This window comes from Salvelinus alpinus, chromosome 6, assembly GCF_045679555.1.
Source record: "Salvelinus alpinus chromosome 6, SLU_Salpinus.1, whole genome shotgun sequence".
Classification (NCBI taxonomy): Eukaryota; Metazoa; Chordata; class Actinopteri; order Salmoniformes; family Salmonidae; genus Salvelinus; species Salvelinus alpinus.
The window spans coordinates 24,659,184-24,947,541 of NC_092091.1; the positions used below are offsets into that span (position 1 = coordinate 24,659,184).

The window sequence follows — 288,358 nt, forward strand, 5'->3', positions numbered from 1 at the left end:
AAAAAATAAATTGTAAAACTTAGTATCATAAGTTCTCCAAAATACTGTTGTGTTAGCCTTGTCTGGATCTCTTACTGTTACAATTCTGGTCTCTCACTTCAGTGTTGAGACATTTATTTTATGTCCAATGGCTGCTTGGTGAGCTATTTTATGTCAAATTGCATGATTTAATAACTAGACACAGCATCCTTGCAAAGAGCATAACTTTAATGCAAACAGCCAAAGTGGCTTATTTACAGCTTAGTTTAAACGTCTTACTCCATCATCATACTGCACATCAGTTAAATATGTTTTTAGTTCATCTTGTTACAAGGGATTACTCACTAATTCACAGGCACAGCTATTTAGTCTGTCAAATATGTCACTCTTAAATGCCCTAATATGTTTCAATAAACTGGTCCCTTTAACACTAATCATGTTATCCACTGTTTACTCTGAGGTGTGTGTATTTTTTTAATCTATGCTGGGTGGACTAATATTTTATTCCAATAGAGTGCACTCCTTTGATCAGAATAACATATTACATGTATGAAGGATCCTGCAGTTCCCCATGCCTATTTTCTCACATGACTTTTCATATTTTTACCTGATGATTGTATGAAATACAGATGTAATATATCCTGGTGCCAAGCTCAACTGAAAACATGCATTTTTGAGACTTTCCACTGGAGGGCAGTACAGCACTAGCTCTGCAAATAGGTTTTTTTAAGTACTGTATGGCCAATTATAACGATGGTAAAAAAATATATATTTTGGCATTTTTCCTTCACAGATAAATTACATCAAGCTTAACGTCACATTCACCCTAATAGTAAAAATGTATTGAAAATTATTATTTTATGAGAAGTGTCTTCTAGTTATGACAAAAATGTACATATCTCCATATCAATCAGAGAACGTAATAAATGTTCACCTTGCTTTGAAAATACTGGGTTTCATAGGCTGCATTTACACAGGCAGCCCAATTCAGATATTTTGCCCAATTAGGGGCAAAAGACCAAGGAGTGAAAAAAAAGACTGGAATTGGGCTGTCTGTGTAAACGCAGCTTTCGAGGTCTAATAAGTTATAGTCAACCTTGTATGTACACTTCAAAAGCACATCCTCCCTACGTTGTCTCACAATAACAATATTGCCTATTTAACAAAGAGATAGGGGTAGAAATCATATTGTACCAGGGGTCACTTTAGATGCTGGAGATTTGCATGCATGGCAGGGATCTGACTGGTTCATCTCCCTCAAACTCACAAAGGCCTTTTCATTGCATCACGTCAGCGTGAACACATTCACTGGCTCTCTGGTAATGTAGGGCCACAGTCCATGGTGGTAATGTATTGCCCCCACCACTCTCCAAACGTGTACTGATCTGCACAGCCGAGGAGCAACGGTCTTGCATCAACTGACAACTAGCAAAGGTTTTTTTTCCTTTCAGGTCATTTGATTTACTAAACATTTTTCTCTGTTTCCCTTGGGAATAAACAGGTTAAGCCTTATTGTCTGAAGGACCTTGGATGAGTCTCAGTGATGGCACTAGCCTCTGGAGGCTCTGGCGACCCTGGCTTAAGGGCAGGCCTGACTGCCTTTTGATGGAACTGCAGATTTTTGCATTTGAGAATCATTCATTCCCTTTCTTTGACTCATAGATGGAAGAAACAGTGTTCCTTTTCAAAAAGGGGATTCTATTTCTATGAAGTCATTCTTTCATGGGGCAATCAGACAGTTGAGCATGCAGAGATGAGACGTTTTAAATTAATGTCAGAAAAAAAATTCTTCCATAAAAAAAAAAAGTATTACATCGAATTCTTAGAGCATGACAATATGGTGGTTTGAAAATGAAAAGTAAATGGAAGTGGTGCCCTTAAGTTCTTGGATAATTAGAAATGTAAAACTTTTTTCATCCCCAGCATATCAACCTCAGGCAGGTGTTCAATCAAACCCGCACTGCAACAGCCCTACCACTGCATAGGTCTTTAACTATGTATCCAAAGGAAATGTACTGCATGTACCACACAAGGCTAACTTGAGTTGATTTTTTTTTCTAATAGAAAAATATTTAAATGGAATTCTTGTAAAAGCACTCTGAATCTGCCCTCATTCAAACACTTATTATTTGCCTGACAAGTTGTTTTCCTCACAGCACAGCTACAAGCATTCCAGGTTTCCTTTTAGATTGGTATCTTTCAACCATTGAGGTTTTGCTATTGTCTCCTGCAAAAGCAGGGGACAGGTTGTACAGCAAAAGGAAATATGAATCCAGTGACAAATACATTCTGATACACACATAGAAGAAGTCTGCAAATTCCTTTGTGTGTGAACTTAAAACGATTTAGGTTAATTTAGTAAAAACAGGGTCACAGCTCCTACAACAGCATAGAAATACAGAGATGAGGGGAGCATTTTCAGGAGAGCAGAATTTCAGAGAGAAATGCTGACTCTGTTAGCTACGGCCTGGCCTTGGCTAAATCCAGTGGAGATAGGAAGACTTTCTAATTTGCTTTCCCCCTTTTTTAATAATAGCTGTGTGCATAAGTAATTTATGAAAGGCCAACCAGACACTGGGCAACGGAAAATTAAACTCATTTTATCTGAAAGCAGGTGGATTTCTATTTATCATTAACATGCATAGAATTTGCACAATGTTATTTCTGCTACTGATGGAACGTAACCAAATAATGTATGAGGGTTTTTTTCTTATGCTCGAGTGAAATTCATAGATAAAGTACTAGCCTTTTGCAATTTTCTGCAAACTGAAACTAATTCTGGGAAGCTTCTTATTACAGCAGAGATTCATTTGGTTTGCATTAAAGGCAGACATAAGTGACATTAGGATTTCTCACAGATTTCATGAGATGCGTTGCTTTCTGTTAAATCATTAGGCCTGCCCCTTCCCCTACTTAAGAAGCCCCTTTCTCACATATACATAAAACTATTTATATTCTTGTCCAATGGTATAGCTTGAATATTTCTGTTACCCTGATGTGGACCATATTAAAAGATAAAACTGAGGAAAAACCAACCCAAGCAATAAGTCATGTTACATATATTTCATTTGAACACATTTCAGTGGTTGGATAAATTATAACTACCAAGTTGTTTTGATTTATGTACTATAAACACAAGTGATGCTTCACAACACCAGAGTAATATTACTGTTGTTCCTACTTAAACTTGTATTATGACTGCTTGCACTGAAATTGTTGCTCTTTACTCATTATAAAGCAAAGTGCAACCATAACTCAGTCACTCTACCATCCAACCACTTCTGAGTTTTTGCTACACTGGCGAAGTTACAGAAGATCATATGATGTGATCTCCTATTCACACTAGTCATTATTCTGATAGTAAACCATGATGCATACTGTACCTAACCCATAAAGATGCTTCACATGCATTGTTTAGTAGTGTGTTTGACTGTCTGATCATTGATACAGTACTTAAGATACCATTGTTGTGTAAGTATGTTTTTTTCTGTCTGTCTCCTCCAGTATAGATTCTGGGGTTCAAAGAGATGTTTGTCCCAGCAAATGGAATGCTAATCCCAATATGATACTTATGTGTCAACAAAGGAATCCTAAAAAGCTGGTAACCCTTTCAAAGAATAGCTTGGTCTTTTATGATAGTATAATGTATTAATTTCCTCCTGTCCAAAGTTGCCTTAGGAGATGTACTGTAACTTAAATATATTTCTAAACTTGAATACTTTCCCGATATGCAGCCACACAGTAGTAGTAGTAGTTAACACTGCTCAAATGATACCTCCAATGTAAAACGCTAACATAAAGGTTTATAAAAGAGGAACTTGCTCAGTTGTTACAGTTGATTCATTAATTTCACAATTCACTATGTGAAGTCAATAATATTAGAACATTTCTGCATTTATGGGGAGATTTTTGATCCAAACCCTTGTGTGTCAATGTTTCACTTGTGATTGTGGAACACTTTTGTTAAATTGGAGAAAAAGCATTAATATAGAATGTATTTTGAACCCCGGCCCTAAGTAGATTCTAAACATTTATTATGGCATGTTATCATAATATTTTGTGCAACATATTGCAAACTTCTGTTGGCCAGTTTTAAACATGTTGTTGAAGATCATAGTTAATTCTGCTGATTTATGGTAATGCAGCGGCCATATCACCCACTGCATCAGAAATACTAACAAGCTTAGTATAAGCTTTGGCTGAAATGTTATGAGGTTTGAATGTCTGGAACGGCTACGGACTGTGTAGAAAAATCTCACTTCAGCAGAAATAGAACGATTCCTGTGCTTAAAAATTAGTGCTACTGCATATATTTTTTTGCAAGGAAAGGAGGTCTGGTCTTGTGAAAACGCATTGCATGTAGAAATTAGGGAGAGCGAGCATTTTTCAGAGGAGTAATCAGATGAGAACTTACTAAATGTGCAATACTAGGTTTATAGTATACTGTAAGTAAAAGTTAAAGCTGAGATCAATATTGACTCATTTCTGATTGCAAGATGTTAAACTTTACAAATGTATACATGTGAAGTTGATGTATACCTTGAACTTTCAGTCTCACTACAAATCAGGCGTATCTGACATATAAGCATGTTATGCTTACAAGCCTCATTTATCTATGGTGCATTACAGGCAGGGGATATGCGCTTCTCTTTAACATAATACATCCTGTTTGTATCTCTGGGTTGCTCTGGGGTCTTACATTAATCTGACCATCCTTTCCCCCAGTGGCATATTCTTCATTTAGAAGAGCAGGCCAAGGTGCAACATGTAAGACCACAGTGAGAGAAGGTCTGACTTAGACATACAGTAAAGGTATAGCACCTTCAGTATAGTACAGCCACAGTACTGTCTTGGTACAGCCTTTATCTTATAAAAGTGTACTTTTTAGGAGGAGAGACAGAGTGGAAGTAGTGGAAAACAAACTGATAACCCAGCTCCAAAGTCAGCTGACTACAAACCAGTGCTGCCACTACACTCTCTTCTCTCAATAATTAATCGGCAGGTTTTTATAAAATAACAACAAAAACCCAGCAGCTGAAACCATTCTGTCTTGGGTTCCCATTTCACCCATCAAACCACTTCCCCCCTCGCCTTGAAGAAGAATTTAGTCCCTCACAGATTTGGGACTTGTTTCAGGTAACACGACAAAACGATTTATGTAAACTCTGTCAGTCAGTGTTATCAAAATTGTACATTTGGAGCTGTTAGCATGGCCTACAAAAGAAGAGAACAAAGTTGAGGACATTCTCATCTCATTACAGGAGCAGAAATAGTGGAATTAGCCTGAATCTAATTACAGGCCACACTATCTAATGTAAAAACATGCCTGTTTTTTCATTTTCATTCATTTAGACTAGTAATTAGTTTTGGCCCCAAAAATGCCACCCTTTAATCATCAAAAGGTAGATGTGATTTGCAGTCCAATATAATCTTGCTTTAATGAAGAACTAATGGACGCATTGCAAATTACTTTTTTGCTGTTGAACAGGAAGAAAAATCTATTTCCTGCTTTTGAAAAGATCAAGAGTATCTTTGATAATGGCGAGAGCAGCCCAGGCAGTTCTCCTGCATCATGCCAACAAGCTCTTTTACTCTACTGAAATTCAATAGAAAGGAGGCCACAATTAGCAACAAAGCAGCGAAAATGCATCACTACAGCAGAATTTCTCTCCATGGCTGATGGCTCAACCCTCGAGCTACCAACTCCTTGTTAGAGACAGGGCTAAAGTGTCAGTGTGGAACAATGAACCATGATAAATTACCCTCCCCAAAAAATATGTACTACTAATTTTCAATTATACTCATAATGCATCACAGATTGGAGGAACATTGGGCATGCATTGAGGACAAACAGTAATAGATTTTAATCCCGCTATGGTTTTTCTTTAGCAAGCTATGATTTTACACAGTGTGGTTTCAAGCAAAGTAGCATGCAGCTATGTAAACCACTTAAAAGACAGCACTGTTTCAAACAAACATTACAGTAAAGAGGATATTTTACAAAATATTAAGACCAAATAAGAGTGATTCAAAGCATAAGGGATGTGAAAACTGTGAAGGGTCAGACATGGTGAACATGTGTATCTCTATGTGCATGTATTTTACTAAAATGTGAGAGAGGTTGAAGCCTAATGGAAGTTGGCTTAACTCTGGAGACAGCCCTGCTGTATATCTGATTACTGGGCCAGTAATTTTCTTTCTTAAATAAGGAAAAAATTGGATAGGATGAATGAAATTTGGCTGTCATATTGCAATGATGGTACCACAGGAGATTATGTATTTCATAATCATTCATCATTTCCACTAGTGTTGGGGCTTAGCATAATGGAATTCGTAAACTGGTTTAAATCTGAAAGTGAGGACAGACTATCAGCTGGGCCCTAAATGCTTATATGGTAATTGCTCTTGAGCCCAGTGAAATATTTTTACAAGCATTTGATTTATTGATTCAATTTTTTTTCTTAGAGGGACATGTGTACACCAACATACTGTAAATACTAAAATATGACAACAGTCATAACTGATGTCTGTAATAGCTATTTTGTTGAAAAAATTGCAGGTCTTCATACTGTGATGTTTTTTCACTACATTTTCTTGTGGAAACAGTGAGAGGAAATGAGTTTGTTTTCACAAAAAGGATATCTTTGAGAAATATTAATTTAGTGTGAATTTATTGTTTAAAAATTCTACCCAAATTACTAAAACAGCAAATATAAAATCAAGTCTTTGTGTATCAGGCTCATTCCATGAAAAGAGTGCCTTTTGATATTTGAAAGAGCAACTGAAGGCAATATACAACTTCTTTAGTAGAAAACGGCTTATGAGGTAATGATATTAAAAGCATTTATTCTAGTTTAAAAATGTACTACAAAATGTAAATAGGATCATTTTGGTTATAAAGCCAGTCTCGTTCAAAACTGATATTTGAGAGATAATTAGGAAAAGATGGTACTGTATGTAATGGAATGAAGGGTACTGTAAATGTTTTCCTTGGGTTGGGTTCATTTACATCTTGCCTACAGCTAGCAGCACCCAAGTAATCATCAATTCAGAGTGCAGCCAGCTGCACACACCCGATCTTCATGCCCATGGTCAATTTGGTTTGACATTCGATTTCCCTATGGGGCTAGTTAGTGACCACCTGTAAATTACACAATGTACATGGGGCAATATTTAAAAAATTCAATAGCTCCACATTTCAATCACTTAAAAACCTCAAACCAACAATAAAATGTAGAAATGAATATACAAATATTGAAAGCATTTGAGACAACTAAAATATGTGCAACATGATTTATTGACGGTCCCTAACTAGCCCCACAGATAGGCTATCCAAAGTCAGACCAACTGTCACGGTTGCACCCAGCCGGCTGAAGCTAATTGGCGAAATAAGATTGCTAGCTAGTCTAAGCTACTTCCAGACACAAGAACTGTTTAAAATTATCTACAAGGGTAAGTGACTGTATCTGTGTACTGCTTTGGCAGAGTGAACGTACAAACGCGCAGGGTTGCCATGTCTGCAGTTTTCTTTCAAATTGAGCGACTTTGAAAGCGATGTTGCTGGTGAAAATGTGTTGGTTGCGGGTTTTTGGGCTACTTCTAAATTGCACTGCAGCCGCCATTGCATTTCTCTTAATTTAAAAAAAAATAATTTCACTGTGACCTGCTACTGCTGACTATCAAGCAGTGAGAACGGTCCACCGATCACGGATATACCCTCCGAGGAATGTCAAGTGTTCTGCCATGGCCAGTGAAGAGCCCGGATCTCAATCCCATTGAGCACGTCTGGGACCTGTTGGATTGGAGGGTGAGGCCTTGGGCCATTCCCCCCCCCAGAAATATCCGTGAACTTGCAGGTGCCTTGGTGGAAGAGTGGGGTAACATCTCACAGCAAGAACGGGCAAATCTGATGCAGTCCATGAGGAGGAGATGCACTGCAGTACTTAATGCAGCTGGTGGCAACACCCCCCCCCCCCCCCTTTGTTCAGGGACACATTATTCCATTTCAGTCACATGTCTGTGGAAGTTGTTCAGTTTGTCTCAGTTGTTGAATCTTGTTATGTTCATACAAATATTTACACATGTTAAGTTTGCTGAAAATAAACAGTTGACAGTGAGAGGATGTGTCTTTTTTGCTGAGTTTGTGCTCTATTTCTATGCTTTACATTCGTTTGTTTACTTCTGGTTTTGTACACCAGCTGAAAATACAATATTTTGTTATGGAAAATGTGACCTGCTACTGCTGACTATCAAGCAGTGAGAACGGTCCACCGATCACGGATATACCCTCCGAGCTGTGTTAACCATCTCACAATAATGTTTTCTAAAAAAAAATACATGTCTTAACCATTCACTATCAATCACTTCTATAGTATATATTAAATCATTTGGTTTGATGAAACAATATAACAAAGGGAGAAATGTAGAGAACAATTTTAAACAATTTTAACAGGTGTATTTAGATTATCATTATGGAGACACCTATTGGATAAATGTGGCAACTCCTCTCTTGCTGCAAAAAACAACAACTTAGGTCTAGTTTTTAGGCCTTGTGGGTGGATTTTGAGTGATTATTGGACGGGACATTTTTGCTAGACCCGGCAAGCCTGCAAACACTTCCCACCTTCGAACAAGAGACACCCACATCAAAACACTCAAATCTAGTTCTCAGTCACATTTCCTAATGAGAAGAATTGAAACCGAGGCTAAATCAGGAAGTTCAGCCCCCCTTTAAATTTAAATTGTGCACCAATATTGCATGTTAAAAGCCTGTTATATAGAACACATGGAAAGTTTTTAAAAAATTATATTTTTTAATATGAATAAGGACTTGCTAAAGTGCCTCTGTGCACCCTCTGTGACTTAACCTGCTTAACCACAACATTTCCCCAAGTTTTGTAAAGCCCTAGTTATTATGTTGCTTTGACAAAGTTATTTCAAAATATTTATTTATTTCATGTGATTAGGGATTCATCTAATCATATGAAATGTATGTTCCTCATTTTAAGGTCAACCCTGTTACGTGAACTGAACTCTCATTTTAATACGGTGAAACGATTCCTTTTTTATTATTATTCTAAAGAAACATTGAACATCTAATAGTCAAATCAAAGCAGGTGAGCTGGTTCTACTTTTTGACAATTTTCTGGTGTTTTGTAGTGGAAAACTGAGTGAGTAAAGCATAGCAAACATGTCAACCCTGTTACCCATAGACAACGTTTTAATAATGTAAATGTTTTGTGAAACTTGCATTCATTTGCCCCTCCCTGTTGGACACAACAAACTTCCATTCCCCCTGTCACAAGGGGATTTATGGCTGATTTTAAGATGAAATCGTCAACCCTGTTACTTTATTTGGCACTTATTATAGTCATTTTTGAGATGGGAAAACGTGTTTTTATTAAGTTGAACATGTGCTCTTTATGACAGAATGTAGAAAATCTGTGAAATAAATGTATTTTTGGACGGAGTTACACTACCCAAAAGGTACTCATTTGGTGGAACGACCCATCACTTAATATTTTCTCCTGAACAGATTTTCAGAAAAATATAGTATGTATTCTCCTGTATTATTGCTTTCTGAAAAAGTCTCTGTACAATTAGGACTGGTATTTGAAAGGCTTTGATATCAGCCACTAGATGTCACAAAAGAGATGTAAAAAACATTGCATGGGATCAGATTGAAACAATGATACACAGTGCATTCAGGAAAATATTCAGACTTTTTCCACATTTTGTTACAGCCTTATTCTAAAATGGATTAAACATTTTTCCCCTCATCAATCTACACACAATATCCCATAATGACGAAGCAAAACCAGGTTTTTAGACATTTTTGCAGATGTAAAAAAAAAAATACTGAAATATCACGTTTACATAAGTATTCAGACCCTTTACTCAGTACTTTGTTGAAGCACCTTTGGCAGCAATTACATCCTCAAGTCTTCTTGGGTATGAGTATGAAGCTACAAGCGTGGCACACCTGATACATTCACCTCTGAAGGTGACGTTAGCATGTCCCCCCCGTGGGGGGAACACCGATCCCATAGAGGTTTTAAGGACATAGTTTTCAAATATATGTTTAGCTCACATCATATAATGTTAAAGTATGCATAAATGTGTCTGTAATAATAATAGAATAAAAGCAGCAAAAACAAATTTAGACCGTAAGAAATGCATTTATATAGCTGCCAAAATATTGTTTTTCATTGGTGGGGAGTGCCAAGATGGCGGTGCGGTGGCTTCAAAACAGCAGCCCCTGTTGTCATCTAGTGTATATATAAATCATTAGATTTAAAGCATTGCATGGGATCGATCACATTCCATCAACTCCACACTGGGAAACACGTACTATGAAAATAACATTGTTTATGCACTGGGGGACAACACTTTTAATTAAAATAAAAATGTGTTTTGATTTGTTTCCTCCAGTTAACATTCTGTGAAAATGTGACGCCTAGGGATGGGTTGAGTAGCTACCGGAGGTGTCATCGAATCCAATAGGTTGCTTTAGCATTAGCTAGCCTAGCATGATCATTGAAATGGTAGTTTAATTTAAAATAAATAGCAGTATTTCAATCTTATCAATGTATCATTTTGGATAATGGGATAATTAGTATTGCAGCACCCTCTCCCATTCCTGGATTGAGGTACGTTTTCCGAACTTTATCTCACGGCGGCTTCGCGGTATCCTGATCACGGCAGCCTGCAGTTCAGACCTTACAGTGACCGTAAGATCTGAATCTTTAGGCTAGGTTGTTATGACACCACTATCTAGTATTGTGGCAAGAAAACTAAACATGAAGCAGCCTTCGCTCTGTTGTCACCTATAGTCACATTTGTTTATTTTTCCAAGCTATATCACAAAATATTTTACATACAGCAGGTTTTTAAAGGAGAATAGAGTTGAGTTTTTCTTTTTTTACCATGGAAAATTGAGTATAGTGGTATCCTGATACTGGTATCATCTCAATGACAACCCTATCAGGTTGTCTGAACTGTACTAGAATGTCCTTCATTATGGCCCAGGAACAACATTCTGCAGTGTGTTTGATTCAGTTCCAGCTTCATTACAACATTTACACCTGAATAGGGTTACCATGATGAGTGACACAAAAACACATTCCTTTTTAATTGCTTATGTCCCTGTCAATAGATTGAGTACAACTGTCAGAAGATCATTTCAGTGTGGTCATCATCTTGATCCTCTGATAGCAATGCTGATGATGAACCTCCTAATTTCTAAAATGCATCATATATATATATAATATGTGTGTGTGTCACATTATTCTCATATGTTTCTATTTAGCTAACTAAACCTGGTACATTTAGGCATATGTTATGGACAGTTACAATCTTGTTTGGTATTTCTTAATCTTGAGTTACAACAATCATATTCTCCAGATGAGCTTCAATGCCATACAACTCTCCTTCCGTGGCCTCCAACTGCTCTTAAATGCAAGTAAAAATAAATGCATGCTCTTCAACAGATCGCTGCCCACACCTGCCCGCCTGTCCAGCATCACTACTCTGGACGGTTCTGACTTAGAATATGTGGACAAATACAAATACCTAGGTGTCTGGTTCTTCCAGACTCGCATCTCCAATCCAAAATTAAATCTAGAATCGGCTTCCTATTTCACAACAAAGCATCCTTCACTCATGATGCCAAACATGCCCTCGTAAAACTGACTGTCCTACCAATCCTTGACTTCGGCGATGTAATTTACAAAATAGCCTCCAACACTCTACTCAGCAAATTGGATGTAGTCTATCACAGTGCCATCCGTTTTATCACCAAAGCCCCATATACTACCCACCACTGCGACCTGTATGCTCTCGTTGGCTGGCCCTCGCTTCATATTCGTCCCCAAACCCACTGGCTCCAGGTCATCTATAAATCTTTGCTAGGTAAAGCCCCACCTTATCTCAGCTCACTGGTCACCATAGCAGCACCCATCCTTAGCACGCGCTCCAGCAGGTATATTTCCCTGGTCACCCCCAAAGCCAATTCCCCCTTTGGCTGCCTTTCCTTCCAGTTCTCTGCTGCCAATGACTGGAACGAACTGCAAAAATCACTGAAGCTGGAGACTCATATCTCCCTCACTAACTTTAAGCACCAGCTGTCAGAGCAGCTCACAGATCACTGCACCTGTACATAGCCCTTCCAACTACCTCATCCCCATACTGTTATTTATTCTGCTCCTTTGCACCCCAGTATCTCTACTTGCACACTCATCTTCTGCACATCTATCACTCCAGTGTTTAATTGCTATATTGTAATTATTTCGCCACTGTGGCCTATTTATTGCCTTACCTCCCTTATCCTACCTCATTTGCACATACTGTATATAGACTTTTTCTATTGTATTATTGACTGTATGTTTATTCCATGTGTAACTGTGTTGTTTGTGTCGCTTTGCTTTATCTTGGCCAGGTCACAGTTGTAAATGAGAACTTGTTTTCAACTAGCCTACCTGGTTAAATAAAGGTTAAATAAAATAAAAAATATGAAGTATGTGCACATTCAACTTGGCCTATGTATGTACTTGCAAGTAGCTATCCCAATTGTTTAGACACTTCAATAACCCCGGCATGCATTGCATGTCCAACATGGAGGAACTGACTGTGGAGGTCCGTGGCTCCAACGGAGCTTATTATAAGGTAAATCCATTTATAATATTGATGTAAACTAACCATGATCATGTTTATAAAACATGGCACACACATCAGTTCCCTACTATAGTCCATAAGCGTAAACTAGCAACATACACTAAGCTAGAGACGTGTGTTTTCAACATGTCTAATGACGGTAAGCTAACGTTAGCGACGTTAACTTCAAGACCAAATATAGTTGGCAGCTAGTCTGTCCCATTTTTTACTTTGCAAGCGACCTATTCACATCCCGTTTGTCTTCGAAGAGTACAATATTAGCTGGCTAATTCAACAGCTAACGCTATGAAAACAGAGAAATGTTTAACTAGTTAGCTAACGTTATTACCTGGCTAGCACATCAACTAGCTAACCGTAGGTAACTTAGCTAGCTAACGGTAGTTAACGTTAGCAAAGCTAATCAGGTTCGGTTCCACCTTTCTTGGCTTTGTTCGTCTTGAATCAGATTATTGATCTGGCTAACTGCATGACCTGCTACACTATCTAAAGGGATATGTGCTAACTATATGCGTTATAAATCAAACAATTTAAAAGTTTAAGCTGTAATATGTAACTTTTTGGGCGACTTCACGAAATTCAGAGAAGTGAGTTATAGATCTGTCGTTCTCATTTAAAGCCTAAGAAGCGGTAGATCTGTTCTAAACTCAGCAAGGACCCCGCCTTTCAAAGAAAATTCGTAAAAATCCAAATTACTTAACAGATCTTCATTGTAAAGGGTTTAAACACTGTTTCCCCTGTTTGTTCAATGAACCATAAACAATTAATGAACATGCACCCGTGGAACGGTCGTTTAAGACACTAACAGCTTACAGATGGTAGGCAATTAAGGTCACAGTTATAAAAACTTAGGACACTAAAGAGGCCTTTCTACTGACTCTGAAAAACACCAAAAGAAAGATGCTCAGGGTCCCTGCTCATCTGCGTGAACGTGCCTTAGGCATGCTGCAAGGAGGCATGAGGACTGCAGATGTGGCCAGGGCAATAAATTGCAATGTCCGTACTGTGAGATGCCTAAGCCAGCGCTACAGGGAGACAGGAAGGACAGCTGATCGTCCTTGCAGTGGAAGACCACGTGTAACAACACCTGCACAGGATCGGTAAATCCGAACATCACACCTGCGGGACAGGTACAGGATGGCAACAACAACTGCCCGAGATACACCAGGAATGCACAATCCCTCCATCAGTGCTCAGACTGTCTGCAATAGGCTGAGAGAGGCTGGACTGAGGGCTTGTAGGCCTGTTGTAAGGCAGGTCATCACCGGCAACAACGTCGCCTATGGGCACAAACCCACCGTCGCTGGACCAGACAGGACTGGCAAAAAGTGCTCTTCATTGACGATTCGCGGTTGTGTCTCACCAGGGGTGATGGTCGGATTCGTGTTTATCGTCAAAGGATTGAGCGTTACACCGAGGCCTGTACTCTGGAGCGGGATCGATGTGGAGGGTCCGTCATTGTCTAGGGCGGTGTTTCACAGCATCATCGGACTGAGCTTGTTGTCATTGCAGGCAAGACATCCTCCTCCCTCTTGTGGTACCCTTCCTGCAGGCTCATCCTGACATGACCCTCCAGCATAACAATGCCACCAACCATACTGCTCATTCTGTGTGTGATTTCCTGCAAGACAGGAATGTCAGTGTTCTGCCATGGCCAGTGAAGAGCCCGGATCTCAATCCCATTGAGCACGTCTGGGACCTGTTGGATTGGAGGGTGAGGCCTTGGGCCATTCCCCCCCCCAGAAATATCCGTGAACTTGCAGGTGCCTTGGTGGAAGAGTGGGGTAACATCTCACAGCAAGAACGGGCAAATCTGATGCAGTCCATGAGGAGGAGATGCACTGCAGTACTTAATGCAGCTGGTGGCAACACCCCCCCCCCCCCCCCTTTGTTCAGGGACACATTATTCCATTTCAGTCACATGTCTGTGGAAGTTGTTCAGTTTGTCTCAGTTGTTGAATCTTGTTATGTTCATACAAATATTTACACATGTTAAGTTTGCTGAAAATAAACAGTTGACAGTGAGAGGATGTGTCTTTTTTGCTGAGTTTGTGCTCTATTTCTATGCTTTACATTCGTTTGTTTACTTCTGGTTTTGTACACCAGCTGAAAATACAATATTTTGTTATGGAAAATATCGTTCACAGCGGTTTAGATGGTACAATGATTCTCTACACTATATGTGCTTGTTTTGTCACAAACTGAAATTAGGTGAACTATTAGAATTTTAGCAACCAGGAAATAGAGATTTCTGCATAGTGCATCTTTTAAAAGTTTGTTCAATTAATTTTTCAATTATAGCCAGCTCATTAATGTTTTAATTTGCTCCTCAGTTAAGTCTGAATAGGGAAACGTATTGCTAGGTAGGTAGCCAGCTAGCTGAAATGTTTTTCTTTCATTCAAGAATGTACACTATACACAGAAGTATGTGGACACCCCTTTAAATTCCTGGATTCATCTATTTTAGCCACAACTTTGTGGCAACAGTTTGGGGAAGGCCCTTTCCTGTTTCAGCATGACAATGCCCGCGTGCACAAAACGAGGTCCATACAGAAATGGTTTGTGGAGATCGGTGTGGAAGAACTGGCCTGCACAGAGCTCTGACCTCAACCGCATCAAACACTTTTGGAATGAATTGGAACGCAGACTGCAAGCCAGGCCTAATCGCCCTGAGTGGCTGAATGGAAGCAAGTCCCCACAGCAATGTTCCAACATCTAGTGGAAAGCCTTTCCAGAAGAGTGGAGGCTGTTATAGCAGCAAAGGGGGACCAACTCCATATTAATGCCCATGATTTTGGAATGAGATGTTCGACGAGCAGGTGTCCACATACTTTTGGCCATGTAGTGTGTATATTGTGAATCGCCTATAAATATGGCCATATCGACACGCCCTACTTGGATGTGGGAAAAGTGTCGCCAAACTGGCGCAGGTAGGCAAATATATTGCAAGGAGGGATATGTTATAAGACTAGACCCGAGTTCCACTCAGATCTAGAAACTCTGGGCAAGAATACCATAGCAGCCTATACCAGGGTTTCTTAAACTATGGGTTGGGACCAAAAGTGGGCTCTGGGCATGTGAGAGGTGGGTCGTGAGTAATGAGAATACATCTTCTTAATTTGGGTTTTTGGAGGACGATTTGGGTCATGGGAGGATGGTCAACTTCACTTTTGAGTCTTGAGCTGAAGGTTAAGAATCCCTGGCCTATACTAAAGTGTTGTATGTTGATATTCCCTAGCTATGCCAGTAACTTTTTATTTTCTGGGTGGGGTGGCAGAGTACTTCTGAACTTAACCCACGGCTGACCTTTCTCTAGGGATTTGTCAAAGATGTCCATGATGATGCACTCACTATTGTCTTTGAGAACAAGTAAGTGTTCATAGGTTCTTCTGGGGTTGTAGTGTATTTTGTAGTCATCTATGTTGGAATGATGGTGGTATAATTTTGTTGATGGGCATAACTTTATGTTACTTATCTAAATGTTTGTTATTAAAGGAGAATTTAGCTTTTTTACAACCAAATCTCTGTTTGATGTAAAGGGAATGTTATAGATTCTATAGCATGTCATTTACATCAAAAATAGAGATTTGGTTGTAAAAAATAAAGCTAAATTGTCTTTTATTAAAGTTGGCAACCTGAGAGACAAGTTCACTTTAGTGATGTGCGGATGCCACCTCCAGCCGACGGTATAAAGGACATCGGGGAGGGAGAAGAGGTGGAGGTGAGTACTGGCTCTCTATCTTCTTAGATTTAACAGACACTTTTTCCTCAGAATATCTTATTTAGAATTATCTCTCCCTCTTTCTACCAGATCTTCTCCCGGGCCAATGAGCAGGAGCCATGTGGCTGGTGGCTTGGCAAAGTGCGCATGATGAAGGGAGATGTGAGTAGTTATCTGTGGTTACAATTTCACTGGTCCCAGAATGTCATTTGCGAAAGCATGTTTCTGTAATGTTCATCCTGTGAGTTCCTCATCCTGATATTACGTTTGTCAGTTTCATGCAACACAAATGTAACCTGTGTTGTGTTTACTGTGTAGTTCTATGTGATCGAGTATGCTGCCTGTGACGCCACGTACAATGAAATAGTCACCTTTGAACGTCTCCGGCCTGTGAATGTCAACAAGGTGGTGTCAAAGAGCTCCTTCTTCAAATGCACAGTCCCAGTTCCTAACGATCTGAAAGCAGCGTATGTACCTTTTATTTAAAAGTAGTTTCTGATTGGGATATAGGCTAGTAATTTGTTTTTATTTACATGCATAAGAGTTCAGAATTTGATTATAGTTTATTTTACTTTAGGTGCGAAAGTGAACAAGCGCATAAAGATTTCAAAAAGGCAGTGGGAGCTTGTCGGATTGTCTACTGTCCAGAAACAAGTAACTTGGTTGTACTGGTAAGTCCATATGTCTGTCTGCCACTCCTCCTTCAGTACCAGCAGTTTTGTGTAGAACAAGGAATGTCTAGACAATGTTTTAACGTTTATATTCTTGTTTCCCTGCAGACTATAAATGAAGCCACAGTTAAGCGAGTGTCTTTGCTCAGTGACATGCACTTGAGGAGCATTCGCACTAAGCTCATGCTCCTGTCCCGAAATGAGGAGGCCACTAAACAACTGGAGGTAAGGATGCTTATCACAACTGCATCCTTGCAGAAATAGTTTAAACAGGATTGTCATCGACACATCTCAATCATGCACATGATCTCTTCTCTCTCTAGAGTACAAAGCAACTGGCATCCGCTTTCCAAGAGGAGTTTACAGTCAGGGTGGACCTCATGGGCCTTGCCATTGGAAGCTATGGCAGCAACATTCAACAAGCCAGAAAAGTGCCTGGAATCACTGCTATTGAGCTGGATGAAGGGAGTGGGACGTTCATAATTTACGGAGAGGTGTGCTGATGTTTTTGATATGAGACTTTGTTATGAGTGCGCTATAGACAGTGTATGTAGCACCAATACATTTATTTCTTAAAGCTAATATATTCTTCTTCAAAGAATGAGGAGGCGGTTAAGAAGGCAAGGAATTATCTGGAGTTTCTCGAAGATTCTGTTCAGATCCCAAGGAACTTGGTCGGTATGTATCAAGTAGGAGTTGATACTTCCATAAAGCAAGACATTTGTGAGTGTGTGCGCTTTGTGGCTGTGCACCTCTTCACACAAGTGCCTTATGGCTTCTTATTTTTTTCTTCAGGCAAGGTAATTGGCAAGAACGGAAAAGTCATTCAGGAGATCATTGACAAGTCTGGGGTGGTGAGAGTAAGAATTGATGGGGACAAGGACAACACACAGTCACGTCAAGAAGTAAGCCCTTACTTTTTTTTACTACTTTCCAGCTCACTTAGTAGACCAAGTGATCAGTATTGTCACAAACACTCTTCACCCATAATAACATCATTTTATTTGTGATGTGCTGACACAGGGAATGGTCCCGTTTACCTTTGTCGGCACTAAGGAGAACATTGGGAATGCCCAGGTGCTTCTGGAGTACCACATCGCCTACCTGAACGTAAGCATTAATCAATAGTAACAAACTCCTAATGGTCTCAGTCAGGGCTGTAGGCCCTTTTTATAGTCTGTGTGGGATGAGTTTGCCTGTTGCTGTCTGCAGGAGGTAGAGCTACTGCGTATGGAGAGACTGCAGATAGATGAGCAGCTGAAGCTGATTGGGATGGGCCAAAGGCCTTCATCTAGCCACCCAGCAGACAAGGACAAGAGCTACACCACGGACGACAGTGTGGCTGCTACCTCTCTGCACACCAGCCGCTCCTACACTGGCAGAGGCCGCGGACGCAGAGGCCCCAACTACACCTCCGGCTATGGTGAGCGTCATGTTCACAATGATACTGAACAGTAGATTGTAGATTCTCCCAAGCCATTTTTCAACACCTATCTGCAGGGGTTTAAAGTTCTTCAGTAACAATACTTTAAAGTACTAGTAAAGTAGTACTTCACTACATTCCTAAAGAAAATATTGTAATTTTTACTTTTAACACCCAAAAGTACATGTTACATTTTGAATGCTTAGCAGGACAGGAAAATGGTCCAATTCAAACTCTTATCAAGAGAACCTCCCTGGTCATCTCTACTGCCTCTGATCTGGCGGACTCACTAAACACAAATGTTTCATTTGTGAATGAGTGTTAGCCCCTGGCTATCCATAAATACAAAAAAGCCAAGATGGTGCCGTCTGGTTTCTTTACTCAACCATGACAATTGGGTACACCACAGCCTATCGTGTGGTCAATCGAAAGTTGCAAGACGACACAATCTAGGGAAGGTAATATTGATATTGGGACATAATGCTATAGCCCAACAGGAAGTTATCAGCCATGTGGTATTAAAAAGATATGTTTGACTTTCAGGCACAAACTCTGAGCAATCCAATGACTCTGAGACTGACTCAGAGCGGAAGGATGAGCTGAGTGACTGGTCCCTGGCGGGAGAGGAACCAGAGAGGGGTACCCAGCCACAGAGAGACAGCAGGAGGAGAGCTGGTCAAGGGAGGGGGAGAGGGCCCAGTGGCAGGGGCCGAGGAGCAGGGAGAGGAGCCTCGAACACCGGTACGGCTGCAGACACAATTGATGGGTCATGCACATGCTGATGACATTAAACATGATTTGCATTATCCCCTATGTTTATCATGATCATGTGAATAGGTCTATGAATTATTCCTCTAAAACTATAGATATTAAACTATTTGTTAACTTTGCAGCTCTAAAGGATCGTGATGGCAACCCATACAGTGTGCTTGACAACACCGAGACAGACCAGACGGTCGACTCCAACCTCAACACAAACCGCTGGACTGACGAGGACACAACAGCCATTGATGGCATGAGCGAATCGGACAAAGCTTCCCTCGGTGAGAATGGCCTTGGTAAGTCCTGCATCACCATGTCCTCGCAGTGATGACTTGATTTAAGGACGGTCATCAACGGCATTTAAACATTTGTGTTGTGACTTTTACCATCTCAATCAGTACCATCCACAAACTTCTTCAATCCCTCCGGATAGAAGTGTCTGAGTAAAAGTAACAAGCCCTGGGAGCCAATTGGATTCAACAACAAACATACTCCCATAAGCATTAGAAAATACAATTATTTCATGTTACAGAAGACGGTGGACAATTCAGTGACTAAAAAGGATAGAATTACACACATTGACACCAAGTCCATCCTCATGAAATTCACTCAGAGGGCTCTGCACAAACTCTTCCCCCACATAGATGACTTGAGCTAAACCACAGCTGCATAAACGTAACAGTAGGCGCTGTGTCCGCCCACCAGAGGAAAGGTGGTGAACGGGCCTGTAGTTTGTTTACCAAAACCAGCATGACTGAGTGTGATTAACACTTGCCCTGGCTAGCAGTGAAGCCCGTGCTTCAACCAGTAACCATCGATTTACTAATTTCTAAATTTGAAGCTGAATAGACACCTAGGAAAGGCATGCCACCAAGAAGTCCCATTTGTTTTTATATGTTCCCACTCAAATTCACTAACATGTCCGCTACTTGTTGACTATCAATTAAGGTCTGTTTATTTTTTGGGATTTGATACTGCTTTCCTGTATTTCTCACTTCCATTCCTTTGACTGCTTTCTAGTTATTTTTAACCACATTCTTTCAGTGTTTTATCACAATGTAAGCTATTTTTCTGATTCAGAGGGGTTGGGTTAAATGCGGAAGACACATTTCAGTTGAATGTATTGTTGTACAACTGACTAGGCATCCCCCTTTCCCTTTCATTAGCTATGATGATGATGATCTAGTTTAATTCATTACCAATGCAAGTGGTTCTAACAGTCTTTGTTTTGCAGATCCCGGGCTGAATCACAAAGCAGATAGATGAACTGAAAATAACTAAAAAAGAACTGGTAAGTTTGAAAAAATGCTACAAATTTGACTTCAGGGTCCGTATGTATCAAGCGTCTCAGAGTAAGAGTGCTGATCTAGGATCAGGTCTCCCATCTTATTCAATGTGATGTAAAATGCAAATCGGCACGCCTAATCTGAGATGCTTGATACATACAAGCTGGCTGAAACAAGTGATGGGGAGAAAGAACCATGGTAGTGTACGGAAACTTGCAATAAGAATGTAAATGTCTTTCCCTTGGCTTGATGTACTTCAGGGGCATAGTCCATGGAATCTACAGTATGTGAAATTGCCACTAGGCTGGTTTACTGGTTTAAATTTCTAGCATTGTATCAAAACAGAGGTTTATTGTATGCCTTTGGTACATTAAGTCAAGCTTCTGTAACTATTTCTACTTGTCTGTGTCCTGCAGGGGCATGTTGAGTGTATTGCAGAGCACAGCCTCTCCACATCAGCAAAGACAGGCAATGGCCCCAGCAATGGAAGAGGTGACGAACTAGGCAGAGCTTCCACAGTCTGTTACCAAGGGAACAGTGACTAGCAGCCTGTCCTGAAGTGTCTCCTAATCTACGGACCCATTAATTGTACTACATTCGTACAATAGTTATTGTACAAGCTTGCCAAAGATGGACATATGGACTTCCAGATTCTCTACTGCACTTTTCAGTTCCCTAACCATGGGACACGGAGGGGGAGATTTAGCACTGAACCGAGACATGACAAAAAGCATGTTTCAAGTACATTATCAGATGTTGTGCCTTGAGAATAGATTTAACATAGTTGCCTGGCTGTAGTAAAGTTGTCAATGATGACAAAGGTGAGAAGAATCTAGATATCCTAATATTTGTTGAGCTTTGGCTGATTTGTATGTTTTTACATATACAATCACTTCAGACGAGGGAAACTAGGAAATGCAGTCGAAGAGGAAAAAAGTTTCACTGAATTGGAATTTATTTCCCATAAGAAAAAAAGCTGGAAACTGGTCTGTCAATGTTCTTGTCCCATTTTGTTATGCACCCACCAGAGGCTGGAATGATGGTGGCAGTAACTTGTCTCGAAGGAGCTTTATTTTGTTTATTTAAAAAGCTGTTAACACTAAACTGGCGGAACGACCGTGTTTTATGCAGGTGACAATTTGGACTACTGAGGTCAATTTCCAGATTTGGTAAACTATGTTTGTCTGTTTTTTTAATGATCATTCGGGTTGTTTGATGTGCAATATGTTTTGTATGCCAGTAGTTCTTAAATAAAACCTGAACTTTCATTTAGATCCAAAACCATTTGTGTCTTGTCAGGTCTACCTTTTTGTCCTGAGAATGAGTGAAGTACAGAGCAAGACCAGTCTCTTTTAATGTATGATTTATTTGTGCACGGTGAATAAGAGAAAAAAACGGGCCCAACCAAGTACAAAGTGAACTATTGATTTAGTTGTCCAAGTAAATGCTTCGATTCATTTTAGCTGCAAGATTTGGTGATCCACCTGCAAATAGAAAAGAAAAACATGCAATTGTGATCCAAATGACATTTTACAAGCTGAATGACTAAATAAAAGTACGGATAGAGTTTTACTAGTTCCTCAACCCTCTGTCAGGGTGATTTAGAATCATCAGTTTTCTGTGGGCTTCTCTGATCTTGTTAGCTGTGGGACAGGGAACAACAATATGATTCATTAGGCAAATGGTGAACTTTATTGTAGTGTCACACACCCAGTGAAATGTACAATACCGACTTCTAGATAAGCATGCAACAAGACAGTTACAATTGTACCACATGCGTGTAATGCCATAGTGTTGTAGAGCAACGCCCCACTGGTTGCGTGTTTTGGTTTTTGCCCTAGGACACAGCTGATTCAAATAATCAAAGCTTGATGAGTTGGTTATTTGAATCCAAAACGTGCACCCAGGGAGGACCCCAGGACCAAGTTTGGTAAACCTTGTTGAGAACAACACGTGTGAAAGCCAATAAAATCTTACTGATTTGGGGAAACTGCATAGCTTGCTTCATTTGGGGTTTAATGGCCACCTGAATCAAGAAGTACCATTTTAGTGTCACAAAATCATCCATAACTTTTATTCAACTCAAAAGTTTTACACTGAACAAAAATATAAATGCAACATCTAGTGTGTTGGTTTCATTAGCTGAATTATTTTTTTTAATCGCAGAAATGTTCCATACGCACAAAAAGCTTCTCAAATTTTGTGCAAATGTTTTGGCATTTCTCCATTGCCAAGATAATCCATTAACCTGACAGGTGTGGTAAATCAAGAAGCTGATTAAACACCATGATCATTACACAGGTGCACCTTGTGCTGGGGACAAAGGCCACTTCAAAATGTGCAGTTAACACAATGCCACAGATGTCTCAAGTTTTGGTGGTGCGCAATTGGCATGCTGACTGCAGGAATGTCCACCAGAGCTGTTGCCAGATAATTTAATGTTAATTTCTCTACTATAAGCTGCCTCCGTCGTTTTAGAGAATTTGGCAATACGTCCAACCCACTTGGCAGCCAGTGTGGGCTTGGCTGAATAAGAGTGGGCTGCACCCCTGTCCAGTCATGTGAAATCCATATATTTGGGCCTAATTTATTTATTTCAATGGACTCTGATTTCCTTATATGAACTGTACCTCAGTAAAATCTTAGAAATATTTGCATGTTGCATTTATATTGTTGTTCAGTATAGTAGGCATATTCTGTATTATTAGTATCAAGATTAATTTACCTACAAATCCAGCTTCTGCTAGGGTGATCTCCATGCCACCATGGAGCTGGCCTATAGATCATGGCTGTTCATTGGTGGAAGAAGATCTCCTAACATTGCATACATTTTCATACAAAGCCTAAAAGACGTCAATTCTCAAAGCCAGCGAAAGGAGTGGTCACATCTCAGATATGTGGTCAGATCCTGTGTGATCTGTGTACGACGCCTCCCCAGCTTCTCCTTCACCCAGATAGCAGATGTTTTGAAAGAGCTGCAAAACCTGCACCCGTACAAATCAGCTGGGCTAGACAATCTGGACCCTCTCTTTCTAAAATTATCCGCCGCAATTGATGCAACCCATATTTACCAGTCTGTTCAAACTCTTTCGTATTGTCCGAGATCCCTAAAGATTGGAAGGCTGCCGCGGTCATCCCCCTCTTCAAAGGGGGTGACACTAGACCCAAACTGCTATAGACCTATATCCATGCTGCCCTGCCTTTCTAGTCTTCGAAAGCCAAGTTAATAAACAGATCACTGACCATTTCGAATCCCACCGTACTTTCTCCACTGTGCAATCCGATTTCCGAGCTGGTCACGGGTGCACCTCAGCCACGCTCAAGGTACTAAACGATATAACCGCCATCGATAAAAGACAGTACTGTGCAGCCGTATTCATCGACTTGGCCAAGGCTTTCGACTCTGTCAATCACCACATTCTTATCGGCAAACTCAACAGCCTTGGTTTCTCAAATGATTGCCTCGCCTGGTTTACCAACTACTTCTCTGATAGAGTTCAGTGTGTCAAATCGAAGGGCCTGTTGTCCGGATCTCTGGCAGTCTCTATGGGGGTGCCACAGGGTTCAATCCTCGGGCCGACTCTCTTCTCTGTATACATCAATGATGTTGCTCTTGCTGCTGGTGATTCTCTGATACACCTCTACGCAGATGACACCATTCTGTATACTTCTGGCCCCTCTTTGGACACCGTGTTAACTAACCTCCAGACGAGCTTCAATGCCATACAACTCTCCTTCCGTGGCCTCCAACTGCTCTTAAACGCAAGTAAAACTAAATGCATGCTATTCAACCGATCACTGCCCGCACCTGCTCGCCCGTCCAGCATCACTACTATGGACGGTTCTGACTTAGAATACGTGGACAACTACAAATACCTAGGTGTCTGGTTAGACTGTAAACTCTCCTTCCAGACTCACATTAAGCATCTCCAATCCAAAATTAAATCTAGAATTGGCTTCCTATATCGCAACAAAGCATCCTTCACTCATGCTGCCAAACATACCATCATAAAACTGACCATCCTACCGATCCTCGACTTCGGTGATGTCATCTATAAAATTGCCTCCAACACTCTACTCAGCAAACTAGATGCAGTCTATCACAGTGCCATGCGTTTTGTCAACAAAGCCCCATACACCATTGCGAACTGTACGCTCTCGTTGGTCGGCCCTCGCTTCATACTCGTCGCCAAACCCACTGGCTACAGGTTATCTACAAGTCTCTGCTAGGTAAAGCCCCACCTTATCTCAGCTCACTGGTCACCATAGCAGCACCCACTCATAGCACGCGCTCCAGCAGGTATATCTCACTGGTCTCCCCCAAAGCCAAGTCCTCCTTTGGTTGTCTTTCCTTCCAGTTCTCTGCTGCCAATGACTGGAACGAACTGCAAAAATCGCTGAAGCTGGAGACTCATATCTCCCTCACTAGCTTTAAGCACCAGCTGTCAGAGCAGCTCACAGATCACTGCACCTGTACATAGCCCATCTGTAAACATCCCATCTATCTACCTACCTCATCCCCATACTGTATTTATTTATCTTGCTCCTTTGCACCCCAGTATCTCTACTTGCACATTCATCTTCTGCACATCTACCATTCCAGTGTTTTAATTGCTATATTGTAATTACTTCGCCACCATGGCATATTTATTGCCTTAACTCCCTTATCTTACCTAATTTGCACTCACTGTACATGTTGTTTTCTTTTGTTCTACTGTATTATTGACTATGTTTTGTTTATTCCATGTGTAACTCTGTGCTGTTTGTGTCGCACTGCTTTGCTTTATCTTGGCCAGGTCGCAGTTGTAAATGAGAACTTGTTCTCAACTAGCCTACCTGGTTAAATAAAGTTGAAATAAAAACGTCTGTGTAACAGCGGGGGGATTTGGTTATGCTCAGCCGGGAACCGGTCTATGGCCTGGGAGTTGCACCCTTTTTCAAATCGAACCTTAATCTGCACCTCTCGGTCGTGTTGTCGACAAGGAAGCATGGTACATCGTCCAAAAACACACACATTCTCTTTTCCATAAAATAGATGTTTGAATAATGAAATTAGTTTTCATTAGGAAGGCAGATAAAGCGTTTTTAGCAAAAGCAAATCACTTTTGCTTGTAAAAACACAAAATCCTACTCCATGTACATCCCTTTTGTGATGTAATTGAACGAGGTTCCCAAACGGTTCTAAAGCCAATGCAACCAAATTCCACCCGGTGCGAAACACCTATTCAGGCCAGATTAATTGAATCCCCTCAATGGTCACGATCCCTTGCTCAGGCTATGTATGCATTTAATTTTTTTTACCTTTATTTAACTAGGCAAGTCCTTTAAGAACAAATTCTTATATTGTAAATTCTTATTTACAATGAGGGGCAGAACGACAGATTTTTACCCTAGAAATCGTTCGGTTAACGTACTGGTCCAACGCTCTAACCACTAGGCTAACGTTACCTGCCACCCCATGCATCCACCAACTTGGAATGGGATTTGCCTCGTTTTTTTCCGAGTTCCCAGTTATCTTGAACGCACCACTGGTTCCTAGTCCTAGTTGTTTTGAACGCGGAATAAGCACTGACGCATGTGTGAGGTCTAGGGCGAGTAATGTTATCCACCAACTGTATGGCTGTCAGTCGTAGTTAGATATTTGCACTAGTGTGATGCTACAGTAGCTAGTTAGCTATGCTAGTCAGTTTAGCTAACGAATATACTTCTGCTGCTCTTGGCTAAAGACTTCAATGCGGTAAGCTATCCTTTTACGGTAGCCTCGATATAACAACTCGCCATGTTTTTATGCTAAGATCTGCCTCTATTAAAAACTTGAAACAACTTTTGTACTAGCTACTTGTCTACGATGAACAAAGTCACAAACCACACCTCATGTTTTAATACTTGACTTGTGTTCTTCTGGCCTGTCGGAAGCTAAAAACACATGTCGTAACGACTAACCTCAATCGCTCAGCACTGTCGCAAAATGTCAGGTTCCCCAATTCCATATAAATGTATGCCATGACCACCTATTGCCTAGTTAATATCTAACTTTGTGTCCTGTAAAATATGTTGCCTATCCGGTACAGCATCTCTGGCCCTGACAATGCTCACACATTAATAAAAGAGAATTTCCCAAATACAGTGTTTTCCATAACACATTGTAGGTCATCTATATGCTACAGTAAACCAATCCACAACGTTTATCAATCAGCCTTGACCTATTCCCCAATGTATTACTATCAAAGACAGTATACTATGAATTGCTTTGAAAACGGTGTTATTATCATTTACAAACTGTTTTGTTTACAGACCATTTTAAGAAAATGTGTTTCTTTCTACTCTGCTTTGATGTGTTTGACTAAGCTTTTCACCTAACTCAATATCCATTTTTATATAGGATTGAACTTTAGCCGAACATCTGCTGTGAGCAATTTGAAATAGAATAGAACATGGTTCTCTCTCTTCCCATTGGAATGGAGCACAGTGGAGCAACACAATGTGATGTTGAAGGTCCTAATTATTGCCTCTGTCATTTGCGTAATTACAATGTTTTCCAAAGGCAAGGGCAGTATAGAAATTGTACATTGTAGTGGACCTGCAGCAGTCAGTGAAAGTCAGGGTTAATGATGAATCTGTCCTCCACCAGGCAGGCACACTGGCCGGTAGTTTCAATAGGATTTAAAAAGCCAACTGCGTGGAGAAATTAGAGTTTTGCCCCAAAATCATATGGAATTACAGTGCTGGGTGCATGTGGTGAGCCAACTAACAAAAAGGCCAGAGAAAGCAGCTATTTCTGTTGGTTTTATTAAACCAACCAAGCAATTTAATTCTTTTGTTCAGGGGAGTTCTACTTCATTGATTAACAAAAGCAGGGATATAATTTTTTCAGCTTTTTTGAAAAGCCTGAAATGTCAAGCCTTTTAAAGCAGATTATTCTGCCCCTGTGCGGGGAATGGAGCCAGAGTAACCTTTTGTCTACAATTAAATATTCCAGCATAAATATAAAAGAAAATCAGAGATGGGGAAGATTGACTCACGAGAGATTGGAGAGGTAGATCCTCACACTGATAGTGCAAACAGCTTGCTTCTAATTAAATATGCCACAGAGTCTCAAAGCATTTGCTTTCAGCCGCAGAGAGAGGAAGCTGCCTAAGAATGAAGGGGAGAAATATATCACATCATCTGTCTGTCCACAGCCTTCCTCTGGGCATCTAAAAGGTATTTAATTGTTTTGTTTTTGTAGATTTGTTTCCTTTTTTTATAGGAAGTATCTAAAGGCAATGCCTTCAGGGATATGCATAAATAGAGACACACAATTCAAATACTGCGATTGTTTATGATTAAAAATCAGATGATTAAGCATGACTGTGGCACTTCAGAGACATGGGGCGTTTATTTTACATTTAAGGACGCATTCTCTCCATGTCTGTGATGCAGGGAGGGGGCATCTTCACAGGCATTATAGTCTGAAATGTTGAATTTATAGGTGTTTTTTGGTTTAAGTTGTATACTTTATATAGTGGTTCATTTAATTGATGTGTGAGGTTCTATATATAAAAATATAGAGTATGTGGTGTCGTATAAAAGATGCATGTATATACATAAAGATCGATGTTTGGTGGTTTATTTATAGTCAGGATGACATAGAAGTGACCTCTAATAGACATGTGACGTGGATTCTTCTAAGTATCTGCTCACTTACTCCTAAGCATTCAAAGACAGCGTTGGCACTGTAACTTTGATCTGATAACAGCAGTGTTGATAAAAAATGTACTCTGCTTTACATTTTAATATCTTTTCTTCATTAAAAAAAACATCTCTGCAAACTTGCCACATTTAGTTCTGCATGCAGATATTTTGCCATGTTTAGGAAACAGTATTTTGTAAATGTGAGTTTTATTATGGTTTAGTAGACTTGGATCCTATCAACTTCATCAAGTCAAAGGTTTTTGAAGAGGCAATCACATATAGCAAATTCTGCCATTGCAAAAATGTGTAAGCACATATTAAATAATTGTTTATAAATAAGTCAAAGGTAGAATGATTATTTGAAATAAATGTTTTTGTTGTTGAACAGAGCATAGTTGCTGATGACGGCTTACTAAAAGTCTGTCATTGTTAATAGTCTGTTGACAATGATTTTTTGTCAGGTTCATTACGTTACAGGTTTATAACAGTTATGTTGATCATCATACATTATATTCATATGGAGGAAGTCGGTTGACACATTTTTATTTTAGCTTGCTGCAACAACAAAAAAACTTTTCAGTATCCTTCAGTTTGTTTGTTTATTATGTATGCATGTGTATGAGAACAAACTCCCAGGTAATGGGGGAATATACACTGAGCGTACAAAACATTAGGAACACCTGCTCTTTCCATGACATAGACTGACCAAGTGAATCATGGTGAAAGCTATGATCCCATATTGATGTCACCACTTCAATCAGTGTAGATGAAGGGGAGGAGACAGGTTAAAGAAAGATTTTTAAGCCTTGACTCAATTAAGAGATGGATTGTGTATGTGTGCCATTTAGAGGGTGAATGGGCAAGACAAAAGATTTAAGTGCCTTTGAATGTGGCGTGGTAGTAAGTGCCAGGTGCACCGGTTTGAGTGTGTCAAGAACTGCAACACTGCTGGGTTTTTCACGCTCAACAGTTTCCCGTGTGTATCAAGAATGGTCCACCACCCAAAGGACATACAGCCAACTTGACACAAGTGTGGGAAGCACTGGAGTCAACATGGGCCAGCATCCCTGTGGTATGCTTTAAACACCTTTTAGTCCATGCCCCGAAAAAATTGAGGCTATTCCGAGGGCAAAATGGAGTGCAACTCAATATTAGGAAGGTTCCTAATGTTTTGTACACTCAGTGTATATGGTTCCTTAAGATGGTTTCAGTGGGTGCCTGAAGGATTCCAAGGAATGCAGATTTGGTTAACTTTGTTGTCTCTCAGATCCCCCTACGTGTATATATTAAATAAGTAGTGGATAGGGCTGTGGACTGATTATGTGTTGCATGAGAAACTAACGGGGCACCTTTTCTGTAGTTGACGTGATTCATTCATGTGTTTGTAACATCCAGACAAAATAGAAGCCCCAACATATGCTCCCTAACCTGGACCAACTTACCCCATACCTGCAATAAGGCCTTATCAGAAAATTGGGCAAATCATGAGTCTGTTGATTAATCCTGACTGGCCTAATGATTGTGGGTCAGGGTTTCAGCTTGTGAAATATCAAACAACCACTAGTGTCAAATAATAGATGCACTGACAGGCAAGTTGTGCTCTGTCATTTGCGTTTCATGGCGATAATGGGTTCTGAACTGACCAGCTCTGGCTGGTAATGGTGTTGGCTGCAGCTTTTTTTCCAGGTCTGCAGTGGATGGATATGGCATGAGGGACGAACCCCGTCGCTTTCCCAGACCACAAGTACATCTTGAATTATGCTGAGTTTTAGTTTCCAGAGGACTGCAAGGTTTGCAAAAAAGGAAACAAGAATTATGCAATCAAATTGGCACCTCCACATCCAGATTTGACTAGTGCTGCATAATGCAATCCAGTAATCCCTTTATCAAATGCTGAGATGAAATGGTCTTATTGGAAAAGGAGAGAAATATATTTAAGGTCATTCAATCACTAGTTTATTTTGCCCACTCTCTTTTTTTTATCTTCAGAGACAATAATTACTTCTAGTTCATAACAGAAGTATGGCTGGTGAATGTTCAGAGAATCCACAGGATGGAATCTTTGCAATAATCAGCAGTACAATTTTGTCTCCCTTTTAAAATTTCTTCAATTTTTAACATACATGACTGTGTGAGGATGTGCAATGTTAATGTCTAGTTGATGATGACAATCTGTCAGCAAAATATGGTAGCCTACTTGAACTTGAATTGTTCAAGCATCAGCATTTTGCATATCTTAGGCTACAGTATTTGTGGGTTAAGCTATGATGCAACGTCTTTCCAATCCATTTTGGGAAGGCATTTCCTTCCTTCTTTTTTTCCCTTTTCAGTATTTATTTTTAAAGCCATAATAGGAAGAATGCAGTGTGAATACTAAAACAGACTATATATTTGTTGTATATATATATATATATATATTTAAAGGGTGCATATATATATACATATGCACCCTTTGCTGACTACTCACATTGCCCATTGCCCATTGATCATCCTTGAGATGTTTCTACAACTTGATTAGAGTCCACCTGTGGTAAATTCAATTGATTGGACATGATTTGGAAAGGCACACACCTGTCTATATAAGGTCCCACAGTTGACAGTGCATGTCAGAGCAAAAACCAAGCCATGAGGTAAGAAGGAATTGTCTGTAGAGCTCCGAGACAGGATTGTGTTGAGGCACAGATCTGGGGAAGGGTACCAAAAACATGTCTGCAGCATTGAAGGTCCCCAAGAACACAGTGGCTTGTATCTTTCTTAAATGGAAGAAGTTTGGAACCACCAAGACTCTTCCTAGAGCTGAGCAATCAGGGGAGAAGGGCCTTGGTCAGGGAGGTGACCAAGAACTCGATGGTCACTCTGACAGAGCTCCAGTGCCTCTGTGGAGATGGGAGAACCTTCCAGAAGGCCAGCCATCTTTGCAGCCCTCCACCAATCAGGCCTTTATTGTAAAGTGGCCAGACGGAAACCACTCCTCGGTAAAAGGGACATGACAACCCGCTTGGAGTTTGCCAAAAGGCACCTAAAGGACTCTCCGACTATGAGAAACAAGATTCTCTGGGCTGATGAAACCAAGATTGAACTGAATGCCAAGCGTTACAACTGGAGGTAACCTGGCACCATCCCTACGGTGCATCATGCTGTGGGAATGTCTTTCAGTGGCAAGGACTGGGAGACTTGTCAGGATCGAAGGAAAGATGAACGGAGCAAAGTACAGAGAGATCCTTGATGAAAACCTGCTCCAGAGCGCTCAGGACCTCAGACTGGGTCAAAGGTTCACCTTCCAATTGGACAACGACCCTAAGCGCACATCCAAGACAATGTATGAGTGGCTTCGGGACAAGTCTCTGAATGTCCTTGAGTGGCCTAGCCAGAGCCCGGACTTGAACCCGATCGAACATCTCTGGAGAGACCTGAAAATAGCTGTGCAGGGACTGTAATCGCTGACAAAGGTGCTTCAACATAGTACTGAGTAAAGGGTCTGAATACTTATGTAAAGGTGATATTTCATATTTTTTCAATTGTATACATTTGCAAAAACTTCTAAAAACCTGTTTTTGCTTCGTCATTATGGGGTATTGTGTATAGATTGATGAGGGGGAAAAAACAATTTAATCAATTTTAGAATACTTTCCGAATGCACTGGTAAATCTGAGTGTTTCTGATACATTTAAAGTGATAATGTATGGTTATTCAGTTCCCTCATTGAATAGAAGATAATGCATTGATTAAAAACCAGGCCACCCACTGGTTGAATCAACATTGTTTCCACATCATTTCAATGAAATTACGTGGAACAGGCGTTGAATTGACGTTTGTGCCCAGTGGGCAGATATTGCAAATACAATGAAATTTTGTGATATTTTACCGTGCTCAGAAGACCTAAATGATTTATTGATGGTATAAACAAGTTATTCCTATGCACAGGCTGCCGACATCACTCACTGCAAACATCACGCACAAACCAATCACACAGAATTTGTAGCCTATGAATTTCAGCAGTTTATCAATGTAACAGGGTTGATCTTGAACGCACCCTTGTGTGTCTGTCAGCTTCCAGGTGGATGCAATTAAAATTAAGGGCGTAGCTTTCTATCTGTTTCTTGCAGTGGACTGTGAAAGTCGGCGTGCCAAACTTCCATTATACCACATCAAATTCAAAAATTGAAAAAAATTAAAGGAGGGCTGAACACTCATTTCACCTTGCTTTTCCACATCCTCAATAGGAAATGCTAAAAGCAATGAGAGTTTGAAGTGGGTGGGTTATGTTCGCTACCGTTGCGTTCCTCTTTACTTGAAATATCCCAAACAGCCACTGTACGTGTTATGAATGGCTTAGCAACCGTGTCACGCAGCATGACAACATGAACGTGATTGGTCAAGAATCCCTAGCTCCAAGAATTTCCTGCTTGCTAGAGTATGATGACAGATGAACAATGAGCCATATATTTCACCAGATGTATAAATGTGAACCATGCGGTTGCCATTTCCACTCACTACCCAAATATGGTGATCAGAGGAAGCCCAAAAGCCGGCAGTGGGAGAAGAAGGAGCGAGATGGATTTGGCCGTCATTCTGCAAATGCTTTCATTGATGAAACATTTGATCTCCATACAGTTTTCTCTTTTCCAATACTACAATCTTTAACAAACCGAGTGGACTGCAGTTTGTTGACTTTACCCGTTGCAAACGTTTTAAAAAATGGTGTTGTTTAGAAGGAGTGCAATGGCGTTATTGCACACGTGCAAGGGCGTTATTGCACACGTGCACTTCACAGAGTAAGCAATCTCTAATGGAAATATGCAAATAAATGCTAGAACGCGCCAATAGGTGCTGACCAGCAGGGTAAAATAATAATCACAGTGGTTGTAAAGGGTGCAACAGGTCAGCACCTCAGGAGTAAATGTCAGTTGGATTTTTTCATAGCCAAGCATTCAGAGGTCAAGACAGCAGGTGTGGTAGAGAGAGAGAGAGCGGGAGAGAGAGGGTAGAAAACAGCAGGTCCGGTGAACAGGTCAGGCAGTGACTCAGCCCCCGTAATAGGGTCAGATGCAGAGAATCCCAGTGGAGAGACGGGAGCCGGCCAGGCAGAGACAGCAAGGGCGGTTCGTCACTCCAGTACCTTGCCGTTCACCTTCACACCCCTGGGCCAGACTACACTTAATCATAGGACCAACTGAAGATGATCAAATGTTTTGATTATAGTCAAGATTCTAGCAGGCGTATTTAGCCCTAACTGAAGTTTATTTAGTGCTTTATCCGGGTAGCCAGAGAGTAGAGCATTGCAGTAGTATAATCTAGAAGTGGCAAAAGCATGGATTAGCTTCTCTGCATCATTTTTAGACAAAAAGTTTCATATTTTTGCAATGTTACGAAGATGGAAAAAAGCTGCCTTGAAATATTCTTGATATGTTCGTCAAAAGAGAGATCAGGGTCCAGAGTAACGCCGAGGTCCTTTACTGTTTTATTTGAGACGACTGTACAACCATCATGATTAATTGTCAGCTCAAACAGCATATCTCTTTGTTTCTTGGGACCTAGAACTAGCTGTCCGATTTTAAACGTAAAACATTTGCCACCATCTGCTTCATTATGTCTGAAAAACAAGCTTCCACAGTAGGCAATATTTGGGCTTCACCATGTTCTGTCGAAATGTAGAGCTGTGTGTCGTCCTCATAGCAGTGACATCATCAAGAGGTAGAATATATAGTGAAAACATTAGTGGTCCTAAAACGGAACCTTGAGGAACACCGAAACTTACCATTGATTTGTCAGAGTACAAACCATCCACAGAGACAAACTGATATCTTCCCGACAGATAAAATCTTTCCAAAAGAATGTGGTGATCGATGGTGTCAAAAGCGGCACTAAGGTCTAGGAGCATGAAGACAGATGCAGGGCCTTGGTCTGACGCCATTAAAGGGCAATTTACCACCTTCACGAGAATAGTCGCAGTACTATGATGGGGTCTAAAACCAGACTGGGGTGTTTAGTATACATTATTTTTCTTCAGGAAGGCAGTGTGTTGCTGCACAACAGCTTTTCAATTTTTCTTTTGAGGAATGGGAGAATCGATATAGGCCGATAGTTTTGGGCTTTTTCAGTAGAGGCTTTATTAAGCTACTTTTAGTGAATTTGGTACACATCCAGAGGATAGGGAGCATTTATTATGTTCAACATAGGATGGCCAAGCACAGGAAGTAGCTCTTTCAGTAGTTTAGTTGGAATAGGGTCCAGTAGGAAGCTGGAAGGTTTAGAAGACATGGCTATTTTCGTGAATGTGTCGAGAGATACAGGATTAAAAATTAGTGTCTCCATTGATCCTAGGTCCTGGCAGGTCTGTGCAGACTGAGGACAACTGAGTTTTGGAGAAAATATGCAGATTCAAAGAGGAGTCCATAATTTGCTTTCTAATGATCATAATCTTTTCGTCAAAGAAGTTCATAAATTCATCACTGCTGAAGTGAAGGCCATCCTCACTTGGTGGAATCCTGCTTTTTAGTTAGCTTTCTGTCAGTATCAAAAATACATTTGATTGTTTTTATTCTCCTCAATCAAGTTGGAAAGGTAGGCTGATCGAGCAGCAGTGAGGGCTCTTTGATATTGCTAGTTGGAAGACTTCCAGTTTGGTGGAGCACCATTTCCCTTCTAATTTTCTGGAAGCTAGCTTCAGGGCTGGGGTATTTTCTGTATACCAGGGAGCTAATTTCTTGTGACAAATGTTTTTGGTTTTTAGAGGTGCAACTGCATCTAGGGTACTACACAAGGTTAGATCCTCGGTTAGGTGGTTGTACTCTGACATCCTTGGGTAGGTGGAGGGAGTCTGGAAGAGCATCTAGGAATCTTTGGGTTGTCCTAAAATTTTATAGCACGGATTTTGGTAATCCTTGGTTGGGGTCTGAGCAGAATATTTGTTGCGATTGCAAACATAATAAAATGGTGGTCCGATAGTCCAGGATTATGAGGATTAAACATGTAGATCCACAATATTTATTCGACGGGACAAAAAAATAGATCCAGGGTATGACTGAGGCAATGCATAGGTCTGGAAACATATTGGACAAAACCCATTGAGCCGATGATGGCTCCGAAAGCCTTTTGAATTGGGGCTGTGGACTTTTCCATGGGAATATTGAAGTCACCTAAAATGTGAATATAATCTGCCATGACTACGAGGTCCGATAGGAATTCAGGGAACTCAGTGAGGAACGCTGTATACAACCCTGGAGGCCTGTAAACTGTTGCTATAAAAAGTGATTGAGTAGGCAGCATAGATTTCATGACTAGAAGCTCAAAAGGTGAAAACGCAGTCTTTGTTTTCTTTGTGAATTGAAATGTGCTGTCGTAAATGTTACAAACACCTCTGCCTTTGCGGGATGCGCGGGGGATATGGTCACTAGTGTAATCAGGAGAGGCCTCATTTAATACAGCAAATTCATTAGGTTTGAGCCGTGTTTCAGTCAGGCCAATCACATCAAGGTTATGATCAGTGATTAGATATTTGGCTATGACTGCCTAGTCCTATTTTGAGATGTGAGATATTATGACAATCTCTTTCAATAATGACAGGAACGGAGGAGGTCTTTGTGAAATTTCTAAAGGGAATACCGCCATGTTTAGTTTTGCCCAACCTAGCTCGAGGCACAGACACGGTCTCAATGGGGAATGCTGAAATGACTACACTGACTGTGCTAGTAGCAGACTCCGCTAAGATGGAAGGCTGGCTAACAGCCTGCTGCCTGGCCTGCACTTTATCTCATTGTGGAGCTAGAGGAGTTAGAGCCCCTGTCAATGTTTATAGATAAGATTTTTTTTAAACTCCAGCTTAGATGTAGTCTGTCACGCCTCAGCAGGCCAGGCTTGGTCCTGTTTGTGGGGGAGTCCCAGGAAGAGGGACAGTTATCAACAAATTCAATATTTTGGGAGGGGCAGAAAAAAAATTCAACCAGCGATTGTGTTGTGCGAATCTGCTGTAGCTAAGTTAAACACTGAAGTTATGTTGTGCTTGGTGACCTCTGACTGTTTCATCCTAACATCGTTGGTGCAGACGTGGATAACAATATCCCTATAACATCTATACTCGCCAGTTTTGGCCTCAGCCAGCACCATCTTCCGATTAGCCTTTACGTCAGTAGCTCTGCCCCCTGGTAAACAGTGTATGATCATTGAATGATTATTTTGAAGTCAGCATTTCAAATGTCAGCATTTCAGAGTTGTCTTAAACACAACATCAATCTTTGATGACAGTTGTGTTGCTTTTATTTAACTAAGCAAATCAGTTAAGAACAAATTCTTATTTACAATGATGGTCTGCCCCAGCCAAACAATGCTGGGCCATTTGTGCACCACCCTATGGGACTCCCAAACACAGCCAGATGTGATTCAGCCTGGATTTGAACCAGGGACTGTAGTGTCGCCTCTTGCACAGAGATGCAGTGCTTTAGACCGCTGCGCTACTCAGGAGCCCATGTTAATGTTAGCTCGCGAATATGAGGATGTTTGAGTACGATAAAACCTCAAGCCCTTTATAAACACCAAGTTTCATTCTTTCAACATAACATTGTCGACGGTATCTATATATTGCTGTCTCATGTAAACAAGTCTGTGGCGTTGCATGCTAATGGGTATTTCTGTATCTTGATTCTGCTGCTACGATTGGCTAGAGCACACGCAGCGCAGCTGTTTCTCCATGCATGACAATTCTAGCTAGACATTACCATTCCGTGTTAGCGGGCAAGTAGGCATGACTGGGCATGATTGAAATCAAAACCCAACCATTGAATATCCAAGGATTTAGGAACATACTAATTTTCCCTAAATATTTCCAAATCTCAGTTTTGGAAGATACTGATTTTATGCCGAAATTATACCCAGACGATGTAGTCAACTTTGACACTAGAATAGAATGTACTTGACTAATATCGATGCCACGTAGGTGTTTCAACCATTGAAATAGTTTTTTGTTTACCACCAAATCACTAATTCCCTGATTTACAGGGTTAAATAACACTAACATGTAAGAACAATATTATTTGTGAACCAATGTTTCATTTTGTTGTTATAATAAAATGGTAGCAACATGAAAATCTTTGTGAAAATCTGTTGCAGTTCAAGTAGACTACAAAACCCACAATACAATGCTCTCTCTCTAGGCTGATCGTCACTAGTTTCCATTGCCACAAAGTCATAATTGGGTGATTTTGTAACCACAGGCAATTTCGGCATTCCTTATTTTCAAGAAATTAAGTTTCTTGAAAAATGTTTTTATCAACAGAAATACTTTTCTCATTTTGTCAGAAACCACAAAGTTGTATTGGCTGTGACCATTTTATTCGGCAATACATGGATTTTACTCCGTTTTCACAAAGCACCTTCATCAGATCTCATTACCATCACACCATAAAACATTACAATTTAGTTTAAAACTGAATGACAAACACAATGGGTTTTTGGATTAATTGGTTTATCTGTTTATAGGATTTGGTACTACCACATTAAGAAATAATTAATTGTATTCCTTAATCCATAAACTATTGGCCTGTGCCGGCTGTGCTTGTAGACCTGCACGGAAACCATAAACAATGCAATTTCTTCTTAAAATTTTTATATATTTATAATTTTTACGGTAGCTATATTGGCAACAAGTAAGTGCTTTACATTTGAAGTAGACAGAAGTGTGATATTTAATGTGTAAATATATATTTTCTTCAGAAATGTTCACACCCTGATCTGTTTCACCAGTCCTTGTGATTGTCTCCACCCCCTCCAGGTGTCGCTTATTATCCCCAGTGTATATATCCCTGTGTTTCCTGTCTCTATGTGCCAGTTCGTCTTGTTTGTCAAGTCAGCCAGTGGTTTTCCTTGCTCCTATTTCTTCCCAGTCTCTTTTGGTTCTAGTCCTCCTGTTTTCGACCCTTGCCTGTCCTGACTCCAAACTCACCTGCCTGACCACTGCCTGTTATGTCTTCAAGCCTGCCTATCCCTTGTACTGTTTGGACTCGGATCTGGTTACTGAACCCCTGCCTGGCCTGACCTCAAGACTGCCCTTCGTCTGGTACTGTTTTGGACTCTGACCCGGTTTCTGATCTCTTGCCTGTCCCCAACCTACCTGTTGCCTACCCCTTGGATTAATAAATATCGGAGCTCAACCATCTGCTTCTTGTGTCTGCATTTGGGTCTTGCCTTGTGTCCTTATAGAAGTAGTGCCTTCAGAATGTATTCATACCATTTGACTTATTCCACATTTTGTTGTGTGACAGCCTGAATGCAAAATGGATTAAAAAATATATGTTTCACCCATCTACAAAAGTCACCCAAGAATAGTAAAATCCCCTTTACTGGTTCAAATAGCTAATCAACCAGCCTGTTACCAGCCAATAGTAAACTATTGGAAAAAATTGTGATTGACAAGATACAACGCTATTTTACACTAAACAAATTGACAACAGACTTTCAGAAAACTTATAAGGAAGGACATTCTGTCAGGATTTGGCCAGGATTATTTCAGTTTTGGTCACTAGATGCCCCCATTGGGCTTTTTTGACCCTTTTGTTTTCCCTTATTTCCAGTTATTATTTTCACCTGTGCCTCGTTTCCCTTGTATGTATTTAAACCCTTAGTTTTCCTCAGTTCTTTGCTCTGTGTTTGAATGTTAGCACCCAGCCCCAGCCATGCTGTGAACTTTTGTTACTCCAGTCAGATTCGCTTGAGGTACGTCGGATTCGCTTGTTTTTGTTCTCGTTTATTTATTTTCTTTGATTTTTCTTTTGAGGTTTTTTCCCTGCTGTGCTTACCACTTTTGTGGATTTACCTTATGACTTGGAGGATATACCTTTTTCTCTTGGAATTACTTTTGACGTTGTGGATTTATATTTTTTGCCTGAAGTACTTTCCTTTTTACTTTATTAAAACACCGTCTCAAGTACTGCTGTGTCTGCCTCATCTTCTGGGTTCTGCCGACTATTAGTGGCTCAGTTTGATAAGTGACTGTTTCTCTCACCGGAGACCCGAGTTCGTAACCGGGTCCTGACACATTCAACAAGCACAGCACTTAATCAAATTACTGATAATTGACTGAGAGATATTGATGATAAAAGATGGTGAGGGCTGTTTTTTGAGACTTCAGTGTGGCTTTTGACATTATCGATCATAGTCTGCTGCTGGAAAAACGTATGTGTTATGGATTTACACCCCCTGCTGTATTGTGGATAAAGACTTACCTGTCTAAAAGAACATAGAAGGTGTTCTTTCATGGAGCCTCTCCGCCATAATCCAGGTAGAATCAGGAATTCCGCAGGGCAGCTGTCTAGTGCCCTTACTTTTTAAAATCTTTATTATCACGCACTCCTATCATCCATTACGCACACCTGCCTTCCATCGTCACACGCAACAGCGATATTGGACTCACCTGGACTCACTCATCACCTGTTAGTATCTCCCCTATATTTGTCAGTTCCCCAGCTCTGTTCCCCGCTTCTGCATTGAATGTTTTTTGTCTTTGTTTTCTTGTATGCTGACGCTGTTCCTGTCTCGTTCCATGTCCGTTCCTTATTAAATGTTTGACTCCCCATACCTGCTTCGTCTCTCCAGCGTCATCACATGTGGCAGAAAAGCCACTGGCTTTGAGTAATGTATGAATGTGGATGACTCAACACTATACACGTCAGCTACTACAGCGACTGAAATGTCTGCAACAATTATCAAAGAGCTGCAGTTAGTTTCAGAATGGGTGGCAAGGAATAAGTTACTACTAAATATTTCTAAAAGGGAAAGGGGGATACCTAGTCAGTTGTACAACTGAATGCCTTCAACTGAAATGTGTCTTCCGCATTTAACCCAACCCCTCTGAATCAGAGAGGTGTGGGGGGCTGCCTTAAATCAACATCCATGTCTTCGGTGCCCGGGGAACAGTGGGTTAACTGCCTTGCTCAGCGGCAGAACACATATTTTTAGCTTGTCAGCTCTGGGATTCGATCCAGCAACCTTTCGGTTACTTGCCAGAAGCTCAACATTTTTATTTGGGACAAATCAATCCCTAAACCTCTACTAAATCTTGTAATGTGGAAATGTAGGTAGTTTAGGTGACTAAACTGCATGGAGTAACCCTGGATTGTGAACTGTCATGGTCAAAACATGTTGATACAATAGTAGCTGAGATAAGGACAAGTCTGTCCATAATAAAGCACTACTCTACCTTAACAACATTATCAACAAGGCAGGTCCTACAGGTCCTAGTTTTGTCCTACCTAGACTACTGTTCAGTTCTGTGGTCAGGTGCCACAAATTACAATTGGCTCAGAACAGGGCAGCCCGGCTGGCCCGTAAATGTACACGGAGACAGCTGCGACCCAACATTCAGGGCATAGCCACACCTGTTAAGTTTATTTTGGGATAGCATGTTTTGCATGTTATTTTTGCATTAATACATGTCAGATATCAGTTTGCAAACAATAAATAAATAATTTAGTTAATAAAGCCGCAGACAATGTTTGTATATTTTTTGCTTTCTTGATTAAGGCACCTCCAAAATGCAGCTGTTTCCGCTTGGCTCAGTGCTTTCGGTGGTGATGGGGCAGCCAGCTGAAAATATGGAGCATAGGCGTTGGTAATGTTCTCTCGTGCACTGTGAATTGCTCAGTGTTATGTCACTCATGGGGACACTACGTCACTGCAAAATCTACGGGTAGAGCTCAAAAATTCAAGCCCCTTGGGTGCTACCATAGAGTTACATTAGAAGTGCCGATCCAAGAAGGCTCAAGGTCTTTGGCCACAGATAAATGCTGTCAAATCACGTTATATCTACTGTAGCTTTGATTGGACTGATTATGCTAACAGCAAGCTAGCAGTCCTCAACATGAAAAAAGTTGCCAATCTACTGGCAAATCCTTTTCAATCCTTGTCATATGAAGAGAAATTATGAAGAGAAATTATAGATAAAATGTATCAGTGCTCATCGGCCATTGGACATTAACATTACACAACAAGTTGGAAATTGCAATGTGTGGTTTCTTGAAAGCACCATAAATCCAGAGAATGCCAGACTTTAATGACAATGTTTGATGACAAAATGTGCCCACAAAGGACCGCCGTGCCACCTTCCTGTTCAAGTGAGCACAGCTCAACAAGGTGAGTCCAAAAATGTTTAGTATGCTGCTTCATAAATGATGTAATATGTCAGGGAGATATGTATACTGTAGTAATACTAAGTGCATGTTTTGTAGTAAGCTGTTAGTAGCACATGTGCCTCACCCTAATAATTTGGTCCCTTTCCCCCTCCAAACGTAGCCTACTGTTCTGACTTGGGGGTGCACATGTAGCCTATAGCCTGTTTTAGAGAAATGTCATCATTGAATATTATAAGAGCTTTAATTGTCTGCTTATATGCCCCCCTTTATTTATCCTACAGTTCAGACTTGGTGTAAAGGGAGAATACTGTAAGAACGGCCCGTGTTCTGAATTCTGTTGCTGTACATTTAAAAAATGCTGAACAAATAGTTATATTGATGACGTCCGTCCTAGCTCGCTCATTGTCTTAATCGAAATTATGGATTGCCTCTTATCTACTCATCGCCCCTTATGCCATAGTTTGTACACCTCAATTGTGAGTAGAAACTACATTTCTTTAAGCAAGTCAGCCTTATCAGCTATGTCTTTTTAAAAGGCAGTAAATGAGGCTGAAAAAGCTGTTTTGCTGCCAGACTCCGCTGATAGCCAGGTGGAGCATTGGTACGGATTCACTCCATGGTGCTGAAAATAAAGCTCTGCTGTTGGGACAGCTTCATGTAGGCCCTAGCAGATTGTGGGCACCGTTTGTCACCGTTATAGTGCAATTAATGTATTGTTTAGTGTTGTGTTGTGTGGTGTGGTGTGGTGGATTTGCTGACATGCATAAAAAATGAATAACTGAGTTTTCCCCACCAAGATTTACATGCTAAAATCTCCACTGCACGGAGAGTAACATTAATGATATGCATATCAATCTCTCATGGCACAAAGTGGAGGAGAGATTGACTTCATCACTACTTGTTTTTGTAAGAAGTGTTGACAAGCTGAATGAACCAAGCTGTCTGTTTAAACTACCAGCACACAGCTCGGACACCCATGCATACCCCACAAGACATGCCACCAAAGGTCTCTTCACAATCCCCAAGTCCAGAACAGACTATGGGAGGCGCACAGTACTACATAGAGCCTTGACTACATGGAACTCTATTCCACATCAGGTAACTGATGCAAGCAGTAGAATCAGATATAAATAACAAAGAGATAGAAATACACCTTATGAACCCAAGTTAAACAATTTAAAGGCAATGCTACCAAATACTAATTGAGTGTATGTAAACTTCTGACCCACTGGGAATGTGATGAAAGAAATAAAAGCTGAAATAAATCATTCTCTCTACTATTATTCTGACATTTCACATTCTTAAAATAAAGTGTTGATCCTAACTGACCTAAAACAGGGAATTTTTACAATAATTAAATGTCAGGAATTGTGAAAAACTGAGTTTAAATGTATTTGGCTAAGGTGTATGTAAACTTCCGACTTCAACTTTACATTGTAATACTGTTGTATGGTGGTATTATACATTTTGTATTGTGAATATGTAGTGGTATAATAATGTTATGTGATGTACTGTTTTGTCTTTTTTTTATGTGTGATGTAAGTGCTTTAATGTGTTTGGACCCCAGCTGCCTTGGCAGCAGCTTATGGGGATCCCTACTAAATCCAAATCCAAATACCCCATAATGACAAAGCGAAAACATGTTTTTACAATTGTTTGGTGAGTTATATAAAATAAAATCACAGAAATATCTCATTTACACAAGTATTCACATCCCCAAGTCAATATTCAACACAGCTGGGAGACTTTCTGGGTGTCTCTAAGAGCTTTCCACACCTGGGCTGTGCAACATTTGCCCAAAATTCATCAAATTTGTCATTGCTAGACAACCATTTTCAGGTCTTGCCATAGATTGAAGTCAAAACTGTACCATGGCCACTCAGGAACATTCACTGTCTTCTTGGTAAGCAACTCCAGCCGTGGATCATCACTGGAGGCTTCGTGCCATGGATCATCACTGGAGGCTTCGTGCCATGGATCATCACTGGAGGCTTCGTGCCATGGATCATCACTGGAGGCTTCTTGCCATGGATCATCACTGGAGGCTTCTTGCCATGGATCATCACTGGAGTGAGGAGACGTATGGGCAGTCTGGTACGTGGAGCTGCCACAGGGCTCACCAGGCTGGGGAGACATACTGGAGGCTTGGTTCTTGGCGCTGGCACCGGATACACTGGGCCGTGGAGGCGCACTGGAGGTGCGCACAACCCGTTCTGGCTGGATGCTCAATTCCACCCGGCAAATGCGGGACGCTGGCACAGAGCACACCGGCCTGTGAATGCTCACTCGAGACACCGTGCGCATCACCCCATAACACGGTGCCTGACCAGTCACATGCTCCCCACGGTAAGCACGGGGAGTTGGCTCAGGTCTATAACCTGACTCCGCCAATCTCCCCGTGTGCCCCCCCCAATTTTTTGGGGGGGCTGCCTCTCGTGCCTGCTTCGCTGACTTGCCTCCTCATATCGCCGCCGCTCTGCCTTAGCTGCCTCCAGTTCCTCCCTTGGACGGCGATACTCCACAGCCTGCCTCCAGGGTCTCTTACCGTCCAGGATCTCCTCCCATGTCCAGGAGTCCCTTTCACCACGCTGCTTGGTCCTTTGGTGGTGGGAAGTTCTGTCACGGCCGTCGTAAGAAGCGGACCAAAGCGCAGCGGGGTGAGCGTACATTTTCCTTTTTATTTCAAAACGTCGCCAACAAAACAATCAACGAAAAACAACCGTGTAGCTTACAGGGCATTAGTGCCACAAACAAAGTTAACTACCCACAACCAAAACAGGGAAAAAGGGCTACCTAAGTATGGTTCCCAATCAGAGACAACGATAGACAGCTGTCCCTGATTGAGAACCATACCCGGCCAAAACATAGAACCACAAAATCATAGAAAACAAAACATAGAATGCCCACCCCAAATCACACCCTGACAAAACCAAATAGAGACATAAAAAGGCTCTCTAAGGTCAGGGCGTGACATCCTGTTTGCGACAAGGTCCAAAGTAATATTGCAAAAAAATGTGGCAAAGCAATTCACAGCAATTTGGAATATATTTTATTCTGTACAGGCTTCCTTCTTTTCACTCTGTCAATTAGGTTAGTATTGTGGAGTAACTACAATGTTGTTGATCCATCCTCAGTTTTATCCTATCACAGGCATTAAACTATTTAACTGTTTTAAAGTCACCATTGGCTTCATGGTGAAATCCCTGAGCGGTAGACTTCCTCTCCAGCAACTGAGTTAGGAAGGACTCCTGTAACTCTGTAGTGAGTGGGTGTATTGATACACCATCCAAAGTGTAATTAATAACTTCACCATGCTCAAAGGGATATTCAATGTCTGCTTTTTCTATTTTTACCTATATACCAATAGGTGACCTTTTTTGCTAGGCATTGGAAAACCTCCCTGGTCTTTGTGGTTTATGAATCGGTGTATGCAATGTACTGTTCGACTATGAGACCTTGTAAGTGTGGGGTAAGTGTGGGGTATAGAGATTAGGTAGTCATTCAAAAATCATGTTAAACACTATTATTGCACACAGAGTGAGTCCATGCAACTTATTATGTGGCTTGTTAAGGAAATATGTACTCCTGAACTTATTTATGCTTACCATAACAAAGAGGTTGAATACTTATTGACTTAAGACATTTCAGCTTTAAATGTTTTATTAATTTGTAAAAATGTCATAAAACATAATTGAACTTTGACCTAATCGGTATTGTGTGTAGGCCAGTGAACAAAACATCAACATTTTATTTTATTTTAAATTCAGGCTGTAACAACAAAATGCTGAAAAAATCAAGGGGTATGAATACTTTCTGAAAGCACTGTATGTGTACATTGTGGTGGTAATGACAGGGTAAAGGTAAATTGCATTAGTTCAAAATAAGTTGGTGTAAATGGACATCTGCAATATAATTGATTGCTATAAAGACAGTAAAATATAATTTGTCCTTTGATAAGCAGTGTTGAGCAGGAGTATACCCATGTTACATAAAAGTTATACAAAAAGTCACTACTTCTGATGGTAATAATTTGTAAAAAAAAAAGTTTAACAAATGGCTTATGCCCATTAAATATTTATATAGTTTCCATTTATTTGACATTTTTTTCTAAACAGGGCCATTAAATATTTTCTAATTATAACCAAAATTCTAAGTGTATTACATAACAGTATATGAGCGTGAGACAAGGCAAAAACTTTGAAAAATAGTGAAATCCAAATATTAAATTGCATTAGAAAATGAACAAAAAAATAAACAATTGAAAGCTGAAAAAAGACATTTAAGGCTATTTTAGTGTCTACTTAATATATGAAAAAGAAGCAAATAGAAAGTAACAGATTTTCTTAAAAATATACTCCTGGGACACACACAGTGGCACTGACCAGTGTCTTAACTATATACTTTGCAGATATGAAGCAAACAGACAAACATAATCAGTAAAAAATGTAAAATTCCCAGTTCATGCTTCAAAACAAACTTTATAAGAGGTTTTAAAATTAGGATCTATTTGACTCAAAATTCCATGACATGCAGTGAGGCATTGTTGCCAGAATACATGGATGGTAGTCCCCAAACATATTGCTATCAGGTTGTAGATAAAATCTGGCCTGGTACATTGTTTGCTGCCTCCATTCAGGATGCACTGTTTCAGTTTCAATGACTCAATATTTCGAACAAAAACGGATGACAGTAATTTAGTCTGGGAATGTCAATACAATCAAACCAGGAAGGGCAATGATCACAAGTCAGTCATAACATGGGTAATAGGCTAGCGTACATGTGTCAAACACAAGGCCCGCAGGCCGTATAGGGAAAGGGGGGATACCTAGTTAGTTGTACAACTGAAATGTGTCTTCTGCATTCAACCCAACCCCTCTGAATCAGAGAAGTGCGGGGGGCTGCCTTAATCGACATCCACGTCACTGGCACCCAGGGAACAGTGGGTTAACTGCCTTGCTCAGAGGCAGAATGACAGATTTGTAACTTGTCAGCTTGGGGATTCGATCCAGCAATCTTTTGGTTACTGGCCCAATCCTTTAGGTGTATTTCTACCTGCCAGGCTACCTGCTGCCCCGGCGGAGAAGAGGTATTCGGAGTGGAAAGTCAAATATAATTTGTCCTTTGATAAGCAGTGTTGAGCAGGAGTATACCCATGTTATATAAAAGTTCTACAAAAAGTCATTACTTTCTGATGGTAATAACCTGTAAATCATCATGTAGAAAATAGTAAAAAATAAAGAAAAACCTTGAATGAGTAGGTGTGTCCGAACTTTTGACTGGTACTGTATAACGTTTTCTAAATGAAGAAATATTAGATCAACTTACCTCAGAATTGTTTTGTTGGAGTGACTTAAACATTTTAGATGAAACAGATAAAAAAAATTGTTGAGCAAGAGTAGGGAAGTATTGGTAAAAAAAGTTGTGATTTTTTATTTTATTTATCTCAGACTGCACTAAGAACACAGCTGCTCTATGAAAGGTTGTAGCACCAGTCCTCCTTGTCATAACTCATGGTGCATAGAAGCCTACCTGATTTGAGAAAGTGTGTTATGTGAAAGATTGTGTCTATCCAACTGGTTTCAGGTTCAACAACTTTCAGCCATCCGGGGATGAACAACATTTCTAATGATTTTGTTCACTTACACTCTTTCTCCTCTGTGAGTGTGGTAGACACAACCCTGTAATTACCCACACATGAAAAACAAGTAGGCTGAAATGCCTATTGTGGACATAGAAAGAATTATACAGCCCATCTCTGTGACTCTTTCTCTCATTGAAGAATGCATCTTTTTAGTGTTATGAAAAGTTGTTTTTGTTTAGTTTGAACTGTTTTGTATTGTGTGTAAGGGTGGGGATGCTCTGCAGACCAATCCTGAGTTTAATTATTTGTTTAAGCCTTTCCTTTGTTGGTGATTGAAAATTGATCAGGCTTGAATGAAAGGCTCAATTCATGCCCCCCTCTCTTCTATTGTCTAGGTGAATAGCACATACTGAAGGCCATAGGCAGGTTGCTATTAATATGACAGCCTAGTTCATATCCAACTCTCATTTCTAATGAAATACTTCATTTCTATTATTTTGATCTCGGCAGGCGATTCACTGAAAGACAGTGGGAGAGAAAAGGCTTTTCTTTGAGTTGCTCATGTCAGTTGTGTAAGATATGGCAAACCAATAATTTTGTCAAGTTCTTTTTTTAGCCAACTGAAACGCTTTGGATTGCCACAGTTTATAAAGGCACATAGATAAAGCCTTTCAGGGCGCTGAATGAGGACGCATCTGTTTTTTTATTTCCTCCTTTTTCTTTCCCTTTTTCAATCCATGTAATCAAATTTGAGGGAAATCAAATTGGGGGGGTTTTCAATGAAAGTACCTTTTGTTGGTCTGAAACGAGCAAGTAATTTACAAAATGCCCTTCCTTTGTGTGGGAGGCTAAAGGAAAAAAGAAATCAGTAGCTTTTAAAGCTAGGCATTGCTGCGACTGTGAAGATAATAAAAACTGTCTTGTGTTGTGGGGTAGAAAGCATTTCAAAGGCAGGGCCCGACTCAGGGTTACATGGCTGAAAACCCTGTGTGTGTGTTTGTTTGGGATAGAGTGCCAAGCCAGGTATCCACAGTCTACTATCTTCTGGGTGAAATGAAGACGAGTTCCAGGTAGTGTGACTAGCTCCGGCTTTAATGTTTCTACTTCCTGCACTCTCTAAGCGGCCCTTGTGTCATGCTCAAACCGCCACAGAAGAAATGGGAGTGGAGAACACAGAGGAATCTGCCAGGATTTCAGCATGGTTCTCTTATTCTGCTTGGTATGATGAGGATCTTTCACTGAAGACGGAGTTCACCGGTATTTTTCCCTCCAGTCGTCAAGCAATGGAATAACTCTCGGAGGTGAGTTGTCGTCTTTCCCTGCTTCGTATGCAGCTTTATGGGGATGCTTAGTGTTGTAGCTATTTACATTGACAGACAGGCAGATTACTTTTTAAAGCTGCTGGGCTCTTTTCACTGCACAGGACAGCTATTAGACAATGTGCCATGTCCATAATGTAATGTATGTTATTAAGTTGATGCCTCAAACTCAGAACTGAATATAGTTTGTTTCTGTACAAGATCTATTGGCTTCATGGAAATGTGAATTGAATGGGGCTGTGAAGGCAAGGCAAGCCCCCTAGGACATCCCAGCCTGCTGTCTCAAGGGCAAGGCAGGAAATCACTCTGCAAAGATATGACATGTCATACTTTAAAGATATCAAGAAATGTCACAAATTACATTGTATATAAATAATGTAACATTAACATGAATATTATAATGTCAGCGTTAGATTATTGTGATTGTCAGATACTGTCCAGAACTTTCCATTTTGTTTCCTACAGTATGGCAATGCCATTTAACTTCGCTCAAGTGATTTTTCAAAAGGAATAATTGGATCAAGTATCTTCTCAATCATGAAATAATGTGTTATTCATATGCATATGCACACAGCATTTCTCAAGTAGTTTCATGTTAAAAGAGTTGGTGACTTTTTGAGAAACTATTGTCTCTTATCTGCAAAGTTTCTAATGTGTAGTTTCCACTTCTCTATTCTCAGTTGACAAAATACAAGCGGGTACTATTCAATTGAGTTGATTTCTCAAATGTCTGAATTTGCACTAGAACAAATAACGTGGCCAAATTCAATTTGAAAATAATATTTAATCAAACTCTCTGCTGCCACCCAATACTGTCGAGGGAATCTTACAGCCTCTGGGGAAAGAAGTCAGTCAGGCAGCCAGTACGCATCATTGCATTGATTGTTACAAGACTTCCTATTTAGGCTTGTGTGACTGTGAGCAGCCATGTGTAGATTATAGCAGTGATTAAATGGCTATGTATTTTGTGTGTATTATGACATGATGCACGCCTATTTTCAAGCTGTCTTCTAGAATAGTTTTCTGTTCAGTTTACATATTCCTATACTGTGTGTATATTATGTGTATGCTTACTGTGTGGGTAATTTCATTTTTTTATATCAAGAGATGCAGTTTTCTTTTTGTATTAGCATATATTTTGTAATATTCGATATCAGTCGGTGTTCCCGTGAAGGGAGTAAATTTAGTTCTTCATACCTAGCACTATTTTCTCAAGATATATATATTTTTTGAAAATATCATGGAGAAATATTATTTTTTGAGTGCTCACTTACTTACGTAATGTAATCTTTACTGTAAAAATGATATAAAATGAATGTGGTCAGTTTGATGCTTTACAAGCAGTTACCTCCAAAAGTCTTTGTAATTAGACTGGAATACGTCATAAATAAGGTTGAGGAATAAATCTTTCTCCATTATCCTGGGTATATGAGCTCCCCTCAGGCCCTCCAACAAGAAGAACTTAATGGCGTGGTAAAGTGGGAGGAGGAGCTGCTGCTGAGCAGGAGGAGTGGAGGGGCGGCGCTGACCACCAATTAGAGCCCATTGAGCTGGGGGCCTGTCAGTCACAGATAATAGGGCCCCTCTTCCACCCTGGTACCCCCAGACCCTGTCATTAGGCCTACTCTGAGGCTGAGCCAGACCTGTGGTTAGCCATCTGACCCCTGGGCACTCAAAGAGATTCACCCACATGCTGCACTAACCAGTGCAATAAATCACATGCATTGAGTGACTGAATTGCATTTGAATATGACTGCTCAGCCCGGTGGTGTTAATGGCGCATGGTGACATGCAATGGAGACCAGTCAACTCTGTGTGCACTGTGCATGTATACATTGAATATTTTAATGGGTTAAATTTCCATGTAGGATTAACCTGAGACCACTTTGTCTTAAAAGCTTGGTGGAATAATGAATTCTTTAACACCTGCTAGTTCTGATACATGAAATTAAAACGGTTTATGGGCAAACCCCAGCAAAGGAGACCCAAAACTTGATTTTAAAGTCAGCAACTTCATCTTGCGCCTCAGAAAGCTGCAACTAATATGGTTAAAGACCTCTTAAGAGTCTGGCTTGTCTTAATCTTCCAATGTAAATGAAGGATTTAAAAGCGATATTACCAGATGTCCAGGAGACACTTGAGAATTAAGACCTCAATCTAGGTTTTCCAGCAGGCTTCAGCCACGGCTGATAGAGGCCTATGACTACTCTACTTGACAGGATTTCCACCACAGTAAAACAGCTGCTAATGGAAACACACTATGCTGTTGACTAGAGCCTTAGAAGACCTGCCTTAAAGTACTGTAGTAATTCCTAGAAAAGGTTGGCTGTTGTTGATTTCGTGCAACTGCACTGGGTTACCCATGTAAGCTATTCCCACACAGTCTAAACGAACTACTCTTAACAGCTGGAATTTTGCAATTTTATTGCAATGTGAAAAACTAATCCAGTCTCATTGTGAAGAGGGCAATCATCCACAGTATTGATTATTTTTTTTAAATACTCTGTTTGCAAGACCTTAGCTGCTTTCTACGGTTAGCTCTAGCTGCGTTTGTCCAATGTTGCTCTGACCATTTAGTTGAACACAAGAGATCCCTTCATAGTCTTACAAGGTTTTCTTCTTCTTTGTCTCCTTTTCGCGGTCAAAAAACATCTGAAGTGTGGTGCAAAATGTCTACCTGCAATTAGGGACCTTCCTGAAAATTGGCATATGTCGATTGACACTTTAACATTGGGAATGGGGGTTCTCTAGTTGGGGTGCTAAAGCTGGGAGAATGTGTGTGCGTTTGGCATGCACCTGTGCATGTCGCATGGCAGTTTCTGAATCATGTGTAAGCAGGATATGTGAGGGTGCTTATTCTCTCCCCCACTCTGCTCTGGCAGAGCATATCAGTACAGGTGATCAAACGAGTCCATAAACAACTCAGTGGTGCTGACTGACACTTATCTTCCACCTGCAAACACTGTGCCAAAGAGCTCTCTCTATTCAAACTATCTTTATTCTATAGTAGCACTTTTGCTGGCTGTGCCGTTATGATCCCAGACACAACAAACATATCTTTGTGAATGTAATGCACTGTTTTCCCCTCATTCTGCTGGGTGTCACTAGTTATCTTAAGCACAGTTTAATTGTGAGAGAACAGAGGTCACTGCTCAGCTCTATGTGGTCTTTGCATACTGTGACTGACAAACATCAGACAGAAGCCTGTTATTTAGAGAGGAGCAGAATAGATCAAGTTAATGTGTACAAACTGACAGCTGAAAATGGGAAGGCATCACTCATGAATAATTGACCACTTTACTTTTTATTTGAACCCCCCATCGTGTTTTCCCCCTCTGAGAGGTTAAAGTTCCAATCCATTAAGAGCTGCCATACTGAGTGAAGACAGCAAGGGGAACATTTGTCCAAAACGCCTGATATCCGATAAACAGCAGTAACATTCAATGTATTGCTCCAGTCCATAGATAATAGCGCTAATTGTCATAAATCTTAGACGCTGGTGACAGAAAACAGCACAATGAGCACAGCCATCTGTTTTAGGGAAAGGGATGAATATCTGCTTTATCAAAATGCACTTGGATGTGTCTCAAAATTGTGGACAGGCTTTCATATCGGCTGTAGGGATGTGAACTATCTTTTTGCTAACATTTATTGTTCAGACCTTTTTAGATGACTTTGGAAAGCTACATCTAGCCAGGGTTAAGCGATCTCTCTTCAACCACTTTAGGATTTCCTTTCTTGCTGAAATGAGAAAATACAAAATACCCTAAATCAGCTTTGACATTTGGAGTGCTGAAAAGATAATAGAATCACCTTGAAATGTACATTTGCCAAACTAAAGGATACATTTTTTCTCAGTTATGTTTTTGTTTTCTACATTGTTCTTGCAAAGAATTGGATTGTTATTCTGCAATCACACAGGTACAGTAAGAGTATCTTGTCAGTTGTCCCAATCATGTGTTTGGAAAAGTGGAGAAAGGGCATCGGATGTGTTCATGGGTAGTACTTTGTACACAAATACACTACAGTAACTAATTAGCTAGATATGTTACTTCAGCTGCGTTGCATGGAAAGGCAAATGTACCAAATGGAACCCTTACACAAATGTACATTTAATTTGCAGTAAATGCTTTAGCTTCTAGATTCTTTACATCAACTGTTTCCCAAGACGACAGCCTGGTTTACTGGATTACTCAGGAGTCCCTAAAACATTAAACAACACAAATTATAATGTCATACTCATGTCATAACACCAGCTGGCTAGCTGGCTAATGTTAGCTAGTCAGCTAACTTGCTAAATAGCAATTTTTGTAAATTAACTTTATGACAAAAAAATATGTACAACCGTTTGTCTCTACGTTAACTAACATATTCCTCTCAATTGTAAATGTTTTGCTTGGCTCGTTATGTTATAATTACTTATATTTGCTTCCACTGTAATGTTTTGTCAGCCATCTTTGCTGAAGAAAGTCACCAGGGACGGGTGGCTCACGTCAAATTTGTCATTGGAACCACTCGATATGATTGGTCATATAAAAACCTTGGGACCCAAATGCATAATGAGTGCTCTAACTTCACCTTGTGGTGGTCTGGAGCAATGACGCCGTGACGCTGGGTACCTCTAAGTCCCACGGTGTAAGCTCGCAACTTTTAAAGGAGGGACCACTCTATGTAAGCATTGCTATGGTGGTTTCCATTGAAATCCAGCCCTAGAAGTCTGTAGACACATTCAGAGTGTTGCAGGCACTAACAGATCACTGACAGTGCCTTCCATTCTCCTTGCTAACGTGCAATCGTTAGAAAATAAATGTATGACTTACTATTAAGATTATCCTACCAACGGGACATTAAAAACTGTAACATCTTATGTTTCACCGAGACGTGGCTGAACGAAGAAACGGACAATATAGAGCTGGCGGGATTTTCCATGCACCGGCAGAACAGAGACGCTACTTCTGGTAAGACGAGGGGTGGGGGTGTGTGTCTTTTTTGTCAATTACAGCTGGTGCGCGATGTCTAATATTAAAGAAGTCTCGAGGTATTGCTTGCCTGAGGTGGAGTACCTTATGAAAAGCTGTTGACCACACTACCTACCAAGAGAGTTCTCATCTGTATTATTTGTAGCCGTCTATTTACCACCACAAAGCGAAGCTGGCACTAAGACCGCTCTCAATCAACTCTATAAGGCCATAAGAAAAGAAGAAAATTCTCACCCAGAAGCGACGCTCCTAGTGGCCGGGCACTTTAATGCAGGCAAACTTAAATCAGTTTTACCAAATCTTTACCAGCATGTCAAATGTGCAACCAGGGGCAAAAAAAAACAGACCACCTTTACTCCACACACAGAGATGCATACAAAGCTCTCCCCCGCCATCCATTTGGCAAATATGACAACAATTCTATCCTCCGGATTCCTACTTACAAGCAAAAACTAAAACAGGAAGTACCAGTGACTCGCTCAATACGGAAGCAGTCAGATGACGCAGATGCGACACTACAGGACTGTTTTGCTAGCACAGACAGGAATATGTTCAGGGATTCATCCAATGGCATTGAAGAATACACCACCTCAGTCATCAGCTTCATCAATAAGTGCATCGATGACGTCGTCCCCACAGTAACTGTGCGTACATATCACAACCAGAAGCCATGTATTACAGGCAACATCCTTATCGAGCTAAAGGCTAGAGCTGCTGCTTTCAAGGAGAGGGAGACTAATCCAGACGCTTACAAGAAATCCCACTATGCCCTCAGACGAACCATCAAACAAGCAAAGCGTCAATACAGGATTAAGATTGAATCCTACTACACTGGCTCTGACGCTCGTCGGATGTGGCAGGGCTTGAAAACTATTACGGACTACAAAGGGAAACCCAGACGCGAGCTGCCCAGTGACGCGAGCCTACCAGATGAGCTAAATGCGTTTTATGCTCGCTTCGAGGCAAGCAACACCAAAGCATGCACGAGAGCACCAGCTGTTCTGGATGACTGTGCGATAACACTCTCGATAGACGATGTGAGTAAAACCTTTAAACAGGTCAACATTCACAAAGCCGCTGGGCCAGACGGATTACCAGGACGTGTACTCAAAGCATGCGCGGACCAACTGTCAAGTGTCTTCACTGACATTTTCAACATCTCCCTGACAGAGTCTGTAATACCTACAGACAACCATAGTCCCTGTGCCCAAGGAAGCGAAGGTAACCTGCCTAAATGATTACCGCCCGGTGGCACTCACATCGGTAGCCATGAAGTGCTTTGAAAGGCTAGTCATGGCTCACATCAACAGCATCCTTCCGGACACCGTAGATCCACTCCAATTCGCATACCGCCCCAACAGATCCACAGATGACGCAATCTCAACCGCACTCCAGTCCGGCCTTTCTCACTTGGACAAAAGGAACACCTATGTGAGAATGCTGTTCATCGACTACAGCTCAGCGTTCAACACCATAGTGCCCACAAAGGTCATCAGTAACCTAAGGACTCTGGGACTAAACACTTCCCTCTGCAACTGGATCCTGGACTTCCTGATGGGCCGCCCCCAGGTGGTAAGAGTAGGCAACAACACATCTGCCATGCTGATCCTTGACACTGGGACCCCTCAGGGGTGTGTACTTAGTCCCCTCCTGTATTCCCTGTTCACCCACGACTGCGTGGCCAAACATGACTCCAACACCATCATTAAGTTTGCTGACGATACAACAGTGGTAGGCCTGATCACCGACAACGATAAGACAGCCTATAGTGAGGATGTCAGAGAACTGGCAGTGTGGTGCCAGGACAACAACCTCTCCCTCAATGTGAGCAAGACAAAGGAGATGATCGTGGACTACAGGAAAAGCTGGGCTGATCAGGCCCCCATTAACATCGACGGGGCTGTAGTGGAGCGGGTCGAGAGTTTCAAATTCCTTGGTGTCCACATCACCAATGAACTATCATGGTCCAAACATACCAAGACAGTCGTGAAGAGCGCATGACAAAACCTTTTCCCCTCAGGAGACTGAAAAGATTTGGCATGGGTCCCCAGATCCTCAAAAGGTTCTACAGCTGCACCATCGAGAGCATCCTGACGGGTTGCATCACCCCCTGGTATGGCAACTGCTCGGCATCTGACCGTAAGGCGCTACAGAGGGTAGTGCGAACGGCCCAGTATATCACTGGGGCCAAGCTTCCTGCATTCCAGGACCTATATAATAAGCCGTGTCAGAGGAAAGCCCATAAAATTGTCAGAGACTCCAGTCACCCAAGTTATAGACTGTTTTCTCTGTTACCACGCTGCAAGTGGTACCGGAGCGCCAAGTCTAGGACCAAAAGGCTCCTCAACAGCTTCTACCCCCAAGCCATTATACTGCTGAACAATTCATAAAAATCGCCACCGGACAATTTACATTGACACCCCCCTCTTGTACACTGCTGCTACTCGCTGTTTGTTTGTTACCTATGCATAGTCACTTCGCCCCTACCTACATGTACAGATTATCTCAACTAGCCTGTACCCCTGCACACTGACTCAATACCGGTGCCCCCCGTATATAGCCTTGTTATTGTTATTCTTGTTATGTTACTTTTTATTTTTACTTTTTATTTTACCCTACTTTTTAAATATTTTCTTCTTCTTGAGCTGCACTGTTGGTTAAGGGCCTGTAAGTAAGCATTTCACAGTAAAGTTTACACTTGTTGTATTCGGCGCATGTGGCAAATAAAGTTTGATTTGATTTGACAGGCTTGTTTTATTATGTTCTCTTGGGCTGAATCAGTAGACTGTAATTTGCTGTCTCTCTCTGTCACCCTCTCAAGGCCACTCTCTTCCCAGAGCCCACTTCACACATGGCTGTGTAGCAGCACAGTAGCAGTCTCTCCCAGAGCTCGGCTGCTTTTTAGCCCAATTAATGTCAAGACTTTATTAGCATGTGATGGAGGGAAAATGTCTTTCTGATGGAGGCCAGACCCTTCCCACAATTTGAGGTCAGTTTGATCCCAGTGGCAGAGGAGAGATGGAAAAATGTCTCTGGAATTAGTCCTAGGATTAAGTCAATTATCAAATGAACCCCTTGCCCTGTGCAGCCATTGCAGATGCTAGATCATTGAGAAGGTGTGATGATGGAGAGAAAGTGTGTGGGTACAGGGACAGTGAGTGCGTAGTGAAGCTTTCCTTGCTCATGGCCTTCTCCAGGCCAACAAGGTCATCAGAACCAGTGCTATTTGATGCGAGTGCCCAACAGTGACAATTCTACTGATGTCCCTGAGCAGTTTATTTGCCCACAATTGTTGCATAGGAAACCTCCTACTTCCGATATTTGCTGCGACCATCCACTAATGGCATGTCAGATATATCCATAAATCTGAGCAAGTTCTTCTTTGCCTTTTACATTTTTGACAGTATTCCAATGTACAGAAAAATTACCTTTTGAAAAAAATATGAGTTATCTTCAAAAAGTAAAGATTTTGACTGTACTATTTTACAATGTCAGTTTTTTCCCATGGATCCTGTCTGGTCTGATAGCAGGGCTTTCCTAGGGAACATATGTCTTTAATCAGAAGTTATTGAAGTAAGTGGGATGAGATGAGTGCTGCATATTTGTTTGGAGGCAGTGCCCCCTGCAGTAAGATTAAAGTAGAGGGATATAAGATTTCTTAAACAAAGATACAGTATAATTTGCTGTTTAACAGTGATGGGTGAACCATAGAACGTATTTGGGTGAACCCAAGAGTTAACCCAATTTGTTGGAGCGACATTTGTGTGCATAAAGAAGTGAAATAACTTGTGATATCGTTAGAATTTACAGTGTGTTCATTGTTATTACATTCTTCATATCAGGTTTACATGTATAAAGTTCAACCTTTCGTATGGGTTTTAATACAGGATACCATCCACTTTCTATTTGATTTGAGTTCTCTGTGATTTTGACATGTTCGGAGAAAAGCTATATTTTTTTATTGATCCAATTACAGTAATTGATTTTCTTTATAAAAACACAAGGCATCATGCAAAATTAAGATGTCTTCAGGTCACAATCATATCACCATTTCATCATTTGAAATTTGACTTAGTAGAAGTAGTTGAGATAAAAATGTTCAGCAAAATCAGCAGAATGTTTACTATTGGCTAGAATGTTGGGTAGAATTTAGTAAGTAAAACTGATATATTTATAATTGACCAAATTTATTATGAGGAGGATAGAAATTATTTTGTTTGGTAGTTACTCTGTATGTTCTCCTTGATAAATTTTGCATTTATTCCAATAGATGGCATCAAAACACTAGTCTACAGTACACACCAATGGTTAGTACAGCTACAGACGGGATGGGTAGGCATCCTTTAGTCTTCTTCACAAGTCCCTCCAGTCTGAAATACAAAACATTTCACATCAATATGATGCATAATAAGTCTAATTCATTTAATTTCTGACATACTTTTAATGGAGTAAAATTATTTTTTCAGTCACTATTTACAAAATCCTAAGCAATATTATTATTCAGGTATGTAAACACCTTAATGTATCAAGTTCTACCTTTTTTATATTATCTTTTTGACACCAACACATATTTAGTTGTGTACAAAAACCACAAAGAAGAGGCATTATCTAATTATATCCTCTTGAAATATTTATTTTGAAGAGACAAAAATGTTTCTTATGCACAAGCACATGGGCGGACTGGGACAAGAAATCCGCCCTTCGCATTTTGAAGCTTCCCAGACCATCTTTTTCCCTTGTGGCCCCCACACCGGCCCTTTTTTCCCCTTGAGACCCTCATCATTATTAGCCAAATAATTTGCGTTTTGCGCAACCACAACAACAAAAAACAAGTTAGATAGGCACACTGGACAGAAAAAAAAAGACCAGCCCATCTGGCATTTGCCCGAAATGCCAGATGACCAGTCCTCCCATGCACTAGCATCACCCAATTGTCCTCAAAGAACTGGACACCATGAGAGAAAATATAACATGACTGGGAAAACAACTTGCAGTAAATTGGCACTATGTCTTATTGAATCCCATTATTTAATTGATCATACTTGATCATATCTCTCTGTCATTTGATTTATTGAATAAGACATTTAATTTAAGGGATAACATTGATGACCTATAAAGATATCAATATATTAAGTTATCTGAACAACATTATCCTTCATTTTCTCAAATTAAATAGGGGTTCATCTTAAGTACTGTCTTTGGACCTTTTCAAACCTTTGTAATGTCTGGCTTTGTACTGGGCAGTAGCATGCTCCTTCCTGCAGGCACCCTTCGACAGTCACCCCCTTCCACTATAATTAAATGATGATTTAGGACGTGTGAGAAGGCCGCTAGGACCAAGAGAAAATAGGTGCTTATTGGAACCCTGAATAAGTGGCAATTTCCATCTCTTGTCTGTATAACAAACCAGTCCTTTTACTCTGTTTCCTGACAAAGGACTAAACTCTCCTGCTGTTGGTTATCTTCTGTATTTTCCTTTATATTAGAGTTGTCTAGGTTGAATTGGCATAATGTTTTTGTAGACAAATGCAGCGCTGACTTGAATTATTAAGTAAAAAATTTATATATTTGTTGCACTAAGAATTACAGTCATACTTACTGTATACAGGCCCCACTGTAGTATACCCTTAATTATACATATATTTGTTGAATTATAAAAATGTTCTGTATATTTGTTAAAAAATACTATAATAATACTGATATTGTAGTAAAAAAGTGTATGGTGGATTCTCAGATTTTTTTATTTATTATATCTACAAGACAGGGTTCCATTTGGTGCTTTTGAAATGTGTAACTTAGCTCAGGGATAATTTTCAGATGTACCGTAGAATAATGGAGACTCATTCTGCTACTCAAGTTTTTGCACTTTCTTCAGAATTAAGCTCGAAGTCTAATTTGTAACACTGAAACACAAAAGACTTACCATAATATCGCCCCAAAGGAGGGCAATTGTCTAGATGATTTGATTGAATAGAAGAAGAGAAAAAAACAGCACCAAGCTTTTTAAGTTTGAGGATGTATTGATGGAAACCTATCATTTTACACAATTAATGTGTGGCTCCAGGAAGAGAATTGATTATAGACAAAAACCGCTCCCTCTAAAAACGATGGCTTTTAATATCCACGCACCTCTCGCAAGAACATCTCTCTAATTATTAACACAAATTTATATTTGAAATCAAGACTGCACATTTTGTAGAGCCTCAGACTCCTTATAGTGAGACTGTCACTCTTAACATGTATAAATGAATATACCTGTGTTTATAGATAATACTCATTTCATAGATTTTTAGTATTGTGACCCCCCCAAATGGATTTATTTTGAAAGCTTCAAAAGGCCCTAAAATGTTATAACATTGTTTAGATTTTTAAAGATTTTAAAATACATTGTACATGTATTAGATGTTTTATTTCTTGCTTATTGTCAAGATAAATTGCACTGAATTTGATACCAATCCAATTTGTAAAAAATCTGTATCCTCCAGTTGCAAGTAGAATTTTTTATTTCTGTAAATGTTATTTCCACTGCCAGTGAAGTCACACACTCATGCAAACATACAACATCTAAATCTAACAGTGTAGAGAGAAATACATGATTTCTTACCCCATTCCAGTGCTTCAGGGTGTCCATACGGATGTGACGGCAGCTTTTCCAGAGGTGTGCCATAGACAGTGAGAGAGAACAGCAGATCTTGTGCACAACGAGTGGAGAGGCCTCAGTGTACTGCAGCCCGGCTCTCAGCACACGGCTTTCTGACCAGCTATGCCTCACATTGTTACCTTTCACTAGGTTTCCGGTTCACCTGCGCACTGTAAATACGTTTGTTATTCGCATTCTTAAGTGATTGTTTGTTTGTGTTTTAATTATCATTTTCTATATATATCATATATCATTTTCTCAGATAATTATTGTGATTAAGATGCAGTATGTGTGCTCAGAAACACAGTGGAGGATACCTTTTCTAATATCACGATAATTATAGCTTTGCTATATCCACTTTAAAACGTTGGTGTTTATATCTACCTAGGACAAAAAAGTTCCTCTTATTTTAAGTCAAAGGTAGGATTGTACTGCACATTTTACTTGTTACCTGTTTTTGCTAATCGTTAATTGTTAATTTAATTTCAGTCATTTAATTTATCCGTAGCACATGGTGCTAGGACATGTCGTACTGTATTATACTTGAAGTGCCTCGGTTGCATATTGTATTTCAAAACTGAGCTGAGCCCTTAGCATATGCTACAGGCAGAGAACAGCTCTGTTGATTCTCATCTGCACTCTTATCTGATAGCCTACATTATGGGTTTATCTGTAAACATGACTGGAGAGACACTTTTGTTGATTTGATTTGGATTGATCCCCCTGGTCCCCCTCATCCCAGTATCCCTGGATCCTTTCAACTTCAAGTTGAAACTTTAATCAACCAGGTTAAGATAAGGTGAGACAACTACACTCTTCTCCAGATTAACCTCCTTTGGCTGAATCTGCCTGGGTCCTCTTGTAGAGGGGTCATTCCCCCTCTTTGCCAGGCCCCCATTATTAAGAGGATCAGAAGGTTGAGCAGCCCCTCTCCCTGCTCTCCCTGCTGGAGAACTGGAGCGTCGCTGCTTGTCTATTTGCCGCTCTCTGGTTCTGACGGCAGAGGTTAAAGAAGCACTTGACTGCCGTCCCAGAGGTGCTTCCAATTTAACGAGGAGGGGGGATATCTGTTTCCTCAAATCAATCGCAGTCTTAACTGAACATCGTGGACCATCTGCTTGGGGCTTACCGCCCAGCTTCCCGTCAAATCCCAATATTTGTGGAAGCTGATCCCGGGGCCCTGGAGGCCCGGAGACGAGGGGTTCGCAGAGCTCCTAAGGCACACTGCTCTGGCATGGGCCCTCGGTTGGCCCCACACTCCTTCTCCACTTCCCTCTTCCCCACACGTTTGATTAATCACTAAATCTGTGTGGCAAATGGTGGGGACGACCATCCTTAGAGCGCGGGGGGGGGGGGGGGGGGGGCAAAATGCACAGCTAATCGCTTTAGCTTTTAGTGCTCCATTGTGTTTATCAGTAATGAGACTGTGATCTCACATCTCTATCCACACCACTTGGTGTTTTTTTTACATCGTTAAGTTATTTCAACTTGTTTTGCATATTAATTAATCTGCTCCTCTCAGTCTCATCTTTGCCGTCAGCACCTTGCATCCGTTTCCCCAGGGGCCCTTGGCTCCCCAAGTAATTACATCAAAAGTCATGGGGCAATCCTGTAAGCATAAATTTTAAGCATCTGTTTTTACCTCATTAAGCATGGTTTTCTCTTTTCTTCCCTATTTCATGGAGAGACAGGGACTTGAAAACAACCTGACGCTCAGATTTCAGGCTCAGGTGTCAAACCCTTCCTCACATTTTCCAGTGCTACATGCTATTAGCTTAGCCAGCCTCAGCGGAGCAGAACTGCGTGGGCGCTTTAAGTTCAGACGGTTGCCACATCCACATCCGTCTCTGGAGTCGAAGAGATCTTTTAGGCAATTAAAAGCTGTCCTCATGCGAATGTGCCATTTAGCACCCTTGACTCTTGTTTTCCTCTGCCCAAATAACCTTGAGGTTTATCAACTAGCGAAATATGTGATGGGTAGCCTGAGCACAGGTGAAGGTTGGTTGGTAACCAAGGCTATCCGACCTCCCATCTCTGTTTTGTGGCACCATATTATCTTCACCTCTGGAGAATCTTCTCCCGCTGTAGCGGACTGAACCCATCGTGGGAAAAAGGTTGCTGCCCCTCTGGCATTCCCATGCGTAGCAGCCGCCGCAATCTGTAAACATTTGCGGGAGTGCGACATGATGGGGTGCTATAACACCCTTCACCACCACCAACACCCCCCTCAAGGATCAAATAACACAGAAGCAAATACACAGTAAGCCAAAGGCTAATAAGGTTAATTTTCATGTAAAAACCTCCACAGTCAAGCGCAGGGCCAGTCAGTGGCAGTGCTCCCCTCAAACCCCCCTCCCCCCCTCCCTTCGAGCCTCCCTGGGGAAACGCAGCCCAGATGGCATTTTCCTGGAAGCTGTGACCCACAAGGAGCTGGCGGCAGCCGAGTACAAGGTGCATCTTCTCAGCCTAATTAATTTACTATTATAGCACCTGTTTTAGAATAGATAGGGCTGGGAAGGGAAACGCTCCCCAGACGCGGTGGTGGGGCTCGCCAGTAAATGGGTTTGAGCTGATTATATTAAGCTGATGCTTTGATCATCAGAAGGCGTTAAAATGGAAATATGTTTTCACTGGCTGTGGGCCTTGGAAAAGAGAGGAGCAGTCTGGGGACGTGGCTGATTACTTTTGACTGTGAATTCACACAAGCCTCTAAATAAGGGCATCCAGCCTATGAAACACCTTTCTTTTAGAGGTGCCTCTCTCCTTTCTCTCCCATCCTGGATCTCTGTCAGGCTCTGCAGTCAGGAGGTTGCTGGTGCTGAAGGCCCTATTTCAGGTTTGTGTTTTTCACTAGTGTTTGTCACATCAGTTGTGTAGGATCAAAGGCCCAGGTTTGAATATATAAAAAAATATATATAAAGTCTACATATACAGTATGATCATATTTGCCATAATAGGGAATCAATTTATCAAGTTTATAAACTTCGACATTGTCGGTTGGTGGAACTGTCACATGCATGATCATTGGGTTGACACTTTGCATGAGTATGGTTCTCATTAGGTATGTAATGATCTGTTAGGACTGGTCTTATGTCACATTGATAATAACATTATGTAGGCTTTATGTCAGGTCGTGTCAAGTGTTGTTCATTTGTGTTTTTCTGATCCAGTTCAATAAGTCCTTTGTTGTGTCCTGTTGTGTTGTACAGTTCATGTCCATACTCCAATCATCTCTCTCCTCAAGTATCACACTAATCCAAAATGGAGTATAACAAATATTGAGCAAATAAGCATGCTGCTTTAAGTGAAGGCTGGGAATGGGTTTGTGGGGTTTGGAGGCTGGAGGCTGGGGGTTGGGTTTGTGGGGGATGGAGGTTGGGGGTTGGGTTGGGGCTGGTTGTGGGGATGAAATTAAGCATCGATGATGGAATAATAACGGGTGAAACTGGAGCCCTGCTCCAAACACTGCCAGTCTGTAAATGGATTTAGGATATGCTAATCTCGCCTTTTCTCTCACTTCATTCATTTCCACCCCAGTGCCCCTTAAGGATTAACATAATTTATCACCCATGAAATGCCAGAAAACTATTTTTGCTTGTAAAAATGCACACCAACATCAGCTCCACCGGCTGACTGACACTGGTCCACTTAACTGGGGAGGAAGTTCTGTTACCTGTTAATTCTATGAAGGAATGTATCTATGTATCATGAGCATCTCATTTCACACAGTTTATGTAGTGCATAGTGCTGTGGTAGCACACACCCCCTCAGCCCCCGCATGGCAGGCTCTAGGGGCCCCAACCCCCGCCCCAAAGAAAATTATATTTAGTATTTATTTATTGTCTGGGGCCCCATGGAGGTTGGGCCCACAATGTACAGGAGGAGATAGGTGGGTCTTGACAAGAGGACACAACCGAAGGCTTCAGCAAAATATATAATTGAGATATGGGGCCTCTTGTTTGACTTGGGTGGACTCTATGTTTTCTTAAAGGCCCATGTTTTGTATAAAATCATTTGTGGGTAACAATTGAGTACCTTACTGTAATAGTTTTCCATTAAAATGGAAAAGATTGCTTTTTAGCAAAGAGCAATTTCTTAAGCTAAAATTTTATTAGGATTGTCTGGGAGTAGTCTGAGTGGAGAGGGGAAAACTGAAAATTAGCTGTTACTGGCAGAGAGGTTTGGAACTCTCAATCTTAATGGTCTATGAAATAATTTATGTCACCAGGCAGAACAAAATTCCATCCCACCAAAACAGGCAGAAATTTCAGGCGGTCTTGTGAAACAGCTCTTACACTAAAAAGGCATTAATCATAATTTTCACAATTTCACAGTATTATTCCAAACTCATAGGGTGGAAATATATATACAACACATGAAAATCAGGTTTTTGACTGCATTGGACCTTTTAAAAATGAAAATTGTCTCTCAGCACCATGGCAAAATGTGTAGAAAAGCATGAGATTAGCTATAAAACTACACATTTCTCTCTGCCCCATGGCACCATGGCAAAATGTATAACATCAAAAATTCACTCAGCCTCATGAGAAAATGTGTAGAATAGCATGAACTTAGCTATTAAAATTGCACATCTTTCTATTTTCCCCATGGCAAAATGTGTAGTATTGCATGAAGTTATGCTTTTTTCCACCCACCCATGAAATGCCAGAAAACTATTTTTGCTTGAAAAATGCACACCAACATCAGCTCCACCAGCTGAAAATCATACATTTTCCATCAGCCCCATGGCAAAATGTGTAGAATAGTATGAGATTAGCTATAAAACTACACATTTCTCTCTGCCCAATGGCAAAATGTGTAATGGCAACATGTTCTCTCAGCCTCATGGCAAAATGTTACTTGTCACTTTAAACAATGGCACTTTAAATAATGCCACTTTAATCATGTTTACATATCTTACATTACTCATATCATATGTATATACTGTATTTTATACCATCTATTTCATCTTGCCTATGCCGCTCGGCTATCGCTCATACATATATTTATATGTACATATTCTCATTCACCCCTTTAGATTTGTGTGTATTAGGTAGTTGGGGAATTGTTAGATTACATGTTAGATATTACTGCACTGTCGGAACTAGAAGCACAAGCATTTCGCTACACTCACATTAACATCTGCTAAGCATGTGTATGTGACCAATAAAATTTGATTTGATTTGATGTGTAGAATAGCATGAAATTAGCTATAAAACTGAACATCTTTCTATTTTCCCCATGGCAAAATGTGTAGAATTGCAGGAAGTTAGCTGTTTTCCACCCACCCATGAAATGCCAGAAAACAATTTTTGCTTGTAAAAATGCACACCAACATCAGCTCCACTGACTGACTGACACTGGTCCATTTAGCTGGAGAGGAAGTTCTGTTACCTGTGAATTCTATGAAGGAACAACAGTTCACTTCAGCCAAACAGGGCATTCGTTTTGAAAGGAGATCAACGTCAAGTCAAACTAATGTTTGCTCAGTGGTCTTTACTGCCAATGTCCAAATTGGCACCTATTACTGTACAGTAACAGGACAACTTAACAGAAAATGTTAGTATTGTTGTAATGAGTCCGCCAAGATTATTTTGATTAAATGTTTGACCCAACATGTTAGGATATTTATATTGCTTAAAATATTTGATATTTGTTCTGATTAAGTTACTCTGAAATTCAAATCAGAATTAATATTGTCGACAGATAAATTAGCAATAATGTGCAGGAGGATGCAGTCGCACAGCATATTTACTCATTACATTTGAATGGCTGACCCCTTTCTCCTTAGACACCTGAGGCTGTCTCTAACACACATAATGCAATACCATAGCTAGTGGCTATTGTGCTCGTCCATTTAGAGGGATTTATTCATGTTTGCTGAGCAACGTTTGACTATATCACTGCAGCCTCCTAATCAGGATGTGCGATGAATGCTGAAGATCCTCCTGTGTTTTCCCAGTGAGTATGTTTGTTCTTTGCTGTTTTCATCCTATAGGGTTTCATTGACTCAAGCCTTCCTCACCATCCTTTGACAATGGTAGAGGGGATATGTTGTGTTGCATGCATACATCCAGAATGATCAATAGGTTTACATGTTTTGCTTGGCATGCTTTCTAATTTGGTTCAGAAGGAAAAAGAATTAGACTTGCTCCTGTGCACACATTATCTCCACAAGCCGAAACACCAGCATCTGTATCTTAATATTTATTTTCTCAATTTCTCCCTCTCCTCTTTTCAAGTCAGTGTGTATCGTGTGCAGCAGTGATTATAGTCTAAAGGTTTCCCCACTTACCTTGGCATGAACAATGAGTTCTCCCTGAATAGGTGGTATTCACATGGTTAGACTTTAATGGCCTTCCAAGGTGATATGTTGAGGGGGGGGGGGCTAAATCTCTTCCGCGCAACCAGAGCCTGAAACACATAGAAATGATGCGTTGTCTGTGGCTGTGCCTGGATAATGAAGGCCTCCTTAGCTTAATCTGCCAATGCAGATGGTGAGAATAACCTGCATCACAGAGAGAGTGCTGTGAAAAGGAATAATGAGACATAGAAAATAATATTTGCACCAAATTAAGAATTTGGTTAATGGGTTTTGGTTTGGCAAAAAGTAATTTTAGTCATTATGGGATATATAATATGCCAGTTGTATTGGTTTGTTGGTAAATGCAGGGACAGAAACCATCAAAATCAATATGCATGACTATAAAATGTCAGTTTTGCAGAGTATGTGGTAATTCTGTACAGCTTTTTACAATTTCACAAATAAATTTTTATGTCTTTAATTTAAACGTATTTAAACAGGGAAATCCCATTGACGCCAACGGCCTCTTTTACAAGGGAGTAAATAAAATAATGTTTGATTTTGATAAAGGGACCCTGCAGTCTTCAAACTGTTAGCACTTATTTACTGACCAAACTGGCATCACCAAAACTCTTTCAGCATTTGTAGATAGTTGTATAAAGACGATTAAATCCCCCCAAATCTTGACTGCTGTTCATGAGGCTCTTAATGTGCTTTGGGTAATTGAACATGTCCAGAGATGTTTTATGTACGATGTGTTTTACCACAATATCATCAGCTTGGCAGTGTTTACATACAGTAATAACAAGTTCTGTCATTCAGGGACTCCATGAATTCACAGGCAGTTTGGATTTATCATAATCTGCTTTCCCTTGGTCCACATTTGTATAGAAAACACAAGATTTCCTTTTTCTGTAATTGCCTCTCTTAATTCCATGCACCCCATCAAGCCAAGATTGGAAATATCCAGATTTTTGGGACATCTTGGGACTCAGACAGTAAAGATTTTGGGGAGCTTGAGATTTTATGTTGGGACTTGAATGGTGAAAATAACTAGTTTGAAAGTGAAGCAGAGTGGGCTGCATGGACATGATAAAAAGTAAGAAATTAAACATCTTAGTTTTAACCCAGCTTGCAAAGATAGATGGAGTCTCTGCTTTTCTGGTGTAACATTGACAGCACTTAGCTTCTGTGGTAATCTCCTCCACATTGTATGAGCAGGGTGCCCTTGAGGGTTACACTGGGGATGGGGGTGGGGGACAGTTGGTGGGTGACATTAAATTAAAACTTACATCCTCTTCCTAGTTTTTGCTGTGTGGCCGCCCTGGCACACAAGGAGGAGAAGAGAACAGACAGCGGTGGATGAATGTTTAGTTTTTTCCAGAAATGTTAATGAATATACACCATAGCTAGCCAAATGGGTAAAGTGAGGATCATCCAATGAATACTAAAAAGCTATTTTTTTTCTCTAATGTTGTTCTGCAAAGTTGCATGGAGCACAGCTGGTAATTCTCTGAGCATTGTATATTCCCTTGTATAGTTTCAACAAGCAGAACAGTGATGGTGAAATTTGCTTTTTTACTTTCACTCTTGATTCTAAAAACATTTGTTGATGTGCTACACATACAGTGGGGAGAACAAGTATTTGATACACTGCCGATTTTGCAGGTTTTCCTACTTACAAAGCATGTAGAGGTCTGTAATTTTTATCATAGGTACACTTCAACTGTGAGAGACGGAATCTAAAACAAAAATCCAGAAAATCACATTGTATGATTTTTAAATAATTTATTTGCATTTTATTGCATGACATAAGTATTTGATCACCTACCAACCAGTAAGAATTCCGGCTCTCACAGACCTGTTAGTTTTTCTTTAAGAAGCCCTCCTGTTCTCCACTCATTACCTGTATTAACTGCACCTGTTTGAACTCGTTACCTGTATAAAAGACACCTGTCCACACACTCAATCAAACAGATTCCAACCTCCACAATGGCCAAGACCAGAGAGCTGTGTAAGGACATCAGGGATAAAATTGTAGACCTGCACAAGGCTGGGATGGGCTACAGGACAATAGGCAAGCAGCTTGGTGAGAAGGAAACAACTGTTGGCGCAATTATTAGAAAATGGAAGAAGTTCAAGATGACGGTCAATCACCCTCAGTCTGGGGCTCCATGCAAGATTTCACCTCGTGGGGCATCAATGATCATGAGGAAGAAGAGGGATCAGCCCAGAACTACACGGCAGGACCTGGTCAATGACCTGAAGAGAGCTGGGACCACAGTCTCAAAGAAAACCATTAGTAACACACTACGCCGTCATGGATTAAAATCCTGCAGCGCACGCAAGGTCCCCCTGCTTAAGCCAGTGCATGTCCAGGCCTGTCTGAAGTTTGCCAATGACCATCTGGATGATCCAGAGGAGGAATGGGAGAAGGTCATGTGGTCTGATGAGACAAAAATAGAGCTTTTTGGTCTAACTCCACTCGCCGTGTTTGGAGGAAGAAGAAGTATGAGTACAACCCCAAGAACACCATCCCAACCGTGAAGCATGGAGGTGGAAACATCATTCTTTGGGGATGCTTTTCTGCAAAGGGGACAGGACGACTGCACCGTATTGAGGGGAGGATGGATGGGGCCATGTATCGCGAGATCTTGGCCAACAACCTCCTTCCCTCAGTAAGAGCATTGAAGATGGGTCGTGGCTGGGTCTTCCAGCATGACAACGACACGAAGCACACAGCCATGGCAACTAAGGAGTGGCTCCGTAAGAAGCATCTCAAGGTCCTGGAGTGGCCTAGCCAGTCTCCAGACCTGAACCCAATAGAAAATCTTTGGAGGGAGCTGAAAGTCCGTATTGCCCAGCGACAGCCCCGAAACCTGAAGGATCTGGAGAAGATCTGTAAGGAGGAGTGGGCCAAAATCCCTGCTGCAGTGTGTGCAAACCTAGTCAAGAACTACAGGAAACGTATGATCTCTGTAATTGCAAACAAAGGTTTCTGTACCAAATATTAAGTTCTGCTTTTCTGATGTATCAAATACTTATGTCATGCAATAAAATGCAAATTAATTACTTAAAAATCATACAATGTGATTTTCTGGATTTTTGTTTTAGATTCCGTCTCTCATAGTTGAAGTGTACCTATGATAAAAATTACAGACCTCTACATGCTTTGTAAGTAGGAAAACCTGCAAAATCGGCAGTGTATCAAATACTTGTTCTCCCCACTGTATACTATGGAGACAGATTTGCTGTGCCCTCCCTGACAGCCTAGAATCATCTTCAAGTGGGAAGAAAATGGTTTGATTTTCTTTCTTATTCATCTGCTATAGTGTTACGTGGGCTAGGTTCCAAGGCTTCCCAATTTTCTGTTGCCTATCTCTCTTTTACCCCACACCTGTTAGTCTCCCACTGACGTGTACATAATGAGATAAAAAACAACAACAATCCTAGAACGGACTGAAACAATCAGAGACAATTTGATGAGAAGAGGCCATCTGCTGTATGTATTATCTCTATTGAAAAAGCACTTTTTTTTTTGGCTTTGCAAGATTTGGAGAGATTCATGAAATATGTATATTTTTCATATAATTCTTTCCAGTTTTGAAGGGTTACTTTTCCCTCAATGCGAAGGTAACATGGAGGGAGCTGTTTCAATCAAACTTAGTAAATGATTGAGTGTTCTTTTCCAGAGGAACGTCAATTGGGCGATTGCAGAAGGCTAACATTTCCCTTTCAATAAGATACAGATTAAAGTAGTGGATGAACGTGTAATCCAGTGTCTGTCATTTATGGAGTGATTTGGTGTTTGTTACACACATTGTGCAAACATTCTTTCAAGTTATATGAGAGCCCTCCACTGATGGATATGAAAGTACATTTTACTTTGAAACTGAAATTGAGTACGGTATACAGCAACCGCTAACCATGTATCAGAAGTGTCTGTAAAATTACCTGTTTGTTTTTCAATCTGTAAAAAGGGTGATTGAAGGTGTCTGTCATAGTCTTATCAAAATAATGATAGGCTCTTAGGTGAAGTATACCTTCATCTTTGATGTGATCGCTGCACTACCTCACATTGAGAAGATGAGTGTTGTGCTGTGAGTTGTCCGGAGGTTAGATCAGGGTTCAGGAACATTGTCACAGCTCTATTCTCCCCTGGGAAATTGGCTGACCCTGATGGCTTCTGCAACAGCTCTTCCTGCATTAAACTGGCCTTTTGTTGCCTTGATCCACTATCACACAATCTATCTTAACACCCTACACCTTCATCTAGTCAATAATTAATTTCATATCCGGGGAACCAGGGTGTTTGTGTTGAGTTGTTGTGTTTCCTCCGAGCTACATCCTCATATAATTTAGTGGTGACACTATCTCCTAAGTTTACCACCTTTAGAAAATTGGAGGCAGTGATGTGGAAGAAGTGGCTGCCTTCCATTCAGCTGTCCATCAAAGGGTCTGGCGTCTGGGGCTTTAACTTTTCATGGGAGATTCTCTGGGCTCAAAGTGGAACTGGGCTCTTCACGGGTCCACCCGAACCCGAATTCCCAAGACCTGGGACCCGAGTGGGTACGGCTCCAAAATTCTAACTTTTTCCCCAAGGTCCTGGTCAGGTTCTGTTTGATTGTCATCTGGTCTCGGGTCTATGTAACAACAGGTGATAGCTCAGTGACTTTCAACGTGGCACCGTCATAGGATGCCACCTTTCCAACAAGTCAGTTCGTAAAATGTATACCCTGCTAGAGCTGCCCCGGTCAACTGTAAGTGCTGTTATTGTGAAGTGGAAACGTCTAGGAGCAAAAATGGCTCAGCCGCAAAGTGGTAAGCCACACAAGCTCACAGAACAGGACCACCGAGTGCTGAAGCACATAGGGTGTAAAAATCGTCTGTTCGTCGGGAGCTTCATTAAATGGGTTTCCATGGCCGAGCAGCCACAAACAAGCCTAAGATCTGGAGTGATGAATCACGCTTCACCATCTGGCAGTACGATGGACAATTGAGGGTTTGGCGGATGTCAGGAGAAGGCTACCTGCCCCAATGCATAGTGCCAACTGTAAAGTTTGGTGGAGGAGGAATAATGGTCTGGGGCTGTTTTTCATGGTTCGGGCTAAGCCCCTTAGTTCTAGTGAAAGGAAATCCTAACGCTACATCATACAATGACATTCTAGACGATTCTGTGCTTCCAACTTTGTGGCAACAGTTTGGGGAAGGCCCTTTCATGTTTCAGCATGACAATGCCTCCATGCACAAAGCGAGGTCCATACAGAAATGGTTTGTCGAGATCGGTGTGGAAGAACTTGACTGGCCTGCACAGAGCCCTGACCTCAACCCCATCGAGCACCTTTGGGATGAATTGGAACGCCAGGCCTAATAGCCCAACATCAGTGCCCGACCTCACTAATACTTTTGTGGCTAAATGGAAGAAAGTCCCCGCAGCAATGTTCCAACATCTAGTGGAAAGCCTTCCCTGAAGAGTGGAGGCTGTTATAGCAGCAAAGGGCGGACCAACTCCATATTAATGCCCATGATTTTGGAATGAGACGTTCGTCGAGCAGGTGTCCACATACTTTTGGTCATGTAGTGTATCTACATGACTTTCCTTGTCTACTGCCATGTAATGTTCTATCCAATCAGGAATAGTATAGAGAGGCCAACACATTTCTGTTTGAGGAAATGAAATCAGCTCTCCGTGACAGAAAAAAAAACTGAGCAAAGAAACATTGTACCAGCCTTCCAATCTGCCACACGTTGTCAGATTCTTAAACAGAAGAATTAAAGTGGTTGTATCAATTGCAGTTAAAAGTCAGATTTTACTTGCTTGGTGTGATGGGGCATGTACCGTGACTCTATAACTCAATCTCTGCAGATTTCACCCTTGCTTAATTCCCTTAATCGTAAAGCAGCATGTCTGCCAACACACTCCCCTTGGAGAAATGGTTATCACATCCCTGCACCAAATCTGCATTTCATTTATTTTCATTGTGCTGCAGTTCACTCTCAAAATGCTAATGTTATGTCTCAAGTTTAGCATTCTGGTAACAGTTACCTGCAAATGCAAGTATCTATCATATAAATCAAGGGGTATATATTTTTTGATTTTTTCTTACTGGAAATCTCATGGACTGTCGATTTAGCTTGAGAGAGATTTTTTGCTAAATGTTCATTCTCATCATAAAACAGCAGCTCTGTTTCAACAGTACCGTAAGTGCAACTATGGGAAATTGCATTATGCGAAGGTCCTTTGAAACACATTGGGAAATCTTTTTGTGAGTGAATGGTGTCAAATTGCTTTTGTGAGGCAACCTTCGTGGATCAGTTTTCGCATAGCTACCATTTGCAAGTGGAACCCTGGTGTTATGTGTCCAATGTGACTGTACAGTCAAGGAAAGTAGAGGCCTATTAGCCATGTCTGGCTCAATTGATATTGCCTCCAGGGCACTCTGTTTGAGGGGTGAAATCTATTGAAGTGTGGGTGTAAAATGGACTTTGTTCAGGTAGTTACTTTGTTTTCATGCTGATAATATTCATTTAGGTGGAAGATCCAATCCTTTTCTTCTTTGCTTCCTGTTTTTCTCTGCCCCTTGGATTAAGATCCAGTGAAAATGCAGGGGAAAATGAGCTCCCAACTGTCCTCTGAATACACCCGTCATTGATTTTTATGCTACCGATACAAAAGGTATTGCTTAATGTACTTAATTCCAATAGAAATATCCTAAATCTTGGTTTTGTTTAGCCTTCCTTTTGAAAACTGGGGGGGGGGGGGGGGGTTGAATTATGCAATCCAACTTTGTAATCATAGGACAGAAAGACGCAGAATTGTGTGCTTTTTATATTTCTCATTACAATCCCATGCAAGCAATAAACATAACATTGCACCAAAGGAAAATGGTTGACCAATCATTTCCTGAAACACAATGTCCTTGTACTAAACAATATCCCCCTATTAGATCCAGAATAGTGTGGTGTCAACATTTGGTTTTCATTCCAGTAGATAAACAATGCCATAAATGGAATCTCATCTGCACCTTTAATAAAACCTAGAGGAACTGAATGAAACAAGATGTAAACATGCCATATTATGTGCTTGTTGTATTGTCTATTGTAAATGTAGTATATTGCATACGTTCTACTGCTCAAGGCAGTGTTATTTATTTATTTTTTAAATCTCAGAATTGATGTGTTATAAACACAAATAGGGAAGCAAAGAGGTATACAAGTTTTGATTGGAACTCAGTCAATTGTTTTCATATACATTTGTTCTGTTAATAATATTTTGACCGACATTTTCAGTGGTTTACACTTCTTTCAGAATGTTCTGTTTTGGCATATTTAGTTTGACCAACATGAATTATAGTATGCATGTTGGTAAGCCTTGGAACAACACCTTAAAGGCCCAGTGCAGACAGTTCAGTTTGTCCTGTGTTTTGTACCATATTGTACAACAGCTGATTAAACTAACACTGTAAAAGTGTGAAAAAATCTGATCAGTGTTATTTCCTTAAAGTTGCTGGTTGAAAATATAATCTACACAGGACCTTCTAATCAGTTTGCATGGGCGGGAGTTCAGGCTTGCCTGGTGACCCTTTACTGGCTTGCCTGGTAAATTCATTAATTGACCAATAACAAAGAGTTCAAAACCTATCTGCCAATAACAGCTTGTTTTAAGTTTTCCCCTCCCAACTCAGACCACTCCAAGACAGTCCTAGTAAAATTCTTGCTTGAGGAATTGTTTTTTGCAAAAAATCAATTTTTTCAATTTTAATGGAAAAACTTATACTGTACGGTACTTAATTGTTACCCAGAAATGATTTGATATTAATATAAAAACAAACGGCTGCATTGGGCCTTGAAGAAAACAGAGAGTCCACCCAAGTCAAACGAGACCCCATATCCAAAGGATTTATTTTGCTGAAGCCTTGGGTTGTGTCCTCTTGTCAAGACCCACCTATCTCCTCCAGTACATTATCAAATGTTGTAATTTCCTTGGCAAGCTTGATGTTTATTGTGAGGCTGAAATTGAAAATGTTCTATAATGGAGGGAGCTTCACAGTCCTAAACCAATTCTGAATCTAAATTACTTGCTTCTTTTCAATGGCATCGACTGAAGAGAGCTTTGTGCGCCTCGTACCTAATCAACCCCCAGTGTGACCCCGGATCTGCCAGCCCTCCTGGATTAATGATAAAATCCTTGGTTCAAACAATTATTCGACCTGAAATGGCTGTCCATTTTACTCTGAAAATTAAAGAATGTGAAATTAATTTTTTTCCGGGGCTCAGCATGTTGTAGAGTAGCACTTATTCCTGATCTCTGCCCCATAAACTCTTGATAAAAAAAAAGGTTTGCTTTTTCGTCTTCTTATTTTGTGGCGTGTGAAGTTGCAAACCGCTTGCTTGTCTTTTATACCCGATGTCAGAATGGCACAAACAGCTGAGACAGCCTCTGACAAAATGAAGAGAATATTTGCTCCTTCCATGAACTCCTGCACTCCATATGGAAAATACAATTGTTATAGTAGGTTTATAATATGCTCAAAATGAGAGTGGAACATTGTTCGCAGATAAAGAATTATGCCAAGCAGATACTGTACAATTCAATAGATTTTGATGGTATTTGGTAAGAGAATGGTAAGCTGGTATTAAACAAAATATGTTTTCATAATTCACTCCTCATACAGCCTAATAATTATAATTTATATCCTAATGCAGGTGTATTCAACTCAACTAGCCCAGAGTTATCAGATGAGATTAGAAGAGACACATACCTACTAATATCAAGGTTAATTTCTGTGGGGGGCTGTTTGTTGGTGTTAGAGAGGCTGAAGCTCTGTCATTCCTATTGAATCCTGTTAGATGAAGGCAACAGAGGAAGGGTGCTACATGGTGTTATGTAAGATGTATTTTCAAATAAGCTCCTGTGTTTTTGCTCCCTCTACCTAACACCAGAAGGGGGCACTCTGTCATGTGGCTGCCAGAGCCGTTCCTCCAACCCCCCTCAGATAGCAGACCAGGAAGGAGTGATGGGCAGGGGATTTGATCAGTAATTACTGGCAGTTTGTCACCATTAGAGAACATAGCAAATGGGTTTGCTATGGCTATTATGTATAACCATAACAGTTGTGATTATATTGTGTGGGCATGGCTGTGTGCTGGCTTTATATCTCCCCTGAGACTACTCAAGTCAGATCATGTTGTCAGTGGTATATCACATCTCTATGAAGACACCAGGAATGGGTTATTCTACAAAAATAGCAATATAGATAGTTGTGCTGATATTGACATTTAACTTATTTCTTGATGTGTACATATTGGACTTAATTCCATATTGTAATATTACCCCCAATGTCTATAGATTACAATGAAAATCAAACTTTTAAAACTTGTTGGGTATGATTTGATTTGGGTTGTACATGCAAGAGGTACCATTTTCCAACACAAAGCGTTAGTCAAAGGTGCTGGGAGAAATGTGTTCAGGGCTCAGACACTGTTCAGGGTTTCTAGGAAGAAAGCAATGGAAATGTATTACCATGGAAACAGGTTCAGTATCATTCATGCTGGGCAAATTAGTAATGATGTTCGCCTCCTACAGATGTTGTCTGTTTGACTGTTGACAAGAAGAAAAAGTTCTTGTAACATTTTTGCAAAAATGGAATTGCATTTTTCTGAATTGATTAGGCTACTTTCATGCTTAAAAAAGAAAACCCCAGTAAGATACAGTATGCTGAAAATTGAAATGTTGAAAGCATTGACACGTAATAAAATAATTAATGTCATATTTACAATATGGTTGTGTACCATAGCTATACCTCAACAGCTCTTAGTACAGTATATGATGTTGGCAAACACAAAAAAACTTACTGTGGCTTGAAATGGGTCCACTAAAACACATAAAAGTTTGCAGAATCACATTCCATAGTTAATTATTTTTCATTCATATGCCAGGCCACTCAAAAGTCTCCTTAAAAACAACTCTTTTGTTGAATCCAACACATAAGCATAATACATTCGGATTTTCGACTGAATTGTGTACACCGTAAGATTATGCATTGCAGCATGAATTTTCTAGCATGAATGAAAAGACAACCTCATTACTTATACTGTATCTCTAACACACTGTCTGTCAGTCATCTGTAAGTATGAAGCAATGCATTTCCTAAAGTATGTATTATTAAAATATCCCTAAGAACTGTCCAGATAGATTCAATGGCACATTTTGAGATAATTACCCTCAGAGATTGATTATTCTAACCAGGACCATTTCCTTACCTCCACAGAAATCCAGTAAGAGGATTATTCTAAGCTATCACCTTCAGCTCTCCTATGTTCCTTTGACTATTGACTTGTTGATCTGAAAGCTACAGTATGACGGTAAATGTAGAGCTTTAGGGAGACTTTTCTCTCTGCTTTGAACCTTGATTAAAGTCCAGAGGGTTCATACTTCCATTCAGACAGATAAAGGACCATAGTTGAGCTGAAACATAAATAAGAACTGCAGAGAAATCAGTGACTGAAAATGGAGACATCAATATAGAGTTGAAACAGTTCTGCCCAGTGGCCGTAATATGTGACCATAATGTGAAGAATAATAGTCATGGGAATCTCACATTTTATTAAAATATTTTTGGAAAGCCACGGTTGCCTCTAACTTGCATTCGGTCAGTAACGTTAAAGGCGTCATAAGTCAGTCACGTAACCAGAAGGCAGTTCCTTCATTATGCATGTTAGACAATGGCATGTTCATTGCTGCACTAATTATTATTCTGAGAATGTACCAATTTGTTGCATTCAAACTGACAGTCAGCCTTGGGCCCTGAAAGGGGCAGTACACCAACCATTGCAGCCAAGTAAGAAGGGGCCCTTTCATTCAGGGTAGTGGGACAGGAATGACCCTGTCGTCGCATATGTGGGCAAGGAAAGGGCAGCGTGCCAGCATCACCAGTCTGCTCCCAAGCTTCATCACTCAGGCCATTAATCCACCGTTGGGCTGTGACTTCAGTGAATGTCACGCTGGGCCGCCAAAATAACCGCCACTGTTGCTAGGATTCGGAAATGCTGGCCTCGTGAATATTTCAATTTTGTAGGTTTAACCCCCGCTCTCTTTTGCATCCTGCATCTTACAGAAGCACAGGGCCCACTTATTGGTCTGTATTTACATAAGCACTTTCTTGGAGTGTGTCAACAAAATAAACCACCGAAAATGCTATTATTTTGACATGTAAAACATTTGTTGGCATATTTTATGACATTTATCATATTAGAATCACTCCGTATAGGTATTTACCATAAACATAAAAGTACTAACCCTGGTGGAGTATTTCTTAGTTGGACAGCATTGCAATAGCGAGAGAACCTTTTACTACAGCATTCTCTCATCATGCTGCAAAAAGCTGACTGTCACTTTGTTTGTCTGTCTTTGTTGTGGTGAGTCTGTCAGAGCACAAGAACGGGAGCAGCCTGTCAAATTATGGACTTTCTATCTTTTACAGCTCTACAGATGTGCCTTGATGGTTCTCTACATAACACCATTAAATGACAGGAAAAGATGCTGTTGGCTGTGTGAGAGAAGTTTGTATGGCCAAGCATTTTGTGTTCTGCAGACTTATGAATGCTATCTTGTTAACCAATGCAGACCTAGAGAGATGAGGGCCATTTGTAATTTAAAAACCTGCTTCCTTCATTCATCTGCCAGAGTAAGAAGTATTGTCCTACAAATGGTCATATATCAGTGGAGGCATGTCGTTTGTATGCATCTGAATCTGTTGTGTAGCCTATAGTGTGCCAATGTCTTCAGCTTCTTGAAAGAAAATGTTGCACAAGAGAAATGATGCATTGCAAAAGTTTAGGTACGTGCTGTGAACATTATCTCGAAGGTACTGACATACATTTTTTCTTTGGCTCATGAATATGTGCCTCCAACATTTGGCAAGGAGGTGACTGAGAAATATTATGCTTGGCACAAGACACTGATCCATTTATCAACCGCAACACACTTCCCCCCTGCCCCACAAACTTGGGGACAAACATTTCTCTAATGAGGCCTGTCCGGGCCGGCTCTCCACTGGTAGGGAGAGCTTAGATAATGATCAGGCCGGGTCTGAATCACTGGCCTGACCTATGGCATAGTTAGAGTCCCATTAATATGCATGGGGCCTCCTGTTTGTGAGGCTGCTCTGTGAACCAGGCTTGACTGGTGGACATTGTTTTGCTCCCAAGTTTGAGAATGGTGTTTTGGCAGCAGAGAGGGTCCCCAAGCTCAACCGCCCTCCACAGGGAAGACTCATTATGACATAATTCCACATTGATCCACTATTAATAGTTCATGACACTGGCAGTAGTTTCATCCAAGTTCTTTAGACAAACTGAATGTACAGTTTATGGTAAAAAACTATGCAACTGCCCATACTAAGATCTGGTTACAAAGTACAGTACCTACATACATTATAATCTCACAGTTGCCCTGAGATAATGGCTGTGTAATGTGCTGCTATCTATTATTTTGACATTGCATTGATATGCCAGGCTGAGTGGGTTATCTGTGCCAGGTATGGTTGCAGTCGAGTGAACACCAGCCATGTGTGTTCTGGTGGCCCAGACACATACAGTATACACACCAGTGTGTTACTGGCTTTACTTGTTTTGGTGGTCCTGGCCAGAGCACGAGTGGTTAATATGGACAAATAGGAGACAGGGAGACTGGGGGATTATGGTGGTGGGGGGCTTGGTTTAAGGTCACAGACTTGGCTTCGGGACTGAATGAGAATGTCTGTGGTTGGGTTGTGGGGCCAGGGGGAGAGGAGATGACACATCAAGATTGTCTTTGTCAGTCACAGTCCCTCTTTCTCTTCTTCCCACCTCCAGTGGTTGCGAAGGGAAAATGACTCAGCTGCTGTTCCAGTAACTGTCCCAGTTTACCAGATTCCCAGGAACACTTGGGCAATTCCACGGTAACAGAGTGACTCTGAGACTCACTTTTTCACTTTAAAATATATGCCAAGCAAAATTGAGTCATGCGTCCCCCGAAACATGACCCGCCGCACTTCTTAACACCCGCCCGCTTAACCCGGAAGCCAGCCGCACCGATCTCTCGGGGGAAACACAGTTCAACTGACGACCGGGGTCAGTCTGCAGGCGCCTGGCCTGCCACAAGGAGTCGCTAGAGCACGATGAGCCAAGTAAAGCCCCCCCGGCCAAACCCTCCTATTCTAATGAGCTCCGCCACCATTCAAGACAACGTTTGGCTGGTCCAGACCGGACCAAATCTGTACCAATCATAGACATCTATGTTTCACACGTTTGGACAGTACAGTAGAGTACAGTACAGTAACGTAAAGACAAGAAGAGTATTGTTAAGTACAATACAGAACAGTACAATACAGTAGAGCACAGTACAATATAGTAAAGAAAAGTAGTGTAGGGTATAGTTCACTACAGTACAGTAAAGTACAGTACAGTCCCGTAGAGTATATTACATTATACTGTACTCTACACATGTTTGCTCTTCTGCAGCACTCCATCACTCTCCTTCTTGGTCAAATAACCCTTACACAGCCTGGAGGTGTGTTGGGTCATTGTCCTGTTGAAAAACAAATGATAGTCCCACTAAGCACAAACCAGATGGGATGACGTATCGTTAGAGAATGCTGTCGTAGCCGTGCTGGTTAAGTGTGCCTTGAATTCTAAATAAATCCCAGACAGTGTCACCAGCAAAGCACCCCCACACCATCACACCTCCTCCTCCCTACTTCATGATGGGAACCACACATGCAAAGATCATCCATTCACCTACTCTGTGTCTCACAAAGACACAGCGTTTGGAACCATCAGACAAAAGGACAGATTTCCACCGGTCTAATGTCCATTGCTTGTATTTTTTGGCCCAAGCAAGTCTCTTATTATTATTGGTGTCCTTTACTAGTGGTTTCTTTGCAGCAATTCGACAGTGAAGGCCTGATTCACGCAGTCTCCTCTGAACAGTTGATGTTGAGATGTGTCTGTTATTTGGGGTGGCAGGGTAGCCTAGTGGTTAGAACATTGGACTAGTAACTGTAAGGTTGTAAGTTCAAATCCCTGAGCTGACAAGGTAAAAATCTGTTGTTCTACCCCTGAATAAGGCAGTTAACCCACTGTTCCTTTATTCTTAACTGACTTGCCTAGTTAAATAAAGGTAAAAATTTGAACTCTGTGAAGCATTTATTTGGGCAAATTCTGAGGTGCTGGTAACTCTAATGAACTTATCCTCTGCAGCGGAGGTAACTCTTAGTCTTCCTTTCCTGTGGCGGTCCTCATGAGAGACAGTTTCATCATAGTGCTTGATGATTTTTGCGGCTGCACTTGTAGAAACTTTCGAAGTTCTTGAAATATTCCGCATTTACTCACATTCATGTCTTTAAGTAATGATGGACTGTTGTTTCTCTTTGTTTTTTGAGCTCTTCTTTCCATAATATGGAATCTGCTATCTTCTGTATGCCACCCCTACCTTAGGGGCTGTCATTGTAAATAAGAATTTGTTCTTAACTGACTTGCCTAGTTAAATGAAGGTTATATTAAAAAATATACCTTGTCACAACACAACTGATTGGCTCAAACGCATTAAGAAATAAAAAAAATCCACAAATTAACTTTTAACAATGTAGAGCCGTTAATTGAAATGCATTCCAGGTGACTACCTCATGAAGCTGGTTGAGAGAATGCCAAGAGTGTGCAAAGCTGTCATCAAGGCAAAGGGTGACAACTTTGAAGAATCTGAAAAATATATATATTTTGATTTAACACTTTTTTGATTACTACATGATTCCATAGTTGTTATTTCATAGTTTTGATGTCTTTACTAATATTCTACAATATAGAAAATAGTAAAAATAAAGAAAGACCCTTGAATGAGCAGGGGTGTTCAAACTTTTGACTGGTACTGTATTTCTAATACCTTCTAAGACTTTGTCCACCTCTGTGACCAGAAATCAAAGCCTTTGCTTATTTCTTTGATTATACAGTGCTTTCGGAAAGGATTCAGACCCCTTCACTTTTTCCACATTTTGTTACATTGCAGCCTTATTCTAAAATGGATTAAAGAAATGTTTTTCCTCATCAATCTAAACACAATACCCTGTAAGGACAAAGCGAAACAGGTTTTTAAATCAGCAAATGTATAAAAATAAAAACAAATACATTATTTACATAAGTATTCAGACCCTTTGCTATGAAATTGAGCTCAGGTGCACCCTGTTTCCATTGATCATCCTTGAGATGTTTCTACAACTTGGTTGGAGTACAAGTAAGTGGCCGGAATCACCAAAACAAGTAAAGCCAGTAACACACTGGTGTGTATACTGTATGCGTCTGGGCCACCAGATCACACGACTGGTGTTCTTCACCCTTTACTTCAACATGATTGTGTTTTGACGTATTTCTAATACCTTCTAAGACTTTTTCTATCTGTGTGACCAGAAATCAAAGCCTTTGCTTATTCCTAATTTTTAGGATGAAAAATGAAAAACATATACAGTGCATTCGGAAAGGATTCAGACCTCTTCAATTTTCCACATTTTGTTACATTACAGCCTTATTCTAAAATTGATTAAATAAATGTTTTTCCTCATCAATCTATACACAATACCACGTATGGACAAAGTGAAAACAGGTTTTTAAATGATCAAATTTATTAAGTATTCTGACCCTTTGCTATGAGACTCGAAATTGAGCTCAGGTGCATCCTGTTTCCATTGATCATCCTTGAAATGTTTCTATAACTTGATTTGAGTCCACTTGTGGTAACTTCAATTTAGACATGATTTGGAAAGACACACACCTATCTTTATAAGGTCCCAGTGCATGTCAGAGCAAAAACCAAGCCATGATGTCGAAGGAATTATCAGTAAAGCTCAGACAGGATTGTGTCGAGGAACAGATCTGGGGAAGGGCACCAAAAAATGTCTGCAGCATTGAAGGTTCCCAAGAACACAGTGGCCTCCATCATTCTTAAATGGAAGAATTTTGGAACCACCAAGACTCTTCCTAGAGCTAAACGCCGGGCCAAACTGAGCAATCGGGGGAGAAGGAACTTGGTCAGGGAGGTGACCAAGAACCCGACGGTCACTCTGATACAGCTCCAGAGTTCCTCTGTGGAGATGGGAGAACCTTCCAGAAGGACAACCATCTAAGCAGCACTCCACCAATCAGGCCATTATGGTAGAGTGGCCAGACGGAAGCCACTCCTCAGTAAAAGGCACATGACAGTCCGTTTGGAATTTGCCAAAAGGTACCTAAAAGACACTCAGATCATGAGAAACAAGATTCTCTGGTCTGATGAAACCAAGATTGAACTATTTGGCCTGAATGCCAGTTTTCATGTCTGGAGGAAACCTGGCACCATCCCTACGGTGAAACATGGTGGTGGTAGCATCGTGCTGTGAGGATGGTTTTCAGCGGCAGGGACTGGGAGACTAGTCCGGATCGATGGAAAGATGAACGGAGCAAAGTACAGAGAGATCCTTGATGAAAACCTGCTCCAGAGTGCTCAGGACCTCAGACTGGGATGACGGTTCACCTGTCAACAGAACAACGACCCTAAGCACAAAGCCAAGACAACACAGGAGTGGCTTGGGAACAACTCTCTGGATGTCCTTGAGTGGCCCAGCCAGAGCCCGGACTTGAACCCAATCGAACATCTCTTTAAAATACCAGAAAATAGCTGCTTAGTGACGCTCCCCATCCAACCTGACAGAGCTTGAGAGGATCTGCAGAGAATAATAGGGGAAACTCCCCAAATAGGTGTGCCAAGCTTTTAGCGTCATACCCAAGAAGACTCGAGGATGTAATCGCTGCCAAAGGTTCTTCAACAAAGTACTGAGTAAAGGGTCTGAATACTTATTTTTTATTTTATTTTATATTAAAAAAAATGTCTAAAATCTATTTGTGGGCCTCCCGGGTGGCTCAGTGGTCTAAGGCAGTCAGGCCAAATAGTTCAATCTTGGTTTCATCACACCAGAGACTCTGGGTTCGAGCCCAGGCTCTGTCGCAGCCGGACGCGACCGGGAGGTCCATGGGGCGACGCACAATTGGCCTAGCGTCGTCCGGGTTAGGGAGGGTTTGGCCAGTAGGGATATCCTTGTCTCATCGCGCACTAGCGACTCCTGTGGCGGGCCGGGCGCAGTGGGCGCTGACCAGGTCGCTAGGTGTACGGTGTTTCCTCCGACACATTGGTGCGGCTGGCTTCCGGGTTGGATGCGCGCTGTGTAAAGAAGCAGTGCAGCTTGGTTGGGTTGTGTTTCGGAGGACGCATGGCTCTCGACTTTCGTCTCTCCCGAGCCCTTATGGGAGTTGTAGCGATGAGACTAGACAGTAACTAGTAGCAATTGGATACCACGAAATTGGGGCGAAAAGGGGATAAAAAATGTATATGTATTTTTTTTAAACATATTTGTGACCGACTGGCTCGATTCTGTCTTTTGTAGCAAAATTTTAAATTGTGTTTTTTACATTGGATAAAGGTAGAGAAAGAGCTAGAAAATGGTATATCATACACTATAGTTGAGGAACCATGGGAAAGTTATTCTGCTTTGAAAGTTGATGAACTTGATACCTCACTTTTGAGAAAATGGCCTTTGAATGTTTTGGTACACCCACTGGAGAACTCTTCTTTGTCTTCACCCATTCAGCATCGTTCACACCCTCTTAAGCTATAGCCCCGCCTGTAAACTCAGAGCGTTGTCAGATTGTTCGTTTGTAAATTCAGAGCGTTTCACTCTCGGATCATTCACAGTGCATGCTAGATGCTCTGGTCGAGGAGTAGTGTTGATCTGAGCGCTCTGTCCTGACAACAGCAGTCAAGCTGGTTAGCTTGCTAGCTACTTCCAAACAGAAATGAAAGAACAGATCACTCTGACCATTTTATTCACTCTAACAGAGCTGGTTGGGCTGTTTTTATTTTATCCAGAGCATTGGTGACTGCAACTGTGCTGCTGGCAACATTTTTAATGCTTTTTTTGTCAACGTTTACTGACACCGGCCATATTCAACAGGTGTTGAGCATTCGTAAATTCGTCAGTTATTCTGCTTTTTGGCACACTCAGATGAGAGTGCTCTGAAATCGGATTAGATAGCCAGAGCGAATTTACCAGCTACGTCTATCAACAGTTGTTGCAGAGATATCATTAACATTTTATTGAAGTGGTTACTTGCATAGTGGAGTCTTTTGTTAAGACATGTAGCTAGCTAGCTAAACAATGAACCATAATCCCAACTCATGACGTTACTATCCTGCATGAATCTGCAGGTAGCTAACCAACCAGGTTCAATGTTAGCTAGCTAATATTAGGCTATAACTAGTCAAGCAAATGGCTCTGAGATACAAAAAATATTATGACACAGATCATGCACATAACGTTAATTAGCAAGCCATCCAGCTAACGTTACCTAGCTAGCTAACAGCACACTTTAACTTGAAATGAAAATAACTTTCTGACAAAATTAGAAACGTGTAATATTTGAAAATGTAGCTAGCTACACTATATTACCCATTTACATGGATGGACGCTTCTCCCCGGATGCAATGCTTGCCCTTAGTTTGAAGATGTAATCCAGATACAGGTGTTTTCTCCATCTCCTTAGCTATTGTCATGACGTTCGCCTGGGGGTAGGTTTATGACAGTCATAAATACCTCTTTCCCCCTCCCCCGTTCCTCTTCCCTACTCTACTGATGTGACATTAGAAAGCCCCTTTGGTTAACATAGAGATTCTGGGAACATCAGAAGTTGGGGGGAAATGAACTATATTCTGGTAATCCGACCAACTGAACATATGCGGTGGTACTTAAGGTATATTATGTCAGTTCGGTTGCCCTCTCATCAATGATAGAATGACATAAACTCTACTGTGGAAAGTCTAAACATCAGAGGTATCGGATTCACATGGAATTGTTGTTTAATTCAAATGTTTGAATATGAAATTATTTGTGAAGAAATGTAATTTTAGCTTCCAAATGAGAGATTTGGGTTTTCATAAGTTTGGGCCTCTGCTCAACCAGTGGCCCGCCCCTGTGAAGAGACATGGGTTACAAACTTTTCAGACACACCCCTCTCCCTCCACTATATAATGCCATTGACAAAAATATAACTTCCTGTTCCGAGGATATGAGGGTGACGATCCCATGTCAGAATGGTTCAGATAATAACTACAGAACTAAGCCAACATCAGCATGAGCTTTGGTTGTGAATGGTATGAACTTTGAACTTGTATTCACTACAGAAGTGATACCTCCTAGCCGTTGAGTTAGCAACAGCTGCTACAAACACAGGTTAGGAAGGACAGTCAGAGTATCCCGTCTACTACACAACGACGTTACTACAACGTATCCAGTGACCACCAGAGACATTCTTCAAAGGACAGAGGACTCGATTTGGCAACACGGTCTTCCATCTACCACCAACCTACTGAAGCGCAGCTCAGAGTAAATATTTATTGCATTTTCCTTTTCCAAATGGGCGGTAATTTAGAATGCATAAGATACTGTATTTACGATAGCACAGCTTCTCCTCTGTTCCAGTCTCCCGCTCTTTCACTAAAACCCAGCCCCCTTTCCTTTGTGTAACAAGCTGTCATATCTGTTCCGCCCGCTAGGGACGTTTTCCTTTATGACGGCAATTTGTAATCAAGTTATGATTTAATTGTGTATGTGTGATTCTGTGTGATTAGTTAGGTATTTAGTAAATAAATAATTAAACCCAATTTTGTATTGCTGATTCAACTTGTTAGCCAGGGTTCGTGAAGATAACCAAGGATTTACAACTTTCAGATGAGACTGAATAAGATGACGATTAATATTGACTGCTATTGATGTAAAATATTATTAGGTCTTTAAGAGTTTATTCGGAAGATAACAGCTCTATAAATATTATTTCATGGTGCCCCTCCTCTCTAGTTAATTATATTTACATGATTAGTTCAATCAGGTAATATTAATTACGGAGAAAGTATTTTATAGAATAGCATGTCATAACACTTAATCCAACCTACCAAAGACACGACACTATCATACTCTAATTCCACTGATTTCAAAACTCGATCTCTCGGCATGTCCAGCCCACTCATTATCTCAGCCTATCATGGATAGCGGGAAGGTTTATGTATTTCTGTGGCTAAACCAACTAGGATCGTAATTTAACAATTTTATTTGTATTTACAGATGTCATACAAGTTTGTTAATAAGGCGCATGAAAGTTCACATGTTCCAGAAGGCATTTCTGCCCAAAAACACATTTTGATTAAAAAAATATAAAGTTCATGTTCAAATGGCTCTCCTGTGAAGTAGTGACGCGCGACATGCGCCTAGTTTCCTGAAACGAGTCACATTTTTGCTTTGTCATTATTGGGTATTGTTTGTAGATTAATATGGGGGGGGAAACTATTTGATCAATTTTAGAATAAGGCTGTAACATAACAAAATGTGGAAAAAGTGAAGGGGACTGAATACTTTCCGAATGCAATGTATATGCCTTCATTTCCCAAATATATAGACTATTAGCTTTCATTTAACACCATATTTGACATGCTCCTATAAACTTCACATGTTGGTGCTCATGGGTCCTTTTACATGGAAATGGCCACTTGTAACTTTTGGGTGTCAGCGCCCAAATAATTACATCATAAAACTGGCCTGAAATGGCTTGGATGACCAGTGATGTTTGATTAAATGTGTAATTTACAGTTTCATTGTAGATGCATTTTAATGGAAAGACTAGTATTCCTGCTTAAATTAGTTACGTTTAGAGCCAAGTTGTTGTGTGGCAAAGATGAACTCAGTGGTGTCAGAGATGAACCAACACTATTGTTTCTAATGCACATGAGCATGAGTCAGAGCAGCCATTGACATCATATGACTGTGATGTGTTTGGAGTAAGGGAAGCACATGCTGAGGACTATGAGTATTTGCTTAATTATGTATTTTCATTTTTCATCAAACATTTGGCTAGTATCCGGAACATGAACCACAGCACTTTGGCCTGGAACAACGGTTCAAAGATGAGCTTGGCACCGTTTGGCAATATGCTACTTGAACAATGTGTTCACATTTAGATTTTGCAGCAAAAAGGTTTGTTAGAGAGGTTGGAGAGGATCCATTATTCAGTGAACCATGTGGGTTTCCTGTCTGGAGAAGAGCATGGTGCAAACTCAGCTCTGAGGTGCACAACATCTCACTGCAAGTTGAAATCAAGACTACACACAGTATTACAAATATATAATTATATGTCATGACACATTTTTAGCAATTTTTGACAGTGTGTGCTGGTTTGATATTGTTGACTGAACATGAAAAATCTAAAAGTAGACCAGAGCTGGTGTTCAATACTGGGAGAGGGAGCGTCTGTTGAAGACACGGGCCTGAGTGACTGAGTGTAATTTCGACAGTGGGCTGCGTTTGTGTGTGGCTGGAACTTCGGCCATGGCAAGGCAGGTGCATGCCACCAAATTACCGCCTGCAATTTGCATTTTCCTCTGCTAAGAACCATACCATTATCATATCAAAGGGACCCCGCAGCACCATCTAGCTTGGAGAGATGTGGCAACGCTTCAATTTGAGCAATTAATGCAAGATGAAGACACTTGTCACACGTCCCAGTTTTTGCTGCATCCAACCACGTTGTCCCTGGCTCGTGTAGATGAGGCATCTTTTTATTTTGCACATGTGCACACACACAACACTGTGATAATTTGACAAACACGGGGAAGAATAACCCAACTGAAGAGCTATTTCTTTCAAGGTCATTACGTATTTTCCCATTTAATTTTTCCATTTAAGTAGTGGATTACATTGGAGATAGAGCATTCGTACTGTATGATACATGATTGAATGTATTTCAGCATTGTATCGGCTTAATGAAGACATATTACTGCTCAGTCACTTCTCTTATACTGGACTATAATGCATTAGTGTTGTTATCATAGATGTCCAACGCTCCAATTCTATGATCTACCCTGCACATCATATTACATTGAATAGTTGTTGAGTGAATCCCTTTGTTTTAACATCGACTTCAACATCCTAAGCCACTCTGGTACAATTTGGCAGCCATTAAATCCAAAGTAGAGTTCAATCAGGGCCATAATTGTACATATTTTTCCTGTTAGAGAAATATTTTTTTCTCTCTATTTTTTATGTTCAGGATTGTTCTGAAGCACTCTACATTTTCTTTGGGTCTAGCACTTACAAGACGGTATTAGTCACAGCTGTTCTCTGCGATTTCCATCCCTTCCTAGGCCCGGCATCTCTGCTAAGTGCCTATGAGTGGCTCTCTCCTATTCACTCAGCCTCCTGCCGGATTGCTTCCTCGTCTCTAGGACAGTCAGGTGTCCCTTACCAGCTTTGAATAGAATTTGATGGGAGTCTTTTTTTTGGATTCCTTGGCAGAGATCCTCGTTCAGGATAATATGTCTGGATAATATATGGCTCCATGTTGCGCTGCATTAAGTTTTAGTGAAGGATGAGAATATCATGTAATATTATGAGGCTATACTATGACTATTCACCCGCAATACAAGTTTACCCTTTCTTATGGATAACATAGGACATCCTTGGAGTCAATGGACATAGCGAGTCATAAGCTCAAGATTTGGCTTTGTTTACTTGGCTACAGCTTAGTATTAAACATAGTTGAGTTCAAAACAATGAAAGTGCTAACATACTCCAAATAACATGCCTAAATCACCTCAAAGTAACTTCCAGCCACAATAACCATATTAGTTATATTTGATTTACTCATTGATATGCAACCATTTAAAAAAAAAAAATCATAGCCATTTAATACTGATGTAATACTGTAATACTAAAAAGTAAAGCTATGTTGTAACTGACGGCTATTGCTACTGTAACGCGCCGTTTGGAGGGTTCGGAGAGTGGACCCTTGGCTATAAGAAAGATACGACTTGGACACGAGACAGCAAAGGGAGCTCATCAGGACGTGACTTTATTCCAACACATGCAACCACCTTCTCAATTAGTTCACGTGACACAGATTTATTTATAGGCACAGGTCAGGCATTAGTAATCAATGATGATCATCCAATTCTCATCCTTACACTACGATTACTTATATAACGGATACATACAGTCACCATCATCAACTAAATAGATACAGATTCTACCATGTCATACTGTACATTGTTCATTGTGATAAGGAAGAGTAGTTTTACCTGCAGACTAATTAGCCAGTTATACTGTGTGTGTTATTTCAATAGATGACAACCTTTTAGCTCTACCTGAAAATAGTCAAATATGGTCTGCTCATCGTGGCTTCTTATAAATGCAATTTACTTAACTTACTTCTCAACTTTTAAACATGGTAACACCCTCTTCTCCCTACCAACCTTATCTTTAATTCTTTTGATATGCCGCTTTCTCCTCTTCCCTTCCTGTGGGCTTGCACGGATCCTTGATGTTTGTGACAGGCCACGATAGGAGAAGGCTCTTATCGCAGTGGGGTTCGGAGGCCTTGCTAAATTGAAAATTGCAAATGAAATCCGCTGAGTTTAAATTCATCAGCTATTATGTCAGATGACCTTTGGTAGCTGCTGATAAAAATGAGCGAATGTTAGCTCTGATCCAATTTTCGACACTATCCGTTCTTTTCACTTCATTCACAGTCAGACAGCAGACCCACTGGAAGTGAAAATGATAGGGTTTCAAGAGAGCACCATTGTGTTGCAGATTAAGATTTTTTCTCCCCATTTTCTGAGGTCGGTCTTGTGGTCCCCTGTCTGGTATTTTACCATTTGTCCAATCAGTTTCAATATCTGCTTCAGAGGACATGTAAGCCATCCTTACAGATAAACACTTTCAGGGGGAAATGTTGGACTTAATGGTTTTGCTTCAAAGGTACCTAGGGTCAGTATGTACCAATATTGACTGGCACATGTTAGTTTAATCTGACATTCTCCAGGACTCTGACAGGCCGCTCTTCCTTCCCAGAGTTCTGGAGCGTCTCTTGCTTCATTACAGGCTTTGGGAGGATGTAATCTCCACACTAGATTGAAAAGTCCATCAATCGTAATTACACTATTTTTGCAGCAATGTGTTGTAGCCAGGGCCTTAGCTACATATGAGAACACTGAGGTCCGGACGTCAGTAATTTTTTCAAATGCTGAGGGGGGTGGGTGTGGGGGACTCAGTCAGAGTCTCAATTTACTGTTGAGAGTAAGAGTGGTGGAATACACAAGGTGCAATTTCGAAAATTGGTTGTGCATCAGCAGTTTTCCTCTTGTTATGGTAGTCACTGACTGTCACTCAATTAGCCCATGTCAGCTAACATGTTTTAGATTGGTAAATTAGCTGGCTAGACTAACACAATTATTTAAACTTGTAGAAATCATGGCGGAATTACCGCCCGGGCATACAGGGCACATGTCCAGGGGCCCTGACCTCCAGGGGGCCCCAATTGATTTAGTTAGTCACTTTCACTCAGCTATCATATTAACATGGCATAAGTCATGACAAAATGTGTAGAATTGCATGAAATTTGTTGATAAACTGGAACATGTTCTCTTCGACCCATGGCAAAATTAGTAGATTTCCCGTGAAATTTGTTATAAAATGGTAACAATTAGCCTACTCTCCGCTACAGCAACCAAAGTGATAGCGGCTGGGGTCATTTTTGCTTGCTTTTGCTCTTCTTCAAATAGCATCTTCAAGTTTTTTAATTGTATAGAAATTCAGTCAGTAAATGAGCTTCAACTTTCTTAAACAATCTTGGACCCTGGCTAAGGCCCTGTTTGTAAAGGTATTGGGAAGGGCTATATATCTTTTTACGCCCATGTTAACCACAGTCCGTCAGGGAAGAAACATTTTTGTATCTTTGGCCATTAGTTCTGGAATGGATAAAAAATTAAAAATAAACATGAAACTGCTGTTTCACACATGTAAATGCATTTTTTTCTGTTACCTCAACAATGGGAATAATCAGAAAAATATTTTTGGGAAGATTGAATTTCTGGAGTCTACCTCAAAAGTATTACATGTAACCCATATGGCAGTACTACTACTAGAACAGAGGGATCCCTAGGAGTGAGTTGTTCTGGATGTCGCCTGGTCTGAGTATTACATGAGCGTTGGCCTGAGATAGACCAGGCTTATTATTAGCACCGTCCCAGTCAGCTAAGTGATACAGTGACGGGAGTTGATTCTCCATGGCTTTATTGAATGCTTTGATTAAATATGTCATGATGAGTAAAGTGTGTATGGGGGGGGGGGGGGGGGGGGTGCAACACAGCTGGTGAGGCAAAAAGGCTCAACCTTATTCAAAGTTATGCAGTCCTCACACATTTACATATGAAGTACTTTTGATCATACATACAGTCACTAGTGAAAGTCAACCCACCCCTTGCACAGTCTTCACATTTTGCTACCTTAATATTACATCTAAAAAGGATTACATTTGTTATCTTCTCTACCGATCTACACAACCTACTCCGCATTTTTGTAAGTGAAAGAAAAATTATACAACATTTTCCAAATTAATATATATTTTGGGGGGGATAAGATTCTACCAACCTTTTATAAGATTCTACCAACCTTGCATAACTCTTAGGGGAACATACAGTGAGGTCCAAAAGTATTTGGACAGTTAATTTCTGTTGTTGTTTTGGCTCTGTACTCCAGCACATCGGATTTGAAATTATTTTTTTATGGTTAAAGTGCAGACTGTTATCTTTAATTTGAGTGTATTTTCTTCCACGCCGGGTGAACCGTTTAGAAATTACAGCATTTTTTGTACATAGTCCTCCCATTTTAGGGGACCAAAGGTATAGGGACAAATTCACTTATATGTGTATTAAAGTAGTCAAAAATTACAGAGGCATAAATATCATAACCCCGCAAAAATGCTATCCTCCCCTGTTATAGGTAATGGTGAGAGGTTAGCATGTCTTGGGGGAATGATCTTTGTGCCTCTGCAACTTTCTCACTTACACGTACATGGCCAAAAGTATGTGGACACCTGCTAGTCAAACATCTCATTCGAAAATCATTGGCATTAATATGGAGTTGGTCCGCCCTTTGCTGCTATAACAGCCTCCACTCTTCAGGGAAGGCTTTCCACTACATGATGGAACATTGCTGCGGGGACTTGCTTCCATTCAGCCACAAGAGCGTTAGTGAGATCGGGCACTGATGCTGGATGATTAGGCCTGGCTCGCAGTCAGCATTCCAATTCATCCCAAAGGTGTTCGATGGGGTTGAGGTCAGGGCTCTGTGCAGGCCAGTCAAGTTTTTCCACACCAAAAAAAGCTAAAGTTGTTTATCATGTGAATCAAACAAGCAACGTTTGGGTTGTTAGACCTTCGTGTTATACACCCATTCATTCTCCCCGACCAACCAACCTCCTATCGTTTCTGTTTTAAATAATCAACCACCTTTATGTGATTGAGATGTACTGTATACAAAATTGTGACTTTTTGTGTGTCTGGTGAATTTCATGATCATTTGTGATAGTGGGTTGAACCACAATACTTGAAAATACAGAGAATCAACTACATTGCATTCACTCTACATTACTGGCCTGTATGACAAAGTAAAAAGAAGCAAGCCTGTGTATAACAATCCATTTCAAATCATCAATTCTGTTTGCAACAAGGTCATTAAGTAAAACTGCAAGACAACACAGCAAATTCAAATCTACAGGTTTGGGTCAAATTCAATAAAACACAACACTGATTGAAACCCTCTGTATTTTCAAGCATTGTGGTGGCAGCATCATGTTTAACATTGACATTTTAGTCACTTAGCAGACACTCTTATCCAGAGCGACTTACAGGAGCAATTACGGTTAAGTGCCTTGCTCAAGGGCACAGACAGAGTTTTTTAAATGTTTGGCATGGTTACATAACACAGTTTACTTGAGGCAAAAAAAGGAGGGAGGTTGGTCAGGTGGGGGACGCATACCTCGAACGTCTAGAAACCCAAAGGTTCCGTGTTCGAATCTCAATACATTTTTCCCTGATCAATCTACACACAATACCACATAATAAGATTTTTTTGCAAATGTATATATAAAAAAACAAATACTTTATTTACATTAAAGTAAGTATTCAAACCTTTTGCTACGAGACTCGAAATTGAGCTCAGGTGCATCCTGTTTCCATTGATCATCCTTGAGATGTTTCTACAACTTGATTGGAGTCCACCTGTGGTAAATTCAATTGATTGGACATGGAAAGGCACAAAGCTGTCTATATCTATATCTGTCTATGGTCTCTCCTATCATTGCTATGCAGACGACACACAATTAATCTTCTCCTTTCCCCCCTCTGATAACCAGGTGGTGAATCGCATCTCTGCATGTCTGGCAGACATATCAGTGTGGATGACGGATCACCACCTCAAGCTGAACCTCGGCAAGACGGAGCTGCTCTTCCTCCCGGGGAAGGACTGCCCGTTCCATGATCTCGCCATCACGGTTGACAACTCCATTGTGTCTTCCTCCCAGAGTGCTAAGAACCTTGGCGTGATCCTGGACAACACCCTGTCGTTCTCAACTAACATCAAGGCGGTGACCCGTTCCTGTAGGTTCATGCTCTACAACATTCGCAGAGTACGACCCTGCCTCACGCAGGAAGCGGCGCAGGTCCTAATCCAGGCACTTGTCATCTCCCGTCTGGATTACTGCAACTCGCTGTTGGCTGGGCTCCCTGCCTGTGCCATTAAACCCCTACAACTCATCCAGAACGCCGCAGCCCGTCTGGTGTTCAACTTTCCCAAGTTCTCTCACGTCACCCCGCTCCTCCGCTCTCTCCACTGGCTTCCAGTTGAAGCTCGCATCCGTTACAAGACCATGGTGCTTGCCTACGGAGCTGTGAGGGGAACGGCACCTCCGTACCTTCAGGCTCTGATCAGGCCCTACACCCAAACAAGGGCACTGCGTTCATCCACCTCTGGCCTGCTCGCCTCCCTACCTCTGAGGAAGTACAGTTCCCGCTCAGCCCAGTCAAAACTGTTCGCTGCTCTGGCACCCCAATGGTGGAACAAACTCCCTCACGACGCCAGGTCAGCAGAGTCAATCACCACCTTCCGGAGACACCTGAAACCCCACCTCTTTAAGGAATACCTAGGATAGGATAAAGTAATCCTTCTAACCCCCCCCCCCCCCCCTTAAAAGAGTTAGATGCACTATTGTAAAGTGGTTGTTCCACTGGATATCATAAGGTGAATGCACCAATTTGTAAGTCGCTCTGGATAAGAGCGTCTGCTAAATGACTTAAATGTAAATGTAAATGTAAATATAAGGTCTCACAGTTGACAGTGCATGTCAGAGCAAAAGCCATGAGGTTGAAGGAATTGTCTGTAGAGCTCCGAGAGGATTGTGTCGAGGCACAGATCTGGGGAAGGGTACCAAAAATGTCTGCATCATTGAAGGTCCCCAAGAACACAGTGGCCTCCATCATTCTTAAATGGAAGAAGTTTGGAACCACCAAGACTCTTCCTAGAGATGGCTGCCCGGCCAAACTGAGCAATCGGGGAGAAGAAACTTGGTCAGGGAGGTGACCAAGAACCCAATGGTCACTCTGACAGAGCTCCAGTTCCTCTGTGGAGATGGGAGAACCTTCCAGAAGGACAACCATCTTAGCAGCACTCCACCAATCAGACCATTATGGAAGAGTGGCCAGACGGAAGCCACTCCTCAGTAAAAGGCACATGACAGCCTGCTTGGAGTTTGCAAAAAGGCACCTACAGGACTCTCAGACCATGAGAAACAAGATTGTCCGGTAAGATGAAACCAACATTGAACTCTTTGGCCTCAATGTCAAGCATCACGTCTGGAGGAAACCTGGCACCATCCCTACGGTGAAACATGGTGGTGGCAGCATCATGCTGTGGGGATGGTTTTCAGTGGCAGGGACTGAAGATAATCAGGATCAAAGGAAAGATGAACGGAGCAAACTACAGATAGATCCATGATGAAAACCTGCTCCAGAGTGCTCAGGACCTCAGACTGGGGTGATGGTTCACCTTCCAACAGGACAACGACCCAAAGCACACAGCCAAGAGAACGCAGGAGAGGCTTCGGAACAAGTCTCTGAATGTCCTTGAGTTGCCTAGCCAGAGCCCGATCGAACATCTCTGGAGAGACCTGAAATTAGCTGTTTAGCGACACTCCCCAACCAACCTGACAGAGCTTGAGAGGATCTGCAGAGACAAATGGGAGAAACTCCCCAAATAGGTGTGCCAAGCTTTTAGCGTCATACCCAGGAAGAATTGAGTCTGTAATCGGTGCCAAAGGTGCTTCAACAAAGAACAGAGGACAGGGTCTGAATAATTATGTAAATGTTCTATTTCAGTTTTTTTATTTTATAAATGTGCAAACATTTCTAAAAATCTGTTTTTGCTTCATCATTATGGTGTATTGTGTGGAGATTGATGAGGGAAAAAAACATTTAATAAATGTTATATTAAGGCTGTAATGTAACAAAATGTGGAAAGTCAAGGGGTCTGAAAACTTTCTGAATGCACTGTATGTTTATTTTTTTTTCACCTTTATTTAACCAGGAACAATTCTCATTTACAACTGCGACCTGGCCAAGATAATGCAAAGCAGTGCGACACAAACAACACAGAGTTACACATGGAACAAACAAACATACAGTCAATAACACAATTGGAAAATCTATATACAGTGTTTGCAAATGTAGTAAGATTAGGGAGGTAAGGCAATAAATAGGCCATAGTGGCGAAATAATTACAATTTAACAATTAAACACTGGAGTGATAGATGTGCAGAAGATGAATGTGCAAGTAGAGATACTGGGGTGCAAAGGAGCAAAAATAAATAACAATATGAGGATGAGGTAGTTGGGTCGGCTATTTACAGATGGGCTATGTACAGGTGCAATGATCGGTAAGCTGCTCTGACAGTTGATGCTTAAAGTTAGGGAGGGAGATATAAGACTCCAGCTTCATTGATTTTTGCAATTCGTTCCAGTCATAGGCAGCAGAGAACTGGAAGGAAAGGCGGCCAAACGAGGAGTTGGCTTTGGGGATAACCAGTGAAATATACCTGCTGGAGCGCGTGCTACAGGCGGGTGCTGCTATGGTGACCAGTGAGCTGAGATAAGGAGGGGCTTTACCTAGCAAAGACTTATAGATGACCTGGAGCCAGTGGGTTTGACGACAAATATGAAGCGAGGGCTAGCCAACGAGAGCACACAGGTCGCATTGGTGGGTAGTACGGTATATGGGGCTTTGGTGACAAAACGGATGGCACTGTGATAGACTACATCCAATTTGCTGAGTAGTGTTGGAGGCTATTTTGTAAATGACATTGCCGAAGTCAAGGATTGGTAGGATAGTCAGTTTTACGAGGGTATGTTTGGCAGCATGAGTGAAGGATGCTTTGTTGCGAAATAGGAAGCCGATTCTCGATTTAATTTTGGATTGGAGATGCTTAATGTGAGTCTGAAAGGAGAGTTTACAGTCTAACCAGACACCTAGGTATTTGAGGTTGTTCACATATTCTAAGTCAGAACCGTCCAGAGTAGTGATGCTAGACGGGTGGGCGGGTGCGTGCAGCAACCGGGTGAAGAGCATGCATTTAGTTTTACTTGCATTTAAGAGCAGTTGGATGCCACGGAAGGAGTGTTGTATGGCATTGAAGCTCATCTGGAGGTTTGTTAACACAGTGTCCAAAGAAGGGCCAGAAGTATACAGAATGGTGTCGTCTGCGTAGAGGTGGATCAGAGAATCACCAGCAACAAGAGCGACATCATTGATTTATACAGAGAAAAGAGTCGGCCCGAGAATTGAACCCTGTGGCACCCCCATAGAGACTGCCAGAGATCCAGAGGATCAGAGGTCAGAGGTCCGGACAACAGGCCCTCCGATTTGGCACACTGAACTCTATCTGAGAAGTTGTTGGTGAACCAGACGAGGCAGTCATTTGAGAAACCAAGGCTGTTGAGTCTGCCGATAAGAATGCGGTGATTGACAGTGGCTTGGTCAGGTCGATGAAAACGTCTGCAAGGTATTGTCTTTTACCGATGGCGGTTATGATATCGTTTAGGGCCTTGAGCGTGGCTGAGGTGCACCCATGACCCGCTCGGAAACCAGATTGCATAGTGGAGAAGGTACGGTGGGATTCGAAATGGTCGGTGATCTGTTTGTTAACCTCTAACGAGCCTCTACCCCGGGTCCGGGAGCACCCCCCACCCCCCCACACACTGATTAGCATAGCTAGCATAGCTTCACAAGTAGATAGTAGCATCTAAATATCATTAAATCACAAGTCCAAGACACCAGATGAAAGATACAGATCTTGTGAATAAAGCCACCATTTCAGATTTTTAAAATGTTTTACAGGGAAGACAAAATATGTAAATCTATTAGCTAAACACGTTAGCAAAATACACCACTATTCTAACTCCATCAGTTTCTTACTCCTTCAGGTGCTATCACCAATTCGGCTCAACTAAGATATTGATAGCCAATAACCTATAAAAAAAAACATCAGATGACAGTCTGATAACATATTCATGGTATAGGATAGTTTTTGTTAGAAAAAAGTGCATATTTCAGGTAGAAATCACAGTTTACAATTGCACCGACCATCACAAATCGACTAGAATTACTAGATAGAGCAACGTGTATGACCAATTTACTCATCATAAAACATTTCATAAAAATAGACAAAGCATAGCAATGGAAAGACCCAGTTCTTGTGATTTCAGACCATATTTCAGATTTTCTAAGCGTTTTTCAGCGAAAACACAATAAATCGATAAGTTAGCATACCACATGTGCAAACGTTACCAGAGCATCGATTCCAGCCAAAGAGCGCTATAACGTAATCACCGCCAAAATATATTAATTTTTTCACTAACCTTCTCAGAATTCTTCCGATGACACTCCTGTAACATCATTTTACAACATACATATACAGTTTGTTCGAAAAGGTGCATATTTAGCCATACAAAACCGTGGTTATACAATGGAAATAGTCACAACTCAAGCCTCAAAATGAGGAACGTCAGCTTTCAGAGTGATCTAGTTTAATCGAAAGCTAATCATATACTTGACTAAAAAATACAGGGTTGACAGGAATCGAGAGACAAATTAGTTCTTAATGCAACCGCTGATTTACATTTTTAAAATTATCCTTACTTTTCAATACAGGGTTCGCCAAGTGAAGCTATACCAAACAAAATGGCGAAATATGCGTTTAAAATATTTCGACAGAACAACGATTTATCATATTAAATATTGTTTACTTTGAGCTGTTCTTCCATCAGATTCTTGGGCAATGTATCCTTTCTATGTTATAAACGTCTTTTGGTCGATAGATGTCCTCTGTCCTTCGAAATATCCACTAACGATCGAACGGGACCCCAAAACGTGTCCAAAGTTTCAGAGTGCACAACAAAGAAATTCCTCAAAATCGCACTAAACGGATATAAATTGCTATAAAACGGTTCAAATTAACTACATTATGATGTTTTTAACAACTATAACGACTGAAAACATGACCGGAGAAATATTGCTGGTTAGACAAGGATTTGGAATGAGGCAAGTCCGATGTCCTTCACGCTTCAGGCGCGCGACGAGAAAGGGCGGTCCCTATACATTTTGTGGTTTTATAATGGCTGGGATTGTGCAATAGACTCCATTCAAAACGTGATGACGTACAGACACCCAGAGGAAGACGTAGGCAGTGTCGGTTTCTTCATAGCATTCACTGTCGCCTTAAAAACAGACTCCAGATCAGGGGTAAAAATTTCTGAAATCTGACCCCTGTCATGAAAAGTGCTGTAGATATTGTTCTGTACCACTCAGAGACAAAATTCCAACTTCTATAGAAACTAGAAGGTGTTTTCTATCCAATAATAACAATAATATGCATATTGTACGATCAAGAATTTAGCACGAGGCAGTTTAATTTGGAGACCCAAATATGCTAATGCGGAACAGCACCCCCTATAGTTGCAAGAAGTTTTAACTTGGCTTGCCCCAAGAGTTGTGCAAAGTTGGTAAAATCTTATTCAAAATGAGTCACAGCTGTAATGGCTGCCAAAGGTGCTTCCACCAAGTATTAACTCTGGTGTGTGAAGACATTTTTATTATTATTATTTATTTATAACTTTACTTTGAAAATGTGGAGTAGGTTTTGTAGATCTGTTGGTAAAGAAAGCTAATTGAAACACTTTTAAGATGTCATTTTAACCCTCAAGCTACCATCATTTGGTTCAAGAGGCATATTTTTTTATCATAGCCCAAAGGTGGTTTAGTAAATTCTTCAAATTTTTCATGACATCGTCAATCAACTTTTTCTTAATAAATCTAAATAATTGTTTAGTATTTCTGTAATAATATGGACTAATTCAAGTAATTTAGGGTAATTCTGTCCCCAGACACAAACATATAATAAGGCCTTTATTTGAATCTAGGTTTCTAAGGACACATAATTACAAGTATCCATACCACTAGATGGTGGAGGGGGACCTGTATAAGTGATTTTGACCAGATAGATAGACAGATCATCTGCAGAGATATATGTCATGCCCTGACTTTAGAGATCCTTTTAATTCTCTATTTGGTTAGGTCAGGGTGTGACTAGGGTGGGCAATCTATGTTTTCTATTTCTTTGTTGGCCGGGTAGGGTTCCCAATCAGAGGCAGCTGTCTATCGTTGTCTCTGATTGGGGATCATATTTAGGCAGTTTTTTCCCACCTGTAGTTTGTGAGTTCTTGTTTTTGGTACTGTGCTGTTTAGCCCTACTAGACGTTACGTTTCGTTTTGTATTTGTTGTTTTTTCGGTGTTCATTTAATAAATTAAAATGTACGCCTACCACGCTGCACCTTGGTCCACTCATTCCACCAACGAGCATAACAATATACTGTAGCTTCCCATGTACTCGCCTAATATTGTACTTTTCTATACCACGTATCGTATGACTGTGTGCAAAACCAAAATTACCTTATTTTTGTGAATCTCCAGTCTGCCAATTGTATAAATATTTCATAGAACTGCAATACAAAGCTCAGATACAATCTGAATCTACAGTACCAGTCAAAAGTTTGGACACACCTACTCATTCCAGGGTTGTTCTTTATTTTTACCACTTTCTACATTGTAGAATATTAGTGAAGACATCAAAACTATGAAATAACACAAATGGAATCATGTAGTAAGCAAAAACGTGTTTAACAAATCAAAATATATTTTATATTTGAGATTGTTCAAAGTAGCCTTGATGACAGGTTTGCACACTCTTGGAATTCTCTCAACCAGCTTCATGAGGTAGTCACCTGGAATGCATTTCAATTAACAGGTGTGCCTTGTTAAAAGTTAATTTGTGGAATTTCTTTCCTTCTTAATGCGTTTCAGCCAATCAGTTGTGTTGTGACAAGGTAGGGTTGGTATACAGAAGATAGCCCTATTTGGTAAAAGACCAAGTCCATTTTATGGCAAGAACAGCTTAAATATGCAAAGAGAAACGTCAGTCCATCAATACTTTAAGACTTGAAGGTCAGTCAATCTGAAAAATGTCAAGAACTTTGTGCAGTCGCAAAAACCATCAAGCGCTTTGATGACTCTCAGGAAAGGAAGACCCAGAGTTAACTCGGCTGTAGAGGATAAGTTCATGAGAGTTACCAGCCTCAGAAATTGCAGCCCAAATAAATAAGTAACAGACACATCTCAACATCAGACTGCGTGAATCAGGCCTTCATGGTCGAATTGCTCCAAAGAAACCACTACTAAAGGACACCAATAAGAAGAAGAGTCTTGCTTGGGCCAAGGAACACGAGCAATGGACATTAGACCGGTGGAAATCTTTCCTTTGGTCTGATGAGTCCAACTGTGCTATTTTTGGTTCCAACCGCTGTGTCTTTGTGAGATGCTGAGTAGGTGAACGGATGATCTTCGCATGTGTGGTTCCCACCGTGAAGCATGGAGGAAGAGGTGTGATGGTGTGGGGGTGCTTTGCTGGTGACACTGTCAGTGATTTATTTAGCATTCTAGGCACACCACAGCATTCTTCAGCGATATGCCATCCGATCTGGTTTGTGCTTAGTGGGGCTATCATTTGTTTTTCAACAGGACAATGACCCAACACACCTCCAGGCTGTGTAAGTGCTATTTGACCAAAAAGGAGAGTGATGGAGTGCTGTATCAGATGACCTGGCTTCCACAATCACCCGACCTCAATCGAATTGAGATGGTTTGGGATGAGTTGGACTGCAGAATGAAGGAAAAGCAGCCAACAAGTGCTCAGCATATGTGGGAAATCCTTCAAGACTGTTGGAAAAACATTCTAGGTGAAGCTGGTTGAGAGAATGCCAAGAGTGTTCAAAGCTGTCGTCAAGGCAATGTGTGGCTACTTTGAAGAATCTCAAATATAAAATATATTTTGATTTGTTTAACACTTTTTTGCTTACTACATGATTCCATATGTGTTATTTCATAGTTTTGATGTCTTCACTATTATTCTACAATGTAGAAAATAGTACAAATTAAGATAAACCATTGATGAGTAGTGTCCAAACTTTTGACTGTTACTGTACATAGACCACTGTATTGGTGTATATTCACCGTGAAGTTATTTAATACATCTTTAGACATTTAAATTTTTTTCCAGATTTCTCTGGACAGATAATATTGTGTCATCAGAGGGGGGAGGGGGACATGCATCAGTGACTTTGACCAGATAGACAGATCACTTGCAGAGATGGAGCGCCTTATGTATATTCCTATTGTTATAACTGGTTATAACTAGGTACGACCATTTACAAAATATAAATGACCTTAGTTATATGCTTAGTTGTAGTCAAAACAGCTCATAAAAGACTGTCAGTGGTATGAAATCTTGGTAAAACTGTAATACAGAAACCAGCTACACTCTGAATGTACACAAAGTGCTGTAATGGTGTATTATCCAAACATTTTAAATTGTACTGAAGATGTTATATAAATAACAGAATTCCTGTCATATCCTCCAATATAGCAACAATAACGACGGCAGTGGGGCGGACAGTGGCATTGTTTTCCCTACTGCGGATTCCATCTTTAAATGGAAGTAGAGGTGTGTAGACTTTGACTAGGCACTGTAGATGCAGTGCACATAGGACATTGGGCTTGCTTGACAAGGGGGCTATTTACAGTGGAAAAATGGGTCTCAACATCATGTCACAGAAATGGTCACACTATGTTAATTTTGATTTATTTGTTGTATTTTACCCTTTTTTCTCCCAAATTTCAATCTTGTCTCATCGCTGCAACTCCCCAACGGGCTCAGAGACATGATTCGCCAAACCGCGCTTCTTAACACCTGCCTGCTTAACCCAGAAGCCAGCCACACCAACATGTCGGAGGAAACATCGTTCAACCGCCACAAGTCGCTAGAGCACGATGAGCCAAGTATAGCCCCCCCCAGCCAAACCCTCCCCTAACCCAAACGACGCTGGGCCAATTGTGCGCCGCCCCATGGGATTCCCGATCATGGCCGGATGTGATACAGCCCGGGATCGAACCCGGGTCTGTAGTGACACCTCAAGCACTGCGATGCAGTGCCTTAGACCGCTGCACCAGTCGGGAGGCCCTTACGTTAAGTATTTTTGTCGAAATTCTAACATCTTTCTTACCAGCGTTTTATACTTTCTTATGTGCGGTCTTAAAAATTTAATTTGTTAGTGAATTTGTTATGAGCTTTCTCTATTTATGTGAAGCATGTCTCTCGCCTTGCATTGCATCTGTCACAGGTGTTGATCATTAATCAGTTATTACTACAGTTTTTTTGACGGCTGACAAGTTGCAATTTCCCCAGTGATTCTGAGTCTTTTGTCAGGTGGGAATTACAGCGAATTACAGCTCATATGACAAAATACATCACCCCCTTTTCCCCTCTGGTTCGTGGCTTCGCCTGCTCTTTCCCCTCTCTCCCTCTCTCCCTCTCTCCCTCTCTCCCTCTCTCCCTCTCCAGTTTTTCTACAAACAATATCTGGGACTCTGAAGTAATAAGGCGGAATGTATAATTAATTACCCAGCTTGCTCTAATTAGGGATGAATAAGTTGTGTCCCTCTCATCATCACAAATGTGGTGATGGGTAATACCAGTTTATGCTATATTAACTGCAAATATGCAATCCTTCTGAGAGCACTTTCCTTGATGAATTTGATGAATGTGACAATAATTAGCAGAGACAGATGAGAGCTAAATTACTACTGACAATGTAATGCTATCCTGCTCGAGGGCTTGGGGACATGGCAGGCTAACATGGCAGGGACCAGGCCCCATTTCTAATTAATAGTATTTTTGCCAGTGAAAAAAAGGATGGTAATTGTTTTCGTCAAAGGCTATGGGGAGCTATCAGGGTAATAAAGTTAATTAGCAGAACAAACAACCTTTCACTGCCTTTACCGAGACTGGGAAAGTGTCATTCAGGCTATGGAAAGATATGACTAGATTTCACGATAGGAAAGGGCCATTTTACACTGGAGGAAAACAGAAAAAAATGTATTATTACATTTTCTTTCTCTCCACGGTATCCTGTATAGGAGGAAAAAAACATTATTTTCAATTGAATGGGAAATGCGTCTTTCCACCCCTCCCCTCTGCTATCTTTTCTGCTCATTTCGAAGCTCATTTATTTTGTGTCGTTCCTCAAGAGCAGCACAGCCGTTGTTGCTGATGGTGGTAGCTATCTCTCATGGTTTTGGTTGGCTTCATCCACAAATTTGTCAAAAGCAATTTGACTTCCATCACTTCTGTAATGATAAAAAAATAGCGATGTTGTAATACAAAAGCAATCACGAAGCCACATTACACAGTAATGTGAATTATTTTAGCCTGAAATGCAGAGGGAGATACTGAAACAATCTGACATTTGGCTTTGTGGTGATATGGTGATGCCCTGTAGCAGCTCAAGTAATGAAACTATGTACCGAACAAGCATTGAACAGGGAGCTGTGTCTGAGGGCTATGCACCGCAGGATATCTCAACCTGATATGGTATGTGTTTCTCTCTGGGTGAGTGAAGTAAACACAGCACACCTCCACAGCAGCATGGTTTTAGTGCCATGTTTAATTTCCCAGATACTATAATAATCCAGAATGTGATGTGTTTGTACACAAGGTGGTGGTAGCTACGCTATTCTTCTTCTCTGATTGGAAACTATGAATACTAAAGCAAATTAGGATCAGTTGAGTTGCTTTGCATGATATTATGTGTTTTATTACTTGCAAAATGTTTGCAATTGTAACTTAGGGTAGTTCAAATTGTATTGGAAATGTATAAAGAGAACTATGGAATACAATTATATTGACACTTGGTGTTTCTAATACTCCTTTGTGAAAGTTGTGACATTTATGTGGATGAATATATATATTTTGTAACCACAGATTTGGAATGAACTAGATAAACTCAAACGTCCCTTTTTCAGGACCCTGTCTTTCAAAGAAAATTCGTAAAACTCAAAATAACTTCACAGATCTTCATTGTAAAGGGTTTAAACACTATTTCCCATGCTTGTTCAATGAACCATAAACAATTAATGAACATGCACCTGTGGAACGGTCGTTAAGACACTAAGATCTTACAGACGGTAAGCAATTAAGTTCACAGTTATGAAAACTTAGGACACTAAAGAGGCCTTTCTACTGACTCTGAAAAACACCAGAAGAAAGATGCCCAGGGTCCCTGCTCATCTGCGTGAACGTGCCTTAGGCATGCTGCAAGGAGGCATGAGGACTGCAGATGTGGCCAGGGCAATAAATTGCAAAGTCCGTACAGTGAGATGCCTAAGACAGCGCTACAGGGAGACAGGACAGACAGCTGATCATCCTCGCAGTGGCAGAACAACACCTGCACAGGATCGGTACACCCGAACATCACACCTGTGGGGCAGGTACAAGATGGCAACAACAACTGCCCGAGATACACCAGGAACGCACAATCCCTCCATCAGTGCTCAGACTGTCCGCAATAGGCTGAGAGAGGCTGGACTGAGGGCTTTTAGGCCTGTTGTAAGGCAGGTCCTCACTAGACATCACCGGCAACAACGTTGCCTATGGACACAAACCCACCGTCACTGGACCAGACAGGACTGGCAAAAAGTGCTCTTCACTGACGAGTCGCGGTTTTGTCTCAGCAGGGGGGATGGTCGGATTCGTGTTTATTGTCGAAGGAATGAGCGTTACACCGAGGCCTGTACTCTGGAGCGGGATCGATTTGGAGGTGGAGGGTCCGACATGGTCTGGGGCGGTGTGTCACAGCATCATCGGACTGAGCTTGTTGTCATTGCAGGCAATCTCAACGCTGTGCGTTACAGGGAAGACATCCTCCTCCCTCATGTGGTACCCTTCCTGCAGGCTCATCACTGACATGACCTTCCAGCATGACAATGCCACCAGCCATACTGCTAGTTCTGTTTGTGATTTCCTGCAAGACAGGAATGTCAGTGTTCTTCCATGGCCAGCAAAGAGCCCGGATGTCAATCCCATTGAGCAAGTCTGGGACCAGTTGGATAGGAGGGTGAGGGCTAGGGCCATTCCTCCCAGAAATGTCCGGGAACTTGCAGGTACCTTGGTGGAAGAGTGGGTTAACGTATCACAGCAAGAACTGGCAAATCTGGTGCAGTCCATGGGGAGGAGATGCACTGCAGTACTTATTGCAGCTGGTGGCCACACCAGATACTGACTGTTACTTTTGATTTTGACCCACCCTTTGTTCAGGAACACATTATTCAATTTCTGTTAGTCACATGTCTGTGGAACTTGTTCAGTTTATGTCTCAGTTGTTGAATCTTGTTATGGTCATACAAATATTTAGACATGTTAAGTTTGCTGAAAATAAACGCAGTTGACAGTGAGAGGACGTTTCTTTTCTTGCTGAGTTTATATCAAGTAGATATAAATACATTTAGTGTTTGTTTACTTTGCAGATAGATGTTTATAAAGCACTTGCAAGGACACTTTTATAACCACAAGCCTGTGTGCTGCTGAGTGTTGTGGACATGTGATGAAGCTGGGTGTGTTTGGTTGCCAGGCGTCGCTGGGTCGTTTTGTCCTGATGTGATGTGCTGTTAGCCACCGCTCACCTGGGACCAGTGATAGCTTATCAAAGCCTGAGCAGTACCTCTCCAACAGGCACAGATAATAGAGCCTTTCAGTTCAATGGAGTGGCAGAGTGGGGAACCATGGGAACCACTGGTCACCTGACAGTTGGATGGACAGCTTGACGGCTTCTGCTGGGGCATCATGGGAAATGGCTGTCAGCTGACGTCCCCGCTGCCTGCTGAGATAACCTTCAGTGTGACAGGAAAAACAAAGATAGTGTTTTGGTGGAGTGGTTTTAGCGGTGTGTCCCCCACTCGCACCGGTCAGAGCTGTGATGCACGTGATTGATCCTCATTAGGATGATCAATAATCAGATTGATTATTGAAGAGCACTATAAGAGGATCCCATGTTCTCTTGACCATCTGTATTCCTCAGTCACTCTGACCTGGTCAAGAACGCCTTTTCTCTCCTCTCTCTACAGTTGGTATCTGTTTGGTTTTGATCACAGTAATGTGGTTTTGCTTTGGTTAAAGTGTAGTGATCTTACTTCATGAATTATTTTTTGTTAATTTCAGACAGATTAACCTCATAGGGTTGTCTGTAAACCCAGTCAAATATAGCAGTGCATACACAGTGAATATCTGCACCCTGTTCTTGTATTTTGGGAATATGCTGACAGGTATAGATTTCCTCTGGAATAGAATTCACTTCACCTCCCTTTGAAATCCTGTATTGTAACTGCTGGTTATTTGTTCAAGTCATTTAACATCCTTGGTAATATTGGGGATTCCACTTCATTTTGCAGTGGGAGTAATGATGTTCTTCCATGTGGGCCTTGCAGACAGCTCCTTTCAGAGCAGGCTGCAGTACTGCAGTAGCAGAGCCACAGACCACTGGCTTGTTTTCACTTGATTGCCTCTGTGATGAGAGCTGGGCTTTGATCAGGTGTCTGTGTGTGTGTTTGCTACAATCAGCCGTATTTGTACATGTGTAACCCTGGTGTAATCTGTCAGACGGTGGAATCCGGGAGCCTCGATCCGTGGAGCTTGGTCAGCTCATAGTCACAATATCATGCCTCTGTGAAATGATGACATGAGAGAGGCTTTGAAGTGAACCTACTACTGTCTGATTCGGGTGTGAAATTACAGAACACCTTTGGATTCCTCCTAACTATGATGGTCCCTTGTTTTACATACCACTAATTGATAGACTGAATGAGTCTGTGGACTGAGATCTGGGCAGGTACACTGGGGGCTGGTTGCTGTCCTCAGGGCTTTAGGCAATAGGCCTATAGGCTAGTTCACCACATACAGGTACTACAGTACAGCTACAGTACAGCTCCCGTGGCATCTGTTATTTGAGTCCATTTTTTAAATAAAAGCCGGATGATGATGTTCAGTTTAATCAACTACAAGCTTAACTGAATGAACAATAAAGAGAGAATGCAATATGACATTTTATTAAATAGTTTGGGGAATTGCCTCGTCTCCGAGGGAAGATCCTCGGAGCCAGATGATGTGATGGCAGATAGCCTGGCATCGAACCCCCCGTGAGAGAACGAGAGTAAGTTGACCCATAAATCCATCCAAAAATTTACGCCCATTGGTTGAGAGAAAGGAAGGTGATAATTGCAAGAGTGACCCCAGGGTTAAACAGCAAGTGTGAGGAATGTGCACTATTGTGCTGCGCTTATAGCCTATAAGGTAAATAGGTAAATGACATTCCGCATATGGCTAATAGCATAGAGGTGAAGAAACAAAAACGCTATGCTGATGATGATACGTTTGTACTCATTCCCACTATGTCCATCAAATAGGAAACAAAGTGATTGTGTTATGTTTACTGGATGAAGTTAAACGAGGATTCAGAACAGTTTTCCTGATTGAACTTTCATCAACTATATTTGTCATGCTAACTGCTGAGCGCAGAATTAGTCAGACTGGAACTAGTATTTTGAGTCGAAATACAAATATTTTTGTTGAAATGGGTGATCTTGTTATTACTGTATACAGTGCCCTCAGAAAGTATTCATACCCATTGACTTATTCCACAGTCTGTTGCGTTACAGCCTGAATGCAAAATTGATTAAATATTTTTTTTCTCAACCATCTACACACAATACCCCATAATGACAAAGTGAAAACATGTTTTTAGAAATGTTTATACATTTATTGAGAATGAAATACAGAAATATCTAATTTACATAAGTATTCACACCCCTAAGTCAATACATGTTAGAATCACCTTTGGCAGCAATTACAGCTGTGAATCATTTTAGGTAAGTCCAAGAGCTTTACACACCTGGATTGGACAATATTTGCACATTATGCTTTTAAAGATTCTTCAAGCTCTGTCAAGTTGCTTGTTGATCATTGCTATTTTCAAGTCTTGCCATATATTTTAAACCTGATTTTATTCAAAGCTGTACCTATACCACTCAGGAACATTCAGTGTTGTCTTGGTAAGCAACTGCAGGATATTTGGCCTTGTGTTTCAGGTTATTGTCCAGCTGAAAGTTGAATTTGTCTCCCAGTGTCTGTTGGAAAGCAGACTGAAGCAGGTTTTCTAGGATTTTGCCTGTGCTTAGCTCTATTACGTTTATTTTTATCCTAAAAAACTCTGTAGTCCTTGCCAATGACATGATGCAGCCTCCACCATGCTTGAATATAAGAAGAGAAGTAATGATTTACTGAGTTATGTGTTGTGTTGCATATGCCCCAAACATAACACTTTGTAATCAGGACATGAATTTAATTTCTTTGCCACATTTATTTTTTGCAGTAATACTTTAGTGCCTTATTGCAAACAGGATGCATGTTTTGGGAATATTTTTATTTTGTACAGGGTTCCTTCTTTTCACTCTGTCATTTAGGTTAGTATTGTGGAGTAACTACAATGTTGTTGATCCATCTTCAATTTTCTCATATCACATCCATTAAACTCTGTAACTGTTTTAAAGTCACCATTGGCCACATAGTGAAATCCCTCAGCGGTTTCCTTCCTCTCCGGCAACTGATGTGTGTGGTACAGAGATGAGATATTCATTAAAAAATCATGTTAAATCATGCCATTACTGCACACAGATTGAGTCCATCCAACTTATTCTGTGACTTGCTGAGCAAATTTTACTCCTGAATTGATTTAGGCTTGCCATAACAAAGGGGTTGAATACTTATTGATGCAAGGCATTTCAGCTTTTTATTTGTAATTCATTTGTAAACATTTCTAGAAACATAATTCCACTTTGACGTTATGGGGTATTGTGTGTAGGTCAGTGACACAAAATCTCAATTTAATTCCATTTTAAATTCAGGCTGTAACAACAACATTTAGAAAAATTCAAGAGGTGTGATACCATGTTAGTTATTCTAAGGCCAGTGTGAAAGGTAGCCCTGCTCTGCTCCCCACCTGTTTGACTTTTAATGAGTGTTGATGATAATGTTTTAGTGGGTGTTAAGCTGAGCTTTGTTAGACAACAATTCCTTTTAAATGTGCTAGATTCTTCAGCCCATAAAAGGTAGCGTACACACCTCTTATTGTGATGCGGAATTACAGAGGCGACAGCAACAATATATTCAAAAGGTGCCAACTACTCGACAATGCTTTTCAGATACCCTCGCACAATGGCCCTTCTCCCCAGCGGCCAACAATGGCTGTTCCAGGGGGTTCTGGCTGTGTGTATGCAGGGCCAAACTGTCATGCAGATCTGTGGAAATGACTGTCTCCTCCCCTAAACACCGGCTCTTTGTTTTAAACATGGGGGGGGGGGGGATCTGCTAATTGCTTGACGGGTTCTCACTGAAAGAGATTAGGAAGTATTAGGCAGGTTAAGCAGTGACTAAGCCGGCCCACAATTTGTACTCGTTTGTCGGATACAAATTCCCAACTCAATGCTTACTACTGTATGGTTGTGTTGGATTGGTCACTTATCAGTTGAATGTTAATTAATTTGGATTAATATCTAAATCTAGATTGCATCATGGTTTAAAGGCCCAGTGCAGTCAGACATGTGATTTTTCCTGTTTTATATATATTTTCCACACTATGAGGTTGGAATAATACTGTAAAATTGTGAAAGTTATAATAATGCTACTGTAAGAACTTTTTCTTTTAAACCGACAGAAATTTCAGCCTGTTTTTGTGGGATGGAATTTTAGCCTTTCTGGTGACATCACCAGGTGGTAAATTAGTTAATAGAACAATAAGAAAAAGTTCCAAAACTCTCTGCCAATAGCAGCCATGTTTCAATTTTCCCATCCACACTCCCAGACAGTCCTAGCAAAACTCTTGCTTGATATATTGCTCTTTGCTAATAAACAATTTTTGTTTGTTTTCAAATAAAATTGTAAAAAATAATCACAGTAAGGTACTTAGTTGCTACCCAGAAAATATTTGATTTTGAGATAAAAATGTCTGCATTGGACCTTCAATTCAGAATTGTCATTGATCACATTGTATATTATTTGTCACCTCTATGTGTAAGACTTTTCACTCCATAAAATCTTCACTGAAGGTTACATTGTATCCACTTTACCACACGTGACTCCACATTGAAACCACTCTACCACCATGTTTAATAACACATGAATGTGTTAATAACCGCAGATGATGCTGCTACAGGCCCCAGGACATTAGTGGCTCATTATCACCAAGCTGTCTTCCAGGTGTGAGCACAGACACTGTTGGGAAATGCTCTCACCCCCCTCATGCCAGGGGGCTAAGACTCCCCTGCTGAGAGAAGGGAGTCCCTGGCCTAGCTCACACCTCACACCTTTCCCTCAGGGTTTAGTGTTGCTGTTCACTCAGGGTGAGAAAAGGCTTACCTCAAGTCCACACTGGAGCTTTTGTTTATCAAATCAATGTGTATTGGTCGCGTACACAGATTTGTCGATGGTATGGCAGGTGCAGCGAAATGCTTGTGTTTCTAGTGTTGTAGCTGGGGACGTGTTCTACAACACATGCAACACCCACCCAGGATTATTGCATGTGGTTGTAGAACACGTCCCCAGCTACAATAAATGTGGCCTCACTGTTGTACTCTGTGTTTATCCTGCAGCAAATAGGCCTAGGTACACCCCAAATGGGTTGTGAGTGAGTGAGTGAATGAGTATGTGGTGTGCCCCCCCCCCCCCCCCCCCCCCCCCGCCACACACACCACATACTCACTCACTCACTCACTCACAACCCATTTGGGGTGTACCTAGGCCTATTTACCAATGGCCCTTTCAAACATTCTAAAACAGTTTGTAATATATAAATATTATTGTGTGACAGTGATAGGACTTAAGCCCAGATCTCAGGGGGCATGGAAAGGACTTTGCAATTAAACAATGTTATGATTTTATGATGCAAATCTTTGACCTAAGAATTACTAGAAATGTATGTTTTATGCTGGTGTCTAGATGTAGGCCTAACTATAAAGCCTAACTATAAAGAGTAGTGTAGGTTCAGTCAGGTTGGGATAGGCAGGCTGTTGACTGCAGTAATGTCTGCTTGGCAGTGCAAGAAGCCCAGAGATCAGGTTCCCTTACAGTCTCTCATGCTGCAGTGGAACAGTCCATGTTGTTACACTGCACCCCTACGCTCCCATTGTCATATTCCCAATTGAGTGTAGTGGCGTGTAAAGTGTCTTCTGAGAAATAACATCAGCCAGGCAGTGTTGACAAAGATCACCTCCCGAATGCAGTGTTATCAAACCTAACAGCCTGCTGCTACTGAGACTTTCTGTCTGTCAGAAACAATATTAATGCCAAAGTGAATGCCTCTATAGCAGTGGCGGTTGGTGCTGTTAAAATTAGGGAGGACGATTATTTAAATTATGAGCATGGCCTTATTTCTATTACAGCATATTGGATGACTGTCATTCATATTCCATTCACCCAGCTCAATGTAACATCAATAGGTTTAGGCTACTACATGATACTCGAATTTGCCCTATTCCCATCATGAGGTTGCTACAACCTAGCCTACAAATTAAAGTTTATAAAGTAGGTGCACAGGTCGAGAGACAAATTGGAGTAATCAAGGTGACAGACAGTGACACATTCAATACAGCCTTGCCTACTCGTGCATGTATATAGCTGATCCCGGGTGTAATCATTAGTCCAAACAGTTGCAAAATGTTCCGTTTTGTAACTTAAACGAAAGTTTCTATTGGACAAATTAGGGTAGGTCCATCCCCGTTTTGTCCCATTTTCTTCCATTTAAGAAATATTTTACAACAGAATTGGCAGAATGAATACACTCCTGATCTCCCGCACACACAGTTCACTTTCATAACAGCCACAAACAGCATCATCACCTTACTTGTTGCATAATTCATTCTCGCATCTACGTGCTCTCCTCTCACCATTTTCCTTTGTTTGTGGACTTCAGTGCAACTCTCTGTGACCAGGCGCAACAAAACAGCTCTCTGTGACCAGGCGCAAAAATCTCTCCAAGCCAAACCTCCATACCATAACCTCTAACCGCTACACAGCAGTGGTTGGAACCTAAATTATTTTCCAATTGTTTAGCTCTGAACAGCACCATTAGGGGGAGGGGAAGGTAGCCTACATGCACACACACTGTCAAATATTTTCAGCTGGCAGGCAGAGGCTAGAAGAAGTTTCTGATTGACAGAGGTAGGGCTTTGCATAGGCACTTTGTTGCGTTTTTGTGGGACTGGAAAAGCAAGCCCGGGTCGTAACAGAACATTATTAATCGGGATTCATCCAACGGCATTGAGGAATACACCACCTCAGTCATCGACTTCATCAATAAGTGCATCGATGACGTCGTCCCCACAGTGACGGTACGTACATATCCCAACCAGAAGCCATGGATTACAGGCAACATCCTCATTGAGCTAAAGGCCAGAGCTGCCGCTTTCAAGGGGCAGGAGACTAATCCGGACGCTTATAAGAAATCCCACTATGCCCTCAGACAAACCATCAAACAAGCAAAGCGTCAATACAGGATTAAGATTGAATCCTATTACACCGGCTCTGATGCTCGTCGGATGTGGCAGGGCTTGAAAACTATTACAGACTACAAAGGGAAACCCAGACGTGAGCTGTCCAGTGACGCGAGCCTACCAGATGAGCTGAATGCCTTTTATGCTCGCTTCGAGGCAAGCAACACTGAAGCATGCATGAGAGCACCGGCTGTTCTGGATGACTGTGTGATAACGCTCTCGGTATCCGATGTGAACTAAACCTATAAACAGGTCAACATTCACAAAGCCGCTGGGCCCGTGTGGTCAAAGCATGCGTGGACCAACTGTCAAGTGTCTTCACTGACATTTCCCAACTCTCCCTGACAGAGTCTGTAATACCTACATGTTTCAAGCAGACCACCATAGTCCCTGTGCCCAAGGAAGTGAAGGTAACCTGCCTAAATGATCACCGCCCATGGCACTCACGTTGGTAGCCATGAGGTGCTTTGAAAGGCTGGTCATGGCTCACATACAGAGCATCCTCCCGGACACCCTAGACCCACTCCAATTTGCATACCACCCCAACAGATCCACAGATGATGCAATCTCAATCACACTCCACACTGCCCTTTATCACCTGGACAAAAGGAACAGCTATGTGAGAATGCTGTTCATTGACTACAGCTCAGCATTCAACACCATAGTGCCCAGGAAGCTCATCAGTAAGCTAAGGACTCTGGGACTAAACACTTCCCTCTGCAACTGGATCCTGGACTTCCTGACGGGCTGCCCCCAGGTGGTAAGAGTAGGCAACAACACATCTGCCACGCTGATCTTTAACCCTGGGGCCCCTCAGGGGTGTGTACTTATTCCGCTCATGTATTCCCTGTTCACCCACGACTGCGTGGTCAAACACGACTCCAACACCATCATTAAGTTTGCTGACGACACAACAGTGGTAGGCCTGATCACCGACAACGATGAGACGGCCTATAGGGAGGAGGTCAGAGAACTGGCAGTGTGGTGCCAGGACAACAACCTCTCCCTCAATGTGAGCGAGACTAAGGAGCTGATCGTGGACTACAGGAAAAGGCTGGCCGAACAGGCCCCTATTAACATTGATGGGGCTGTAGTGGAGTGGGTCAGGAGTTTCAAGTTCCTTGGTGTCCACATCACCAACAAACTATCATGGTCCAAACATACCAAGACAGTCGTGAAGAGGGCATGACAAAACCTTTTCCCCTCAGGAGACTGAAAAGATTTGGCATGGGTCCCCAGATCCTCAAAAGGTTCTACAGCTACACCATCGAGACATCCTGACCGGTTGCATCACCGCCTGGTATGGCAACTGCTCGGCATCTGACCATAAGGCGCTACAGAGGGTAGTGCGAACGGCCCAGTACATCACTGGGGCCAAGCTTCCTGCCATCCAGGACCTAATAGGCGGTGTCAGAGGAAAGCCCATAAAATTGTCAGAGACTCCAGTCACCCAAGCTATAGACTGTTTTCTCTACTACCGCACGGCAATCAGTACCGGAGCGCCATGTCTAGGACCAAAAGGCTCCTCAACAGCTTCTACCCCCAAGCCATAAGACTGCTGAACAATTCATAAATTCAACACCGGACAATTTACATTGACCCTCCCCCACACAATAACAAGACCAGGGTAAACAGATCAGGGTGTGACAAGTCTACTTGGTAAATATTTTCTTCTTCTTGAACTGCACTTTTGGTTAAGGGCTTGTAAGTAAGCATTTCATAGTAAAGTCTACACTTGTTGTATTCGGCGCATGTGACAAATAAAGTTTGATTTGATTTGATTTTACCCGGTTCCCATGCTTTTAACATGTTCTGTTCTGTTCCGGAACATTATAGATAACTTATGTTCCGGGTCTGATTCTTTTCCTTGAAACAGTTCCAACCCCTGCTACACAGCTTACGTTGTTGTCATCATAGTAGTTAATGTTGTAGTCAACATAGCTACAACATAGCAACTAACATGTTAGTAAACCCACAATCCAATCCATGTGTACAATCACGCAGCACAGTGTATAGCAAGCAGTTTAGCAATAAATAAATAAAACTGAAAGCTTACCTTGGAAGAGTTGCAATGTTGGATAGCGTTAGCCAGCTAGCTAACATAAATATTATTCCTTTCTGTTTGAGTCAGGTTGTTGAGTAGGTTAATGTTGCTGCATTAGCTAGCTAAGGAAGTGAAAGGTAAACTAAGAAGAAGAAAAACACGAAATATAGCTATCTCTCTTTCTCTATCTTTCTCTCTCTTTGCTGCTTCTATTTATATTTTTAAGAAATTAATGTGTTCAAAACTGTTCAACTATTGTCTTTCTCTCTCTTTGAGTCAACTACTCACCATACTTTATGTAGTGCTAGCTACCTGTAGCTTATGCTTTCAGCACTAGATTCATTCTCTGATCCTTTGATTGGATGGGTAGCATGTCAGTTCATGCTGCAAGAGCTCTGATAGGTTGGAGGATGTCCTCTGGATGTCATCATAATTATTGTGTAAGTCTATGGAAGGGGGTGAGACCCACAAGCCTCCTAGGTTTTGTATTGAAGTCAATGTACCCAGAGGAGGATGGAAAATAGCTGTCCTGTGGCTAGACCATGGTGCTACCCTAGGAGGTGCTGTTGAGGCTACTGTAGACCTTCATTGCAAAACAGTGTGTTTTAATCGGTTAGTTGGTGACGTGAATGTATTTAGTATTTTTTTTTTTTTAAAGGCAAAAAAATGTGTATGTAAAAAAATATATGAAATTCACTCAGTAGGATGGTACTCCCCTTCCTCCTCTGATGAGCCTCTACTGCTCTATAGCCCACTGAGGAATTTGCTGTTCTGTTCTACCCAAATCATATCATAGTCTTTTTTTCCTCTTTGTAATTTGCATTCAGTTTCTTGTCTAGAAATATTATGAGAGTTATATTCTTAAAAGGTGTCTGGATTTAGCAAGCGTGGATACACTCAGCAGATGATCACGCTTCATGGATAATGGTCTGGGAGCAGGTAATGATGGCTATTTCAGGGCTGTTACTCCGGAGGTAACCGTCATCCTCATTGATTGACAGGATCACACTGAGAGAGACAATTAGGGGTGTCTTGCCTTACCCCCAGATCTGACTTGTTTGGACAAGAGGCTTTGCAAAGTGTGCCTCCTGGGTGCAAGCAGCTCTCTGCTCAGCACCTACCCCTCACACACATGTAATCACATTTCCCCATGGAGGGAGAGCCAGAGAGGCAAGGGGACAGAGGCCTCAGGGGCTGGCACTGGTGCAGGCAGGCTCTTCATCCAGCATTTCCTATAGGCTCCATCATGGATGTTTCACACACACAAATCACGCCACAATGGTAAAGCACATACATATACACAAATATATTTATGGCAATGCCCTCTTTAATAAAATGTATATCTTATTTATTGTTTTGTTTTTACTTTATCTGCAAAAGCTAATTTGATTAAAAACAGTGTAGAGAGAAAATAAAATGATAATGCTGTTTGGTTGTACTCGACAAACCAGTCTGCTCTCCTTTTTACAAGTGAATGCCTGCCATCATGGGCTTTCCATGTGCTCTGTGTTACTGTGGATGTTGTGGCAGGAGGCAATCGATGCTGAGAGACGTGGTGAGAGCACAGGTTGTGTTTACGCCAGGCCTGATGTGTGATAGATAGAGTGTAAAGGCTGAGATATTCCTTGTGTCCCAACTGTCCATCACTGATTTGTTCAGTCCTCTTCCCAATCAGTTGTTCTGACCTGAGGATCACAACACGCTGGAAAAGACAGCCAAAATGGAATTGAGACTGTTAGAATTGAAAATTGTTTCATTCGATTTGGGTTGATTCCACTAGCTTTCTTTGTTTTTGGCACACATCCCTGATTTTTAAAATATTTTTAAAGTGATTTTATTAGGATAAAATGTCACCAATTATATCAAGACATTACTAAAGGAAACAAGACTGTATGTATGAGAGGGGGAGAGGGAAGGAGAAAGGAGAGAGAATGGTAGTGTGTTTGGAGATGTGTTCATTGCGGACTACAGTATGCCTCAATATGTAAGACAGAAGTGTAATCATAGACATTGTGGAATATTTCCATGGTAACATGAAATGAGTAGCAATTTGGGTTCAGTTGCTAAGGATGTAGTTATTATCCTGACCTGATGCTGAGCCACGTATTTAAGTATTCATACCATGAATGAACAATTAAACCCAACAGATTGCTACCCAAGTGGAGGGAAACAGCATGGAGCCAATATCTACGCCATTTGCATCCCTTCTCCTGTTATCAATTTGTTTATATAAATTTGAAGAGTTCCCTACAGCGGTTCATTAATAAAACATGGCCGACACATCATGTATCTAGGAATTAAAATCAAACAAATTAAAAGAATTAGGACGAAGTTTGCTCCTTTCTGTTTTGTAGGTACATTTTCAGAGATAACGTTGAGTTTGGTGTCTCAGCAACGTGCTTAAACACTGGGCTATTTGACAGAGAAGCTTCTCTCTCTAACTGGGGTCCTTGAATAGAGGACTCTCCTCCTTCAAAGTTGATGCCTTCTTGGTTGGGTCCCATCTGCTCTGATTGAGAGGCTGTGAAAAGGAAACGGGGGGTTTGAGGATTGTGCTTCCATACAAAGAGGAGAGGCCAGCCCTGGCCCCTGTTGGCAGCTGAGTGTTCTGGGCTGGGAATGCCTCCATCACTGGCCCCCAGACATCCTCCTACTCCTCCTCCTCCATCCCTCCTTTCTTAGTCGAAGTCCATGCGGGATGTGCAGAGATGGGGGGGGTATGTTCTATGTAGACTGAGCTAAATTATTTTTGTGGGGGGGAAAAATATTTGCTTAAGCATCATGTTTCAAATGTCACTGTCATTGCATTAGGTAGTCATAGTTAGTTGTAGTAGTTCTGTGTGAGTATGTTCTGTAGATGTAATGCTTTCAGGAGGGCTAACGATGTATTTCACTGACTGATCTTGATGTAACACAGTGAGCACTGCATGCATGAAAAAGTGACTCAAGCAAGCAAAGGTTTGATAAGCAACTGTGCTGCTTCTATTTGGCCTGTTTATTTGAATGCAGAGAATGCATTGTGCTTGTCTGAAAAGCTTAGCTACATAGAATCTCCCCCTCCCCAAGGTCACTTGCAGTGTCCCAGCTCTTATTCAGATATGGCTTATCTATTTTTTCACAAGCCCTCTGTTTTCAATGCAAAGAATGGGCCTTTCTGGAGAATGGCCGTCCGGCCTAGTACCATCCCTCATTCAAGGCCCTTTGTGCTGCCCCATTTAAAGAAGCTGTCATGTTCTCTGTGCAGTTGGCAGGGAAGGCCAAATCTAGAGTGCCCCAGAAGTGACAAAAAGGTAACTTTTTTGTTTGCCTGCCATCGTGCGGACTGAGTCAAGGAGGAATTTTAGCAACATGTAATTTACTCTTGGGCCTTTTTACTGTACGTAGCTTTAGAGATGGTAATTTCTCCCTTTGTCGGTGTGAAAAGATAACCATCAATCAGTTGTCAATTGGTCAATTGCAGAGGTGATGAAAAGGAAGGGGTTGAACAATCCCCTCTCTCTGGCTACCTAGAGTATTCAGGAGCCTTGGAAAAACGTGGCAGCTGGAGCAGAGCACGGAGTGGATCCGTCACACAGGTACAGCAGCCATGGTAAGATCTCTCATCAGCCTTTTACTCTTCAACTGCTGCAGTGGTTTTAACTTGGAATAATTCATACCTGTTTTACAATTGTAATGTTGATGTTAAATTTGCAAACATTTAAGGGCTCATTTGGTTTATTACTTAAATGCATATGCACATTTAGTTTATTATATTTGCTCAAATTATATTACAATTAAAATGCATGTGCATGGCAGTGTTCCTGTATTTTTCTGAAATATAATTCACATAAAAACACATTGTTTTTGTTGTAAAATTGTTTTAGTGAAGGGCACAATTTTACACACTGATTTGTTATGCTGAACTGTAACAAGCACACATTTTTATAGCAGTACAGTATTTAATGATAGTTATCATTTTGAAAGAGAGCTGAGACTGGCTTATGTGGAAGTGTCTCTTCAGGGTTATCTCCAAGTGGAGCATATCTGTAATGTAAAGCCTGTCTGGTCTGAAACCCCCCCCCTACAAAATTATTGTGAAGTGTGCGGCAATGTGAAAACATCCTGACACCCCCCTCACCCTCAGGCCAGTTCCACCAATATTGATTTTGGTTTACGTCTGCTCTGTCCACCGCTCAATGAAAAGGATTACAGGCCTGCGAAAGGATGAGATATCATCAGCTTGTAATCCAGCCCATGGTTTCCTAGCTACCGTATTGTCTATTCTGTTCCGCTATGTGAAAAATGTTGAATATCAACAATGAGTTTCAGTGCTGTATTGTTGAGTTTTGTATGAACTAATCTTGCCTCACTAAAAAAGACCTACAGCTTGGACAAAAGTCTATAGCCAGTGCATTCCTAGCTCCCCTTGCACTAAGGCAGGCTGAGGCAGAGAGGAAGACATTTTAGTCTCTTGCTCTTCTAGTTGCTAAAGCGCTGGGCTGCCGGGCTGTGGGAGTCATGAGGCGGCCCTGCTTCACTCGATATGGGCTCAGGGGGAGAGAACCATGGATGTGCAGGTCTAGGCCTTTAGAGCAGTGAGGGGGAAAGGTAAGCTGTCCGCTGACTGCTACTACACGGCTGTTTCTCCTCTTGTCAAGCTACAGTATGCTGGTGTTTCCTTCTCTCCTTCCCCCTGTCTCTGCCTTTCCCTCCCTCTTTCTTTCTGGTTCTTTGGCCTTGTGAGGAAATTTGTTCTCAGATGCAAATGTAGGCATTGAGTGTGTGGAACGACTAAAGACGAGCATGCTGGCTGTTTTGATTTGGAATGCAGATTAACAATAACCATACCTCCTGAGGTGGTGCAGGTCTGGGCAGAGTGGGGCAAGAGCAGCTCGTGGCAGGCAACGTGTCTTTGTTATGTGATCTCTCTCTTACTTCACTGCTGTTTGTAGACTAGAATAGCACCTGGAGGGGGTGAGGGCGACAGGGCTGGTCTATGATGGTACCTTTTTACATTTGGCACCTGCATCAGCCCAAATTTAAAAGAGTTATGTCTCTCGCTGAAATGTGCACATTCATTTCAGTCAAACGTTTATTTATTTCTCCTTTCTTCAGCCGCTAGTGTGCAGAGTGACAGACCATAGCCAGCCTGTCTGAATGGGGGTGGGCCACTTCTCACTTAGATGACATGAGGGAATGTCTAATTTAACGAGCAGCTTAAAATCATTTGTTGAAGGAAAATAGAGACTTAGAATTGCAGTACCTCGGAATGCCTGTAGTATTATTTCTCTAATTAATATTAGTATTTTTTAAAATTATATTATGCCGTTATTACTGGTTTTGTGTATTGTTTTTGTGTAACTGATGTACATATTAAGTCAGTTATTAGTGTTTTTCTAATCCCAGCAAAGTTAATTCTGTGAGAGGATTGGGAGTATTACTTTGTAAGCAGGTCTTTCTAAATGGTGGTGTGTGGGTGGGTGGAGGAGAGATGCAAGGAGGATGTGTGTTTGATGTAGGGTGGTGGGATAGAAGGATAGAAGGGAGGCTTGGCTCTCTTCTCGGCCGTGCTCGCTGGAGAGTGCGCTTCAGTGGCTTCGGGCTGCTTGAGGTTGGCTTCCACGGAAACAAGGAGTTGAAGGGGGGACTGAGACCGTTTTGGTTGGCTTAACCCCCACCCCCCTCTCAACACAAACACATACCACACGCACACACCGACACACACTACCTTGAGTCATGTTCTATCCACGGCCCCGCACAGCACTGGGGCCTGAAGTTTTCCCCATCCTTGCCCATCATTGTCAGACAATTATAGGGTGGAACTGAACTAGAAAATCTGGTACAATCCATCAATTAGTACAAAGGGTTTTCAGTGTAGTGTAAAGGCAGGGATGCAGGAGCCCTTGCGGCTATAAAAAATGGTCCTGATTGGGCACGGACAGTGGATTTTAGTGCTGCTTGGATACACCGTAAAGATGCTGCCTCCGACCCCTACAGGTCTGAGCAGCAGAGTACCACATTACAGGGCTCCTTTCTTAGGACTCCTTTGTGTATGTGTGTATTTTTTTCCTCCCTCGGTCTCTTCATCATCCATTTCAGCCATTACGTGCACTCAGTAAGAGTACGCCCTAACAAAAGGCCAAGTTGTCAGCAGTGCAAGAAAGTGACATTGTTAAAAAGAAATAGATGTTAATGTGGTCCAGTGATGGAAAGCCTGGCGGACAGTGGATGCGCTCTCCTTTATGTTCCACGTATGTTTTGGTCCAAAAAGCACATCTGTTTCCATGCCTGGTGTTTTAGCATGGACATTAAGTTGGTGTTGGGGGCTGGTGGGTGTAGTGAGTGTAGTGGAGGGAGATGAGTAGTTATGAGAAGATATAGCTGCTGGCAACAGCTCCATTCACTCAAACTTTTCAACTCTAAAAAGCATCTACCATTTTTAAGTCTCTGTGTGCAGTTGGAAGGAAGTTGCTAACTGGCACTAGCGCAAATGCTAACTAGTGTTAGCATAATGACTGGAAGTCTATGGGAACAGCTAGAATGCTAGCTTTTCCTTTAGACTTTCAGTCATTATGTTAACGCTAGTCAGCAATGGCTCGCGAAACTACCTCTAACTTCCTTCATAGATGACACAGATGGTTTTTTTTTTTTGCCAAAATCCCGAACCATCCTTTAAAGGATTTCCAATCAAAGAAGAAACACAATATAACATTTAAAAAAAAACAGATTCACTGAATTGATAAACCAGTCGTTTATCAACATAATACACTGTAGATGAACTCTGTGGCATATTATACAAATATACTTGGCTTCAAATAATATTATTATGTATTCTGTATTTACTATTTTGCTTTTGTTGCAGTCATTTTTTTGTAAAAACTTTATTAAAGATTTTTATACCCCTTTTTCGTGGTATCCAATTGGTAGTTACAGTCTTGTCTCATCGCTGCATCCTCCGAAACATAACCCAACCAAGCCGCACTGCTTCTTGACACAATGCCCACTTAACCTGGAAGCCAGCCGCACCAAAGTGTCAGAGGAAACACAATACACCTGGTGACCGTGTCAGTGTGCACAGCACCTGGCCCGCCACAGGAGACGCTAGTGTGCAATGGGACAAGGACATCCCTGCCAGCCAAACCCTCCACTAACCCGGACGATGCTGGGCCAATTGTGGGCCGTCCGGTCATGGCTGGCTGCGACAGAGCCTGGACTCGAACCCAGAATCTCTAGTGGCACAGCTAGCACTGCAATGCAGTGCCAGACCACTGCGCCACTCAGGAAGCTTGTTGTGGTAATTTAAGAGTATTATTTTCTTCGGTTTTGGAGCTTAGGACTCTTTCTATTCTGCTGTTTTCTGATTCAAAATCTCAGTAGTGCTTTTGATCAGTTTTAACATGTTACAAATTCACTTTGATCACAGAATTGAGTTTATTTGCAATGAGACTTCAAAACAACTTGTGTACATGCCTAGCCTTCTAAGGTCTTGTGAAATGAAAAATACTTAATTTGGGGCATTATTTGTAGTCATTTATGCCGAAGTAGCAAGCAACTCTTCCCCAGCTGGTATAGAAATTAGACAATTTATTGTTTTAATCACCATTGGGTTTTGTTAACCTCTCTGGGATAGGTGGGATGCTACCGTCCCACCTGGCCAAAAGCCAGTGTAAATGCAGAGCGCCAAATTCAAATAAATTACTATAAAAATAAATTACTATAAAAATCTGAAAATATTCTCAGGTATTTGTTTAACTGGGTTGCATGCAAACTCTAATATCAAACCAAAAAGTTGAGTGGTGTGAGTAACTTGATGATGATGTAGTGAGAGTGACACACTAATGACTGACTGTTTGTCCTCGTTAGTTGTGCTCTGCTCTACAGCTGACTAGTTACTCCAGTGCTAATGAAGGTAGCAGCCAGTCAGAAAACAATGAGTGCAGGCTGAGCAGGCTCACTAATGCTCTGTGTGCTGCCGGCGTGCCCCTCATCCAGGAAGCCCCCCAGCCCACCCTCTCCTCTCCTTCCCCTCCTCTTGCCGGGCGCAGCTCTCCTCATCCAGGCCTAACCTCGCAGGAGCTGCTTCCTTTTGTTTTCTGCAGCTTTGTGTTCATCCTCCTCACACTCTTCTCTCCTCTCAAGCCCCTCTGAACTGAGACTGCCAAATTAGCTATTCAATATGTGCAATTTGCAGTGGGGCTTTTTGTGATGTGAACATCTATCCTCAGGGTTGAGAGCGCAAATCCCCCTCATTGCGCCGCACTCCTCTCCCTCTCTGGACAGGCGGAGAGAGAACCTAATCTCCTGCAGCGGCACTGACCCTGGCTCACACCGGCCATCGGCAGCTTCCGCAGGCGCCACATCCCAACAAGGAATTTACTCTACATTAGCATAGGAGGAACTAAGCCTCTTTCCTGCCTCAGTCCACAAAGAGAACCACAGTAGCCTCTCCACATGAAGCGCCGTGCTCGTGTGATGTCTGATCTACGCCTGTTTCAGAACAGCGAATCGCTTTCAGGATTTTCAGGATGGAAAGTAGCTAGCTGCGTGAACAGTCAAAATAATTTGTGAAATTGAAAATGTGTGCAATTTAGTTTTTTTCAATGTTTAGTTTGAAAACAAATACAGGTGACTGTAGTAAATCTAGTCAGAGTTCTTTCAAATCAGATAAGCCCTATCTAACTTTTCCTCAGTTTGGACTGCTTTCCAGTTTCCAGTTCATGCTGGGGATGTCAGTGCTGAAATGAGAGGGGATTGTTTTTCCCAGTAGAGGAGAATAGAGTGTTTAGGCATGATCTGTATGTGGCAGACCTGCAGGCCCAGCCAGCCAGGCCCAGCAGCTCAGTGGGTGTCATAGGAATTCTGCTTGCATGTTGGTCAGTACTTGAAAATGTTCCCTGTTCAAAGAAGGGATATAAGGGAAATAGGATTAGAGGGAAATCAAATGGCCAGTTAGATGAACAATAATACTTTTTGAATAGCAGATTTCGTCTGCCGCTAACTCTACTGAGATAACACTGATGATTGAAATGTGGGATTTTACTGTCAGGGCAAATCTCTTTCGATATGCAGAATGTCAAACACACAGTGAGGTGTGTGTTTGTGTGCTTTGCCCGCACACATGAATGTGTGTGTTTGTGTGTGAGAGAGAGAGAGTCTATGTCTGTCTTTGTGTGTGTCTGTCTGTGGGTGTGCTAGGCTGTATGTTGGATGACAGAGATTCCTGGAGTGTCCAGAGGCAGCCTGGAAGTGCTGGCTTGTCCCCAGGGGATGGATGACAGGCGGGCAGACCCGGCTTGCAGGGTGTTCCCAGAGACTGGAGGTCAACAGCAGGCAGGACACTTCTCCTCTCCCACATGGGAAAAGGGTGACTGTGCTGCTCACACCACAAAGGGCTGGACTGTCTCAAAATAAAGATGTATGGGTTTTTAATGTTCAACTTCTGATGGAATTTGGGTACATTTCAGATGGGTCAGATCTTTCCCATGGTGGGAGAGACATTAGTGAATAAGATATTCAGCATTTTTGCAGTTCATCCCATACAATGAAATATGTTATTATGTCATTCTGTTATACCACGTCATAACTGCTAATTTGGATGATATTAAGCCAGTCACTGAACCATGTTAGTGGAACTGCAGCTGGGTCTGTTTTGGATTGGAAAGGTGACAAAGACCTCTGCTGTGTCTGTCACTATCTCTGATAGAAACCTCAGGGGTGTTAGGTGTCATTGGCTGTATGCTGATATGTGTGGTGGAGAAGATGGGTTACAGAGCTGAGAAGAGCCTTATTAGCCCACAGAACACACTATCCCACCACCAGCCCTCTCTCTGGGGCCAGAGGAATCTCCACCACTCACAGACTGATGAAAAGTGAAGCCACCGCAGGGCGCTGAGAAAATGAGAGCCATTACCACCACAAAAACACGGCCATTTGGATATAGAATGGAAGTCGGTGAGGCGCAGGCAGGGGCTAAGATATGGAGCTCGGTATTACAAAAGAAAAGGCAAAGGGGAGACTGCAATTTACTCTGAGACTGGCCACCTGACCGTGGAGAAGACCAGTAATCAGTAGAAAGGATTGGGATGGGGAGTGCCCTGGTGGAGATCTGTGGTGCATCACGGAGGCCCAACAGCACGCATCTCCGCTTAAACAGTCCTTTAGCTATGATGTCATCTTGCAGGACAGGCCAGGGACCTGCAGGCCAAGGTAGAGGAACTGGAGAGGAACTCCATCCAGACACCCTTACCTCTGATGTGGTTCCACCTGATATCACGTAAAACCATAGCATGAGATCAATACAAAGTAATATCGCTTGATGGCTAGTTTGGATAAAATTATACAGAAAACATTTTTCTAAAATTAGCTATCCGGATAAGTAATTACCCTAGTCTCTATTGTAGGTAAATTCTCCCTCCTGTATAGAGTGAAAGTGATTTAATTTGGGTACAGATGTGATTTATTGCGCATCGATAGCTTCATTTAAGTTGGCAGAAAATGACAGGAAACGGTAGCAAGTCACAGCTCGCACTTGATGTTCATTGTGTATACAGCTGAATCAAAAATCAATCTGCTTCTACATCTGCCATCTTGAGGGTTAAGGGACACAGATGGCTCCATCGCTGGCATCCCACCAAAGCCTGGTGTTAATCGGATGCCAAGGCTGAAGAGGGAAAGTTTGAATTCTCCCTTGTTCCTTCGTTAAGATCTCAGGTCCCCCTGCCACCAGATGTGACCGATTGCACGTTGTTGCAATCTGGGTTTAATCACGCATCATTGACAAAATGACACTCCTATGGAAGGGCTGAATAGGAAATTAAAGCATTTTAGATAACGTTCATAATTGACTAAATTGTTTAAGCCCCCAGATCACATGTATAATCTCTGCCTCACATGACCGTGCTGAAACGAAGTGCCTTGTTTGATCATTAATGATTTGGACACTAATCACATTTCCAGTTAAGTTTGTTTTGGGTCTTTGGTTCAGAGCGATAGGAATATAGAATGATGATCATCATAGTCCATCTTTGGCTTAAACTCCATTTAAGTGATAATTGGTCTTTCAGCAGGCAGCTCTAGGCGATGATGATGAACTCTGAGGGCCAGTCTATGTCCATCCACTTTTCACACTCGGCAGTAAATTATATAACTTTTGCTGTAAATAAAGGACTAGTTCCCCATTTAAATTTGAAAGCATGTTGGTGTTATCCATCCCCTTCAGGCTATTGGGCTTTTATAACCCAAGATCGTCACTGTTGGTAATATTAAGTGGAATTTTTCTCTCATCAGTCATAAAGTGGCTCTAAATGCTAACGCGTATGAATATGTACATTTTGTGTATGGAAATGTCCTATTTTACAAAAGAAAGGCTAATCCTCTTTAAAGATCTTGAATTGGAGCCTCTTGCTTGGTCCCCATTTAACCTCCTTCAAAATATAGATATGATAAAAATTATAAGACTACAGCTTGATCTTAAATGATTTCTACTCAGGGTATGAGGATCACTTCGAGGCTTCATTGCTAGGTGTTTTCGCTCTGGTTATGTGCTCCAGTATCAGGTGCTTACGAATGAATAGAGCTCAAAGTTGAGCTTCTCAGTCTATAGCAATTCTCCAACGCTCTGTGTGAACCAAGTCTTAACAGTGGTGTTCCAGCAGTGTACACAGTCTCACATATCATTATTTAGAACTGGATGATCAATAATTGAGAACCATTGGACGAGAGGAATACCATTATGTTGACAATATACTCTGCATAGGGTACACAGTGTAATGTGGCTTGTTGTTTAGCTACTCCAACACTCTTTTAATCTGCAACTCTATTTCATTTCCTTTGTTACCTCTAATGAGCTCAAGTTTTTTAATCTTGGGGATTTTGTTAATGAATCCATTAGTTTACAAACGCAGTGTGTGCTTATACAAAATGTATCAGGCAGAAATTATAGCTTCCCCCATGCGAGGTAAATCAGCAAAGTAATTTTTGTTTTGTTTTATTCTTATCTGGTCATTTAATTGCTGCTATTGTCTCATTAGGAGGAGGCACCCATGAATGATAAGAGAAGTTGAAGTGAACGTTTTTTCTCAGTTTGCTTTGAATGGTTTCAGTTTGAAGACTGGCTTGTATATGATCTCTGCCAGCGCTGGTATTGTAAGCACTGCTAAACAGTACAGACAACATTTGCCAAATGCTGCCTTTGCTGTTTAACAGATAATTCAAAAATTCCTCTGCAAATTATCAAAATTTAATTAGCAATATAAATGCCAGAAGGAGCACATTATGTGCAATTGTCTTGCTATCTTTCCAGAAATGAGTCTTTTAAAATGAATTTGCTGTATCAGTCATCTTTAAAATATTTTTGATCACTGAATTCATAGTTTCCATCCTGTGTTTTCTTTAAGGTATTCATTGACATAGGTGATTGCCTCTTAATTACTAGCACAGCCTCCTCCTATTCACTCCTATTAATTCATGTTTTCTGGCACAGTCCCAAAAGGCAGCCTTGCCCTATATCTTCTAATTACTTCTATAATTGAATTTGCTCACTGTTTCTGGGCTATGTTTTTAAGTGCCTGTTTGTTCCGAGGGTTTATTGTGTCTTTGTGTGACAGCCCTCTGCAGAAAGAACATGCATAGCCATCTTTCCTCATCAATTTTCCACAGCCTGCGTTCTTTCTTTATTACACACCTCCAGACCCCAGACATATGATGGGTTAGTGAAACAGGAAGGAAATTAATTAGTAAGGGGGAAACAATTACCCTGACTTCTTCTCGTCCAGTCATTAGTACTATAACCCAAATATGTGAACAAATAAATCCTCCATAATGTTTCTTTGTCACTGAATGCAGTTTTATGGAGTTGATCCTTATACACTTCCAGTAGCTGCTCAGGGTTGGTAAATAGAAAAGCTTTATACCATTCCAGAAATGTGCCACAGAGTCGTAAATCATATTAATGACCATATTAATGACATATGTCACGTTCCTGACCTATTTTTATGTTATTTTGATTATGTTTAGTTGGTCAGGGCGTGAGTTGGGGTGGGCATTGTATGTTGTATGTGTTTGGTTAGTCTATGGGTGTTGTATGTGTATGGGATAGTGTTTGTTAGGTTGTCTAGTTATGTCTATGGCTGCCTAGATTGGGTCTCAATCAGAGACAGCTGTCATTCATTTGTCTCTGATTGGGAGCCATATTTAAGGTAGCCATAGGCAGTAGGCTTTTGTGGGTGTTTGTTACCTGTCTCTGTGTTTGTGTTCTGCACCAGATAGGTCTGTCTCGGTTTTCACGGTTTGTTATTTTGTTATTTGTTAAGTGTTCACGGTTATTGTTTAATTAAACATGTTGAGCACTGGCTACGCTGCATTTTGGTCCTCTCCTTCATCCCAAGAAGAAAACCGTTACAACATATTAATGTCAGAGAAGACATGAACCTGATCAGGAGTGGCTATAGGAAATGTGAATGTAACCTTGATATGTTCAGATAGACAATCAGGAGGAGCCTCTGCAGAGCTATGTGGACTCTGCTCTTAGTGCACCAGTGATGAATTAAAAGACATGTTGCATAATGATAGAGACTAACAGAAGGAGCATTGAGGATGGCACAGGGCTGAGGGTCCAGCACAGTCCTGTGTGTTGTGTCCCTGTGAGTGGGGCTGAGAGGAATCTCCCTGACCGTTCCCTGTCCCTCTTATCTTCTTGGTGCTATCGAGGCCAGCCGACGACAAACCGGCAGTCCCCTGATGGGCCTGGAGGGCTCATTGTCCTCATGTCAGGGGGCATTATCCCACCGTAACGTCCGAAAAATTATTCCCCAGGCCTGACAGTGTGTCTTTGAAAAAACTTTCCCTCACTCTCATTGATTTATTTTCCCATCCGGCTCCTATCTCGCCTGCCTTTTGTTTCCTTATCGTTGCTTCAGGTTATTATGTGCAAAGTATTGACAGGAGCAGGAGGCCGTGGTCGATGGAGAGCTAATGCACCCGTAATCCCGCCTTTGTTACGGAGGAATGTTTCACTCGGGTCTCCGATGGGGAGAGAGGCGCAAAGCTGTTGATCCCGATTTTATTTGTTGGGAAGCCCATCCATCAATCAAACTGGAGACCATCTGACTGCTGAATGACACAGGGACTCGGCTGAAGAAATTTGATAACAGCAGTATTGTCAGAAGGCTCCGCTCACTCTCTTCGATAAGAAATACATTTGACTGGAGCAGATAAGCACATGAGGATTAAAGCCTTTAAGAGAGTGGGTTACACACATGCCACAAGAGTTTTTTTTTCTTTTTCCAAGAGCTTTGGTGTAAACGATACTTTTGGCAAACAACACAAAAATACAGATTCAAAGTGTGCTGCTTGTGATAGCGCAGGATATGCTTGGATTATTTATAAGGTTCCTGATAGTGACAGCAACCCCTATAGGTATGTGGCATTTTGAGCAGACAACTGGGAAGGTGCATAAAGTAATAAGCTTAGTGCTGTGGCATGTTGTCATGCTCTGTGAGAACCATTGTTATGAATGGCATACGTATAACAGTATGTTATGTGTCATACCGGCTACTGTATAGAGAGAACCTACTTAACATGTGACTCTGATCTGGAGTGGATTGTAATCCAAAGACAAACCAACAACATTATCATCACCACCATCTAGAGTAGTCTCTTAATCGGATTAATGGTAGGAGAAGGGTTAAATCCATCACGGATATTATAGTTAATCATCTAGGCATGAGGTAGCCAGCAAGCTTCTTAGAATGGCATACCTTATTCAGGACTGGGTACACTACCTTTGTTAGATGGAGAAATTAGCTTTGTGTATTAGCGCTGAAACAGTGTTTTGATGTCAGGCGTTCTCAGGTTGTCTATACTAAGACCATATAAATCATTTTAGTAGAATTCCGTAGGGTTCGACAACTATGATTATTATACAAATGAAGTAATTAAAATAACAGAATAACAATATTTTCTCTAATGGCATATACAAAATACATTTGAAGAGAATACTTGAGTATGATCATATCAAACATTTGCCCAACTCTACATTTTCCATTTTCCAAAGTAAAAGGACAACGACCTGAAAAAAGATTTCAGAAGAAAATCCAAAAGAAATCCTGAAATTACCAGAGGGCAAAAAAAATGGAGGCTATTGTGACCCGTGCATTAACACACTATGATTAAGTTAGTTTTTGTGTTCATAATGACTAGAGGCTAAGGAGTCAGAAGAGGGGGAAAAATCAATGTAAGAGTGCTGGAGATTAGCCTGACAAATTACATGCGCCTGGCTACTCCATTGTACAGTATGGCCTCTATAGTCTAAAGAAGACGCCACAAGATGGAGCTGCCAAATGGCGTATGTACTCCAAGATCATTTTTATTGATTTTGCACATACGTCAATGGGGGTAATTGTGGGTAGTCCAGCGACCCTGCATGTTGGATGTATGTCAGGTCCTGACAGAGACAGACAGCTGTCATTGTTCCTCTGTCCGGGCCATTCACACTCCCAGACACACTCACTTAGAAACAGACCTCTTTTTTCATTTACATTATAACAGAGGATCTTGTGTCTTGGTCTACTAGTCAGTTCATTACTGCTAAAAGTATGACAGATACTTTGACATTGTTCAAAATCAGCACCTGAAAATCTGAAGTGGTAGCTATAATCTGCAATGTGCACATATTGAAGTGAAAAGTTATCAAAAAGACATTTTCAATAGTGAACAATTTCAGCAATAAGAATTGAATGTCCGAAATGATATACACAGGAATTGACCATAACGTGTAGCTAACTCTTGTTACATGCTATTAGTTACTAATTGATTATTAATGTGATGTAATAAAAACAAGGATTTAAGTAGATTACTTACAAGAACAGATCCAAGCTATACAGGAGCAGTATGTTTATGTTTTCCGCCAGCCTCAAGCTTACTCTTGATTGATATTCATCTAACAAATCTGCTTGTTGCGTCATAATGAAATGTGTGCGTGTAACGTGATAAGGGTTGGCAGCGTGGGATCATTTGATTCTATTAGCCTGCATCTGATGTACCACGAGTTACATGGCAACGTTAAGCATAGCAGATGTTAACAGTGGGAGGTAAAGTGCTGACAGCTATAAGTGTTCTCTGGCAGTAGCACGTACACACACACACACACACACACACACGCGCACAGGAAGGCAGATGTTGCATGCACTTGCCACAAGTTTCCCCCATTCCTTTCTTTATGGCATTTGAAGTATCAGTACAGCACATTGGGATCTTTCCCATGGAGTTCCTGCCATTCCAAATGGTGAGAATGAATGTCGTAGGCCTCCATAAGTCAAGGGCTCTCTTTGCTTTTCACAGACAGGCAAACGCCAAAGATTTATCTTCCCGTTGGTCACAGGCCTTTATGAGCTAGTTGTGAAATTCTACAACTAGTGTTTAAAGAAGGGGTAAGAAAGCTAAGGAACTGAGAAATGTGTGTCAAGTCACGGCTCGTCTGATGGTAGAGGCTACTGTGTCTCAGGTCTTTCTGGTGTTCTCACATTAGCTCCATGGTGTGATGTCTCTCTCGCTTTCTCTCTCTCTGGCTCAGGCTGTAGGCTACTACTGGACTCATACAGGACTGGAAAGGCAGGGTGGCCCTCATTCAACTCACTTCACATATGTTTGTCTCCATTTTCTTTGAATATGATTTCAAACCTACAGTAAGATTTTGTATTTCTCCTGGAAATGTGAAAGTACATGTGGTGTGTGTGTGTTGGTGCTTGACTGTGTTCTTTTTAGAAAGTCAGGTGTGTCACCCAATTCAGTCAGTATCAACTGGATGCTTTTGTTATGCTTCTTTATTGAGGTGTCTATAATATCCTATAACTAAGAAAAAGTGAAAACTGTACAGTTGAAGTCTGAAGTTTACATAAACTGTGTTTAAATGTGTTTCACAATTCCTGACATTTAATCCTAGTAAATATTACCTGTCTTAGGTCAGTTAGGATCACCACTATTTTAAGAATGTGAAATGTCAGAATAAGAGCAGAAAATTATTTATTTCAGTTTTTATTTTACATTCCCAGTGGGTCAAAAGTTTACATACACTCAATTAGTATTTGGTAGCATTACCTTTAAAATTGTTTAACTTGGGTCAAAAATGTTGGGTAGCCTTCCACAAGCTTCCAAGAATAAGTTGGGTGTATTTTGGCCCATTCCTCCTGACAGAGCTTGTGTAACTGAGTCAGGTTTGTAGGCATCCTTGCTCGCACACGCTTTTTCAGTTCTGCCCACACATTTTCTATAGGATTGAGGTCAGGGCTTTGTGATGGCCACTCCAATACCTTGACTTTGTTGTCCTTAAGCCATTTTGCCACAACTTTGGAAGTATGCTTGGGGTCAAGCATTGTCCATTTGGAAGACCCATTTGCGACCAAGCTTTAACTTCCTGACTGATGTCTTGAGATGTTGCTTCAATATATCCTCATAATTTTCCTTCCTCATGATCCCATCTATTTTGTGAAGTGCACCAGTCCCTCCTGCAGCAAGGCATCCCCACAACATGCCGCCACCCCCGTGCTTCACGGTTGGGATGGTGTTCTTCGGCTTGCAAGCCTCCCCTTTTTTCCTCCAAACATAATTGTCATTATGGCCAAACAGTTATATTTTTGTTTCATCAGACCAGAGGACATTACTGCAATAAGTACGAACTTTGTCCACATGTGCAGTTGCAAACCGTACGTACGTTCATCTCTAGGAGACAGAACGCGTCTCCTTCCTGAGCGGTATGACGGCTGCGAGGTCCCATGGTGTTTATACTTGTGTACTATTGTTTGTACAGATGAACGTGGTACCTTCAGGCATTTGGAAATTGCTCCCAAGGATGAACCAGACTTGTGGAGGTCTACAAACATTTTTCTGAGCTCTTGGCTGATTTCTTTTGATTTTCCCATGATGTCAAGCAAAGAGGCACTGAGTTTGAAGGTAGGCCTTGAAATACATCCACAGGTACACCTCCAATTGACTCAAATTATGTCAATTAGCCTATCAGAAGCTTCTAAAGCCATGACATCATTTTCTGGAATTGTCCAAGCTGTTTAAAAGGCACAGTCAACTTAGTGTATGTAAACTTCTGACCCACTGGAATTGTGATACAGGGAATTTTAAGTGAAATATTCTGTGAACAATTGTTGGAAAAATGACTTGTGTTATGCACAAAGTAATGTCCTAGCTGACTTGCCAAAACTATAGTTTGTTAAAAAGAAATTTGTGGAGTGGTTGAAAAACGAGTTTTAATAACTCCAACCTAAGTGTATGTAAACTTCCGACTTCAACTGTATATCTTTCATTACTTATAACCTGAAATAAAAGTGTGTGCCCTTAGAAGTAACATTGTTCATGTCAGTAAATATATTTGGCACAAGTGGACATTTAAAAAAATGACACTTGAAAGGACATTTGAGGGGCTGTCAAAATTAGCGTTTTATTTCTCTGAACATTTGTATTTCATAATTGAAATATAGAATTTGCAGTAGATAAATAATAGTGAGCATTGGTATTTTTCCACAGATGGATACACAATGCCACTCAAGCTTCTCTTTGTCCAGCCACTTACCCAAAAACATGATTTTGTTTGTGTGTGTGCAGTAGCAAGGGAATGGTCTTCATTTTTACCAGATTCTCCCAGCTTTCACAAACTCCACCTCAAGATAGCCATTTAGACTAAAGCCCTGGACGGCGATCAAAACAAAGCTCTATCAAAGGCAGCTCAGCCCTGTCAGATGGTGGTCCAGCCTTGTGTGTCTGGAGCATACTTGTATCTGCATGCTCCTGGCCTAAAAGCAGCAAAGAGGCCAATCCTATCCCGGCCCGCGCTTAATGCTCTATGCCTGGCGCCAGCTAGGCCTGCCGACCAGGGTGAAGGGAGCCATGTCTGTCCCACCTATGGCTGCCTAGTGCCTTCCCCACGCCCCGGCATCCTCTCTTGCAGCCGGGCGCCAGCCCCACTCCCAGGCTGTCTGGAGCTCTTCCCAAACGGATGGAGGATACGGTCAACAGCTTAGATGGATGCCACTTTAGGTCCCGCTGGCCTGTGGAAATCCTACTGGAAAACTGTGCTGTGTTTTCATGGATGTGCTACGGATGTTTTGTTACATGGTTTATACAGTGGGCATCCAAAGTATTCACCCCCCTTGGATTTTTTCACATTTTGTTGCATTACAAAATGGGATTGAAATAGATTTATTTGTAAAAAGAAATTGTCAATGATCTACAAAAAATACTCCATATTTTCAAAGTACAAAGCCAATTCTACAAATGTTAACAAATTAATACTGACAAAATAACTAAAATATAGTCAGTCATTGTATAAGTATTCACTCCCTTTGTTTAGGTGACATTATATTTGAATGACTACCTCTTCTTCTGCCCCCCACACATAAAACTTCTGTAAGATCCCTCAGTCAACTACAAAGACCTGGGAGCTTTTCGAAAGCCTGTGATTGGTAGATGAGTAACAATAACAAATCAGACATTGAATATCTCTTTAAGCATGATCAGGTTAATAATTATGCTTTGGATTATGTGTTATAATTATGCTGTGGATGAAGATGGCGCTGCAATAGATAGCTGCCGTTTTACGGGCTCCTGACCAATTCTGTTATTTTCTGTGATTTTGTTCTACATAATATTTCCGCAATCATTTCCTATGACCAAAAACAGCTTATGGACATCAGAACAGCGATCCTTAACCTCGGTTTGGATGAAGATTTCTCACTCAACGAGTCGGTAGCTGTGGACATACTACTCGATCCTGACCAGGCCCTAATCTCCTGGACTCAAGAGGAAGAGACGGCACAAGAGAGGCAAACGAACGGGCTCCTTGACGCGATTACGTCGGCGAGTAAAGGACAATGATAATATAATTTACATCTAGCTGATTTTTCTATGAGGTGTGTGGCTCTTTGTTAACAACACCTGGTGCGAGATCGCTAATGTTTAGGAAGTCTCAAGGTTTTGCTCACCTGAGTTAGAATACCTCATGATAAGCTGTAGACCATACTATTTAGCAAAATAGTTTATTCAAAAAATGTGTAGCTGTCCGCTTACCACCACAAATGGATTCTGGCACTAAGACTGCATTCAACAAGCTTTATAGGGCCATAAGCAAACAAGAAAATGCAAATCCAGAAGCGGCCCTCCTAGTGGCCGTTGATTTTATTGCAGAAAAACATAACTTTTTACCAGCATGTCACCTGTGCAACAAACCTCTCAATCACCTTCACTCCACACACAGAAATGCAAACAAAGCTCTCCCTCACACTCCATTTGGCAAATGTGACAATAACGCTATCGTCCTGATTCCTGCTTACAATCAAAAACTCAAACAGGAAGTACTAGTGACAATACGGATGTGGTCCAATGAAGTGGATGCTAAGCTACAGGACTGGTTTGCTAGCACAGACTGGAAAGTGTTCCAAGGATTCATCCGATAACACATCAGTCACCAGCTTCCTTAATAAGTGCATCGGTAGAGGTATATCAAGCCTTTTTTTTTTTATATATACTCAAAGCTCCATTATTAGCTTTTTTAACTACTATAGAAATGGTAGTCTGTCAGGGACTCAGCAGGAAGGTCTGATTTCACTATTATTAAAACAATACCCAGATGGCAAATATAAAGGTCCAGTCCATTTTAAAAACTGGAGGCATCTTACACTTCAATGTTCTGATGCAAAAATACTAGTGAAATGCAAAGCACAAAGAATAAAAAATGTTTTACCAGGTATTGTTCATTCAGATCAGACAGTTTTTTTTATATGGACGATACGTTGGAGCTAATACACAACTACTAGAAATAATAGAACAACATGAAACATCTAAGAAGCCAGGCCTGGTATTCATAGCGGATTTGGAAAAGGCTGTCGATAAAGTAAGACTGGATTTTAAATATAAATGCCTAGTTTTTTTTTCAATTTCGGTGAGTCTCTTATTCAATGGTTAAAATTAATGTACAGCAACCCCAGGTGTAAAATAGTAAAAGTGGCTACTTCTCCAAAAGTTTTGAACTGTCAAGAGGAGTTAAACAAGAGTGTCCGCGGTCACCATATCTATTCGTTATGGCCATCGAAATGCTAGCTGTTAAAAATCAGATCAAATAACATTAGAGGATTGAAAATCCAAGGCTTAAAAACAGAGGTGTCCATGTATGCTGATGACTCATGTTTTATAATAAGTCCGCAAGCTGGATCCCTACATTGAAGATCTAGATAATTGTTCTAGCCTCTCTGGACTAAAACCTAACTATGATAGGCATCCCATATTACGTATTGGATCTTGAAACCTTTACATAACCCTGCAGTTTACCTATAACATGGGCTGATGGTGAAGTAGACATACATGGTATTCATATCACAAAATATATAAATCAGCTCTCCACAATGAATTTCAATAGAAAACGCGTAAAAACAGACAAGATCCTGCAAACATGGAGAGGTAAATACCAGTCTATTTATGGAAAAATGACACCGATTAACTCCTTAGTCATATCTCAGTTTACTCACTTCAAATCAAATTGTATTTGTCAAATGCGCCGAATACAACAGGTGTAGACCTTACATCTCACTTACTTATTGTGCTGCCTACTGATGATTTGTTTTTCAAATCATATGAGCAAAAAATATTACGCTTTATCTGGGATGCTAAACCATACAAGATAAAGTGCGCCTATCTATATAATGAATATGAACTGGGTGGGCTGAGATTACTAAATATAAAAGCACTAAACCTCTCAAAAGTTTTACTTGAATCCAAAAGGGTTCTCAAGTAGATTGCTAAGAAAAGCTCATCCCTTGTTTAAAAATGGCCATTATGCCTTTGTGCAGATTGCATGTAGTAACCAAAAAAAGTGTTAAACAAATCTAAATATATTTTAGATTCTTCAAAGAAGCCACCATTTGTCTTGATGACAGCTTTGCATACTCTTGGAATTCTCTTAACCAGCTTTCTTCTTAATGCATTTGAGCCAATCAGTTGTTGTAACAAGGTAGGGGTGGTATACAGAAGATAGCCCTATTTGGTAAAAGACCAAGTCCATGTTATGGCAAGAACAGCTCAAATAAACAAAGAGAAATGACAGTCCATCAATACTTTAAGACATGAAGGTCAGTCAATGCGGAACATTAAGAACTTTGAACGTTTCTTCAAGTGCAGTCAGAAAAACCATCAAGCGCTATGATGAAACTGGCTCCCATGAGGACCGCCACAGGAAAGGAAGACCCAGAGTTAAATCTGCTGCAGAGGATAAGTTAATCAGAGTTACCAAGCTCAGAAATTTCAGTCCAAATAAATGCTTCAAAGAGTTCAAGTAACAGACACATCTCAACATCAACTGTTCAGAGGAGACTGCGTGAATCAGGCCTTCATGGTCGAATTGCTGCAAAGAAACCACTACTAACGGACACCAATACGAAGAAGAAGACTTGTTTGGGCCAAGGAACACGAGCGATGGACATTAGATCGGGGGAAATCTGTCCTTTGGTCTGATGAGTCCAAATTTGAGATATTTCATTCCAAACGCTGTGAGACGCAAAGTAGATGAGCAGATGATCTGCGCATGTGTGGTTCCCACCGTGAAGCATGGAGGAAGTGTGATGGTGTGGGGGTTCTTTGCTGGTGACTAACTGTGATTTATTTAGAATTCAAGGCACACTTAACCAGCATGGCTAACACATCATTCTGCAACAACACAAAATCCCATCTGGTTTGCGCTTAAATGGGGCTATCATTTTTTTTTCAACAGGACAATGACCCAACACACCTCCAGGCTGTATAAGGGTTATTTGACCAAGAAGGAGAGTGATGGAATGCTGCATCAGATTACCTGGCCTCCACAATCACCTGACCTCAACCCAATTGAGATGGTTTGGGATGAGTTGGACCGCAGAGTGAAAAAAAAGCAGCCAACAAGTGCTCTGCATATGTGGGAATGCCTTCAAAACTGTTGGAAAAGCATTCCAGGTGGAACTGGTTGAGAGAATGCCAAGAGTGTTCAACGCTGTCATCAAGGCAAAGGGTGGCTACTTTGAAGAATCTAAAATCTACTGTATATCAAGACTGTGCTTTTCAGCTAACCACCACACTATGGTGTTTGGCCTGATCCCCGGCGACAATGAGACAGCCTATAGGGAGGAGGTCAGTGACCTGGCAGTGTGGTACCAGGACAACAACCTCTCCCTCAATGTCAGCAAGACAAAGGAGCTGATCTCTGACTACAGGAAACCCATGTATATAGCCAAGTTAACATTACTCATTGTGTATTTATTCCTCATCTTATTATTTTTCTATAATTTTTTTCTTTATGCATTGTTGGGAAGCATTTCACTGTTAGTTTACCCCTGTTGTTTACGAAGCATTTGACAAATAAAATTTCATTAAACTACCCAGACACAACAACGATATAGTCGTTCTTCTGAAGTGAGCTGCCGGACAGGAAGGAAACTGCTCAGGGATGTCACCATGAGCTAAAATTCTATGGCAAGACTTGAAAATTGCTGTCTAGCCATGACCCCCAACACCTTGACAGAACTTGAAGTTTGAAAAGCATAATGGGCAAATATTGCACCATCCAGGTGTGCATTGTTCTTAGCGACTAACCCGAGAAGCCTCACAGCTGTATTCACAGCCAAAGGTGTTTCTAACAACATGTACTCACTCAGGGGCATGAATACTTATGTAATCCAGGTATATTACTGTTTAATGTTGCAATTTTTTTAAAGAGTATTATTGGAATTTGTTTTCCGCTGACATTACAGTGTTTTGTGTTGATCGTTGACAAAAAATTCTAATTAAATCCATTTTAATCCCACTTTGTAACACAACAAAATGTGAAGAAATCCAGGAGGGTCAATGCTTATGTCATAATGAACAAACTAATCATTCAAAATAAGCCCATTAATTCTGCCTTGTATTGGTTCATCTGAAGTACCTCCCCATTCACTTCTATAGTGAGATAAAAATGTGTTTGATTCAATTAAAATATTACATTTCCTACACATCTTGATTTTCTTCCGCCTGTCCCATAATGTGTTTGTTTTTTTGCTGCTGAAAATATGTATGTGATATCTGGGAAAAAAATGGATAGCTTGTTTAAAGGGATTGTGGGATTGTACAGTAGCTTCCACCAGTCCAGTGTCTACTCTCTTCTACTGTACTTTGCTTGGTATCTCTTTCTGTGTGACGATGTGGCCAGCATCTAAAAGGTATCATTCTATGCTGCCTTGGGTGTCTTGGTTTGTCACTAAATTACTCGCCACACTTAATTACAGAGGATGAGGTGAACGCCTCATTTCTCTTTGTTATATGCTAAGCAGTCAGCAATCTCAAACAAAAGGGCCCTGGCTCTGGAAACTATAGGATTTGCTGCTGGGATTATAGTCTCATGGATAATGATGTGTGGTCAGCAGAAGCAAAGCTTTATTTTAATTCAAATTGGCCAGTAAACAAACCCATTGGTATGTCTGATGGTTAGAGTAACTGTCTAGTAAGCGCTGTGGTAGAGTATCGCCACTTAGCTGGATCTATTATGTGTGTTTTACAGTGCAGGTCTTCTGTTATCTGATGGGACCCGCCACCTATTTGCCATTGTTGCTACGTGGCTGTTTGCCACGTGGGGCATCTCTAACTATTTTTACTGGTAGGCAGGTTCAAGCCAGTTCAACTCTATTGTCTATTGATTTACACTGTCTATGTACTCTGTGTCACGTAGCTGTAAGATGGGATATGAAAATGCTAGTAGCATGCATAATTCTGTTGAGATTGTTTGAAATTGCATAGGTATCGCGTTGGCTTCCATACCTGGGAAAATACAGATGATCAGATAATATGACTGGACAGTGCAAGTCATGACAATTCACATAAGTATCACACATCTTGGCTGAGTTAATAGGATTATGTCAGCCTTCATAATGCTTATGACTATTATTACAGTCTGTCACAGCATATTATGACAAGTGTTTTGTCACTCAGTCATTACTGTGCTATGCATTAGAGCACTCCCAGTGAATACTTACCAGGCTGAGTGTGAGTTATATAGGCATATAGTGTATGTCAGTGGTTTATGGCAGAGGGGTGTGTTAGGTGGGTTTACTTTGTGTGTGGGTGGGTGGGTGGATGCCCAGTTATATTTGAATGCCCAGTTTTTCATCTGAAATGTGTTAGCATTCTGTGATGCTCAAAACACTTCTAAGTGAACTCTCTCAGACCTACTGCTATTAGACTCTGCCTGGAAAACAATGAGCTGTTGCATTGAATAATTTCTCTCTCAATGTAGTTTTAATTAAAATCATCCAAAGACGTCCATTGTACGACTCATTTGACTTTTATTTGTATTGTTTAATTATTTTATTTCACCTTTATTTAACCAGGTAGGCCAGTGGAGAACAAGTTCTCATTTACAACTGCGACCTGGCCAAGATAAAGCAAAGCAGTGCAACACAAACAACAACACAGAGTTACACATGGGATAAACAAACATACAGTCAATAACACAATAGAAAAGTCTATATACAGTGTGTGCAAATGAAGTAAGATTAGGGAGGTAAGGCAATAAATAGGCCATAGTGGCGAAATAATAAAAATGTAGCAATTAAACACTAGAGTGATAGATGTGCATAAGATGAATGTGCAAGTAGAGATATTGGGGTGAAAAGGAACAAAAAAAATATTTAAAAAAATCTAACTTGGAGATAAAAGTTAATAATGTGATCTGTGGCAAAACATATTACTAACAGTAAATCTGTTAATCCTCTTGACAATAATACTCAAAGCCAAGAATTTTCCTTGACTCTCAATTGAGAGGAAGGAAAATGGATTGATAGTGAGTTTAGAGAAAAACATGAAACATTTTCAGATTACTGTTGGCTGCACTGATTTAAAACGAGGTGGAGGCAGCCAAACATTTTGTCACTCAACTCCTCCATAATATTCCTATTACCCGATAACTGTTTATGTTGTTGTTATTAGACATCCCCTTCATAATCTGTTCAACTCCCTCCATTTTTTTGGGTGCACCTTGCAAGCTAATTAACGGATAGAATTTTGATTTAAGTCATTACTGCTCACACCTTTGCAGCAGCAGCACCTCAGAGATTAACAGTGAACCGTGTTCTATAAGAAGACAAAGCCCTTGCTGCCACTGGAGTGGATTACTGTCTGTATAGACCTATAGGAAGGTAGAGGAAGCCAGTAATTCCTATAGAAAAGTAGACAAACGTAGAGCCACTGACTAACAACTTTCCCTGCTGAGACCTTTTGTCTTCAGATTCCCATTTTCTCTTCCAGCTCCCTGACAGGACTGATAAAGACCTTGAGTAAGGCCAAAGCCAAAGCTTAGGTGACATGGAGAGTAAATTCAGCCCTAATGATTGGTGATATGCAATATGTTTTCTTTGGCTAAACTTCTGTGTTTTGTAACTCCTAAAGCACTTAATTGATTACCCATAGCTTAATTACAAATGACATCAGCTGCAGATTGAATACGTTATTTTAAATGGCTATTGAGAAACCTTATGCTCCCTGAATGCTATATTCAATCTTCTCACTTAACTAAAAAAAAGAATAATGCTACTTGAAATCCATGGTAACAATACTAGAGATTTTAAACCCATGTTATATGAAACTTTTAAGCTTGATTCAAAATCCGTAACCACAGTTCGTATTATCATAGTCTATCTCTCCAAAAAGTGTCTCTCTCGTCCGCTTTCTCTCCAGTTTAAGGATTCAGTTTATGAACGATCGTTTTGGAGAATTGTTGATAATAATAATAAAAATATGTATTATTATAATAATATTATTAATAATAATGTTCATCACCAACCTATAGCGAACATTTTGTTCAACCAATGCCAGCTTCTTTTGACATTGCAGAAAGTAGGCTTCACTGCAAACGAAAGAAATCTTTATCAAATCCCCATTCTATGCCTTTCAATAATAAACCAAGCCCATTACCTCACGGCAGCTTTTGTTTGCCCTATACAAGAGAGAACAAAATTGTTATTCAGGAGAACGCTTTAGATTTGTATTGTGGGTAGAATTCACAAAGAGCAGTGTTATTGTATTAAAAAGAACCATCTGTATCAGAAACAATGGCTTCAAATTATCTCTGAATACCCACTGAAAAAAATATAAAGCTTTCCCTTCTCATTATGTGGGGTGGTTGTAGTGGTGGTGGTGGGGGGGGGGGGGTGAAGCAGACTTGGTATAACTGACTTTTGTTGTTCTTGATGCATTCTTCTCTTTTTAAATCGGCCCCTTTTCAGATTGTGTGTAGCCATAAACGGCTTTTCTTGTTACAGGGGTAGCGAGCAAAACACCAGCGCTCAGCGAGCAGCGTGAGCGGCGGTACGCTGAAGTAAGAGCACTGGCTTTTGGAAAGACCTGCAGACTACCGGGCGAGTAAAGAGAGAGAGAGACAGCCTACCGCTGTTTCGGTCGAGCAGAGAGCGGGATCTCCGGCGGCTGAAGAGTGGTTCTTGAATCGGCCAGATACTGTTCCATCCTCTTTTCTGCCAATCAAGCAAAGATGAGGACAACACCCAAACTGGCACGTAAGTAGCATTGCAGTCGAGAGTGGTCCGGGGACAGTGAAAAGCAGGCTGCGCCTATATGCAGTGCACTGCAGTGTGATAGAGTATCGCATTATGAGCTTCAGTGGTTCGTGGGTTATTTTCCCATTGGGTTCTCGGACATAATTTAAAGCTTGCGCAACACTCGCAAACATTAGATTTCAAGTAGATGTTATATTATAAATATACATCATGTAAGTGTTTAGTGGTTTGGTTTGTTTTTGTAATGGCTTTGTTTTTGTTGACTACTTTTTTAGATTTGTCCCATTATGTATTTTCTTTAAACATTTTGTTACACAATTCTCCTCAATCTTCAGCAGAAGTAGCCTAATGTTTGACCTTTAAACACTGTTCTTAATATTTTTTAAATATGTGTTGATTTGGCCTTGATCTGGGCTACTTGAGAGTAGGCTGTCAGCCATAAATATTGAAACATCACACTTGTCAAATGATTGTTCCAAAGTAAATGGTTAATATGTATTCATCAATTTCTGAGTTTATACTGATTTATAGTTTGAAGTTAAAGAGCAATATACCAAATTAGAGAACATAAATGTTTGTGGGTAGAGTTAAGTTAGTCTGACTATATTAGGTTTAAAATTGCACTCTTTAACCATCCACTGTCCCTTTTCCTTGGGTATTTCATAGGCTACATGTATTGAGTGCTCATAAATTAATATTTTCTTTGGTGCAGGCCTACTGCTCTCCAATCACTAGCACGTCACCTAGTGGACAATAATATAAAGTTTAGAGATTCATCATGGTTATATTCTATCAATTTTCTTACCATGAAGTCTCTCTGTTTATCTCTCTCTCTGTGAAAAGGATCTGTTTAAAAAGTAAACCCATTGATTAAATAAACATATTACATCCAATGAGTAATATCAGTGCTGGTTATGTTGGATTATATTCAGTAAATATGGATATTTTAGGACTTTAGTGTGATTAAAGATATAATGAGTTAGGCTATAGGCAATAGGGTTATTATGGGATATATAATGAGGCAGGCCTAAGGGTTATTATGGGAGGTATATTGAGTTAGGCTATAGGCCTAAGGGTTATTATGGTAGGCATGGTTTTATATCGGGTCAGATGTACATTTTGAAAGGGAGCAAAAAGTGATTACATTTTCCAGAAGGGTGGGCTATAGGCTTTTAAAAAACAATATTTAACAAATCCCTCTAAGATATTTTCACACTCATTATGTTCAAGAGTTGATAGGAATGGGCCTGCATTTAATGAGAAACCATTAAAAAGTTAATTTGCTATGAATTACAGTGTTTTTCTTTCTAGTTTGTACATGAATAAAATAGCCTATAAATGTGTCATTATTGCTTTTGCTCAGTCGAGCCTTCTTTAAAAATATGTTTGTTTTATGGTGCAAATAGTACTAGTTGATTTGGTCTCTCGAGTGGTCAAACGGTGTTTCCCGCAAATCGGTTAGTTGTCAAATAGTTTTCTAATTGCAAATGCAGGGAAATTCCTGTTAAGGATTCTGAAAGATGTTGCAGACTCCCCGCTGTTGCTTTTCCCATTATCGTAAACAGATTACAAATAGCGGGGGAAAACACTCAAACGCAGACAGAGAAGCGGCTATTTCTGACTGTTGTATCTCCACATCTCACCCAATTACTCAAAAGTGAAACCTTTTGAATATGGTGGTAAACTATTGACCAGTTTGTATATCATTCAAATATGTAGTGATGTTTTGTTTAATAACATGTACAAAATAGGCATAGGCTATAATTATTATATTAATAGTATAGGCTAGACGTTGTAGATTTAAAACTTTATAAGCACTTGATCAAAACAGTGTGTCCAAAAAATACAATATATTCAGTGTCAAGTTTCTCAATAGATGTATGTAGGCTATAGGCCTATTTGATGCTTTTCCAGCATTTCCAGCATCATTGCCAACTGTTTAACCATAAGCGTGAATGTTTGAAAATTAATTTGCCTTCTAAACGTGTAGTTGGTATACAAGTTATATAATTAGGCTACAGCGCACAACAGAACAAACTAACATAAGCTATAATAGTGTTCCATGACACCTTTTAGGTTCATACGTGTGAAGGTTATTTGCTATTGTCCCTTTCGCCAGCAGACGGCGCTGATGGCATGTAACAACGGGCTTCATCTGTCTGTGTGGCTGATACAACCTTTTGGAACACATTTATTTTTTTACCTTTATTTAACTAGGCAAGTCAGTTGGAACTATTCTATATGTGAATTCATATATGCATAAACACATATTAGGCGTGTTAGTGTATTTTCGCTGTTCATGCGCTATCAGCTTTTGTAGCTCACAGTAATGTAAATTATCCATCAGATATGCCTACAAAACATTGTCCAAGCCTATTTTCCAATGCCAATTGTTGATGTTATAAATGGAAAATCTATGGACAAAGTTGCCTGTCATATTGGCCTATCGTTGAAGTGGTGACCACTCTTGGTCATATGGTTTGTGAGTAAACTTTTTTTACTATATAATTTTTTATCTTGTGACGAAGTGAATTTCAACAAAAAAAGATTTTAAGGGAATGTAGTGATGCTTTTGTTCGGGCTGATGTACTGACAACACCCGAAACAAAACTAATTATTTGTGATGGGCATGTCTCCGTTTTCTGTTGGCATTCAACTTCAGTTGAATTGAAGCTCATCCATTTAAACAATGGGGAAACAGCTAAGATTACCTATCCACTTTTCAGTGCAAAAACCGAGCTGAACTTGCTGATCGATTCCTTAACTCAAAACACTTATATTAATTTAATGGATTGCTACACATCGCCTAATTACTAATAACGTCACCCGTATTGCTAATAGCTTACTACAACTAGACTACCACTTTCACAACTATTTCTTCAACTGTCACTATAGGCCTAATGATAATGAAGTGATTATTAGAAGGTGAAGTAGGATATTTGTATGTGTAAGTTTTGATTTATGCTCCATTTGCTTTGTCGTTGAACATTAAAAAAAATCACGATATAGCCGAAATAGCAAACTTGATCTAAAGACACATTGAACATTTGATTCAGTGAAGATAAAATATCGAATGAAGTTCGAAATGTTATGCATTATGCTTCCAAATAACGTTTGAACTGGTTTAAAATGGTAGCCTATAAAAGTTTAAAAAGCTGAATTTGTCCGATATGCTGTTTAGTTAACATAAATGTATCCTACTGTATAAATTCTGGAGCTTGTGTTCCTTCGATTTTCAGTAGGAAGCACTTAAAGTTTGCCATCCTAGTGTAATGTTCCCACTTTAAGCACTTGGAATAATACATATATAGCTTCTATTGGTTGATAACCACAGCTTCTGCCTCAGTGCTCCACCACTGACCGCGAGTAACCCCGCCCCTTTATGATAAATAAAAGACACAATCCTAGCCGAGGGAACAGTCGCTCTATGATTGGTCAGGTAAAAAGACATTTATTCCCTGACAGCCCTCATCCCATGAATGGTTGTCTATTAACTTGTTCAAAAAGTATCCGGAGTTGTCAAGGCTCTGGCGAAGAGGGAAAAGTAGTTTGTTGTTTCTTTGAGACCAAGAGAGAAGTTTTTGGACACAACAGGACCTACTGGCTGAAGGCAAAAATACGTTTACTATTTCTGCAAAGTTACTGAAAACGACAAGGTAACTCCAGCTACCTTTGTGTTGGACTTTTTTCATTGGTCGTGTAAGTTTATTAAACATCTGTTTATAATGTATAGCATGATGGAAACTGAACTGAAACCAACCGCACCCCAGACAAATTCTGGGGTTACGGGGAATTCAAATTCATCTGGAAACAACCAGAAAAACAGTCCGGACCGAGTCAAGAGACCCATGAATGCCTTCATGGTTTGGTCGAGGGGACAACGAAGAAAGATGGCACAGGAAAACCCCAAAATGCACAATTCGGAAATAAGCAAAAGACTTGGGGCCGAGTGGAAGCTTCTATCCGAAAGCGAAAAGCGACCTTTCATTGACGAAGCGAAGCGTCTCCGGGCTCTCCACATGAAGGAACATCCGGATTACAAATACAGACCCCGGAGGAAAACCAAGACGCTGATGAAGAAGGACAAGTATACTCTGCCAGGTGGACTGCTTGCGCCAGGCGGCAATGGCATGGGCGCTGGAGTGGGTGTCGGGGGAGGCTTGGGCGGTGGGGTTAATCAAAGGATGGACAGTTACGCACATATGAACGGCTGGACCAATGGAGGTTATGGCATGATGCAGGAGCAGCTTGGCTACGGGCAGCACCCCGGTTTAAACGCTCACAACACCGCGCAGATGCAGCAAATGCACCGCTATGACATGAGTGCACTTCAGTACAACTCCATGACTAACTCCCAGACCTACATGAACGGATCACCCACGTATAGCATGTCCTACTCACAGCAGAGCACTCCTGGAATGACTCTGGGCTCCATGGGTTCGGTGGTCAAGTCAGAGTCCAGTTGCAGTCCCCCCATAGTCACGTCGTCGTCTCACTCAAGGGGTGCTCCGTGTCAGACTGGAGACCTACGGGACATGATCAGTATGTACTTACCGGGTGCTGAGGTGCCGGAGCAAACTGCCCAAAGCAGACTCCATATGTCCCAACATTACCAGAGCGCACCTGTACCAGGCACGACGATTAATGGCACACTCCCATTATCACATATGTAAATACACTTTAATAAGAGTAACTGGACTACTATGGACTATTTTTGTACAGAGATTTTTGGGTGGTAAAAGTTGTACAGAACTCAAGGAAAGAACTACTTTTTTTCTAGAAAGTTTTACAATGGTGTTTGCGTTTGGAAAGTAGAAAGTGGGAGTCTCAATCAGTTATTTTATTATTGCAATCACCTTTTGTACAGTATTTATATATAAAAAACATAACAATCAGATGTAATTTTTGTAAACTACAAGAGGTTACATTTTTATAAACCGAAATTCTGCAGAAAAGAAAATGGCAGAATTGAAATTGAGTTCAAGATACTCCTAAAACCGCAAACATTGGAATAGCGGAAGTAGGCCTATAAGCAAAGCAGGTAAATGTTTCTCCTCAAGGTTCATTAGTACTAAACTATTTTAATTTCTTTATAAAAATAAGAATAAGCAGAAACCTTTCCTTACAGGTTAAGCATAATTGTTAATTTATATTTTGTCTCCCACTTTTCATCTGTTAGAGGTATGAAGTTTGTGTTCCTTATTTTCTAATGATTTGTACAATTGATGTATATTTACTGTGATATTTTAAGTTTTTATTTCACATTTCATTCCCGTAGTTGTATTTTAAAATGTGGTCTGTACGCAGCAGCCAACACTCCATGTATATATATTCGAACTAATTTCATCATTATAACAGTTACAATTTCAGCGAAGTTTTTTCAATATGCAGTTTGAAATGAATAAATTTTTGAAATTTGGATACTTAATTGTATGAGTTTTGATTTTATTTATCATTTGATTAATTAGATAAGATTGTCATCCACGCTCAATTTGTTGTGGATTGTCCATGTTATATATTGCATTTATGTTATTCATGTTGCATCAGTATTTATTCATCACATCATATTTCAGAACTTGATAGACCTTAATGTTCTGTCATATATTTTTTTTTACAATCCAAGGACACACAGGAATATAGCCTAATTAAGTTATTATGACATGCTAAGTCTTAAATGATATCTCATCAGAGCTATCAACAAAAACAAAATCAAACCACATCATTCTGTGCGTGCGTGTGTGTATGCTTCTGTGCATCTGTGTCTAAGCACACGCGTGCATGCCTGTTTCTTTGTCATGTTAAGTCTTCAGATCATTTAGACTCAGTTTGACGTTTTTCATTTTTTGTGAAATGAGCTATGCCCCTAAGGATTAAGAAGGACAACCGCGTGCGAAAGTTTGTTGCCTCTAACCCTATGCTTTGAGTGTAAGATTATTCGCCCAAAATGTTGAAGATTCTCTCCAGGTAGTCGTTCTTTTTATATTTTTCATTAATCAATACACACATCATTTGATTTATTTGATCATTCTAATTGAGAACCGGGTTGGTGCGTATCATTTCATAGGCCTACTGATTTGAATGAATTAAGTTTAGCTCTGATGTATCAGAAAACAAGTGTGACAACAGACGCAGAGACAGTTCATGTGAGCTGGATTATGAAGGCATGTTTCTAGTTTGGATAATATGTAGGCATGTTTGTGGTATGGATAATAAAACATTAATAACATTGAGGCTCTTGATATATGAATAAAGATAGACCCTACTGAGCAACAACGAAAAAAAATGATTTAATAAATATCCCTGTTATAAGCCTACTTGTCTTGAAAGCATGCATGCACCACATCATTTTTCATTGTTCTGTTTAATGTCGCTCCATATTAGGCCTAATTGTATTATTTCTTTAATATAAATTGTTCTTCTGGCTAACACTTAATGTAGCCTGTTTAATGATTAAATCAAATGGAAAGTATTTCTGCAAAGAATCAAAAGACCCAAACAGCGCAAATAATTTTCACTCGGAGGCCTATAGCCTAAATATCTCCATATTCGAGTGGGCATTGAATTCACTGTTTATTCAAATTATGATTTCTCTTAACCATGGTTCACACAGTTCATGTCGATGGGCATAACTTTAAAACATCTTGCCTGAAGTGTTCAAACGGTCGTCTGTCATTTCTCAAAATTAAGCCTGGATGAGATTATGGTCTATCCATTGAATATAACGTTTTAAATCTGTGGGTGTTAAAAACATTTTTTTTAAACTACAGAGGTAGATTAGAACTGTTGCTTGCCAAGGCTGGGAAGCTTCTATGAGACTAGGTCTCGGGGGAGAGGAGCTCACATTAACCGCTAAATTAATATTTGACGAGGGCTCATTCCAAAGTATTATTCCCGAAAATCGTGTCCCTATACCGGACTTTCAAGAGGTCAGGCAGCAGTGGTTAAATTAATTATTTATACAAGCAGTACCTATAATTGGTTGAAATAGCTAAACATGTTTGATAAACTAGGATGTTTAAAGGTCGAGAGTGTTAGGCTTTTAATTTTTATGTAATGGCAGCACGAAAGGCCTATGTGATCATATGCTAGCCTATATATATTTTGAGTATGAGCATTTAGCTTTAGTTACATTCATGTTTTTTGAGATTAGGAGAAACGACAGATATGCATTTTATCTTTAAAGTATATTGCAAATACGTAAGTGGAAAACATTCATGAAAATATAAATGGAGCGGGCGACTAGGCTATATTCGCAATAGTTGTGATAAGGGAAAGGGAATTTACTATTAACCTAATATTAGGCTCCTGAACCTCTTGAATTTAAGACTTTTGTGTTGGACTTTCATTGAGAGACTCCCGTTTTCTACACATTGAATAAGGGATATCAGGCTTGGACTATTCCCTGGAGGAGCAGTGATCAGTCAAGGAATCCCCTTGTTGGGCCACCACATAAGAGAGAAGGATAAAAGATGAGTGTTTAAATGTATTTTCAATTGCGTGATTTGATCTCAAAGGGCTCAATAGAGCGCCAGATTCAAACGCCGCTGGGTTGTGTTCAACCCTCTAATGTTTTGAATGCTTGGATATTGTCCCTTTTGTTATAAATGGAACTAACGAGTGCACACGTAAAACATTGACAACTAAATATCGTTTTGTGTGATTTAGCGCCGTATAAGAAGAGGACCCAATTGTTCCAAAAGGCCTTGATTTTGCTCCCCCGCCGTCCGCGCGGAGGCTGCCGCAGCTGTGGACAGCAACAGGTGGTAAGCACTCTGTTTTGCTCATAGTAAAACACCTCAGATAATATCTTCTGATATCTTTGTGAAATGACACGCTCTTCCTGGAAAGTAATAATCACAACATATGAGGGCCCAACGTGTATAAACACATCTTCATATCTAGTGTCCAGATCTCATTCAAAGTAAGATATGCGTCAAGAGACCTCAATATTCAATCAGATAGACATATAGGTTGTCATATTTCTATATTAGTTTTTGTAGTTAAAATGTGTACCGTTTGATAAATTATATACAAACGTCAGAGATGTGTCCCATAGTGTTATCGGTGTTTGCTAAATCGGGATCCTTGGGACGTCCCAACTCTGACCTTACCCGATCGACGTTGAAATGTAAAATGGTTAAGGTAAGGGTTAAGGTAAGGGTTAATGTTAGTCTTAGGGTTTAGTGTATGGATCCCCGATAGCACTAACTAAGTGTTCTCTGAGGTAGTGGAATATGCGCACACATAATAGTCCCCAATAGGCTTCTAATCAAACCCCTAATCAGTTACCAGATTTACTGATCGTATGGAGCAATGACGTCACATGTACTAGATTGGTAAATAGAGCATTTCCTATGCGCCATGTTCCTCATTGTCTAATATTTTGTTGGACACACCATGTGAGAGAGTAGCCTATATCTTCGTATAACTTATTATTCAGAAACTAAAACATAAGGAAATCTGGATGAAAGTCATGGTAAGCTACACAATAGGCATAGGCCTATATGCACTATTAGCCTACTCTTTTATTTCCTTTGGTGGCATAATGGAATTTGAGGAGATTATATTTAATTCATTATTATTATTGTTGATGTTGTTTTATTGTTGTTGGTGTTTTTATGCACTTATTATTTCGTCTGGAAAATATTAGGCCTATGTCTCGTTATTGGGCCACTAGTCAGTGATAGCATACACAACAGTGTAAAGAAAACGACTTTTCCCTAAAGTAACGATTTTTGTCGCTTTATCTGCTGTAGTTTGAGGACTTGGGGGTTTTAGTGGACGGGTATCTGTAGGGGGTGTAGCATTGTGAGACTCGTTGAATTGAAAACTGTCAGAGATATCGTCTATTTTAACAGTGGTTTCAGGGGTGAATGGCAGTCGCTCCCTGATCCAGTGCAGGTGCAGGGAAGCAGGGGGATGGGGGTCTCGCGGTCTCTGCGCAGCCAAAATGCGCATTCCGTTCAATAGACCACACACTGTCCGCCAGCATGCCATCATCTCTGCGCCTCTCACACATTCTCAGTGCAGTGCAGTCCTTACCGAGCGGAGCTCACACACTTTACAGCTCACCAGAAGCTATACACAAGCATGGGCTGAATGACTCAGGATTTTTATTGTATTTTCCTGTGTTTTTAATCACTTATAATTGCTAATAAAAGGTTTATAGCAATATCAAAATGTATGCTTTGAGAACAGATCATATCCTACATTATTTAAAACATTATTCAAGTTATTTTCTGTGGACATTTTGATATACTGTGATTTTATTTAACTAGGAAAGTCACTTAAGAATAAATTCTTATTTACAATGACGGCCTAGGAACAGTGGGCTAACTGCCTTGTTCAGGGGCAGAACGACAGATTTTTACCTTGTCAGCTCGGGGATTCGATTTTACAACCTTTCGGTTACCAGTCCAACGCTTTAACCACTAGGCTACCTGCCGCCCGTCTGTTATTAATAACAATCAAATGTTTAACCCTTCTTTTCTCAACCATCACCATGGCCACTTAGTTGTTTTCGATTGTGGACACACCCTAATTTAATGGATGGTGGGTTTTACATTCTAAAACGGCAACCCTAAACTCATTGCATATTCTGGCGTCTAGGGGATTAGGACGGTAACCACTGTTCAATGGATAAGTAGACACTAACAATGTCCTAGTAAATACAATATGCCCACTGGCCACACACTGGTTGAATCACACACGGGTTGAATCAACGTTGTTTCAACGTGATTTCAATGAAATTACGTCGAACCACCATGGAATAGAGGTTGAATTGACATCTGTTTGCCCAGTGGGATACCACTGTACTGAAGTTGCTATGGAGGCCTATTGGCACTTGACTATAATTCTAATCAAACCGCGGGACTTAGCTCTGATAAGATACAACAGTTGGTCTCTCACGTTTCATGATTTCAGTGACTCAAGTTGTTGCGTTTTATTTATTTTTTAAATCAAACTAACACTTTTGAGGTAGACATTGAGAGTATTTGTTGCTGGTTGAATTTAACATAGCTCTGCATATATCAGGTTATTCACCGCACAGCGCATGCTCTACCAATGATGGGACGCAGTAGGCTAAACACAAACTGCTGTTATCTGAATCATATTGGAAGATTATACTTTTTATGATGAAGCATGTCACTATGTATCATAGCTAATACAAACACAGATTGGGCCTATTTTAGAAAGGAACAAAACTGCTGAAAGTGGCAGGCCTAGCTCAAATTTAAATATACATATTGTTGTATAACTAATTCGAGTTAATACACTTAATGACAGGATAACAGCGTATAATTTGCCTTTTTTTCACGAAAAACAATATAAATCACCATCTCTTTATTATTTAGGCTAATAACGTCAAACGCTTCTCTAGATTGGGTTGGGAACAATGCACATCTAATTGTGGAAATTTCAGAAGGTGCATGGCCACTGCAATTGAACAGCGAATATATCATTTAGAGCAGAAGACACGACCACTGTCCATATAGACTACACCATTGGTGACTCAAATTCATCTATTCTAAGAAGGGGAATGTATACACTATTAATACCATTAAATATACCATTAACACTATTTGCGCTTTACTGCCCTCTGCCCCTACCCCTTCAACGAGACTAAACAAAAACTTTGACCGGTTGCCTACTAGTAAAGTAAAATATGTTTTAATCTTGATGGGCAACATTGTCATTGTGTGATGGGAAATAAGGCTGAGCAGACTTGGAAAGCTTCAGGGACATTCTGTCTGTCAGGCTTCTGGTCTTTACTACCACATGTATAGTAGGCCTACCGCAGTCTGTCAGGCAACAGGTGATAACGGACTGCTACATGATAGGCTGAGTACATTCTAATCTGAATAACGGCGCACGTTATTGGTTAGGCTATTATTGTGCGGAAACAAAGTTCACCCATGCGCAACAATAGTGGCGGGGCAAGTGTTTCTGCTTTTCCACATCTATTGGTCAGTCCACCCATGCCTAGAACAATATATGCTTTGATGCAGCGGTGCAGCCAGCAGGGGTGTGCAGTACGATGCAGATCAAGCTCGAGCTTTATGGAACACTGGCATAGCCTGGGAAACAAATGAGGCGAGAAGCTCAGCGTGGGGTGGGGAGCAGGATGCGTGTTTCAGGCAGCTTTTAATAGTTGTGCTGCTGTGTTGATGCTAACCAAAAACACATCCACTGTGACATGCTTTTCAAACCTGATAAATAACATTGCGAAAGACCATGCATGAATAAAACTTAGGCCTAGAACAAGTTGTAAAAAGTTATTTGTTCATGTTTCATTATATACTAGATGCTTTTTTAAAAGTTGGTTGTAGTGTTGTGGTAGCTGGATCGAATCCCCGAGCTGACAAGGTAAAACAGTTTTGTTCTGCCCCTGAACAAGGCAGTTAACCCACTGTTCCCAGGTAGGCCGTTATTGTAAATAAGAATGTTCTTCACTGACTTGCCTAGTTAAATAAAGGTTTAATAATAATAATAATAGCGTAGTTTCATTATAAGCATACTCATTTAAAAGTATCACTCTTCCATTTAGCCCCTTTTACGCACAGATTTATGCACAGGTTTAGCCTATAGCAAGCATCAGTTGGTGACAAATATTACAGTATATATATGTAACCTGTTAATGTCTATAGACCTACATCTTGGCACCATGGAACGTCAGAGACCCTGAGGGTCTGAATGCTGCATCTGACTCACAGCGTTCACTAGGCTTTCTAGGCTAAACACGTAATATAATGGGCCTACCAACTAATGCAATATGAATATAAATTAATTAATGTCTTACAAATCATCCAATTAAAAAACGTACGTTCTAGATTGTTGTGTTTCCGTAAAAGTGTGATTTTTATTCCAAGTCGTTCTAAAATCATACATGTGACATTGTAGGACTATATCTTTCACGTTCTACGTTGTTTTGGGGTAAATCGTCAGCAGACGAAACTGGAGCTTCTCTGTCATTTCCCAGTAGTGGCAATGGCCATGATGACTGTCACTATCCACTATCCAACCCTCTGTTGACAGCAATGCACTGACTTCCCCAACAGCAGAACTCATTGTTCACTTCATTCCTTCACAATTTCAGTCTTCATGCACCCCATATTGATCAAGGACCACATTATAAGCATCTGGGTAACACATTTCGAGATTTAAGAAAAAATAAATACATTAGAATATAAAAATAAAATATGTATTATCTTTAGATAGTTCAGTCATTCAATGTGAGCATATAGACCTGTATCTATAGGGAATACCAGTTTGAACTTTGAAACGGTAGCCCCAATGAAAAGTGTAACCTTATCCAACTTTATCAATATGTTTATCCCTGTGGCTGATCGAGAGTGTGCGTGGAAATAAATCTAGGACAGCAGCTCGTTCGCAAGCGGCTGACTTTCTGTATGCTTTAGAACAAAGTGTTTACAAAAGTTTGTCTGAGTACTGAAAGGGCACTACAAAGGCCCTTTATAGACATGCGACATGATGCCCGAGTCATTTGAATGGAAGAACTACTCGGCTTGAGCGCCTGGGTTTGTTGACAGAAGAACGTAAAATGATCACATATCTAAAATACAGATGAAAAAGCTCACATATTTTGCCTGTAGGACAATCAAAATGAGAATATATATGAATAGCCGAATAAATCTTTAAGAAGCCTATTCAGGAATATGAGAGACATCAAATAGGCCTGCTCTGACATGAAAAATAAAGATTTTGGGGCTTAATAATAAACACGCAGAATTATTCCTCCAAAATGTTTCTCCCAAATGTGTGAAATGCTGAGTGTATGACACAAACGAACCAACATCCTCTACAAAGTCAAATAATGATAAAAGCAGAGAGACTGAAACATGTAATGAGTTCACTCTTAATCATTGATCATTAAAAATGGTGGTGTTAAATATACTCAATTACACGCATGACTTCCCTCAAACAGTAAATTATATCCTCCAACTACTTGTCTATTCTATCTCTCCCGCCAGAACTGGAAAGTCGATTATGTTGCATCCATACGTTTCTATGGATTGCGTCACCCTAATTAATACTCAAGAGTGGTCCGTGGCTCACAGTTTTTGAATGGTCCCTCTCCTGTCGCTCTGACAGAAACAGTTCTCGAATGGAAAAGTGGGTCCTTGAAAAAAAAAGAAGTCTCTAGAGACCATCCAATGCATCTGTGACTGATAATAACGCATGACTCAGATGCGACAGGGATCTGTCTGCACGGGGTAAACAATGCCCTGGCTGGGGCTGACTCACTTTTGGGAAATATTATTCATATATTGGTCAAAATGTATTTTTTCGTTTCTAAAACGTGTACTGTTGCGACCACACATGTTTTTTTAAAACTCATAAGACGGTGAATAATGATAATAATCTATGAATTATTTTGTTATAAAAGTTTACACTATCTATATTGGATTATGAGAGCTGCACCTGTGGCAGCGTTTAATAAATATGGGGCAATGAATTACATGGGGTTGGAACTTGGAAGTATGCTGTTCTGGGCGCTACTCGGTCACTGCATTTGATTATAAATAAGAAGAGTTCACACGCTGATCGAGTGACTAAGGGGAACAAGCGAACCATTTTAATCAGGTGGCTATCTTGCTATCGCTGAGATCAGAGCTCTGTCACTCACGAGCTCGTCATTGTGTCCCCCGCTGCGAAATGACATCTCCCTCAGAAAAGCGAATAGTAGCTGGATGAGATTTCAGTGTCTGTGCGTTATAAGCCCATCTATTAGCATAACGCAATGAAACGAGTTCTGTAGCCTACCTACCACAAGTAAAAACCAACTGTTTGCTACAAGATACATTTTTCATTAGGCTATCACAGAGTGAGAGAGAGGGGGGGAGGGGGGGAGACCCTGCCTTGTTAATTGGGCCACAGCCTGGGTCGAATCCAGGCTGTATCACAACCTGCCGTGATTGGGAGTCCCATAGGGCGGCACACAATTGTCCCAGCGTCGTCCGGGTTTGGCCGGTGTAGGCCGTTATTGTAAATAAGAATTTGTTCTTAACTGACTTGCCTAGTTAAATAAAATAAAAAAATTAAACTTCCATAGCAGGCTGGCCTCAAAGAGCAGACATAACTTAGTATATGTAAAGTTGTATCCCTCCAGCAAACGTATGATATGTTCTGCTTGGTATAGTTACATAATACAAACGCTTACTTAAGCCAAAAATTAAAGGAGATAGGTATAATGCAAACATCTAGCTCGAATCACATAATTTTAGCTTATTAGGAACTTTGCAACTACTTCTACTTTTTAGCTACTTTGCAACTACTTAGCATGTTAGCTAACCCTTCCCTTAACTCTACATTTAACCCCCAACCAAGTGCTTAATTTGTAATTTGGGTGGTGCTTTATAATAAAGCATTGCATGCATATAATCGCTTTTGTGCTTGCAAAGAGCAGTAGAGTAGAGGCGCTTACAGAAGTTGTACACATGAAGATTTTTTCTTTTTTAAGCCTAGGGTCAAGGAAAAAAACTGGCCTTTTATAAACGCATTTCATGCAATTCCACATCATTTTAGATGTCTGGAGACATTACAATCGTTTTCAATACCGCACAAATTATTGAAATGACAGGCTACTTTGACACTGACAAACTGAGAATCTGAGATCAATAAAAAAACACATTTGTCGTAGACCTAGGTGTCTGGAGACAGTGTACAATATGAGGAGGAAATTATACTCATAATAAACCTTTCCAGCTTCACTGACTCACCCAATGATGCTCAGCTCACTCACCAGCGATGGCAGATGCGCTCCTGCCAATGCGCTCTCTTGTTTTTAAAATGTATTTTCTTTAACATTTATTTAACTAGGCAAGTCAGTTAAACTTTGTAAAACAATGCTGTTCCCTCAGTAGGACTATTTTGAAGTTGATAGCATATTTGGTAGCCTACAGAGAAATTACTATTCTATTTTCAGCAAAATCCATTTGCTTTCCAACATGTGTTTTCCACAATTGTATTGGAAATATTGTGAAAGGCCTGTTTTGCCTGCATGCTGTTCACTGACGACTTGCCGCACGTTTCCAACAGTATGCACACAGTCCACAGCTAGGCATTTATACAATGTTTAACAAGCTATTGATCCACTGTGGCTAAATTATAGGCCTACTCCTGTTGTAGTATTTTTTATTATTTCATTTATTTCTGAACAGACAGCAGTAATTCTATAACTTTGAGAAATGTATTTAAATGTATCAAGTGTGCTGCGGAACTTCCAGTACCCTTCCTACCGCTATAAGGAAACACATGATGAAGTGCAACACTGCAAAGATTAAAGTCTGGAAGTTGTCTATCGGAGCAGAGAGAGATCATAGAAAGCGAATCTCATTCTTGTTCCGCGAGAGAAACAGGAATGGCCACGCGTTGGTCTTAACAGACTACAATGTTGCCAAACCATAAAACCGGGCCGGCCGAACACGACCAATTCTTAGAATATCAGGCACGTTTTCACATTACGTGTTTAGGGGGCCGGATAATTACAGAAGAGGCAACTTGTTGATTGAACTTAACTCTGATTTTATTATATTTTTTACATTGCAAACAGTGAAAATAGTTTTTCATGCCAAGAGAGGTACTGGATCCTGACAAATGGGTTCCGGAAAGAAACAGAAAACATGTAGAGGAGCCGGATTCTGTTCTGCAGGATCCAGCTCAAATCAAGCACTGCTTAACCTTAACCCGCAACCCAGTGTCTCCCAAACTCGTCTTCGGGACCCCAAGGGGCGCACGTTTAGTTGTTTTGCCCTAACACTACACAGCTGATTGAAAGCTTGATGATTAGTTGATTATCTTAATCAGTTGTGTAGTGAGAGGGCAAAAAACAAAACGTGCACCCCTTGGGGTCCCGAGGACCGAGTTTGAGAAACCCTGCCCTAACCCCAAATGTAGGCCACACGTATTTAAAATTGTAAGATATCATACAAATTATGTAACATATCATATGAAATGGATGATGGACAGTCATAAATTAATACGTACCAGACGAAACATAACATTTCATATTAATTGGAGGGAGACACATTTACCTTTACTATGTTAAGTTGACTCCCGGGTCAAGGTTGTCAATGTCCATAGTTGTAGGCCTAGAAGTAAACAGTAATGCCCTCTATTTCCATGGCTCATTGCTCAACTCATGAAACGTAATGGCCATATGAAGCAAGGCCACAAAGATGGCATGGTGTCAGACCAAGTTATGACTTCAAGAGGAGATGAAGATCCGGGACAGCTGGACCACTCTTATTGATTTTGTGACAGCTTGTGTCATTTAACGTTTTGCCCGATGATAAGCGGGACATTAACCCATGAGCACCTTCTACTGCGCGTGCATCCAATCACAATCAGAACATCACTCCATCACACAGTCGCCCCGGGTGAGTGCACTCAAGGCTTGTAGCTCAGATGTTAATATAATCGATCCTTGAGGTAATGAAGTGTACATTAAAGTATCTAGCTGGAACGACGTTTTCGCAGTCTACTTAGCTTTATTTGGTCGTGCATTGCGCTGAAAAATGCGTTAGCGCTCGCCAAGTGACCATTCATGTAAAACGCAAAACATTCCTGTCCACAAGGACATTCTGAGACAGGGAAAATTAATAAGAAAAGGATCAATTGATCAAATCATTACTGACAGGGAATGGAAAAGAAAACATTTGAAAATTGCAGTTATTGATTAATCGTCTTTTTGATTAGGACTATCTGTGTCAGCTTTCACTGACACAGATAGGAGACTCATTTTACTCAATGCTCTAGTTGTCAGGACTTCTGATTGTCTTGAACTCTAGGCCAGTGTAAGAAGCAGCTCAAAGGATGACCCTTAGGCGATTATGTAGCCTTCCATGGGATAAATTGAATGAATAAATTGAAAAGTTGAAAAACGAATTGATCCCAACCCTCTTTGTCCATAAGTATCACATAAGTGTATAAAGTCAACATAAGTAACTGTTGTGAAATTGTGGTTTAATAAGAGAATGATGTCGATGTTCTTTCAGATGAGTGTGATTATACAAATCAGTATTTGTAAATTCCCCTTTTGATAGTCCAGTTTTTGAAGCAGTATGAGCGAAAGTTTGCTCGGAATATTGGACAGGAACAATCACTAAACACAAAGATTAGGGGGACTCGGATATTGTTTTATTCAGACTAATTTTATTCACATTTATAGACAATACAAATGGAAAGATAGCAATGAAATTCAATAACAGTCATGCGTATATGGGGAGGAGGGCAGAGTGGGATTTGACCACATTAACACCACAAGAAATAGCACAAAAACATAGCCTACTCCTCCAAAACAACAACAACAACAACAAAACCAACCACAGCCATAGTTACATAAACAAATGCTAATTTTGTAAATAATAAACTAGCATTATATCAATATAATTATCGATTACATTACACAGTTGAAGAAATCCAACCTAAATGCTAAATAAATCACAATAGGTACCCTGTAAAAAGGACATTCAGAGAAAATAAGGAAATGCAACTTTTTTGCCCAGTAGATTATGGAGAGAAGATTTGGTCCCACTTGTTTCAGTAGGCTAAGTAGGATAAAGCTTGGAGTGCCTCGTCACCGTGGAAACTGCCAGAACAATTCAGTTGAAGTTTGAGGAGGTCAGCTTGCAGGGTCATCAGCTCCAGCCTGCCTGTGCAAACTTCTGTTGGGCTGGGGACTTTTTAGTGGGCGTGTTAGCCTGGGCCTAGCCCTGGGTGGTAAGCAATTCTAAGTCTGATATAAATTTTTTGAGTCAGTTCGCAGCCTAGGCTCTCCAGGTGGCCTGTAAAATCGATTTTAACCCTGTGACCCTGTCTAGCAGAGACATGGTTGACAACCTGAGTAAGAATTTAGTTGGCACTGACAGATCTCCACAGATTTCAGTAAGGGGTGGGAGGGGAGGGGCAGGGGAGGTTATGGGTGTGCTAGAAGTGCTCATTAAAAGTTTTCAGCAGTTAGGAGAGAGTTGGTGTGTGTGTGTGTGTAGCACAGAGCTGCTGTTCTATTTAATCAGCTTAGGGTTGTGTCAGTTTGTTGCGTTACATGTCACTGGAGTTCACTGATCTATACAGAAGATTGACAGTTTTTTTGAGATGTTTGATTGAGAGCCATTTGCCAATAGATTGTTGTAAAGTTATCAGGGTGTTCATGCAGTTCTGAAAGTCCCCATTTGCCCTCTTCACTTGAACAAGAAAAAATAAATATACCCCACAAATAAATTATATATATATATATATATATATATATACATATATGTGTACAGTACCAGTCAAAAGTTTGGACACACCTACTCATTCAAGGGTTTTTCTTTATTTTTACTATTTTCTACCTTGTAGAATAATAGTGAAGAAATTAAAACTATGAAATAGCACAAATGGAATCATGTAGTAACCAAAAAAGTAAAACAAATCAAAATATATTTTATATTTGAGATTCTTCAAAGTAGCCACCCTTTGCCTTGATGACAGCTTTGGACACTCTTGGCATTCTCTCAGCCAGCTTCAACTGGAATTATTTTTAACAGTCTTGTAGGAGTTCCCACATATGATGAGCACTTATTGGCTGCTTTTCCTTCACTCTGTGGTCCAACTCATCCCAAACCATCTCAATTAGGTTGATGTCGGGTGATTGTGGAGGCCAGGTCATCTGATGCAGCATTCCATCCCTCTCCTTCTTGGTCAAATAGCCCTTACACAACCTGGAGGTGTGTTGGGTCATTGTCCTGTTGAAAAACAAATGATAGTCCCACTAAGCACAAACCAGACGGGATGGCGTATCACTGCAGAATGCTGTGGTAGCCATGCTGGTTAAGTGTGCCTTGAATTCTAAATAAATCCCAGACAGTGTCACCAGCAAAGCACCCCCACACCATCACACCTCCTCTTCTATGCTTCACAGTGGGAACCACACATGCGGAGATAATCTGTTCACCTACTCTGCGTTTCACAAAGACACGGCGGTTGAAACCAAAAATCTCAAATTTGGACTCATCAGACCAAAGGACCGATTTCTACCGGTCTAATGTCCATGGCTCGTGTTTCTTGGCACGAGCAAGTCTCTTCTTCTTATTGGTGTCCTTTAGTAGTGGTTTCTTTGCTGCAATTCAACCATGAAGGCCTGATTCACGCAGTTTCATCTGAACAGTTAATGTTGAGATGTCTGTTACTTGAACTCTGTGAAGCATTTGTTTGGGCTGCAATTTCTGAGGCTGGTAACTCTAATGAACTTATCCTCTGCAGCAGAGGTAACTCTGGGTCTTTCTTTCCTGTGGCGGTCCTCAAGAGAGCCAGTTTCATCATATCGCTTGATGGTTTTTGCGACAGCACTTAAAGAAACTTTCAAAGTTCTTGAAATTTTCCACATCGACTGACTTATGTCTTAAAGAAATGATGGACTGTCGTTTCTCTTTGCTTATTTGAGCTGTTCTTGCCATAATATGGACTTGGTCTTTTACCAAAGAGGGGTTGGGTTAAATGCAGTAGACACATTTCAGTTGAAGGCATTCAGTTGTACAACTGACTAGTCCCTTGACTAGGTATCCCCCTTTTAATTTTTTTAAATTTCACCTTTATTTAACCAGGTAGGCCAATTGAGAACAAGTTCTCATTTACAACTGCGACCTGGCCAAGATAAAGCAAAGCAGTGCGACAAAAACAGCAACACAGAGTTACACATAAATAAACATACATTTAATAACACAATAGCACAATAACACAATAACACAACAATTCTGTATACCCCCTACCTTGTCACAACACAACTGATTGGCTCAAACGCATTAAGAAGGAAAGAAATTCCACAAATGAACTTTTAAGAAGGCACACCTGTTAATTGAAAGGCATTCCAGGTGACTACCTCATGAAGCTGGTTGAGAGAATGCCAAGAGTGTGCAAAATCAAATCAAATGTATTTATATAGCCCTTCTTACATCAGCTGATATATCAAAGTGCTGTACAGAAACCCAGCCTAAAACCCCAAACAGCAAGCAATGCAGGTGTAGAAGCCCGGTGGCTAGGAAAAACTCCAGAGAAAGGCCAAAACCTAGGAAGAAACTTAGAGAGGAACCAGGCTATGAGGGGTGGCCAGTCCTCTTCTCGCTGTGCCGGGTGGAGATTATAACAGAACATGGCCAAGATGTTCAAATGTTTATAAATGACCAGCATGGTCAAATAATAGTAATCACAGTGAACAGGTCAGGGTTCCATAGTCGCAGGAAGAACAGTTGAAACTAGAACAGCAGCACGGCCAGGTGGACTGGGGACAACAAGGAGTCATCATGCCAGGTAGTCCTGAGGCATGGTCCGAGGGCTCAGGTCCTCCGAGAGAGAGAAAGAGAGAATTAGAGAGGGCATACTTAAATTCACACAGGACACCGGATAAGACAGAATAAATACTCCAGATATAACAGACTGACCCTAGCCCCTGACACATAAACTACTGCAGCATAAATACTGGAGGCTGAGACAGGAGGGGTCAGGAGACACTGTGGCCCCATCCGATGATACCCCCAGACAGGGCCAAACAGGCAGGATTTAACCCCACCCACTTTGCCAAAGCACAGCCACCACACCACTAGAGGGATATCTTCAACCACCAACTTACCATCCTGAGACAAGGCCGAGTATAGCCCACAAAGATCTCCGCCAAGGCACAATCCAAGGGGGGGGCGCCAACCCAGACAGGAATACCACGTCAGTGACGCACCCCTCCTAGGGACGGCATGGAAGAGCACCAGTAAGCCAGTGACTCAGCCCCTGTAATAGGGTTAGAGGCAGAGAATCCCAGGGGAGAGAGGGGAACCGGCCAGGCAGAGACACCAAGGGCAGTTCGTTGCTCCAGAGCCTTTCCGTTCACCTTCACACTCCTGGGCCAGACTACACTCAATCATATGACCCACTGAAGAGATGAGTCTTCAATAAAGACTTAAAGGTTGAGACCGAGTCTGCGTCTCTCACATGGGTAGGCAGACCATTCCATAAAAATGGAGCTCTATAGGAGAAAGCCCTGCCTCCAGCTGTTTGCTTAGAAATTCTAGGGACAATTAGGAGGCCTGCGTCTTGTGACCATAGCGTACGTGTAGGTATGTACGGCAGGACCAAATCGGAAAGATAGGTAGGAGCAAGCCCATGTAATGCTTTGTAGGTTAGCAGTAAAATCTTGAAATCAGCCCTTGCCTTAACAGGAAGCCAGTGTAGGGAGGCTTGCACTGGAGTAATATGATCAAATTTGTTGTTTCTAGTCAGGATTCTAGCAGCCGTATTTAGCACTAACTGAAGTTTATTTAGTGCTTTATCCGGGTAGCCGGAAAGTAGAGAATTGCAGTAGTCTAACCTAGAAGTGACAAAAGCATGGATACATTTTTCTGCATCATTTTTGGATAGAAAATGTCTGATTTTTGCAATGTTCCGTTAATGGAAAAAAGCTGTCCTTGAAACAGTCTTGATATGTTCGTCAAAAGAGAGATCAGGGTCCAGAGCAAAGCTGTCATCAAGGCAAAGGGTGGCTACTTTAAAGAATCTCAAATATAAAATATATTTTGATTTGTTTAACACTTTTTTGCTTACTACATGATTCCATGTGTTATTTCATAGTTTTGATGTCTTCACTATTATTCTAGAAAATAGAAAAAATAAAGAAAAACCCTTGAATGATTAGGTGTGTCCAAACTTTGACAGGTACTGTATATTGTTGTCATATTGAGTTGTGTATTAAATCAATGACATTAATAAATATGTCTATATTTGGTGATGAACTTAACTGATTGAGTGTACATAAGTTAGTAAAATACCAATATCTAACCTTCGAAATACTAATGTTTTTAGAATGGTCATGTATGCTTCCGACTTTGAAACCATTGATTTTCCATGAAATAGTTTTGTTTGGTTACACGTCTTCCCATGTGGATTGGGGATATGGTTTCCTCCCTCAGAGGGTACTGGTGCTCATTGCCCTGCAAATAAGTGTCAACTTGTTCAGTGATTTTGAAATTGTCATGACGAGTCCCACAGGAGCATGTGTGAATAAAGGACAGCTCTTCACAGCCTATTTCTGCTGTCTCATTGGTCCTGGATATGCCCCATGGCATCCCAAATGATGCCATTTGTCACATGTTTAACAGATTGATACTCCCTAGACTCTAGGGTGGTGTGTGTGGGGGGGGGGGGGGTGATAGAGAGATAGGCTCTGAGGGAGGACACTAGTCTAAGTGCCTGAGGATGCTATTGTGATTGATTGTATTTGATTGTTTGAGTGGGACCTTCATGATGCTTCTGAGAGCTGGTATCATCCCAACAGTTTTCCTCTTCCAGTAGGGAAGAGAGTGTATCCCTATAACTGGAAAAACACTCGCTCGGTTATTTGGAAGAGATGATACTCATGGAGTGTTTCACTATTATTTTCAAACTGAATGGATTCAGCAACAGTATCCTACATTTGAACTCAGTCCAGAGGGAGAACCTCTCTTACTTTAGCCTCTTGTCTAATCAATCACCCAGAAAAGAGGCCTGAGTCATGTGTTCCTATGCAAATGTTTCTGTAAACACCGAAGGGTAAGCTAACCTTACATTCTCTGTGTCTTATAACTCCATCCTGATGGAAAACCTGTCATTCCCTCTCTCCTCTCACATTCAGATACCAATACCAACATGGCCACATCATTCATGTCTTCTGCAATTACACAATGGTTTGTCATTAAGATATGTAATGCCTATCATAATCTCAGCCACATTTAGATGCTGTTTGTCGTAATGTTTCAGTATTTGTTTGTTAAAATGTGAAAAATTGATTTTACACCTCCTTGTTGATGTGTGGTTGGGGAAGGACATGCGAGTCTGCGTCAGAGACTAACAGTGTAAGTGCCAGGTACACTTGTAGAGGCTTCATGAAAAGTGTTTGTGGCAGCAGCAGTAATATATTTCTGATTACCTTTTGGATATATTGGTAACACACAATTGTGTGCCTGTGTGAGTATGCGCACACGTGCTTGTGTGTGATTTAATGAGGGATTTTTTGGGCAAGTTGGCGTTACTCACCAGTGTCATGGAAGTTTTGTTTCAAAAGTGCTGGTGCTGGAAAAAGAGGGATTTCGGCCCATCAGCAGTGTGTGAGGTCAGCATTGCCGAGACAACAAAAGAGAGCTCCAAATACGTGGCGTTTGCAGCATTATGGGGGCCCAGTCTGGGCTGAACATAGCCGCTCTTTTCACTGGGACAAACATTCTAGCGTACAGCTATCTAGAGCGCTGTCACAGAGTGCAGTGCACACACACAACAGGATTTCTGCTTTTCAACCATGTTTATTCATCATATCCTCCACACTCATTTACTTAGGCTTTATCTATCTAAGGAGAATATCTGGGAGGAATGTTAATGATAAAGAATTTGTTTTTGGATAAAGTTATGGTCAATTAGCTGACACTTCCATAGCATCCAAAGCAACACACAATATCAGTAAAGCCTATGCGTATGTATGAAAAATTTGATATTGTGTGGGTAAATGATATACAAACAGTGATCACATGGCTCAAACTTTGAAAATACAATACAAATGTTCATGTTCAGAGCTGTGACATCCTGAAAATAAGCCTTTTGATTCGCCCCCTCCTGTGTTCCAACTGTAACAGAATAAATGTATAATCAAAGTAGACACACACCTCTGTTTATTTAATGCTTTGGTTAGGACACTGTAAAGCCACCTGCAGTTCTCCTTGAAAATTAGAATTACATGTTGGCACAAAAACAACTAGCATGCTGTCTGAACCAGAGGCACTCAAAAAAATACAATCGCTATGCATTCTGGGAAATCTACATTTAACAAAGGCTATCATAATTCAGCATATAATTTCAATCCTTGTTGGTCTCGAGCTAATAGTACTTTAAACAATTCGGTATATCTCTAAACATGTTTGCAATGGAAAGGAATAGTCGACATTGCAATGAGGATCTTCTTCTTCATCCCTGGCAGTATCACTATTACAAAGTTTAACCCTACTTGAACCTGTTTATTTAAATTTTTGATAAAGTTCCTCTGAGCGACTCCAAGTTGAGTGAGCAGTCTGGGCTTCAGAGACACTGCCAAGCCGAAGAACACAACTGGGTCTGGCTGGCATGGGCCATGGGCAGGCCCTGAAGGCAGGATATTGTAGAGGACAGACAGACCACACGGATCCCCAACAAGTCCTCTTTATGATGGGGAAGAATTATGATGGCGATGCCTCGCAGTGGAGCCTTCAGATCAGTCTGTAGTGGGGTTATAGGAGCAAGATGCCTACAGTAACATACCATCACACAGCAGACCCCATTCATTACATGCCCATGTGTATTAAAATACTGGAAGAACGTGAGGCAGCTGCAGAATGTAGTCCAACACAAGGCCACTCTTTCTTTTCTGCTCCCTACTGTCTGTCTTGGTACAGGCCTGTCTGTCTCTGGTACCCTCTGTGTGATTATACAAGCTCGCCCCAAAAAACTTTCTACAGAGATTTGTTTTCGAGGTTTGAGGGGGGGCAACAATAGTTTCCTTTGGACTAGATAAAGAGGGACTTCATGTTCAAATGGCAACCCTAAAGTGATTAGTTTGTGTACAGCACCACTGCCTGAAAAATATAATTACTCAATCTAGATGCTCCCAGATACACAAAGCATGGTGTTCTAAATACATGTGGGTACACATAGTAAGCCAGACTTGTTTTTTTGTTTTGTTTTGTTGTGTTTTATTTTGCTAGAGAAAAGGTGAGAGGACCCTGCTGACATCCATATGACCGTATGACCAAGACGAGACCTGTCTGTCCAGGAGACAGAGACCACACCAGATATGGTAAGTTTGGGACTGAAGAGAATAGACAGCTCTTAAATGTCGTCCATTGCTACACATTGGTACACCTTATTGCTCACAGCTACTATTACCATTACTCTTCCCCTCTGAAAAACAAAGTGTTCTTGGGCCAGTAACCGAAAGGTTGCTTGTTCGAATACCCAAGCCGACAAGGGGAAAAACCTGTCGATGTGCCCTTATATATATATATTTTTTTTTTTTTTTTTTATTTAACCTTAATTTAACTAAGCAAGTCAGTTAAGAACAAATTCTTATTTACAATGACGGCCTACCCTTGCCAAACCCGGGCGATACTGGGCCAATTGTGCACCGCCCTATGGGACTCCCAATCACGGCCGGATGTGATACAGCCTGGAATTGAACCAGGGACTGTAGTGACACCTCTTGCACTGTGCCTTTAACCGCTGTGCGATCCTAAGCAAGGGAATTAACCCTAATTTGCTGGAGCGTCGCCGTACAGCTCTGGCTGACCCTGTAAACAACACATTTCACTGCACCTTCCAGTGGTTGTGACAACAAAACATCCTCCCAAAAATATTCCCATTACCTCTGAGAAGCCTTGCCATGCTTGTTTTTCCTGGTTGGTTGCTTTCTACAATACCTTGAGAGGGTGGCAGGCCCAACAATCACTATTCCAAATTGTGTGTGGCACAAAGAATATGAACTCAGTCATTGGAAGACTGCCATCGGATGGTCTTTAGAACAGCTGAGTGGAAATTACTCAGAGACTGGAGAAAGACTACTATTCAACTCACACATCTGACCCCAATCCACATCCATTCCATCATTTTAAGATTACTCTACATTATTTCACTTTTTAGTGTCTTCAACCCTGGTGTCCATTCTTTTCTTGTGCACCGGCCTTGGATTTCCCTCAAGAATAAACCAGTACAACGCATCATGGAACCTCTGAGTTCCTACACCCACCCTGCTCTCTTTGCGAATATAAAGAAAAACATAGTGTACATTCCTGAACCCTATTCTGCTGGTGAGGTTTCATAGAGGGACCCTTCCCAGTTCTCAGTTCCTTAATGTCACCAGGTATTGTGCAAGCATTCCCTCACCCCTACTACTGTCACACACCAGTCTGACGTGCCGAAAGAAAGCCGCATTGGCCCTTGTGGAATGTGCAATGTGGCATGTCCCTGTGAACTATTTCCTGCTTTGTCGTAAGAGTAATGTGCGGTGGAAACACAGTTTCCTTTTTTCACAGCTCCTCTGTGGCGCAGTGTTGGTTCTCTGCTGCAGCTAGCCTCTGCTCAGGAACAATGACATTCTTTGAGTTTAAGGCCCTTAAAAGATGCCTATTTCAAGTCAGCAACCCAATGTTGCTGTGTGTCACCAAGCACGTTAACTGTGAAGCACTTGCCTTCTCCAGTCATTCAGTATGATGGGGCAGCAGGGGCAGAGTGCTTCCAATACTAGGTGATTTACAATAAAGCACAGTGGAATTTCACCCTATCTGAAATGGAAATAATGAATATCTTATTAGGATGGTTATTTCAGAACAAGTCACAATTTTAATATACATGATTCTAATTTCAAAACCTTGGTCACAAAGAGTAAGACCCCATTTAGACCCAATGTAAAATGAATGAAAGCATCTTCAGGGACAGAGTGGAATTGGGAGGGTACTGGAGATACTCATGGTTATACTGTACTTTCATTGGCAAAATCTTGTCTATTTATGTTAGTTAAGGACACTAGCTGGAGACGTGTAACTCTTGGGAACCTTCAGGTCTTGACATTGTCACGACAGCCTATTAGATTGTTATGAGGGTATGAAGATGGCTTTAGGAAGGCGGTTTCCAGAGCAGGATTTGTTACTTTTGCTAATTTCCATTGTTAAATATGTAGGTAATACAATTGAGTATTTGAGTTTCATATTTGCTTTGCTTAACGGTTGTTGAAATCCAAAAAGAGTGAAGCCCCACTGGGATGCTTGGTTTTATTGGCCAAACTCAGGAGGGGTTAGTCTAGACTCATTACGCTCACACACATGGCGCTTTGTCCACTTGTCATGTTTAAAGATACATTTGTCTCTGCTCACACATCCCATTGTCTTTCAATTATTAATTCAATAATACATGTACTTTGGATTGTACTATAGTATTGAAAAAGGACTGACCCTTCAACTCATTTCTAATACTGTAACCTGCAGTCCTTGTAGGGCGGCGGGTAAACTGGTAAACAAAAGGTTGCTGGTTCGAATCCCAGAGCCGACTAGGTGGAAATTATGTCGATGTGCCCTTGAACAAGGCACTTAACCCTAATTGCTCCTGTAAGTTGCCCTGGATAAGAGTTTCTGCTAAATTACTAAAATGTATAAGGACAAATCATAGAGATGAAAACTGTGATGTGTAGGAATTGTCAATGTTGTTGTGCAGGAATGCAATGATCTGGGATCTTTGTTGACATCAAAACAAAGTTGTTCTGTGTACCTTGATACTTAGTATGGGACCACATCTGCCTGTCCCAGGGCAGCCATCACTCAGGTCAGAGAGGAGAAGCAGGACTTCTAAGGGGGGAGAGTGGTGTAGGAGAGGCCAACTCCATCTGTCGAGAGTTTGTTCCAGCCGTGCGCCTGGCCGAACTGACGGGATTTGAGCCCACATGTTTGGGGTTGGGGTTGTGGGGACAGAGCAGAGGGGGTAGAGGGGCACTCTGGCTTCCTCCCACAGCCCCCAGCATGGTGCTACTGGAGGCAGCTGGCTGGAGGAGTGGCCCGGGCTCCAGGCCTTTGTTGATGAGAGGATGGAGGAGTGGGGGAATACTGGGAACCTGCAGGGAAGGAAGCACTAATACTCCTCCTCCTTCTCTTCTAACAACAGCAGGGTGGAAAAGTCTATCCTCTGCTGTTATATGATGTACTTAATCTTGCAGTGAGACTGGTTCCTCCTCTCTTACTTTAACATTTAACACAAAACACCTACATTAGTGCTGAGCAATTTTTGTTGTTGTTGTGGTTATTAAATAACTAATCGACCGACGTCTGTTCAATTACTTGAATTCCATTTGGTTAGGTTTTTTTGTGAGCCCAACTCACCTTTTAAATAATATCATTCATTTTAGAATTAAAGTCAAGAACTATGTGGGACGCTGGGCTGAAGGGAGTTGTAGTTTTCATTAAGCAAATATTCAACCTAGTTCAGCGTGGTAATTAACTACAATGACCATAATCCATTGAGCCGGACGGATACACTTTTACGCCTGCTACGGGTTAGATACACACAGACCGCATGAGAGAAGAATGTACACAACACAACGACGAGAAAGATAGAGATTGACAGTATGCCTGATATACTTTGAAGAACTAGTCAAATTATTTTGTCAGACAGCTCTGCAGCATACAGTACTTAGGCAGGCTAGCCTAGCTTAATAGAATGACAAAAGACAGTACAGGATGGGGAGCACAGAGATAACATTAGATGGCCTGGCTGGCTGGCTGCTACTGCCTGAGCAGAGATGAGATGATGGCTTTAAGGAATACAACATAACAAAGTCATACAATAAAAACTAAGTTATTTACACAACTTAAATATTTTATTATTTCATAGTAATTTCCTATTTTCTATTGATGTCTTCCCTACCTGACAGAGACAATGTAATATTTTAAATGTTTTGGCAATTGAATGTTCACTATTTTGGACTTTGAAATTTCCATTAAAAAGCTCTAAAATCAATTGAAAAAATTATTGAACCCAAAATCGAAAACTGTGATTATTTTAAATAATTGAACCAAAAACGGACCGACCTCAAAAAGCAGTAATCGCTCAGCACTAACCCACATATCCAAGATTTTTTGTTAAGCATTATAATTTTCTTAAGCTTTATAATGTGCAGCCAAGGAGTTTCATCTAAAGTCTGAAATGTTTTTTTTTTTAAATGGCAATGACATCTCTAGTTCTGATTTTCTCCTGTTTTTTCCCCCTTAGTTTTACCTGCCATGGTTGTGATAATTGGATTTTCTGGACACCTGTATGAGTGCAGTATATCCAGCGGATTATAACCAGGGAGAGGGTGAGTCAACTCTAATTATTGTCATGTCAAGCAATACAAATGGCCAGCCATCCCCCAACCCCTTCTCTCTAGCATGGTAGCCTAGTTACTGCTGTCCCTCACATCCACCTCATATCAACAGAACTGGTTTACTGTCTCAGAACACCCAAGCTAAGGAAAGGTAGGCTAGAGGAGGCCTTCAAGGGTGGAGTTTCTCTCTGTTTCACACGAGCTGAAGTTGCCACTGTTTCCTCAGAAAGAGTCGAGATTAAAAAAAAAGAAAAGTTGTTTCTACGCTATACAAACCATAAACATAAACTCACTCTAGTCTCCTAACGAACAACTCTAAACATAGATAAGAAAAAACAATTCTGGGAAATAAGTAGAGAACATACTGTGTCCTACTTCCGCCCACTCTGTGCTGGGCCAAAGCAGGAGTAGATAGTGAGGGGGGATGTGGGGACAGGAGAGGAGAATGGGAGTGGTGGGGTGTACTCTGCTCGCGGTCCCACAGTTAAACCCGAGGAGGGAGCTGTGACTGAGACTGAGTGGGGAAAAGGGATGAACAGACAGGACTTGTCCACAGACAGTCAAAGGGAGAGCTGGAGCTCTTTAACCATGGGAGGGGAGCAGGACAGGGACGGATGGACTCACAAGATGTCCAGAAGGGCCGGGCCAGGTAATTTATAAGGCCTTGCTTTCTCTTCAGGGTAGGCTACCCGGCCGGCCAGGCCCAGCCAGCAGGAACTTCCCATGGCCACCTCCACTCTGCTCCGAGGGACTGAGAATACGTAATGAGTTGCAGGGCTCCACATTTACCACGGCTGATCAGCTGAGAACAATGAACTCGCAGGCACACAATAGTGACTAGAGAGCCTCAAGGCATTGTCTCTGTATTTTTAGAGGGGGGAGAAAACGAGAGAGCCAGAGAAAGAGGAGAATGGAGGGGAGAAAAGTGAACAAGACTGTAGTTTTGTAATGCTTTGTTCTATTTGTTTAGAGGGAAAGAAGCAATACTTTGTTTGTATACTTATTGTTACTATTGTCAATACTTTGGCATCCATGTGGCCATTTATGTCCATAGGCAGCACATGCCATTGGTTTATGTTAAATAGGTTGGGGATAATGCTGAGGCTTTGGGTTTAGTGTTGAAGCACTTCAACTGCATCTAATGTCATGATATCTATCATATTTTTATAGCGTTCTTCAAATGGTAAAAACGTATTTGCACTATTAGTGATTTCCTCTTGTAATTATAGCCTAGCTATTTGCCTACATCGGCCTGCTGTGTGCAGTGAGACCTACCTACCTCCCCTTACAGAGGAATAGTGAATGAGGGTTGCTCTGGCAGCTAGTGACAATGTCATTTAAAGCCAGCCTACAGCCACCGATTACCATCTACATATTTATGGAGACTATGAGCATTATATGGTACCATTTAAATTAACAACCCCTTTTTCACTGACTGAATACTTTGTAATCTTGACTATGCAATTAGTTTAGAATGGCTACGAGATCAACTTCATTAGCATTTTTTGTACTGAAGGTACCGGCTTGGGCCAAATGTTCGTTCTAGGGAGGAAAGCATATCTCTTTGGAAAAGCTATCCTAAATTAGTTTCTGTATCAGTTAAAGACTATTTCCTCTCTGCCCTAAACTTGGGCATGATAGAAGAACCCCTGGAATATTTATGGGGGGAAAAATAAATCCACAAAGACAATTTTGCCCTTTGGTTACATGTTCTGCCTTCCCTTCTTGTGTTTTTCCAATTACTTAATGCTATTTAAATATAGCAGAGCCGACATATGCAGTTCACTGTAGTGGGGAATGAAATAAGTCACGCTTTAATTGTATTGCATCAATTAAAATAGAAGCCCATCACAGTAAGCTAGCTGTAATAAAATGATAAAATGGACAATTAGGAAAAATCAAGGCCCTTAATTTTCTAAACACACTCTAGAGAGTGTCTTTAAGCCAGCCAGATTTGACTATATGTTGAGCAGTATTCCCCTCAGTGAGGACCGCTGAAGTGCTGTGAATTACAGTTGAACTGTTTGGTATGTTGTACAGTAACATATAGTACTACAAACTGTAGTGCCACTTCATAAAATATTATTCATCCAATTGTCTGCTTGGCAAGCTTTTATATACATTTTATTTAGGCCAACTCATATATTGACTGGGAGAATAAACCATGCAGTAGAATATGTGTGTTAAAGTCAGCCTTTGCAGACGGGCCTGGATTGTAGACACAACCAGAGTCTGTAAATCAGTAATTTCCTCATCTTTGCAGGAAGGATTTGGCTGGTTGGTGTTTGTGGTCCCAGGTCGACCGGTCAGGCAAAGAGATAACACCAATAACGTTTGCCTGCCAGGAGTACTTGCGAACCGAGTGCAAACCGATTTTACATGTAGAATCACTCAAAAATGTTGGCAATCATAAGTCAACAGCACACTGAGCGATAGGCAGACCAACATGAGATCCACATTCGCTGCGAAAGAGGCTCTCAGATTCCCAATCAGTGTTTGCCTTGGGAGACGAGTGATTACTCACACACCTAGGAGCCCCGGCCTCTTTCTGCCCCCCCGGGCTCCCCCCACCTCACCCCGCCCTGCCCCGTGCCACGCATGATCTGTGGGTGAGGCAGCATGTAGCGTGGTGTGGTGTGTGACGATACGCCGTCTGCTGGTGGGCCAAACCCACTGCTTGCTCTCCCTGTCAACCAATCAATATTTTTGATGTAACACATTTCATACAAAGCGAGGGCTTTACACATATCATTAAAAGTACATCTGAAAGGCGTTATGGTAACCATAAAAAAACATTAAGTTACACAGGGTAAAATACAAGGACAGGCAATTAATCCCTTTTATCCAGCTAAATGAGTATTGTATATTGCTATTACTTGGAAGGCAGCAAAACCTCAACCAGGAAATGGTGTTGTATACCTGTATTTTGTATTTCTTTCCAGGTGTCCTTCTGATGTTCTTGATGCACATCCAAGGGTACTCGTCCGTTGATGGGTGATGGAGATGAGGTTCCTTCTGCTATAACCCTGGCCTCCAAGAACAGCTTCAAAGACAGGACCTAAGGAGAGATCAGTCACGCAAAACACATCTACACACCACTGCTTCTGCTGCAAATGTGAGGGCATGATCTGTCTCTGTGAAGACAATACAATATGCACCTTGTGAAATTCTCAGAACATGGTTCATTTTGAAACTGTTACAACTGAAACAACAGAACCTTTTACCAATAGAGGTTACGCTGCTTATGATATGAACTGTATCGTCCACTGATATATTGGATTTCATGATGTTACATATCTTCAATCTGTGATCAAATTAAATCAATGAAATCATGGTGTGCTATGTCTTCGGTAGAAACACACTGAGTTTTCAAAACATTAATAATATTGAGCTGCACCCTTTTGCACTGAGAACACCCTTAGTTCATTGGGGCATTGGACTCTACAAGGTGTCGAAAGCATTCACAAGCATGGCCAATGTTGACTACAATGCTTCCCACAGTTCTGTCATGTTGGCTGTATGTCCTTTGGGTGGTGGACCATTCTTGATACACACAGGAAACTGTTGAGTGTGAAAAACCCAGCAGCGTTGCAGTTCTTGACACAAACCGGTGTGCCTGGCACCTACTACCATACCCTGTTCTAAGGCACTCCAATGTTTTGTCTTGCCCATTCACCCTCTGAATGGCACACATACCTAATCCATGTCTCAGTTGTCTGGGAAAGAGAGGGAAATCCTTCTTTAGCCTGTCTCCTCCCCTTCATCTACAGAGATTGAAGGGGATTTAACAAGTGACATCAATAAGGGATCATAGCTTTCACCTGGATTCACCTGGTAAGTCTATGTCATGGAAAGAGCAGGTGTTCATAATGTTTTGTACACTCAGTGTATGTTGTGCATTACAATATTTGGACATTTGGGGTAGGGTTTTCAAATCCAAGCCAGGGGAAGGTAACTGCAGGTTTTTGTTCAAGCACTCCATGACAGGAGTTGTACACCCCTAGATTAAAGTTATAGGAGATGCAGAAGCCAGAACATGGTGACAGAGAATACCCCCACACACCCTACCACACACACCATTTGCAGCTGCAGGGTTAGGTATGTTGACACTGTTATGGCCTCTATAAAAACCTGAATATGGCTGGTCACTACCATGTAAATGATAACACCATTTCTGGTCATAATTTATCTAAATACAGGACATGGCCGGGTAACTCTATCCCCCAGTACGGTGTGTGGTATCTTATATTGTTCATGTTGTATCACTGCAGCCCTCAGGTGATGAAACTGTCTCTGCCACATTAGCTGCTCTCTCTCCTTTCTCTCGAAGCTCCCAGGCCGGCTTTCAGCCATGGCTATTCAACACCCCTTTATTTAAAACAAACACACACACAGCCTTTCCACTGCCTACCACGCAGCCCAGTCATTCATCACTGCCAACTAAAGTAGGTATGTGTGCCGATTTGGGCTTATTGATTACCCATATCTCAAGTATTTACTGTGTAAATCAGCAAACAGAAACCACACAGTAAGTGGATATACCTCCTCACTCACACTTGATTGTCCTCTCAGAGGATCCAAGCAGGAAGCGTTCTCTATCATGTCAAGTCAAGCCCAGGAGATGGTTAGCATCATGACACTCCGCAACATCCTTAAGAGAACCAATCAAAGGCCCATCTGTGTTCAAGTGCAGATTGAATCCTGTGTTTCCAGGTTTATACAAAACGTTATGAAAGCAAGTTGGCGGAAAGGTCAGGAGAGAGCGGCACACAAAAACAAACAATTAATTTGGCATGGAGGTGTAATGGGATGATCCGGGGCTGGGGCTCAGCCTATTGTTCTGCTGCAATTAACCGTGGCAGGTCATGTGTCACTGGGCACTGACCCTGGTCCCATTCAGGAGCCCACACTCTGCATTAGCCATGGCCCAAAGAGAGGTCAAACAGTCACAGACCAGGCAAAACTCTGCCCCTTCCCCCACTCCCCCAACAAACACACTCGCTCATGAACACACAGTTCTGACTAGGGCAGCACTTAAAAAACAAAAGGGTATTACCATGGGGTGGTTGGGACACTGTGGCGGCATCTAAGCCTGTGTGACTCATCCTTCGGCCTGAATCTGATGGTCTGGTGCATATTGGAGGCATTAAGCATGGACGACATACACCTAACCCCTAGTCCTATTTCATCTGTGCAGAGAGAGTGAGCATGAGATGACTCCACTTCCCATATCCAGGTCAGCACCAGTTTGAGGTGCAGATTTGGAAGGAGAGTGAGAGTACAGAGAGCAGAGGAGTGGATTTGGTTCCTGTGGGGCCTGCTCGGGCACACACTCCTCAGATCACCCATCAGGATTGTTTCGTGCGGTCCAGTCGGCATGTTGCGTTTTCTCTCCTCAGCGACTCAAAGTTGCTGACTTCGTTTAGTGTCAGTCACCCGAGGACTGGGGCGACTGCAGCTTCCTCGCATGTGGAGTTAGTCGCTCGGCTGTTAGAGGCGGTACATTTCCACCTGACAGATGCCTGGTGGAACAGTGGCATGTTGTAAAAACATATGATCTTTTAGCTGCAGGCTACAGATACTGCTAATTGAAAAACGACCTCTCTCGAGTCATGAAAGCCTATTACAATATTACTGTTGCACAATGCAATCGCAACCTATAATTTCGCAACTCTTGGCTGCTTTGCCTCGTCTCACTGACATTCCGCCTCCCTCTGTCCACTTGAGTGAATATTTACAACATATTTATTGTTTAGAGAAGGACAAACATTAGCTAGCTCAACATGACTCAACTCCTTCATTTGATTTCTATTCAGCGTGGTGGCAGCAGTACTTGATGACAGCCAGCCTCCGCTCCAGCATAGCCCTGTTCTGCCTCTCCGTCCTAATTGACTGGGAGAGAAAAGGCAGAACAGCTGCCCCAAACCACCGAGCCAGAATTAAAACTTCAATCCCGCTGCCTAACACTCAATTTCATCCATGACCCAGCATTATACAAATTAGTTGAGAACCGACAGACAGGTGTATGGTTCCCCAGTAGGGTCCCTGGGGAAGCATACAACTGCTCCGCTCTCTCCCTCTCTTTCCCAGCAGAACCAGGCCCTCTGCTCCCTCTCGTTCTTAGGGGATCCATTCACAGCACTTTTCAAGAGTCAACAAGAGCGTGAACACTTACATCATAATCAGCCCAGTAGCTTTGGCTGTCATTTTTAGGCCCTCCTCCACACACATACAGTAACCAGAATATGCTATCAAACAAGTAGAGATACTAGCCTACCAGTAAGTACTAAGTACACATACACCACATGAACAAAAGAATGTGAATACCTGCTCGTCGAACATCTCATTCCAAAATCATGGGCATTAATATGGAGTTGGTCTCCACTTTGCTGCTATAACAGCCTCCACTCTTCTGGGAAGGCTTTACACTAGATTTTGGAACATTGCTGCAGGGACTTGCTTCCATTCAGCCACGGGCATTAGTGAGGTCGAGCACTGATGTTGGGCGATTACAAGCACTAATGTTGGGCGATTAGGCCTGGCTGGCAGTCGGTGTTCCAATTCATCCCAAAGGTGTTCGATGGGGTTGAGGTCAGTTTGATGGGGTTGTGCAGGCCAGTCAAGTTCTTCCACAGCAATCTCGATAAACCATTTCTGTATGGACCTCGTTTTGTGCACGGGGGCATTGTCATGCTGAAAGGCCCTTCCCCAAACGGTTGCCACAAACTTGGAACCACAGAATCGTCTAGAATGTCATTGTATGCTGTAGTGTTAAGATTTCCCTTCACTGGAACTAAGAGGCCTAGCCCGAACCATGCAAAACAGCCCCAGACCATTATTCCTCCTCCACCAAACTTTACACTTGGCACTATGTATTGGGGCAGGTAGCATTCTCCTAGCATCTGCCAACCCCAGATTCGTCCATAGGACTGCCAGATGGTGAAGTGTGATTCATCACTCCAGAGAACACGCTTCTGCTGCTCCTGAGTCCAATGGCGGCGAGCTTCACACCACTCCAGCCGACGCTTGGCATTGAGCATGGTGATCTTAGGCTTGTGTGCGGTTGCTCAGCGATGGAAACCCATTTCACGAAGCTCCCGACGAACAGCTCTTGCTCTGATGTTGCTTCCAGGGCAGTATGGAACTCGGTAGTAAGTGTTGCAACCGAGGATAGACAATTTTTACGGGCTACGCGCCTAAACACTCGGCGGTCAGGTTCTTTGAGCTTGTGCAGCCTACCACTTCGCGGCTGAGCTGTTGTTGCTCCTAGAGGTTTCCACTTCCAAATAACAGCACTTACAGCTGACCGGGGCAGCTCTTGCAGGGCAGAAATTTGATGAACTGACATGTTGGAAAGGTGGAATTCTATGACTGTGCCACATTATAAGTCACTGAGCTCTTCAGTAAGGCCATTCTAGTTCCAATGTTTGTCTATGGAGATTGTATGGCTGTGTGCTCGATTTTATACACCTGTCAGCAACAGGTGTGGCTGAAATAGTCGAATCCACTAATTTGAAGGAGTGTCCACGTACCTTTGTATATACAGTGTATAACTTTCACAGAGGACAACAAAGGAGATGGGTAGGTAAGCAAAAGCTCAGAATACGTTAGAAAGTCACTGGGATAATTATAGTTTTACATGACCAGTTTCAAATTACAACTGTTTTAAATGTGAAAAAAAGCTGATAACTTCTGTCTTGAGGAAAAATTTACTTATTACGACTGTGATATGTGGTTGTCTCACCTAGCTATCTTAAGATGAATGCACTTACTGTAAGTCACTTTGGATAAAAGCGTCTCCTACAGATGTAGGATCTTAATTTGATCACTTTTTTGTTGCTGGGAAATTTCCTGCACAGCAGCAAACTTATTGTGTATTTGAGTTTTAAAAAGGCTTCTAAAGTTTGTCTTTTCCATTCTGAAATTTCAGACTCCAACAAAATTGTCCATGAATTATAATCCATATAATAATTCACATTTCCTGTTGCTGCATGATTTCCTGCTGCAGTAAACTGGCTGAAATTAAAATCCTACATCTGTAAATGACTAAAATGTAAAATGTAACATTCAATACAACAGATACGATTTGTCAAAATAACACAAAATATTGTAATCATTAATACACATTTCAAATCACAATTCAAAGTACAGAAAGGGTTTTAGAAATCAACACATTATTGCATCACCATAAGCTAAACAGTGTACTGTACAGTTCAGTCAGTAGTCCATAAAACAGCAATATGTTTCCATAATAGTGACATTTCTTCGGGCTGCTTTATGGAATCTAGACACTATTGCACATGTGGCCTTTTCAGTGCAGAGATGACTGGACATATTCTTCTGAGTGCGGTGGGTCCATGCAGCGGGCAGTCAGGCAGGGTGAACAGAGTAGGATCTTCACTACTAGGGCCCACACAGGCCAACTGTGTTCTCTTTTTGACTGGACGATTGTCCTGCATGGGACACAGGGATCAGCCAATCACTTAGAACCACTTTTTTTCTTCAGCTGCAACAACAAACATCTTTTGGCTAACTGGTTTGTACTGGTTATAGTAAAGTTGTCAAGAGGGGTTGAAATGTTTTGCGTAAGGATTGTGATACACAATGGTCTGTCAACATAACAAGAAAACTGAGTTATTAAATATTTTATTTATCATGGTTCCCATTTGAAAACCTGATTGTGGATAGCACATGTTTTACCCAATTAAACATTTCTTTACATTCTTAAATGGTCTCATTAAAATGTGTGAATTCTCTAGAGAAGAAGTGAACGTTTCACTTCACAGTTGTCCTCACATTAACATGGAACTGACGGTTCGGGCTTAATAGGCAAGTCAGGGGCCTTGTGTAGCGTGTCACAGGAATCTTTGTAGTCAACAGATCATATCTTAGAGCCCAGCGCTACTTGCCTTCTGGTGCTGCATACAAACTGAATGAATGGGAACCGGCTGGTCCCTTACTCCAAAAAGTCATCTGAACTGTGCCAAACTGGGCCCAGGAAACAAACCCAGCAGTAACACTGTACACAGCTCTCAAATACATCTTTGTCCCAATGTTTAACAGAACATAATGCACAAAAGTCAATCAAACAAAGATGGCCATCCATCTCGTGAGAGCCTGAGATAACATATAAAGTAATCACAAAAACATTTACTAACACCTATAGGATTGTTGAATAAACATAAGCCATGTTCAAGCAATATTTTTAGTGTCATATATTGCCACCCCCAACAAAGCAGTAAAGTGCATATGAAGTGCATAACAATCAGGTAAACGTCACACAAAAATGATATTACAACCAACTTTTTTCTGAATTCCCCATGCTCCTGCTTTAAAAGTTGAGTGATTCATAACAGTGTATAATAGAAGTATCTGAGAGTAAGTTGGGACACATGGGTTGACAAATGTACTTATTAGTTCATGTGTAATGACTAATAGAGTATAGTAATTAATGGTGCCGATTAACAAGAGGTTATGGACATGGTGATTAACAGAGTGATATGAGTGACTGGTACGTGTACCAGTAGAGGGGTTCACTAGAAACAGTATTTACTACCAGGTCACTATATGGCTGAGGACACAATGTTCCAACAAAGAACAAGTATGTCTTCACTGGACTAATCTGCCTTATCCTCCTATATGCTCTCTCTTTCCTGTCTCTCTCTCTCTCCTGTCTTGCTCTCTCCTGTTTCTGTCTCTCCTGTCTCTCTCTCTCTCCTGTCTCTCTCTCTCTCCTCTCTCCTGTCTCTGTCTCCTGTCTCTGTCTCTCCTCTCTCTCTCCTGTCTCTCTCTCCTGTCTCTCTCTCTCTCCTGTCTCTCTCTCTCTCCTGTCTCTCTCTCCTGTCTCTCCTGTCTCTCTCGCTCCTGTCTCTCTCTCCTGTCTCTGTCTCTCCTCTCTCTCTCTCATGTCTCTCTCTCCTGTCTCTCTCTCTCCTGTCTCCGTCTCTCCTGTCTTTCTCTCTCCTGTCTCTCTCTCTCCTGTCTCTCTCGCTCCTGTCTCTGTCTCGCCCTCTCCTGTCTCTCTCTCGCCTGTCTCTCTCTCTCCTGTCTCTCTCTCTCCTGTCTCTCTGTCTGTCTGAACGTAGAATTATGTAATTTTTGTATTACATTTTTTACAAATTCATAGAAAATGAAAAGCTATAATGTCTTGAGTCGATAAGTATTGAATCCTTCCTGTTGCTCTTGCTTATCATTAGAAAACCATTTTGCAATTATGTCAGCACAGCTGAAAACTGTTGTGGTGATTAAAGAAGCAATAAAACTGGCCTTTTTCAGACTAGTTGAGTATCTGGAGCCACAGCATTTGTGGGTTCAATTACAGGCTCAAAATGGCCAGAAACAAAGAACTTTCTTTCCGAAACTCGTCACTCTATTCTTGTTCTGAGAAAGGATGGCTATTCCATGCAAGAAATCGCCAAGAAACTGAAGATCTTGTACAACACTGTGTTCTACTCCATTCACAGAACAGCGCAAACTGTTTCTAACCAGAATAGAAAGAGGAGTGGGAGGCCCCGGTGCACAACTGAGCAAGACGACAAGTACATTAGAGTGTCTAGTTTGAGAAACAGACGCCTACACAATTCCTCAACTGGCAGCTTCATTAAATAGTACCTGCAAAACACCATTTTCAACGTCAACAGTGAAGAGGCGACTCCGGGATGCTGGCCTTCTAGGCAGAGTTGCAAAGAAAAAGCCATATCTCAGACTGGCCAATAAAAATAAAAGATTGGCAAAAGAACACAGACACTGGACAGAGGAACTCTGCCTAGAAGGCCGCCTCTTCACTGTTGACGTTGAGAATGGTGTTTTGTGGGTACTATTTAATGAAGCTGCCAGTCAACTAGCATTTTAAAATTATAAACTTGCATTAGCTAACACAACGTGCCATTGGAACACAAGAGTGATGGTTGCTGATAATGGGCCTCTGTACGTCTATGTAGATATTCCATAAAAAATCAGCCGTTACCAGGTACAATAGTCATTTACAACATTAAAAATGTCTACACTGTATTTCTGATAAATTTGATGTTATTTTAATGGACAAAAAATTAGCTTTTCTTTCAAGTACAAGGACATTTCTAAGTGACCCCAAACTTTTGAACGGTAGTGTACGTCTCATGTTTGAGCTGCTGCATTGCGATTCCACTTTGTCTCTGTACTGACATTTTGCCTTTTTGATTGCCTTACAGAGGGCATAACTGGACTGTTTGCATTCAACCATATTCCCAGTCAGTTTGCCATGGTTAAATGCGGTGGTGTCAGGGCTCAGGAGAAGAACCAGATGCAGCCAGTTTCGAAGTAACAAAAGATTATTACAAAATCAGGGGGGTAGGCAAACAACAGGTCAAGGGCAGGCAGAGGTCAGTAGTCCAGAGCAGAGTCCGAAAGGTACAGAACGGCAGGCAGGCTCAGGGTCAAGGCAGGCAGAATGGTCAAAAACCGTGAAAACTAGAGACGGACAGGAGCATGGGAAACAACGCTGGTAGGCTTGACGAAACAAAACGAACTGGCAACAGACAAACAGAGAACACAGGTATAAGTACACTGGGGATAATGGGGTAGATGGGCGACACCTGGAGGGGGGTGGAGACAAGCACAAAGACAGGTGATACAGATCAGGGTGTGACAGTACCCCCCCCCTCTAGGGGCGCCACCTGGTATCCTACCTGGGCGCATACCTGGTTGACCGGGGTGCCGGCGTTGGAACTCAGCGATGAGGCCTGGGTCAAGGACATCCCTGGCGGGGACCCAGCACCTCTCCTCCGAGCAATAACCCTCCCAGTCAACCAGGTACTGGAATCCCCTGCCCCGCGGTCGAACCTTCAGGAGGTCGCCTCACCGTGTACACCGGTTGGCCGTCGATGAGACGGGGAAGAGGGGTGGGCCTAGAAACAAGGATCAAATGGCTGTGAGACATAGGTTTAATCCTAGACACATGCACAGTTGGATGTATATGGAGGGTATGGGGCAACAGAAGACGAACAGCACAGGGCGGCTAATAATCTTGGAGATTGCGAAAGGGCCGATAAAGCAGGGAGAAAGTTAGCATGACTCCACCTGGAGGGGTAGGTCTCGAGTGGACAGCAATACCCTCTGCCCGAGACGATACCGGGGAGCCGGGGTCCGGTGGCGGTCCGCTTGTCATCGATTCCTGGAGGTGGTCTTGAGACGGGCTCTCTTCCAGGTACGGTGACAGCGGAGGACAAACATCTGGGCCAAGGCTATGCCGACCTCTACCTCTTGCTCCGGGAAGAGGGGGGCTGATATCCCAGGGAACACTCGAAAGGCGAGAGCCCAGTGGCAGAGCAAGGGAGGGTGTTGCGGGCATATTCAACCCACATGAGTTGCTGGCTCCAGGTTTTGATTGGCTCGCTCTGATTGGCCGTTGGACAGAAGGTGGAACCTGGAGGACACGCTGGCCGACGACCCAATGAGCATGCAGAACGCCTTCCAGAACCAAAACAATCTTGAAGCATGGATTCGGATTGGTCAGACCATCATTGAATAGACCTTAGCACAGGTACTTCCTGTTTAAGCTTCTGCCTATAGGAAGGGAGGGGAAGAATGGAGTCGTGATATGAGGGCGGGGGTAGCCGTCCCGGAAGGGAGAGTAACAACGGTTGAGAGATTTTGAAGCACGAGTACTACAGGCAATGTGATAGACCTTCGGTAGCATTTTCCTCAGATTTGCTTTGTTCAAATCTCCTGCTACAATAAATGCGGACTCAGGATATGTGGTTTCCAGTTTGCATAAAGTCCATTGAAGTTCCTTGATGGCCGTCGTGGTATCGGCTTGAGGGGGATATACACGGCTGTGACGATAACCGAAGAGAATTCTCTTGGGAGGTAATGCGGTCTGCACTTGATTGTGAGGTATTCTAGGTCAGGGGGAAAAAAGGAATTGAGTTCCTGTATGTTACCACAATCACACCATGATTAGTTAATCACGAAACATACACCTCTGCCTTTCTTCTTCCTGGAGAGTTCTATATTCCTATCTGCACAATGTACTGAGAACCCAGCTGGCTATATTCACGGGGACTGTATATCCGGAGAGAGACATAATTCCGTGAAACAGAGTATGTTACAGTCCCTGATGTCTCTCTGGAAGGAGATCCTTGTCCTGAGCTTGTCTACTTTATTGTCCAGGGACTGAACATTAGCGAGTAGTATACTCAGGAACAGTGGATGGTGTGCACGCCTACTGAGTCAGACTAGAAGTCCACTCCAAATACCTCTTCTCCACTGGCGGCGTCTTGGAGCAGCCTCAGGGATAAGTTCAATTGCACGGGGGGTATGAACAAAGGATCCAACTCAGGAAAGTTGTATTTCTGGTCGTAATGCTGGGGAGTTACTGCTGCTCTGATACCCAAAAGTTATTTCCGGCTGTATGTAATAACACAAAAAATGTTCAGGGCTAACAACGTTAGAAATAACACCCAAAAAATGAAATACTGCAAAGTTGCTTAGGAGCTAGAAACAGAGCTGCCAGGTCTATCGGCGCCATCTTGAACGGTCAGTGGCTTCGGTGATTGAGGTCCTTAATGATCTTCTTGGCCTTTATTTGACACAGAGTGCTGTAAATGTCCTGGAGGGCAGGCACTCTGCTCATCCCATTCCCAGCAATCTAGAATGGAAATGGAGGGAGACATGTTTTTCTTCTCTCACACCACTTGTGTTCAAGCACGTCTTGGAATAATATTTAATTAATTATACAAAAATATGCTGAAATTCTGCTTTGTATTTCTTTCTAGAGTTCTCATCTTTTAGAAAGCTTACAGACGGTCACTACTTGTATAGCCATCTGTGTTAGTCAGGGAATGCTCTTACTTATTATCACCTACTGAAAACAACTGACGATAAAATATTATAGTAAATTGTAAAAAAAAAAAAGGGTCATCCGTTTTTTGTTTGACGTGATAATGTTCAACTGGTTCTCCTTTACTGTTGACTGTTTCAAATAAAGCTTTGGCTAGCAAACGTTTAAGAATGAAGAACAAGACCCTCTTGAATTTAATGAAGCTGGGAGGGATTAAATACATTTCCTGTTCCTAATCTGGAAATTAGCCCTTGAATGCCAGTGGGAAAAAACAGGGACCTTTCTTGGGGATTTTTAACCCTTTGGAGGAAACAGTCTGACCAAGACATGCAACCCAGAACCCAGAGGCTTGAGGTTGGAACCAGAACAGAACAGAGTTGAACAGGACAGAACTTTCAGGTCTATTCGAGTGAAATGTGACTGAGGGTTGGTATGAGATAAAACATGCAGGAGAAAGAGCCTGCCATCCTTCCCCATCATTGAGAGACCGCGCCCTTGAGGTCCCGTTCATGGAATCCCAGTAATGAGAGTGGAAATGTCAGCTATGATACACTCAGAGGATAGAAGGGAAACAGAGTGCCACACAAAGGCCTTTTATGCTGCCTGCCTTCTATTTCCTCTGCACTTGTTTTCCAACTCTTTTGTGACTTGATTAGTGGGCCCTTTCACACATTCTCACATGCAGAAAGAGAGCTATTTGCTTGCAGATTATTTTTAGTAAAGAACAGACTGCCCTCATTGTTTTGGGTGATGGTCGGGGTCATAGTGGTGATGGTGGTAGTGTGTGAGGGGTATATGGTTAGGGGATTGGAATTGACTTCCTATCTGAACGGTGTCCTCCAGTTTGGAAAACACAGACTGTCTAATGCATGCATGGCCGCTCTGTGACAGTGGTGCTACCACTTTCTTAACAGAGGATCACTGATGGGGGACGCAGTAATGACAATAATTATATTTAGATAGTACAGTTAGTTAGTTGAAAGCTAAAAGTGACATTACGCTGGTATGGGTGTTGGACACACAGGATGAGCAAGAGGCCACTGGTCTTCATGTTGTCATCGCCACTGAAGCAGCTGACCTTGTGGTGCCAAAGAGTAACAGCAATGTGTTCCTTGAACTGATCTGAGAGCCAATAGACTGGCTGTACACATGGCAAAGTAGGTTACATAGTTAATTAAGAAAACTTGGCTCTGAATCCGCTAAGTATGATCAAGTTACCCCCCATAGAGATAGTGGAAAAAAATTGGGAGATAGGAAATAACAAAATCCTGTGTAAAATTATAAAAAGATGAACCTGTCAAAAACGGAGTCTGGCGCCTGGGAGTATGGCATTAGATAAACTAACCTCCACATGACTCCAGAGGAGGATGTGTGGTAAGGACAGCCATGTAGAGAGAGATTGTACAGTTCCACATACTGTACAGAGAGCGTTTGAGAGAAAGAGAGCAAGAGAGAGAAAGAATGAGTGAGAAATACAGAGAGAGAGTGAGAGACACAGAGAGAGAGAGCCTGAGACAGAGAGAGCGAGAGCGAGAAAGAGAGCGAGAGAGAGAGGGAGAAAGAGAGATAAAGAGAGAGATTTCCTGGGTTAGAAGGTAATAGAATATCCTTCCAAGGTTTCTGGACTACAAAGAGAGAGGTGATCTCAGGTGTGAGGCCCCTTTTCCCTGGATCTGATCAATCATACACAGACAGTTCCCCCAGGACAGAATCATAAGGCCATTACACCTGTCTCATTACCACGCTCTTCAACACAGTCTAACCTTCAGGCTGCCTGGATGTGAAGAGAGAGAGACAGTCATCTTCATTTCCACACATTTCAATGCCACTGTTTTCTCATGGAAATACATCTACTGTCACTACTATCACTACTAATGTGTTTTGCTCCACTTTAAATTACAAATAATGCTGTTGTTTTTTAGTGATGGTGAATGCTGTCAAAACCAATGTTCTGTAATTTATAACAACACTTCACCAAACAATTCTAAACAACATAACCTCACAACCTCCTTAAACATATTGGATGTGGGAGCTTTGAAATGTGTTTTTCCAGCATGTATTTTCTCAGTGGCAGAGCACTGGGAGTTACAGTGAAAAGGTGTTCTGTTCTGGAACTCACTGTCACAGAGTGGCTGACTTTCAACAAACTCAATCCTGCGATAAAGTTTCACATGCTTGCTGACTGACGGCCATGGAAAATGGCTAGGCAGATGGGAACGGGACCAGCCAGCCAATCACTGTGTAAACCTGCCCTCTGCTCAAACCCTCCTCCATCTACCTGCTGCTCTCTGCCTCACCTGGCTGGCCTTTTCTGCAACAGAACACAGCACAGGCAGCCTGCTCTCTTCTCTTTGTCTCTTTAAACTGCAGTCTGCAGTCCCTCTCAGATGCAGGTAAAAACAGAGAGTGGGGGGGTGGGGTGGGAGAGAGAAAGAGAGAGAGAGACAGACAGACACCTGAAACCTGCATGGAGTGTTTTTGGAGAGGCCTGGGCCATTGTGCCTGTCGTTACCTGTCTGGGTTAAACAGCAGCAGGCTGGGTGAGCTGCACACCCTGGTCACACACTAAGCAAACTCTCCCCAGGTGTGCATGCAGAGCCCACGCTCCGTCAGCATCCTGTCATGCACAAGATGTTTATCCAATTTGTCAAGGTAATCTTTCCTCAAACAAGCGCTGGGCCCAGTCCCCAGTAAACACTGACTGACTGGCTGCTGGGCCTGAAATGCAACCCCTGGTCTCCATCTCGCTGCGTCAACTCCATTCTGCCTCACAGCAAACCAGAAGTAATCATGTCTCCCTTAACTGAATTATCTGGCCAGCTCATTTGCCACGGGAGTTTAAAAGAGTGCTTTGAATCGACTTCATCCCTCCTCAAGCAAATCAAGCAGTGCAACACACTTAACACATGTCCACTCCTTAATGGAGCCAATATCTGTTGACTTTTTCTTCAGGATTACAGCTTTCTTACTGATGTCATTTTTACCGAAGAAAAAATAAATGGCATGTGAATTTGCATAAACAACACACACTCCAACAGATACACACTCTCTCTCACACGCATGCACAGCCACACATGGACACGCAAAGTAAAAAATCCTGGAACGTTCTAAAGCTGATCATTTTATAATGAATCTTTTCATTTGGCATGCTTCGGATTACTTTAAATGGATTTAGGGGTACTATTTACATGCATTTAATGATTCACTAACTTTATATTTATAGAGTTTGGTTTATCAACGGATATCATCTTCAAATAATAACGGCTGTAAAACAAACCTCTGAAATGATGTACTGCACAATTACACGGCTACAGCACATGTTCATTTCAAATTTGTGACAACATCTATGAAGTTCATGTGTGAAATATTAAGTCTTAAGAGGATAGAGGAAAGTCTTGGAAATCATGTTCAATGTCGCACGTCTACTACACTCTGACTCTAGCACTAAAACTTGTAGTAGGAAGCTGTGGAGACTCAGATTTCACACAAATTATTTTCGGCAAAAGAAAAACCCAGCTTGGGGGAAAAAAAATGGAAAAAAGAACACTTTTCTATGTTTATGGAATGTTAGAGCTCAGTCGCTGGGCAGAGAGAGACTGAAAGCTTAAAAGTACTGAAAATACTACAATTTTGCACAATCAAGTGAGAAATCACAGGTAAACAGAGCCTGAGCACTGATAAGAATGCAAAAAGTGAACAGTGAATTCCAGCTAATGGATAAATCACTAGGCTCAGATCAAGACCAAATAACACATAGGTTTCAATGACTTCAGAGAGGCCAAATGCTTTAAATTTGTGTTAGTGATTGAACTGTGTGCCAGGGGTTGGCTGGTAACTGAATGGTATACTAGTGTATTAGTGATGAGAAACAGACATGACTGAACTGATTTGACAGAATGTAGGGCTTTGTGTGACAAAATATCACTGTCTCAGCCTGTGGAGTGACTGTCATTAGCACAGTGGCCACTCTCACACAGTAATATCTCAAACTCACATGATCAAATCCCCCAAACAGTGAGTAATACCATGTCCTTTCTGTCTAGTCCTCTGTCCTCTCACATGGTTAACCTGAAGAGGCTGATTACTGCTAGTTTAAACACACACATACCTCCTTGTCTTGTGAGAGGCTGCTGCACCGGAGAGAGTGCTGAAGGCATTTCTCTGGACACACCTTCACCTCCACCTGCTGTCTGTCTAAGCAAACACCCGGCCCGTCCAGACATACCACACTCACCCCACCCCTAGCCAATGTACGCTCTGGCACACACACACACGTGCGCGCACACACACACGCATGCACGCAGCCACGCACACACACACACACACACACACACACACACACACACACACACACACACACACACACACACACACACACACACACACACACACACACACACACACACACACACACACACACACACACACACATACTACCCCTCAGGCAGTGGAAGTGTCTGAGGTGAACGCCTTAATGAGGAACACAGACATTGCATTGACACTGCCCGCTCAGTCAAGTGCTTGAATCTGAACTTTGGATGAGATGGTCACATTCCTGAGATTTCATCAATCTGATCCTCATTACTTGAATTCTTAACTGTGCTTTACATTCAGTGACCTCTATACATAGAATCCTTAGTTGCCACATTCATTTCTGAACAAATATTGACATATAGCCATTGATTCTTGAAGAAAAAACGTATACGTGCCTCATGAGCTCATGAGCTGTTGTATGCCATCAGAACCCCAAATATAAGCTTGTTTAACTCCAATATTTGTAAATGTAAATGTAAACAAACACTGTATCACCTCAAAACATGGTAAAACTATACGTTTGACATCATGGATGGTCAGTCCTTGCATCCATAGCTCTGTCTTCAGATTTGAGAGTGGTTAAATCTCTCCAGGCCCATCCCTCAGTTTTTTTACCAAAACAGAGGTGGGGTGACCCTTTGTTATTGTTTCAACTAAGGATTCTGGCTTTAAATACATTTTAACTGCTTAAGGCAGGAGGACAATCTGCTAGTTAATCACATCATTTGGGCCAGTCCCAAGTATGTCTGTTCTAATCAAAAGCAGAACATCTGCACTCAACCAACCAATAGGCCACTTTTCTTTTCTCTCCTGCAGATTATTGAATAATGAGCAATCTTGTAACAATCAGAAAATTTAATCACACAGACACAGACAGACAGACAGACAGACAGACAGACAGACACAGACACAGACACAGACACAGACACACACACACACACACACACACACACACACACACACACACACACACACACACACACACACACACACACACACACACACACACACACACACACACACACACACACACAGAGTGAATGTGTGTCTGGGATGTCTTCAGCACTTTCTCCAGCGCATCCACCTGACAAGGAGGTGCGTGTGTCTCCATACCGCCCCAACAGATCCATAGACGATGCAATCTCAATTGCACTCCACACTGCCTTCACCCTCCTAGATACTGTAAGAGGAAGACCTATGTGAGAATGTTGATTCATTGACTATAGCTCAGATTTCAACACCATTGTCCCTTCCAAGTTCGTCACCAAGCTGAGGACCCTGGGACTGAACACCTCCCTCTGCAACTGGATCCTGGACTTTCTAACGGGCCGACCCCAGGTGGTGAGGATAGGAAAACATCAACACCGCCACGCTGACCCTCAACACGGGGTTCCCACATGGGTGTGTGCTTAGTCCCCCACATGTACTCCCTGTTCACCCACAACCTCAAGTTTGCTGATGACACGACGGTGGCAGGCCTGATCACCGGTGACGTTGAGGAGGTCAGTGACCTGGCTGTGTAGTGCCAGGATCCACATCAACGGGGGTTGCATTGGAGTGGGTCGAGAGCTTCAAGTTTCTCAGTGTCACTATCAAATTACTAAGAAAATCAAACTTAAAATAGTCCACTCACACATGCACAGTCGTGAACAAGTTGCGCGACCTCAGGAGGTTGAAATGGTTTGGCATGGGCCCTCAAATCCTCAAAAAGATTGACAGCTGCACCATTGAGAGTGTATTGACTGGCTGCATCACCGCTTGGTATGGCAACAGCACCGCCCTCGATTGCATGGCTCTACAGAGGGTGGTGTGGACAGCCCAGTACATCACTGGGGTCGAGCTCCCTGCCATACAGGACTCCTATATCAGGCTGTGTGAAAGGAAGGCCCAGATAATTGTTAAAGACTTCAGCCACTTAAGCCATACACTGTTCTCTCTGCTTCTGCACAGCAAGCAGTACCGGTGCATCAAATCTGACACCAACAGGCTCCTGAACAGCTTCTATCCCCAAGCCATAAGACTGCTAAATAGCTAACAGAATGGCTACACTATCTGAGTTGACTATTGTATTTTATTTGGATTTCTCCACGCATATCCTCAGGACTCTACACACTCACGCACACTGACACAGCAACACAAACATAAGATGCACATACAGTGCATTCGGAAAGTATTCAGACCCCTTAACTTTTTACACATTTTGTTACATTACAGCCTTATTCTAAAATGGATTATATCCCTCATCAATCTACACACAATACTTAATAATGACAATGCAAAAACAGGTTTTTAGACATTTTTGCAAAAAACTAAAAAACTGAAATATCACATTTGCATAAGTATTCTGACCCTTACTCAGTACTTTGTTGAAGCACCTTTGGCAGCATTTACACCCTCGAGTCATCCCCACAGCAAGATGCTGCCACCACCATGCTTCACCGTTGGGATGGTGCCAGGGTTCCTCTAGACGTGATGCTTGGCACTCAGGCCAAAGAGTTCAATCTTGGTTTCATCAGGACAGAGAATCTTGTTTCTCATGGTCTGAGAGTCTTTAGGTGCCTTTTGACAAACTCCAAGCGGACTGTCATGTGCCTTTTACTAAGGTGTGGCTTCCGTCTGGCCACTCTACCATAAAGGCCTGATTGGTGGAGTGCTGCAGAGATGGTTGTCCTTCCGGAAGGTTTTCCCATTTCCACAGAAGCACTCTGGAGCTCTATCAGAGTGACCATCAGGTTCTTGATCACCTTCCTAGCCAAGGCCTTTCTCCCCCGATTGCTCAGTTTGGCAGGGTGTCCAGCTCTAGAATGTGTTTTGGTGGTTCCTAACTTCTTACATTTAAGAATGATGGAGGCCACTGCTGGGGAACTTCAATGCTGCAGACATTTTTTGGTACCCTTCCCCAGATTTGTATACATTTGCAAAAAAATCTCAATTTGGAAAAAGTCAAGGGGTCTGAATACTTTCTGAATGCACTGTACATTTATACTGACTCTACACACACGCACACACACACACATACAATCATAATTTACGCTGCTGCTACTCTGTTTATCATCTATCCTAATGCCTATTCACCTTACCCCTAAACATATCTACCTCTATCACTCCATCACTGCACATTGTAAATATGGTATTGGAACTGACCCTGTATATTGCTTCTTACTTTCTCGTGTTCATTTAATTTCTTATTTTTATTTCTCTATTGTTTTTGTTTTACCTTGTTATTTGTAGTGCTACATTGATATTGATGACTGCATTGTTGGGTTTGGAGCTGCAAGAAAGGCATTTCACTGTACTTGTGCATGTGACATTAAAACTTGAAACACAGAGAGACACACATACACACACACATACACAGACACACAGACACACAGACACACAGACACACACTCTCTCGCCTTATCTTCAGCTGTGTTTTTGTGACTTGTTGGATGTTTTTCCCCAGGCATGCAGGCAGGCCCGGCTCAGCAGGGCGAGTGGCCCACACGGAGGGGGGTGCTGCTGTGCTGGGGGTAAGTCTTCAGACCGCCCAGAGCAGTGGGACTGGACCAGGCGGTTACTCAGAGCTTTAGCAGCAGACCAAGACCAAACAAGAGATCATTCCACAGAACACCTACCCACTGGCTACCATTTTATCACAGGGGGCCCACTATCTGGCATGTGTTTTTGCATGCACAATCACTTTATCGGGATTCCACTATGCTTGATGTAGGCTCATGAAACGACTATAATGACAAGATGCTACAAGACGTACAGTAACCCTGCAGTCAAGTCCTGGGTTCACTCCTCTACAGTTAACACAATGTTTATCAATCTTTCTTTATGTCAATTACAGTGTCAGTGACTCATCAGCTGCTTGCTTAGCATACATCCCAGCACATATTCTAATCTGAACATTAAATACCCTCTGCCACTGTGACCTAATGACACAGCTGGATCCATTTCAAGAACAAAAAGAGTTAAGTTGTCTTCCCCCAAGGATACAGTAGCTGGGTGAGGGATCCACCTTGTAGTCTAAAGCAACCCCATCTCACTTCCTCCATGACTACACATCATATCAACACATTCTCACAGACTAACAAGACATTGAGCAACAAGGCCTGTTGGGTTGATTAGGGTGTGGAAAGGTGTGAAACTTGGCTCTGTGTGTGTGCGTGTGTGGGTCTGTCTGCTCCTGCCTTCATGTTACTGTAACCTTAATAACTTGTTTTAACTCTGCATAAAGTATTAATGGCATATCCATAAGACACACATTAGAATGACAAAAAAGCTTTATAATTAATTTATTTTGAATAGCTTTTCTAATTGACTAATGTGGTGTTGTAGGACTATGTGGTTCTAGTGTACATTTACAATTGGGGTAGTATGTTGTGTAACATTGTAATGAGTCTAAAGTGGAAGGACTGGGCCGGGGGTGGGGGGGGTTTAGAGAAAGGGGTTGATTAAAAAAAAAGTTTAAATCCTCTGTCATGTAGGAAGTAATGGAGCATGACAGTTCCATGTTTTTTTTAGGACCTTTCACCCTTTGTAATGGTGCCATGAGAGCCCACCTAACAGAGCCCGTACCTAGACCTCATTGTTTCATCAGATTAGTGGAGATGGCTGGAAAACTCCGGCGGACGTGTAGCTTGTGTGCACAGTAAGCCTGCTATGATCGTCTCCTCATCCACACTTCTCAAAAACACAACCAAAACCTTCTCCCAAGCTCATTACATGTGTTCCTTTCTGCATTACACATGCAAGAATGGGAAAAGGGTGGCGATAAATCACATAAAAGCATTACGCTTTCAAAATGTATCAGTTTACTTGAGTGGTCCAAAATTTGAAAAGGCTTGGAGAGTCTGTGTGGAATAAAAGAGACACTCACAGTATTGGCAATTCAAATCCAAATGCACAAGACACCAAGTACAGTTAATTAATGCTGGCCCCTTAAGTAAAACCAATTTCCCTCAGCTACTGTATACAATTTAAAATGATCCTGATGTTAATCGCAGCAAGACTGTGAGGGATTGGCCTTTCCCCTTGCCTCCATTCTGACTCAGATCTTATCTCTTTGACAGGCTCTGCCAGACCGGGGTCTCGCTCAACCAGGGTTGGGGAGTAAATGATTCATTAAGGTGTCAGTCACTCATCAGAGCATGCTTAGCATCCATCCCAGCACAAACTCTCATCTGAACATTAAAATCCCTCTGCCACTGTGACCCAATGACACAGCTGGGTCCATTTCAAGAACAAGAGAGGTAAGGTCTTTCCCCAAGGAGACAGTAGCTGGGTGAGGGATCCACCTTGATTACATGTAATCTGATTACATTGTTTTTTACTGTAATCTGTTAGATTACCAACAAAACAAATTTGATCACATCTAGATGATTACTTCATGGAATATTTTTTAATTCAGAAAGGATTTTTAGCGAGAAAAAACACATTGACACCTTTCTGTTTTCTTAATTCAGCATTGAAAAAAGGCACAAATGTAAGTTTGTTCCACGTGAGCGAGTGTGACTACATGTCTAAGGCTGGAGTTACACAAAGCAAATGTCATGCTATTTTAGTTGCAGTTGCAAGTGACATCATCTCAAGCAACTTTGCTTTGACATGAAGCAACTCAAACGTGATTGCAATTGTATGCAACAGCCAATCAAATTGAAGCTGCTTCTGTCATACTGTTTGACAATTCGAAACTCACCCCATGTCATGTGCTGCATTACATCATGATTTCAGAAATTATTTGTTTATCCAACTGTTTTGTTATTGTATGACGCAACATTTTTTTAATAGCATGACCTTATTTCAATTACAGCATATTGGATGACTGTCATTCATATTCCATTCACTCAGCTCAATGTAACACTGATAGGTTTAGTCTGCTTACTGCATTATACTCAAATTTTCCCTATACCCATCATGAGGTTGCTACAACCTAGCCTATGAAGGAAAGTTTACAACTTAGGTCGACAGAAATTTGAGTACTCAAGGTGACAGACATTGACACATTCAATATCGCCTTGCAGAATATTGCCTGCATCTAGCTGGTCTAGGGTGTAATCATTAGTCCAACAGTTGCAAACGAGAATTTCTATTGAAAAAAATGCAGGTATGTTTATCCCTGTTTCATTCTGTTTGCTTCCGTTTAAGAAATGTTTTTCAACAGAATCGGTGGAATAAATACACCCCTGATCACATGCAAACACAGTTCACTTTCATAGCAGCCAGATTGTTGTAGCTATAATTCCTTCTTGCATCTACGCGCTCTCCTTCTCTCACTTGTTCCCTTCGCTTGTGGATTTAACACATCAGCACACAACACATCAGCTGTCTGTGACCAGGTGAAAAAACCTTTCCAAGCCAAACCTTCATATCATAACCACTAACTGCTACACACAGCCTACATCATTGTCACCATGTTAGCTAACGTCAAGTCAACCACATAGAACTGACACTTTAGTAAACCCGCTACAATCATGCAGTAAAGTGAGAAAGCAGTTTAGCAATTACACTGGTAGGCCCGGTGGCAATAAAATAAATAAACATGACTTGGAAGACTTCCTGTGTTGGATAGCCCTAGCCAGCTAGGTAACATAGCATCCCTCTCTGTTTAAGCTGGGTGTTGAGTAGGTTAAACTAGCTAGCTAGCTGCATTCACTAGCTAAGTAAGTGAAAGTGAAACTTTAAGAAATATGAAATATAGCTAGGTTGCTCTCTCTCACTTGCTTCTCCTTCATTTTTTAAGAAATTAATTTGTTCAAAACTGTTCAAATATTATCTTTCTTTCTCTTTGAGTCAACTACTCACCAAATGTTATGCACTGCAGTGCTAGCTAGCTGTAGCTTATGCATTCAGTATTAGTTTCATTCTCTGATCCTTTGATTGGGTGGACAACATGTCAACTCTTGCTGCAAGAGCTCTGATAGGTTGGAGGACGTCCTCCGGAAGTTGTCATAGTTACTGTGTAAATCTATGGTAGGAAGTGAGAATCACGAGCCTCCTAGGTTTTGTATTGAAGTCCATGTACCCAGAGGAGGACGGAAACTAGCTGTCCTCCGGCTACACCATGGTGCTAACCTACAGAGTGCTGTTGAGGCTAATGTAGACTTGCAAAACAGTGCAATCAATTATTTGGTGACGTGAATTTTTTTTGTGTAGTTTTATCTAAAAAGGATAACTTTTTTGTGTCAGTATTTTAATATTTATGAAATTCACTGAGGAGGATGGTCCTCCCCTTCCTCCTCTGAGGAGCCTCCACTGACACACACACATACACACAGACACACACACACGCACGCACACACAAACACACATAAAATGTATGAACCCCTACAAAAAAATGTCATTAATTATAATTCACATAATAATTAACATTTCCTGTTGCTGCAGGATTATTAACCTGCTGTAGAAGAATGGGCTCAAATTAAGACCCTACATCTGTATCTCTGCTTTAGGAACACTTCCTACAGGAAGTTAGTCTTTAATCCTCTAGGGATCAAGTAATTAGTGACTCAAAATTAGGTTCATAGCATTCACTATACAATAGCATATGTCGAAAGAAACAATATTCAAAAATCTTTTCCCCCAATAAGTTGTAATTTACCTGTACAGTATATTGAAACTATATCAAACAGTAATTAATTGAAATTATCCCACTGTCTGATGGCAAATGAATGTTAAAGTTTTCATTGAACTTCCATAAAAATGTGTAAATTGACACTCACTTAATCAAGGAATAGAAACATGTTACTCAACAGGTCAGACTCGTGTGTTTGCTAACCAACATTGGATTGCGCGTGATGTGTTTATGCGTGTGTGTGAGTAAGGGACAGAGAGCGTGAATCCGGCTGTAACACCAGCATGTCAGGCATCAGTGGGCCTTCTCCTGTCGTTAACCTCAGCAGCTGTCAGCGCACAGTTGCAAGCGCCTAGACGACTTGTGACAAGCCCCCAGTGAAGCAGAAAAGAGGGCCGGTGACGGCGGGGCGAGGAGCCCCAAAGCAGATGTCCTGTGACAGCTCTCCGCTGGGCTGGGATGCAGCTGGAAGCAGCTGCATGGCCTCCTGGAGGAAGGGAAGGGCATCTGCTTTGGGGCTCCCCCCTCTTCCTTCCCACCCGTCCCGCAGCTGTATCCAAAAAAAGAGGAGGGGACAGTTTGAGATGAGTCATTGAGTGAACCGAGGAACCCCTATGGAGACTCCCATCCCATTCCCATATCGTAGGTTCCTAACTAACCAAATAACTCTCTTATGACATGCAGTCTGTCTCAGTGAGCCAGTTAGGGACAGTTAGGAGTCCAGCAGCAGTACCCTGTGGGGGCTCATGGCTGTGGTGACCTCATGCCTCCGTGTCTGTCTGTCCCTCAACCTGTTTACGGCACACAGGGTCAGGAGCGGTCAGGCAGAACACTGGGGCCCCATTTCAGATGACGTGTCACATCTCTCTGCATTTCTAGACATTGAAGTTATCCCTCTTTCACTAAGCAGCCCATCTCATCAGTAAAGAGCAATACGGTGCTGAACTACATTATCATGCTATCATTTTTTTCCCCTACTTAGTAAAAAATTATTGTCAAAATATTTGACATTTTAAACAACCTACTCTTTATTTCTAGATTATAAATTTTTGTCATTGTGCTTTTCCCTGTCTTTACCGATTTTCATGAAATTGTCAGTTTTTGTTTTGTACACAACAGCACAATGAACATTTCAGTTATAAACATCGAAGTCATACATTTTCATGCCAATGTAGTGAGATCAACTCTGCAAACTGACTTGTTGAGCCAGAGAATAAGGTCATACTCAGATGAGACATGAGGGTTTGAGTTCCACAATAGGCCTTCCTCTTATCATACTACATCGGCTGTTTGGTTTTCAACAGGTTTCACATCACTGCTGCCTGTGTACCCTCTGTGATTGCAATTCATCCTGCCACAATGAGCTAATCTGATACTTGAGGTTTGGGGGACGGACAGCACAGTGCGCACTTCAACAACAAACTCACTTCAGAACTGCTTTAATAACAAACACAATTATTACACTCATTATTTCTCTTTTGATTGTTTATGTATGCCAGCAGCATACCACCCTGCATCCCACTGCTAGCTTACCTCTGAAACTAAGCAGGGTTGGTCCTGGTCAGTCCCTGGATGTGAGACCAGATGTTGCTGGAAGTGGTGTTGGAGGGCCAGTAGGAGGCACTCTTTCCTCTGGTCTAAGTTGATCACAATCCCCCAGGGCAATGATTGGGGACATTGCCCTGCTTAGGTGGCTGTCTTTCAGATGGGTTGTTAAATGGGTGTCCTGACTGTTAAAGATCCCATGGCACTTATTGCAAGAGTTAACCATGGTGTCCTGGCTACATTTCCAATCTGACTCTCATACCATCATGGACACCTAATCATCCCCAGCTTCCAATTGGCTCATTCCTCCCCCCATAACTATTCCCCAGGTTGTTGCTCTAAATGAGAATGTGTTCTTGGAGTCAACTTACCTGGAAAAATAAGAAACTTTGAATGTTTTTCCCCCCCAAGATAACAATATTATTTCACACACATAGATTACTAAATTAGTTTTAGTAAATTAAAAACAAAATACCTAACAGTGAACATTTGACTATTTATTTCCCTAATCGAACACAAGCCTGTAACATAAAATAAACATTATCCTTACCTAATACTTGTAACTCCTTTACAACACCTGTACTTTAATCTTCAGTAGCTTCACTCAGGTCAGTTTGCCAGCACACCCAGCTAATGCGCGTGTGACCACCACAAGCACCAGTAGCAGGAGCAGCAGAGCTGAAACTTTACTCTGGGAACCATGTCTGTGCCAGAGATCCTCTGTCAAAAGTCTACCTGACGTGTTAATTAGGCTGTGAACTCAGGTGGTGAGCCCTGTGCCACAGAGTGCAGGCTAGGGTTGTGTAATTTCTGGATGTTGACCCACTTCAGATACAGCTGTAATTATTGAAATAGAATAATAGTTCAAGCAGGGCCTCCGATTTCAGATCATTACTGAGCTTCCTGATGAAATATTAATCCCAGCTTTGTTCCCATGTTTGTGTTTGAGGAGAGATAGTGTGTGATAGTGAGAGTGAGAAGGTGTGTGTGTTTTCCCAAGAGACTCTCCACACACCTGCGTGGATGTTTTCAGGTGGAGGGGGGTTTAGTTGAGACAGAAGTTGGCTACACATTCTGTATTAACTTGTGAAAGCTTTTCTCTCTGAGTACATTTCCAAGCCATCCCCATTTTAGGTGGTTGGACCAACTCAGACAGACTAACAGGTGCTGTACATTCAAACCAAAAGTGCAGCATAAGCAGTGATTTAGTGGTATGTGTGTACACGGTACGGCCTGCAGGTATTCTGCTGGGTTAAGCTGGGGTCTTTGATGGGGAGAATGAAGATGGCTTGGCCAAACAGGAATAACTGAATGCCTAATCCAGCCTGATGACAGGAAGTAATTCCCTCCTCTTACTACCCGTCGGCTAAGGTTGTGTTGGGGGCCACACTCACGCACGCACACACCTATGCAAACACACACGAACAGACACACACTCATGGGAAAAATCATCCTGGTAATACAGGTGGAGTTGGCGAGGAGAATCCAAACAACCCAAACAACAAATCCTGTTGTTTGGATTCATCCCACAACGTCTTTAACTTCTTGCAACTATAGGGGGTGCTGTTCCGCATTAGCATATTTGGGTCTCCAAATTAAACTGCCTCGTGCTAAATTCTTGATCGTACAATATGCATATTATTGTTATTATTGGATAGAAAACACCTTCTAGTTTCTATAGAAGTTGGAATTTTGTCTCTGAGTGGTACAGAACAATTTCTACAGCACTTTTCATGACAGGGTTCAGATTTCAGAAATGTTTACCTCTGATCTGGAGTCTGTTTTTAAGGCGACAGTGAATGCTATGAAGAAACCGACACTGCCTACGTCTTCCTCTGGGTGTCTGTACGTCATCACGTTTTGAATGAAATCGATGGGACATTCACAGCCATTATAAAAGACCAAAGTGTATAGGGACCGCCCTTTCTCGTCGTGCGCCTGAAGCGTGAAGGCCATCGGACTTGCCTCGTTCCAAATCCAAATCTAACCAGCAATATTTCTCCGGTCATGTTTTCAGTCGTTATAGTTGTTAAAAACATCATAATGTAGTTAATTTGAACCGTTTTATAGCAATTTATATCCGTTTAGTGCGATTTTGAGGAATTTATTTGTTGTGCACTCTGAAACTTTGGACACGTTTTGGGGTGTCGGTCGTTGGTGGTGGACATTTCGAAGGACAGAGGACATCTATCGACCAAAAGACGTTTATAACATAGAAAGGATACATTGCCCAAGAATATGATGGAAGAACAGCTCAAAGTAAGCAATATTTAATATGATAAATCGTGTTTCTGTCGAAATATTTTAAACGCATATTTCGCCATTTTGTTTGGTATAGCTTCACTTGGCGAACCCTGTATTGAAAAGTAAGGATAATTTTAAAAATGTAAATCAGCGGTTGCATTAAGAACTAATTTGTCTTTCGATTCCTGTCAACCCTGTATTTTTTAGTCAAGTATATGATTAGCTTTCAATTAAACTAGATCACTCTGATAGATGACGTCAGACATATTGAGGCTTGATTTCCTAGTATTTTTATTGTGTAACCACGGTTTTGTATGGCTAAATATGCACCTTTTCGAACAAACTGTATATGTATGTTGTAAAATGATGTTACAGGAGTGTCATCTGAAGAATTCTGAGAAGGTTAGTGAAAAAATTAATATATTTTGGCGGTGATTACGTTATAGCGCTCTTTGGCTGGAATCGATGCTCTGGTAACGTTTGCACATGTGGTATGCTAACTTATCGATTTATTGTGTTTTCGCTGAAAAACGCTTAGAAAATCTGAAATATGGTCTGAAATCACAAGAACTGGGTCTTTCCATTGCTATGCTTTGTCTATTTTTATGAAATGTTTTATGATGAGTAAATTGGTCATACACGTTGCTCTATCTAGTAATTCTAGTGGATTTGTGATGGTCGGTGCAATTGTAAACTGTGATTTCTACCTGAAATATGCACTTTTTTCTAACAACACCTATCCAATACCATAAATATGTTATCAGACTGTCATCTGAAGAGGTTTTTTATAGGTTATTGGCTATCAATATCTTAGTTTAGCCGAATTGGTGATAGCACCTGAAGGAGTAAGAAACTGATGGAGTTAGAAAAGTGGTGTATTTTGCTAACGTGTTTAGCTAATAGATTTACATACTGTGTCTTCCCTGTAAAACATTTTAAAAATCTGAAATGGTGGCTTTATTCACAAGATGTGTATCTTTCATCTGGTGTCTTGGACTTGTGATTTAATGATATTTAGATGCTACTATCTACTTGTGAAGCTATGCTAGCTATGCTAATCAGTGTGTGGGGGGGGTGGGGGGTGATCCCGGACCCGGGGTAGAGGCTCGTGAAAGGTTAACAGTGCTGTGCGTACGCAACGTCTTTAACAGTGTTGTGCGTCTGCAACGTCTTTAACAGTGTTGTGCGTCTGCAACGTCTTTAACAGTGTTGTGCGTCTGCAACGTCTTTAACAGTGCTGTGCGTCTGCAACGTCTTTAACAGTGTTGTGCGTCTGCAACGTCTTTAACAGTGTTGTGCGTCTGCAACGTCTTTAACAGTGTTGTGCGTCTGCAACGTCTTTAACAGTGTTGTGCGTCTGCAATGTCTTTAACAGTGTTGTGCGTCTGCAACGTCTTTAACAGTGTTGTGCGTCTGCAACGTCTTTAACAGTGTTGTGCGTCTGCAACGTCTTTAACAGTGTTGTGCGTCTGCAACGTCTTTAACAGTGTTGTGCGTCTGCAACGTCTTTAACAGTGTTGTGCGTCTGCAACGTCTTTAACAGTGTTGTGCGTCTGCAACGTCTTTAACAGTGTTGTGCGTCTGCAACGTCTTTAACAGTGTTGTGCGTCTGCAACGTCTTTAACAGTGTTGTGCGTCTGCAACGTCTTTAACAGTGTTGTGCGTCTGCAACGTCTTTAACAGTGTTGTGCGTCTGCAACGTCTTTAACAGTGTTGTGCGTCTGCAACGTCTTTAACAGTGTTGTGCGTTTGCAACAACAATGTTTCGAGGGAGGTGATGAAGGAGGAGGAAGGTTACTGTTGTATGTCATTGGAGACAACTTAAACACATATTTCAGAGGCAGATAAGATCCTAAACACAATGCCTCTTTATGTAAATGTTACAGGCTGATGACGCTCTCCAGGAAAAGAAGCCTCATGATGGATTACTCATAGTTATGGTTCACTTATCAAATAAAATGGTTACTACTGTAACATTTTTTAAATTGAAGTAGTTTTGAATTTAGTGGATATGCACAGTGTCTTCTCATACTATTTTTAGTTGAGGAAAGAAATTACAAGGCAGATTGAAGAAGATGGATGATATGACAGGGGATTGTCTGGAGGTTTACGAAGGAAGATGCTGAGAGAACTGGTTTGTCCGTACCTGGTGTCAGTGAGGGCGGGCTGAGAGAGCGTCTGGGCTGGCTGGCTGGGTGGCTGGCTGGCATGGGAAGTTGAGCATCTCAGCGGGTTTGACGTGTTCAGGGCGAGGCCTTGGCATGCCAGTCGTACCTGATTCCAGTGACGTGAGGCCCAGCCAGCGGTGGAAACTATGAGGGGAGTGGTGCCTATGTGACGTTACTCTGGGGAATACCAACATACTGTCATGTAATGTGTCGGGATGACAACGCTAAAAGCTACTACCATGGGGCAATATGAAAGAATACCACAATTGTGAGTCATAGCATATCAAGCATATACTGTACTCTCCCCTCCATGTGTATTTGGACAGTGAAGCAATTTTTTTATTTTTTTTGGGCTCTATATACCAGCATTTTGGATTTGAGATAAAATGTTTCATATGAGGCGACAGTACAGAATGTCACCTTTTATTTGAGGGTATTTTCATATATATCTGTTTAAACGTTAAGAAATTAATGCACTTTATACATGTAGTCTCTCCATTTGAAGTGTTTGGACAAATTCACTTATAGTGTATTAAAGTACTCAAAATGTAGTTTTTGGTACCATATTCCTTGCACGCAATGACTTCATCAAGCTTGTGGCTCTACAAACTTGTTGGATTATTTTTATTAGGTTCCCCATTACCTGACACCAATGGCAACAGCTCGTCTTCCTGGGGTCTGACACATTATGAAAAACACATTACAGGCAAAAATACTTTAGAATTTACATATATTTAAAACATTAACATAGACATTACAAACATGAACAGTATACGTGGGGTACAGAGATGAGGTAGTCATTCTAAATTTCGAACATTATTATTGCACACAGATTGAGTCCATACAACTTATTATGTGACATGTGACATTATGTTGATCAAATGTTTACTCATTAACTTTTTTAGGCTTGCCATAACAAAGGAGTTGAATACTTAGTGACTCAAGACATTTCCACTTTTCATTTTTTATTAATTTGTAAAACTTCTACTTTGATATTATGAGACATCATGCATAGCCCAGTGCCACAAAATCTAAATTTTATCCATTTAAAAATCAGGCTGTAACTCAATAAAAAGTGAGTTCCTAAATGTGTTCCTCTTCCGTTGAAGATGAAAAAAGTACAAATCCGTAGTGTCCTTCACATTCCATAAAACTTTAGCATTAATACCTTTATGTCTGTTGTTGTTGTTCAGTCCTATCAATTATCTTCATATCCACAACAAATAAACAGGAGGTTATGGGAGTTCAAATGTCTAAAAGATGTATGGCTTAATGGACACACCAAAACAAGCACACAGACGTCTCGCATTGACAAAGTAATCCAAATAGTTTGTGTAGAAATACCTACAGTACACAAACAACAGTTCCACATTTTCCACCACCTGAGTAACAGCACACAAAGACACTATATTATGATTACATTTACATTTAAGTCATTTAGCAGACGCTCTTATCCAGAGCGACTTACAAATTGGTGCATTCACCTAATGATATCCAGTGGAACAACCACTTTACAATAGTGCATCTAACTCTTTTAAGGGGGGGGGGGGTTAGAAGGATTACTTTATCCTATCCTAGGTATTCCTTAAAGAGGTGGGGTTTCAGGTGTCTCCGGAAGGTGGTGATTGACTCCGCTGACCTGGCGTCGTGAGGGAGTTTGTTCCACCATTGGGGTGCCAGAGCAGCGAACAGTTTTGACTGGGCTGAGCGGGAACTGTACTTCCTCAGAGGTAGGGAGGCGAGCAGGCCAGAGGTGGATGAACGCAGTGCCCTTGTTTGGGTGTAGGGCCTGATCAGAGCCTGAAGGTACGGAGGTGCCGTTCCCCTCACAGCTCCGTAGGCAAGCACCATGGTCTTGTAGCGGATGCGAGCTTCAACTGGAAGCCAGTGGAGAGAGCGGAGGAGCGGGGTGACGTGAGAGAACTTGGGAAAGTTGAACACCAGACGGGCTGCGGCGTTCTGGATGAGTTGTAGGGGTTTAATGGCACAGGCAGGGAGCCCAGCCAACAGCGAGTTGCAGTAATCCAGACGGGAGATGACAAGTGCCTGGATTAGGACCTGCGCCGCTTCCTGCGTGAGGCAGGGTCGTACTCTGCGAATGTTGTAGAGCATGAACCTACAGGAACGGGTCACCGCCTTGATGTTAGTTGAGAACGACAGGGTGTTGTCCAGGATCACGCCAAGGTTCTTAGCACTCTGGGAGGAGGACACAATGGAGTTGTCAACCGTGATGGCGAGATCATGGAACGGGCAGTCCTTCCCCGGGAGGAAGAGCAGCTCCGTCTTGCCGAGGTTCAGCTTGAGGTGGTGATCCGTCATCCACACTGATATGTCTGCCAGACATGCAGAGATGCGATTCACCACCTGGTTATCAGATGATGATCTAATGCAGCCATTCTTATCTCAATATCAAATCATTTCTGGGTAACAATTAAGTACCTTACTGTGATTTTTTTTCTCTATTTAACCATTTTAATTGAAAACAAAGTGCTTCTTAGCAAAGCGCAATATCACAAGCAAGAATTATGCTAGGACTGTCTGGGCGTGGTTTGAGTGGGGGTGGGGGACAGAAAAGGAGTTGTTATTGAGAGATATTTGGAACTCTTTCTTATTGGCCTATTAACTAATGTAAAGCATTGTGATGTTACCAAACCAAAACTCCCTCCCACCTAAACATGCTGACATTTTAGGTTGTCTTTTCAAACAGCTCTTACACTAAAAGGCCATTATCATCGTTTTCACAAGTTCACAGTATTACCCCAACCTCATAGTGTGGAAATATATAAACTCAGCAAAAAAAAGAAACTTCCCTTTTTCAGGACCCTGTCTTTCAAAGATAATTCGTAAAAATCCAAATACCCTTCATTGTAAAGGGTTTAAACACTGTTTCCCATGCTTGTTCAATGAACCATAAACAATTAATGAACATGGACCTGTGGAACGGTTGTTAAGACACTAACAGCTTACAGACGGTAGGCAATTAAGGTCACAGTTATGAAAACGTAGGACACTAAAGAGGCCTTTCTACTGACTGTGAAAACACCAAAAGAAAGATGCCCAGGGTCCGCGTGAACGTGCCTTAGGCATGCTGCAAGGAGACATAAGGACTGCAGATGTGGCCAGGGCAATAAATTGCAATGTCCGTGCTGTGAGACGCCTAAGACAGCGCTACGGGGAGACAGGATGGACAGCTGATCGTCTTCGCAGTGGCAGACCACGTGTAACAACACCTGCACAGGATCAGTACATCCGAACATCACACCTGCGGGACAGGTACAGGATGGCAACAACAACTGCCCGAGTTACACCAGGAACGTAGTGTAACTCTACACTACCAGGAACGCAAAAAGATTTCATCACTGATGAGTCATGGTTTTGTCTCACCAGGGGTGATGGTTGGATTCGTGTTTATTGTCAAAGGAATGAGCGTTACACCGAAGCCTGTACTCTGGAGCTAGATCGATTTGGCGGTGGAGGGTCCATCATGCTCTGGGGCGGTGTGTCACAGTATCATCGGACTGAGCTTGTTGTCATTGCAGACAATCTCAATGCTGTGCGTTACAGGGAAGACATCCTCCTCCCTCATGTGGTACCCTTCCTGCAGGCTCATCCTGACATGACTCTCCAGTATGACAATGCCACCAGCCATAATGCTCGTTCTGTGCATGATTTCCTGCAAGGCAGGAATGTCAGTGTTCTGCCATGGCCAGCGAAGAGCCCGGATCTCAATCCCATTGAGCACGTCTGGGACCTGTTGGATCGGAGGGTGAGGGCTAGGGCCATCCCCCACAGACATGTCCGGGAACTTGCAGGTGCCTTGGTGGAAGAGTGAGGTAACATCTCACAGCAAGAACTGGCAAATCTGGTGCAATCCATGAGGAGGAGATGCACTGCAGTACTTAATGCAGCTGGTGGCCACACCAGATACTGACTGTTACTTTTGATTTTGACGCCCCAGGGACACATTATTCCATTTCTGTTAGTCACATGTCTGTGGAACTTGTTCAGTTTATGTCTCAGTTGTTGAATCTTGTTATGTTCATACAAATATTTACACATGTTAAGTTTGTTGAAAATAAACGCTGTTGACAGTGAGAGGATGTTTCTTTTTTTGCTGAGTTTATATAAAACACATGAAAATCATTTTTTTTGACGGAACTGGGCCATTCAAAAGTTATGAATGTGATCCCTCAAAACACCAAAATAATGACGTTTTTAATCACCAAAAGTGTTATCTTCAGAATAATATAATACATCTCATGCTTTGTGTGTGCTACTTGTAAAACTTTTTACAGAAAATTACTCAAAGCTGACAGACATGCTTGTACAAAAAATTTAATAATGTGAACCTCTATAACACTGACAAAAAGTGGAAATAACACTGAACTGCAATGCGTACTTCCAGAGTGGCTCACAATGAACTGCTGAACTGTTTCCTGTCTGAGTTTCTCAAGGGTATGCTTGTTTCTGTGGCTAAAAGCATCTTCTCATTTTTTAAGGTAGAGATCAACAAATGCTAGAGTTTGGAGGAAAGCTGCCCTTAATACTGAGGATGAGGGGAAAAGTATGCATCGATAGCAACCAGTGCATACATGCCAGCAATCTACAGTATTTGAGTTTGTTTATGAAAAAGAGAAAGAGTGAGACAAAGATCAGCTGCATGCAGATGCTCATTGTCATTTCTGATGGACAAATGTTGTAAGGTTTGTATGATGGACGAATATGGTTGAAAAACAACACAACATGTGGGTATTGAGTGTGTAAGAGGTTGTGGTCCCAGGTCTTTCTCCCTCTCCCCAACCAGGCCTCTCCTCTCCCAGGCTCCTGTGCTGCGGCTGCTGCAGGATGTGCCAGGCCAGTCCCTCAGGCAGTGACACCTGAGAGTGGACACACCTTCACTGGAGGTAATGAGAGCTCTCTGTGTGCATCGTGATAAATGACTTTCTCTACCTAGGACACAGATACACACACAAACACACGCAAGCACATACTCACATGCACACGCGCACTCACAAATGTGTGCGCACTGGCACATGCACGCTCTCTCTCTTCTCTCTCTGCCTGTCGCTCTCTAACTGGATTCCACCTGTTGGGTCACCCTGGTGAAATATAACACCTTCACTAACAAGGAGAGATACGGACGGTGAGATTTTAAGAATGCTCAAATGTATCAAGGCCGCTGGCTAGAAATATAGATTGATACATAATAGGAAACATTTTGAATCTACACTACCATTCAAAAGACTGGGGTCACTTAGAAATGTCCTTGTTTTTGAAAGAAAAGCAAATTTTTTTGTCCATTAAAATAACATACAATTTATCAGAAATACAGTGTAGACATTTTTTATGTTGTAAATGACTATTGTAGCTGGAAACGGCAGATTTTTAATGGAATATCTACATAGGCGTACAGAAGCCCATTATCAACAACCATCACTCCTGTGTTCCAGTGGTGCGCTGTGTTAGCTAATCCAAGTTTATAATTTTAAAAGGCTAATTGATAATTAGAACACACTTTTGCAATTATGTTAGCACAGCTAAAAACTGTTGTGGTGATTAAAGAAGCAATAAAACTGGCCTTCTTTAGACTAGTTGCTGCCTAGAAGGCCAGCATCCAGGAGTCGCGTCTTCACTGTTGAAGTTGAGACTGGTGTTTTGTGGGTACTATTTCATGAAGCTGCCAGTTGAGAACTTGTGAAGCGTCTGTTTCACAAACTAGACACTCTAATGTACTTGTCCTCTTGCTCAGTTGTGCACCGGGGCCTCCCAAACCTCTTTATTTTCTGGTTAGAGACAGTTTGTGCTGTTCTGTGAAGGGAGTAGAACACAGCGATGTACCAGATCTTCAGTTTCTTGACAATTTCTCGCATGGAATAACCTTCATATCTCAGAACAAGAATAGAGTGACGAGTTTCAGAAGAAAGGTCTTTGTTTCTGGACATTTTGAGCCTGTAATCGAACAAACAAATGCTGATGCTCCAAATACTCAACTAGTCTAAAGAAGGCCAGTTGTATTGCTTCTTTAACTTTTACTGCCTCAGAAACCCGGATCCGGGAGCACCCCCCACCCCCCACACACTGATTAGCATAGCTAGCATAGCTTCAGAAGTAGATAGTAGCATCTAAATATCATTAAATCACAAGTCCAAGACACCAGATGAAAGATACAGATCTTGTGAATAAAGCCACCATTTCAGATTTTTAAAATGTTTTACAGGGAAGACAAAATATGTAAATCTATTAGCTAAACACGTTAGCAAAATACACCACTATTCTAACTCCATCAGTTTCTTACTCCTTCAGGTGCTATCACCAATTCGGCTCAACTAAGATATTGATATCCACTAACCAAGAAAAAACCTCTTCAGATGACAGTCTGATAACATATTCATGGTATAGGATAGTTTTTGTTAGAAAAAAGTGCATATTTCAGGTAGAAATCACAGTTTACAATTGCACCCACCATCACAAATCGACTAGAATTACTAGATAGAGCAACGTGTATGACCAATTTACTCATCATAAAACATTTCATAAAAATAGACAAAGCATAGCAATGGAAAGACCCAGTTCTTGTGATTTCAGACCATATTTCAGATTTTCTAAGCGTTTTTCAGCGAAAACACAATAAATCGATAAGTTAGCATACTACATGTGCAAACGTTACCAGAGCATCGATTCCAGCCAAAGAGCGCTATAACGTAACCACCGCCAAAAGATATTAATTTTTTCACTAACCTTCTCAGAATTCTTCCGATGACACTCCTGTAACATCATTTTACAACATACATATACAGTTTGTTCGAAAAGGTGCATATTTAGCCATACAAAACCGTGGTTACACAATAAAAATACTAGGAAATCAAGCCTCAATATGTCTGACGTCATCTATCAGAGTGATCTAGTTTAATTAAAAGCTAATCATATACTTGACTAAAAAATACAGGGTTGACAGGAATCGAAAGACAAATTAGTTCTTAATGCAACCGCTGATTTACATTTTTAAAATTATCCTTACTTTTCAATACAGGGTTCGCCAAGTGAAGCTATACCAAAGCTATACCAAACAAAATGGCGAAATATGCGTTTAAAATATTTCGACAGAACAACAATTTATCATATTAAATATTGCTTACTTTGAGCTGTTCTTCCATCATATTCTTGGGCAATGTATCCTTTCTATGTTATAAACGTCTTTTGGTCGATAGATGTCCTCTGTCCTTCGAAATATCCACTAACGATCGAACGGGACCACAAAACGTGTCCAAAGTTTCAGAGTGCACAACAAAGAAATTCCTCAAAATCGCACTAAACGGATATAAATTGCTATAAAACGGTTTAAATTAACTACCTTATGATGTTTCTAAGTCCTATATCGAATTAAATTACAGACGGATACATTTCAAGTTGATAACCGAGCCTGTGAAAATGGCGTCCGGAGGTCCCATCCTGCGTAAGGGCGAGCGTCGAAAGGGGGGCTACTCTCACTCCTTGGTGTTTTATAACCTCTGAGAGCTACCTAGAAGGCCCATTCCACTTCTCATTGGTTACTGACATCCAGGGGAAGGCGGGTGCAGTTCGTGTCGTTCCATAGGATAGACAGAGACCTTAAAAACTGATCTGAAACCAGAGCTTCGCTCTCAGACCTTTCACTGTCTGTCATGGATTTCGCTGTAGAAAGTGTTCTGGGTCACCCACAGACATAATTTCAACGTTGTATGAAACTAGAAGGTGTTTTCTATCCAATATAATTAATAATATGCATATTGTACGAGCAAGAATTGAGTACTAGGCAGTTTAATTTGGAGACGACAAAATGCTAATTCGGAACAGCACCCCCTGTAGTCGCAAGAAGTTAATCAGAACAACAGTTTTCAGCTGTGCTAACACAATTGCAAAAGGGTTTCTAATGATCAATTAGCCTTTTAAAATGATAAACTTGGATAAGCTAACACAATGTGCCATTGGAACACAGGAGTGATGGTTGCTGATAATGGGCCTCTGTACGCCTACGTAGATATTCCATAAAATATCTGCCGTTTCCAGCTACAATAGTCATTTACAACATTAACAATGTCTACACTGTATTTTTCCGATCAATTTGATGTTATTTTAATGGACAATTTTTTAAATCTTCTTTAAAAAAAAAGGACATTTCTAAGTGACCCCAAACTTTTGAACGGTAGTGTACCTCCAAATATGTTTCCTGAAAATGACTTTACTAAAGTCACAAAAACACGACCATAACCACAACCTATGACATATAGCTACATTAGCACAGTAAGCCATATATAGTAAATCATGTACTATTCAATATCTTTAAATGTTCAGACAACAAAAACCAGGATTACCTCAGGAATACCAAATGCACTCATCGACACGTACACTCAGTTCTCTGCCGATGATGGCAAAGATTCACTTTTAAATGGTTTCTTTTCGTTCTATGAAAGAGTTCACACACAGACACAATTAAAAGATTAGGCTGTGTGCCAAGGGAGTAAATGCACTGCGACATGGTGAGTCATCCCCTCCCTCCCTTCCTCCCCGGGACATTTGTTGTCTTTGCAGTGTTCAGATGGTAAGGGAGCTGCTAACAGAAGGATGTTCTGTTTACTTTTTTAACGTCAGGTATTACTGCTAATCCTAAAACCGAAATCTCACTCACGCACCCTATCACAGGTTCTAAGAGTTTCTGCTTAGAAAAAACCCCTCCAAAGGTTAAAAAGGGTATAAATGTATAGTAGGTGTATTAAAGTGAATTCTACCTACAGACTGCCAAATCACCTGACCCCCACTACAGCACCCACCTTTCCAAAGACATCGGACCACCTGGCAACCTGGGTACCCTCAGTCTTAAACACCATCAACCCACCCCAGTGGTGTAAAGAACTTAAGTAAACATACTTTAAAGTACTACTTCAGTCATTGTTTTGTGGGTATCTGTACATTCCTTTACGATTTATAGTTTTGACTACTTTTACTTCACTACATTCCTAAAGAAAATAATGTACTTTTTACTCAATACATTTTCACTAAAACCCAAAGGTACTTGTTACATTTTGAATGCTTAGCAGGACAGGAAAATGGTCCAATTCGCGCACTTATCAAGAGAATATCCCTGGTCATCCCTATTGCCTCTGATTTGGCGGACTCACTAAACACACATGCTTAATTTGGAAATTATGTCTGATTAATAATGGTGCCATCTGACTTGATTAATATAAGGATTTTGAAATTATTTTTACTTTTACTTTTGATACTTAAGTAGAGTATATTTTAGAAATTACATTTAGTTTCTTTCAAACCAAGTACTTTTATATTTTTACTCAAGTAGTGTTTTACTGTGCGACTTTCACTTTTACTTGAAACATTTTATATTAAGGTATCTTTACTTTTACTCAAGTATGACAATTGGGTACTTTTTCCACCATTGCCCCTCACCACACCATACCCAAGCCACCAACCCTTCTATGACAACACACAACTCTCTAAACCTGAATTTAACCCTCCTCCTTAAATGTAATGAGGGGGTTCTGCAACATAAGCAGTTGAAGGTTTACTCTAATATATCAGGAGTATTATTTTAGCATCTAGAGGTGCAGGGTGTAATATGCAGCACCAGTGTAATGTGCTCAGAGTGGAGGCTTTGCAGTCTCCTGGCCTGCAGATTAACTGGGCTTGTTTATCAGCATGGTCTGTTGCTCAGATATAGTATTTTCACCCGACATTATTCATGCATTCATATTTTGAAAACATCAACTGACCCAATCGGTGTCAAATGAATGGTTGGAAGCCGTTGGAGTAATGAAAGGAACTTTTCTGTTGTAGCCGGGCCAGCTGGAGAATGACCGAGGAGTGAGTAGCACACACGGAAATAAAACAGCAGCACTTTATGCTCTCAAAGATTCCCTCAACAAAAAACATTAAGCAAAGAGAGTATTACATATGTTAAAATAATAATTTGAACATAAACTTGTGCTGAAAAGTAACAGCAGATTATCAAACATAATTTGGCAACAATGGAAAATTCCTAATTGGTTCATTGTCCATCAAACACACGAATCCTAAATACTCATGACTAAGGCATAGTTACAGCCCTTGACTGAAAAATAGCACACTTCATGTATGTACATTCATATTTGTTTAGGAGAGTTAAACATTAACAGTTCCCAGAATGTCTCTCTCCTGCAAGGGCGGACCAAGCTGAGAGGAATCCAGTTAGACCTCACCTGTAGAAGGCTGGGGGATTAGTTGGTTCACACACACACACACACACACACACACACACACACACACACACACACACACACACACACACACACACACACACACACACACACACACACACACACACACACACACACACACACACACACACACATACACACACACACACACACACACCAAGTGTTTATCCATCATCCATCACTCCATCCACTCGCAATGGTATGTCAAACACCACAAAGCTGGCCAAAATATTGACTAGTTACTAGGATTACTCACGACACTGCTAACCACATGTGGAGGCTACACATGAGGGAGCTGGGGCGGCCATGTTTGCTACGAAAGATTCTGCCATATCCTTTGTAAAAGGCAGCCTCTCCATGAGCCTGTGTTATTACATGTAAAAATACGTGACAACTTATATTTGGTTTTTAATCAATGATCTGATCTCATTCTATGAAACTGGCAATTGTATCATTTATGTTGGACACTACAAGGCCAAGGTCTGTAGAGACAAAACTATTCAGGCTATTGTGAGCCCAACATGCTCAGACGACAGTGCTCTGGTCTGCATTGTGTTTGCATATTGAATTGAGACTGACATTAAAAATGTCTTCCATTGGTAAAAAAAAAACTTGATAATTCAGAATAAACTTCACATCTCCAAAAATCTATTTGTCTAACCCCTTTACCTTGGTTCATAAAGGGTGGGGATGGAAACACAATACATAGACTCTAAATTAATGCATTTGATGAACACATCTGTCTCATAGCAAACAACATTTTGCTTTGAGACATGATATAATGTCATGATAAGTAAAGCTTTGTTAAATAACCTTCAGGTAGAGTGTTATTTTACACGACCATGTTATTGAGAGAAAGGGCGGGAGAGAGTGGTACTAGCAGGACTTCTTTTTTGTCTACCTGTCTATTGTCTCGCTAACTTTCTGATCTCTTCAGGCTTGTCTCCATCCCACAGTTTAAAGCTGTGCTCAACAGCTGGCAGGTGGAGAGAGCCTGTTTAGCTCCAGGCAAACGGGTCGTCTCCCTCTCCCGGACCGAGAGGGCCCACTCCTCACAGCCCCGCCTCTATCTGCTCCACTGTGAGGCTCCGTTGCTCTGAGACAAAGGTTGTGGACAGATAGGTGTAATTACCTCTTCTACTGTTGCTATCAGCTATCTCCCTTAACTCACTGAGTCTGGAACAGCAGTTTTAATGACAGTCTGGGAGAGGAGAAAAAAAAGAATCTAACCCAGCCCTACGCATGCTGTCTGTTTGCTGATTGATTGTCACAGTGTGAGATATCTATCTCAAAACATGAGCATTTAAAAATATACAAATATAAAGGTCTTTACATTTTTTGACAGTCTTGACGTAAATATCAATTTCTGGATAGCAGTGATCCTGGTGGAAAAAGCCCAATTCCCACTAAGAACTCCTTCCAAACAATGTGGCCTTTTTATTGAGCACAAGTCCAACTATGTGAGCCCTTGGTCAAGTGAACTGTCAACCGCTTTGGTCAAACTTGCGGAAAGCTAATTACATTGTGAGCAGTACTAGGACTAGAATATTCTTTGTATACTGTTCACAGCCAATTGCATGTATAGTCTGAGCTGAGGGGTTCAGTGGGTTCTAGGGTTCTTCTGGAGGGGACAAAATAAAATGCCTGCAATGGGGGAAAGAAAAAAAGGAGGTAATTGTGCAGTATCATGATCTGTGCATAATTACATCAATTATAGGAGTCAAAGCCATTTCTGTGTTGAAAGGTCCGACTGCAGACAGTTAAAGGAAGGCAAACGCCACATGGGTTAGACCAGGGCAAGACAGAGCCAACCATCATCAACGACTTGACTCAAACTACATTATTAATGATCCAAACCAAACGAACTTCGGCCACAACATTTTAACCAACGGGAATTCCTTTCAGAGCCAGCTAATGAAAACATAAAACATTTAGGAACATTTTGTGCAAAAGTCAAATAGCTGCTCTGTGCTTCTGTGGCTACATGGTCTGATGTTTATCATCAGATTTCATGTAGGCTTTTGATTAGCCATTTATTCATATTAACCCCTTTACACCCCTATATGTACTATACGTATTCTTTCAGTTGAGGACATCGTCCTAAATATGAATTTGACCTCATGTTTTCTCCTGCATCATTTGATTTGACAGCCGACACAAACTGAAGTACGTAATGGCATATGGCCTCTTGGAGACGCCACAAATTTTCCTGGCTTCTAGTAGTAGAGGGTAACTGTACCCAGTTGCTGGAGAACAAATTGTATTAGGTGACTGGGCATAATTGACACTTGGGCATACTGCATAGTGGACACTTGGCCTATTGAAACAAAGAATGGTTTAGTGGCTTTAACTCCTTCAAAAGAATATTTATTTTACGAGGGCCTTTGTTGGGATCCTCCCTAGCCAACTGGTCCCGTAAACACCTCTCTGCTGTGAGAGACTTGGCTCCAGCGCATGGGCCGAGGCTATCATGAAAGTTTCCAAACATGTCAACTATATGCTAATGCCAAATGCATACAGCTGACTCGTTTAGCATTCCTGCTTGGTGCGGGGGTTGGCACGCTCCTTTGGCAGGGGTGGCACTGCCATCTGCCTGGCCGGGGGGAACGGAGTGAGATAAACGGGTGATTGAGAGCAGGGCCCTGCCTGGTGTAAATGGGCGACTGGCACGGGGCAATGGGCACACTGGGGCATTTGGACAGATTGGAGGGAGCCGTCTGTTTCTTCTCCTTTTCCTTGTTGAAACTCTGTTTGGCTTCCAGGTTGCCCTTCATAAATTCTTCCATTCTCATTGAAAACATCCATCCGGCCCGGTATGCTCCCGTTACATCATCTCCCACGCCCGCGAGATCAATCCTCCGATTGATGAAGCTGTTCATGATAAGTATGAACAGTGTGTTTAGCAAAAGTCTTTGGAATAAACTCTTAAAATGTTGGAAAACTTAGCTTTGTTGTTGTTCTGGATCTGGAGGCAGTTCATTTGAATGGGGATTTGGACGCAGTGGTGAAACCACATGGCCACTATTGGGAGGTTGCTGGTAAGCCTCCCAGCTGTCACTTTGTTGAGCAGAGGCCTACGTTAAAGGAGCAGCAGGCCGACTCGGCCGGCCTTTAGACAGAGGTGGATAAATCACAGGGGTTCAACAAAGCGAGCACCTATTAACGTCAGCCGCCCAGGGCAATCAATGGCACTTCCTCACGCCACCCTGTGACAGTCAAGACGTGGCTTCTGAAAGGGACAGTGAGGGTAAAAACACAAGTCCTGTCAGATGAAATGGTGATTATCGGCTCTTAATGTTTAAAGGCGCCTCATGTAAGTCTTAAATCCACATTACCTGGGAGATACATCCTTATCCGCCACCTGCTTATTTTTCAGTATGAAGCTAAAAGTTAGCAGAAAAACAGCTTAGAGGGGAGGAGAGTGGTGAGGGGAAAGTGAGGAGTTGATCATTTGGAGGTAAAATACCTAGGTGAGATGGGTTTACATGCTGAGAGCACAGCAGATAAGAATGAGGTTTGCTGCGATTTTGGGATTAGATCCTGCATACCTGTAATAAGACATGTTGTGGGGTTTTGGGCTTTTAGAAGTGGGACAGTTGACTGATGAGTGTGAGTGTAGACCGTGTGAGGAAGTGGAGGCCTATGTGTGTGTGTGTGTCTGTGTCTGTGTCTGTGTGTGTGTGTGTGTGTGTGTGTGTGTGTGTGTGTGTGTGTGTGTGTGTGTGTGTGTGTGTGTGTGTGTGTGTGTGTGTGTGTGTGTGTGTGTGTGTGTGTGTGTGTGTGTGTGTGTGTGTGTGTTTGTGTGTGTGTGTGTGTGTGTGTTCCCAGCCTGTCTGTGAGTCCTGTTTGTGGCCAGGGGAAGGGAGAGGGCAACAAAGGGAAACTGAATAGGTGCTTGTTATCAGCGCTCAGAGTGCAAGGGCACTAAGCTGATAAACAAAGGACAGAGTTGGTGTGGTCTGCTGTTAACTTCCAGGTGGGCAAAAGTAATGCCCCTAGATTCCTCAGCATCTTCTCAGAAACCACCGGAGAAATCCTCTTTACTCTTAGTCCTTAAGCACCTTGCAAAGTCGAGGTGGCTTGCAACGGATTGTCTTAATCTTTCCTTTTTGTAAAGAAAAGGGTAAGCCAGGCAGAATGTCAGTCTATATAAAAAAAAAAGATTGGTTACAAGGATTTTTTTCCTTTTGCAAGGAAGTAGTTGCTATCAACTTTGTGAAAAACCTTGACGTGCTGATGCCAAACCATAGCACAAATGCATACATCCCAGGTCATTTAATGTGTAATCATATGTGGGATTAATCCTCATGTTATGAGGGGCAATGCAATTTTTTGTGCCCCATCCAGAGGTCAGATATCTTTCTGCTGCTCTCAGGGCTTTCAGGGGAGGCTTAGTGATATGTTAATGAGAACGTTGTAGCCGTAAGTACAGGGAGTTGCTTTAGATTAAACAGTAAAAACTGTCCCTGGCACCCGAGTGGCTTAGGTGGGCAGTCCAAAACTCATTACGCTGATCGAGTCCCAGACAAGCAGCGAATCATCTCCACGCCGCTGCTCAGGCTCTCCAAAATCCCAGGCCGTACATTTTCATCCGGTGCTCTCCTCACTTATCATGCCCGACGGAGAGAGAGGTACTGTACCCAGTCCCCACTGTCTCCAGCCCCCTCCATTGTCTCCAGCCCCCATCCACTTTCCACTAAGAAGCTAATTTCTGCTGTCGCCAAGACGACAAAACAAGAGAGAGGATTTCCTGCATCTAGGGGACTGCCTCAGCGTTCAGAAAGAGGACACCTCAGCTGAGAGAAAACACCCAAACAAAACACTACATTACTGCCAGGAAAACAAATAAAAAAATAGCCTACCACATTAGGGTGTTGATGTATGGAAGCTTGGTATTACTTTTATAATCCCTCATGAGAATTGAGCGATTAACTACCCATCACAGTATGTTAATTCAAGTTTTGCTCTTGTACTAACTGAGCAGGTGGTTGAAGACATAATTTTGTACTAAAGACTCATACAGCCAGAAAATAACAGCATCAACATATTGCATGAAGCCTCTCTAGAAAAACAGAACAGAAATACAGAACAGGACAAACAAGACAGGAGGGAGACTTCACTGCAAGTATTGACATTAGTGTGCTGAGTGTGATGACAGAGTGACGCCAGGACACACTGGCCAGGTATGATGGAGGAGATATAGATGGGGGGGAGACACTTCCTGTTGACGGGCTGCTGCAGGCTCCTAGGGGCAAGCAGGGGGGAGAGGCACTGAGGCGTGCAGAGGTGTAGCTCCCTGCGCAGCAGCTGCGTTGGTAGGAGGGAATAACACAGGACAGGACCACACATCGAGATGCCAATCCCCCCTCCCCTCTCCTCTCCTCCCAAGCCCTCCACTGATCTGGGGCTTTAATTGGAGATAAATGTTCCCAGTGAAAAGCTTACAGTAGCAGGGTAAAGCTGAGAGAAAGTTTTCACAAGTTTTCATTCCAGGCAGAATGTATACTGCGAAGGTAAAAACAACCTGTTATCTAACATCAAAATCCACAGAATGACGTTAATTGTTGGTATGTTTTTGAATGTTTTTATTTCAGATTGCAGTGGTTACAACCACAGTGTTAGTTAGTGTTAGTTAATGGGGTAAGATACAGGATACATGTAGCATGTGTGGACAAAAATAAACAATGCAAGCTTTGCAAACCCAGAGATTGTGGGTACATAGCAGAACTGTTATTACACTGAAATACATCCCAGGCAGACTAAGCTTGGCCAGCCATGGCCAGACCAAGAGCTGAGCTGAAATTAATCTTCACGACATGGCTGTTCAAATTTTGCTTCTCAATTTAACACAGCTGATTTGCAAGCGGTTTTCTGCCTGTCGGCCAGCTCGAGATTTATTTAATTCCATTAGTGGATATGCTGTCCGGAGCAGCTGGGTGAGTGAATGCTGTCGGGCCTGAGTTTGCTGAGTGGACGAGCGAGGGGCTAGGGAAAGGGGGGCCAGGTGTGTTGTTGGCTGGGGCCAGGGCTGGGGCTGGGGCCAGGGCTGGGTGGGACTGTTTGCCTGTCAGTGGAAGAGCCCTGGGTCTTACCTTAGCACGGCTGATTGCACAGAGCAGCAGCCAGAGGTTAACTCAGCTGACAGGTGGAGGCAATCGGAGCATATCAGTGCTAATCCACCACTGCCATAGGAGAGAGAAGGGAAGGGAGAGAGAGAAAGAGAGAAAGCGACAGGGAGGGAGGGAGGGGGGAGGGAGAACAGAGGAGGGGAATGGAAGAGAGAAAGAAACCAAGAGAAATGTCTTGCCTGAGGGTTTCTTGCCTGAGGGTCACCAAAAGGTAGTCAGAGGTCTTGAATAATGTAGTCCATCTTGTTTCCATCCAACAATACTGGACTAGTTAGTCATAAAAACAGCATGATAAATCATACCACACTCAAAAACAGCAACAGAAATAAGAGACTTCTCACAACAGCCTAATTGTAGCCCAAAACCTTGATAAGCATCACTGGCCGAGGCACATGAATACGACAGAGTGGTGTGCACAAACACACACACACACGGTTCCATCCCCTGCCACGGCAGATTGTTATCATGGCATTGTGTTGTTCCTTCAGGTGCGCTAGTCCTGCTACAGCAAGTCAGACCATGTACAGCACACAGGCTGCTCTATCGTTTTCCCCACTACCCAGCAAACGTCATGCCTTTGATCTGTCTACCATTGAATCTCAAGCACGGTGGCTCTTCAACGGTATCCTGGCTGCATGTTCAAAACAAACATTCTCTTCCTTTTCCTCCCCTCCCTCCACTAACCTACAGAGGTTCAGAAGGAACAGGTAGTGAGCAGAGCCATCAAGCAGGCAGATGTTTCTCCACCTGTCTCCCCCCACCAGGGCTGTTTCAGTATCATGTCACTTGAATTGCTGGCTGGTGTACAGCGAGAGCTCTGAAACCAACAACAGAAACGTCAAAATAGGCTAATAATATTGTGAGCTGGTACTTTAGTTTTTGCCAGTGACATACAGGCACACTGCACAGTTGGTGTGGTGTGAAAATAAAGGATCATTAAAGTTTTTTTTTCACAATTAGGAGTGGTGGGTACTAATTATATGAAAGTAGCCGGGATTACTGCAGCCTGACATCTGGACTTAATGTGGATCACATTCACTCTGGAACAAGAAGGGGGAAATGTCAAATGCACATTGGATTAATGTACACGTTTTTGTACATAAACAGAGTCAAAGGTCCAATGCAGCCATTTTCATCTCAATATCAAATCATTTCTGTGTAACAATTAAGTACCTTACTGTGACTTTTTTTTCAATTAAAATGGTCAAAAAGAAACAACAATAACTTCCTAGAAAAAATTAAGCAAGAACTTTGTTAGGACTGTCTGGGAGTGGTCTGAGAGGCCTAATTGGAGGAACATAATGAGAGGACTGTGTAACCTAAAAACTAGCTGTTATTGGCAGAGAGGAGAGCAAACTCTCTTTGTTATTGGTCTATTAACTTGTACCGCCTGGTTATGTCATCAGATGGTCCAAAAACCCCACACAGACAAACAAGCTGAAAGATATTTCAGGCAGTCTTTTCAAACAGCTCTTACACTAAAAGTGTGTTATCACAATTTTCACAATTTTACAGTATTATTCCAAATGCATAGTGTGGGAATATATAGAACACACAGACATATCACATTTTTGACTGCACTGCCCCTTTAAATGTAGTGTCCTCGCGTTATATATATATATATTTTTTTAGGTATGTAGTAAACAAAAATATAGTCATCCATCATAAAGTAAGCAAGGCTTCCATCTCTTTACACTGTGTTTTCTATACCTCTCACTCAAACACAGACCTGTTTGTCGACGGGGCCTCTGGTCCTCGGTGGCAGAGGTTCCCATAACATCAGGTACACATATCTATTGTGTCACCTGTGTCCTGTGACGAAGGGAAACAGCTGCATCTTTCTGCCTTTATAACTTTCACCTTTCTCATCTGGGTGGGCCCTGTCTGGAATCTCTGCTTGGATTAGTGACGATTAACAAGACAAAACACATTAAATCAGGAATTGAGTGTTTCTTGTTTGCCCGGACCAAATCACGGGCTAAGCAGGGCACAGCACTTCCTTTTCATGTTCTTCTGGTGAACCCTCCAAACAAAAAGGTCTGCAGTGTACAAGAGAGCCAGCATCGGAGCTTAAGCCCCATCTGTCACTGGGGTTATTGTGTGGCCTGGAGTTGACCATGCTTGTTCCTGTCTGGCTAGGTCTGTAGCTACATACTCTCATATCCTGAGAACTGCAGAGGAGTGCAGAGGGTGGGTCCTACGTGTTTACATTGAACATTACCTGAGACAGGTCTGAATGTCTGAAGTAAATACACATTCCTTTCTTGTTTTAGGGTGATTGTTTGTTTTGTCTGGCACATCGTTAGAAGTGGTTTTGGGAGCATGGCGGTTTCCGGTGAGAATTTGTAAAGGGGAAGGTATCTTATTGTTTAAAATAAAGCTGAATGGCACACGTGAAAATATGTACCAGAAAAACAAATAAAAGGGTACAAATATACTGTATATAATCTCGGACAGAAAAAAATAGTATTGACCAGAATTTGATTTAATTGAAATGACATGGAAACAACGTTGATTCAACCAGTGTGTGCCCAGTGGGTGGGCACGTTATGGGTGGTTGGACAGAATGGTACCGCAATCCAACACACACCGCTGTTCTTAGGTCAGTTGAACGTCCTTTACAACCAATGCAGCACACCTGCACATGGAAAGAGAAAAGTACACTGGCCTCCAACGGAAGAAGTGTAGCATTTCCTCACTGGGTTGTAATGTATCCTGATAGCATTAGTTACAAATTGGAGGAATAAAAGATAGGATGTTGTGTAAACCCAAGGCTAATTAATTTCCTTTTTAAAGATGACATTGTGGTTAGCTCTTTCACTTTGCTTAGTGCTTTCCTTAGAGAAGAACTTAGGGAGGACCTTTGTCTCCTGAAGTGATCTCAGCCTCTCCTATCACAGAAAGATCAACACATCCTGATTTGTTTGCTTGGACAAGAGCAAACTAGCCACAGCACAGCCCTAATGGGAGAAATGGCTCACAAACACGAGGGACAAGCTGGAGCTTGCTGTAGGGAAACTGTTTGAAACTGGAGCGTTAGATTGGGGCATTAGAAGGTTTATCTAAGGTGTGGTCCACCTCAACTCTTGGCAATTATCCAGTGTACAACAGCTGAGGGCTGCCAGCCTTGCTCTGCCTCCCTCACGCCGGCTGCACTTAACCCTTGAGAGGCAGTGGGGGAAAGGAAACAATATTTACCACAATATATCATTCTCACTTTCCCTCCACTGTTTCCTTACAACACTCTTTTGCTGTCACTCTATCCCTACCACTCCATCCTCTCCCCTCTCTGTTGACCTCAATAAAAAACAAGACAGTGAAAAAAACCTAATTCCTCATCCAATTCACAGCTCTAACTCCTGAACACATATGACAATAAGAAGAACCTCAGGGCACAGAGAGCAGACAAACACAAAGGACATGTTTATTAATGTCCATAAACATTTGGTTCACAAACCATAACATTCCATTATGATTCCTTACTACCTCTTTTTCTACCGCTCCATCCTCCTGGAGCTCAGAGAGAATCCTGTTCTCCCTCCGTCTCTTTTCTTTTCCCTCCCTCTCTTACGTACATAGTATTTATGCCCACAGTATACAGTACATAACAACCCATTAGCGACAAACCTGAAGGCCTTCGTTTATGAACCACATGTACAGAACAGTTTATCCGTATCATCCTCTTTGGCAGTGATGTTTGGGAGTGAATACAGGCGCTGGATATCGTGTACAGTATGTTGACAGGCCATATTAGTTTCCCTAGGCTGAGCCCTGGCTGTGAGGGAGGGGGGGAGGGTGTGAACAAACACAAACAGGCTCAGAGTGTGTAAACGGCTGTTCTCTCTCTCTGTCTCTCGGTCTCTGGTGGAGGGAGGGAGAGGCGATCACTGGGAGTGTTGCGTTGTGGTGCTGTAATTATATTAGTAATATCACCAGGATGTGTTAACTTGATTACTGCCCGCAGACGCTCAATAATTCCCCTGCTCCACGCTCTGTCATTGCCGTGGTGACTAGTTAACTTCACACACAGCCCTAATGCGCTGGGGCCATGTTAATAATGTTATTGATGTTATTAATGTTGTGGTGATGGGTATTAGAGGCCTGTGATGTGATGTGTTTGTCTGTCCGTCAGGGAAAAGTCCTGGCAGCCGTATATACTGTACGTCTAGAGAAGAACAGAACAGGTCGGCCTGCCAGCCACCCAGGCAGCAGCACAGAGCAGAGCAGGATAAACATAAACCCCTCATTAAAACACTGCTAATTCCCACTTCACTGACAGACCGCACTACACTACAATAAACTACAGCCTGAAGTAGAGACAACATGATGAGGCCCAATCAGACAGCATCATCTGAACCCTCCACTAAACTTCTTTATGAGGCACACACCTTGTAGAGTCATTAGAAAGGGGATTTGTCACCTTAAAGGTGAGCCACTTTGAAATGGGGATAAAATACTCTTTAACACGCATTTACCCTGCTAGCGCCTGTTCTGACATTGTGCGTGTACGTGCAGGGCTGCATACAAAGTGTTTTTAGTTTTTTTATTTCACCTTTATTTAACCAGGTAGGCCAGTTGAGAACAAGTTCTCATTTACAACTGCGACCTGGCCAAGATAAAGTAAAGCAGTGTGACAAAAACAACAACACAGAGTTACACATGGGATAAACAAACGTACAGTCAATAACACAATAGAAAATCTATATGCAGTGTGTGCAAATGTAGAGGATTAGGGAGGTAAGGCAATAAGTGTACTGTCTGTCATGGGAGTGTTTCCCCTCAGTTGCCTGGTTACCCATGACAACCCCAGATTCCATGTCCAATTGCTCCCCGTAATGTGTTGTGGAGAACGTCAAGAGGAGGACGGCATAGAGAACGTCTTCTGGCCTAAGTATGTCACGGCAAAAGCCTACAACTGAGTTGAACAAGGCGTGAAAACACACAATTTTCCCCCTGCCTGTCCTGGCTGCCTCACCCTCTCCCCTCTCCCCTCTCCCTTCTGCCTCCACTGTCGAGGAGCACCAAAGGACACTATATTTACGTCACTCCTGCCCTCCATAACTCTTTTTGGAGGGAATATGCGGAACACTACAGAGAGCCTAATCTTGGCAGGCAGTGGAGGGAGATGAAAAGCTGTGAGAAGAGTCTTCACAGTTAGTGATGCAGCAGGAAGCTCTGTCTGGCCCTGGGAGGAAGACAAAGAGTAGTACACACCAGGGACCCAGGGAGTTTCACTAGACCATTTTAGTGGACCACTGTTTGATACCACTGCCAATACAGACAGACTTTAGAACATGATTACTACAAATCTCCTTGTAAATATGCTGATAAATAAATACAAAGCAATGAAATAATATGCTCACAACACAATGTATTTAAAGAGTATAGGGGTGCTACCAGAAGACAGTAGACATTCCAGACATCCTGAGCACAATATTTTGTCTGAGTGCCGGAGAGAGGCTATCTTTAGGTTCCTGTGCAGACTGTTATTTTGTTTTGACATGCACCTGCATACACAACTCTGAGGCATCCTCTGCTATGTGTGCTCTTTCAGTGCAGGGGAGCGGGGGAGTGGGGGGGACTTGGATGCTTATCCAACCTCATGTAAATGCAATTTGCCCAAGCATGGCTCTATTAAATAATACATTATTTGCGCAGAGTGGCGATTTGGCTCCTGTGTGGTTGTTGTGACAGGAAAATACATCAGAGCTATTTTTGTGATGGTGCAATTATGAGATGGAGGGGGTGGGGCGGGGGGTGATATAGCAGGGCTAGACCGTTTGGTCTCTCTCTCCCCTCTCCCCTCTCTCTTTCTCTTCCTCTCTCTCTATTCGCCCCCCCCCCCTCTTTATCCACTCTCCCCCTCTCTCTCTCTTCAGTGTGGTAGGCCTGCTTTAGTATAAGAGTCTTTGCACTTTGCATCTCCAGGGACCAGCAGAGCTGAGAGGATTAGGTGGATGGCACATCAGTAAAAAAAATCTGATCAAAAGGCTAAGTTGGGGGCAGTTAGAAGGTTGCAGCCCTATAGACCAAAGGGATTTCAAAGGCTCCTAGTTTAACAGAAACCCCTTCTTTATCTTCCGCCACCCATCGGGTTTAGTGGTGGACCGTGGAAATGGACATATAGATAGACCTTTGTTTTAGGAAAGCTTAATATGTGGAGGACAAGGGCAATGACAAACCCAGCACTATTAATGGGTAAAGCACTGGGAGGATACAGCAGTGATCCTACACAAGGGACAGCCACATACATCTATGCCCTCAAGGAGGACCTTTCAATTGTGTTTTGATTTTACATTCATCTGTGTTACAAGCGTTACATTTACAACTGAAACATGATTTATAGCTAGGTATGATGTCATGTATATGTAACATATAGGCCTACTAGTCTTTACAAAAGCATTCACCAAACTTACTGTACGTGTATCTATTTGAATTGATTTTAGAGAATCTAAAATAATAATAAAAATGATGATGTATAAGGAATATGAATGTTTGGTGAATAAATACGTACAAAATGCCAATACGGTACAATGACAATCCTTTTCGTAAATAATTTGATCTGTATTGGTGGTGAAGTGATGAACCAGATACACATTTCTAGTGACTGTGTGCTTTTCTGTGTTCCTGTTCTGCGGGTCACCTGATAGCCTCTACCCATAATCCCTCTGTTAATGCCATGGGTAGGAATGTAAACAGGGTTCCTCTGTTTACATGTGTTGAGGTGGGTTCAACTCCTTCCTGCAGCAGACAGACAAAGGTACAGGGGCCGTTCAGAGTGGGTGCCTACTGAGACCTCAGTATACACACAGACCTGGAGCTGAAGCCTACGAAAGGAAAGCTCACGAAAAACTGTTAGATTCCTGTGAACAAGTCAAACAAGCCAACACAAATATGATAAAGTGTCGCTAAACATACGTAAACACATGTGTACATCAGTGGGGACTCCTCAGAGGAGGGGGGAGGACCACCCTCTTCAGTGAATTTCAGAAAAATGTATATTGTGAAACATTAATAAAGTTATCATTTTTCAGATAAAACTATACTAAATATAGGGTAGGACCATGGTGTAGCCGGAGGACAGCTAGTGTCCGTTCTCCTCTGATTACATTGACTTCAATACAAAACCTAGGAGGCTCGTGGTTCTCAATCCCTTCCATAGACTCACACAGTAATTATGACAACTTCCGGGGGATGTCCTCCAACCTATTAGAATTTTTACAGCATGAACTGATATGTTGTCGACCCAATCAAAGGATCAGAGAATTAATCCAGTACTGAAAGCATAAGCTACAGCTAGCGAGCACTGCAGTGCATAACATTTGGTGAGTAGTTGACTCAAATAGAAAGACAATAGTTGAACAGTTTTGAACAAATTAATTTCTTCAAAGATGAAGAGAGAGAGAGAGCTAGCTATATTTCATCTAGCTAGTTTAGCCTACTCAAACACCTAGCTCAAACAGAGAGGGATGCTATGTTACCAAGCTGGCTATGGCTGTTCAGCACTGGAACGCTTACATATCAAGGTAAGCTTTTGTTTTTGTAAATGTATTGCCACCGGGGCCCCACAGTGTAACTGCTAAACTGCTTGCTAACTGTACACTGCACTGCATGATTGTAGTGTGTTTACTAATGCGTTAGTTCTAGAAGCTATGTTTTTGACTTGATGTTCGCTAATGTGGTTACAATTATATAGGCTGTGTGTGCGATTAGCAGTTATGTATGAAGGTTCGGCTTGGAAAGGATTTTTCTCCTGGTCACAGACAGCTGATGTGTTGTGCACTGAAGTCCACAAGCGAAGAGAAAAGGTGAGAGGAGGAGAGCATGTAGATGCGAGAAGGAATTATAGAACGATCTGGCTTCTATCAAAGCGAACTGTATTTGCGTGTGATCAGGGGTGTATTAATTCCGCCAATTCTGTAGAAAAAAAGAGCCTTAAAAGGAAGCAAACGGAACGAAACGGGGATAAACATACCTGAATTTGTCCAATATGAATTCTTGTTTGCAACTGTTGGACTTATGATTACACACTAGACCAGCTAGATGCAGGCAAGACAGTGCAAGGTGGTATTGAATGTGTCAATGTCTTTCACCTTGATTACACAAATTTCTCTCTACCTGTATCTATGTTGTAAATGTTGACACAAGCTTTGTTTGGAGCAACCTCATGATAGGTATAGGGAAAATGTGAATATCATATAATAGCCTAAACCTATCGATGTTATATTGAGCTGGGTGAATGGAATATGAATGACAGTCATCCAAAATGCTGTAATAGAAATAAGGCCATGCTCATAAACGGCACCGACTGCCGCTGGTATACATATTTGTTCATGACCAACACCATGTTGTTCTATTGCTCTTTCCCTTTGCTCATAATCATGTTGAACCTAACCAAGCCTTGCTGAAACCTTGGTTTAAATCTGGAGGTTAAAGTGCAAGTAATAAAGTTAATACTTCAAGCTTAATGTGACCCATATTATAACCATTTAACTAATATGGGGCAGTGCACGTCAGCTTGGGTTGCAGCCACTCGTTGATTGGGCACAAAAACCACCTCATTAAAAGGTTTATCAATTATCGCATCCCATCAGGACGAGCACTCAGCTTCTCATCACCTAATTGAATCATTAAACAATTTCAGTTTCTTGGGAGATACGGCGCGCGTCATCCTGAGCCCTCTGGCGAGCGACGATGTGCTTGTCAGATATGTTTATTAACGTTGAATCCCCTGGCAGGCTGTGTTTGGAGGGAGCACAGAAAGCTGTCAGCCTCTGCTAGATGAGAGACATGGGTCTATCTCAGCTGGAGATCTCTCCCTTCTACATAATACTGTAGATCGCCCTGCTGTACTTCACGCTGAAAAATGTATCTTAAAAAGGCTCCCCCATTGTGAAAATGTGTTAAATCCCTCCAAGGAGGGGGCTGAACAAAACAAATGATTGTATTGAATTGTAATCGTAACAACAATGCTGTTACTCACTGAGCACTGGTCAGGGCAAAGGTGTGAGGATACCCCCACTCTGAGCAGGGTGTTGTTTGTACTGTTTGTGGAGCCACTTGGCCTGTGAACGTCCCTCTAATACAGGGCACAGTGGAGTCACAGTGGAGTCACAGTGGTGTCCTGGCTGCCTCTGCTACTTGGCAGAATCACAACCGTCTCACAGGACACAAACAGTGAATGGCATGGATCATCACCATGGTATCACCATGTCACTCACTAGCATTACAATGAGAGAGGCACAGACACCCACCGCCATCCACTGTTGAGCTGCACTGTATGCACCTTCATCCTGGCATGACCTGAATACTCAATTGAATACTAGCGTTATAAATAGTCAGCTAATTGCTAGGGCTAAAAATACCAGCTGTATAAATAGTCAACTAATCATCATGTTAAATGCTCATAGTACATCTAAGCAAAACTAATTGCCTATCAAAATTGGCGCAAATTTTATTGTGGTAGTTGTCTCCATAATGATGATGAGACCGTTACAGGAGTGTTTACCGAATGTAGAATATTTTGTCAAGAAATGCACTCCTCTTTGTTTCTCACAGGCTGTCAGCAGCACCCATATTAAATGGTTATAATATGGGTCACATTAAGCTTGACATATTAACTTTATTACTTGTACTTTAACCTCCAGATTTAAACTGCAATTTTTGGTAAGCATCTCTTCAGCCACATGTCAACCATACCCGTCACTCATCCACACACCCCTTCCACCCTAACCACCCAAACCCCCAGTCCTTTCCACCAGTGGTGTTGGAGGTCAAGGTGTCGCTCCCCACATAAACTTCTGGAACCACTGATCGGAGCGTTTGAAAGCTAAGGTAAGGGGGTGTACATTTATGAGGGCGGCTGAAAGGGGGGCAACCATTTTACCTGTAAGCTGTAGTGAATTGTGATGAGCACATAACGGAAAAGTAAGGGACAGATCCTGGGGCTTGGCCAGGCTGCAGACAGACAGGTCTGTCATGTGACTTGGAGGACCAAGTCTGTCCCCACTGCACACACCCACATAAAAGTTGTTTCCAAGGTAATACTGCACTACATAGAGCCGTTGTCTTGTGGAGAGTCAGAGATACGGTTAACTTTGAACCTGGAGGAGAGTGATAGGGAGAATGTCTGACTTCACAAACCTCCCATCACGAAGCTGTGAAATTTGCAGGGTCTCTGTAATGCATACGGTATCAGGAATCAAGGTAAGACCCAGGTACAGACTGTGTGAAGTAACAATGTTTATTGTAACCACAGGGGCATGCAAACGACAGGTCAAGGCAGGCAGGGGTCGATAATCCAGAGTAGGAGCAAAGGTACAGGACGGCAGGCAGGCTCGTGGTCAGGGACAGACAGAGTTCAGTAATCCAGAGGTGGAGCAAAGGTACAGGACGGCAGGCAGGCTCAGGGTCAGGGACGGGCAGAGTGGTCAGGCGGGCGGATACAGAGCCAGGACAGGCAAGTGTCAAAAACCAGGAGGACGAGAAAAAGAGAAGCTAGGAAAAGACAGGAGCTGACAGGACGAACGCTGGTAAGCTTGACAAACAAGACGAACTCGCAACAGACAAACAGAAAACACAGGTATAAGTACACAGGGGATAATGGGGAAGATGGGCGACACCTGGAGGGGGGTGGAGACGAGCACAAAGACAGGTGAAACAGATCAGGGCATGACATACAGAGCACCAAGTCTAGGACCAAAAGGCTTCTCAACAGCTTTTACTCCCAAGCTTAATCGGGCTAATTGAGGTAATATGTACATGAATGTATAGTTAATGCATAGATGATAACATGTACATATTAACTCAATTAGCCCAACTAACCGGTGCCCCCGCACATTGACTCTGTACCGGTACTAGCTGTATATAGCCTTGCTACTGTTATTTTCACTGTCATTTTCCAATTTATTTTTCTTCTTTACTTATCTATTGTTTACCTAATACCTATTTTTTTACTTAAAAATTGTACTGTTGGTTAGGGCTTGTAAGTAAGCATGTAAGGTCTACAACTGTTGTATTCAACGCATGTGACAAATAAACTTTGATTTAATTTGATTTGAATTTGTCATTGCCTTAACACTCACTGTTCTGGTATGTTCTGTAGTTATGTTATTCAATTATTTTTCCTCTTTAATGTGCCAACTGTACATTGATATTTAGTCAACCAATGTAATTACTCTGTATGAAATATACCAGATTCCTGGCTTGAGAATCAAAAGGGTGATAAAGTTTCCTCAGGCATATTTAAAGATTAGCATTTTTTTACATTCTTTGGGCTACAAGTGCAATTTGAGGCACAACAGTTAAGGCCGCTGAATCTAAGGTTTTTAGCATGGAAAGCAGCTTTCTAGAAATCTCAGGCAGGCCCAAGGAGTGAGCTTGGCTCCTATTTAGGTGTTTAACAAAAAACTAAAAAAAACTACATTATTGAGCATCTTGGGGTAAAAATTGCATTGGCCATGTAGTAATCGAATAGATGACAAGGTGAGGGTTTGAATATATAGATCCGACCAATCAACAGGGAATTTACTCCAGTATATTCATAGGATAGGTGGCTCTGCCATTGTCCGGGGGCACTGGATAGAAACACCATGTGTAGGAAAATAACTATTTCACTGGTTTATACATTATTAGGCCCATAATCATTGCTTTACACAGATTTGCATTCAATGTTATTAGATACATTTCATTAATACAAATACAGCGCCTTCGTAAAGTATTCAGGCCCCTTGACTTTTTCCACATTTTGTTACCTTACAGCATTATTCTAAAATTGATAAAAAATAAATAAATCATCAGCAATCTACATGCAATACCCCATAATGATAAAGTAAAAACAGGTTTTTAGAAATTTTGGCAGATTTGTTTTTAAAAAGCTCAGTAAATCCTGTTTCCATTGATCATCCTTGAGATGTTTCTACAACTTGATTGGAGTCCACGTGAGGTAAATTCTATTGATTGGACATGATTTGGAAAGGCACACACTTGTCTATATAAGGTTCCACAGTTGACATTACATGCCAGAGCAAAGACCAAGCCATGAGGTTGAAGGAATTGTCTGTAGAGCTCCGAGACAGGGTTGTGTCAAGGCACAGATCTAGGGAAGGGTACCAAAACATTTCTGCAGCATTGAAGGTCCCAAAGAACACTCCACAATTCCGTAAATGGAAGAAGTTTGGAACCACCAAGACTCTACCTAGAGCTGGCTAAACTGAGCAATCAGGGGATAAGGGCCTTGGTCAGGGAGGTGACCAAGAACCCGATGGTCACTCTGACAGAGCTCTAGTACTTCTGTGGAAATGGGAGAAACTTCCGGAATGACACCCATCCCTGCAGCACTCCACCAATCAAGCCTTTATGGTAAAGTGGCCAAATGGAAGCCGCTCCTCAGTAAAAGGCACAGACAGCCTACTCGGAGTTTGCCAAAAGGCACCTAAAGACTCTCAGACCATGAGAAACAAGATTCTATGTTCTGATTAAACCAAGAACTCTTTGGCCTTTATGCTAAGTGTCACGTCTGGAGGAAACCTTGTATCATCCCTACGGTGAAGCATGGTGGTGGCAGCATCATGCTGTGGGGATGTTTTTCAGCAGCAGGGTTTTCTATCCTGCTGCTACAGCGTATAACCCGCCAGCTGTATGTTGATAATGTTGTTGATCAGCCACAACTCCGTGAAGCATAAGATATTTGTTTTTAATGTCCCGTTGGTAGTTTAATCTTCCTCGTAGTTTTATTTTCCAATGATTTTATTTTCCAATGATTGCACGTTAGCTAGTAGAACGGAAGGCAGGGGGGGTTTATTCGGAAGGCAGCCCGACCTCCATCCTCTTTTTCTCTGTCGTCTCTTCACACAAATGACAGGGATTTGGGCCTGTTCCCGGGAAAGCAGTTTGTCCTTCACATTGGTCTCGTTAACGGATAAAAAAGCTTCTGCCAGATCGTGGTGAGTAATCTCTGTTCTGATGTCCGGAAGTTATTTTTGGTCATAAGAGCAGCAACATTATGTACAAAATACAAACAAAAGAACACAATTGGTTAGGATCATGTAAAACGTCAGCCATCTTCCCCAGTGCCGAATATAGTCCCTGAATAAATACACGTGTGCCAAGCTTGTAGCGTCATACCAAATAAGACTTGAGGTTGTAATTGCTGCCAAAGGTGCTTCAACGAAGTACTGAGCAAAGGGTCTGAATACTTATGTAAATGAGATATTTCCCCCCCCCCCCAAAATCATATAAATTAGCAAAAATGTCTAAACCTGTTTTGGCTTTGTCATTCAAATCAAATCGAATTTTATTAGTCACGTGCGCCGGATACAATAGGTGTAGACCTTACAGTGAAATGCTTACTTGCGAGCCCCTAACCGACAGTGCAGTACCAAAAGATATGGATAAGATTAGAAGATAAAAGTAACAAGTAATTAAAGGGGAGCAGTAAAAAAATAACAATATATACAGGGGGGGTACCGGTACAGAGTCAATGTGCGTGGGCACCGGTTAGTCGAGGTATTTTTATTTTATTTTTTTATTTCACCTTTATTTAACCAGGTAGGCTAGTTGAGAACAAGTTCTCATTTACAACTGCGACCTGGCCAAGATAAAGCATAGCAGTGTGAACAGACAACAACACAGAGTTACACATGGAGTAAACAATAAACAAGTCAATAACACAGTAGGGGAAAAATGAGTCTATATACATTGTGTGCAAAAGGCATGAGGAGGTAAGCAATAAATAGGCCATAGGAGCGAATAATTACAATTTAGCAGATTAACACTGGAGTGATAAATCATCAGATGATCATGTGCAAGTAGAGATACTGGTGTGCAAAAGAGCAGAAAAGTAAATAAATAAAAACAGTAAGGGGATGAGGTAGGTAAATTGGGTGGGCTATTTACAGATGGACTATGTACAGCTGCAGCGATCGGTTAGCTGCTCAGATAGCAGATGTTTAAAGTTGGTGAGGGAAATAAAAGTCTCCAACTTCAGCGATTTTTGCAATTCGTTCCAGTCACAGGCAGCAGAGAACTGGAAGGAAAGGCGGCCAAATGAGGTGTTGGCTTTTGGGATGATCAGTGAGATATACCTGCTGGAGCGCGTGCTACGGGTGGGTGTTGTTATCGTGACCAGTGAACTGAGATAAGGCGGAGCTTTACCTAGCATGGACTTATAGATGACCTGGAGCCAGTGGGTCTGGCGACGAATATGTAGCGAGGGCCAGCCGACTAGAGCATACAGGTCGCAGTGGTGGGTGGTATAAGGTGTTTTAGTAACAAAACGGATGGCACTATGATAAACTGCATCTAGTTTGCTGAGTAGAGTATTGGAAGCTATTTTGTAGATGACATCGCCGAAGTCGAGGATCGGTAGGATAGTCAGTTTTACTAGGGTAAGTTTGGCGGCGTGAGTGAAGGAGGCTTTGTTGCAAAATAGAAAGCCGATTCTTGATTTGATTTTGGATTGGAGATGTTTAATATGAGTCTGGAAGGAGAGTTTACAGTCTAGCCAGACACCTAGGTATTTGTAGATGTCCACATATTCTAGGTCGGAACCGTCCAGGGTGGTGATGCTAGTCGGGCGGGCGGGTGCAGGCAGTGACCGGTTGAAAAGCATGCATTTGGTTTTACTAGTGTTTAAGAGCAGTTGGAGGCCACGGAAGGAGTGTTGTATGGCATTGAAGCTCGTTTGGAGGTTAGATAGCACAGTGTCCAAGGAAGGGCCAGAAGTATACAGAATGGTGTCGTCTGCGTAGAGGTGGATCAGGGAATCGCCAGCAGCAAGAGCAACATCATTGATATATACAGAGAAAAGAGTCGGCCCGAGAATTGAACCCTGTGGTACCCCCATAGAGACTGCCAGAGGACCGGACAACATGTCCTCCGATTTGACACACTGAACTCTGTCTGCAAAGTAGTTGATGAACCAGGCGAGGCAGTCATCAGAAAAACTGAGGCTACTGAGTCTGCCGATAAGAATATGGTGATTGACAGAGTCGAAAGCCTTGGCCAGGTCGATGAAGACGGCTGCAGAGTACTGTCTTTTATCGATGGCGGTTATGATATCATTTAGTACCTTGAGCGTGGCTGAGGTGCACCCGTGAACGGCTCGGAAACCGGATTGCACAGCGGAGAAGGTACGGTGGGATTCGAGATGGTCAGTGATCTGTTTATTAACTTGGCTTTCGAAGACCTTAGATAGGCAGGGCAGGATGGATATAGGTCTGTAACAGTTTGGGTCCATGGTGTCTCCCCTTTTGAAGAAGGGGATGACCGCGGCAGCTTCCCAATCCTTGGGGATCTCAGACGATATGAAAGAGAGGTTGAACAGGATGGTAATAGGGGTTGCGACAATGGCGGCAGATAGTTTCAGAAATAGAGGGTCTAGATTGTCAAGCCCAGCTGATTTGTATGGGTCCAGGTTTTGCAGCTCTTTCAGAACATCTGCATTTGGGTAAAGGAGAAGCTGGGGACGCTTCTGCGAGTAGCTGCGGGTGCGGGGGGGGGGGGGGGGGGGGGGGGGGGGGCGGAGCTGTTGGCCGAGGATGGAGTAGCCAGGTGGAAGGCATGGCCAGCCGTTGAGAAATGCTTGTTGAAGTTTTCGATTATCATGGATTTATCGGTGGTGACCGTGTTACCTAGCCTCAGTGCAGTGGGCAGCTGGGAGGAGGTGCTCTTGTTCTCCATGGACTTTACAGTGTCCCAGAACTTTTTGGAGTTAGAGCTACAGGATGCAAATTTCTGCTTGAAAAAGCTAGCCTTTGCTTTCCTGACTGGCTGCGTGTATTGGTTCCTGACTTCCCTGAACAGTTGCATATCGCGGGGACTATTCGATGCTATTGCAGTCCGCCACAGGATGTTTTTGTGCTGGTCGAGGGCAGTCAGGTCTGGAGTGAACCAAGGGCTATATCTGTTCTTAGTTCTGCATTTTTTGAACGGGGCATGCTTATCTAAGATGGTGAGGAAGTTACTTTTAAAGAATGACCAGGCATCCTCAACTGACGGGATGAAGTCAATATCCTTCCAGGATACCCGGGCCAGGTCAATTAGAAAGGCCTGCTCGCAGAAGTGTTTTAGGGAGCGTTTGACAGTGATGAGGGGTGGTCGTTTGACCGCGGACCCGTAGCGGATACAGGCAATGAGGCAGTGATCGCTGAGATACTGATTGAAGACAGCAGAGGTGTATTTGGAGGGCAAGTTGGTCAGGATAATGTCTATGAGGGTGCCCATGTTTACGGATTTAGGGTTGTACCTGGTGGGTTCCTTGAGGATTTGTGTGAGATTGAGGGCATCTAGCTTAGATTGTAGGACTGCCGGGGTGTTAAGCATATCCCAGTTTAGGTCACCTAACAGAACAAACTCTGAAGCTAGATGGGGGGCGATCAATTCACAAATGGTGTCCAGGGCACAGCTGGGAGCTGAGGTGGGTCGGTAGCAGGCGGCAACAGTGAGAGACTTATTTCTGGAGAGATTTTTTTTTTAATTAGAAGTTCGAACTGTTTGGGTATGGACCTGGAAGGTATGACATTACTTTGCAGACTATCTCTGCAGTAGATTGCAACTCCTCCCCCTTTGGCAGTTCTATCCTGACGGAAAATGTTATAGTTGGGTATGGAAATCTAAGAATTTTTGATGGCCTTCCTAAGCCAGGATTCAGACACGGCAAGGACATCAGGGTTGGCAGAGTGTGCCAAAGCAGTGAGTAAAACAAACTTAGGGAGGAGGCTTCTGATGTTGACATGCATGAAACCAAGGCTTTTTCGATCACAGAAGTCAACAAATAAGGGTGCCTGGGGACATGCAGGGCCTGGGTTTACCTCCACATCATCCGAGGAACAGAGGAGGAGTAGGATGAGGGTGCGGCTAAAGGCTATCAAAACTGGTCGCCTAGAGCGTTGGGGACAAAGAATAAAAGGAGCAGATTTCAGAGCATGGTAGAATAGATTCAGGGCATAATGTGCAGACAGGGGTATGGTGGGGTGCGGGTACAGCGGAGGTAAGCCCAGGCACCGGGTGATGATAAGAGAGATTGTATCTCTGGACATGCTGGTTATAATGGGTGAGGTCACCGCATGTGTGGGAGGTGGGATAAAGGAGGTGTCAGAGGTATGAAGAGTGGAACTAGGGGCTCCATTGTAGTATGTACATGTAGGTAGAGTTAATTAAAGTGACTATGCATAGATGACAACAGAGAGTGGCAGTGGTGTGGGGAGGGGAGGGAGGGCAATGTGAATAGTCTGGGTAGCCATTTGACTAGATGTTCAGGAGTCTTATGGCTTGGGGGTAGAAGCTGTTCAGAAGCCTCTTGGACCTAGACTTGGTGCTCCGGTACCACTTTCCGTGTGATTGCAGAGAGAACAGTCTAGGGTGGCTGGAGTCTTTGACAATTTTCAGGGCCTTCCTCTGACACCGCCTGGTATAGAGGTCCTGGATGGCAGGAAGCTTGGCCCCAGTGATGTACTGGGCCGTACGCACTGACCTCTGTAGTGCCTTGCGGTCGGAGGCTGAGCAGTTGCCATAGCATGCAGTGATGCAACCAGTCAGGATGCTCTCGATGGTGCAGCAGTAGAACCTTTTGAGGATCTGAGGACCCATGCCAAATCTTTTTAGTCTCCTGAGGGGGAATAGGTTTTGTCGTGCCCGCTTCACGACTGTCATGGTGTGCATGGACCATGTTAGTTTGTTGGTGATGTGGACACCAAGGAACTCTCAACCTGCTCTACTGCAGCCCCGTCGAAGATAATGGGGGTGTGCTCTGTCCTCTTTTTCCTGTAGTCCACAATTATCTCCTTTGTCTTAATCACGTTGAGGGAGAGATTGTTGTCCTGGCAACACACAGCCAGGTATCTGACCTCCTCCCTATAGGCTGTCTCGTTGTTGTTGGTGATCAGGCCTACCACTGTTGTGTCATTGGCAAATTTAATGATGGTGTTGGAGTCATGCCTGGCCGTGCAGTCATGAGTGAACAGGGAGTACAGGAGGGGGCTGAGCACGCACCACTGAGGGGCCCCTTTGTTGAGGATCAGCTTGGCGGGTGTGTTGTTACCTACCCTTACCACCTGGGGGCGGCTCATCAGGAAGTCCAGGATCCAGTTGCAGAGGGAGGTGTTTAGTCCCAGGGTCCTTAGCTTATTGATGAGCTTTGAGGGCATTATGGTGATGAACGCTCAGCTGTAGTCAATGAATAGCATTCTCACATATGTAGGTGTTCCTTCTGTCCAGGTGGGAAAGGGCAGTGTGGAGTGCAATAGAGACTGCATCATCTGTGGATCTGTTGGGGCGGTATGCAAATTGGAGTGGGTCTAGGGTTTCTGCGATGATGGTGTTGATGTAAGCCATGGCCAGCCTTTCAAAGTACTTAATTGTCACACCCTGATCTGTTTCACCTGTCCTTGTGATTGTCTCCACCCTCTCCAAGGTGTCGCTTATTATTCCCGGTGTACATATCCCTGTGTTTCCTGTCTCTCTGTCCCAGTTCATCTTGTATGTTTTTTCAAGTCAACCAGTGTGTTTTTTCGTACTCCTTTTTCTATTCTCTTTTTGCTAGTCCTCCCGGGTTTTGACCCTTGCCTGTGTTCTGGACCCCAATTCCGACCTGCCTGACCATTCTGCCTGCCCTGACCTCGAGCCTGACTGCCCTTCGGTACCTCCTGGACACTGAACTGGTTTTGACCTTTTGCCTGTACACAACCATTATTTTGCCTACCCCTTTTTGGATTATTAATAAACTTCAAAGACTCTAACCATCTGCCTTCTGTGTCTGTATCTGGGTCTCGCCTTGTGCCCTTATATTCATGGCTACAGACGTGAGTCCTATGGGTCGGTAGTCATTTAAGCAGGTTACCTTAGTGTTCTTGGGCACAGGCACTATGGTGGTCTGCCTAAAACATGTTGGTATTACAGACTCGGACAGGGAGAGGTTGAAAGTGTCATTGAAGACAGTTGCTAGTTGGTCAGCACATGCTTGCGGTACAAGTCCTGGTAATCCGCCTGGCCCTGCGGCCTTGTGAATGTTGACCTGTCTAAAGGTCTTAATCACATCGGCTGCGGAGAGCGTGATCACACAGTCTTCCGGTACAGCTGGTGCTCTCATGCATGTTTCAGTGTTATTTGCCTCGAAGCGAGCATAGAAGTAGTTTAGCTCGACCGGTAGGCTCATGTCACTGGGCAGCTCTCGGCTGTGCTTCCCTTTGTAGTCTGTAATGGTTTGCAGGCCCTGCCACATCCGACGAGCGTCAGAGCCGGTGTAGTATGACTCAATCTTAGTCCTGTATTGACACTTTGCCTGTTTGATGGTTTGTCGGAAGGCATAGCGGGACTTCTTATGCTTCCGGGTTAGAGTCCTGCTCATTGAAAGCGGCAGCTCTACCCTTTAGCTCAGTGCGAATGCTGCCTGTAATCCATGGGTTCTGGTTGGGGTATGTACGTACGGTCACTGTGGGGACGACGTCATCGATGCACTTATTGATGAAGCCAATGACAGATGTGGTGTACTCCTCAATGCCATTGGAGGAATCCGGGAACATATTACAGTCTGTGCTAGCAAAACAGTCCTGTAGCTTAGCATCTGCTTCATCTGACCACTTTTTTTTAATTGATCTAGTCACTGGTGCTTCCTGCTTTCATTTTTGCTTGTAAGCAGTAATCAGTAGGATAGAATTATGGTCAGATTTGCCAAATGGAGGGCGAGGGAGAGCTTTGTATGCATCTCTGTGTGTGGAGAATAGGTGGTCCAGAGTTCTTTTCCCTCTGGTGGGGTATTGTGTGGAGATTGATGAGGGAAAAAAGCTATTTAATACATTTTAAAATAAGGCTGTAACCTAACAAAATGTGGAAAAAGTCAAGAGGTCAGAATATTTACCAAAGGCACTGTAAATTGAGATGAGTAAAACAGTGATCTGAGTGGTGCTTCAATTTGGTATGTTGTCTACTGTAAGAAAACACCATTAACAATGAGCCTTTATAATAGCACTGAACATGATTGTGAATTTCATGAGGTACAATGAGGGATTTCAGTCCTCTACTGTCTGTCTCTGCTGCCTCATCACAGTAGGCAATTGCTAATTTAGGCCTGTGGGTGAGATCCCAGGGAGGCAGAGTAAGGGTTTAGCAGAGGTGACTTGTTTTGCAAGCAGATCTCAGCCATAAGGCTTGCTAGTGAAGAAAGGCTTGCTACAGAGCTAGCAGAGAAAGAGCTCAGGTAGTCATATTGGGCCAGAACAGGTGCTTCGGTGCCAAGAAACCTAATCCTATTCATAAAACAAAAATCTAAGCAAACATGACAGTCCTAACCTCTGAGCACACTCCTGCCTCTGCCCAATCCAGCCCTGGAATCTTAAAAGCCAGTCATGGACAAGCTCCAGCCGGGTATTTTCACCACTTGGAGTGCGGTGAAGTCACACACTGCATCCCAGGTTGGGCATGCGGGCAGAACCTTGACACATGCAGACCGACTGTACAGCTGTTAGAGGTGCTTCCACAATGGAGAACATGTCTTCTTAGCAGATGTAATTACAATATGAATGGTTTAATAAAAGGATGATACAGCAGAAACATGCGAATACATGTGAATACATTAGCTGGTAGAGTAGGATTTATATAATATAACTAGGGGCATGGATTCACAAGTGCCATAAATACTTTACATAATAGTAATGTTCACGCAAAAGTGCATTAAATAAAAAAATAACGACCATTTACTGAGTCTCATGTGGGCAAAACTGAAAGACTAACCTGACAGTGACCATTTCCTCAATGGCCTCCCAAGTACAGATGATAAATGTTATTGCTCAGTCTCATTTGCTCCAGTTTCATGTGTGCTCATTCAGTTACAGTAGGTAATGTTAGTCATTCTCGATATGGATGACAACTCCAGAGGGAAAAATGTTAAATGATCAGCACTGCCAATAGAGTACATATATGGAAAGATAAGACTTTTGTGGATAAGGTTCACTGCTATCACCAACTGCTTTGTGCAATATTTTTCTTCAGATATAATTGCTTATCTCAGTCTTTTCACTGTATATGCCAACCCTAACAGAGGTAAAACAGTGGATTTATCTTCAGAAACATTGCACCTTCTAGAGTGGAAAGACAAGCGAATACTACAGTCATTTTATTGGCAACTGTACAACTGGAAGGACATTGTTGCATTGACAAGGTAAAAAACAGCCTTCATACAGAGGTGAGGTGAGACACCTCCCTGATAAGAAACAATTCAAACACTCATCATGGCCAACATAACCAGCTTTCCAGGACAAGACAAACAGTGTTTAACAATTACATTTTTATAACAAATTCTCACTTTGGTATTTTGCATTATCTTGTGCTGCAACCACTGAAAGCCACCAGATTGTGCACAAGCCTCATTCACTCAACTAGTATGCTTCCCTCAGGGGTGAACTGGCCAACCTGCATTTTGGACAAATGCCAGATGGGCTGGTCCATTTTTAGCCTAGTGGGCCGGTCTAAATTGTAATTTTTTTGTGCAAAATTATGATCATCTGGCTACAAATGGGGGCCTCGAGGGAAAAATTTGCCCAAGTGGGGGCCTCAAGGGGAAAAAAAGTCCAGTTTGTCAGAAATGGCTCCCGAGTGGCTCAGTGTTCTAAGGCACAGCATCTCTGTGCAAGAAGCACCACTACAGTCCCTGGTTCGAATCCAGGCTGTATCACATCTGGCCATGATTGGGAGTCCCATAGGGTGCCGCACAATTGGCCCAGGTCCACCTATGCTCCTTTGAAAATCACAGTGTAACTATTTATTCAGAGCTGCGATGGTTCATTCCATTGGGATTTAAAACTTCACCAAAAAAGATGGGTGAAAAGCAAATCAGTTGTTTGGCAAGGATTAGAATAGAAAGGTGGTGTTACTGAATGACAAAGTGGCCTTTGGTGGGATCTTTACTCCTATTTAAATATTACCCATATACTAATAACTAGGGCCTCACTGCAGACAATCCAGGACAAATATTTGGTTTGACTTTGTCTTGTTTTCCCTTCCCTGTCAATGGTCCGTGCTGATGGAATCCATGGCTAAGGTCTCAATCTGGTTAGTCCTCCGGTCTAACCCTGTTGTGTGGCTAAGGGGACACCTGCTAGAAAAACACACTTGGTTGGGCACAAATGAAAGGATTGCTAAGCACTTCATGGCAGGCATGAAAATTCCGCTTTGTCTTACCTAATGAATACTTTCTTATGCTGAGGAATGACAGCAGAGATACCAGGGGGGGAATCTCAACTGTCCTGCATATGAAAGGCAGGGCAGGAAGAAAGTGTGCCTTTGAAAATGAGTGCACATATGGGGAGCCTCCCCACGCATTGAAGAAAGTGGTAATTCATGTGTAGTGAATGACTCTGAAAGCAGTCTGAATAGGACCCCAACAATGGGAAAGTTTTAAAGCTGAGGCATGGGAGAAAAAAGAAAAGAAAAGCTGTTAAAAGATGGCGGCTGCCTGCGAAGTTGCCACTCCAGCCCCAATCCTCTTTCACCTCTCCTTTATGATGGCTGCAGAGTTTGTTTTGTGTCAGTCGTCAGTTTACAATAGAGTTCATCTGCACTAGTTTCATTCCTGTGTGCATCTGAATGGTTTCAGCAATGGTCTATAGACACATAAGTGTGCATACTATTATGGCTCAGGTATCTAAGGGAAAATCACTAGACCAAAATAATGAGTAATTTGAGCCCCAGGCCAGTTGCCATGAGAGACATTTCCTGATAAAACACACAGATATGTAATTTAATCTATTCTATAGTAGTAGTAGGCTACTGAGAAATAAAAACAACGTGGTATGTTAAATCAAATCAAATTCAAGGAAGCTAAATATAAAATATGATTCACTCCCTAGAGGCTAAAGAAAACCAACAATACTTTATACTTGACACTTGGCTTTGCCTGTCCAGAAAACACCTGTGGTTGTAATGTCAGACTTGTTTTCCTTGAACGATGTGCTTGGTAAAGCACACACACCCTGCAACGTCTACCTGTGTATAGTATCATACAGGAGGAGGAGGAGAGTGATGGAATGCTGTGTGTCCAGCAGATATGAGTCGTTAGGTCTGTGATGTTTGCCTTCTCCGGCTGTGTGGACCTCCCACAGCCCAGGGCAGGTCTTATCTGCAAAACAGAGATGCTGTTTGCACCTCTGTATTATAAATTGGTTGTTTAACCACTTTTCGCTGGACAAGACAAACACGGTCAAATAGTCCTAGAGTATGAGTAGTGAGTACAACTACTTGATTTAAAATGTAAAATGTGAATGGTAATGAGGTAGTTTAGAGAGTGACTCATGCAGCTAATGTTGATGAAAGAGGTGGTTATAAAGCATTACGTTATTGCTGAAGTGGGAGGGGTGTCCCTGAATGACAGCTTATCAATTACTAGTGTGTTGCAATGGCTTGTTCAATGACATCAGGACATTATGAGAGCGCGCCCTGTCTCGTAATATGGACTTCCTCACCCTTTGACCTTGAACTTAAACCAAACACATAGAATACAAACAGTATAGGTGATACTGTAGGTAAATACTGTAGTGTAGGTAATTGCTTGGGCCACAGAAGAAAGCGTTCACATGTGAATGTTGTGATCAATAATGGATTCATAGGGGATTAAGGTTGAAGCAGACAAGTAGCAGCACATTGAGGTGAGCTGTTTAATCTGCATGGTCTGATGTGCTGTACTCTGTGCTGTGGGTGTACGGCTGGGTGGGAGGGTCGAAGAGATGGTGTGTATGTATACAGGTCAGTCCTATGTCAGGAAGTGGACAGGAGAACGGGGGTTCTCCAAAGATTAGGCCAGAGACACAGAGCATGTCATGCTCTAGAGGAGGGGGTCTGGGTGTGGGTGGAGGTGGTGGCAGGGTGATTCCTGGTGGCACTCCTGACAGGCCATGCCGAGTAGAGGTGGAGGTGGGGGTGGAGGTGGTTGCAAACTGGAGTCATAAGACTGGAAAGCACAGTGGAGCATGATGGTGCTATCTCTTGTTTGCTTAGCATCCAGTGGGCCACCACCACACTGCAACCTGGCTGGGTCAAACACCCCAGGATTTCTGATCCACACTCAACTCCCAATAACCCTATAACCTGTACCTCCCATGGACCATGAGGCCGTGCAGGAACATGTTGAGGTATATACAATATGTACACAGGACTGATAGCACACAGGCTTACATCAGTCAAGGCTGCTTCGGAACTCAAATAAAAGTCTATTGTTTGCGTACACAGTTTACCAGGTGTTATAGCGGGTGCAGTGAAATGGTTATGTTACTAGCTACTAACAATGCAGTAAAAAGTGAAACAATTCAAATGTAAGGGGGAAGAATTATACAAAAAAGAATGTTGGGACGAATCTGATTAATAACCCAAATAGCACTGTAGTAGTAATTAAATGCGATTGCATCGTACATGGATCTGTTGGGGTGGTATGCAAATTGTGGTGGGTCAAGGGTGTATGGTGGAGGTGACATGGTCCTTGACTTTCAAAGCATTTCATGATGACAGAAGTGATTTCTACGGTGCGATTGTCATTTACTTTAGTTACCTTGGCTTGCTTGGGTACAAGAACAATGGTGGCCATCTTAAAGCAAGTGGCGACGACAAACTGGGAAAGTGAGAGGTTGATAATGTCCATAAACACTCCAGCCAGCTGGTCTGAGCATGCTCTGGTCTGAGGACGCTGCTTGGGATGCCGTCTGGGCCGGAAGCCTTGTGAGGGTTAACATGCTTGAAAGTCCTACAAGGGAAATTGAGAAACAATTCCCATTACGATTCCTACTTTTATGAAGACTGGCTATCAGAATATTTTGTTCTTTAATAGGTCACAAGACATCGTAAAAAAAGAGATATACAGATACAAAATGTACTTAATAAAAAGGCAAAAATGCAAAATCACTTATATTCATATTTGTTTAAACACACACAAGCACACACTCTTGCAAACTATTTTGGAAATGAGAGACCCAAAACACACATCTATTGGATACATCAAATTATTCAAAAATTCAACACTTAATGAGAACTAAATCATCATCAACTGTGTGTAAAATACACTGCTCAAAAAAATTAAGGGAACACTAAAATAACACATCCTAGATATGAATGAATGAAATATTCTTATTAAATACTTTTTTCTTTACATAGTTGAATGTGCTGACAACAAAATCACACAAAAAGTATCAATGGAAATCAAATGTATCAACCCATGGAGGTCTGGATTTGGAGTCACACTCAAAATTAAAGTGGAAAACCACACTACAGGCTGATCCAACTTTGATGTAATGTCCTTAAAACAAGTCAAAATGAGGCTCAGTAGTGTGTGTGGCCTCCACGTGCCTGTATGACCTCCCTACAACGCCTGGGCATGCTCCTGATGAGGTGGCGGATGGTCTCCTGAGGGATCTCCTCCCAGACCTGGACTAAAGCATCCGCCAACTCCTGGACAGTCTGTGGTGCAACGTGGCGTTGGTGGATGGAGCGAGACATGATGTCCCAGATGTGCTCAATTGGATTCAGGTCTGGGGAACGGGCGGTCCATAGCATCAACGCCTTCCTCTTGCAGGAACTGCTGACACTCTTGCAGGAACTGCTGGCCAACCGCACCAGCATATGGTCTCACAAGGGGTCTGAGGATCTCATCTCAGTACCTAATGGCAGTCAGGCTACCTCTGGCGAGCACATGGAGGGCTGTGCGGCCCCCCAAAGAAATGCCACCCCACACCATGACTGACCCACCGCCAAACCGGTCATGCTGGAGGATGTTGCAGGCAGCAGAACGTTCTCCACGGCGTCTCCAGACTCTGTCACGTCTGTCACATGTGCTCAGTGTGAACCTGCTTTCATCTGTGAAGAGCACAGGGTGCCAGTGGCGAATTTGCAAATCTTGGTGTTCTCTGGCAAATGCCAAACGTCCTGCACGGTGTTGGGCTGTAAGCACAACCCCCACCTGTGGACGTCGGGCCCTCATACCACCCTCATGGAGTCTGTTTCTGACCGTTTGAGCAGACACATGCACATTTGTGGCCTGCTGGAGGTCATTTTGCAGGGCTCTGGCAGTGCTCCTTCTGCTCCTCCTTGCACAAAGGCGGAGGTAGCGGTCCTGCTGCTGGGTTGTTGCCCTCCTACGGCCTCCTCCACGTCTCCTGATGTACTGGCCTGTCTCCTGGTAGCGCCTCCATGCTCTGGACACTACGCTGACAGACACAGCAAACCTTCTTGCCACAGCTCGCATTGATGTGCCATCCTGGATGAGCTGCACTACCTGAGCCACTTGTGTGGGTTGTAGACTCCGTCTCATGCTACCACTAGAGTGAAAGCACCACCAGCATTCAAAAGTGACCAAAACCTCAGCCAGGAAGCATAGGAACTGAGAAGTGGTCTGTGGTCACCACCTGCAGAACCACTCCTTTATTGGGGGTGTCTTGCTAATTGCCTATAATTTCCACCTGTTGTCTATTCCATTTGCACAACAGCATGTGAAATGTATTGTCAATCAGTGTTGCTTCCTAAGTGGACAGTTTGATTTCACAGAAGTGTGATTGACTTGGAGTTACATTGTGTTGTTTAAGTGTTCCCTTTATTTTTTTGAGCAGTGTACTAACACACTGGCTGTAAAATGCATTTAAAAACAGATATTGCCGTCTTATATAAGGGATGCAAATCTTCATTCATTTATGTTCACTAGCAAATTATAGCCCATATCTATTTAATGAATTACTGTGGTAAAAGCGGTTTTATCCAGGAATCAGGTATTCATTAAGAATTCATTAATGCACAACCCACGTCAATCAAGCAATGAAACAATGGATGATTTCAAAAAATCAAATTAGAACAGAAAACCCAGATGAGGGACAGACAGAAAATCAACCAAGGAAACCGAGGATCTTATTTAAAAAGGGGCTAAAAGCCACATTGGAAGATTTCCCCCATTATTACAGGCAGTCATAGTGGCAGCAGACTTTCTCTTCATACAGCTTCCTTGCTGGGTGCCACAAGCTTTTCAGAGTGCAGTCTTTAGCTGGCTACCAGCCCTAATGAGCCTGACCTTGTAACATAGGTTGCTGCACAAATACTCAGCCACCCGACAATATTTTTTTTGTCATGTACTGTATAGGTGCTCCGCTGCTTTTCTCCAAGCACCAAGCAGGAGCTGACTTATCATCAGATTGACAAAAGCTCACTGTCCTTATTTGTTCATCTGTTTCTTCATTATATTGCCTTCATTCCCTGAGTTCACAGACACAATGCAGTTTGTGAGTGGGAATTATTTTATAATTACTTCTTCATGATGTATGCAACTCGCTCGGCGTGTGTGTTTCCTTTAAACATTATAGGTGGAAGGGTGCATTAATTACCCATTACTTAACCTCCAGATCACAAAAAGCAAGTCCCACAGCATGATGGCAGACCCTGTGTAGGCATAGGTCAGAAACCATGTGTTCACTTAGTGTACAGCCCCAGTATCTCTGGTACTAAGTTGTGAAGACCTCTCTCTCCACTGCTCCTCATTTCTCTGTCATACAAGGCGTTTCCATGGACACTTAGTTCCAAGAAACGTATATGCTTCTCATCCCTTCAGATATTTTTAAGACATCTTACACCCTACTCCCTGAAAGCACTTTCCAGTGCGCTTTAAGCACATTCATTTTGACTTCACTGATCTCCAATTTCCTCTATCCTGCTGGATTCCGTCCATTTCCCCAAAAGGTTAGTGGCCCTTCCTTCGAATTCACTGAGACAACCTTGTCATCACCAAGTGAAGAAATAATCACTACTAGCCTGTAGTACTGCTAACCACAATGTACTGTGTCGCAACAGCAAGACCCTATTGTCACACTATGTTGTGTTCCCTTAGAGAGGTTATGGACACTGTTCCATTATTGTGACTGAATACAAACTGATCGCAAAGGCTAAACATGCATTACAGACTCAGAGAGGACCTAGTGACAGAATATAGGCTATACACAATAGTCACACCCATACTCTACAACATCTCAATATTCATCTCAAAATATGAGAGTACTTTTTTCATTGAGGATTACAATGATGTGTTATATTGACACAAAGGACACTGTGTCTGATGTCAAATATTGACATGGATGCTTACAATCCTGAAACGAGCTAGAGAATATTGATCATATGTAGCAGACAACTGTGTGATATAGATTGTTGAACACACCATATGATCGTGAACTTCAAAGTGCTTTTGACAGAAATGATACAGCAACTGTGTAACAACACATTAAAGGGTACATAGCTAACAGTAACCATGTTTCCATCCAACCATTTGTATGTGAGTAGAGTAACTGTAAGATAAAAAAGAATAACTCATGACAGGCCTGATGGAAACAAATTGTCTGTACATTTCCTAAATGTCGACAAAACTAAATACGCTAGACAAGGGCGGATACTTTTTTTTGTCTGTGATTAGATTATGTCGCAAATTGCAGTGTAAACACATTTTTGCACAATTGTTGACAGTATAAACGTCATGTCAAAGTACATTTGCAGAAATGTTATGTTGTGTGGTCCTCCCACTACGAGTTTATTAGGCTACAGGTGAAATAAGTTGTGATGAACTTCACAGGGTGGTGAAAGCGCACGGTGATGAGCTTGATGCTCCTTTTCAATACATATTGAGGGTTTTAATTTGTATGCTGGTGACATGATGAGCTCTTGGCCAAGACCTGAGAGAGCACATTTGCTTTTTATTGCAGACTTCTTGTGCCAAAATCATCGACTAAGTTAAAAATGGATGAAAAAACATAGAATTTCTGTTTTTTATAGGTTAAATTAAAGGTTATACGACAAAGTGTTTTTGTGTGTGCTACGTCATTGCACACAGCCTTATATTCACAAGAAGCCAGTTTAATGGAAACGCACTGCCACCCACCACTAATGAAATCATTATATACTAATTTGTCACAGAATTGTCTTAAAGTTGAATAAAGATCTGTTTGTGTTGATTGATAAGGTTGAAAGAAGATAGGGTGTACCTCTCTTTACATTCACCCAGCCAGGTAAATCAACTGTGATGCCCTTATCAAAGGCATTGACAGGAGTTCAAATGAATGCGTGACTTTCACACTACAATTAGCACCTTAAAGACATCTCGACAGATAGGAATGTCATTTCTACTGAGTGGATACAAAGGGGGGGGGGGGGGGGGGGTTAAGTCCAAATATGGTGCAAGACAGTGAGCGGGAGCGACAGACAAATCAAAATGAAAGATGCATTTTTTTAAAGTGCACTCATGAGCAAACAAAATTTGAAATATTTATAAACATATATATTCTTCATTATGGGTGCACAAAACAGATTTCCCGTCTGTGTAGTATTAAGGGTGGAAAGGCGGATTAGAGAAAGCAGTGAGCTTTAGTGACGGGGAGGCCACAGAGATAACAGCAGGTTCATTACCGACGCTCGTGGTCCCCGTTCCAGAACCCGCTACGCTGAACTGAAACATGGAGCTCCATTTCCATACAAACAAAAACGCTTCTCAAAGTGTGTGTCTGAGAGCAGGTAGCTGTGGAGCACTGCCCCCAAACACACACACCTTCTTCTTTGACATCCACCCCCACTCCTATCACCTTCATAAATACCCCGCACTTTAAACTAGAGGAGAAAATGCTTCAATTATGCTCCGCTGAAGAAGCCTCACTTTGTGCATTTATTAAGAGGTAATTTGGCTAAGCAGGGCTAAATGGAGAAGGTGGATACAGTTAAAATGCAGGTCTTCCTCAGACATAAGAGCTAACATTCCTTTCTCTTTCTAATCCAAATAGATGAGAGATGGGCTTTGCTTAGAAGTGTGGATTATTTGTTTATTTGAGGTTGGAGCACTGCATTTTCAGATTCATAGAATTACCGAGCTAACAGTTTAATCGTATATTCCCAAACACAACACATTTAGAGTTCAAAGAGGAGTATATCTCAGTATATCATGACTATTAATATCACAATATTTGCCTTGCCAGTAAAAGTCTTGAAGGCATGTTCATAATGTGGCTAACCAAGTATGGTCATTCTCCAAAACATGACCTCTTCTAAAGGAACAGAGTATAGTTGTATTGTAGTTGCTTTGCAAGGTTTTTATCAAACAGATGCAACATGTTACACTATGTGATTCGGGAAAATCTGAAGTGTTCATTGTCTGTTGGCAGCATACTTTATACTGTAATTTGTAAAGCACATGCTGCGAGTGTCAAAGACTAAGCCTATACTATACTAGGAAAACAGAGCAATGACAACCTGGACTTCTATGCCCAGCTCAGATGAGGAAACAATTTGTGAGGTCGACCCATGAGTCTCTGTAACTCTAAAATGGATTGAACAGTATTCCATGGACAGAGAGAGAGAGAAAGAGGAAGACAGATTAGTGAGAAAAAGAGACATCTCCAAAGATTGTGAGTGTGCAGCTGAGCAGTCCTCTCCTGGCTTGGTGCCACTAACATTTCCCATCTTAACACACAAATGTGATACAATCCCAGCTTACTGCACCTGCACCAATTATTATCCAATTAGTAACAAATACTGCACAATTAAGGGTAAACTGTCACACAGAGTTCTAAAAGGCTATACAAACGGAGAGCAATAAATTACAGCAGCTGAAGTGATCATAATTAATCAGGAGTTGGAGTTGGAAAATTAGATGTCTCCCACCACAACCCTCCTCAACACTTCCTGTAGATTGGCAGATCTATATGCCATCATAAAGAGACACAAATCATTGTATGTTTGAGTCACAGGACGTTGGTGGCGCCTTAATTTGGGAGTACGGGCTCGTGGTAATGGCTGGAGCGGAATAGGTGTAATGTTTATTTATTTTTGTAAACATATTTTTTAGGGGGTAGATCAGCCTGAATATTGCTGATAGACACCATCAATGTAATTGTCTGCATCATTTCCAATCCCCCATATATTTTGGGGGAAATATCTATATATTTATATATTTACATAAATACAGATACCCACATATATATAAATATACATACATATATACATATACATACATACAAATACACATACATATATACATATACATATAAACTCAGCAAAAAAAAGTCCCTTTTTCAGGACCATGTCTTTTAAAGATAATTCGTAAAAATCCAAATAACTTCACAGATCTTCATTGTAAAGGGTTTAAACACTGTTTCCCATGCTTGTTCATTGAACCATAAACAACATGCACCTGTGGAATGGTCGTTAACCTCTCTTGGGTAGGGGGCAGTATTTTCACGTCCGGATGAAAAGCGTGCCCAAAGTAAACTGCCTGTTACTATGGCCCAGAAGCTAAGATATGCATATAATTGGTAGATTTGGATAGACAACACTCTGAAACTGTTAAAAGTATGTCTGTGAGTATAACAGAACTGATATGGCAGGTGAAACCCCGAGGATAACCCATCCCAAAAAAAAGAAAATTCAGCCTACCACTGTTTTCAATGGCTGTCACTTTTATTATAAGGCGAAATCCTTCCAGATTGGAATTCCTAGGGCTTCCACTAGATGTCAACAGTCTTTAGAAAGAGTATCATGCGGGTTTTGGAAAAATGAGCCAGAAATGGTAGTTTTTCTAGGTGGCTCCCATTTTAGCTGTTTTGTTTCCAAGCTCGTGGAAGAGAGCGCGTTCTTTGGTATTTTTCTCCGGTAAAGACAATAACGATTAACGTCTTAAATGTTATAGTTTATTTACGTATTAGGGTACCTAAGGTTTGATTATAAATGTTGTTTGACTTGTTTGGAAAAGTTTATTAGTAACGTTTGCGATTCAATTTGTATGCATTTTGATGGAGGGAAACTGTGTGTATTATTGACTGAGGCGCACCAGGTAAACTGAGTTTCTATGGATATAAAGAAGGACATTATCAAACAAAATAACCATTTGTGATGTATCTGGGACCTTTTGGATTGCGAACAGAAGAAGATCATCACTAAGCTAAGGAACCTGGGACTAAACACCTCTCTCTGCAACTGGATCCTGGACTTCCTGACGGGCCGCCCCCAGGTGGTAAGAGTAGGTAACAACACATCTGCCACGCTGATCCTCAACACTGGAGCTCCCCAGGGGTGCGTGCTCAGTCCCCTCCTGTACTCCCTGTTCACCCACGACTGCATGGCCAGGCACGACTCCATCACCATCATTAAGTTTGCAGACGACAAAACAGTGGTAGGCCTGATCACCGACAACGACAAGACAGCATATAGGGAGGAGGTCAGGGACCGACCTGGCCGGGTGGTGACAGAATAACAACCTATCCCTCAACGTAACCAAGACTAAGGAGATGATTGTGAACTACCGGACTACAGGAAAAAGAGCACCGAGCACGCCCCCATTCTCATCGATGGGGCTGTAGTGGAGCAGGTTGAGAGCTTCAAGTTCCTTGGTGTCCACATCAACAACAAACTAGAATGGTCCAAACACACCAAGACAGTCGTGAAGAAGGCATGACAAAGCCTATTCTCCCTCAGGAAACTAAAAAGATTTGGCATGGGTCCTGAGATCCTCAAAAGGTTCTACAGCTGCAACATCGAGAGCATCCTGACCAGTTGCATCACTGCCTGGTACGGCAATTGCTTGGCCTCCGACCGCAAGGCACTTCAGAGGGTAGTGCGTACGGCCCAGTACATCAGTGGGGCAAAGCTGCCTGCCATCCAGGACATCTACACCAAGCGGTGTCAGAGGAAGGCCCTAAAAATTGTCAAAGACCCCAGCCACCCCAGTCATAGACTGTTCTCTCTACTACCACATGGCAAGCGGTACCGGAGTGCCAAGTCTAGGACAAAAAGGCTTCTCAACAGTTTTTACCCCCAAGCCGTAAGACTCCTGAACAGGTAATCAAATGGTAAACCCTGACTATTTGCATGGTGTGCCCCCCTCAACCACGCTTTTACGCTGCTGCTACTCTCTGTTTATCATATATGCATAGTCACTTTAACTATACATTCATGTACATACTACCTCAATTGGCCCGACCAACCAGTGCTCCCGCACGTTGGCTAACTGGGCTATCTGCATTGTGTCCCACCACCCGCCAACCCCTCTTTTTACGCTACTGCTACTCTCTGTTCATCATATATGCATAGTCACTTTAACCATACCTACATGTACATACTACCTCAATAAGCCTGACTAACTAGTGTCTGTATATAGCCTTGCTACTGTTATTTTCAAATGTATTTTTACTGTTGTTTTATTTCTTTACTTACTTACACACACACACACACACACACACACACACACACACACACACACACACTTTTTTTGCGCTATTGGTTAGAGCCTGTTAGTAAGCATTTCACTGTCTACACCTGTTGCATTCGGCGCACGTGACAAATAATCTTTGATTTGACAGTAGGCAATTAAGGTCACAGTTATGAAAACTTAGGACACTAAAGAGGCCTTTCTACTGACTCTGAAAAACACCAAAAGAAAGATGCCCAGGGTTCCTGCTCATCTACTTGAATGTGCCTTAGGCATGCTGCAAGGAGGCAGCATGGACCAGACAGGACTGGCAAAAAGTGCTCTTCACTGACGAGTCGTGGTTTTGTCTCACCAGGGATGATGGTCGGATTCGCGTTTATTGTCGAAGGAATGAGCGTTACACCAAGGCCTGGAACGGGATCGATTTGGAGGTGGAGGGTCCGTCATGGTCTGGGGCGGTGTGTCACATCCTCATCGGACTGAGCTTGTTGTCATTGCAGGCAATCTCAACGCTGTGAGTTACTGGCAAGACATCCTCCTCCCTCATGTGGTACCCTTCCTGCAGGCTCATCCTGACATGACCCTCCAGCATGACAATACCACCAGCCATACTGCTCGTTCTGTGCATGATTTCATGCAAGACAGGAATGTCAGTGTTCTGTCATGGCCAGCGAAGAACCCGGATCTCAATCCCATTGAGCACGTCTGGGACCTGTTGGATGGAAGGGTGAGGGCTAGGGCCATTCCCTCTAGAAATGTCCGGGAACTCGCAGGTGCCTTGGTGGAAGAGTGGGGTAACATCTCACAGCAAGAACTGGCAAATCTGGTGCAGTCCATGAGGAGGAGATGCACTGCGGTGTTTAATGCAGCTGGTGGCCACACCAGATACTGACTGTTACTTTTGATTTTGACCCCCCTTTGTTCAGGGACACATTATTATATTTCTGTTAGTCACATGTCTGTGGAACTTGTTCAGTTTATGTCTCAGTTGTTGAATCCTGCTTTGTTCATACAAATATTTACACATGTTAAGTTTGCTGAAAATAAACACAGTTGACAGTGAGAGGATGTTTCTTTTTTTGCTGAGTTTATATACATATCTTTTAAAAATATATTTTCCTTTATTATTTCCCACAAACCCTACCACCCCTCCCCTAATTGGAGTAAACTATTAAACAACAACACTTAGGCTTCTACCTCCAGATTATACATACTATATACATTTTACGGACACAATCTATTTGACAATAGTTATATTTTGTTTGTTTTTTATCCCTGGCCTTCCTCTATTTCTGATGTCCATCCAGTTAGATTTCTATTTCCCATATATTTTTAACTGTGCTATTTCACAAAGGTTCTGAACCTATATACATTTAACAGACTCAGTATATTTTATATTTGTTACCTTGTTGTTATTAGTCCCACCCTTCAGCTCCATTCAACCCCTCCCATCTATCTCTTAACACCATCCATATTGGATTTCTATTATATATTATATATTTTTCAACTGTGCTGTGATGCTTCACAAAAGTTCTGAACCTTTCTATTCTCATAGTTTACACAGATTGTAAATTAAAGATAAACATTTTTGCTAAAAGTATTATTGTCACGATCGTGTGGAGGAGAGACGGACCAAAACGCAGCATGTGGAAAATAAGCCATCTTCCTTTTATTATAGAAGAAGGCAAAACGAAACAAAACACTTACAAACTAACAAAACAAATAAACAACCGTGAAGCTAATAAACGTAGTGCACACACACATGCTACAAACGTTCAGACATAGACAATTCCCCACAACAAACTAAAGCCTATGGCTACCCTAAATATGGCTCCCAATCAGAGACAACAGAAACCAGCTGTCTCTAATTGGGAACCCATTCAGGCAACCATAGACTTTCCTAGACAACTATACCCAACATAGACACAGCTAGACAACTATACTAAACATAAACCCAACTACTCTAAATAAACCCCCTAAACCTTACAATCACCCTGGACACTACAAAAACCCACATAAATACCCATGTCACACCCTGACCTAACTAAAATAATAAAGAAAACAAAGAATACTAAGGCCAGGGCGTGACATAGCCCCCCCCTTAAGGCGCGAACTCCGGGCGCACCAGCACAAAGTCTAGGGGAGGGTCTGGGTGGGCATCTGACCACGGTGGTGGCTCAGGCTCAGGGCGAGGTCCCCACCCCACCATAGTCAATCCCCGCTTCTTTATCCCCCTCACAATGCCCACCCTCCAAATAACCCCACCTAAATTAAGGGGCATCATCAGGATAAGGAGCAGCACCGGAATGAGGGGCAACACCGGAACGAGGGGCAACACCAGAATGAGGGGCAACACCAGAATGAGGGACAACACCAGAATGACTGGCGGATCCTGGCTGGCTGGCTCTGGACGCTCTTGGCTGGTTGACGGCTCTGGACGGTCATGGCTGGCTGACGGCTCTGGACGGTCATGGCTCGCTGACGGCTCTGGACGGTCATGGCTCGCTGACGGCTCTGGACGGTCATGGCTCGCTGACGGCTCTGGACGGTCATGGCTCGCTGACGGCTCTGGACGGTCATGGCTGGCTGAAGGCTCTGGCTGATCCGGTCTGGCGGAAGGCTCTGGCTGATCCGGTCTGGCGGAAGGCTCTGGCTGATCCGGTCTGGCGGAAGGCTCTGGCTGATCCGGTCTGGCGGAAGGCTCTAGCGGCTCCTGTCTGGCGGACGGCTCTAGCGGCTCCTGTCTGGCGGACGGCTCTGTAGGCTCATGGCAGACGGGCGGCTTTGCAGGCTCATGGCAGACGGGCGGCTTTGCAGGCTCATGGCAGACGGACAGTTCAGACGGCGTATGGCAGACGGGCAGTTCAGGCGCCGCTGGGCAGACGGGCAGTTCAGGCGCCGCTGGGCAGACGGGCAGTTCAGGCGCCGCTGGGCAGACGGGCAGTTCAGGCGCCGCTGGGCAGACGGGCAGTTCAGGCGCCGCTGGGCAGACGGCAGACTCTGGCCGGCTGAGACGCACTATAGGCCTGGTGCGTGGTACCGGAACTGGAGGTACCGGGCTAAGGACACGCACCTTCAGGCTAGTGCGGGGAACAACAACAGGGCACACTGGACTCTCGTGGCGCACTCTAGGCCTGGTGCGTGGTACCGGAACTGGAGGTACCGGGCTGAGGGCACGCACCTCAGGGCGAGTGCGGGGAGAAGGAACAGTGCGTACAGGGCTCTGGAGACGCACAGGAGGCTTGGTGCGTGGTGCCGGAACTGGAGGCACTGGGCTGGAGACACGCACCATAGGGAGAGTGCGTGGAGGAGGAACAGGGCTCTGAAAACGCACTGGAAGCCTGGTGCGTGGTGTAGGCACTGGTGGTACTAGGCTGGGGCGGGGAGGTGGCGCCGGAAATACCGGACCGTGCAGGCGTACTGGCTCCCTTGAGCACCGAGCCTGCCCAACCTTACCTGGTTGAATGCTCCCCGTTGCCCGACCAGTGCGGGGAGGTGGAATAACCCGCACCGGTCTATGTAGGCGAACCGGGGACACCATGCGTAAGGCTGGTGCCATGTAAGCCGGCCCAAGAAGACGTACTGGTGGCCAAATATGTAGGGCCGGCTTCATGACATTTGGCTCAATGCCCAATCTAGCCCTACCAGTGCGGGGAGGTGGAATAACCCGCACTGGGCTATGCACCCGTACAGGAGACACCGTGCGCTCTACTGCATAACACGGCGTCTGCCCGTACTCCCGCTCTCCACGGTTAGCCTGGGAAGTGGGCGCAGGTCTCCTACCTGCCCTTGGCCCACTACCTCTTAGCCCCCCCCCAAGAAATTTTTGGGTAGTACTCACGGGCTTCTCAGGCTTCCAGCCACGTCTCCTTGCTGCCTCCTCATATCTCCGCCTCTCTGCCTTCGCTGCCTCCAGCTCAGCTTTGGGGCGGTTATATTCTCCTGGTATTTCCCGGTCCAGAATTTCCTCCCAATTCCAATAGTCCAGTGTAGGTGGGTCCTGTTGTTGTTGCACACGCTGCTTGATCCGATGATGGTGGGGAATTCTGTCACGATCGTGTGGAGGAGAGACGGACCAAAACGCAGCATGTGGAAAATAAGCCATCTTCCTTTTATTATAGAAGAAGGCAAAACGAAACAAAACACTTACAAACTAACAAAACAAATAAACGACCGTGAAGCTAATAAACGTAGTGCACACACACATGCTACAAACGTTCAGACATAGACAATTCCCCACAACAAACTAAAGCCTATGGCTACCCTAAATATGGCTCCCAATCAGAGACAACAGAAACCAGCTGTCTCTAATTGGGAACCCATTCAGGCAACCATAGACTTTCCTAGACAACTATACCCAACATAGACACAGCTAGACAACTATACTAAACATAAACCCAACTACTCTAAATAAACCCCCTAAACCTTACAATCACCCTGGACACTACAAAAACCCACATAAATACCCATGTCACACCCTGACCTAACTAAAATAATAAAGAAAACAAAGAATACTAAGGCCAGGGCGTGACAATTATTATATTGTTGATCGATTGACTATGACTTTTCAAATCGCCCAGCAGTGCTGTCTGCAGCGTTAGCTCCAGGTAAATGTTGCAATTCTTCAGCCATTCCTGGACCTGTGACCAAAAATGAGCTACATATGGATAGTACCAAAATAAATGATCTAACAACTCTGCCTCCTCGCAGCAAAATCTGCAGATCTGGGAAGGTTGTATCCCCCATATATATATATATATAACATTCTATTGGTTGCAAGAATTTTGTATAAACATTTAAATAGAAAAATATAAATGTTGAATCCGGTGTCGTTTTGCGTGTCAATTCATATTCCATGTGCCATGGAATCGGTACATCGAAAATCTCTTCCCAACTATTTTGCAATATATATGGCACAGCTGTACATTTTTTGGTCCTTAAATGAAATTGGTATATATTTTTATATATCATTGTTTTCTTTAACCGATTTTGGTCTTTAATGCAGGGCCGTTCCAGCCGTTATGAGCCGTCCTCCCCTCAGCAGCCTCCACTGGTTTGAATGATTGATTAATATGTGTACTGTATCTGTCACTGATAAGAAAAGAAAAAAGGCCCCTAGTAAAAACTAGATAAAGTTAGGGTTGGATATTTCCGGTGTAATGAAGATGGCGGAGTATTGTTTGCCTGTGTCTCTTCTCCGCTTGTTTTTGCAAAATAACTTTGTAAAACGTTACTTTTCATAGCTACTGTATAAGTCAGCCAATTCATTTTTTGTAATTAAATGCAACTTTTCTGGACACATACAGTCGAGTAGTTCTTCTTCTATCAAGGTGTAGAGCCCTGCAAGGGCATGAATTTTAAGCCCAAGCCCTACCCAATCCTTTGACGTTCAGGCCCTACCCTACCCAGGCCTGATTGCTTCTGCCAAATTCAAGGCCCGACCTGCCCGAAACCCGAAATCAGAAATAACTTCCTCCGTTAGTAAATCCATTAGCTGCTCCTCTCTGTATGTCACTCACTCCCTGCGCACAGCTCGCTCTGCATGTGTTCTGCTCATGGCGCTCTGAGTCTGTGAGTATCCATTGCATCCATTCAAACACACCAAGACAGTCATGAAGATGGCACGACAAAAGCATTTCCCCCTCAGGAGACTGAAAAGATTTGGCATGGGTCCCCAGATCCTCAAAAAGTTCTACAGCTGCACCATCGAGAGCATCCTGACCGGTTGCATCACTACTCGGCAGCTGACCGTAAGGCACTACAGAGGGTAGTGCGTACGGCCTGGGACATCACTGGGGCCAAGCTTCTGCGATCCAGGACCTTTTAAATAGGCAGTGTCAATAGAAGGCCCTAAATATGGTAAAAGACTCCAGCCACCCAAGTTATAGACTGTTCTCTCTGCTACCTCACGACAAGTGGTACCGATGCACCAAGTCTAGAACCAACAGGACCCTGAACAGCTTCTACCCCCAAGCCATAAGACTGCTAAACAGTTAGTTAAAAAGTTATGCAAATAGCTACCCGGACTATTTGCATTGACCCTTTTTTGTTTTTTGACTCGTCCCATACGCTGCTGCTATTGTTTACTATCTGTCACTTTAATCCTAGTTATATGTACATATCTACCTCAATAACCTCATACCCCCAGCACATCAACTCAGTGCTGGACCCTTTATGTACAGTATAACCAAGTTATTGTTACTCATTCTGTGTCTATTAATACTTTTGTTATTAACTGTTCTACTTTTCTATTATTTCTCTATTTTCTCTGCATTGTTGGGAAGGGCCCGTAAGTAATAATTTCACTGTTTGTCTACACCTGTTATTTACGAAGCATGTGACAAATAAAATGTGAGTGATTTGATTTGATCTGTCATGTCACACTAGTAATTTTATCAACACTAATGACTAACAGCCTATTGAGCCAAAGATTACAAGCAGGGTGTCAAAACAACAGTTTAAACTTAAAGACAACTTGCAAAGGCTCCTCTTTCATGACAGGCCGAGAGTTTGACTGATACAGAACTATGTAAATAAATCCTGCATGCAGGCACAGGTCTGGTAAAAATGAAATCCATTCGTATTCATATAAATTGCAATTTTCTGTTTTAAATTGTGTTTCTTCTCTGCCCTTAACACGTTTTGGGTAGATTGAAAACAGGGTGAAGAGAGAGCAACTGAAAGGAGCTCAAGTTAGACACCCCAAACAACAGGGAACGAGACCCTCGCCCAACAATTTGATAACCAAAATTTGACATCACTGTCAAAAAAGACACCAAAATCCAACGCTGGGAGTGCGGTGATCTGTGTCAAAACAGCAGTTAATAGGAGCCACAGAGAGAAAGAGAAAAAATAGCAGACGGGTGTCGTTCAGCTCTCCTCCTCCACCTCTCTGATGAAATGCCAGTGTGCTTCAGGAGACGATTCAAGCTGACAAAAGCAGACTCATGTGTTGGCTGAGGTATCTGGCTTGGGCCACAGCGTTAAAGTCTTCAGAAACGTTTGGGGAACATTCAACAGTAAACATACATGTTCTGTTTGATATGACAAAGCCGCCTTTGATTGTGCGGTCTTTCATTGCTAGAAGGCACAAAGCACTGATCTCTGAACGAAGCAATTAATGGGGATAAAATCCCAGAAGTCCACTAGCCTGAGGCGATAGGAACCCTCCTCAATAGACTGATTCACTGTTAATGTCATTGAGAAATCCCCCTCATTCCCTCTGCTCTGCTTCCATTTGATAGAGAGACAGACAGTCATTCTAGGCATTTCTTTAGAAATAGAACAGTATTATATACAGAGGGTAAGTAACTCTACGTCCCAACCAGGCCTTACATCTAAAAGGACTTTCCTTATCTGGAGTGACATGTCATTCATTAACCAGGAAACCCCTGCTCTGCAAATGTTGCCTTTACTTCAAATTGACCTGAATACTTTCTATTACCACAATACCTATGTGGTTGTACTGCTACAAAACAGTCTTTTCAGCTCAAGCATTTTGTTCCCTTTACATAAGTTCAGTTTTCACTTCTTTCTTGATCACAACTGAAAAGATGATGAGAGATTTCCTCTGACTTTGATGTGAATTCCAGGATGAGAAGAAAATACCTGACTATAGGCCTAATAATTAATATGGTCTTAAATTGCTAACCATTATGGGCAAAGTGAAATTGAGAGTTGGTTTCATTCTTGGCAGGCATTCAGTGGTGCTGTGTGATTGAATAGTGACAAGGCAAGGGTTAAGGTGAGTGTGGTATGTGAATAGATTCTAGCTCTCATATGTATCCACCTGCAGGGAAGCCAGTGATTCAGAGGTGAGTCAGCTATGTTAACACGGCATGCCCTGTAGTAATCTGCCTCCAGCCGTCTCCTAGTCACCAGCCACCACATTAATGGACTCGAATAAAATCAAACCACAATACAAGCACCATAAGGTGGGAAGACAGGTGGGTGGGATGAGGAGGAGGGACGGACACAAAAGCATCACAAGGGAGAGTGGTGCTATAAAAGAGAAATGAATTTCATTTCAAGGACCCCGTCATCATGTCTTAATCAGCTATATTACAAGGGATCTTCTCAGTTTCAAGCCTTGGGTGAAATGAAACAGGAACAAACAGAGTGTGTGCTAGCTACAGCATGTGGATGTGGTAGTGGGTAAAGGCTGAGCTGCAGAAGGAAGGCGGCTAGCTACCTCTGATCAAAGTGTTTTAGGTGGTGTCCATGCAGATAAAGCAGGATTAGCAGGTCCTACTGAGCAAATAATTGCCCTTGCTTTGAAATCCCACGTTCTGAGGGAATGCTACAAAGGGTTTGCCATAGAGACCACTCTCAAGGAGAGGCGCTAATACCCCATTGGTCCCCTTTAATATATTGTTGATAAATTCTAATCAAGACTTTGTCATTATATAAGGCTTTCTTCCCAGGCACCTCCTGATACATTGTGGACTTCAATGGATGTCCTCAATTAATTACTGTCTTATCTTTCTATTTTCCCTGGTCCAGATTTTGCTAATGAAGTACATACCTGTGGAGTAAGCTTTTTACTTCCTCCATAGAATATTAATTAGAATTATTCTGAACTTCAGGCATTTACAATCATCTATTTATTTCCCAATGAACTAAAATCCCACCAAACCCTTAATCTGTTTAATTACGAGGGATAACCCTTGGAAGAAGTGGCAACTTTACAGCACCATAAAAAACAATGAATATTGTCCAAGGATTCTAAGCAATCATAGTAGCTACATACCAAAGACCAGTGGAGTCTCATTTGGAGAACAGTCTACTGTGGTACCGTACATACTGTGCTATGACATTTTGGGAAGTAAATACACAGAGAACATAGGAAGGCTTCAGAGAAATTACCAATTAGGACTGATCCAATACTGAAGATAAGATATTGCATACGCTCAACAATACTTTTCTCAGATAAAGGTAAAATGGCAATCATCTCACGTTGACAGCTTAATTGAAAATGAAAATGTAACTTTTTTCTCATATTGTTGGAAGTTATACTTGCATACACTCAGGGAAGATCACACATGGCAAGCCGGTTTTCAGAGAGTTAATTATCAGTGTGTTTGAGAGACAGCAGAACAGCCACCCCCTAATCCAGCCCCCCCCCCCCCAACCACCCAGCACCAGGTTCCTGTCTTGGTCTCTGAGGAAAACACACAAAGCTGCCTTCACTCAAGATGCTTCCATTGGAGTTTCACTGAGTGGACTGGGCAGGGTGCTGTGTGCTTAAAACACACACACACAAGCACATCTGTGCGAGGTCAAAGGATCCCATCTCTCCTTTTGATCTCACGCGGTGTGTATAGCCATTTACAACAGCGCCAGCATGCTCCAACAAGACGCACACCTCCAGCGCTAACGGCTAATTAATTAGGTTTAGCAGGCAAGCCAGGCCAGTGCCCTGAGAGTAGTGTGTGGGCTGCGGGTTATGTGCTAATGCAACGGCCTTGTCACGATACCAATATATCAACAGTCAAGGTTGGCAAACCTTTGACTCAGTACGCCTACACCAACAACTGGCAATTTTTCTTGTTTATGTTCTGTGACATGATCCATATGTAACCTTTATTTAACTAGGCAAGTAATTTGGTTGTCATATAATATCATTTCCCTGGCTGATTAGTGTCGTCAGCTTGAGGTGTTAGGGCGCTGTATTTGTTGGCAACAGTTACTTGTGTCTAAACCTTGTAAGTTTCCATCAGATAAACTTTCCTTCACCCATTGCTCATTCATGACCATTAATAACCAGCTCTAAAGGCTTATAATAACTGTCAGGAGAGTTTAAAACATGGAAAGGTCATATTGAGTGTACAAGGCTATACAACTATCTTTGAATTAGAGATGGAATGCTTGAGAAGTCTGGGGCACCACTGGTGTTGTCCAGAGCAAGGCCCTCGTGTGGTGAATCATCACTCGATGCGAAACCGCCTCCACACTCCTATTGCTTTCCTTTAGAAATCCCGATTATAGTCCATCATCAATATGAATATATTGACTAAATAAGGGGGGACAACCAAACGACAGAAGACAGTCATTGGCACAAGACCACCTTGAACTTCAACTACTGTAGTCCAGACAACCTTTTCAATGAAAGCCTGACAGAATGGCTGTAATGATATTTTGTCATTTGATTAAGACAAAACAGAAGTCAAAATACAATAAGAACCACATATTTTCCCCTCCCACAAAGAACAGCTTAACCACCAACGTTCCTTCCTCCACCTCTCAATCTCCTCTTCCTGATGGAAACTTTTTAGCGCCGAACAATGCCCAATTACACGTCAAGATAAACACATCAAATGCCTATTTTAATTGTTTCAGATGCAGATTGGAATGAAATTAGAATAAAATTGGTCTTTTATACAACTTTCTGTCTTCATGACTGACTCATTCTGACACAATAGAGCTACAGTCTAATTTGTAAATACACAATGGCTCTTTGTCCCCTTTGTTGCATTTGACTCTCCAAAGCTAGCATAAATCTTTCAAAATTCATTAATAATCAGTGGCAACCTACGTGTACATCATATGAAATAACACAATGTCATATAGTGCAATTTTACTTGTTACTGAAGTGACTGAATAAGTACCACATGTCAACGTCATCTTTAAAAATGCACCACATGATATCTTTGTCGTTAAACCAAAGAAAATCATGCTTAGAGACAACCTGCACGCTTGGCTGTCACAACAGCACTCATCTACGTCCAGGCCGGGACTGAAAGCTGTAATTTACAGTAAAATGAATTATCTTGACTTTATGTTAACTTTCTCAAAGTGCAGAGTAGGCAACGTAGCATGCTAATAAATTGTAAATTGTCTCCCAGAATTGGTTTTACAAGATAGGATGGATTAATAGATTATAAGACCATTATATGGCCAAGCTATAAAAATCGACGACTGTATATTCAACTGCTCTTTATACATAATACCTTACACATTCCAATGTTGTTTTTTGTTTGTGATTACTTGGATTGCTTTCATGACACATTCAAGCTATTCATAATGCCTTTTCAAAGCCATTCATTCTGAATTAAAGGGTTATTGTGACACCGACTTATATGTTGGAATTGGTGATACTCTAAAGAGCTAGGAAAGGACCGCCTGTCCTTTCAAAAGCATGTGTTGAAAAACCCACAAGTGTGTCTCCCTATTTTTCACTCCGGCCCTGAGATAAAGGATACAACTGGGAGCAGCAATATGTTCAATGCCTTGAGAGGGGAAGCCATGACAGAGTGTGCATTCTGAACTGGCATTGTGGCTGTGTCGGTGGCTGTGTTGAAAAGATAGGATCTGCAAACTCCCAAGAGGCAACAGGCTGATTCAGGGGCTTTCAAGTATGTTCTTAGAACAGAGAGGAAGGATTCATTGTATTATAGCTTGATCAACTTTATGGCTGCTTGATGCGAAAGAAAAAGAGAAAAAGAAAGATATCTAAGCAAGTTATTGTTCTGTGTAACATACAAAACCAATAAACTGGCGTGTCTACCACAAAAGTGTATCTACTTTTAGAGGCATACACCTCTTATTGAGTATTCATACTGACACTATTTTCCTGAAACAGCAGAGATTTGATAGGACTGTTCATGGTATACATTACCTATATTTATAGAGCTGGATATACAGAATTGCCTATGTCATATTGATAAGTGGAGTAAACCCCTTTAGACTAAATTCGACCTGGAACAGTTCAAAATAACCCACCAAAATAGAAAGTGCTTTACGTGACAAACCGACTTTGGCCTTCACAAAATTTGCATATTATTTAATTTGTAATCCTTACAAGGCCATGGAGAAAATGTCCAATCTGATTCATGTGGGACGGTTTGTCCCAGTTCTGTGCCATAATCTAGCATGGTGAATTCAAAAGATATTACAATATTTACGGCAATTACAGATTGTTCATATATCTAGGCAAGGCTACAGAACAGTACCATTAGAGGGTCATGGGGGAAATAGCCAAGCTATTTATAGTAGTCTCTTAAAGTTCACCACTCCTTTGAAATCCCTGGGTGCCTTCAAAATAATCTAACTGTGTGAATAATGTCCTGAATAAAATCAACATAACAAACAAATACTCTCTTAAATGTTGAGAAAGTGTTTCTTTAGCATGTGTTTTGTGTGTAGTACTGTATTTGTGTTAGTGTCAGCAAGTCTTTCTTTGTAATGAAAACCCAAAGAATTGACAATGAATAGCAGGGTTGGGGTCAATTCCATTTCAATTATAATCAATTCAGAAAGTAAACCAAATTCCAATTCCAAATGTTCCTCATTGAAAAGCATGAAAGAGAATTGGAATTTCAGTGCACTTCCTGAATTGACTGGAATTGAAATGGACTTGACCCCAACCCTGAAGAATAGTAATGGTTATCATATCAGAAAGTCTATTGCAACATTTCTGAGAGCAGTGTTTTACGTATAACATTTTCAAACATACAAGATCACTGTCTACAGATGTTTAGTATTGTAAGCTGAGGAAAATCCTTGTCTGTGGCTTGTATAAAAAACTTTAGCACCTTACAGAGGAGCATGCAGCAGAGTGAAATTTGCCTCACGAGAAGAGAGATTTGGAGGTGAATCCGAAAAGGTTTAATTAATTTTAAATGATTCTTTTCAGAGTGTTAGAGGCTCAAAGCAGTGGAGTGGAAAGCAGTTGGAGTGGCTAGTGCTTGGCAACCGGGATAATCTAGGCCCTCCTCAGCAAGCTCATTTAGGAGTCTTACATCAGCATGTAGGCATCCCGAGGTGGAGCTTTACCGGGTCGCTAGTGGGGCTAGTGGGGTGTACTCAAAGTTTGTAAATCCACACAAGCTTCTTGCATAAAGCAAACTCACATTGCCATATTATTCAATGTGGACAATACACGTATATAACTCTAAGCAGGGCTTTAAGGCACCTAACTATCCTACCCCATCTTACTGCTACGAGGAATCCTACTTTTCATTTAAACTCCATTATGTTCTTTGTGATCTCATACAGGCAATGGGGGGAGGGGCGGGAGAGGCAGACATATTTCTTTCTTCTTGAAAAATACATAATTACATAGCCTTTAGTGCTATTAGTTTGCAAATGCTGTAGCAAAGTAAGATCTAATTTAATAATCTGTGCTAAATCTAGATGTGTAGTATGTCATTGCGCTTACTTTCCATGCAATGATACCATGCACATCTACTGTATCTTAGCTCTAAACTGGCTTCCCATTTGGGTACCAGAATAGTTTGAAAGCAGCTTCATGATGACAGCAAATAGGGATTGGACCAACACTTGGTGTCACGTTCCTGACCTATTTTTATGTTATTTTGATTATGTTTAGTTGGTCAGGGCGTGAGTTGGGGTGGGCATTGTATGTTGTGTGTGTTTTATTTAGTCTATGGGTGTTGTATTGTGTATGGGATAGATAATTGTGAGGTTGTCTAGTTATGTCTATGGCTGCCTAGATTGGGTCTCAATCAGAGACAGCTGTCATTCATTTGTCTCTGATTGGGAGCCATATTTAAGGTAGCCATAGGCAGTAGGCTTTTGTGGGTAGTTGTCTTGTTTAACGTTTGTTGCTTGTCTGTGCACTTGCGTTATTTAGCTTCACGATCATTTGTTGTTTTGTTTGTTTGTATAGTGTTTTCGTTTTATGTTCATCTTCGTTCATTTAATTAAAAGAAGATGGCTTATTTTCCTCATGCTGCGTTTTGGTCCGTCTCTCCTACACACGATCGTGACAGAACTACCCACCACAACAGGACCAAGCGGATTGAGGAAGGAGAAAAGGAACTAAAACAATGGAGAGAAGAGGAATGGAGTTGGGAGCAAATTTTCAATGGAGAAGGACCCTGGGCTAAGGTTGGTGTGAATCGCCGCTTGCGGGAGGAGAAGAAGGCAGCCACAGCCCAGGAGCGCTGGTATGAGGAGGCAGCACGTAGGAGAGGCTGGAGGCCCGAGAGGCTCACCCAAAAATTTCTTGGGGGGGGGGGGGCTAAAGGGGAGTGTGGCGAAGCCGGGTTGGATACCTGAGCCAACTCCCCGGGCTTGCCGTGGAGTAAGAGGGCGTCGTACTGGTCAGACACCGTGTTATGCGGTAAAGCGCACGGTGTCCCCAGTACGCGTGCTTAGCCCAGTGCGGGCTATTCCACCTTGCCGCACTGGGAGGGCTAGGTTGGGCATCGAGCCGAGTGCCATGAAGCCGGCCCAACGTATCTGGTCTCCAGTACGTCTCCTCGGGCCGGCGTACATGGCACCAGCCTTACAGGTGGTGTCCCCGGTTCGCCTGCATAGCCCAGTGCGGGCTATTCCACCTCGCCGCACTGGCAGGGCTACGGGGACCATTCAACCTGGTAAGGTTGGGGAGGCTCGGTGCTCAAGAGCACGTGTCCTCCTTCACGGTCCGGTATATCCGGCGCCACCTTCCCACCCCAGCTCAGTACCACCAGTGCCTACACCACGCACCAGGCTTCCAGTGCATCTCCAGAGCCCTGTTCCTCCTCCACGCACTCTCCCTATGGTGCGTGTCTCCAGCCCAGTGCCTCCAGTTCCGGCACCACGCACCAAGCCTCCTGTGCGTCTCCAAAGCCCTGTACGCACTGTTCCTTCTCCCCGCACTCGCCCTGAGGTGCGTGCCCTCAGCCCGGTACCTCCAGTTCCGGTACCACGCACCAGGCCTAGAGTGCGCCACGAGAGTCCAGTGTGCCCTGTTGTTGTTCCCCGCACTCGCCCTGAGGTGCGTGCCCTCAGCCCGGTACCTCCAGTTCCGGTACCACGCACCAGGCCTAGAGTGCGCCACGAGAGTCCAGTGTGCCCTGTTGTTGTTCCCCGCACTCGCCCTGAGGTGCGTGTCCTTAGCCCGGTACCTCCAGTTCCGGTACCACGCACCAGGCCTATAGTGCGTCTCAGCCGGCCAGAGTCTGCCGTCTACCCAGCGGCGCCTGAACTGCCCGTCTGCCCAGCGGCGCCTGAACTGCCCGTCTGCCCAGCGGCGCCTGAACTGCCCGTCTGCCCAGCGGCGCCTGAACTGCCCGTCTGCCCAGCGGGGCCTGAACTGCCCGTCTGCCCAGCGGCGCCTGAACTGCCCGTCTGCCATACGCCGTCTGAACTGTCCGTCTGCCATGAGCCTGCAAAGCCGCCCGTCTGCCATGAGCCTGCAAAGCCGCCCGTCTGCCATGAGCCTACAGAGCCGTCCGCCAGACAGGAGCCGCTAGAGCCGTCCGCCAGACAGGAGCCGCTAGAGCCTTCCGCCAGACCGGATCAGCCAGAGCCTTCCGCCAGACCGGATCAGCCAGAGCCTTCCGCCAGACCGGATCAGCCAGAGCCTTCCGCCAGACCGGATCAGCCAGAGCCTTCCGCCAGACCGGATCAGCCAGAGCCTTCCGCCAGACCGGATCAGCCAGAGCCTTCCGCCAGACCGGATCAGCCAGAGCCTTCCGCCAGACCGGATCAGCCAGAGCCTTCAGCCAGCCATGACCGTCCAGAGCCGTCAGCGAGCCATGACCGTCCAGAGCCGTCAGCGAGCCATGACCGTCCAGAGCCGTCAGCGAGCCATGACCGTCCAGAGCCGTCAGCGAGCCATGACCGTCCAGAGCCGTCAGCGAGCCATGACCGTCCAGAGCCGTCAGCGAGCCATGACCGTCCAGAGCCGTCAGCGAGCCATGACCGTCCAGAGCCGTCAGCGAGCCATGACCGTCCAGAGCCGTCAGCGAGCCATGACCGTCCAGAGCCGTCAGCCAGCCATGACCGTCCAGAGCCGTCAACCAGCCAAGAGCGTCCAGAGCCAGCCAGCCAGGATCCGCCAGTCATTCTGGTGTTGCCCCTCATTCTGGTGTTGCCCCTCATTCTGGTGTTGCCCCTCATTCTGGTGTTGCCCCTCATTCCGGTGTTGCCCCTCATTCCGGTGCTGCTCCTTATCCTGATGATGCCCCTTAATTTAGGTGGGGTTATTTGGAGGGTGGGCATTGTGAGGGGGATAAAGAAGCGGGGATTGATTATGGTGGGGTGGGGACCTCGCCCTCAGCCTGAGCCACCACCGTGGACAGATGCCCACCCAGACCCTCCCCTAGACTTTTGGTGGTGCGTTCGGAGTACGCACCTTGAGGGGGGGGTTATGTCACGTTCCTGACCTATTTTTATGTTATTTTGATTATGTTTAGTTGGTCAGGGCGTGAGTTGGGGTGGGCATTGTATGTTGTGTGTGTTTTGTTTAGTCTATGGGTGTTGTATTGTGTATGGGATAGATAATTGTGAGGTTGTCTAGTTATGTCTATGGCTGCCTAGATTGGGTCTCAATCAGAGACAGCTGTCATTCATTTGTCTCTGATTGGGAGACATATTTAAGGTAGCCATAGGCAGTAGGCTTTTGTGGGTAGTTGTCTTGTTTAACGTTTGTTGCTTGTCTGTGCACTTGCGTTATTTAGCTTCACGATCATTTGTTGTTTTGTTTGTTTGTATAGTGTTTTCGTTTTATGTTCATCTTCGTTCATTTAATTAAAAGAAGATGGCTTATTTTCCTCATGCTGCGTTTTGGTCCGTCTCTCCTACACACGATCGTGACACTTGGATCCTTTACATAAGCAAAATGTACTTTGCTTTACTTTTAAGCGTCAGTTAACCTAGCGGTTAGAGTGTTGGCCTAGTAACCAAAAAGTTGCTGGTTCGAATACCCGAGCTGACAAGGTGAAAACCAACCAGTCAGTATCTGGTGTGACCACCATTTGCCTAATGCACACCACACATCTCCTTCGCATAGAGTTGATCAGGCTGTTGATTGTGGCCTGTGGAATGTTGTCCAACTCCTCTTCAATGGCTGTACAAAGTTGCTGGATATTGGCGTGAACTGGAACACACTGTCGTACACATCAATCCAGAGCATCCCAAACATTCTTAATGGGTGACAGACAGGTCTGGTGAGTATGCAGGCCATGGAAGAGCTGGGACATTTTCAGCGCCCAGGAATTGTGTACAGATCCTTTCAACATGGGGCCATGCATTATTATGCTGAAACATGAGGGGACGGCGGCGGATGAATGGCACGACAATGGGCCTCAGGTTCTCATCATGTTATATCTGTGCATTCAAATTGCCATTGATAAAATGCAATAGTGTTCGTTTTCAGTAGCTTATGCCTGCCCATACCATAACCCCACCACCACCATGGGGCAGTCTGTTCACGACGTTGACATCAGCAAACCGCTCGCCCACACACGACGCCATACACCTGGTCTGCGGTTGTGAGGCCGGTTAGACAGACTGTCAAATTCTCTAAAAAGACATTGGAGACGGGTTATGGCAGAGACATGAACATTCAATTCTCTGGCAACAGCTCTGGTGGACATTGTTGCAGTCAGCATGCCAATTGCACGCTTCCTCAAAACTTGAGACATCTGTGGCATTGTATTGTGTGACAAAACTGCACATATTAGAGTGGCCTTTTAATGCTGTTTAATCAGCTTCTTGATACACCACACCTGTCAGGTGGATGGCAGGTCAAATAAGCTTTTTGAGAGAAATAAGCTTTTTGTGCACCTGGAACATTTCTGGGATCTTCTATTTCAGCTACTGAAACATAGGACCAACACTTCACAATTTTTGTTCAGTCTATATTACATGTGTCTACCTATCTACAGTTGAAGTTAGATATTTACATACACTTAGGTTGGAGTCATTAAAACTCGTTTTTCAACCACTCCACAAATTTCTAGTTAACAAACTATAGTTTTGGCAAGTCCGTTAGGACATCTACAAGTCATTTTTTCAACAATTGTTCACAGACAGATTATTTCACTTATAATTCACTGCATCACAATTCCAGTGTCAGAAGTTTACATACACTAAGTTGACTGAAAATTCCAGAAAATTATGTCATGGCTTTAGAAGCTTCTGATAGGCTAATTGACATAGTTTGAGTCAATTGGAGGTGTAGCTGTGGATGTATTTCAAGGTCTACCTTCAAACTCAGTGCCTCTTTGCTTGACATCATGGGAAAATCAAAAGAAATCTGCCAAGACCTCAGAAAAATAATTGTAGAATTCCACAAGTCTGGTTCATCCTTGGGAGCAATTTACAAATGCCTGAAGGTACCATGTTCATCTGTACAAACAATAGTACACAAGTATAAACACGGGACCACACAGGGACCACACAGCTGTCATACCGCTCAGGATGGAGACACGTTTTGTCTCCTAGAGATGAACGTACTTTGGTGCGAAAAGTGCACATCAATCCCAGAACAACAGCAAAGGACCTTGTGAAGATGCTGGAGGAAACAGGTACAAAAGTATCTATATCCACAGTAAAACGAGTCCTATATCGACATAACCTGAAAGGCAGCTCAGCAAGGAAGAAGCCACTGCTCCAAAACCGCCATAAAAAAGCCAGACTACGGGTTGCAACTGCACATGGGTTCAAAGATCGTACTTTATGGAGAAATGTCCTCTGGTCTGATGAAACAAAAGTAGAACTGTTTGGCCGTAATGACCATAGTTATGTTTGGAGGAAAAAGGGGGAGCCTTGCAAGCCGAAGAACACCATCCCAACAGAGAAGCACGGGGGTGGCAGCATCATGTTGTGGGGGTGCTTTGCTTCAGGAGGGACTGGTGCACTTCACAACATAGATGGCATCATTGAAGCAACATCTCAAGACATCAGTCAGGAAGTTAAAGATTGGTCGCAAATGGGTCTTCCAAATGGACAATGACCCCAAGCATACTTCCAAAGTTGTGACAAAATGGCATAAGGACAACAAAGTCAAGGTATTGGAGTGCCCATCACAAAGCCCTGACCTCAATCCTATAGAAAATTTGTGGGCAGATCTGAAAAAGTGTGTGCGAGCAAGGAGGCCTACAAACCTGACTCAGTTACACCAGCTCTGTCAGGAAGAATGGGCCAAAATTCACCCAACTTATTGTGGGAAGCTTGTAGAAGGCTACCCTAAACGTTTGACCCAAGTTAAACAATTTAAAGGCAATACTACCAAATACTAATTGAGTGTATGTAAACTTCTGACCCACTGGGAATGTGATGAATGAAATAAATGCTGAAATAAATCATTCTCTCTGCTCTTATTCTGACTGACCTAAGACCTAGAATATTTACTATGATTAAATGTCAGGAATTGTGAAAAACGGACTTGAACTGTGCCTTTAAACATTATGGACACATTACTACCTGTCCCAGACCTGCTGTTTTCAACTCTTAATGATCGGCTATGAAAAGCCAACTGACATTTATTCCTGATTATTATTTGACCATGCTTGTCACTTATGAACATTTTGAACATCTTGGCCATGTTCTGTTATAATCTCCACCCGGCACAGCCAGAAGAGGACTGGCCACCCCTCATAGCCTGGTTCCTCTCTAGGTTTCTTCCTAGGTTTTGGCCTTTCTAGGGAGTTTTTCCTAGCCACCGTGCTTCTACACCTGCATTGCTTGCTGTTTGGGGTTTTAGGCTGGGTTTCTGTACAGCACTTCGAGATATTAGCTGATGTACGAAGGGCTATATAAAATAAACTTGATTTGATTTGATGATTACTAAACAAATCAACAAGCACCTGCACATTGGCTGTTGCCAATCCCCTATGTAGAGCATCTATCTCGCTACTGGTAATTTACAGTAATGTGTCCTTTCTGTAAGCTATCTTCACACAAAGGCAATAAAATGCTGAGCACGAAAGATACAGCTCCACAGGAAGGAGGCCTCCGTTTGGCAGTGAGATGAGGGGAAACAGTCCCCTCCTTGTTGTGGCTGAGTTGCTGCAGCTTATCGCTTGCTTGGCCTACATGACACGAGGGCCACGATAAGGGAGGCACAAATGCAGCCTTTATTTTTTGACTGCAACATGAAACTCACTCACTCGCAGATGAGTGGCAGGAACATCCTCAACGATTTATGCCCCATTCACAGGAGTGGGACAAAGTGGCCAGGGAGTGACATTTTCACATTTTAGGGCTACATCTGGGTTGTTTGGGAAATGTATGAAACTATTCAAACAGTTTAATATTTTACTATTTTAACTTTTGCAAAAAAAATCTAGAAAATCCCCTAAGATTTTTTTGTTATAATGGATTTATTTGCCTCAAAACAAGTTCCATTCTTTTGAATAATTTTGTTTTGTTTGTTTTCTGTTTGTTTTGACTGATTCACCACATTTAAAATAGCTAAATTAAATATTTGAGTGTGTAGCTACCCTTCATTTTATGGAATGGCAAATTACAATTGCGCCAAAAACAGACTCATATGCATAGCTTAGCTACCTGTTGAAATCAGCTGCTGAGTGCTATGTTAAGCATCATCCTGAATATCGTCAGGGACTTGTCTAGATGTCCACTCTGTGCAGAAGTGCAGAGGACACATTTTCTATCAGTGGAGAGAATTTGTGTTTGTAAGGAGCGTTCCTGGGGCCTTTGTTTTCAGGCCTTGATGTGTGACCAGTCGCTCTCAGGCCTCCCCTTTACCACTGGACTATTCTGCCAGTGTTCTGCCCACCCATACTGTCACAGCAGGGGAAGGGTTTCAGAGAGAGACTGAATCAAAAGCTCAAGGAGAAAAATTGCTTTTCAGTCTCTGCTGTGTGGGAATCGGATGAGGGGCCTCGCTCAAATCCGGTCTCCAGGCAACCAGAGCGATATGCCGGGGGAATATCATTAAAGTTGGAAAACTAAGCAGTCTTTCTGAATTTGTAAACCTAATCAGCACTGTTAAAAAAAGGGAAGAGGGGGAAAAAGGATGACATGAAGCAACCAACAAAGTTTGTCCAATGTATTTTTTATGAGTTTGCTTGTTTGTTTATTCATTAACTGATACTAATACCCTACATACTATGACTTTAAATTAAAGACATGAGAGAGTACAGCTAACAGCTGAACGAGTGAAAAGTGCAGCTCCAGACAGACAGACCCAGGTTGGGTGTGAAATAGGGGAACTGCCATCTCTGCAGCTGGCCCTCCATCACAAGATTAATAAGTTGCCGTTTCCAGGCCGACCAGAACCTAGTGGGAACCATCCAGCGCTTCTGTGAATTGTGGGTAACGGCCTCACCACAAGCTGGCCTGGTTTACAGCTCTGTTTTGTCTTGCAGTCTTAAAGTGGAGAAAACATCTGTGACTAGAATGATGTCACCATGAAGGGTATCCAACAAGTTCAAACAATCCAAAAAAAAGAAACAAAACAACAGCCAGGTTATACTACTGGGTTTACTTTCCAGTAACACGTTTTCAGCTTTACTGAAGAATCTCGAATCATAAATGTTTGTATTGTCTCAGGGAATTAGACACAAGGTGGTTTTCATGTGAATGAAAAAAAAAAACTGAAACGTGTTATTCTATGATCATGAGTACTGTAGTAGTACTGTAGTAGTTCTGTAGTAGTTCTGTAGTAGTTCAGCCCTCCACTACTGCATGACAAAGGCAACAATGAGTTGACACATCTTTAGATCCGCTGGTCAAAGTTGCTGTGATACAAACGTCTTTACAGATATCTTAGATAACTTATCTGAGTTTTAAAAGGACTTAGATGTAAGTAAGTGCTCGACTATGTAATAACAGGATGTTATATAATTATACTAAGAATTTCTACAAAAAGTTAAACAGAAAAATACTTCATCCATAGAACTTTTGTGACAGTGATTCTACCCTGTCTAAATGGTGTTCTGAGGTGATATCTACATCCATCTATTTCAACTACATTAAAAACATGTTTTTTAAAGAACACGCTTTACCAGCTCTCTGAGTGATATCAAGAAACGAAAACAGTCAAGTATGTATGATAACCTGATATTTCTATAAGGTTGCTAATAGCATAACATCTCCATACGCCCTACTTAGGGTAATAAGAGAGGATGTCCCCTCTTTGTTCATAATTCTACAAATGAAATACCCATAAGAGCCTCAGAGATCAATTACTGAGTTGCACTACTTCCATGTTTCAGAGGGTATGCAGTGGCACTGCCCCCTAGTGGATCACTGGAAGACACTTCACACTCCGACTACCAGTAAACTCCCTTTATACTATTAGCATAAAGCATGGTATCCTTGGGACGTGCATACGCTAAACTCTAACCTAATCCTAACCCTTAACCATTTTACATTTCTACTTCAATGGGGTAGGGATGGTCCCAAGGATCCCAAATAGCACGGACCCATAAAGCACAGCACTGGGGTGATTGGAAATTTAGCTGACAGCAAGTTTATTTTTGGCTGATGCAACTAGAAGCTCCTTTTACTATTTTGAAACGAAATTGGGAGAAAAAAAACAGGAACATATGCTATGTCGTCAAGATAAACATAAAAATATAACTGTTTGTTTTATCAATTCTATCAATTCTCAATTATCTGCCGTCACATGACATCGCCACACAAGTCTATGCTGTTGACTACGGTGAATGCTGCTTTGTTCGCCAAGGCTCATAAGTTTTAATTCATCCAAAATAGCATTTAACATTTAAACTGGGCCCTTTTATTCAGGTTTCACTGCACTGTAAGGAATACAGTGGGAGTAATGAAGCAGAGCCTAGAGGAGATAAGCGCTTATATTATAGGTAATCACAACCCAGAGCAGCAACCTTAACACATAAAAAACCTCTGGGATTATCACCAAGTATTGTATTCGTTCAGTATACTGTATGAGTGAAAATCTGTGGTGTGTCACCCAGTATATTATCCATCCTAATGGAGAAGACTGTAATTACTTCAAATTGATGTTGGCTTCCACTGACATTCATTGAGCCGGTCCTCTTCAATGTGAGTATCTAAGTAAGTTTTGCCTTTAGAGAAACTGTAGCTCACTTTCTTTTCACGTACACAAGTGCATGAACACGCACGCGCACGCACGCACGCACGCACGCACGCACGCACGCACGCACGCACGCACGCACGCGCACACACACCACACCACACCACAGAGAGCATGGGGTGACATTTCTAATTGTCCAGTGATCTGTTTGTTGTGTTTGTGTTCCTGTGCTGACCTTGCCCCCCACACATAACTCTATGTTTTATTGTTACCTGTCTGTCTGCCTGCCTGCCTGCCTGCCTGCCTGCCTGCCTGCCTGCCTGCCTGCCTGCCTGCCTGCCTGCCTGCCTGCCTGCCTGCCTGCCTGCCTGCCTGCCTGCCTGCCTGCCTGCCTGCCTGCCTGACAACCAGAAGTAAACTTAACTAATGCTCCTTTTGCACCCTGACATCACTGTACTGTGCTGGACTGGAGACTAGAGGCTGGAGGCTGGATAGAGCAGCCAGGCCTGGCCAGTATCTGGTGATCGCCCACTGCCCCCCTGTGAGACAAACCCAACTCCCAGAAGAAAATTAGCGCATTTAGCTGTCAGCACCAGGCTCGCTTTTCAATCCAGACCAGTATTCACAGAGACCCGCTTTTTTCCCTCCCTCCTTTCTTTGGCTGGAAATGCGATCTCTATATAGCTCAAAGATCAAGAAAAAAGGTGTAAACTTCACATAAATGTGATCAAGTGTCTCTCTATCAGATTCCTTAGATCTCCCCACCACAATACCCATGCACCCACCCGGATTAACTCACTCCTCTTTGTGCCTCCCTCGCCCTCTCTCAAAAGAGAAGCAGACAAGTGCAACACACGGTTTTACTACTATTCACAGCGAAACTTCTCAACACTGGAATGGAAAACAATTGTAATGGCAATGTTTATTGTTATTGTAAACATTTATAGAAACCAAGCGCTGTTGGACATTTTACAACAAAATAGCAAACTTCCACCAAAACAGTTTTAACATAGTAGACTTTTGAACTACTTCGCCCTTCCTTTAAAGGGATCCCCTCTGACTGACTGTCTCTACCCTACTTTACGCAGTTTTCTCCATGACGGCCAATACTATAATAGGATTCGCCCATACTCCCACCTTGGTGACAGTCCCTCTGCCGGGGGCCCGGGGAAGGGGACAGGGGGCAGGGGGGCCGGAGGGTATGAATGAGGGGCTGTGAAAGCGGGTGTGGCACGGGTCCTGGCTGTGCCTCTGTGTGTGTATGACTGTGACTGTGACTGAGTGACCCCCCCGGCCCTGCTCTGCTCGGCCTGCCAGAGGCATGACCCCCATCACACTGGAGTCCCAGTGCACCCTGAGCACTTCTCGTCTATCCGTCGCCAAGGAGGCAGACGGGAACGCAGGAACAACAAGTCATTTGTACCTGTAGAGGAGGACACTCCTGGGAAACAAACAGATGAGCCTCTCCCCCTGAATACAAGCCTTTCTCTCAGGGTAAACAGAACTGCATGAGAAACATACAAACTATCGGGAGGATCGCACTTAACTCTTTCAGCGCCTGCCGGAGGGCCTGGAGGGGGCAGAGAGAGGCAGAGGAGCGATTAGGCCACACCTGCTGGGAACTGGGGAGGGAGAGAAACTGGCCAGAAGGAGGACAACATCCTGAAGTAGCAAGGAGTGTTTTACCAATGGCATGACATCAGAACGTCACCATGATTCCTTTCCCTGTGTTAGGGATGCACACAATCACAGCACCAGATCAGGTGTTGCGAATGTGTGCTGATACAGGTTCAGGAGATATGCTGGGAAAGATGCTTTCTTGTATACTGGAGCCTCAGAGTGGAATGAGTTGCCTCTGCCCATAAAAACGACGTCCTCTCTGGGCAGCTTTTAAAATAAAGTAAAAAACAGTTTAATGTCTTCTGTGCCCATATGAATGACCCCTATGATGTAACAGTAATGATGAGATAGATGTTCTTCTTCTTTGTTTGTACGTTTTATTATCTCAATGCCATACTGTGTTCAGCCGTGTTGGATCTTGTCTAGCCATCTTGTTTCAAGAGGTCCACAAAGGAAATAAGTCCCAGACTTTATTGTGTGTTATCCTCCATGATTTAACAATGGAAATAAGTCCCAGATGTTATTGTGTGTTATCCTCCATGATTTAACAATGGAAATAAGTCCCAGACGTTATTGTGTGTTATCCTCCATGATTTAACAATGGGAATAAGTCCCAGACGTTATTGTGTGTTATCCTCCATGATTTAACAATGGGAATAAGTCCCAGATGTTATTGTGTGTTATCCTCCATGATTTAACAATGGGAATAAGTCCCAGATGTTATTGTGTGTTATCCTCCATGATTTAACAATGGGAATAAGTCCCAGACGTTATTGTGTGTTATCCTCCATGATTTAACAATGGGAATAAGTCCCAGACGTTATTGTGTGTTATCCTCCATGATTTAACAATGGGAATAAGTCACAGAAGTTATTGTGTGTTATCCTCCATGATTTAACTAATGTGCATGTATGGCTTTTTCAAGTTTTATGTGTGCTTGTTTTTTTTTTATGGTCGAATTAATACCGTATACAGCTCCACATACCGTATACAGGTTCACATTCCGTATACAGGTCCACATTCCGTATACAGGTCCACATTCCGTATACAGGTCCACATACCGTATACAGGTCCACATACCGTATACAGGTCCACATACCGTATACAGGTCCACATACCGTATACAGGTCCACATACCGTATACAGGTCCACATTCCGTATACAGGTCCACATACCGTATACAGGTCCACATTCCGTATACAGGTCCACATACCGTATACAGGTCCACATACCGTATACAGGTCCACATTCCGTATACAGGTCCACATTCCGTATACAGGTCCACATACCGTATACAGGTCCACATACCGTATACAGGTCCACATTCCGTATACAGGTCCACATTCCGTATACAGGTCCACATACCGTATACAGGTCCACATACCGTATACAGGTCCACATTCCGTATACAGGTCCACATACCGTATACAGGTCCACATACCGTATACAGGTCCACATACCGTATACAGGTCCACATACCGTATACAGGTCCACATTCCGTATACAGGTCCACATTCCGTATACAGGTCCACATTCCGTATACAGGTCCACATACCGTATACAGGTCCACATACCGTATACAGGTCCACATACCGTATACAGGTCCACATACCGTATACAGGTCCACATTCCGTATACAGGTCCACATACCGTATACAGGTCCACATACCGTATACAGGTCCACATTCCGTATACAGGTCCACATTCCGTATACAGGTCCACATACCGTATACAGGTCCACATTCCGTATACAGGTCCACATTCCGTATACAGGTCCACATACCGTATACAGGTCCACATACCGTATACAGGTCCACATTCCGTATACAGGTCCACATACCGTATACAGGTCCACATACCGTATACAGGTCCACATACCGTATACAGGTCCACATTCCGTATACAGGTCCACATACCGTATACAGGTCCACATACCGTATACAGGTCCACATACCGTATACAGGTCCACATTCCGTATACAGGTCCACATTCCGTATACAGGTCCACATACCGTATACAGGTCCACATACCGTATACAGGTCCACATTCCGTATACAGGTCCACATACCGTATACAGGTCCACATACCGTATACAGGCCCACATACCGTATACAGGTCCACATACCGTATACAGGTCCACATACCGTATACAGGTCCACATACCGTATACAGGTCCACAGCATTGCACTTCATGCAACCTCCACTTCATCCTAAAAAACATATGTCAACGTGTGCAAAAATATTTGAACCTGCCATAAGCAGCTCTGCTTTTGTCACTGTATTCTCTATCAATCCAAATGATTGAATCACTTAATCAATTCTAACAAAAACTTAAATAATTGAATACTTTAATTGACAAACGATGCATGTGTATTCGATTGCGAAAGCGTAAAAGGTTTTATTTTGATTGCAATCTGTACATTGAGCTACTTGTGAAAAGCCTTCTATTGAACATATAACTCTTGCCAGTTCACATGGCTGTGCAGAAGACAACCCATTGTACACCCAAGGACATTTCAGTCTCTCCATCCAGAGAATTTACACTCCAGCACATAATAAGAGTCCTCATATCGACTCGCTACAGAAACACCATGCATCTGCTCCCAAATACTCCAGACAATAAACAACTCAGAAGAGCTGTTCAAATCTAATTCTCAGACAAAGTCTGACAAAAATAAATTACGTACCGCTTTTGGACAAAACTTTCCCAGAGTTTCCTTCAGATCCCCCATTATCTTGCAGAAAGTTAATTAAAGTGGCAAAGTTTAAATCAATGGGATTTTTTTCCTTGGTCCCGGACCGACAAACTGGTTGGTCAGAAATGAGTGATGGGCATGACAGGACTTCACAAGATTACTCAGGGAGACAAAACTCCCTAATGACCACCAAATGCTTCTTCCTGGATTACACTGGGAATCCTGGACTCCCTCTTTCTCTCCCCAAAACAGTCTAGTCTAAAGTCCCCCTTTGCCTCATAATGTGACCACATCGTGTAATTCCACAGATCATTACCAACTTTCCAAAACTTAATTTTGCAATTACACACGCAATTAATTAATAAATGTGCTGTCATTACACTTCCCCATGTGAACCCCCTCCAAATGAATGCCTCTTGAAATAAAGAGGTCACAATTAACTGTGGGGGCTGAGAGAGAGAGAGAGAGAGAGAGAGAGAGAGAGAGAGAGAGAGAGAGAGAGAGAGAGAGAGAGAGAGAGAGAGAGAGAGAGAGAGAGAGAGAGAGAGAGAGAGAGAGAGAGAGAGAGAGAGAGAGAGAGAGAGAGAGAGAGAGAGAGAGAGAGAGAGAGAGAGAGAGAGAGAGAGAGAGAGAGAGAGAGAGAGAGAGAGAGAGAGAGAGAGAGAGAGAGAGAGAGAGAGAGAGAGAGAGAGAGGGAGGGAGGGAGGGAGGGAGGGAGGGAGGGAGGGAGATTGTTAGTAAGGGATTGTGAAGTTAATCTGGTAAGCAGTTAGGGGGATATGGGGATAGTTCTTCAAGGCAGCCCTCTCGCCCTCTATCAGTGTGGGCGTCTAGAGGGATCCAGGGCAGTTAGTTATTGAGTACGATGGATGGATGGCAGAGCTCCCGTCCCGGAGGACGGATTAATGAGATCTATGAGCTCAGAGAACGACACCGCCACACTAACAGCACCAACGCTAACCACGCCAGGTCTGAGGAGCAGCGGAGACGATTGGTAGTGTACCTCTCCACTTAATGCACGTCAACCCAGCCTCTGTACTGCCAGTCTGTCTGACTACTCCACTGACTGCTCACACTGTACCAGGACACTTACTGTATCAAGGAGAGCACATCAAGTAATTTCAGTAAATGTAATCATGTCGGTCATTTACACGACTAAAGATAGATTCAATCTCTCCAGCATTGGATATTCTTCTCCATTTGCTTTTCTGATTTTTCAACCTCAAAATCTACTGATCATCGCATGATGCTGCACAGCTTGGAAAGAGATTTATTCACAGAAAATGTTGGATCGGGCCAGAGGACCAGAGGTGTTTTTCTTTAATCCTCATATGAAACATTTGTCCACAAACCTGAAACTATCCAGCAAAGAAACTGTTGACACTATAAACAGCTTCAGAGGTATTTGATAACCATTTACACAGTGCACTGGGTTTGCGTGTGTTGCTGACATTAAGTATAGAGAGGAAAGGAAAAACATCATGCTTTGTTTCCAACAGGTTCATGGACCGTTAAAACCATTTTTGACAACAAACCTGAGCCCGTCCTCTATTAGTCCCCATCAGGTTCCATTTTAAAGCCTTTTGTATACTCAAAAAATGAGGGGTTCAACAGGGTTCTTCTAAAATCCTCAAAGTTCTTTGAAGAACCTTAGGGTTCTTGGCACTGAAAATTGCCCCCAAAAGGTTATTCCAAGAACCTCATAGGAGGTGGGGTTCATCGAGGAACGTCCTTAGTTGGTGGGGGTTGTCACGCCCTGACCATAGAGAGCCTTTTTATTCTCTATTTTGGTTAGGTCGGGGTGTGACTAGGGTGGGTAATCTAGGTTGTATTATTTCTAAATTGGCCTGGTATGGTTCCCAATCAGAGGCAGCCTTTTAGCATTGTCTCTGATTGGGGATCATATTTAGGCAGCCATTTCCCCACTGGTTTTTGTGGGATCTTGTTTATGTGTAGTTGCCTGTGAGCACTCCATAGCTTCACGTGTCGTTGGCTCTTTATTGTTTTTTGTGCGGTTCACTTCTAATAAAATGTCGAACCAATTTCACGCTGCGCTTTGGTCTGAATGTTATTACGACGATCGTGACAGGGGTTCTTGCAGGAATCTAACTTCCCAACTGACATTTTTGGATTTTAATTTGAAAGGACAGCAGGTGCAGGCACCTAGGTGAAAAATGTAAAGATCTCCTCAATTTAAGGTAAGGTTTGTTCCTTGTATGATCTGACTTTGTTGTTTTATGATGATACCATCTATCTTTTCATATTTATGCAAATCTTTCTAAAACAGAAAATGGACACAGTTCAATGGATATCAATCAATAAAGAGGTAAGAATATGTATGCTATAAGAATATGTTTTGGGTGCAGATGACTGAACTGCTCACTTTTGTGTCTGTGTCTGCAGGTATACAGACGAGAAGGCATACAAAGGCATGTCAATTGGTATTGGTATGTTATGCAGATCACATGTACCATCTTCCTCCCTTACCTCTTCAATGAATATCCCATAGGCTTCTACATTACGGACAAGGTACTGTATGAAAACCATTATCAAAACAGCTTTTTTCATTCACATAAACCAAGGTATGAGTACTGTTGTGTGCATGTTTTGTTAAACATCTGTATAATTAAAAATGTTTGGATTCACAGACTTCACCATCACTACACATCTGATGAATATAACAGGAAACCTGTTCAATCACCATGCACTGCAAAATCATTCTGGCTATGGATACGGAGGACATCAACACATTAACATCAACACGCCAGAGGATATAACCATTGGACTTGGGGCTCGGCTGGGAGTTTACCTAATTATTTTTATTTTTTATTGTGCTTTGCCACTAAAATCATAATTAACACTGACAACTAAAATATGGTGTTGTTATTGTTATGTGTAATATTAATAATAATAATGGAGTGGGGGGGTAGTTCAAAAATGTACCCCAAAATGTTCTTCAAAAGGTTCTTCGAGGATCCATTAAAAGGGGTTCCTCCAGGAACCTTTACTTTTTAGAGTGTAGTGGTAAAAGTGGAGCCTGGATCAACTAGAGTAACCAGCCTGGCTCAACTAGAGTAACCAGCCTGGCTCAACTAGAGTAACCAGCCTGGATCAACTAGAGTAATGCTAGAATCCTTAGTTGCTACATTCATTTTTGGATGAATAAATTAATGATATATACCCATTGATTCTTGAAGAATATAAATTATAAATCCCTCATGAGTTAAGTTCAACTGTAGTACCCGACCAGTGGGGTACACTACAAAGCAGGATCAATGAGTTAGCAAACTAATTTGTCTAAAAATTCTGAAATAACTTTGTATTTTTTAGAGAGAGAAGCTTGAAATGGGGATGGTCTAACTGACTCAATAACCAAAAACATATCTAAGTTTAGCTTTATTAATGAATCTGAAAATCAGTAGTTATTCCTGGTTGTTTATCAAAGTTAGCTGGCTAACACATTGATCCTGCTTTGTAGTATACCCCTGTGAACCCAACATATAAGCTTTTTATACTCCAATGTCTGTAAACAAAGTACATGCAAACAAACACTGTATAGCTTCAAAACATGGTTAAAACTAACTTTGATATCATGGATGGTCAGTCCTTGCATGCATAGTAGGTTGATGCATTAATATCTAAGTCCCACTATACCTAGCATAATTACTGAACTTCAGACATACGAGTTACCATACTGAGATAGGTATATCAGCTTTTAGTTTTATTGCACCTTATTTGTGGTACAATCTTCAACATGTTCTTACATTTGATATTCTGGTGCCTCTAGGGTCATTTAGAAAGCTGAATGAGGAACCTATTACTAATGAATATGTTTGTTTTTTTATGACCGGGTTTTTCCTTCTGCTTGCATTTTGTATTTATATTTTGATGTGTGTATTTTCTGTAATTTAGGGCTCATCTGTAAAAGAGACCATGGTCTCAGTATGACTCCCTGATATTAAAATAAAGGTTAAAAAAAAAATATATATATAGCCCTCACTTTTTGAGAATGGTTACATTTCTCCAGGCCCATCGCTCAGCTTTTTATCAAAACACAGGTGGGATGACCACCTTGTTATTGATTACATTAAGGATTCCTGCGGTCAATGACCAAAAGTGCCCTCTTTGACCTCAGGTGTGGAATGTTATTCATATTTTTCATAATTTCATAATGAATAAAGGTTACTTTAAAAAAACAATACAAGCTCTTAAAGAGCAAATCCTTTTTACACCAGTTTGTTTAAGTATAAAATGTCGTACTTTGCGGATTTTAGCTTTGACCATGACGATTAGGTCATCTTCTATTGAATAGTGCCTTTTTACAACTGTCCATGCACTTCTGATTGACTAAAATGCCGCTTTCGCAAATTATATCATCATACATGCAGTACATTCTTCTGTCAAAACAAAACAAAATCTGTCAAGAAAAAATGTCTGTGAATTAGAATGCTTAAATGACAGTCAATCATCCTTGTAATACGCGGTGCAGGTAATTAGTGACTGGGAAAACTAATTACTCTGCTGTAACCAGAGTTTTCTTCCTCCAGTTTCCCCTCGACATGGTTCATCAGATCGATCAAATGACAGCTATCAAACTCGTTAGGCTGTTCACTCACAATGCAAGGCCTCTAGAAGATGTTAAATGCGTCTGGGAATTCAGAAGAAAAAAATGTGGTAATCAACTCTCAGTGGGGTAACAACAGGTATTTTGTAATCAACCTCAACAAGTTTTATGTACGAGAGTTTCTTTTAGCATGATTATGAGGGCTTCATTACAGGAATAAGAGCAAGCATCTCAGTCTGACACATTAAGAGAGACGGAGAAAGATAACCTGCACAATACTTGAACGGCTTCAGTTGCACTCTCCTTGATTATGCCTCCTCTCCATGGAAACCCAAGTTGTGATTCTAAAATACAGATAGTTGATCATCAGATCAATCTGGTCTATGATTAGTTGACCAGGGCTTTGTTAGTAACACTCCTAGAGACACGTGAAGGGAGGAGAGGAGGGAGAGAGCAGTAGAAGGGAGGGAGAGAGGAGAGAGCAGATGGAGGTTGGAAGAAAGGAGGGGAGGGAGGGAGAGAGGGAGAGTTGTGCTGGCTGGGAGGGCTAAAGTGGGTCAGTGACTGAAGCCGTCTGGAATGTGATGTGGCGGTAGGTGCAGCTGCTTGTTAATTTCACTGAGTGCCACCCTGCCTGTGGGGCGATGCCACTGCTGTCGCCAGCCTCTCCAGTCTCTCTGGCTCCACGGTTCTGTACGCTTCGCTCTCCTTGACTGCTCTGGTTTGGCGTTGCCCGCGCGTTCACGGCTCCTTAAGTTTGCCATGTGCTGTGACCCGCTCCCGACAACCAGCCATGATACAAACTACCGGATTGTTAGTAATCCCTAATTACCCAGAATACCCCTCTTCACTCAGTCCACCACTTCTGATGTCTGCCTAATCAATTTGGACAACACCAAGATATTCCCTGGGATACGCAGGGTACAGCAAACTAGGAAGCAGGGCTGGTGCCCCATTTAAAACTCCAAGGGGAGGAGTGGAGGGAAATACTGTTGCATGGTGATGCCACTGGACAAGTCCCCACCCCCCAAAAGGTAACTAAAACCACACTACTTGAACAATTCACAAACTTCTGAGAAATGATGAACATGAGGGACACAAAAACTACATGACCAAAAGAATGTGGACACATACTCGTCAAACATCTGATTCCAAAATTATTGGGATTAATATGGAGTTGGTCCTCCCTTTGCTGCTATAACAGCCTCCACTCTTCTGGGAAGGTTTTCCACTAGATTGTGGAACATTGCTGCAGGGACTTGCTTTCATTCAGCCACAAGAGCAATAGTGAGGTTGGGCACTGATGTTGGGCAATTAGGACTGGCTCGCAAATTCATCCCAAAGGTGTTCAATGGGGCTGAGTTCAGGGCTCTGTGCAGGCCAGTTCTTCCACACCGATCTCGACAAACCATTTCTATGGACCTCGCTTTGTGCACAGGGCATTGTCATGCTGAAACTGTTGCCACAAAGTTAGAAGTTCAGAAGTGTCTAGAATGTCATTGTATGCTGAAGCGTTAAGATTCACTCCAGCCGACCCTTGGTATTGCGCATGGTGATACCTAAGCTTGTGTGCGGCTGCTCGGCCATTGAAACCCATTTCACGGAGCTCCCGACGAACAGTTATTGTGCTGAAGATGCTTCCAGAGACAGTCTGGAAGTCGGTAGTGAGTGTTGTAACCGAGGACAGCCTATTTTTTACGCGCTATGCTTTCAGCACTTGGCGGTCCTGTGAGCTTGTGTGGCCTTCCACTTTGTGTCTGAGCCGTTGTTGTTCCTAGACTTTTCCACTTCACAAAAACAGCACTTATCGTTGACCGGGGCAGCTCTAGCAGGGCAGAAACTTTACAAACTGACTTGTTGGATAGGGGGCATCCTATGACATTGCCACGTTGAAAGTCACTGAGCTCTTCAGTAAGGCCATTATATTGTTAATGTTTGTCTATAGAGATTACATGGCTGTGTGCTCAATTTTATACACCTGTCAGCAACAGGTGTGGCTGAAATAGCCGAATCCACTAATTTCAAGGGGTGTGCACATACTTTTGTCTATATAGTCTATGTTCTAAATTGATTAACGTCATAATGTTCCAACTGTCACAGTAACAGGTGTGAAGGTGAGGTAGAGGATTATTTGATGGCGGTATCCTCTTCCTGGGAAATACACAGCTATTTTCTTATAGAACTCATATACTTGTAAGGGGTGCGTAACTGGTGGCAGGGAAGTCAAACGCAGGAGTGGAGGACTTGGTGAATAGCCGGAGCAGTTTAATATATAAAACTAACGGCATACAAAACAATAAACACATGGGTACAAAACCCGTAGCGCACCAGTAACACATAGCACGAGTACTTACAAAATAAAAAATTCCCGACAAGGACATGGGGGGAAACAGAGGGAAAATATACAACATGTAATTAGGGAATTGAAACCAGGTGTGTGTGAAAACAAGACAAAACAAATGGAACATGAAAAATGGATCGGCGATGGCTAGAAGACCGGTGACGTCGACCGCCGAACAACGCCCGAACAAGGAGAGGAACCAACTTCGGAAGAATTTGTGACAATACTACGTATCTGACCTGGTCAAAGACAACTGGGTTACTAACACACGTCGTGTCATTATCTAGGATTTCAGAAAGAAACTACTGACATGAAAAAGAAAGGTGTGGATAAGAAGGACATGACAACGAACAAACACGGTGAGGAGTTAGCTAAAGCCAAATAGATCTGGACCACTACGCCAGTAATATTGGTATCTACCTTGTCAATATTAATAGTAGCTATGGAACAGGGATTCTTAAGTCAAAGTTCCACAGTGAGTGTCACTGTATTCCCTTTCAAAATATCAGCTCAAAGGTTTTTCAACGTCCTATTAGTGTTACTCACTTGCCCAACAATATAAGATATTAAATATTTTTAAATATATTAACGATAGTGTCACATCTGCTCCTGCCACGCCCTCTAGTGCTCATCCTGTGTATCCTTGACCTGCCGCCACTCCCCCAGTGCTCTCTCCCTCTCCCTCTGTGTGTGTGTGTGTGTGTGTGTGTGTATGTGTGTGTGAATGATTGTGTGGGCGGAGACAGGTGTGCTGGAGTCAGAGCAGATCCCCACCAGCTGCAACCTGTTCCATAATTAAGACCTCTACAAATACTCATTCCTGCCACTTCCACTCTGCCAGATCGTAATCTCTGCTCAGTCAGTCCATGTTTCTAGCCGTTTGTTCTTGTTTTCTTGTTGTGCCTGTTTTCCCTTGCCTGACGCTGTTTTCCTCTCTGCTACAGTTCTGCCTGCTCTGACTCTGGTCCCTGTCTCCAGTCCGACTTCTCGTCAGTCCTGCTACTCTGTCCTGGATTCCCCACTCTACGCTCCCTTGGATTCCCCTCCGGACCTGCCTACCCTGTCCCACCACCTCTCGCTCCAGCCTCAGCCTCCGCACCTGGTTTCCGGCAACCCGCCCGAGCTTCCCCTGACCTGCACCCAATCTTCCCCCGTGTTTCAATAAATTACCTCATCCCAGTCTCCTCGTCTGAGTCTGCTCTTGGGTTCACCTGTTCTGCTCCGTGTGACAGTTAGACATGTTTTGATATTACATAAAGCTATATGGTTGTGTAGCATCAACAACAGGTTTGGCTCTAGCCAACCAGTAACATGGTTACAGGAGATGAATCTGGCCTGTATAACATAGTCGACAGTTGATTATATTTCACCTTTTCTGTGTCACCTTTCATCAGGGGCACGCCATTGTTCTGAAGAAAACACAATACACAGCTTGGGTTTTGCATGGTTAGGGGCAACGGCAAGAGATGTGGCAAAATTGAATCCACCGGAGGATATAGGGCCTTAAGGCACATAATTCAAGAAACATAAAATGATCTCCAACTATGTCTTGAAATATGAATCCATTTAAAGTGTATAAAGTGCATACTGTAGGTATCAAACTCCATGTTTATCATAA

The 288,358-nt window shown here is 42.1% G+C and overlaps 2 protein-coding genes and 2 long non-coding RNA genes across 11 annotated transcripts; 3 read left to right on the forward strand and 1 right to left on the reverse strand.

The window, feature by feature from the left end:
- Window positions 1-12,506: 12,506 nt before the first annotated feature.
- LOC139578432 (RNA-binding protein FXR1-like) lies at window positions 12,507-21,795 on the forward strand. Of its 3 annotated transcripts, none has more exons than XM_071406003.1 (16): window positions 12,507-12,642; window positions 15,965-16,017; window positions 16,276-16,369; window positions 16,460-16,531; window positions 16,688-16,836; window positions 16,947-17,040; window positions 17,149-17,265; window positions 17,364-17,534; window positions 17,640-17,718; window positions 17,836-17,945; window positions 18,058-18,150; window positions 18,253-18,463; window positions 19,007-19,204; window positions 19,357-19,521; window positions 20,460-20,516; window positions 20,928-21,795. In XM_071406003.1, exons 1-15 carry the CDS (start codon window positions 12,574-12,576, stop codon window positions 20,489-20,491), a joined length of 1,707 nt encoding a protein of 568 aa, XP_071262104.1. In that variant the 5' UTR covers window positions 12,507-12,573; the 3' UTR covers window positions 20,492-20,516; window positions 20,928-21,795. The 3 variants fall into 3 exon arrangements, with proteins under 3 accessions (XP_071262104.1, XP_071262105.1, XP_071262106.1); XM_071406004.1 differs by having other exon boundaries at window positions 18,064-18,150; XM_071406005.1 differs by having other exon boundaries at window positions 12,588-12,642; window positions 15,926-16,017.
- A 62-nt stretch (window positions 21,796-21,857) lies between these two features.
- LOC139578433 (uncharacterized) lies at window positions 21,858-26,465 on the reverse strand. Of its 2 annotated transcripts, XR_011675546.1 has the most exons (3): window positions 23,237-26,430; window positions 22,489-22,537; window positions 21,858-22,154 (listed from the first exon to the last, which is right to left on the reverse strand). It is a non-coding gene; the product is annotated as an uncharacterized lncRNA (long non-coding RNA). The 2 variants fall into 2 exon arrangements; XR_011675545.1 differs by having other exon boundaries at window positions 22,489-26,465.
- A 1,130-nt stretch (window positions 26,466-27,595) lies between these two features.
- Window positions 27,596-174,912, forward strand: LOC139578435 (uncharacterized). 5 transcript variants are annotated; one of them, XR_011675551.1, is made up of 6 exons: window positions 119,543-119,737; window positions 142,444-142,695; window positions 150,361-150,458; window positions 167,442-167,533; window positions 171,487-171,571; window positions 174,523-174,912. It is a non-coding gene; the product is annotated as an uncharacterized lncRNA (long non-coding RNA). The 5 variants fall into 5 exon arrangements; XR_011675548.1 differs by lacking the exons at window positions 119,543-119,737; window positions 150,361-150,458 and adding an exon at window positions 27,596-27,714; XR_011675550.1 differs by lacking the exons at window positions 119,543-119,737; window positions 150,361-150,458 and adding an exon at window positions 48,166-48,188.
- Window positions 146,106-148,118, forward strand: LOC139578434 (transcription factor Sox-2-like). The gene has a single exon (XM_071406006.1). It carries the CDS (start codon window positions 146,421-146,423, stop codon window positions 147,366-147,368), a length of 948 nt encoding a protein of 315 aa, XP_071262107.1. The 5' UTR covers window positions 146,106-146,420; the 3' UTR covers window positions 147,369-148,118.
- Window positions 174,913-288,358: the final 113,446 nt, after the last annotated feature.

Coding starts and splice junctions, on each gene's coding strand:
- LOC139578432 (XM_071406003.1), top strand. CDS start 12,574: ATGCATTGCATGTCCAACATGGAGGAACTGACTGTGGAGGTCCGTGGC. Junction 16,837..16,946: donor CCTAACGATCTGAAAGCAGC/GTATGTACCTTT, acceptor ATTTTACTTTAG/GTGCGAAAGTGAACAAGCGC. Junction 18,464..19,006: donor CAACTACACCTCCGGCTATG/GTGAGCGTCATG, acceptor TTTGACTTTCAG/GCACAAACTCTGAGCAATCC.
- LOC139578434 (XM_071406006.1), top strand. CDS start 146,421: ATGTATAGCATGATGGAAACTGAACTGAAACCAACCGCACCCCAGACA.